General features: G+C 37.6%; 3 protein-coding genes across 3 annotated transcripts; 2 read left to right on the top strand and 1 right to left on the bottom strand.

Moving 5' to 3' along the window:
• Positions 1-21595: 21595 nt before the first annotated feature.
• On the bottom strand, positions 21596-151731 carry NT5DC1 (5'-nucleotidase domain containing 1). Its single transcript, XM_088522713.1, has 12 exons — positions 151613-151731; positions 149617-149708; positions 147774-147845; positions 146764-146870; positions 145685-145764; positions 142479-142560; positions 69364-69538; positions 64936-65033; positions 41557-41675; positions 40392-40550; positions 34587-34755; positions 21596-21756 (listed from the first exon to the last, which is right to left on the bottom strand). The coding sequence occupies exons 1-12, from the start codon at positions 151703-151705 to the stop codon at positions 21638-21640; spliced, it is 1365 nt and encodes a 454-aa protein (XP_088378839.1). The 5' UTR covers positions 151706-151731; the 3' UTR covers positions 21596-21637.
• COL10A1 (collagen type X alpha 1 chain) lies at positions 127897-135740 on the top strand. The gene is made up of 2 exons (XM_010211072.2): positions 127897-128035; positions 133855-135740. Exons 1-2 carry the CDS (start codon positions 127897-127899, stop codon positions 135738-135740), a joined length of 2025 nt encoding a protein of 674 aa, XP_010209374.2.
• A 13847-nt stretch (positions 151732-165578) lies between the features above and the next one.
• On the top strand, positions 165579-214498 carry FRK (fyn related Src family tyrosine kinase). The gene is made up of 8 exons (XM_010211073.2): positions 165579-166377; positions 186778-186899; positions 197024-197187; positions 197797-197965; positions 204771-204929; positions 209663-209844; positions 212029-212194; positions 214002-214498. The coding sequence occupies exons 1-8, from the start codon at positions 165950-165952 to the stop codon at positions 214214-214216; spliced, it is 1605 nt and encodes a 534-aa protein (XP_010209375.1). The 5' UTR covers positions 165579-165949; the 3' UTR covers positions 214217-214498.
• The last annotated feature ends 40032 nt before the right edge of the window (positions 214499-254530 follow it).

The following is a 254530-nucleotide window of genomic DNA, read 5'->3' as shown; positions in this document are numbered from 1 at the left end:
GAAGGATCCTTGTCCATAGGAGAAAATGCTAACGTGCCATGGCTTTTAACGGGGCTGTCAGTCAGTTCTAGACTGAAAGAGGAGTAGTCATGATTTTCACTCCATCACAGCAGAAACAGTGAAGGATATATTTTATTCTAGAAAAAGCAACATGTGAATCTACAGGTCTTACAGAAAAGTCCTTTTTTTTTTTTTTTTTTTTTTAAGGGATTTCTTCCCCTAAGAAAGAAAAATCATCTTTTATTTAGTTTAAAATGCAAAATTGCCCTTTAAAGACAGAGCTACACAGGTTTTACAAATGTTCTTCTGATGGGGTGTTTGTGCTTTCCAGAAAGGAAGGTTCACATTGTTGATCCTTGAATTACCACTATAAGTGTTTCGGTAAGAATTTTGTTCAAACTTTTAATGAAAAATCTGTTCCACCTTAGTGAGAAAAAGCAAATCATCACGTTCAACCTGCAAACTTTGCCTCAGGAAATGATCCCTGAGTTTCGAGGACTCAGCTTTCATCATCTTTCTGTAACTTCTTGATAAATTATTCGTAGTGAAAGCACACTTCTACTCAGTTGAACGTAGTAGTTAATCTGTGCTTAATTTCATGCTGAAATACACTGTCACTATACTTTTGTCTCAATTTAAACTACATTGTAAGATCATCTCGTTAAACTATTCAAATGCACTAAAAATATAACAATCAATTTAGCACCCACTGCTGATCAGGTAAGAATAGCATTACAGCTATATTGCATATTAGCTAAATAATATGTATTTTACAAGAAATGATCAACAATCAGAAACAGTTGTTGCCATACCAATGCCATGGAATTTATAGGAATTGTTGGGGGGGGAAAAAAAAAAGCAGGGTATTTTGTTCCAGTAAGCTTGGATGACTAAAGATCTTTTTGCAGTGTTGCAGGCACTACCAAAATATAACTGCTTGACAGGAGAAGTTGTAGGCTCGTTCAGAGATGGAGTAAAAGAAACTTCAGTAAAAACTGGTTTGGGTATTTTGCCCAACCACCTAAAACACTAGTAAATATTTTACACACATTTCAATTTAATTATTGCTGTTAACAGGAAGAACACGTATAAATCTTTTGGAAATGGTGTGTTTTACTTCCATGACACTTACTTACTGAGGAGCTGAGAATTATTTTCTGGCCCTCCCTGTTGTCCAGCGATTTCAATTTTAGCACTTATTTAAGTATTTAATAATATGAGAGCAATCAACTCATCTAATGGGCTCCAATGACATTTAAGAACTAAATAATGCAGAGTAAGTTCGTGAAAACACCCAGAGGTAATGGTGTCAACAGAGACTACCTCTCAAAGATCACCTTTCAGTTCCTATTGACTTAGAGGAATATATCTGGTGGCAAGATTAGGCAGGAGGCAGAAAGGGTCCAAGAAAAGTATAAACTTAAATTTGTATTGTAAAAATTACAGCAAATCTACTGAGTAAATTCCCAAGCTACAAAGTTCATACATCATCAGTTAGTACTACTCTCAAAATTGCAGGGACACCAGTACAGCAAGTTCTCACACCCCAAGAGAACAGGAGTAAAAATCCTACTTCAACTACTCTTTTACTGAACCTGATAGAACCTCTCTCTCCAGGATAGGAGAGATAGGTAGGGTGCTAGGAAAGGTGCAAAACTGCTACCTACAAACTTCAAAAATTCCTGTTATGACCTCACCCACCAGGGGACACATGAGAAATATGCTACACTACCATTTAAAGGCTTAAATATTGAAAACTCAGAATTCTATATATGCGTAATAAGGGAAGTATAGTTCAAGTATCCAGAGGCTGGCATTGCACTTGTTCTGAAATGATCTGAAGTACCTAAAGAGGAGTTTTGTATCAATTTATATGTCTGGACATGTGCTTCGCTGTACTATGAAAATAATAAAGGCACTAGGAGCAACCAGTTTCTATACTAATTAATGAGTATATGACATCATGGCAGCAGGCAAGATTGAACTTCTATGCATCCTTTGATCTATGCACAAAACTCAATGGATCTATTTAGAGTAGCCACGTGAGATTCTTATCCTGTGAGAATGAAGGATTACACTCATTCTGCAATAGGCTGCAGATGGGACAGCAACATAACATATTTTTAGAAGTTTCCAGTAGACATGTATAAGATATCTGCTATCAGACCATGAAAGTTCTTTTTTTTTCAGATTATTCCTTTCATTTGAAAACTTACTTGTGCAATTTTTATCCTGTATATAAATTAACCTGAAATATATACACACATACATGCAGATACAGAAAGAATAATCATTTTCTTTCTGCCTCAGGCAAAAATAAGATTTAAATTATATGCATGTCCAAACTATATCTAACACATATTTTTCTTCTATTTTAAATGTATCATGCGATATAAATGCTTTCCCAATAATTTTTGATAAAACTAGCATTACTATTCCTATTCCTTACCAGGATATTTTATTTTATACTCCATTGTGCAGAATGAAAAAGAAAGTAATCTCATATGTAGAATCCTAAAGACACTCATTCCCAACCAGTACAGACATGCCTGTTAAGGCATCCAATTTCAGTGAATTAAAGTTCAGTCCTTTTTACCATTAAAAATGCAAAACTACAAACCACAACATAAAGATCTTCTTTAGAGCGCTAGCACTTTTTATTTCATTCTGAATGAAAATAATTTTTAAAAGGACATTTAGATAGCTAGGAGTGTAATTATTCTTTGTAAAAATGTTTTCATGGAAGATAACACTGACGTTTGAAAAATGTCCTCTAGGCTAAAAGTACATAGTAGGTTAAGTTTGCTTCGTTTATACCCCAGAAATCAATACTCCTCCATACTGTAACAGAAAGTTACAGACACTCTTTGAGGTTGAGACTGTTGCTGTGACAGATGCTGCAGAAACACAGAACAAAAGTGCCTATAAAAGTCCTGGTGATCAAATAGTATTAACCTGGCATCTACTTAAAAGCAAATCTTTCTCACCCAAGCAAAAAGGCTCATATAGCTAGAACACATACAGCTGCATTTGGAGGATCAAAACCATGCATAGAGTTTCATGTGAAAACAGCCAACGACCCAAATGTGAAACACTGTCTCACAAGAGGAAGTTAGCAAAGGAAGAGATTATCTGAGGTTACCACCACTGTGATCTCTAAATTGCAGAACCACAAGTTCACAGGAAAAGCTGCAAAACAGTCAAATGTGATTGTAATGCCCAAGAGACTCAAAAAAAAAAAAAGGACAGAAAAGAAAAAAAGCAGACATGTAAGTGGGGATGACAATTTTACTGCCGTCCAAAAAAAAAAAATCCTTTTTGGACTTAATCCAGACCACTCAGAAATGTTGCATGCAATGGAACTCCCCTCACTTTTTTCATTTATTGGGGGAACTTCTTACGTTAATAATGCCTGATACATAACCCAGTGTTTCCAATTCTGACTTTAATTTCTGTCCTCTTTTCCAAATAATATTTCTTAATTAGTCTTGATCTTTATTCTGTCCAAATACTTATAAGTTTCAAGTTCCCTAGCCTGTTCTTCACCTCTTCTATGTGTAATTAATAGCTTTACTTTTTTCTAGATTATTGTTTTAATTGTCCTTCACGCAATTACCTCCAAGATGTCAGAAATCCAGCTGGAGTCATGCAGAACAGTTCTCTCTATATATGTACGTATATCTACACCTATCTACAGACTTGAGCAATTCAAGATATCAAATTAATATTTTTATTTGTAAAGCATTTCCACAGAAGGTCACATTAATACAACTGAGCACATCACATCCTGCAGTTGCTATGAGATCAAAGTGCATTTTAATTGTATTTCCATATCCTGCTAATGACTCAGTCTTGCACACAAAACTATGTTAAAAATATATTCTTTGTTTCTCAAAGTACCATGACAGCATATAGGAGCTCAGCACAAGGCTCAGAGACACTTGTGCCAGTCAATCTACAGCTGTAGTTTGAAGGCTGCAAACTAAATTAAAAGGAATACTTGCTTTTACATTATATAGATATAATCTTAAACTATGTGAATGTGTATGACCCCAGATGTGCATTCCCACACAACTGCTCTTTCACTGTTCAAGGATAAATGCCTCTATGTTTCCAGGCTAAAATTGCACCACCCTGCTGGTAGCCTCATCTCACTCCAAGTCAATATGCTGTGCATGCATATTCATTATCGGCAAAACCCTGTTGCTACCTCTGCTACTCTCATCTGTTATCTCATTATCTTTAGTTTCTATATGTAGCTAGAGACAGCATATATTTATACAGAGCACAGAGTTTATCTGTCTACTTGTCTATGTACCGAGATGCATCTGATTCTTTTTCAGGCAGAAAAAGAAAAAAAAAATCCCAGAGAGAAAATAAAATATATTGTCACACAATTCATTTGGGGTTATCACTGTCCTCACTGCTCCCCAAAATACCCTTGGTGAGAGTGCCAGTTGCATTTTCATGGAAAGAAGCTTGAAACGCAGATAGGCTTAAAAGGTTATATATTGTTTCTGCAAATTTTCTCCAGTCACAGTTGATATGACCAATTTGCATCAGAAGGCTTCAAGACATCCATTAAATATTGGGTTAATTTTAAAATTTAGAATTTTATAATCTTATTTCTGATCTTGAGTTGTGCAGGCATGGCTCTCAGAGCAGGACTGGAACCTGACACTTGGCTCCAAAATCATATATCGTGTTAGCCACACGTGTGGCTAACATGTATGTAGTTCTACACGCACAACACACTTCTATTAGTGTGATGTAGTGCAAGAATCTGATTTAATGGCATTAAAGAGGCATGATGTTCATTCTAATTGTTTAAAACATCATTTTAAAAGACTTTGATAACTCTAAGTAGTCATTTTATTAGAAAATTTAAGGTTACATAAAAGGTATATATCAAGCACTCTGCATATTTACTATCTCAGGTTAAAAAAAAAAAAAAGAATATAAACCTAGACAACAGTAGTGAAAGGACTCTAACCTTAATAGTATTTTTATCTAGTACTGAATGCAATTATCTACCCAAGCAAAGTGACAAGAATCTCTACAGCTCTTTGTCTGCTCTAAATAAAGCTACTGCTGATTCTTACTGCAGACACTGCAACTTTCCTTCCTATGGAAGGAAAAAAAAGTAAAAAAGATCAACCAGATAAATGTAATTTCAAGTTGTACACAGGACATCTTCATTACGCCTGGGGACTTAATATCTGACTGTGTCACAGCAGCAGGTGAACATGCGATGTCAGCATCTGGCAGGAAAAGCTGTTTCCAGGGGTCTGTACTTTGCTTGGTTCCCAACATCACCAGACCCCTTGGGTTAGGTCTGTCTTGCAAGCGCTTCTGCTAAACTTCTACCGACAAAGCATTTATGAGAAAGGATACAGGTTACATCAGCAAAGTTTCATCTTTCCTAGCAGGCTTTTATTTTCCTCCACACTCCTTTCTGTTCCCATTCTGAACGAATATCTGAGTCCAGCAAAAGTTCTGGGGTTTTTGCTAATGCAGCTCTGCTACGACTTTACCATATCCTTACTGCACTTAGCTGTGCTAGCAGAAACCTATAATGCAGGCCTTGCATGAGAACAGTTTGAATGTGCGGAGTGAATGAATTGTGGTAATTATGTAAGAGGAGAGGAAATCTGAACTCTTGATTATCTCAATCCTGCTTAGGAGGAAGAAGAGTTCTGCCTTCTAAACAGATAGGATTTCATCCCTGATTTTTTTCCCTGCTTTGGTACAAAAGAGAAAAGTAGCTGAAGCAAGGCTTTAGACTGAATGTTAACCTCATTTATGGCTACTGTCTTCAACACAAGCTATCATCATGTTTTAACAGCTTTAGGAGAATACACTACTATAACCAAGCTCTTTATCTAACTCAGATAGTTGTAGACTGCAAATATAATGCAGGTGTAAAGGTGTAAAAAGACAAGATGTAAAAAGCTAAGATAAAACTTTCTGCTGAGACACCTCATTGATTAGTTAATTACTATTTGATAAGCAAAAGTCAAAATCTCTTTCAGTCTCTAGACACCTAGGTTACCAATTCTAAAACAGGGAACAATGGTAAGGGAAATTGCTCCTTTATTTTTTAAAATCTCTTAAAAAGTGATTGTGGGAGGAGGTTATTTCTTGCAAAATATCCAGGAACAATAGCAGTAGTAACTAAGTTTCTTTCTGCTCATTGCTAGAATATGTTGTGGTTGCCAGATGTGCAAGTTTCCACACACACACAGTCCTAGGAATGTGACTCAATTTTGACTAAAAGCAATAATTTTTGTGAGAAGGCACATTTCAGTTTTAGAACCTCTTTTAACCCTGTATCTCACTACTCAGACTGCTGTTAACTAATAGATGTGACCATTTCTCCACTAGCAAGTGAGAGAACTGGGCTAACCCAAAAGCTTCTGGTGACAGGAATAACTTTCTACTACCAGTGGGCTAGGTTGAATTCTTGGTTTTGAAAAAGGCATGTGTGCTCCTCTTCCTGTAGCTGAGGAAGAGAAATGGAAAACATAGACAGCATCTGACAAACCTTTAAAAGTACCAAAGATGTCAGTCTAAAGCTAGCTTTCCACTACTGCTTCTTATATAGCTATATGGAACCTATGAAAATCACAGCTGGCATTTATACCGGTAATAAAACACTTTTTACTTTTCATTGTGGTAAAGGTATTTACTGTCTATCTAGTTAAAGTAAATTTACTAATTATATCTTGTATAAACTCTGATGAAAACTGACCTCCTTTGTGGAAAATATATCTATCAACATCTACCATAGGGAACTGATTTGTTCAGTTCATGTATTTCTTCATTTGTAACAGGTATTTTCTATGACTGAAGAATAACTTTTAGAAGAGATTCTCCATGCATATGCAAAGAAAAAAAGAAAGCAATAAGTTTATGAAGTAAGTACCCACATCACAAGACACAAAATTATTCAAAAAAGTCTTGTGTTAAATAACAGCACTCATTTTTTATGGCAGTACAAAATTGTTTTAAGCATCGCAATACTTCAAAGTCAATAATAAAGCAGAAAAGATTAATTAGTGAGGAAACTCTTATTTTAAATAACAAGAAAAGGAAATGACATTCGTTGAAGTACTAGAAGTTCTGCCCACTAACTAGAGTGTGATCATTATACTTTGGTTTTGCTTATTAGAGAAGTTTACAGGCAGCCAAGGAAATCCCAAACTAAAACTGGTACTTTGTTGGCTCTCACTACAAGCTGATTTAGACTTCGACTAATTTAGGTCACATAAACATGAAAGCAATGACACACAGTGAGTGATTTCATAGCTGAAATAATATTTAGCACTTCTGTAGAACTATGAATCCCCAGATCTCCCAGTAGTCAGGAAACAAATTAATTAAAACTCTCAACACCTCTGCAAAGCTCATGAGTACAGTTATCTGTTTTATGAGGAAGGAAACAGAGACATGCAGAGGTGGAGTGACTTGCCCAAGGCTTCCCGGCAAGAGACTTTCAGAGTAATAAACAGAATCTGAATTAGTGGTTCCCATTGCTGCCCTTCAACTGCATTGTTCCTTTCCTGAGCTATTGCACTGAGTTAGAATAACTGCTGGCGTGATAAACATAATGTGGCAACATTAGCTGGGAATTTCTTTGTCTGTATTTAGACTAGATTAAAACTTTAATGCTATTTAAATCATAATTAATCTTCCTAGGGTGACTCCAAATCCCCAACTAGTTGAGCAATAATTCTTGTATTTCATTCACAATCGTAACCATTTTCTATATTTTCACTGCTCATGCCCAGAGAAGAAGCTATTCCAGTTAGAAACTGTAGGAATGCCCCTCCATCCACGCCCCACCAGCCCTATGTCTTTTTCAAGAGGGATAGAAAAGCAAAGAGAACGGCTACTTTGCTTAATATGGAACTGGACTGCAAGGTCCGGCGTGGGATGCACCCAGGTTGATGCACTGCTCGCTACAGGACTGGAACTCGCGTCCTGGGCATGAGGACACCACTTCATGGGTTAATACCCGCCTCCCCAGCTCGTTTCGACTTCTCCAGCAAACAAGAGAAGCCGCGGGCAGCTGCGATGGGTAAATCACTCTCTTGCTGTCGCTCGGCTCCTCGAGGTGCGAACTCCGCACGCTGCCGCTTACCTTTCACACGGGCATGGCTGCGCGGCTCGGCTCACTCGCGCTGCGGCGGGCTCGGCGGCTCCGGCCCGCGCGGCTCTGCAAGGGCACGGAGCTGTTAGAGCAGCGCTCGCCCGGCCCCCGCACGCCCCTTCCCAGCCCTTTCTGCGCTGACGCCCCCGGAAAGGTGCGGGCTGCCAAGCGGCGGCGCCGTGACAGCAGCGCGCACCGCCGGCCCCGCGGAAAACTCGGGAAAAAAGAAAAAAAAAAAAAAAGTTGGTTGCGAGCAGCGGAGCTCCTGGCCGGGCGCCCCGGCTCCCCGCCCGGACCAGGCCTCCCGCCCGCAGTGCCGGCCCAGCCCGGTGCTGCCGCCCACCTGCCGGGTGCCCCCGCGGAGCCCCGGCTCGCGTGGGGTCTGCATTGCTCCCCCCCGCCCCAAGCCGGCCGTAACGCGTGTCCCGGCCCCGCGCGGGGACCGCCCACCCCTCGGGAGCGGAGCGGAGGCTCCGGCACTCACCGCCCGCAGCCCCGGCCCGGCCCGGCCCAGCGCGGCTCGGCTCGGTTCTGCACGGCGCCGCCGCTCCGCCGCCACGAAGTTTCTCCTGCGAAGCCTCGGGGGAAGGAGCTGGGAGGGGGGCGGTTTTCAAGTCAGGAAGGAAAGTGGCTCCCCCCGCCCCATCTCCCTCCCTCCTGTCCGCCCGCCCGCCCTCCTTCCTCCGTCCTTACCTCTCCCGATCCTCCTCCTCCTCCGCCCCCGGCCCCGCTCCAGCCCGGCCCGCCGGCCCCTCTCGCCATGGCGGCGGCAGCGGGGGCGCCCGGCGGGGACGGTGATCCGGGATGGAGATATGGGAAGGGGATCCGGGATGAGGATCTGAGACGGGGACGTGGGATGGGAATTCGGGATGGGAACTCGGGACTGGAATCTGTTACGGGGATCCGCGTCGGGGATCCGGGATGAGAACTCGGGTCGGAGATCGGGGACAGGGATTCGAGATGGGAACTCGGGTCGGGGACCCGGACTGATAACCCGAGACGCGGAAGGGGATCGGATACGGGAATACGAGCTAGGGACCTGGGACGAGGATCTGGCCCAGGAAAGGGACGGGGATTCAGGAGGAGAAGAGGGATCTGCGCCGTTCCTGAGGCGCCGCGGCTGTGGCACGGGAAGAGGTGCAGCCTGTGCAGCCTGGGAGCCCCAGGGCTTTTTGTTATTACCTATTTTTATGTAAAAAGTTCCTCGTGCAAAACACAAAACCGTGTAACACTGTGGTCGTTCAAGCCAGGTCACGCTGACATATTTTGCAGCCATTCAGCTGAAGATACTTAAGTAAGTAACATAAAATAGGGCAAAGCATGAAGTATTTTGGAGTGGTCTTTAATTCTTCATCAGCACAATCAGGGAAAAGTATGATTTCAAGAATTTCCAGTGCTCTTTGGCACCTGTAAGCTGAACAAACTTTTAGACTACTGTCCTGGGAACTCAATAAAAATATTTCCATATGACAAGATGCTGTTCAATTACCTGAACATTTACATTTTCCAAAGTTTGTTCTTTATTTTACTAATCTGTTCAGTGATGTTACTGAATCTGCTACTGGGCTATGTAACAGTGCTCAGTTCTCCCTAATTAACAGCGGCTCTTAAAATGCAAAAGTTGTTTTCTGAGGATGGTTTCAAACGGGCTCTTCTTGGCTTGCAGCCTGACTTCCTGCTGTTCTATCAAGTTTAATAAACCTTTAGAAACTATGCAAATTCATATATTCCCCTTCACTTCTTCACTTCTCTTCATTTTGCAGCAGTGTCTACTGACAGCCTTAAGAATAGGGAGCCACATGCAGTTGCTGCATACTCAAGGAGCGATGCCAGAGCCTGTAAAGAAGCCTTGTTTTTTGCTAGTAATGACACGCCTAACAGCACCGAGTGCTTCAGCTTCAGTCATGCAAAAACTAGATTAATCATTAGAAGAAATGGTTCTAAACACTTACATAAATGATGTTATGTTGCACTGCATTGATACTGCAGTTGCAGAATATTAGTGGTGGACGCACAGTGTGCCCGAGAAGAGCTACAAACAGCTGGTGCACCTCCAGCTGGGCAAGATGTGGCTAAAAGTGCATTTCTACTGGGATTTCCAGCAGACATCAGGATATCTAGTTATGAGGAAGAAAGTGCCTAAGCAACGCATCATACCTGTCCGCATTAGTTATTTAAATGTTTTAGCCATCTGACTCTAAATAAAATGGAGTTTGATCTTGCAGTTCTGAACAGCGTAGAATGACTTTTAAACCCGGACCTTAGCCTCTAGCAGTATCTGCATTTAGGAGAAACTGAGTTGTGCCGCACTGCCAAGATGAGTGAAGCTTGCTGTGCTCTCTCAAAGTCTGTGCACTCGCAGCTCTTTCCCAGGGAGGAGGAGCTGGGTTGTGCGTGGGTCTTGCTCTGATATGGAGTCAGATTGGGATGGAGCTGCATAGCTCCAGACTGGAGAGCTCAGAAGCCTGTCTGCCTCAGTCTCTGTTGACACTGTTGACTTCAACATCCCTCCTAAAACTAACAGTTAGGATTCCAACATCCCTCAACAGTATTTTGGAGTTTTCCATCATTTACGTATAGATGGAAAAGTTGTACATAAAACTCCTTCCACTCTAAAGGGGGACTAAGGCAAGTAAGGCCTCACTGGGCTTCAGCCACCACTCTTAAGATGCAAAATTCTTGGAAAGTAGAGAGAAATTAGAATGATCACAGGTCTGGTAAGCATCACTTATAGGGAAAGAGTGAAAAAATAGCTTAAAGATGCGAAGGCTAAAGGAAGATATAATAGCATTTATGAAGAGTGCCAAAAAGAAGAAAATAATTTCCACATCCACGGAGAATAATATGTAAGTTGCAGTAAGGAGACTTGCCTAAATGAGGGGGAAAAATGTAATTGATAGGGTAAATAGAGCTTGAACTAGAAGGACTGAATGGCATCTGTATCCTTGAAGGCTTTTTAAAAACAAATAAGACAAATATTTGACAGGAATAGTTCAGGTCTAGAAAGACTGATCTTGCCTTGGGGCATGAGGTGTGGACCAGATGACCTGTCAAGGTCCTTTCCAATCCTGTTGCTATAATTATGTTCAAAACATTGCTTTCACGGACAATAGACAAGATCCGGCTCCTCTCCGATCTTCTTATGACCTTCTTCTCTTTGGCAATGGGAATAACCTCTTTTGCTAGGTTTGAGCTTATATATGGGATATGTTAGCTGTGCTGATGAATTTTTTCCTATCTGCGGCTCTTGGCATCTGCCGCAGACATTTCGAATGGGATCCGTCACAAATTTTTCCTTAAATATGGAACATATCACACACTTTTGTCTTATATATTGCTAATTGTCACACCAGACTCTCCTTCTAACCAGCAGAGGAAAACAAGTGCTTTTAGGACACAACTTATTTGACTTGTGTCAGGATTCTTCCATAGGATGTGACAAATCATGCCTCCAAGCTACATATTCTTTCCACCTACCATAAAGCTGGTTTAAATGGCTGACTAAACTACTCATTGTATGCTTTTCACTCCCTTTCTGTTTCTTTCTCTTCACAATCTCTCCTTCTCTCTGAGTCCCCACACATCAGAATCTCCCACTGCTCCTAAACAGCATCCATTTTCTTTTCTCTTTTTTTTTTTTTTCCTATTGGAAAGGTGCTACTGAGCTCAATAATTTCTGTAGCGTCATTTCCATAAATTACACCATGCAGCATTCAAGTATATAGCAAACTGACCTTTCATGTGGCACTGGTCCAGGATGAATTACAGTGAGGGGCTAAATTTACCTTTTGGCTCTAATGAACATTGACTTGGCTAGTTGTGCAGAGTATGCTTCATGGAAAATGTTTGAAAACTGCTCTGGTCAGAGGCTATTCACTCATATGTCTCATGCTTTGCATTTATTTTTCCTCAGCCTTTATGACAAGCAGCATGGACTGGAACATGAAATGCCTGGTGTCTTTGTGAGTGAGACAAATATAAGGAGGAGGAGGGGTGTCCTTTTCCAGCAATTGCAGTTTTTTTAAGTCACACACATAGAATTAACTGCTTTAGATGCAGAAATACACAGAATACGTCCTTAAATTTTCAGCCTCATCTGGAGCTTTCTGGGTAACCAACTCTTAGTTACTAGATCTTGACAACATCTCTCTCTTTTCACCCCCTCATATTCAAGTAATGTTTGAGAAGGGAAAACTTCCAGGATGGCCCTAGGATGTCTGGCTTTGTGCTCAAAGAGAAGAGGGAAAGGTGCTGGACGCAAGAGGCAAATTTCCTTTATTTTACTACTGTTTTGTCTGACTGACTAAGGAAGACACGAAGAAGGAACAAGCCCCATTGCTGTTCTCCAGAGGTGAGAAAGAGCGGGGCAGCATGACAGTTTGGGCTCATCCTTTCCAAAAGTGACAAGAAATGTGTGCTGAGCTTTGTATGCATTTCTAAAGCATCTGATTCTCAATCAGTTGTGAAGGGGCTTTTTCCTTTTTCTTTCTTTATGACTGAGGATATTTGCCTAAAGAAGGAAGCCATCAGTCTGTTTCACACGTACAACCTTGGTCATTTCTGCCTTCCTGGCTGCTCAGCCTATGCAATAGCATTTTTTATTTTTTTATCCTTTTATTATTTTTTGCATTTTTGTTAGGTGCCTCTCTACCTCTGAAGTCCTGTTCTCTGCGCAATTTGCTCAGTTTCGCTTTCCTTGGTAAGAGACACTTCTGCTTTCATCATAAAGTTCCAAAACTTAACATGAAAAGATAGAAAGGCTCTCCAGCTTCTTTCACTAATTCACCCCTTTTAATTTTTTTTTATTATAGTTCTGCAATCCTTTGCCCCATCATGTTCAGCTGCAATGATCTGTGATTACATCTTAGCCTTGTGGGCTGAAATCTTTAAGATGAGAGCACTAGGTCAGTCTCTTCTTGTTCTACAATCTGTACATTTGCGTAATGCTCACTCTGCCCTGCTTGATCCGGGCTGCTCTCCCCAGCTCTTCTCCCTGGACTGTGTTAGTGGCACATGAAGGCAGCTCCAGTTTTCAAAACTTGTCTTAATTCCAGCCTCCTTTGGGGGAATTTGGGCCTTCTGCTCTTTTTCAGGGAGGGTGTGGAACAGACAGTGTCCTAACTTGTTGTTACTACTGTGTCCTCCAAGTTTACGAGCGTCTTGCATGATTCATAGCATTTACTACTTAGGGATTTTGGGCCCTGGCTCACACTGCAGGCATCAGGCAGAAATGGTCACACATCCAAAATTAGGTACCTTTAGGGAGCAACCTGAATTTAGCCCTGAGTATGAGAAAGAGTTGGAAATCGAGGAATCTTTTCTGGTGCAAAACAGATTCCCTCGCAAGGTAAAAAACTAGCTTGCTGTTTCCCATGGGTCTATCAGGTGCCAGGTACCTCCGTGGGGCTGGGAAAAAGGTGTAAAAAAATATTCCTCCATTCTTCTGTTTTCTACTGTGCATGCGTGTACTGGAAATGCTGCTTTTTCCCCTGCAGATGTAGCCTTTTACTCCTCTACATTGTGGCAGCCAAAGTAGCAGTGGGGTAGCTGGAAGGGGAAAACACTAGATGTGTTTCCTAAACAGCTCTTCTTTATATGTAAATGGAACATCTTTCTCTGCTTTACATTTCCTTTCTTTCCCTTCTGTGCACTCACCATGTGTTTTGCCTGGTTTAGCCTGAGGCCAGCAGACAGAAAGTCAGATGAGAAAAAAACTCCTGCAGATTTCTGAGTGAATGGGAAACTGCAGCACCAGTGACCTCAGCAAGGGGAAGTAAAACCCTGGTGAGAGAGGACAGACTCACAGCGTTGAATATCTCTGGAGGAGAGCAATCATACAGCAAGCACATAGGTGCTCACTGACCTAGACCCGACAAAAAATTACATCTATCATCTGGTCTATACTATTAACAGCAAAATCCACTATGACAGCAGGGAAGACAATGCATTTTTTTTCCACTGCTGTATTTAGATTTATCTATCAGCCTCTGCATCACCAACTATCCTGCTCCTTCTTTGGGATCTCATTTCATCCTTTCTCTTACATATGTCCTCTAGCATAAGACAACAGGTTGGGAGGATGGAACAACATAGGGCTTTTCATTCAGCTGGATTTGTTGTTACTTTGTTCTCAAATGTGTGACCTTTCTCAACATATCAACATTTTTTCCCTCCAATATTTCTGTGGTTTTATAAACTGAGCAGGATCCCCTGGGAAGTAGAAGCCATTAATAATCACAGAAACCTAAAGACAGATTTAGTAAGGGTTCCTTTAGAGCTTCTACACTCTCTCCCTTAAATGCCAGATATGTTGCAATAATGTTTTCCATTTGCAACACACTGTTTTCAATGAATGGAATTTTTAAGACTAGAGACCACCTTTTTATGAGATCACTTGATGTGCAAGCAGACAACTAAGCAAGTGCTGACACTCATGGCAATATTTAGAAAACGCTTTCTGAGCCCCCCACTTCTCATGTTCTTCTGTTTCATACATCAATAAATTTCATCTTTCTTTCATTAGAGATGTGTTAAAAAAAAAGTATGTGCTAGAGATTGTTTTTGAACTTTTTTTTTCCTGATTCTTCAGCTCTTCATAATAGTCCAGTCATGATTTGTTGTATCCCTGTTAAAGCCAAGACTCAAAGGCAGGATATTAGATCAAACACAAGCACAGGCATGAGAGATTTATTTCCCTTCAAAGCTGGTAAAATAATGCTTGTATACGCAGCAATACAGGATACCAGAGTGTTCAATTCTGCATACTTGACTGTGAAGCAATGGTGCCCATCAGCTTCATGCTTTTGTTGTGGTCATATACACTCCCAAAAGACTGCTCCACCTCTGCCCTTAGCAATAGGGGCCTTATTCGGCTGTTACACTTTTTTGCATCAGTTATTGGTTATTGTGTGTATTGTTCTGGGGCTTCTGGTACTACCCTGTTCCTGTGCTCTCAAGGCCACTGCTGTCTTGCACTCTCAGGGATCCGTACTCCATTTTCCACCACCTGTCTACTAATGATCTACAGATTTTCCTGCTCACCACTTAAGGTAATGAGTTCATTCAATTAACCACAAAAATAAAAATCTAAGTAAGCAAAAGCTCATCCTCCTATGAAATGCAAGTCATTTCCTTAGTACTCCAGCTTTTAGGAGATAGGTTCCCTGACATTAATGGCTGTTTGTTTATGTGCTTATATGTGTGAGCATGTATGCTCATTTATATGGGCAACTTTGAGGGAGAAAGCAGAGACAAAAGTTCATGGTTCCTATCTGTCTCCAACATTGCAGCAGCTTCTTCCACAGCAGCCCCCAGGACAAACTGTTGGAGTGTTCTGTCAGGATAAGATGCAAAATTTCTTATCTCTCAATTCATAACAACATATTTCTTTTCACAAATTCCAAAATAGGGTCTTCTTCCTCTGGTTTAATGTAATTTGCAGGCTGCTTAGAATCTAGGAATACCCATTTAAATTCTTAGCAGGGGCTTGAGATTCCAAAGAGACAGCAAGCAGCAGAGAACTGCGATTCTCAGGTATCATACGGGGAGAAGGCAAGGAGGAGTTACTATATCCACAAATAGTTTTATTCCTCAGAGATGGCGAGTAAAGACTTTAAAAGTTATTTTTATGTTTATTTTTTAAATGTAAATATGCTAGGCACACTGAGTGTTTCCAGAGTTGCATTAGTATCATGACAGAACAAGCCATACTGAACCCCTAATGGACTCATCTTCCCTCAAAATACCACTCATACACATATATGGGAGAAGAACATCATATTTTTCTTTTTCTCCTCTATACAGTGTAAGATATTTTACCACTGTTCTATCTCCTATTAAGAGGACAGTAAGCTATTCAGCTTTTTAAGAGAAGATCCAACTGAGCCGTCTTTGCAGAGCTCAACACTTACCATCAACCAAAATCACTTTGTAGCCGACTGAATCTGTCTGGCCAAGACCATGGGACCTGCTGTAAATGCTGTGTGCAAAGCGTTACAGCATTCGTGTGGTGCTGCACCCTCTCTTTCAAGCCATGCCACACTTCAGAAGTGGCTGTGATGATTTCTCACCTGAGGGCAGGCATTTAAAAGTCATTATAATTGAGAAACAGCCAGGTCAGAGCTCTGGCAGCTAGTTTAGGGCAGCGTGGGCAGAAAGTTAGATGCAAGACTTCAGAGGTTAGCCCATTTGTGAACCGTGACAGCTGGTCAGCTTCAAAACCTCTGTGGTCTTGCAGTGCATGACAGGGAAATGCTGTGGGTACCCACCTCATCCTGAAAAGATTTCCTTAGGCCTTTGCTTACATTCGACAAAATTGCCAGTCTCTCTGGCCCCAATGCCTTCCTTAATCCCTTGACCTATGCAGGGAAATCCCCAATTTGCCTCTAAAGACGTTAGCAAGCTTTTCAAACTGAAAATCTCCTGGTCTATCTAACTTCCCAGATTCCCGTCTTATTTTGGCTCTAATCCGTGGACTGCTTTCACGTAAGTATGTCTGTTTATAATGGTTACGGAAAAGCAAGATTTGTATCTTGCACCAAAAATATTCAGAAGTAAACCTCATTTATTTTATTTTTTTTTCTCTGACTCACCAGAGGGGTTTGGTGTTCCACTTTCTCAGAATTACAGGAAGCAAAACTACAGGCCATGGTATGGATAATGGCATCGAGCCTTTTCCTCTAGGTTTTCTAGATCAGCATTGTGCTGCTGACAGGGATGGCTCTGTGGTGGTTCTTAGCAACAGAAGCCCATGGCTACCCCATGGTATCTGTCCCTCTCTGCAGAGATAAGGTCCATGTAGCTTGACTGTTTCCCTTCTCAAACCCCGTTTACCTCTGCTACACGTAAAACAGTATATTTCTCCAACTATGTGTATGTAAAGAGAATTATTTTGTTTTGGAAGCCGATCACTTAAATATACGAAGTGAAAATAGCTATTTTAATTACCAGAAAACTTGGGAAAGCAGTATCTTCATATCAGATGCCTAGCTGTCACGTTGTACTGCGTGAGATCTTCACCTTCCTTGCACAGAACTAACTTATGTATTTCTAAGCCACAATTCCTGAGATAATTTCTCTAAAGGGCATGGTATAAACACTAATGTTGTGTACAAAAGTGCATTTTACACTTGTTGCATTTTTATCCTCTATGGCAATACAAGAATGTGTCATAACCTGGCTGTGGCCAGACCTGATCCAGGCAGTGTTGGAATCACAGACTGGGTGTTAGGTCAGGATTCCTATTTATTTCTCTCTTCTAAATAGAGATATTGTGTGTTGGATGATTCCCTGCTTCCCATTTCACAAAATCCAGCTTGCCAGTGATGTTAGTTGGTTACATTACCTCTATTTCTAAAATATCAGTGAAAAAGGTTGTTAGAAAGCTTGCGATTTGTATGACATCTGGCAGAAACACAACACACCAAGGCACGTTGCGCAGTGATCATATTATTTTCAACTGTTACAATGAATTGCTGAGATAGCAAATCACTCCAGGCAACATGGTCTGAGCTAGAGGCTATTTATTTGATCTCAGAAAGATAATACTTAAAGCATTAAAGGCCACTGCAGAGTAAGGTTTAGATCAGTGGTTACATACACATTCTCTTAATTCTCCTAATGCATTAGATCCAGTCCAGTAACCTCAGGGAGGAACCTTTTGGCATCCCAAAACACATGCCCAACACTTGCCCACATAAGGGCTCCCCTTTCTGCACTATCATGGCACTACCTTACAGTGGGTTGGTCCCTAGGTAGATTAGGTTGGTTGCGGTTGGACTATGCCGGACAACAGCTTGTTGCTACTTGGTTTAAAGCAGTTTTTGGGTATCTGGCTGCTGATGCCTATCTTCGCCATGGTTATCTCAGTTTACTAAGCTTAGCTATTAAGTTACTGAAGTTCAAATGCTGCCTTTTATGGTAATTAATTTTTTATTTCATCTGTTGCAATACTGTGACACTTTACAACACCTACCCCAATCCCAGGACGGGGCTGCTGATGGGCAGAGCAGCTCCCCATCTCCCACCTCTACCTGGGCTGCTGCTTTTCCTAGGAATTGCCTTGCAAACCCTCCCAGAGCCGCTGGCTTATCTCATGGGCTGACTGTCAGGCATCCTGAGGACTCAAAGGAGCTGAAGCAGCCCAGTAGCCTCAGGAAGGCCTGTGCCCAGTGATGCCTTTTATCTGCCACAGATAACCTACCCACACTTGTTTATTTAACTATGTTTTTACTCACTGGGGATTTGAAGCCTTTCGCTTCCAAAAACAAGTCCTACTCACGAAGCAGTTATGAATGAGCTCTGCTTAGCATCAAAGATGGCTTTCCTGTAGGTATCAAAGGCAGTAGGTTTTGGCTGGATGATACATGTACTTATTTTGAGTGGGTCAGGTTTCGCTTTGTTTGATGCTATATCCTTAACGTCTCCTGATTTGTGATTATTTAGCCTTTTTTTTTTTTTTTTTTTTGCTACTTGGCTATAAAGTAATGGAACTTCCAAGAACATTTTTATTTCAGAATTCTCTTTATTTTAAAATTCAACAGATATGTTTCATACCAAAATAGAAGCCAAAAGAGACTTGGTGTTATTTTCTTCTTTTAAGCCAGACTATAATTTTCAGGGTTTTATAACCAGACACATTTTTTTTTTTAATGAATCATTACAACTTGTCATGTTTATATCTCCCTGACAATACCCAAACTAAGTTTTGCAGGCACTTTAGTGATCTTTCCATCAGTGGTTTTTCACGACAGATTCCAAGATATCTGACAGGCTCTTACAGTGTAATGTTCAATATGTCCGACTGTCTACAACTCTGCCATGTGCCTTTCTTCTGCCTGGTCTCCATGCTACCTACCCCCTCCATTTCCATTTCCATCAGCTCTCCAGTTACCTGAGTGCCAGTTGCCCTCCTGGTCATACCAGTTGCCCTCCAAAAGTCTCTCCATTGCCAGACTCTGCTTTTTCAGTCACGCACACAACCTTAATCACTCTTCCTCACTGCTGCTGAGCATATATGAACTTTTCAATCTGGAGGCTGAATTAAAAAACACTTACACAACAATTATTTTTGGAAACAACAGAAAAATGTTGAGTGTATGAAACCCTCTTCCTACCTGAAATATCTGTTTTATTTTGGGGGTCTTTAGGGCACTTGTATACATTTTATTTTTTCTTTTTAATTTATATTTCATCCCATTAGCTAATAAAAAGAAAGTTAAAAATAAAAGTCAAGTGTATCATTTTGAAAATGTAAAACTGAAATATTTCATTTTTTTTCCAACCTTATTCCCTTCTCTGTCCTTCAGATTTAGGAGGCAGTACTGACCTCACAGGAATCTGCTTTTTGGGAAATACTGCAAGTAATTTTTCTATCACCATAAAATGTGGTGATATATGAAATCATAACTGCAGTAGCTTTTATTTTTAGCTTCTTTCTCTGTTTTGTGTGATCCTTCTGGTAGTAAGGACAAATGTCTAGTCCATATACGTAGTTCTTCTGGTAAGCTTCATATCCAGAATGTCTTTAGAATCTGTCATTTTCTACTAAAAAAACCCACTGCTTTGCCACTGAGACATCAAGAACCAAGTAGTTTCTTTAGAGGATTTTCACTCCACTTTTTATTAATTCTCAGATTGCAATTATTTTTCTTTAAAGTCCAAGAGAAAACCCAACATAAAAAATCACCTGCAAATTCAGGACAGACTTGTGAGGGCACTCTTACTGTTTTGGTCAAGGACCTACTTAGCAATTTTGCAAAAGATTACTTGATTCAGCTTGTCACTTCAACTGATAATGCAGTCATGGATCTGAGAATTTAGTCTGGGTCCATTTCTACTTAATCGAAAACATATCTTTAACTTGAGCCAAATTTTCTGGCCAAGGCATTGATGCTAATTTAAGCATTTTAAAATAAACACAAATATTTCACTTATTGCTTCTTTCATAAGTCAGCATTTTCAACCTATAGGTTATGAAGAGAATAGCACTTTAAACTTTCCTCCCTCCTACACCTTTTTTAGGATTTTTTTCCTCCGTTTTGTTTTTCCATTAGGAAAAACAATGCTCAGTGTTAAATGCATAGCTGACTGAAATCCATATATTTTAAAAACAATAGTAAGTAAATAAGTACAGAAACAAAGACACTGGTAAAACTCCAAAAGGGGAAATACTGTTTTCATTCTGATTCTGATATAAAATATTTCAACCGGTGTAGCTAGAAAAACAGAGTGAACTGGATGAAGACATGAGTTAATTCCATCCTGATAAATGTCTAGGCCTAAAAAGTAAATTCTTATCATGGATTTTCTTTAAAACAAGAACTGAGGAAGGAAAGTTTGTCTATCGTACCCTTAACTTTGAAGAAAATTTATCCCAAATTCTGCCATCCTACTGTGCCTGTACAAAAAACGATAACTAAGCGAATGCCTAAGACACTGTTTTGAGTCAGCCATCCTGAGTTAGTTACTTAAGGCTCCCCGCGCAAAGCTCTGCAGAGTCATGTCTTTAGACTGAATCCATAGAGAACAGGATAGGAATTTCCTTAAATTTGACAGCAGGAAAAAAAATAAGAACAGTTTATGTCTTGAATCTTTATTCTCTTACGGGCTTAGGCTGTACTTAGCATTGATGAATGCGTATAGAGGATGCTATATCCGTCGGACCCTTAGAAGAATTTGCCATGGAGGTAGAAAATGTGGATCTGAATCCACTCAAGCTGTAGAGGACCCTGTATGCAGGTCTCCTTTACTCTGCAAAAGAGCTCTGATGCTTGAGGTATTGAAAATCGCAGGAGGAAAAGAGATATAGGGAGCCTTGTTGTAATAGATGTTAGGCACATTCAGGAGCAGAAAGCATTTAACAAAGGTTTTGAGGACTCTATTTCTGCATTTAGCTGCCTAAATTCCACTCAAGTCTCTTTTTGGATATAAAGCACCTTTTTGTTACCAAAAACCCATCGGGGTCATAGTCTTTTAGCATCTCCAAGCACAGATATTGTACATCTCTGTTTAGATACAGAAAGAATAAATGCCTTTTAGTCTGCAAAACACCCAACAACAAAAATAACATGAGTTATTGCTAACTCTTAATGGAATATGGCTCAGGGTCTAGTTTCTTGTCCCACCTAGGGCAAAAGCAGCAGCATCACCTTAAATAGGGATACTTCTGCAAACATCCTTGAAAAAGCATAAATTTAAACACAACTTGGGATGAGGTATTATCAGTACATTTCTCCCACAGCATTTGGGCAGTGCAGGGAAAAGCCAGTAACCCAGGCAGTGGTGGTAGGAAGATTTACATAGAAGTACGTACGCATTGCTCACTTGCTCCAGCTGGACCAAGGAAACAAGTGAAACACAAGTCTACACAGCAGGCTGCTTTAAATCATCATTCTGTTTTATGAGTATCACACAGCATTTCCACCAATTAACACTTGATAGCAGTTAAGTAAGGACCACAAGTTTACTTAAGGAAAAGCAAACAACCTATTTCATAGGCACTGACTCCTCATGAGACAGCAGCGCTTTCGGAGGGCTTGGGTAGTAACCAGCAGTTGCAGAGTTATTTGAGGAAAATCGTGTAAATCTGTAATCCAGTGGTAAATCTGAAAAACAAAAACATACCACATCTGATTAGCAACACAGCCTGTATCACATAAAAAAATAAGCCTGTGATGAACAGCAATACTTCTTAAGTCCTTGAGCTGGTTGCTCCCTAGTATTAGAACTCAATCAGTTTTCACGGTTACATATTTATTTGACATCTTCAGCCATGGTAGTGATTAAGCTCAACTGCAGGAGCTCCTTGATTGCTGCAGTAAGGCCAGTCATAGAAAATGACTAAACTAATAATTAAAAATTATACAAAAATCTTCATTAAACCTATATAGCATTTTCCCAGTAGGAGCAGTTTCAAGTGCACTCTTTTTTTTTTTCCTCATGGCTATTGTAGATTAGATTCCCCAAAGGCACCTGCTCTTAGACTTTCTGGTAGTGCTGTGTTAACAACAACACCTCGTATGAGGCATTCTTAGAAATCCGCACTTGTATCTTGGGATACTCATCACTTTCTGTCCATAAAGAAGAGTGAATATGTTAAAACAATCCCAAATACTCAAAGCTTTCTTTTCTGTAGCCTTTCTAAAAACGCAAGCAGTGATACAGTCCCCTTATTGATACTTCCCTTACTTCTCTCTTATTCAAAGTTCAATAGACCAAACTAAAAATAACTAAAATTGTTTATTTGTTCAAAAAAGTTACCCTTCCAATAAATGACAAACCAAACAGGAGGATAGCTCCTTCCTAATCTGTTTAAAAAACAAAAGCTAAAAACTCTTACTCAGCACATCTAAGCAGTAAGTTACCAGAATGACAACCTTGTTCTTTTAAATTTGGAGTACATTCCAGTTGATGTTATAATATTACTACAGACTATTAACTTTTTTTTGCATTCAGCTGCCCTTGTAGTCCCCAGATCACATCCTTAGCAGTTTCGGCACAAACAATAGGAAGTTCAGCTCCCTCTCACAAGCAATTCATATGCAGACACCAGGACAACATCCAGACCTGCTGGTTTGAGACCATATAAAACACAACTAGTAAAAGAAAACAAATAAGTTGTATGTCAAAAAAAAAAAAAAAAACCAAACAGATACAGGCTGTAATGAAGCTGGAATGGGAGGAGACAGGATTACAAGTGAATTAAGCATTGATTGCTTTATTAAGTGGGTTACTTCAGGCTGTGGAACAAGTACATTTTCTCATTTTGTCTGAGTCAACAAAATCTCTAGAGCCTTTTCTGAGCACAGCAAAAGAACAGGCAGATGTTTTTCTAGCCTACTGAGAGCCCAATGAAAATGTTGCCTGCTGAGTCTATTTATGACAGCTCTATTTAAAATGAAGGTTTCCAAAATAAATCAGAACAACTAAGTAGGCATGTCAGAGAATCATTATAAACTATAAAAAATCAAGTGTTATACAGTTACTTTTATATTTTTAAAAAAGCTTTTAATTCCAGCACTTTAGAGTCTCCCAAGTGTAGTTTAACCAGAGATGCATAAATGGGGCAGACATGCTGTGGAGTTGCTTATGTCAAAGAAAGGACCTAAATGGCAATTTTGCTCGTATTTTATGGTAAAGTAGTTTTAAACAATCAGATGAAACACCAAACCCATTCTGTTTACAAAGCACATGACTCCAACAGGAATTTTTTTTTAGCATATTCAGAAACCAGTCTGCCTATTTAAATATTGCTTTGTTCTGAGCAAGATGACTTTGGAAGATTACATGGAAGAGAAGGTGTCTACAATGTTGAAAATGTTATGCAAGGCATCACTGAAAGTTACACAAGGTCTGAAGCAGACATTACCCACTAAGCACAGTTTATTATTATAAATAATAATATTACAATTTTACAATTACATCACAAATGTAGGAAAAATATCCCTGCTTTTTCAGGTTTGTTTTTATCAATTATTTTATTTGCGAAAACTGTTGCATCTGATTTGTCCAGAGTATGTAATCCTTATACTATGCTTTATTTGACTAATATATTTATGAAAAACCTCTGGACCGATACAGAAAGACATACTTGGAATATTTGTGGCTATAAATAAAACCATATTTAAGAAGAAGGGGAGGTAGGCAGGGAAAGAGAAATGAGGATTTTGATTGGGTAAGTGCCCAATTTATGAAAGTACAGAAATTTAGCGAATGTTATAGATGAAGTCCATCATCAGTTCTTTTGGATTAAGTTCTCTGAAAGCTTTGCAACTTCATATAAATTGCTCTTGCCCTGCATTGCAAAAGTATCATGTGAACTGTACACCAAAGCCCCATCTAGCTTCTTGTGATATATATGGTAATATCACTAGCTCCAACAATACTGACTTATCTTCAAAGAATAATGATAAAGGTCTTAGATGTGCCTCCTGGACACAGCCGCAATCCATTTTATATCTTTTTCTATCTCATATCATCACTTATAGAGAAGAAAAAAGCCAATCAGTTTTGCTACATTGAAATAGTTGCACATCCAACAACCTTTTGCAAAAGAAAATACAGTTTATGATAGCAAAGCAAGCCTCAGACTCGGAAAAAAAAAACAAAGAATAAAGTTGCATATTTCTAAGTTGATTGTTTTCCTAGTGTTTTTGCCAGTAAATTTCTTCTTCAGACTCTGCTACTGTCTGTACAGACAACTGCAGCTGCCTTGGCAGACCCTTGTATCTTGGCATCCCTTTCTCATCTAAACCTGATGGATAGTCCTAAACTAGGCAGGGGGTAGGTATCCAGTCTTTAGAGAGATATAATCTGGTAGCAAGGATCAAATTGATCAAGTAGCAAGAATCAAATCAAGTAACTCGCATTGATAATGAACTCAGTACAAAACTCATCAGATATTGCTACTCTGCTAAAAAAACCAAACTAAATAAATAACTTGAGGATGGAAGAATGAACTGGCTGGCTCTACCAAAAGACTTTGAGGACAAAATCCTGGGAATTTTCTATCATATCTAGGTAATTCCACCAAGACCTGTTTGGTACCTAAGACAAATAGGATATTCACTCTCTGCACAAGTTGACATTTCCTCCTATCCCTTTAGATTTATTGATAGATAGGGTCTAGCTGCAAAAAAATGAGAGGAGGTTAGAAGAAAAGGAGAAAAAGACACCAACACTCATAACAGAGGGGAAACCCCTAGCCTGGTATGTCCCTTGCTATGTCTTAATGAGGTTATGCTGCCCCAACACTGACCAACCAGGACGTATTTTCACCACTTCGAATTCATGGAAAATTGACTGAGCTATGGCCTTCCAATACACCCCTGCCCACTGCATTCATATATGGGAATGGATATACTATCTATGCTGAGGAAGGCATATGTATGGAGGCTCAACGTACCAAGCATGAGGCTCCCGGGTCTATGTACCAAGCATGTGCCAAGAAATGAGTCAAACTCCCAAAAGTCGGAAATGGAGGGCTTAAAGGACTAGGTTACTTTTTAGATCTAGCAACTTTTTAATCATTAGATGTTTTCTCCTGAATTTCTGTTCCACTTCTTTCTTTGCTCCCATACCAGAGGCTGATTGCAAGTGACTGATGAAAAAGTTTCCTTGGCAATAACCCTTCAGAAGGGGTTACTAGCATTTCCCAGTGGCTTGGGCAGCATTCAAGGATTACAAACGTAGACTGACCACATGAGTTCACTTAGGGAGGGATTCCTGCATTGACCTATGTCTCTGGCAGGACTTAAAGTCCCAGTATTAATAAAACGGTAGAGATGACATTCTACCGTGAGGCTAATTCCAGTTACTAAGCTGCTGTCTTCCAGTAATTAGGACGTAGTTATCACTCTTGCTCCTTATTCTGCTTTGATGCTTATGCATGCGTACATACCTACAGGTATTTAGGTGATGCTGATGGATTCCCTAGTTACTTAACTGGGAGCGTCTCCACGTCTGTCTGCTACTCATTTATTGTAAGGCAGCTAAAGGAAGCCACAAGGTTTTTTATCAGGAGAAAAACTAGAATTCCAGCCACAAACAGAGTAAGAGGAAACATAGTATTCTAGATGAGTGATCAGGAAAATATTTGAGTTACTGCATGGAAGACAATTATAATTTAATCCAGACATAGTCCTGCTTGATAAACTCTGTATTCTAGCCTAATCCTTTTTTTTTGAGATTTCCTTGAACAAACCAATGCTTTAAGAACAAACCGTGCATTAAGAAAATATAATCTTAACTAAGCTCTTTAGCTGGAAGATTTTTTTTTTAATTAGAAGTGAAGTGCAAGACAAAATACAAGATTTCTCCTAGAACACACAGAAAAAATGTCATGAATCATTTTGCAATATTGACCAACAAAACCAAGCCAACATTTTTTAATCATGACACAACAGCAGCATTCCCCTGACAACTGAGAAGTACTACAAAAAGCAGAATTTCCCTCCCTTTTCTGAGATCATCATCAGCCTGTCAGCTGGGCTGGAGCCAAGAGGCAAAAGCTTCATAGTAAAGAGGAGGACTGTATTCTTAGCAGAGTCAAATATAATCTCCTGATTATACCAAAGAAATGGCAGAGCGAAAATCTCTTCAGTGAATAGCCAATTTTTAACTCTAAAATGTTTAAATTGCTTAATTGGGACAAATCTCAAAAACCACACATAGAACTCGATCATATGGCTCTCCATCCATGTAGTATAACTATAAGGGCAGATTGTCAGCCATCATTAATTCTCTTGCACCTGCAGGAATTTCATTGATTTATACTAGCCTAGCAGCTTTGCCATAAATCTTTGCTTATATTTCATAATTGTTTTGGAAGAATAAGGAAAACAATAATTTCTTAATTACCATTAAAAAATAACTTCTTAACAGTGGACTAGGTGTTGCTGCTGGAGAGCTCACTAGCTCGGCTCTGCTGTGATGATCAACTCTAAATTTGCCAATCTATAGGCAAACTAAAACCTGGGTTACTGTTTTATCTGCTGTTCTATTTGTACTGCATAACAACCAAAACAGTGCTTGCAGCCAGAGCTCAGAATGCGAGAGAGCATTCTTGTGGCAAAAAGAAAAGAAAAAAGAAAACAAGGTCACAACGAGGCTGATCTGATATTGGTTATTTATAGCGAAATTTCTAAGGCTGATTTTTCCTAAACAGGAGATCAGATGTTTGCTGTATCAAAATAAAGCTCCCGAAATACTGAAGTCAGCAAGAGCAAAGCATTCCTTCATCTACTGTGTGAAAGTCATTGCTGCTGCCTGTACACTGTGACGGGAAAATTAAAGAGAGGTAAGGGAACCACGGAGCAAGGAGAGCTACGCTGCACTGAACAAAGTCCACAAAACTTCCTACTTTGGAGGTGGCTGTCACTTGGAAAATGCTGCATTTGCCAGTGCAGTTCGTTCCTGGGCATTCAGGCACAGAGAAGAAAACTAGTCCCAGTGAAAGTGCAGATTTGCTGCTTTAATTGCTTTAATTTAATCAGTCAGTCTCTGTTGTATCCAACATGGGAAATGGGGAAACTGGAGAGAAGCTGAGCAGCAACTCACTGTCAGGGATTTAGAGGATGAGTGTCCAGGGGATGGAAAGATCATCCTGCCTTGAGGTGTGACACTACTTACTTACAACATGCACTGTCACAGCAACCGTCTTGTGATGAAAAATTCACATCACTTACTTAGGGCCTGCTCCACAGCTAAGGGATAACTGGCCCCTGCTTGCACACAGCAGCTGTGAGCATGGCATGTGCTAAACTACTATCTGAGCCTGATAAAAGTCTGCAGAGGAAAGAAGCAGCCTTAGCAACTCTCTTGCTGCTTTATTTTTGTTTGAGAAAACTTGCTACGTATACGAAAAAGAAACAATGATCTCCCATTCCTGATTTATTTTAAATGGTGCCCCTTGGGAGGCCCTTTGAGGGAAAAGCCTTGTGTGGTTCTAAGTTTGATCTGGAACTGATCAAAAGGAAAACCATAGGCTACCACATTCTTAAATGAAAATATTAAGACTTGGCTTAGTCAGAACGCCAAGACCCTACAAGCAGATGCGGAGCTTAGATACTGATCTTATGAATGAAACTCATTCATACTTAATGAATTTCTGTTTCAATGACTCACTCTGAACATGCAGGAGGTGGGTATTGCTTTGGCATTCAACTGAAAAATATAGTCTGAAAACAAACAATTAAAAAGGCAACTTTTCTTAATCAATAATACTTCTATTACTTCTACTAAAACAACTGTTTTTAGACAAGAGGCATTACTGATTAAGAAAAAGTTGTCTTTTTAATATCTGAAAGAATGAGAGCTATACTAGGATAAAAACACAGCGAAGATTGACCCTTTTAAGCAGTGAAGACAAAGCCTATGCTGTCTTCTTGTGTGTTATCATCTTAATCCAGAGGGAGCATGTTTGGCAGCAATCCAGAGTACATAATTGTTTTCAGAAATGTTTACATCCATATGTAATTTCAGGGTATGTAAAATTCCAATCCGATCAAACATATTTCCAATATTTGGTGACTTACCTATTTCTACTGTTTTTCACATTCACAGATTATCAACAGTTTGTATCGCCACCAGTGTTTGTAAAGGAGCAACCTAAAACCATCCCACAACTTGGGCTAGTCAAAACCCAATTATAGCTTTAATTATGGCCTGAAAATGAAATTATGCTGCCTGAGTTGAAGGATAACTCTAAAATAGAAATGACTGAATGGTTCCCCCTTTCTTAATGAGTTGCTCATGAGTTCTCCCTTTAATCTCTGTGCTTTGACATCTCACAGAGCAGAATAAAGATTATAGGAACATTTCTGTCAGTTATTGACTAGGAAGTAATCTTTTGGGTTATGCATGATTTGACAAGGCCTTCAGGGGCAAAAGTCAATACACCTATGTGGAGGAGCAAGGAAAAGCTGAATAAATTGTAATGCACTGAAAAAAACAACCTTTCTATGTCCAGAATTACTACCAAAAAATCAAATCCTTTGGGAAAAGTGGGGTCTCAAACCCTTTGCGGAAATACTGTGTCCCGAAGAATTTTTACAAGTAGTTTTAATTTACTGGAAAATAATTTGTTATGGCCAAAATGTAGTTTACTGTCAGTTTAGGTCATGTTTTGCAAGTGAAAAAATAAATGTATTCTATTTGCCTATTCTATTTGTCATGTTGAATGACAGACATGGTATGTTTTTCTCTCTCTTAAATCAAAAATACTGCAACTACTGAACTGGAACAGATGAATCAGATTCATATTATTTAATACTTTTCAATTTACACACAAACTCAGGAAAAGATACTGACAGTGTAGAGCACCTGTCTTTTCTGTAGTAAATTATCTTTGCTATCAGTTCATTTGCTCATGTCAAAACCTCAGAAATGTTTCTGTCATATGTGTGTGTATTTATAAAATAATGCACACACCAATTTTTAAAAATGCATTTCTGGCATTAAAGAAATATAGAAATGATGTCTTAGAGGTTTTAATAGCAATTATATATATCCGCAGAGCACAAAAGGAAGTTTAAATCACATATTATTAAACTTAGTCTGTAGCTGATTTTTTATAAATGCATTCTTACACTGAAATAGGTGGGTAAAAGCACAGTTGAAACGGATGCCATTATCTAATGGTTATCTATCAAGGTTACCACTAATTAACAAGTAATTTAGTATATGGATACCTCTATATGTCTAAGTACATTATATGCCCATTATTGTGTGATTTGAACAAGCAACATCATATAATTATCACTGGTTACATGAAAGACAAATTTAATTTTAATAGGAGCTGGATTTGGCTGTCGATGATGTAATTTCAATGAAAAAAAAGTGTATTCTATTACAGTTTTTTTTTTTTTGTTTCACTTCAGCAACAATTAAAAATGATAACCTTCACGATATACAAGTGAGTACATGGCTACAGGCTCGGTTAAATTAATGATAAAATAAGGAGAGTTTTTTAAGGATTTTAAGTGAATCTGTGATGGACAGACTTGTATATCTGTGACATTCTACGCCAGATTTACTGTTCCTGGCACAGCTGCTTTTTGTTTTCCATTGTGCAGATAATTTTCAACTCTAAGCAGAAACATGAACTTCTTTGCCATGGTTCACTTGCAATTTTACCATTATATTTATACTGCAAGCAGACTGAATCCTCAAACTCCTGCAGAAGGAGGCAGGGAATAGATCCACAGACCTCTTTAAAGGGACAGCTTTGATGATTATAACTATGATTTTTCTCTGGTACTAGCTGATTGACGTAACAATAAGGCATAAAGAAAAGCTTTAAGGCATGTGGGCAAAGCAGATTTCATTTAGCTTGTTATTTTAAAGAAAATGCTTTATCCTCATATGCGACACAGGCTTCAATATAAAATTTCCGAAGTGTGAAAGAAAGACTGCGTCCATAAAAGTCAGATTTATACTTACTCTTCTTTGAAGTGCAACTGTTTTGAGCTCCTACATTGCTCAGCCTCCTGTTATTGCCTGCAATCATTCTTAGTCTTATGGCAAAACTCACCATTCAGAGGTTATGTGACAAGTTCAGCAGATTAGGTTAATAATCACGAGACCTTAAACAAGTCTATCTAGATTTCCCTTTATTTGAATTTAGGGCCTTCTTTCTCAAGCTCTTTTTTTTTTTTTTTTTTTCAACAAAGAAACTAAAATTCCTCCATAAACTCTAAAATCTACACCGTTACTAATCATGGAACTCTTTGAAGTGGCACTTAAGTAAAAACATAAACCATGGTAAGACTCGAAATAAAAGCATTAGCTTGAAATATGCCTCTCTTAAAGCGCTAATCAAACGGCAATCTGAAATGGCATTACCGGGTAGTGACGCAGGACACATCCTTATGTACGTGGCCATTTGGAAATGTGATCTAACAGCAGCAGAATAACAGTATCTACTTGAAGGTAAAGTCCAGATAAAACAGGTTGGTAGATAAGAGTATCTGGCTCTACTTGGCTCAAACCATGCCTTCTAAAGCCAAGTAAGATACATTAAAAACTGTGGTTTATGCAAAATGTCATTTTTCAGACAACCCCCCCATATCTTTAAATTTCCATGTGGGACCTGGGATGGAAAGTTCCCACAGTAATGGATTCTGGTCTTGGAAATTTGGCTTACGGTATCATTGTGCTTTAAAATGGTCAGAAACTGCGAGGACGCTGTAAGTGAGGAGAGATTTAATAGCAGAAAAGTGAAGGAACAGATGGTCTTGTGAATGAAGAATAGGCGTAGGAGCATGGGCTTCTATTATTTTATTAACCACTTACTGTCAATACAATCATGAGTTCTTCAGCTTTCAAAATACTTAAGAAAAGCTTCCTTGCTTACTGAAGTGGTTAATAGCTCAGAAAAGACCTTTGACATCTTTAGAAGACTTTCAGTTTAACTCATTTCCTCTTACTATTACAGAGATACAGCCATAATGCTCATCAGCTAAAACTTTCTTAATGTCTTCTTAATGTCAGGGTGATAATATTTACAGTGAAGAGTTTTGCTAGACTTCTGTCTGAGTTCCCATCCAAACCAAAAAAAAATGTAGACAGAACATAACATGAAAGATCCTTTCTTTCCTTTGATCAATTTTAGCAGTAACCAAAATGCCCTATGTCTTCTGATCAAGGAAAATGACTAGACCTCTCCAGGGCCTGTCAGAAGAGCTTAGATGACAAGCTGTGACTGAGTAATCTAAAATCCCACTAATACTTTGCTTGTTAGAAACCAAATGAAAATTCAGAATTTTTGGTGCATCTTTCAATGCAAACAGCTTTTGTGACAGATATTGAACTTTTAACCATACATGGGAGAGAAGTAACAAAGAACATCACAGAAATTTAGCACAAAAAAAAGATAATGAACAATAAATTGGACTTTTTTTTTTAAATCAAGCTGTCATTTTACTAATTATCCAAGCAATTTATGGGCGTGTTCAGTTACTTTATATGTTGAGTAGCTAAAAATTGTGACAGCAGCATTCCCTGTGAAATCATTTTCCTGGAATGGTTTTTGATAAATACCAGATTGCTTCATTTTCTTATATGAATAAATTCTTTACATGAAAATACTACAAGGCATCAACATCAAATTCACAATACTTCGGATGGAAAAAAAACACGGAGAATCGTCAAAGTTTTTGTTGTTTTTTGTTTTGTTTTTAATATCAACGTCTTTAAACAGAGCCACAACTTTAAAAATATTTTACATATTTCCTCTATGCAAAAAAAAATAGAAACAAGCTCTGAAAAGTTTTAGTTGATAAAAATTCTGGTACTGCCTTTAAAGGTGTTCTCATAAGAATCTTGATGAAAACTCATCATTTTTGTTAGACATGAGTATTTATTTCGTTAAAAAATCTTTTTCAACAAAAAAAAAGGTTTTAGAAGTAAACCAAGCTGTTCTTTCTGCCCAGATGTATATTGCATCCAAGCAACATGAATCAAGTGTAATTTAAGGATAATGTATCTGTTTGGCTTTCAAATAATATTTTGCAGATAATAATCTGTTAAGATATTTATTTCTATTAGCACTTACTGCAGCTCTAGGAGATATACGAAGACCGTTTAGGCTATTGCTAATAACATTGTTAGCAAAGTACAGGCTGGTAAAGGAACACTTGGCCCACACCATCACCAAACCAGTAGTGGCTGCACATTTGGACTTGGACTTTCTTGAAGAAGGGCCTATTTTTGCAAATTGGCAGAGGGAAGTCATCTTCCCTCTGATGAAAATTGCAAATTGGCAGAGGGAAGTCATCTGTCAGCAGTAAAATATGTGAGTAGAAAAAGAAAAGCCGGAATGCATTGGACTCGCAGAACCAGTTTGAATCTCTTGTAGCTCGTTATTCCAAATAGATGCAGCTAGACTTTGACTTGCAACCACAGCCAAAAACTTGACGGCTTGGCAAAGGAAGGCCTCATGCAGCTTGCTATAACAGGAGTCACACCAGGTATGCTAAAGGAATTCCTCAACATCCATAATAATGAACATCTGCTCTTCAGCAAGCAAGAAATACCTCTCTCTCCGTAAGAACCATAGATGGTCTCGCGCACTCAGCTTTGAGTTTCTTTCCAGGCACAAAGCTGTGAGTTAGAAATGTTAGCTCCGAGCTGTCCTTTAGCTCTGGGATAAGAGTTGTGAAGACACCGGTCGCTGCCCCAGAGTGGGTTGGATGCAGTGGAGGAAGGTGCTTTCCAGGACAGAGTATTTGGACTGTCCAGAGTATGGAGAGGGACATTGCAGCGGCTCTGCAGCTGGTAATCAAATGGGGGGAACACAGCTGCTTTGCTCCCACACTTCCCTGTACAACTTTACTGGCCTCACCCCTTCATCTGCCACTGGAAACTTTTGAAACCTTTGCAGTTTAAAGCCTTTGCCAGGCAGGCAAACTAAGACAGGCAGGCAAACTCTGGAAGAGCAGGCTGGAAGGCAGATTTTCACAGACCAAGGCTACCCAATATATTTCCTGTTGTGCAATGTCTTTTTAAAGCAAGCTCCAGAGGGCATCGGGAAAAAGTATTAGAAGGGAGTTTTACAGAGGTTGTCTCTCCTGGCAATTATCCTTGTTATATTTGAGCTCTGTGCCTTTAGGCTGAACTACACACTACAACACAGTAAATGTCAGAAGCGTAAATAAACTGGGACACGTATGAGTTCATCTGTTTTGAGACATTCTTATAATATAGAAAGATGTGTAGAGTATGATTGCAAAGGCCAGCTCTAGTCTAATTTTGTCATTCACTGACTCCAAAATGTTGCCAGCTTTTATAAGAGCGACGTATGTATAACTTGTTTTCTGGCAACTGAATAGTAGTTGTTTTGCAAATCTGAAACGCTCCTTCAGAACAAGGTTTTATTAGTTGGCTTTAGGCATGAGGTAGGTGCTATCTGAACACAGGCCTAGTAGTTAAACTGCTGTGTCCTTCATGCTGCTAAGCACAGAATTCAAGTAATTTGTTTATTCCTTTAGGCGTGGTGTATCAATAATGCTGAGTAAGGAAAATGATAAATTGATAATAGAGGACCTACACTGCCACTTCATACCAACTGATATGTATTACTGTTATAAAGCTATTGCTACTGCTACAGTTATTGCTACAGAATAATGCATAGTCCAGGACAAATAATTACAAAAACCAGAACATCAACCATAATTGTATCTTTGTTACAGTCTTGAAGGAAGAGGGTAAAAGTTTAAAGTAATTTCTCAGAACAGAGTGATTTTTAGAGCCATTTTGAGAAAAGGACATTGCTTTTGATGGTCTTTTTTTTCAGATAACAGGAAGATTTTAGGCTCCAGTCCTGTCCATAATGATGCTGTTTCAAAAGAAATGCACATATTAAAAAAGAAAAAACAAGAAATAAAAGAAAAAAAGAAAAAAATAGAAAAAATAGAGAGAGAGAGGGAACCTGGGCATTTTTGCCTACATTACATTTTTAAGTTCATTCTTTTTCATTTCAAACATTATAGTATAAGTGAACTGATTCAGAAAAGATAACAACTCAGATTAAAGGGAAACGTATTTGGAAGCCGAAAAAACAAAAGTAATTTTGCATGTATGTTTGCTTCCTACTCTAACTGAAAGTAGAAACATCAAACTGCTGTGGGGAAGTCCTGACCAAACTTGAGAAGTAACCTGCAGGCTTTTAAATGTTGAGTTCTGTTTCTAACATAGGATAAATTAAGCATCTAATATTTGCAGATACAAAAAACAAAGCAAAACAAAACTGAACTGGTTTGGCAGACAATTACAACAAGCGTAAACAACAAAATAATTGCTAGTCATATATTGTTAAGTGATATCAAGAGTATTTTTGAATGCACAACAGACACATATAATCTCAAAAACAGACCTACAAATGACAAAATTACTATGAATACTACATGTTCATTAGGCAAAAAAAAATCCTCCTTACCTGCTATTGCTTCAAGACTAGGGATTGCAATAGTGCTGTATGTGCTAATGCATTTACAGGACCACGTGCTAACTACAGTTTCTTCAGCATTTCCCAAGCCTGGCAAGCTGTCCACGAAGAAAGAGCCCCACTGTTCAGATACAGAGCAAGGAACTTTGGGAGGATGTCCCTGAAAAAAAGAAGAAGAAAAAGATAAGTATGTAAGCTTACAAAAAATATTATATTTTCCTTCCTTTCCTTCCAACCGCAAATACTAGTTTAGAAAGTCAGTATTGTTTCTCTGGTTTTCTGGGGAACCTGTATGACGCCTCAGGAGCAATGTGGCTTAAAAATACTGTGGAAGAAAACAAAAATCTTTTCCTGAGAAAGCCCCAAAACGCTGTTTGTGCAATTTATTGATTCCCTACAAGGTATAAAGTTGTCTTTAAATATTTTTCCCTTAAAAATATTTTCTTCATCATGTATTTTTTTTATCTAGCATGACAGCATGAATGGCTTGCTGCCCTTCTCTGCTGGAGAAGCTGGGTAGCCAAGCTATAGCCCCACTTGGAATTTTTTGCATGGGAAAGGAATCTACCATATGCTGAATGGCAGAGGGACGAAATGCAAAGAAGGTATTATTTCAAATGTATTATTATATCTGCTTCTGAGCAATTAAAAAATGAGAATGAAGTCACAGCATCCATGGAGAGTCATTCACTTGGCTAGAACATTAGGAAAATTTGGTATTTTTTCATGTATATTTTTAGACATCAACATGTAGACTCATTATGTTTTAAAGAAAGTAATAAAGCGGCATTGAGAAAATTTTTTTTGCAGTTCATCTTGAAAACTCCTATACATTCCCATGAGCAGCGAAAAAAAAAACTCCAGAAGCCTCTACTGAAAGATTAAAAAATGGAAAACAAATCTGCAAAGTACACTACAGAAAATCTGCTGAAGTCATTTGTGTGCAAAGTATATTTTCAGACCAGCAAAGTGCAGAACAGATATCCTAGCCTGTGCCTCCAGATTCATGAACTTTTGTACTTCTTTTATTCATTCATCCCCTTTCTTAATAATTTGTGCTAAATGTGCTAAAATAATTCTTGTTTATGACAGATGTCCTTGGTCTTGATCAAAACAAAGCTGCAAAAATTCAACAGAACAAAAACAAACTACAGTTTTTTTTCCTAGCGATTCTGAGCAGCCATTCTTATTCTGAGTGTAGTTATATTTTTGCAGAGAAAGAACTAATTTGGACAAATGAAGATACTATTTTCTGTCTGAAAACAGATTGGAAAAACACCCCATAGTTTTACTTTCAAAACAGCAGTTAACTTACGAGTTGGGTTCTTCGTTTTTTTTTTTTCACATACAAGAACATGCCTTATTTTTTTTTTTTTGCCAAATCTTACCTTTCCATGCAAATCCCAGGACTTTACATCAGTTATAACTCAATGTAGATGCTATGCTGAATTAAAATCCAGTTGCCAGCTGGATGACACATGCAGAAATCTCTTAAGACAATACCAGCTGTTCAGATTTTTAAACAACAACAAAAACACTGGCCCACACAAGCATTTGGATGCATGATGGGCTCCTGTTTACTGACAAGAGTAAACAGCACAGTCTTCTTTCTTTTGAAATAGTTACGATTGGTTCAACAGGCAAATAAAAATCACAGTGTGAGAAAACAAACTGATTTTTTCAGAGGCCTGATGCTGGCAATTTCTTCATGGTCCTCATAAGCAGGAAGAGGATAAAATTAGAAATTACAGCCCATGTCTTTAATAAAACCAACAGTATTAAGTATCAAATTGCCATCAAGTCACCTGATATAGCACTTTTATTATTTTGCTGCTGGCTTTTCTTGCCATGACACAGGTTCTTTAATAACTAGGCTACACCTAGGACTCAAATCCAAAAACAGCTGTTGAAGTTTCCCCCAACAAAATGCCCCTGGAAAGCATCTGATATAATTCCCTCTGTCATTCTGCTGCCTCCCAAAGACTTCCTCATCACATATGAAGCATACATAGCCTATAACCAAGGCTAGACCATGTACTGCAAAGTCTGCAAAATTAGACTGGAGCTGTTTGGCAAATTCCCTGCTCTTTGCACACCTGGATATATGCAGATGTACATGCAGCCGAGCAGCTCTGGTCACTGCACCACCAGATCTTGCAGAGCCCAAATGCAGGTTTGCTCTGGCTGCAGGACAGAAAATGCTAGGAAGTGCTGAGCCATCCCTCCTCCGTATGCAAACCTTTTGCTCTCAGGTCTATCAGACAAGCAGTACCAGGAGGTTAGATGTTGACAGTGTCAGTTCAGGTGACACAACCTCAAAGACTGAGTCTAGACCTCAGAGGAGTAATGAGGTTACTGCTGATCCCCAAGTCCCAATCTTTTCACTAACTTAGGCCACCTGGAATGCTTACTATCACTTTTACTTTAATAACTGCAGACAACTAGGGCCTGTTAACAGAACAGGCAGAATCTGTTAATAGGGCCCTCGGGTAACAGTAATTTGTCTGCTTACCAGTGGCCTATTTAAAATTGAAATAGGTGTGAATAGGAGGTGAAAGAAAAGAGAGCACAAATGAAAAATGCAGCTGAGGAGCCTTGTGCGTCTTCACATCTTTTAAAGGCATTTAAATGGAGATTTGCCATCCAGGCCATCGTCTTTGCACCAAGTGCAGGGCACAAGGATTGCTCTCCTGTATACTGCATAATCTTGCATTCGCTATCATGGATGGTACTGATGGCCACAGTGATGGCCAAGTGCTTTGTGCCACTAAAACCACTTACTCTCAGAAAAAATAAAGTGTAGTTTTGCCTGTACCACTGCAAATATTCGATGTGTTTCTGCCAGCACAGCTCTGCTGATAATGGGTCATGGCAAATGGATGTCCCTATAGAACACAGCTACGTTGGGCTGGGCAAGCAGGCAAACCTGCTGCTCGTCTACCTTTTCTGTAGACCCTTCTCCCCACAATCTGTGAGTTTACATAAAAGATCTCACCACTGATCATTATAGCTAAATTAAAGCATGGATCACTATAAGCAGGCTTCCTTTAAAAAAAAAGATAGTGATCAGATCCAATTATAAACTAATAAAATGCATTTCACTCAGGGATATTCCTTTATGGATACTGCTTATCTTATCAGGCTTCATGACACGTCATCAGGTTGTTCCTGAAAGTGCTATTAGATATGTGTTAAAGATAAACAAAAATAGAGAGATAAATAGAGCTAAAAGACACAGAGTAATTGGCCCTTGTCTGATGTCACTTAGAGGGAGTCCTGGAAAAAAAAGGTGCTCAAAGGACCTGATTTTCCCTACCATGCAGCCACAAGACAGTAATGGACAAAGAAATTTTCCTTCTAACTGAAATCTATCATTTATATTTGCCAGCAATTTCTTAGTTTTATGCTCCATTTATTCCCATAGCTCAAGTTTTTTTTTTTTTTTTTTTTTTTTTTACACCCAGACTAGCTCCTCTGTAATCATTTCCCTCAAAATCCTGGGATGAATTCCAGCTTTTCTTAGAGTTTTCATTGATGAAATCGATCACACATTTAAAAAGCAGAGGGAAAAAAACAAAGCATCTAGCGAAGCAAGCAAACCCCAAATCTGGGGGGAATCTAGTTTCGATGCTTTTTTTTTTTTCTGTATTTTTTCCCTGCCTACTGCATTTAAGAACTGAATAATTGCATGAATGGTTTTAGTCTGCGAATCTCTTGCCCATTTGGTTATGACTCACATACTTGAAAGGACTGCAGTTGTTGCCATAATTTCACAGCTATGTGTATCTGGTTTGGATCATGCCCTCAGTTGAAGTGGAAAGGACAAAAAAACTACTAATGAAAATGGAAATTACTAGTCTTAGTTTGTGGAGGTTGTATGAGGAGGATGTTTCCTTCTTCTCTCTCTTTTAGTGATGAAATACAGCACATATAGCTGAAAACTGTTTTTTTTGGTAATTTCTTTATGACAGATACAACTGTAAATTTGCGGTAATACTTTATTTTTTAATATTGTATGGCAAAGATTGGTAGAAGGAAGGGCTGCATCTTGAATTAAATTTTCGGACCCTCTTGCCATATGCTAAATGGCATGCACACTCGGCAACAGTATTTTTATTTTATTACCAACAAATGGGAAGGCTAACTAATAATATTAAATCTAATCTGCTAGTGCCTGTTTTTTAAAGCAGCTACTTTGTACAAGCCTTTGAATTGGCTTTTCTCCCTTTTTAACCAAAGGGTTAATGGCTGATTAAGGGAATAAAACTAAAACGTCCATAGGCTTGCGAAGGGAATCTCTTTGAACTACTCCTATTAAGTCAGTGGTGTCCAGTCAAGTGCAGAGATATGGATGTGACCTGTTGTGCAGACTCCAGGGAGCAGCGGGGTAATGAAATAACACCACTGACCTACCGAGGCCCCTTGCTTCGCGCTCCTTTAATCAACGCAATTCATTTCTCCCGTGCTTATCTGCTGTCACTGGTGGCGGATGTAAACCGTGCGGAGGGTTTGTGCGGCAGACACGGTGTCTTATCGAGCTACCACAATCTGTTACCAGGCTCAGCAAAATGTCAAACCCCTGTCTAAAAGACTCAGTTTCCCGCTTGGTAGCTACAGCAAGAGAGAGGGTGGATCTGGGGAGGAGTTCAGCAGAGCTACTGCAATCAGATGAAACCAAATCACCAACAGGTGCTTGGAAAGAAGTTAACTCAGTAACTTTTCTATTGTACTTTCAGGGAAAGAAACATGTACTGGTGATTTGTTTAAAAATGTACGCTTCAGAAGCCTATATTTAAAATGCTTAAGAAAACATGCTTTAAAAAAACAGAACCCAAACTTTACAGGGATGTAAGTTCTAAGCACTAAGGCAGCAGAGTTTCCAGTCAGAAAAAGGCTAAAATTATAGAGAAGAATGTTAAACTGTTTCCCCAAAAAGTATTGGGACTCACTGTAATTCCAAGAGCCTCTCCAGCACTCATTCTCTACAGATTATAAGAGATTAAGCATTCTATTTAGCATTAAAAAGAGAATACGGAAAGTTTTAAGAATAGTAGGATACTAAGAGAATAGATTTCTTATTCTTATTATGGGGGGCAAATTGGCAGAGGTACTTTGCCAAAGCTGCTATTTTTCCTAAATACTCAACGCAGGAGGTACAACTCCACCAAAGTGCAATTCCCTATCATCTACTCTGTTCTTAAGCAGCAGAAAGAAGAATAACATGTAATACAAATTTCACCTTCCATGGGAGAACTGAATAGTGACAAAAGTACTAGAGCTAATTAAAGGCCTTGCTTCTCAACTGCAGACAACCTAAAAACTACATTATTTATCTAGGATAACCCTCAGTAGCCTGTAGCTGACCTCTCTTAGAAGCTGTTCCTCTGGTAAACAGAGTCACACGAACTGTGAATGCTCAGGCGATGAGCTTGCGACAAGCAGTGGTAGAGTTTCACCTTGTGGGATGCAAGGCAGGTTTTGCTTACTGCAGAGGATAAGACTGTATCTTTTTGGCTAAAGAAAAACACACCTCCCACCTTTTTTTGTGTTCCATAATTGGGCTTGGTTAGGGTAATAAAGACTGTGTCTCATCATTAGTGCCAAAAAATGAACTCTTACAATGTCAAGCGTGATGGCAACATCTTGGTGTGACTATGAGGATGTGCCTAGAAGAGACCCCAACACTGCCTACAGTCTTGTTAGATGACCAGGGTTCTTCTCAGTGCAGGTGGCACTAGGCTTTTCTGTAACTTACTTTCTTCTACTCTAGGAAACAGCTGCGAGAAATTGCCTTACCTCATATTTTCCTTTCTTCTCCAAGGGCTCAGATTCAGTCTCCGCAGGCACCATAACTTTGTCCCCTAGAAGCTCCTCTAAGATGAAGACAGTTTCCCAGTTGCTATAGTGACGAGCTGGGAAAATATCCGAGTGCATGCTGTCACCAAAATAAACAACCTACGAGGGAAGCAGCAAATTAAAAGTTCTTTGTATTGAGAAAAACAAGCAAGCCGTATTTCAAAGACAGAAAAAAAGAGCTTTAAAGCAAACTAATAAAAATTCCTTCATGTTTACAGCTGGCCACAACACACATATCTTATTAATGCTATAGTCTTGAGTTTTGTTTTTCCTTTTTTTTTCCAATCAGCTCCCTTCCAGCTTCTCCATAAATAAAAAGGCTAGCCCTGCAGACCTTCGTATTCGACCTGCCAGTTCCAGGTTTGGGACTGACACACAGGACAGCACTGAGGTTTTTGACGGACTGCAATAGCCTGCCAGGAAGCAGTAGAAAAGCTTAACAAGAAAATATCCTAAATAAATGGAATGCATTTTGGATGGCTCTGGAAGCAAAGAAAAACACAGCATCTACTGCTGATTCAGAGCTCTTTGATACCTATGTGGTATTTTACTCATTAGGACCAATGTGCTCCTGCAGTCTTCACTGGCATTTGCTCCCAGCCTGCACTGCAAATGGGGAGATAAAATGATCCTAGTTTTCACTTATGCCACCTTTTCATCCAACTCTCTCCTCGGAAAAATTATAGAAAAACACTTGGTAAACTGGGAGATGATGAAGATGCAGGCATCTTTAGCATATGCCGATGCAACTTTTTTTCCACACTTTTTTTTATAGCAGAAGCAGCTACATCCCCTGACATCCTTTTAGCAAAAAGTCTATTTACTAAGACCTAAATAGGAAATACTATGCACTGGGAAAGGTGTACAGTGAGTTAAGAAAGAAGTGTCTCACCTTGTGCAGCGACTGACCATCTATGTAAATGCTAGCTATGAGGTGGAATGATCAATTCATCATAAAAGCGCAATGAAATTTCTCAGTCCAGGGGATGGAGAATGCAGTCAGATGTGACTGATCACATCACTAACCTTAATGCAAGCTGATCTGGTGAACTTTTAGACTGAAATAGGATGTTTTCAGGAAAATTTGGCCATATTTATAACATACCTTGGGGTCCAACTTGCCAGTCATCTTCTTCAGTAGTTCATAAAGATGGATAGCATTACCTTGGGAATACCAGCCAGGCTTATCTAGGGATAACAGAGCCTCCTGCTCTTCATCATTCTCTGAAATCACCAAGCAAAATCATCTGCTGTTAATGACAGTAGCACATGCTCTGGTATTTGTGAGACATGTGAGAAATGGCATGTTCATAATCACAAGACATTAAAACAGTGCCAGCATCTGGCATGAGCTTCAACTCCATATTCTGACCACAGGTTCAGTCAAAGTAGAGACTGCTCATGTACAAAGAGGGGCAAGTAACACGTGACTTTGTTTATTATTATGTTCAGGAAGCAGGAAATAAATAGTGAAACGTGTGAGAAAAGAAGCACCCAAGTCTCTTCTGCAGGATCTGTAGAAGAGCAGGTGAAGCAATGTGATGATAGGCTTCACCTCCCAGATATTTTACCAGTGAAGGTAGAAAACCACACAGATGAGAATGATGGAGATGCTGCCACAAATGAAGGGAGAATGTAAGGAGGATGGGGCTAAACTCTTCTCCATGGTGGCCAGTGACAGGACAAGGGATAATGGTTACAAATCAAAACATAGGAAGTTCCACCTCCATGTGAGGAAGAACTTCTTTACTGTGAGGGGACAGAGCCCCCTCTGGGAACAGAGCCCTGGAACAGGCTGCCCAGAGAGGTTGTGGAATCTCCTTCTCTGCAGATCTTCCAAATTCGCCTGGATGCCACCCTGTGCCACGTGCTCTAGGTGTCCCTGCTGGAGCAGGGGGGCTGGACTGGATGATCCCTAGAGGTCCCTTCCAACCTTAACCATTCTGTGATTTTGTGATCTAAGGCGAAACCATGAGGTTTGACAGACCATAAGCAACATTGTGTACCCTTCCTCATGGGGAGAATAATGGCTACTCTTAACACTGACATAAACAAAACAAAACAGGTTGAGGTAGTTCTGATGACATCAGACAACCTTAGATCAGAACAAACAACAAGTAGTTCTGGCTATCAACCAGTTCTGGAGAAATGGTGAGCAGATGATATTGCTGCTGACAATGTAAACTTTCTATATATATTCACACTGGCAGCTGTCAGCTAACCACAAAAAAACAGTAGAACCTGAAACTTTGTGGTTATCAACTGACCGTGACATAAGCTTGGTTTCTAGCTGTTTTTGAGGCAGCTGCATCTGTCCTGCCTATCTAACTTTATTGTTCATTCAGGTCCATGTGCTACTGCCAGATGAGCTCCTTTCAGCTTCAAGATGGAGCCAAAATATTAGCCCTAGTGAAATGGTAAGCTGGGTTTCCCTCAAAAATATTAATAGCTTCTCTATCAAAGCAGTTAAACAAAAAGTTGATTGTGTTATTCAATCTCAATGAAACATGCATATTTTTACCCTGGTGAAAAGGGGGTACAAGCCTGTACAGTACTTCAGTCTGACTTAGATAGAGCACCAGCATTTAAATCTTTCTCCAGCTTTATACAACTCTTCAAAATACTTAAAATGTGTTAGGAAGAAGATTGAGACGGAGTGAGTAAACTTTGCTTGGTTGGAGGCTGCTGCAAACTAAAAGGTAAATTTTGGAAAAGCAGATAAATGACAAGATGGCTTTATGTTTAAGAGCAATTAAGATGTATATGGCACAGTAAATTGTTCCTTGAAGTAAGAAAAAAAGAGGAAGAAAATCTTTCTTTAATATTATGGATCTAAGAATTTGAATAAACACAAGATTTATTCTCAGACAAAACAGTTCTATATTAAGGGTGTTTTATAAACTAGGAAAAAACAAGGTAATTCAAAGTTGACACTAGCAACTCATGCGGAACTTATATCTTTGCCTTTGTTCTCCTGCAGTAATCTAACAACAACAATAATAATAAATGGTAACATCCATAAAAGAAAGACTCCCTCATTTTACATTTCCTGGCTTTTAAAATAGTTTTGACCAAACAGCTTTACATCAAAGATGTTTTCAAAAATTTTGGGGGGTATTTTTAGACATATTTGTAAGGCTGGCTGAAAAAGCAGACACAATATTCAAGCAACAGCAATATGTAAAAAGAGCACTTATCAAAACAAAACTCCTTTGAGCCGTTACCAAAAAGCTTCTTGACATTAGTAAAGGCACACACAGCTATCATGGTCCATGACTATGATCTGCCCATTCAGTCACTCAAGAAAAACAGAGCTGGTACTAGGGGGGCGGGCTGGAATAATAACCTTACTGTTGTATCTACAAATCATATGTATTACAGTACAGGAGGTTCCGGCAGAGAGCAGGACACTGCCTTGTTACCTCTACAGAAAGGCATGGGGCCAGTCCTGACTGAAAAAAAAAAAAAACACTCTAATTACAAGGTAGAAGATCTCTCACTCTGTATGATACATCATTGTCACTCCTAGCAGCACTACTCATCTCACTTGATGCATTCGAAAGAGAGGTTTGTAATTTATAGCTAGAATCTAAATTATTTGGCTGGGCTCATTGGAATGCACCAGAGAGAGCAAGAAGCATTTTCTACAGATGCCAGCTCTGGCCACTGACTGTAGAAGGATAGTGATTAAACTAGGATCTTCACAGTTAAGTATTTGAAACTAGTCTCCCTTCCCTCCTCTATACAGAGAAGCATCAAACAGCATTAAGATGTTGCATTCATTATAGGAACACTCATTATGGGAACATTCATTTTGGGAACAATTTTGGAAGATGTTCCAGAAATCTGAAGAATTGGGGAAGGTCTCTTATGATATTTCAGTTATAGGGTTACAGGACTAATGGATCTTAACTTGCTTCCTGGACTACCTTGCATGTCTGCTTGTGCCCAGAGAGCTATTTTGTGACTGATATGTGGCTGATTGTGTCAATTTTATTGCTATAGTCTAAAACAGGAGCAAATTTGCACTTAATGGGGTTTCTGTTTCACCAGGTCATTAAGGAGAAGGGTTTCAAAGTCAGTTACAAATTTTTTTTGTGACCAAATATACTCATGAAAATTACTCTTTGGCACTGGCTTTAAGGCCACTTGCAGCAGTTTTGCCATGTAAAGATGAATATATAGTAGCTTAAAACACCCTAATGATACAATTTACTTTGAGATTGTGTTATATCCTTGAGACAGCAGATAAATGATCATACTCAAGAAATCTCTCTGGTGCCTACAAAAAAGCTGCAAAATGTGATTTTGATAGTTCCTAATGTATCTTAGAGGTTCCAAGTGTAACATAGCTTACACTCAATCAGACAAGAGGAAATCTGTTCCTGACCTTCCTTCCATTTTGCTGTTATTGATTCCTGAAAGTTCATTCAGAGGTCAGAAATGCTATAAATATTACTTCTACAGGAAGAAACATATATACGTGGGGATGCTAATGCTTCAGGTCATATCAGATGGGAGGAAAGGGAGACGTCCTGACAATTTCAAACGGACTGGATAACCAAAAAGAATTTCTTAAATGATTTAGATTGAGTGACTTGCTTGCTTCTGAAGTCTAATATATCACTGCAACTTGGATTACTGGCTGCAGGCTGAAAACATGCCACAACATGAAATGTAAAAATATCATGCAAGTTAAATTAAAATAATTAAAACCAGAAAACGATTCTATTAACACACTCACCAAAACCACAACAGTGATTCTGGGCAATTTTCCTGAGGGGAAATTATTGCTCCTTTCTAATAACAACGAACGCTTCACTCATGCTGGGGCAACACTAACACCCCTGGAACGGCAATCTGCATACTGTGGTGTTTAAGAAGGAGGGAAACACATCCTGATGCAGAAAGCCACTCTGATCACCAAAAGCAGATACAGTTTTAACAATAAACCATTTCACTAACAAGTGTCCTTTTTCTTTAAGTGCCTTAAAATGTCAGTTACAGGTTTGTAACATGGTGTGGTTTCATTCTAAAAGACTATGCAGAAAATAATTGGCAAAGTTTATTCTCATATAAATGACAATCAATGACAAGTTACTTTGGCACAGAATTGCTCTCTGAGAAGGACTACACACACTTGCTTACTGCAGTGTGCTTACCTGTGTGTTCACTTGTTATACCAACCTGGATGGAAATCCAAATACATGAGGTTTTTAAGGTTATGTCCACACTGAGTGTTAAGCCCAGGATTTGAAGCTGTCCTTAGCCTGTCTGATATTTATCTTGTGTTAAAGCAACCCATGGGACAGGCCAGCACTGTCCTTCTTCCAGGACCTCGAAGTGAGTTTATGCTTCGACTGTTATCCATCTACAGTCAGTCGCACCTACACTGAGGTGAATTTTCATCAGGTCAGCCATAAGGCAGACTGTCCCCTGTATTGCTTTCTACGGTAGGTGTCCATCAGACACAGGTGTGAGGACCTGCAGCTGGCTCATCAGTCCTGACAGCGCTGACCTCCTTGGCTGGGCCGTCACTGGGGAAGAGAGGAAACCCAAGTGCCAGCTGCAGTTTCTGTACAAATCTGCATAAAAAGGCTACTAGAAAGACAGGCAGCTCTTACAGGCTCCCTCTACATATACGAGCGCAGCACAGATGTGAATGTGTGTTTAGCGCACTGAAGTCTCTGTTCAGACTTCAAGAGCCTGTTATAAAACAAACAAATATTACGATTCACTACTGTCATACCGATATACTTCTCTGCCTTTCAAAGTAATGCCATTTCAGATCTGGAGGACATTAATAAAAACGCTTTGGTTGTATTCCGAACTGGCTTGCAAGCACAGATAGCATTTCCAGGTCACTTAAGAAATACAAACTCTGCCTTTTGGCATGGGGTCCGGGCAGGAAACTGTGTTTTTTTACGGTGAACTGCAGGGAACTGCATAAGCAAAATACGTCCAGTGACTTCTTCCAGTTGTAAAGGTAATGGGAGGGCATGGCAAAAACTGAAGAGTTCCCCTACGGACCATGACCTTTCTGAAAAAATTAAGTACTTATAAGGTTGGTGAGGGTAAAGGTTTACAGCATAGACACACCATAATGCTGGCTAGCAACCCAAATTCCTAATATAAAGAAACCGCCTTTCTTGACTGGCCGTCAGTTGGCTGCATGAATTCTGCAAGGCCGCAGTGTCACTGGCTGGTCTTGTAACTCCTGCAGCATGTGTGGCCGAAAATGAATATGGCTCAGAAGCCACAGAAGAAAGCTCCATGTGAAGCCAGCCCAGAGAAAGGGGGATGAACCTGGGTCACCGGCGCTTCTTCCCGCTGGGGACAGACGGGGCACCTCCATGGAAGGAGGACAGAGGCTGAGAGTCGGTGGGGATGTGAACCCTCTGCACCGCTCTGTGACACTATGGCATTAGCTTTTACTGAAACTCAACCCTCCTCATCTGAGCCTCATCATCCCTTTTCAATGCCATAAGCCTAATTGCAATTTTTATAACAGCTGATGGATAATGTGATACTCCACGGCTTGAGACAGCACACCAGCAATCCTTACCAAATGGCACCGCTGAAATTGGAGTGGGGTGAGCTCCCTCCCTGTGTTCAGACAGAGAAAACATCCCTCCTGCGTGAGCAATCCTCCACTGGTCACGTAGAGATCTTGATTCTCGGAGTATGAAGTTGGAGTATGTAATTTATGTTGGAGTATGTAATTTTTCCCTTATCTGTAGCTGCTGAGATGAAATGCTGGGGAAACCTCCCCTAGGCATGCAAGCCATCCATTACACTGAAAAACATTTCTTTAAATTGAGGGAATTCTGTAAATTTCCCTCCCTTCTCAGTTCATTGGCAGACCGAGTGGTTACTGAAACTTTAGAATCATCTGCACTTTCTCAGAGACAGCATGAGGGAGGACTTAACTGCTGGTACAGATTCATGCGGGTATTACTGTGCCTTTTCACGCCCCTTGAATTAGTTTTGTGCCCTGGAAGCAGCTGCAAAATCCATCAGCCCTATCTGTGCACCAGCGCTTGCTACTCTGACTGGATGACTGCAGGGAAGTGATAAGAAACAAATCATTCCCTTAGCATGACGAACTGTAACAAAAGGTTCAAAAGTGGCCGGTGATTTGGACTGTGTGCATTTTTGGCTGCCTAATCTGATTTTTCAGAAAGTGATTCTGAAGATCAGCCCCCCCTTCCTGCCCTTGTGTCATTCTGCCCTCCTTGGGTTGGCTTATGCTTGATTAAACAATGAGAGAATCAATCAAAATGGAAACTCATTCTTGAAAAAATGGGATTTGAGCTGGGAAACTGGAATTTTACATAGGCAGTAACACACTTGACTTAGTAGCTCTAGCTATAGCATATGTACTTGTGCATATGGAGAACTAAAAAGCAGTAACCCCCAAAAGCTAACAATATTCCAGAAGAATAAAACATAAATTGAGGTTTACATAAATATGCATATATATAAATACATATGCATAAATAAAGGTATAAATAAAATAAAGATAAACCATTCTGTTCAAAAAAATAATAGCAATTCATAAGTACTACTTTTCCAATTATCAACATTTTCTTTTCTCATGACAATCTCAAGTTCTTTTGCTCATTTATGAGGGCTGGTAACACCAAAGTACAAGACAGCATGCTTTCAAATATCTATGGGCATATGAGAGTCATAAACTTCCTAGAGGAGAGAATGAAAAAAAGATATGCACAGTTTTACATTTTCAGTTTTACTGATATCTTCCTTTTTTTTTTTAATTGAAAACTGCCTTACTATGGCAGGATTAATTGTACAAAATATTAGAATATGTACAGACAATACTGAAGTTTTACTTGTTTATAAGAAAATTAGTATTTCCATTGTAGAAGTTATTTTAGTAAGTTTTGATTTCAGTGTTACAGGAACTGAAAACTACATATCACTACAGTTTTAGCAATTTGCTTTCAAATCTGTCAAAGCATTAAGTTCTCAGGAATAGTTTGGCTAATGAACAAAGTGTTTCTTCCATTTAAAAAGACTGATATGATGAAACAGAAGCAAGGCCTTTTTTCCTGGTTTTGGAAATGATTCATATCCAAGTTCCAAGAAACATATTTGCACAATATATTTCATACAGAATTGGTGAAGTCTATAATTTCATTTAACTCTCCAGAACTTCTGCTTTGCGGAACAAAAGAGGGACAGAAAATAAAGAACTTAATTTATTCTTTGCAGTTTTCTTGCAATTTTTATACAAAATTGGGAAGTTTGTAGTGGTACAAAATGGCAAGATGAGAAAAAAAAAAGCTTTCTCTCCCAGTGTTAACTCTGAACCTTATGAGTTTTGTAAGAAGGCTTTAGAGCCTCATAAATGAGAGGCTCCCAATACGCAGATATTATGTTCCCAGATGATCCTATCTTTATTAATGCTACATTGACCCTATTTAATTAGAGATAGAGGGACAGACTCTTCCTGAAAACAGTTCAGATTCAAGCAAGCATGGCCAGGTGTGGTAACTGGGTGGGGGAAAGACATAATCCTTTCAAAAATTGGTATTGCATCTCAAGCAACTTTCTACGACCTTTCCTTTTAGGATATGATTCACAGTTACAAAAAATTCAGACATTTTAAGGTGTCTCTTATGCTATTGAAGTGCTGGCTGTCCATGTTATATTGGAGCCAGTTTTTAAGAAACAGAGGATGAACCAATTAAGCTCCTGTTCTACCATGTGGGAATTTAGAAAGAAAATGACCCAACTGTGGAGAATTTGCAAACCAAAGAGACAAATTGTTTTGACTTTTATCTGGGCAGAACTATGAGCAACCACTGGAAAGACATTACAATATTGTACAAAATCTCACAACTCTGTAAGAATTCCAGAGGATCTCTTGGGCCCCCTGCATCTAGTAAGATACTTTTCTTGGTTTACTTTCCAAAAGTCTTTATTCTTGAAATTATGGTGGAGTAACCTAGAATGTCTAGTTTAACCTGGGCTGTGATGGGGAACTATTTTGTCCTTTTTTTGGACTGTGACTATGGCTCAGCAGTACAGGTATACAGAAAAACCTATTCTTCACAGGCAGATACTGGGGCTATTAAGCTTGGTGGCTACATGGGCTGTGAACACTGAGCTGTGGATAAGCATTAGAGAAGAAGAATTAGAGAAGCTGTCAGGGTAAGATTACCACATGAACCATGTGAAGATACTGAAGCTATCGGGAAATGGGGCAAGCTGGAGGGAAGTACAGAAGATGAGGTCACCAGTAAGACATGACGACCTAACTGTCACTTCAGCAAAATGTCTCAATTAATTTTAATTATTAAAATAAAATCAGGACACAAAGCAACTTTCTTAATCACTGCAGACTTTAACCTTGATTTATCTAAGACTCCAGAGCAGTATCAGCTGAAGCAAGGCATACTGGAACTTGCTCTTGGCCCACACTCCTGCACAGTGAAAAGCTACAGTGCAGTCTGGTGGGCAAAAACTTCCTGCCATTCATTTACTTTGGCCTCAGATATTAAAACAATAGTTCCTCAATCCTCAGTTAAGATAAAAAAAAATCAATTTCTTGATACTAAAGATAAAAAATACATCATGTAAGTGGGAACAGCCAATTTGACTGTGAACAAGCATATCTGCATAAGACAATGTGGACTCTGCTGGAGGCAGCCTCTGCAAAGGCTGCAAGAGGCCTTCGATGTTTATTTTTTCAGTTCCCTAAAACGTGTTCTTTTAAAGAGCGTAGCAATTGCAAGATAGATCTGAATACACATAGCTATTGCACATGCTCTGCTTGGAATACAGAATAGACACTTTCATTAACCTTTATATGAAAAATGTTTATTGAGCGAAGTTCTCTTAGTTAGAAGAAAAACCCACTCTTGGTTTTTTCTCAGCTGATTATACTACCTAAAACTCCCAATTTGATTTTATTGAGTAATTCTGCTTGAATTTCCAGTTTTTCAAATATCATCTGCCTTTGGCAGGGAGCAAATCCCAATTTTACTTCAACCTCGACAGACTAACTTAAGATTCAAACTTGCACAGTAATAAAATAAAATAAAATAAAATAAAATAAAATAAAATAAAATAAATCTTTAGGAAGGCAAAACAGTTTTCTTCTTGCAGGGTTTGTTCATATAAGTTACCTCATAGCTCTGATCAAGGTTTCACTAGACAAACACATCTTGCATTCAAGCACTAGCCAGATGATTTTATGCTAAAGTTGTGCAGCTGTTTATATATATATATATATATATATATATGTCAAAAAAAGTGGAGAGGCTGGGATACACACTGCCACCTTCTTATATTAGCACATATTCCAAGTATCTGGAGAAAAGCTTGAAGGAAGAACTGCAGACAAGTAATGTTCCTCTATGGTTTATTCTGACATGGAACATAAATCACCCATGCAAAATGGGAAGCATAGGAGGAAGAACACAGACATAGAGGAACTGAGACATAGCAAGCGAAGGCAAACTCCCTGTCATATAGGTTCTCCATGCAGTAGTTTTCTGTTATGCCTGTCCTGTCTGTTTTGCCCAAGATTAAATCTCCATTGCATTTGTTTGCTTTTCATGCTTGCGAGTATTTGCTGCTTGCTAATTTTATTTTTTTTACAGATTGCTTTTCTTTATGTCCAGAGCAAAGAGCACTTCCATTGCTTTAGGGAGAAAGAAAAGGGGAGAAGAAATAACTAGCTGCATCCAAAATAACTACTTATGTACATGGACATGAATGCAGAATCAAATAGAAAACAGTTTAGCAAAGGGAAGTAAAACAGTGCTATGTAATAGTTCATGTAGAATGGATCCTAGCAGAGAGAATAAGACTGTTTTGCTGTCTTCATTAGGAGATACGGTATGTATGTTACTTGAGCATCTAACACTATGAAATTTATTTATAGGGAATACAGCACAATGCTATTCTTCACGTAAGAATTAAAAATACATTACAAATATTTAACTCTAAAATGTGATTACCAATATCTTAAAGTTTCATTTTACTACTGTTTACTTTAAACTCGGTATAAATTTTATTAAAAATTTAAATTAATTGATTTTAGCTACTACATGTACCTTTTATTAAAAAAGAACAACAACATGGAAAGGTATGTATTGTTTTGGTAACAAAAAAATGTAAATAGCCTTCTGTAAGTTAATGATTTCACAAGCATACAATAGCTGCAGATAGTGGTTATTAGAAACTTGCTTTCTGATTAACAGACTTGCTCAGGTTGGGAAGGCTAGGAGAACCTCCTAGAATCTCTCTCCTCCTGTACGGAAAGCTAGGGCTTCCACATTTTTTGCTAGTAGTAAAAAGTAGGTTTGGAACTGCCTTTTAAAGAATTCCTCTCTGTTCCTCTTATTATAAACAAAAAAACAACAACAAAGCAAAGCAAAACAAACAAAAACCTCTCTGAAAGGAAATTTCTCAACATAAAGAAAACTTGGAATATGTTAGCTTTTTCCTTTAGTGATACTCAGGTATCCTCCACCTGGTAATTTGTAAAGTAAATTCATTTCCAAAGATGCCATAGAAAGAAGAAAAGAAAAATAAAAGACCCCCCCCCCCACCTTAACTGCAAATTGAAACACAGCTGTATAAAATAGCTAGCAACTATCTTCCACTATAGAATGCAGACACCGCTACTAACAGTTTAGAAAAATATAAACATTGCAGAATATCAAACATACCAGAAAGACACAAAATATGAAAACCAACACAGTGGGTGGTTTCGCTCAGTAGCAAATTGATATTTGCTCTGCTCTGTTGTCTCCCTTATCTTAGGAAAATGTTCAAGAGGCACCAATATACGGTTCAGCACTTAACATGCTTTTGAGCTTCACAGAATCTCCCTATGGAGACAAACCTTGGTGATGTTCATATATTATCAGCGAATACCAACAGGAGTTTTGCAGTCTTACTGCACTACCATTAGATTCTTTTAGTATATTCTGTATTTTATTCCATATTATTTCTGTCACGTCTAGGGGAAAAAAAGGAGAAGGCTCCTTTAAACACCTGGTTTTGCGCTATGAATATTTGCCATGATCATCGCACACATTTGTCTCTATTGCACAAAGTCTCCACCTGCCTGTATTTTCTTAAGCAAAAGCACTAGAGAAAAGTATTTTGGAAGTGTGCTGGTGAGTAATTAGGTGGCAATATGACAAGCTACTCCCCAATGTGAGGAAAAGGAGAAAGTCAACTACGACCACCCTCTCCCGATGGCCCGTGCTGGAGCCGCATCCAGCTGCCAAGCAGGACGGTCCCTACACAGCTGGCTACTTGCTTTGCTCTGGGGTAGCCTGGCTCCAGGGACAACATTGGCATTTCTGCCATAGATCTCCTACATGGGAAATGAGCCTTAGCATTCCTTTTGTGTGGAAGTGTTAGGACGCTCATCTCTTGAGATGTAAGCACAATTTTGTGGCCCAGTGGACGAAAGTCAAAGGAGAGTCAAAGAATGCAGCAAGGCTCGAACAACTGGCAGAGATTTCAGACGTGCTCTTGGAGGTCTGCTAGGCTAGGTGTGCATCTGGGCTGCCAGCAAGTGGAAATTGGAAAGAGTTAGACCATCTGTGCCCCAAATCTGTATTAAATCTTTTGAGATATTGTATAACTTACTTCATATTTAATAACCTGAATGAAAAACATGAGGAAATTAATGTTCTAAGAAAGAGAAAAAGGCTTTATGTGTCAAGCCTTCAATCTAAGTTTTGAAACATTGTAACCAGGCTGAGTTGGAAGAAAGGCAATAATTTCCTTCTGGAAAAGTAAGTTTAGCTACTCTTCGCTGAGATGAACAATATGAAAGATTTGTATCTTACATATACAAATCTTCTTAGAAAAATATTTTTTTTCTAAGAAGTAAAGGGGAAACAATCCCCATGACACTTCCTATAATACGCTTCTCCAGTATGTTATTGGTGTAATTCTTGTGGTGTGCAAAATCACTTTCTATGTATGTGAAAACGTGACTGACCTCGTTTCTCAGAATCAAGAATATTGTGCAAGGCCCCCATATGCAGGAATTTCATGAATAAAATCACTCGCTACTATTATTAAAAAAAAAGGGAAAAAAAGGAATGATCTTGGAATGTTCAGCTTCAGTCTGGCAGTATCACAGAGACAGCCGGGAGCTGAGGACAGGAAATATATATAAATTCTTTACACCGCAGATAGGAATCAGTTTAGAATGAAAAGAAAAACTCTTGGGGTCACTGTGGATGAGTATGCAATATCTATATTTAAGACATCTTGAGTCCTAATTGACCAATAATGAAGGGGTGAAGTAACAGAGAGGAAGAATACAGTATATCACATTTACCTTCTCACAGTTTGCAGTCTGTAAGAAGTAATTCCCTTCTGAACATCAGTTGCAGAGGACTTGTTACCGATCTAAATGAACACTTGTGTCCCATAATCACTAAACAGCTAAGAAATGCCAAAATTTTGTGTTCTCTGGCCACTGATTCTGCAGAACCAGATAGTTCTCTACCTACCTAGGATTTCTCCCATGCATGATAAATCCACACCTGCTTTTTATTAAGCTCTCCTATGCCGCTTAATGCATTGTGGATTCTTCTGGGTGCCTCATGAAGATGAAACAAACCTTGGTATTTAGAAACTGGGAAACTGAGGCAGAGATTCACTGATTTATCAAAATAAGCCTTATCTCAGCCCAGATTTTTGTCATGATTCCCAGTTGTATTCTCAGCTCCTTTTTAGGGCTTCCTAACCAGGCCCTTTCACTACCTTCTTTCAGTAGCAGTATAAAAAGCAGCATAAAAAGCAGTATGTGCTTTCTGTGAAAAATAGTTCTACAAAACTAACCTTAATAAAAGTTTGACATTTTGGAAGAATGCAAAACAGAACTCTCAAGCTTTTTAATTAAAACCAACACATACGGATTCATGGAAACTATGCTGAAAGGAAGCCTTCTGCAGTGGCTGCCAGCCCTGAATCTGCCAGGAATGTACCATACACAACCCTCTATTTTTGCTCTTTTTACTATAAACTGTCTCACTCCAAATTTCTAAGCAAATTAAAAATCAAATCAGAAGGTAACTTACTGGGTTCTCTATTTATCTACTCTATATCTCTACTTTTTTTTTGAATCCTATAAAAGAAAATAATTACACAGATAAGGAAAATACATTAAAAAACTCCAAACTTTTATAAAATCTATGTGACACCAAAGAAGGAGCTTTTCCCCCCAAATTATACTGCTATCACTTTCTCCCCCCGCCATGATGTTGGTAACCATTTTTTTCTTCCAGAAATAACTTGTGGAATTTGACAGCTATTTAAAGACTACAATGCAAAGTTTAACCTAAAGGCCCACCAACCTAATTCGCATCGGGTTGCACTGAATCTCAGCGCAGTGGGAAATCTGCCGACTTGTACTGAAGTGTCCCACAGGCAGCCAGTGCTTGGCTTCTGCAGGAACAGACCTGCACAGATTGCAGCTTTCTGCTCAGCAGGTAGCTTGGAACATCTTTGGTTGCTTAAATATTGGTGTATTTCAGTTGCTTAAGTACTGGTGTAATTCAGCATTTGGAAAGCCCGATGGTGCCAGTCAAGAAGGTGTGGGTCTCCCCTAGATCCTTTGCTGTTTCCAGAGGCCGGTGTGGTTGGGCTCCCTGGGGCTCTCACTTTCAGGAAGCATCGCTAGGGAGCTGAATTGTGCACTATGGCTGGGGATGAGCTCTGCAGGCAGAAACCTAACGTAAAGAGCCTCTCATGGGACACACAGCCACAGCAGATGGCAGTGCAAAGTCAAGAGTACATGTATTCAATGAGCAGCACTTCCATTTGGGTATCCATACAGTTCTCCACTGACTCCATTCGCGAGCTCTTCACTTACTACAATGGGAGTAATATCTAAAAACCATAGCTACAGTGGTTCCTATGCACAACGGTTTCTACGGTAGGTTTATCAGCTCCATATTAGCCCATATTACTTGAAAAACACGCTGTGTTTTTTAATTAATTGACCTTCCTAAGTCTGCAAGCTACCCTACCTGATCTCTCTGATGTTTCAGATACAGTTCAGATGGGACTCAGTATCACGGTTTCACTCTGCTAATATGCTGGACTCCGCAGACACTTAAAAATACAGTAGCAAAACTGAGAAGCAATCACAAAACTATAACTATTTTCTATATATCCTGTCTGTCAGTGAGTACACTGAATGTGTTTAAACAGAATTTTATAGGGCTACTTTATTTAATGTTGTTCATAGCTTACACAGCAACTTTATATTATTGTTGTTTTCAAATGGTGATGCCACCTCTTCAGCAACTACATTTAAAGCCTCATCATTAGTTACAGATTTTGCAACCTTCATCTAAGTACGCAGGGTAGGAAGACTGAAATAATCCACCAAAATAGGAGGGTTTTTAGCATGGTTCTCTATAAACACTATTGCTTAATAGTCAAGTTACTAGGTCCACTTACTTAAGCTTATAAAGGGTATATCAGTGAACCATGAAAATAAAACCAAGAGAAATAACTGCAATTATGTTTTCTTAATTCTCCCTTTGGAAAAGGCTAAAATGACTCTCACAGTCAAGAGTCTCCCGCAGTCCTTTGGCAAATACAGTTTAAAGATCTTCACACTGCTTCTGGATTAGGTCACAGAAGATCTTAGATATGTAGATCTCTTAGAGGGACGATTATGAGTAAGTCATGCAATCTGTCTGTGCTTCAGTTTGCTGGCTCTAAGAAGAAAAGACAGTACTTCTGCTTTTCTATTATTTGTTCATCTGGTCTGCCTGTGGACTCCTTGAAGACAAAGAACTGACTCTTATCACGTGGTTGCACAATACCTTAAACAATTGGGCTTCGATTTTTATCTGTGCCTTGAGTATAACACAATATAATCAATAAACAGAATTTTACAGTAGTCTTTGTTACTGCAGCTCCTTTTGAAAATGAAAATATGCTTTGTGCAGACAAAAAAAATCCCTCTTTGGAGCACTTGGCAATTATGCTAAACATGTTTTCCAATTTTAACAAAAGGAATATTGTTTATATCCAGTTTTTGAAAGCAGCAGCTTTAGTTTTCTTTGAAATAGTTTTCTGTAATATTCTTATCAGTTTAGTGCCAAACACACTATTTAATATCAAAGGTAATCAGCTGAAGCAACCCCTGCTGTCTTTATACAGAAATATTTTGCAATTTTTCACTGTTTTGATTTTTGGATGAATAACTTCTTATTCCTTTTATCCTCTAAGGTACTTTGAACACTATGCAAACATATAAGGAATGTGGCTTGACAAACTTACTTTATGTTTTTCTTTTAAAGAAGGAGGAACATTGGAGAACGAATCCATAGTTCAGCATTCATCTTGATGCTCAGAAATGAAGATATGTCATATTTCAGAGTTGATTTTTATTTTTTCTTATAAGCAAGAAGTTGCTTACTCCTTGTTGCAAAGGTAGAAATAACAGGGCCTAATTTCCTATTAAGTTGTGTCTTGGACTCACGGAATGTTTAATAAGATCTCAGGGATGCTTTCCCTGTAGCTGGATCATTTATAACCAGATGCTCCTGTGTGGATGCTCTAGTACTGAATACCAGGTACATTTATACTGCAGCCTTTCTAAGAGCAGGGCCTGACAGACTCCTTTTTTTCCTCCATAGCCTGTGTAATTTGCAATATTTCTGAGAAGACTAGGTCACACTCAAATTTGGTTGAAATTGGCTTACAGATGGAGGTTAGCAGTATGGGATAGCCAGAAATTCCTACTAGTACATGCCATGTGCACAAACCTCATTGTTTTGGGAAAACAGACTAAATGTGGAAGAACTGGCCGGTGTTCTGGCAGCTGTTTTGGCTAATGTGGCTGAGGCATTAGTCAAAGGATCTTAAGAAGCAGCGTCCAACTAAATTTCCAAAGCCTGGCTGAGCCTCATGACCAGGTACCTCCCATCTAGGAGGAGAGATCGGCTGAAGTCCCAGAGCTTGGTGCATGCTTCTGCCACCAGATTTACAGTGAATTGCCTGAGTGGTGCCAGCACTGTGCCCTCCTGACTTGCCTGCTAAAACTTTTAACTTTTCACTTACTGAGTTCCATTTTTCCCCCTTTAGGAAATGTGACATGCGGGCATGTGTAAAATGTCCAAGTGCGAACAGTCATCTGTGAGAACAGACAGAAATGCTGCAATGAGAATTTGGCTTTCTAGCACCTTTGAAGCAACTACCAGTGAATCACCTTCCAGGAAAGACCCTCCATTCCTTTTCTCTGGAGAAATAAATGGTCCCTCTGCTCAGATTGCCAGAAAGGAGGTACTGTAATGGAAAGTTTGGCTTGCTTTGGTTGCCTACCACACAGTTTAACTATTATGGTTAGTGGCAAAGTACAGAAATTTGACCCCAGTCTAGCTATGTTGTGGTAAAAGTGGATATGTTTACAGTCAGTGTAGAGCGGCCCCTTGCATTATTTTACAGCATGATTATAACGATACACTTTCACATAGTAAAATAAGTTTACTTTTACTTTAGTAATTGCCTCAGGAGTTTTTTTTTTCCACCTCTCTTCCTTCTGCTTCCCTAATGTCTAACTATTTTGGTATCTATGCAATGGAGCAAAAATGTTCAAAAATGCATGTTTTGTTTTTATGAGGTAATCACCATCAAATAAAGCAGCCAAAGGCTATTAAAACTATCAGAACCACATGAAGCTTTATGGCAAGGAACAAAGATTTTTTTGCTGTCATCTGTAGAAAAGACAGTGTGCCTGTCTATGACTTTGGCAACTTATTCTGTAAAAGGTTGCAAGAATGTGCTGGACCGGCTTAACTTTGCTCTTTGCATGTGTTTTTGTTGTCTGCACATAGGCCACTGTCCTGAATAGGTAAAAAGCAAAATCCAGGCTGATACCATCATCTAAGACTGTGTTTAGCAGGTGTGAAATAAACTGTAAGAAAAGAGGTCCTTAACTACAGGACCCCATCTTTCCCATCCCGTGACTTAACTACAAACTCGTTGACCACACAGTAGGAAATGGTCATCTTTCTACTTTCAAACAATTCCCAAACTGTTGATATCAAGAGTTCTAAGACAAGGAGTAACTAGCAAACTTAAAAATGCTTAAATGGTAAAGCCCTTTGATTAGTAGGTAACCTACGCTCTTCCAGTGTCAGAGGCGTATAAATAATATTGGGAAACCAGGAGTCCTTGAGACAGCTGTTTACACTGTCAGAAAAACTTTGCTGAGTGGCTGATATCTGTGCAAATGCTGTAATCCAAGCAGAATAGTTTTAGACTAAGATCATTTAAACAAATGATGGGAGGTGAAGGCCAAGGAGCCTGATGATGCGGATTGTGGAAACATCCTCTTTATTTCTTGAGTGTATGATAAATAGCTGTATGAAACAACCTCTGTTTTATGAGATTAAATTTGTCTGCATATGTCACCGTCAGCCCTACTGGCCTGGTGTTCAGAAAGTGGAATCAGGCACTAACCATGCTGCCCAAAGGACATCAACTAGAGGAGTCACCTTCATATGGCACTTTCATGGTCTTTTCGGGTTTTCATAACAACACTGAAAACAATAAGGATCTATTACCAGGTATTAGGATCTCTCTATATGAAGCCTTTCATCACCCATACCAAGCTTTTGCTCAATTTTTTTTTTACTTTTTTCCCCAGTGAGAATCCCTATCAGAGATAAGAGAAGGGAATTATTCCTTCTTGGTAACTTGGCCACAGAACAAGACATTTTCCCTTCAACTAGTGGGTCCTCTGCTTTTCCTCTTCCTGGCATTAGAGATTTAGGAGACACTAAATGTTAACATATTATAAGGTACAAAAAGATCTCATTTTGAAAACTAGACTATGGTTAGTTATAACTTTCCCTTTTCTATATACCCAGAAAATATATCAAAAAACAGTGGTAATACATTGTATGGTATTTCTGAACAAGATTTCCATCACAGAAATGGATTGCTTTCAGTCTACTGTGGGATGTTATAACAATATAAAGTCACAATATAAAGGTTTAGAAGATCGATGTCTTTACTACTAGACCTTACTGCTCCTGCATAAGGCAGTCCTCAGCCAGTATATCCTTTGCATGCCAGTTTGTCATGAGCTCTCATCAAATATGCATTATTATGTAGTCTTGCATTATAGAATATTTCCAGACAGGCTAATATTGAAGTACTTAGTAATATGAAGAGAAAAAGCACTCTCTCCAGAAAAACAGCAGCCAGTACAACTGCACTGAATAAACTGGCATGCAAGTGACAGCTTGCATTGCCAAGCAGTAAGTGAATTTAATTAAACACGAGGCACTGCAGGCGTAGATAACACAGGTCTCTTCTTCTGGTAGTATTGCTATGCTGTTTGTATCTTCTGACAAGCAGGGAAAACAGCCTTTCCTGGACTTCCCCTCCGGATTTCCCTCCCCTCCTGAGCCCAGAGATCCTTCCTGGAGGGGCAGCTGCTAAGTGATGGATGGCAAACTGGGAAGCACCAAGCTGGGCAGTACACTGTTAGACTTCTGTTAAGCCTCACACGTTAGACCTATTTCCCAAATCTTCCTTAATACAATGGTAGAAGAGGTGAGAACCCGTGCTGAACCACTGAAGAAAAAGTTCTATTTAATCTCAGCAGTAACTTGAGGCTGAGGGATTTCAGTACAGACCAAATTTTGGAAAACCTGCCAGAATCCATTAAGTCTTTGCACACTGTGTTCAGCCATATATGGCCATAAGCCATATATCTGGTAAGTATTCACAGGTGCAGCAAAGCAGCAGATCCCTATCAGGAGAGTGAGCTCTCTGCCAAACGTCAAGTTTCTGCATGAAAACACTAACAGCAATGCTGTTGTCTTTGAGATGAGCTAAGGACTAAACCTAAAGTAATTTTAAATTAAAACTTGAATTTACATCTAAATCTTAAGATATGAAGAACCAAAGACAAGATCAGTAGAGAAAGATGATTGGAACAAAGAATAGCAATAGAGTAATACAGTAAACAAGCAAATACTTAAATGACTGTATTATAGTGCTTACAGCAGCACAGTATGATCTGTTTCAAAACTTTCATGTTTTCATAGACATTTCAGTTTTACTTAAGGCATTTAAAATATTTACTGGTTATTTTTTTTTATTCTTCTGCTTGGAAATATCAAAGTCTTTATCAGTGCAAGTCCGAATATAAAAAGACTGACATTAAAAGAAGTTAAAAAACTTACTCATTTAACATCCTGGAAAATGAGGCCATTCCCTTTCAGATCCCACTCTGTGGGCCTAAAAGACCTTCAAATGTAAATGTATAAAAATAACTATATAGGGTCAGTCCTGATCTCCACCCAGTTGTGAATCCCATCTTTGGTGCAACAATCAAGCCCAGATGTCTTGCAAAAAAAAAAAAAAAGAATTAAATGGCAGACATAGGATCATATCCTTCTTAAGAAGTCCTATTCTTAGGCCATTTTATATCCTCTTCCTCTTTTTTTCTTTTCTAAATGCTCTTTCCAGCTTATAGCATTTTCCTGTATTTTTAGAAGGCTAAAGAAGAATGATTGAAGGAGAAAAAAAAAAAAAAGATGAAGTGATATCTTAATAATGGCAGCTACCAGAGAACCATGAAAAATTGCAGGATCGAAAGAGATTCCTAAATTGGAGGCTACATCATGTAGGAGAGCTGGACAGAAAACCAGACAGCTAGGAAAGTGGGCTTTGAAAACCTGAGAATCTCTACAGTAGAAGGCAAATAAATCTGCTTATCTAGGTGTTTAATAAAGGCACATGATTTCACATAAACTTCACATCCACTTTTATCCCAAATAAAGTTCTTGTTCTGTGCATATATGTGCACACATATATGAAGACATATCAGCACGTTCATCCTTAACTTGCATTGTGCATTCACACACTGAACAAATGTTCAGTGAAAAAAAGAGAAAGAAAGAGAAACAATTTCAGCTCATCAGAAAGCCTGACCCAAATAAATAGTTCTTCAAGTGAAAATAAAAGTCTTATTTAGGACCAAGTGAGAATTACCTGTACACACAAGCTTGTAGAAGGCTTTCAAGGAAATTAAGAGTTGTCTTTAGTTTTTTTATTTTAAGTTCACATTCTGAAGACTGAGTTTGACAATAAGCAGAACTGACAGTCAGGTTAATAATCTGGCCTACATTAATAAGTGATATGATAAAGGGAAAACTATTGAAAAAATGTTACAGAAATCTTGGTATACCACAGAGTATGAGATGAGTCAGAACTGTATTTGCTACTCTATATTTCCTACCGTCCTGCATAGATGACATTATTTTAAGTTGGCTCTAGATGTTGAAAGAATGAAAACCCTACATTCTCAACAAAGCATTTTCTCATATACATTGGACAAAATCCTTAGCCTGAATAGTTTAAGGTATTTCAAGAATGATAAAAAAAAAAATCCCTACTTAGAAGTAACTGTAACTTGGGGAATAACAAGCACATGAGATATATTATGGGGTATACATATATCTTATGAGTGAAGTTGATTTCATTTAACACTTATCATAAAATATGTACTTTCCTATATAAGCTATACTTAATAGTTGTCCTGCTTCTTGTTCTCCTTTGTATGTTTACTGAACACAGTGGCCTTTTTGAAATTATTCACCGAAAAAAGTTATCCTTCTCTTTAGTAAACTTCAAAGCCTTTCCTTTAGAAAATTCTCAGCAAAAAATCCTCTTACACATAAAATTTAGCTCCAGTACACAATGCAACATTTGTGGTGTTTGAAATTAAGAACATACTCTATTTTGTGCCTGAAGTCCATTTATAACACAAATTCACTGAAAAAGAAGGAAAAGCCTACTAGATGTATTATTAGGATTTCTTTTTTCTAATTCAACCCTGCTGATGGACAGAAACTCAGCCCTGTAGAACCGCATAAGATTCACAAAGAATGACTTCAGTTATCAAGGGGAACACTTCTTCTGTGGTATATATGTCCTTTTACAGAAAATTCTGTTTGCATGAAAATGTTAGCAGACAAGTGTCTCATCAAAAAGTCTAGAAAAGTCAAAATTTTTCTGACCAGATCAAACTTATCACTTCAGGTTCAACTTCAGAATTAACTTTGAGACTTCCTGATCATATAGAAAGGCGTCAAAAAGCTCAGAACATAAAATGTGTTCAAAGTCAGCCTAGAGATCTCTAATAAAAAGCAGATGATTTCAGAGAAATCTGTCTGATTTTACAAAGGGTAGCTAAGGAACCTTGTCAGCAAACTGATGGCACTGGCAACAGCCCTCAGCACGCTGGGACTGCTTTTTGTTTATACTTCAGGCTGCAGACCTGATGCCTGGAGCTTCTGCAACTTCCACTTCAAACTGGGACTTGGAGAACTCTTCCCTGTGCTGTGCCTCAGAGTCAACATCATCTGGGACTAACCACTGAGTGAAACAGTTATTGAATTTACTGCTGAACGAATGGACATCTGGCTTGTCTGCCCATGCTTCCTTTGCACTGAAAACACGGGTGTCTGGGGTGCATGTCCTCTCGCTGTGTTCCTCAGCACTTTAGGATGGACAATGATCATTTCACCCAGGTGCTTGCAGACATCAGGGCACATGTTTCCTTTCTGAGGCAATATATGACAGTATTTCAAGTATATATTCTGGACACTTCCTTATATAGTTGTTTCTATTTTGATGGTAAAACTTTGCACACTCTTAAACTAGTTCTTCACCACTTGAAGACATGTCTCTAAAAACCTCTTCTACATGTATAATTAGTTGTCTTGAATGTACTGGTTAGACATTTTATTGATGACTGCAGACAAACTTAAAAAAAATCATTCAGAGTTTTGTAGTTTGAGCAATTATTTATTTGCTGATTCCTCTAATTATGTTTGTATCTCATAGCTCTTTAGATAGTAATGTCTCCAGAAGAGAGAGACATACTCCTTATTCTACATTAATAAAGTATTCACATAATGAGCAACCAACTCTCACTTAAGTGTCTTAGCGATGCCAAAATATAAAAGGAATAAAAATCAGCAAGTGAGCTGAGACTCTAGAGAATGCTGTTCCTGTTTTACTGCAAGAGAAACAGCTTTATGAACACTGGTGGTTGTGAAATAGTTTCCCGTGGTTCTCAGCTGTTATTAAGCATCCAATAATGTGATTAAGCTAATGCTAGACAATAGTCCTTGATGGAGGCATTAATTTGAGGTCTTTTCCCTCTCTTCTGCCTCTTCTTTGTAGAAAACAACAACAACAACAAAAGACTTGTAGAAATTTCTTGGAGCTTTTTGGCTCTCTATTATATTTACTTAAATTGAACAAAAGGTTCAAAAGTAGCTAGTTGGTCGCCAGCTGACAAAGAGACACAGCAGGATTTCCTGAGGAAGTGAGGCTAATCAGATTGTTTAAAAATATCCAAAATGAATTATGTCTTATTTTCAATTTTCATTATATACATATATATAACTAAATTGCTTATAGAACTGAGACTGTATCACCTTCTACAGTTTTTCTTTTTTTAATTTTATTTTGTTTTATATAACCAGATTCAATTTCCCTTTAAAGTTACTTTGCCTTAGATTGTCAACTTGGCGATTTCCTATTTGAACTAATCCTTTAAAATGACGTTTAAGACTCTTCATATTTATTTTTCCTATATAAATACTTAAAATATTAAAATACAATTTCAATATATATTTCCACTGCTCATTTTAGTTTCGCTGTAAAAGGTTCACAGGCACAATTTATTTTGGGCTAGAACAGCTGACTTTCCTGCCATAAAATGCTAATATACAGTTTAATATATGCTGACTTACCGTATTTTGGATATAAGATTGATTTTTAGGATAGAACTTAATCATAAGAATATTTAACTAAATGCAGAAAAATTACTTGACTTCATGCGTATTTCTACTAACATTTGTGGTTTAACAAACACTGCTCTTGTAACTTTTGTTACTACCTTATTTACCTAGTGGACAGCATTACCAAATGTTTCACATTGTTTTAATTAAATTAAATGAGTACAGCAGCACTTCCTTTTAGCCTACACTGTCATTAGCTAGCCAAAGTACACACATCTAATATTGCCAGATTTCCATCTTAAATAATTTCCTCCAGCTTTGCAACTGTATTTATATCATTCTTTGAATTTCCTTCAAAATTCTAAAATATTTCTAGTATTTTTTTCCAGAACTAAATTCTGCTTTATGTGTAAGATCTTACAGTACAATAAAGATTAAAAAAAATAACTTTTTCATTAATGTTGCAATCTGAGTCTTAAATAATACAATTTTTCCTTATTGTCCTAGTTCTCCATTTCTTAGTAACATCTTTGAAACAGAGCCCTGTATACCTTATTTTTTTCCACTGCTAGATTATCAAAATATATTAACATATATTATTTGGCTGGTTCTCTCATCACTCTATTTTTTCTTTTTTTTTTGGATAGAGGCAAGAAGGTGAGAATGGGATTGTGACTGTAACTTACCAAGAGTTCGGAAAGGTCTCTGATTAGGAGTATGGGAGAAGAAACCAGGTTTCAAAGCATTTGTGATCACAATATCAAAAAATTCTTCAAAATCATGCCTAGGAAGTAAAGGAAATTAAATTAGCTAAGGTAATTAATTAGCTACTCTGACTCTTAAGACTTAAGATCACATAAATAGCAAAGTGACAAAATACTTTTTAAGGCAATTTTGTCATTTTTTTGCTTTTTGTCATTTTTTTTTCAGTCTCACTAGTGCTGTTCTTTTACTGAGCCTGTAGTGTATGAAAAGACATTTGGATTGACATCCCACAACATCGTACCCTTGAGAATCGCTCTTTTTGTTTGTGGCAAAAAAAATGGCCGTTGGACCAGAGAGTTTTTTTTAGAATTTCAGGATAACACACAACATGTGATATATTTTAATCTCTGGAGACAGCGTATGTATAGACAGATGGCAAAGTATCTAGGATAGAAAACATACTGACCAGTGAAAACACATGAGTGTTGCGTGGTTTATTCTGGAGGTAAAACTGTCTCAAATTTCTGTGCTCAGGCTTATAAGAAAGGTCTAAATTAAGAGTTTTCCTTTATAGAGTAGGAATATGGGAGCTCAAATGAGTTACTTACAAAGGTAATTTTACTCACCTAGGGAGGTTAGACATAAAGCTCACAAAGAGACACCTCTGAGGAGTCTTAATCTGCTAGCTGAATCCTACCATTAAATTCAGGTTTTTCAAAGGTCATTAGGATTATGATAGTATAGACTGATACCTGAAGTGTGGAAATCCTATTGACTTAAATGATCTTCTAAGTAAGGCTTACAAGTAGGACTCAGGTTGTTTAAACTTAGGTATTTAAAAAATAGAGACATATATGTAAGCCTGTAAGTAAAACTCGTAGAAAAAATAGGCAGCCTAGGGAGACATATATGTCTCTTATCCTACCAGGAGATGAATTATTTCTGGAAGACCCCGTTATTCCTACTCTAGGAAGACTCTTTAAGGAATCTATTTGACCTCACTTATTACAACATCCTGCTGGGAACTGTAGCAAGAAATAGTAACAACAATACCTACTTACAAATTTCAGAAGTCATTAAAACGGAAAATTAGACAAGTATGGCTTAAAGAGTGATTATTGTTTATTTTTGGAAAATATAAACATATATGAAGTATTTTATTTTAATAGAAATGGTTAATTGCTTGTGTGACTGTATTGACACATGAAAAACACATGAAAAACAACAGATACTCAGCATGGAACAAAGAAGTTATGGATAGCAAGGCTAAGATGATTAGAGACACTAAAATGCTATCAGTAGTTTTAGAAGTTTACTTCAAAAAAACTAGCCAAATGTATCACTTTCAAATACTGTAAGCTTTTCACCCTAAAGAAAATATTTGCATAAAGATTGCATCAAATATACTTTCTTACAAAATGCCCACTGATCCATCCTCAAGTTGAGTAAACAGATATGCTGCCATGCTTCTTTATGCTTGGATGGCAGATATCAATAGAGACATGTTTTCATGTTAATATACCGTGCAAACAATGTTTCAACAGGTAGGTTTAGCTTGAACTTTCAAAATAAAGCTAACATCTTAATAGCTCAACAAAGACTTGTGGAAACAGTGATCAGTGCTTTGTGCACCGACATCAAAAAGAATGAATGCGGTCTTTCAGAAAGATTTGCTTAACGGGAACATGAACTTTTCCTTGATTTGTTGTCAAAGAGACAGTACTTTGTGTGAAATGTTACCTATTGCCGTTTTTGAGTCAGGCTAAATGACTTACACAAGGCTACTTATTTTGTAAGAACATATAATTGATGTTAGATTACTCTGCAATGTTATGCATAGCAAAATGGGTTCTAATTACTGTTTTTGCTTGGCATTGTGGTTTGTGCTTGCAGTAAGGGGCCAACACAGACCTAACGATATATCTCACAAAATTTTAGCCATCTAAAACCTGCATGCTCAAACTCAATGGGATACACTGAACATATAGCCAATGGAGAAACACACACAACTCTTGGAGGGCAATCCATCCCTTTTATTTCAGACACTATTTTATGATGTGGAATGAATTGTCAAGATTGATGCCTCATTTTTTCTCCCCATGGAATCAAAATTATAATATTGGATAAATTATTAGCTCTTAAATAGCTAACATTCACGAAAAAGTGAAATGATGCTCAATTTTAATGACTATATGATATACACTTGTCTTTAGCTGTGTTCCTGCCAAAATTCACCCATTCAATTAACCTGACACAATTCTCACAGTAGGTAAGCTAAATACCTACCTGAATAGTCACACCATGATAACGTCACCTGTGTGAACGAACTCACACCTGCTTTAATAGTTTACAAGCCTTTATACACTGATCCCAGCCAATGCATGTGTGGTCTGGCTTTGAAATGGTTGTCATTTTAGTTCGAAACAAGATTTTCTCTGACACTTCTCTCCTTACGAAAATGACTTTCAATTAAAGTCAACTTGGTTATACGAAAGCAGCTGAAATACTTTGCTCTTTAAGGAGAAAATTTTGTGTTTAGGTATACATTACTAAGTAGGGATTTTATATGGTAAGTAATTTCTGTATCTGAAGAGGAACTTTTTCAGTAAAGTGCAAAAAAGTTAATAGTTCCAAGATAATGATACGAACAGGCTAAAATTCCACACACATCTCTGCTCTTCATTCTTAGTTTTTTATTCTTTATATATATTTTTTTCTTTATTCTTGGTTTTGTTGGAGGTAACACCTGCAGTATGTACAGTTCTGATGTAACACCTCTGAAAATATCATATTGATTAACTGGAAAGAAGCTGGGAAAGAAATAGAATAAAGGAGTACATAGAGCTGATTCATAAGTGTTGATACCAAGAATAAAATTCAGTTACCCTGGACAAATTGAAGTTAGAGAGCAGATGGTGGATGCCAACCTAGATTATATTTTAGTAGTGCAAAAACCAGTAAGGGAATGTAGAGTCATATTAAATTATGCAGGAGATATGGAACAAACAAGAGCAATAAAATTTTTGAACTAGTTTTGTGAAGAAAACTACTTCAATAATGGCTAATGGACAGTGCAGTACTCAATCCTCCAGACGTCTTGGAGGCCACACTGCATGCTTGAGTCACCAGAAAATATGATCAAAATAAACGCTGTATAACGTCCTACACTAAAGAAAGAGACAAAATGCTCCACCCTCTTTTTGTGTCTTGAAAGGCAACGCTTTCTGCTACCTTTACCACTGACTTCCCGCACCATCACTATGGATGCCTATAACTGTTTGAACCTTATATACAAAAGAAATCCAAAACCATTCTACAAGAATGTTACGGTTTAATTCTAACTTTCATTCATATACATCTACACAGATCTACAAACAAACAAAGAAACACCCAATAATTCACAGACATATTGGGGCGCTCATCAGGAAAACTGCCTTTTTGCAAGGAGGTAGGTTGTCACCTCAGATACGTGAATGTAAGGCAGTGAGAACCGGCACAGCCGATGCTCTGAATCCAGTTAGCCCAGGGAATACAAAGGGAGGTGATAGTGGCTAGATTGTTTTTGGAGGGCAGCTCTGTTTTTCATTTTACCTGTAGTTTTCTTATCGTGACACTGTATTCACTCTGCTGTTCCCTTGCAAATCCACAGACTGCCAAGGCTGTCTCATATTGCACTACTTTGTTTCTTCAGTTCATTTAATGAATAAAGTCTGTCTCACCATGTCACCCACCTGGCTATTTGCATCACTGATTAATTCATCTCTAGGGGTGTCAGTAATGGGTCTGCTGCATTTCACTGAGTTTGACTTGACCTGTCATGTTCTTAAAATTACAGCTGAAAAACAGCTGTTGTCATAAGCAGCTGCAAATCTTACCCAATTACTAAGTGCAATGAACTACTTGTTTTATCTTTTCTACTGTGATCTATAAATGCACATTTCTCGTTCCCAACTATCTGTTAGAAGGTGTGCTTAGAAGGAAGAGCTATTTATGAGCTTTTCTGTGCAGATTTACTGCAAGGAAACGAAACACTACTATTTACATTCATGGCTGGGGAAGCACAGACAGGAAGTGACTTGAATAGGACAGTGTAGCAAAAACTTATAATCAATTTGGGATTCAGATAATGGCCTGAAAGATATTCCTTGTCATCTTCAATGCCATCAAAATGCCCTTAAAATGCAGGATATAACTGTGCTGTGGGTCAGCTGTAACCACCTGGCTTCCAGGGGTCTACTTTGTCTCGAGTACCCTGTTGTACTCTAACCAGAGAGAAGGTCACCAGAAACCTCAGGCCCAAATAAGCTATCAAACATAAGGAAGATGAAACCAACTTCCTTATAGTTATGGCTTATCTCAAATTGCTCTACTTGCTGGCAGACAGAATTTGAAATGCATGTTGCACTTACCCAAGGATATGTTCACAGAGGAGCCTGCAATAGTCACTGTGAGAACTGGTAATTAATAGCAGGATCTTCCCAGCATTCTTCAGTTGTTTTAGCCATTTCTTTACAGACTCGGGACATCTTTGTAAATATTTGTCTGGATCATTTTTCACTTCTGGGAAATATGTCCCACAGTTTTCTAAAAAATTAAAACATAATTATGTATCATCCAGTCCTGTGAGTCCACTGACAAAGCACTTAATCCACCCAACAAATATTCTTTTATGTGTAAATTCAAAGAAGGCAAAGTTTAAAAAATTTAGTGGGTTCTAATGCTATATTAAAAAAAGCAATCAGAATAAAAAGGATAAACTACAGCAGGAATAGGTTTTAAAATATATTCTCTCTTATTATGGAATTTCATTGTAAGTTTATTTGATGTTCTTTCACTCATAAAAATGAAAAACATCTAAATTATAGGTTATACTCTTTCACAGAAAATAACGACTTCCTGTTACCTTTGATGAATATTTGGACACTTAGTTTATGATTTCAAAACAAATTTAGTGTTCTGAAAAGATCAGGACCTGAAATTCCCAAAACATCTATCAGTTTGTTCTGACACTTGGGTTAGTACTATCTATCTGATCTATAATATCACTTAATATTTTGGCAGTTTCCACAACTTGTGTTTTATCTGTGATAGGTCAATAAAACAGCATGGCAAAAGTTTCAAAGGTATGCAGAATACTAGTAACAGATGTAAAGCAAAAGATTTCAATATGCAACATCAATAATGCTTTTTTTCCGTTGAGCACAGCAGTGACAGAAATTTCCAAATACCTTTGGAATACAACATTTTAAAAAGCGTATAGTAACACTTCATTGGCAGGAAAAATCAGGAATTTGTTAATGTCACCAATAAGTAAAGATTTAATGTCATATAACGGCTTAAGAATACATATTTTGTCTGTGCTTAAACATTCCACAATCAAAAAAGTCAAGCTAGTTAAAGGTCTAAGAAGAAATATACTAATTGCAAAGATAGAAATGATACCGAGTATTTGACTCTCAGTCCTAATATGTTATAGTATAATGAACGTCAACAGAAGATTATTTTTCTTCCAGCATTTGTTCTATATGCAACTGTCTGTGGTCAGCTTTGCTGAACGATTTAATAAATCCCAGACATTACTTAGCCTTCTGGTATGTGAGTAATGCTATTCTCTAGCTTGAAAAAAGTAAGATTTAAACCACTTGAACTTTAACAACGTAATGAAAGAGAGAACATGTATGTTTGAAACAGTAGTATCAAAGTAAGACTAAAAAATGCTGGGTGTTAAACATAACACTGTTTTATAAAAGTTACACATTCAAACATCTACAGATGGAATGAAAAAAATATCCCCAAAAACAAAGTTTCTAATTTGCTCTTACTACTGCAACTAGAGAGGAGACAAAATATTCTGCACAGCAACATGATGGAGATCCCTTTCCAAAAGCTGTAGAGTGGACTATTATGTATGAGGAAAACTTCTCAAACACAATCTCTTAACTTATAGCTACGTAACTATTCCAGTTCTTCATATATAGTATTTAGGCCAGGAAGTGTTACAGCTTTTAGCAAGGGAATAAGAGCATGTTCCTATGGCCAGCATCATGGGTGCTGCAATGTTTGTCTTGAGAGCTAGCCAAGACCAACAATTTTTTCATTAGACAAGACACATTTACCAAAGAATCTTTCCTGTAGTGTTCCCTGCTTCCCCTTTACCTTTTCTTTTTGTGGGAATATTGTTTGGGATGAGCAACATAATTTTCAATAGCAGAAAATGAATTTTTTTTTCAGGATTATCATTGGGCATTGTATTTCATATGCAATGCTGATGGTTTTTCTTCCTCTTTCTTTCTTTAGAAAACACAGATCATTGCACATGAACAAACAGGGACACAAACCCTGGTTTGGCATCAGTTTTTACAGTTTCAAATAATTACAAGAGGGATGTGAGCTTGAAAGATTGAAAGACCTGTTTTATATGAACTTTTCTGCTGAATATTTCTTTCCTTATTCCAGCCATCTTCAGTGAACCATTCTTTGATCTGTAACCTTCTTAAGGATTATGAGTAAATTTAAACAACATGGTCCTCTTTCTTCATATTCTGCCAACTATCTAGTCTTTCAGTTGCATCTGAAATAAAAGGGTCAACAACTCTGCATTCAGCATGTGAACTGAAAAACAAAAAAGAGGCTTAACTTTCTATCCAGACCCTTGAGCTTAATTGCAGAAAGGCAATGAATCAATTCTTGACACTGGGATCTAAAGTTTGCCTCCAGGCCGTTTGCTGTATCAGTCACAGAGACCTTGGAAGAGCCCTCATTAAATCATGCTGTACTGTAATTAGACAGGCATGGCTCACAAAGGTAGAGCTTAAACTTAATTCTTTACATACTATTGCTTCTGGTGAAGAATGTCTAGTCAAATATATTATATACACATACCTGTAAAGGGGTTTAATCGCTAAAGCTTATAAGATTTTACTGCAGTCCAAATAAAACAAAAGCTGAAAAGTTTGGTTGCTATGCAGGCTAAAAGCCAGTTTCAGGGACAGAAGAGCCAGAGTAACCTTGTATGCAAAGAGAGTTGTGAAAATTTTAACAGGTTATGTATAAATATCATCATGTTAAGCTTTCAGAGTCAAAATGAACGATTTGAAAGTGAGAAATTAATGTATTTGTTCCAAAGGTATCTGATGTATTTGTTCCAAAGGTATCTGTTAATGCCATGCTTAATTTTGTTTATTTCCAAAGGAGGAAAACTGTAAAAATAGTAAGAACATTTTTTGAGCAAAGAATCTGTGAGCAATCAGAAAAGAACGACTTTTTCTGAATCAGAAGAGGAAAAAGTGGAGAGAAGTTAACGCAATTGTCATACCTCTCTGTTCTCGACAAGCAGCTAAAGTAATTTTTCACCTAAGCAATAGTCTAGAGAAATAACCAATAACCATGCCTCTATCCTGCAGCAGTTTCCTAATAGCTCTTATGGACCATACCAGTTTCAAAATATTCCTAAAAATACTCCTAAAAATAAGCATTCATTAGAGAAGTTCAAAATCACTGTATCAAAATGCGTTACGGTTACTGCCAGAATACAACTGACAGTTCACTATCTGCATACAACCTACAGGAAAATCTCTCCATTTTTATCTCCGAGTTTTGATATTGCCATGCACAAATCAATGATAACAGAATAACATTAAAAAAAAGTCCCAACTCCCACCTCAAATGGCTTTCAGATAGATGTATGCATGTCAAAATCTTACACTAGCAAACTCTGATTCTTCAAGTGTGTGAAGATTTTCTCAAAATGTTATGTATGAAAATATTTCATAGCCAAAATGAAAACAAGAACATCAAAATAAACAACATAATAATTGAAATTTTATGACCTAAGTTTGTAAGAGAAAGTTTAATTCAATAACAATCAGCAAGAAAGCAAAACTTAAATATTTTATGTACAACTCTGTGATCCATTAAAAGTGCGTATGGAACAAATATATTTTTTCAATTTCCATTCCTGCTTCTAAAAACCTTTCAGTTGTTTAGAATCCTGTGAATCCTGATGATAATAGTTTGGCAATTAATCTCTGTAGGGATTTATAATCACTTTTCAGATACACTTTAAAAAATACTAATTGTCTTTGCAGTTCATTAAGTACCCTCCAGAAAATAAGTACTATTAGAAGTTTCTTTAGTTTCTATTTTTTTGTTTGTTTAATATGACACAGTCAATTCATCAAGATGTTATTTGCATCTTCATGCTTTCTTAATTGCTTGTAATACAGCTGTGATACTGCGACAGGAATTACATACAGCTAGAAATAGGTAATCCCCAGACAACGAGCAAGGAACAACATGCAATGAATCTGCTGCTGCGGACGGGCGAGAGGCACAGACAATCCAGTCTTTAATCCAATCTCCTTTTTCTAATCCAGTAGCATAACTACTTTCTAGCAATCAAGCATCCAATACTCACAACGCATATTTATGTAACTGTGCATCATTTGCTGTTCCAGTATAACACTTTTATTTAGGAAAGAAAAGTAACTATTGATTCCTCTTGTGGTGGCTTTGTCAGAGTGAGCCTATACCGCACTAGCTCCAGTCTCTCCTGGACTCCCTGTCAGTAAATCTGGACTGCAGGGACAGTGCACTTTTCATCTCTTAGCTATTATTTGTATTTTAAAAAAGACAAATGCTCAAGAGGTACGTTTTTGGCAAGATATGGCTCCAGAACTAGAATACAAAAACACACTGTATCTTTCACTGTTGTCACTGATCCTTAAGGGGCAGCTACTTGCTTGATTTAAAAGGAATTTATCAACCATTTATATGATTAAGCCGAGCAGATAGGTATAAGGCTAAATGAACCACTAGAAATCAGCCAAGAAAAATAAACTTTCAGCTGCCAATTTGTAGCTTGTATTTAGTGGCTTTACTAACTAAACATCCCTTACAATGGAGGCACTGTTTGGGAGTGTGATGTTTCTCTCTTTTAATCTCAAAGGCAATTTGATAATTTAGCTATCAAAATCCCTAGCCAGATTCCCTGGGACTCTGACCAAGAAGCTTTACCCCTTTCCCAGTACGTGTCTAAATGCAATACCGTAGGTGCCAATTGCTTATTTAACAAGGAGTAAGAGTTGACCGAAATGGTGACACGGATAGCTATATTCATTATATATTACTTTCAACTGTAGTATCATAGCATTTCAAGTTTTTAGTATGAGTACAAAGAAACTTTACGTTGATCATTTACGGCTTCTTTTCTTGTCTAATTAAGCATATGCAGCAGTTAACACAAGTATTTGACAAAAATAGATGAAAAATATCCTGTTTCCAGAAGAACTTGCAAAAGAAATCACATTTTATCTAATGAAAGCAATTCCAGGAGAAATGGGTTGACGGTTAAAACAACATTGGACAAATTCTCTATCATTTCCTTTCATTTAAGCTAAAATGAGTATTTGAGGAGGAGCAGGAGAAGAGAAATGATAGACAGAGGGAAGGAAATGGTAACATAAAACACGATCAGAAAGTAAATTGTGAAATAGGAATGACTATGCAAAATAGGGTTACTTTCTGAAGGCCTGGGTTTAGACAGATATCATGAGCAGGGAATGCCAGGAAGAGATAAATCCTGTCATTCTTTGCCCCAGAAGATAAAGATGTTTAAAAACAGAATAAAAGGATGAGAGTGCAAGAAGATAAGAAGATATGAAGGACACGAATGCCATAACAGAAAAAAAAGATCAGTGACAAAGAAAAATATTGTGTATTTTTATGTTCCCTGAAATTAGCTCAGTTTGTTAGCTTAGACTATACAGTTTCTCAACAGACCAATAGGTTAAGGATCCTATCCTAGTTCAGTCAGGAAGAACACTGGCTATTTTCACTTCATAGTTAGCCAGGAGCAGACAGGAAAAGAGACTACTGGATCTGGAGACAGGGGAGATTTTAGCTTTTGGATACCAAATCTTTCTTTCTCACCTGAGAAAAAGAAACTTTTCCAGGAGGACAGAAGGGGGGAAAAAGGAGTATAGTTGCATTGGCAAGTAGAGACCACAAATGAAAAATTTCCTTGGTAAGTTGCTCCCCATCCCAAGACTGGCCATGGCAGTACGATGAATTTCTGCTTGCTGAAGCAAAAGATTAGCTTGTGTATCTGGCTATGAAGGTGGCTACCAAAAAAAAAAAAAAAAAGTTTCTCTTTGAGGTACAACAAGAATAGAAAGAGGATAATAAAGGGAATGAAAATGGCATAAAACAGATAGAAGGGAGGAGCTAGAAAATATGATGAAAAATAGAGAATTATAAGGAAGAATCAGATGTATTCTTTTAATAAAACATATCTATAGATAATGAACAATGATGAATGCATCAATACATCAAATCAAACTGAACAAATGACTTTTCCTCTGATGTTCTCAGCTAAGGATTATTACAACCACAAAGTAAACCCTTTGTATGTGACACTTCAGTTTTGAACAAACTGCATACTACCAGTGGGAGTACAGGATCATTTGATCCTCCAGTCGCCTCTTTCACCTCCCTGTTAAAACTGCTGTTTACAGCTTATGTAATGTTAATCTTTTCAGTATTTTTAGCAACATCTGGTCAGGCACAACTGCATCTTATTTTCAAAAATAGCAGACTACTTTTAAGTAGTCACAACTGGGCATTCAGTTTGACTGATTTCAAGGGGGTGACTATAAGGTAGGAATTCATAGTGGGCTAGGGTAAAATGACTACTTGGATTAATAGTGATTGCAGGGCTATCTAAATATTTAATAGACTAGAACAAAATACTTCAACAGAACATACACAAAACATCATGTCTTAAACCATTTCATGGTTCACTTCCTCTTCTGTTCATTTTCAATTTACTGCAAGAATTAAAATGCTTTTGTAACTAAAGATAGTTCTCAAACTATAACACACTTAAAGCAGTTCCCAGGTTATTTGGGATCAGAACAATGAGAAATTCTTCTAGAGAAACCAATAGCAGCTGTTTTTATTTGTCTGGTAACTAGTCAGGAATCACAATGTTTCCTCGTACCCTCACATTTCTAAGGTAAGATTCCAGTGGCAAAGATTGTCAAAAAAAGCATGTAATCTTTTAGCTACATTTAAGTGGACACCACAGTTACCAGGTGGTGTCAGATTAGATGTTATTGTTGCTCTGTCCTTTTTAGCTGAAAACTGCCCTGTTATCTGAAGCTCACAGCAGACCAAAGAGCGTCTATGATAGATGGCACACAGCCTCAAGGGTGGAGGATTCAGGACTGGCTGTAACCAGTCAGCCTCAACAGTGATTTTTTTTCTTTAAAACAGAAATTGTTAGCCACTTTTCCCCACAGTCTACCCACATTGACACTCTCTTCCTGTCAAAGAAGGTCCTAACCTCATTTCTCTGATCCCTTATCTTCAATGCTTCCTAACCCTGTTTCCTCATCTCCCAAGTAATATTCAGCACCCAGCTGAGCACGAGTTGCTGGGTCTGGTCCATACTAGAAGAAAGGACTGCTCTGAGCTAACTGCAGTGGGCAGACCCAGTGGCCACCATAGTTGCCACAGAGTGACCTGTCTGACTGAAGAAGTGTCAAGGGTCCTAGCAGTGCAGTGACACAATCGGATTTTTTTTTTTTTTTCCATCTAGAGTTACTATCGCTTCTGCTTGAAGAGAAAACAGGCTATATTCCTCATTTAGCACGTTATATTAGAGTACTTTGTTGGTCTACAGCTACTGCTCCTAGTTCCAGATTTAACTACTTCCCACAATACTGGATAAAAATAAAAATCCCAAGTTGCAATAACTCAGAGGAACTCGAGGGAAACTCTTTGCAGCTCTGAAATGAAGAGATACTTTGAGGGACTTGTTACAGCAAGAATGGAATCACACTTCTCCAAAATATTTTTATTGGAAGCGGTAGTGCCATATAGTCCTTATATCTGCGTGTATACATATATACCCACATGTTCACTCACATTTATGCGTACATATATGTATACAAACATTTTATAAGGAAAATACACATTTTCTTAAAAGCAGGAAAACCTTTTTGCTGTTTCCCAAGGACTTTCACACCAACAATAACAAGTGGTTACAGCCTCTAGATCTACAAACGCAAGCTGTCCAGAGGTTCACAGACAGACCGAATGCTGTATGTAAACTCAAGTTTTGTTTGTTACCTAAAATACTTGACTATATGTAATATTCAAAGTTCAGCAACAACATGATGGTAATCAACAAGCACCAAAAATGTCATAGGAGGAAGAAATAAAAAGATGAAAAAGAGGCATTTGTAACCATACAAGAAAATTAAATATGACACAACACACAAGAGTCTGACAATAGGGAAGATTAGCAACATGCTGCTTACCTTTCATTTCTGTGATGAACCTGAAAATTAGAATATTCAAATTATGAGCCTTGCATATTTTCTGTCATCTCAGGATTTGTCGAATTTACAAGTACAGTTCAATAATATTAACTTCTACATGGTGGCGTACCCTATTTTTCTGTTAAGCATATCATTATGTTTTGTTAAATATAATGAAATCCTAACTCTTCTTGCCTGTGCTCCCACACCAGATATCCTGTCAATATACCTCTCCTCTCAAATTACACGCATACATTTTGTGAGTCTGACTCATAGTGTTTCATAAAACCAGTTCCTGATGTGTATTTCTGGCGCCCATATATTAATCAAATATTAACATGAACGAAGAAGGACTAGCAGGATGAAAGCTGCACAGCCTAAGCTACGAGAAGAGAGTCAGGTCATATTTAGATACCACTGTGAGAATCATCTATCTCCATCAAGCCAGTTGTAGGAAAAGAAAATACATATACGCAGATTTGGTTGCCATATAAATAGTTCAGCCATATGTTACAGCTTCCCTGACTGGAAACGCCTCCTTGCACTTATTTTTTGTCTATGCACAATGTGCAGTTAGTGCCATCTAGCGAGAGAAGGACACTCTTCACCAGAAAGCCCTGATGAAGGGTAGCCCTAGCAAAGCTTTTCACCTCTTATCCACAGAGCCCTTGAGACCACAGCGGACGGCAGTGAACAGGAGGGATTACCTTTCCTGTACACAGAGCTGCACACTGTGAAACACCGCGGGGTCCCTCTGACCAAGAACGATCAAAACAAGCATGTTGGAAGAACCACTTCCTGCTATTTCCCGGGCTGTTCACTTTTTTTCTTGTGAAATCTGCTGTAAATCTTGCATGTAACTTTTAAGGCAGAACAGAACTGAAACTACTAGTTCCACAGAAATTGCTTCCAACAACCTGCTAAATTGTGCTAATTTGACCAGTAAGTACAACTGTTGAACCAAACTAAGTGAGCCCTTTGCTTTATGGATTTTTATCCTTAATTCTTCCATCGTACCCAGCTGGGGGTTTGTGTCCCATTCTTGCTCACAGAAAAGAAAGGCACAGAATAGTTGGTGGGAGCTGGCAGAATAGGAAAGATAAACCAGGAAAACAAATAATACTAGTCTTCAAACACATTAAAAAATCTGCTTGGGGCAGGTTGGGGGAAAGGAGGAATAATGTCCTCTAAGCCCAAGGACAAGAAACTGTGAGTTTACATTTCTGCAAGCATGGCTTGAAGATGACACATGTCAAGTTTCTAATCATAAGGGCATTGATGCGCTGAAAAAGCTGCCTAGGAGGTTGTATGATTTCTGTAAATGATGGTCTTTAAAAAGAGCATAAGCAATTGCTTGTTATTCTTATTGCAGTGCTGCCAGCTTGAAAACAAAGAAAGAAAAAAAGCTGTCTTTCTGTAAGTTTGACAAGATGTGTGTCTCTATTGAGAAACAATAAAAAATGTGACGCTGAAGTGATTTGTTTTGTCCAAGGTCAATGAATTGAATTTTATATCCTTTATATATTTTATCTCCTTTTATAAGGAGATTGTAAAAGAAGAAATTATCTAAAATTATACCTAACGTACTGTTGGGAAGGTCCTCAGTGGTCAGTCTATCCAACCAAAACCTGAAGTTTACATGTATGGACAGCCTGTACCTTCCAAGGGCTCAGTCTGTGATTCAACATTCTTTCTTTGCATGTTTTGAATCTTCATCTGTCTTAACATTATCCAAACAAGGACAAATAGCTGAAAAGTAAACTTGTAAATATCATTTAATGTAATATAAATCCCAAGTGAACAGTGGCTAACCCGAACTGATTCCAAGAGTAGGCATGAGGAAGTAAAAGGGTTTCCGCAAACAGGATAACATGAGAAGCAACTTTTGTTAGCTCACAAATTTCACCAAGATTTGTGGTTTTGTGTTTTAATCTCAGATACTACTACTCCATGGTATATTGCAACAGAGGTTCATACTTTACAATTCCCCTCTGCACGTGGGTGCATCAGTCAGCAGACTAGGAATTGCTTCCTGGGTCTCTATTTCCACTTAAGACATAGATTGGAAATCTCAGCGAGTTTCCAGTTAGAGTCTAAGTGTGACAGAAAGGGGCAACGTGAACACAGCCCCCTTGCATTCCAAACCGTGCATACCTGCTGGGCTCAGTGTCTCCTCTTTTTTCTTATAAGAAATTCATTGACTGCTATTGGACCATCATGTGCTCTCACTGTCAGTGCCATGGCCACGCTCTTATTGGAAGCACCTCATACTTTCTTTGTCAGGTTTTCTTTGAAAAAGTTGCAAAGATATTAACACAGATAATTCATGCTGTTAGTAATCCAGCAAAAAAGCTTGAAGAAAATTAAGGCAACTCCATTTATAGTGAGGACCCTGGAAGCCTAACTTTTTTTGGAGGCACATTGAAGATGCTTGTGTGCTATGCTTGGAAAAGGGACCTCTTGTGGCAAGTGGAAGGTAACTCACTCTGGATAGATCATACACATTTTGACAGACCGTTTTGCCACTTCACGTTTTCTGTGGGCCCTAACAAGGGAGAATTGTTTGTCTGCAGCTACTGTCAGGAAACTATGCAAATGTAAAATAATTTATATATTTGACAATAAATATGTAAGTTACCTTGGAATATCTATGCTCTTATAGCATAGTTGAAAGGCCACTAGTGCTTTGTCTGTTTAGGTAAATTTTACAAGGCTAAATCTATCACCTCTCTTAAAGTCATATAATGCCTTGTCATCTGGTATATTACTTGAAAAAAACGTTTCTTTATTCTTCTGCAACTAAATTTGATTGTGGTTCATCAGCTACAATATTGTGCAACACATTCATTTTACTGTCAAAAATGATTTATCTTGTACTAGTTGACAGTCAAAAACTGCTTACATCTAAAAAACACGATAAAAAAGGATATAACTTGATAGGTGCTTTTAATAAAGATAAATCACAGAGCTATTAAATTTGATAAATGCAGAGTTTCCCCTGATCAACAACCAAGAGCTGGTCAGTCTCCATTTCTTCCTTTCCTTTCTCACTGCCCCCTCACGGAAACACTTCTTTGAGGGAAAAAAGAACAGAAGGAAAGAGCCTGGCTACCACTCTAATGCTCACCAGGCTGCAAGTGAGAAAGTGTTGCCATTCAAATCCCATTTACATGGAGCTTAACCAAACAGGACAGAATATCTTTGTAAGGGAAAAATGCTGGGAACAATTTGCATTTATCAGTACAGGCCATTAAAAATGTTTGTAGAGGCAGCTTCCACAGAGCAACAAAACTGCCCTGAATATTTATGAAGAAACCAGATGCCACACAAAGAGCTTGCTTGCTTTCCAGATTGCAGGGCTGGTTTGTTTAGTTCCAAGAAAACGGACAGCTAAGGAGTGCTGTTATAGCTCTGAGCTTTAAGCTACCATTCATGCTGATGGTAATGACCTACGCACCACATGCGTTGCCTGTGGCTCTATACATCCAGTAGAAATTAGACCTAGCATTTTAATCCTTGTTCCCTTAGTTTTGGACTATACCTGAATATTAATGTTAGATTTCTACGTTAATGTTACGGGTTTTCTCTTATTACCTTCTTTCTATTAGAACACACTGAGTATGGAAAATGTATCTATAATAACTGCTGGTCTCCAACTACTTATAGTGATATAAGACACAAAATAGAGGCCTTTTTATTTTTATCATTATAATACATAGGGCAAATCTTAAATTATATCAGCAATAGTAGCTAGGTTGCAATTGCTTTTTAAAGGGAAATTTCCTACTGTGCAGTACTGAAGCTAAAGAAAAAGAAACAGAAGTAAGTTTTTCGTTTTCCTTTTTAAATGGAATTGGCCAGGTATTACACACCAATTGAGTACTAAAGACATATTTCTGACTAATAATAATACCACACTAGCTTTTTTTTACATGTAGATATTTCAAGAGCTTGCGCATATCTGTATTTATTGGTAAAGTCTGGTATTAAATAAAACAACTGTGTGCACATATGACATTTGTGAGTCTATGATGTATGTGTACAGAGAGAAAAGTACACTTTTAAGGAAAATGCCAATTTATACTATCATTATAATTACATGTTTATGTAGTAGCGGATAGAATAAAACAGTAACTGTACTTAGAGAAATAAGAAATCTTCAGGTTTTCATGTGAATAAAGACTTCGAGATCTTAAGAGAAAGGACTATGACTACTGTGTTCATACATATACATGTAGAATTTCTAATAAAGTATTTTTACCAGCAGTGGAGAAAGGAATTCAGACAACACTAACATCAAAACTGATTAAAGGCATGCCTGGATATAAAAATATCTTCAGTTGTAAATAGAAATATTTCCAACAAATGATAAAGAAAATCCCAAGCCTCCATAGGCAATAAAAAGTCACCAAAATGAAAAGATTTGAAGCATACTTGGGTAAGAACATATGAAGTCTCTTCTAGAAGATCCTGCCCTGAGATGGACAGCTTTGTACAGAGTCATATCAGTAGAAAAGCATACTGGACTGTCATAAGTATATTAAAAAGTCATAAATAGAAAATCACATGGTCCTTCAGTAACAAAAGGCACTCCAGTGCAAAAGCAGCTTGCATAAGTTGTGATTAAATTGATTGATTGTTAAAATGTGATTTGTGATGTTGCTGCTTATAGAAATGTATCTTTGGGAAATATGGGCACACACTTGCACATTCTCTTGTAATGAAAAACCATAAAAATGATGTGTAAATGTCTTTGGATTCCTATTTCCACCTTTATGCTCTTTCAAAGGTTAGACAGACAAAATTGCTACAGTAGTAAGAGATGATGCTGATATACATGATTATTCAAATTATGTTGCCACAGCAGCTGGCAATACTCCTTTAAAAACATCAGTCTTCCAGTTCAGAAGGTAAAGCAGTAGATGCTTCTGCGCTACTCCTGCTATATTGGAAAGTGTGCTAAATTCAGCTCTAATGAGGAGTATGCAAGTGTAGCCCTATCTTGGCTCAAGGACCAAAATCTAACTGAAAATCTGACAAGCTGAGCAAGAAGTGGATGCCGTTGAGTGCTCAGATCTCTGCTACCAACTACATTAAGAGTAAAGAGGAAACTAAAGATGGAAAATGTGAAATATTAAAGCCAAGTGAAGAAGAAGTGTCTTGTCTTAAAGTTAGTTTTCTTCACAGGTTCTAGTGTGCTTCTTGGAAATGAGAACATGCAACTACGAACAGATAATGAAAGAAAATCATTACAACAAACTACTACTCATGAAAACTGAAATGGAAGCCTTTGAGGAACAGCAGCAGCAAACAAGAGAGCATAGACATACAGTAAGGTGCAGATTTTAATATTTTTCTTTTTGAAAGAGAAGAGTTGGCAAATGGGACCTCAAAAGAGAAGCTATTTCCATTTTTCTATGCTTTGTATGAAATGGAGGGAAAAAAAGTACCATTTAACCCTAAACCAGAGATAGTAATTATGATGCCTTCAACAAAATAAGCCAACTATTGCAACAAATAGTTTGCAAGGGATAAACAATACACATATTCAAGCAAAAGGAAGACTGTAATGAAAGCTTTGTGGACCAAACTCCCCAAATGAAGCAGCAATAAATCTCTACCTGGTGATCAGCACCTTCTACAAGGAAATGAAGCCTCATTCATTTAATTATATACTGTTTATCTTTTTTTTTTTATGTATTTACGTATTTAAAGGCTGGGTGGTTACTTTTGTCATGGGTTTAATATGTTGGTAATAGGAGCTGGAAGGGGAATGTCTCCCAGAATGTTTTATGCAAGCAGCATGAGGGCAACAGTCCAGGACAACCTCTGTTACACACTGCCAGCTGGCCACTGTGACACCTGCAATCAGTCAAGTGTGTGGCAGGAAAACTTATGCCACTGACTGCAAGAGCCTATTCGGAAATCATAGACACACTTGGAAAGCTGAGTCCAACTGTATGAAAACAGCTAGTAAAAGACAGAGTGCAGCTTGGAAACCCTGTTATACCACAGATTCAGTCACTAGAAGCTCTCCATCCTACTTTGCCCCAAATTTATTTCAAAATGTGAGGAAATTTTGGTCTGAATATAACTAATGTGATTTGCTCTGAAAACTCAAAACTTTTGGCCTGCTGTTTATTCAGCACCCTGGGATAAGTCATACAATACACCTGATTTAATGCTATTATTTTTTATTCATGTCGCTCATTACATAAAAAAAAAAAAGATCTCTCATAAACAAAAGATTCAGGTGCTTTTGCCAGTAGCATATCTTCTGTAATAATATAATTTAATGTAAAGCATATCCCTGCATACTTTCTTGAACACAGCTGACTCAGTTCTACTAGGAGATATTTTAAAGATTGATGGAAGCGAAGCCTCTCAAGGATTTGTTCATATCCCCTTGACAAAATTTCTACAACTCCAATTGGATAAATACCTTACTTCAAGAATTTTATCCTTGTGAGAGACAGAGTGAGTAGCAGCTACTGAAATTTTATACCGCCAAAAGAGACAAGCTGATTCACTTTCTCTCCCTGCCCCCTACTTCAATTTCTAAAGGTGAGTTCAGATGACAGCAAGTGGTGAAATAAGCATATCTAAGAACTACCATCTGTTAGCTAAGGCTTTGTAAGTGCACACTTGCATTTTTTTCCTCCCGTTCTTAGGCTAATATTTTATTTTACTGTGGAGATAGGTTAAACATGCCCACATAACCAGCCATTCCCTCCCACCTGCCTGACAAGGCAGTAACTTTTTAAGATATTCTTTCTCAGCCACTCTCAAGCACAAGAGCATGCCCCTTATAAAATGCTACTCTAGCAACACCTTTTGCAGTGCTCATCTGGGAAGTTTAAAAACTTTCTTTCCAGCTTCTTTAGATCTCCTTTACTTAAGCCAAACAAAATGGATGTGGAGATGACTGCAGGAATTCGAAGCTGGGAAAAGTACTGTGGCTTATTAAGTGCAGAGAACTAAAGCGAATGGGTTGCAGTATTTCCCCAGAGTGCAATAAGAAAGTTGTTTGAGTGACTTACAAGGTGGAACAGTCCAGAAGCATTTCAATTGGTATATATAAAGTCTGTTTACACAACATGTGCCTTATGCGCTACCCAGTCCACATTATTAGAGTTGTGAGCACTTGCCTAAATTGTAACCTAGCAGAATCCATCATTCCAACCTCAGAACTGCAAAATTGGCTCCACTGGAGACATATTTCAGATAATTCTGAAAAATGTTCTGAGGGAACCGAACATGTTCTTCAGGTCTTTTGCAGCAAATACATTGCTATTCATAGCACTCTAACGATAGCCTACTCTTGATCTTCCCAGGCATGAAAAGGATTTGTAAAATCAATTTCACTGGGAGCAGGATTAAACGGTTGCATTACATCATGTCAGAAGTGCTTTTCTCTTCATAATTTGATATTCTTAAATATAATTCCATTAAGGACCGATGACAATTTATATTCCTGAAATCTGTTTTCTAGTCTGGGAATAGTTGAAATTAGGAGAACATGCTTTTGTATGATTTTTTATTCTGGCTTGACAGATACAAAAATCTTCTTGTTAGAGGAAAACAAGGTATGTTTCTAAACTAGGTTTCCAAAATGACACTCACAATATGTATGTTTTTAAATTCTGAAAGCAGAAGCCTTAGAAAATTCCTAATATATGGAAGGATTATTTATACAAAAGATGGAGCTGACTTCCAGAAGCAACCTGTGAATGCATGTTTAGTGCTCATCCCAACAACCCTGGAGTATTGCTATGAAAAACACTGACTAAACAAGGGGATAATACCTCTTCATCTTACAAATAAAAAAATGCCCCACTACTGTGAAGTGGTTAAATAAGCCTGCTTTCACATTGCTTTCCACAAGCAACTTTCCCTTTTTGCCAAGCACAGCTGAAACAGCAGAGGGAGCAAGTTTCATAGAGGTAGAAAGCTTTTATTGAAAACTCTCCGGTCTACTAATAGCACATGATCCTCTTAAGATGCAAAGAACTGAGAGACAGATTACCCGGAAAAGCCCAAGGAAACGCAAGTGAAGCAAAGCTCTTCAATCTGTGGGGAAATGTGTCAACAAGGAGCCATGAAATAGCAAAAAAAGTTAAAACATGCTTCAGTCCAAACACATGCAGGTTTTTACACAGATAATTAAACATTTTTCTGTTACAGACCTTTTATTACAGATTGTAAGCCACAAGCCCTCTTCCTCAAACCATAATCACTGAATTCTTTTCCACATTAATGGAAAAGGATGTGTTAGGATTTATTTGACTTATTTTCATTAAAAATAATTTGTAAGCACTAAGTAACAAGTCCTTCTTACATAATACAGAAAATAATCTTGTTTTACTGTGACTAGGTGGTCGAAACTTTGCTTGACTTGCTAGACTGAAGTACTCATAGGGTGAAATCAATGCCTCCACAGAAAAGACTATTCATTTGTTTAACTGACTGCATCATACAGACGCTTAAACATTAAAACTTGATAGTATTTTCTATGATTTCTCATCTCTTTTAGTGTCCTTTCCTTTACAATTCCTGACATGCTATGAAAATGATTTGGTAGTGTGCACATAGTCCATATAAAGAAATGCTCCCTTGGCAGCAGATAGCAGGGAAACATGGCACATTCTGCCATACTGCCAAGTGACAGCTGAAGTTTCAGGATATTTATCAGGAATCAACATGTTTAATAGGAAATAAAGGTGCAGGAAATAACCTGTAGCTTTGAAGGCAATCTGCTACTGGATTCAGTACTAAAACACTAATGCTCAACAGTTAAAAGCTTCATTATTATCAATATATTTAGTGTAAAAAACAGCCATTATAGACTTAGCAGTTTCGTGAATTTAGGGGAAGACAATCTAATTTTGTTAAACTAATCTTCCCAGTGCTGACCATTCTTATCTCCAAACACTTAAAGAAAGATCTGAATTTTGTGAAGTCAGATGTAAAACTTTTATCTATTTTATTTTTAAGTGCATTATTTTTTTTAAGAAAATTCACTCTGGTGATTTTGCTCTGTCTCTCAGGACTGAGGGATTGTACTTTTGCAGCTGATCTACTTGGTATCACAGTAGCAAAAAAAAAGTTGGAAGACATGGAATACACATGGAAGAAAGAAAGATACTTATCATCACAGGGATTTTATCATCATGTTTAGGGTAAGATACAAAGAACTGGGAAAAAGGAGCAATAATGATTGAAAGAAAGCACTTTGTAAGCTGCCCTGCAGTTGTATTTGAAACAGTTAAAAATGTGTCAAATATATATACAAATACTTATACAAATATATATTTACATTACAATTCATTATTGTCCTTACACAACTTTATACAGAACTAACGAGAATTATAATGCTAAAATCAAGTACTATTCTATTTCCAATGCTCAGTTTGAAGAAAAAAGAAAACTAGCACATACTCTGACAGTGTAACAGGAGAATGGGAGCAAACACAGACTTGCATCCGAGCAATATAGAAGATGAAAACATACATGAAAAGAGGCACGCTCTGCCAGGCTTGCTAAGGAAACTTTTCTTCTATGATAAAGATCTTTAGAAACTAACATCTCGGTGTATGCAGCATGATTTTTAATCTATTACACAAAATCACAAACAGACACTGCAGAGCAACATCATTTCTCTGCTCAGGCTACATAACTGCTAAGTTGCTACACTGCCCACATGTCTATTTAAATATCGAGGAAGCCCTAAAATTAGATTTTATGGAATCAAGAGAGAACCCAAGTCATAGCTGTATTCTTTTCACAAACTACATCCTTCTTCAGTGATTGGGGGCCAGTTCTCTTTTTCTTTGGATAGTTGATATTTGTCTTGTCTCACTGCTCACTGCTCTCTAGCTTTTCGTAAAGTCTGCTCAAATTGTTGATATGATGACAATCTGCAGTGAGGAGGGCTCCAGTTGAGATCTGTTAGCCACTGGGCCTGCTCTCACCACCCTATTCCAAAGAAAGGCTGTTCATACCATGGCAGCAGCTTCTGGGCAGTCTTGCACTAAGGCTTGTTCCAGTGCATTGAAGTATTGCCTTTTTTTTTTTTTTTCCTCAGAGAAAGTATATGTAGTTTGCAAATAGTATAAATTGTGCTAAATATCACAGAATTAGTACATAGGTCTGTGGATGAGCAGAGGACTAGAGAGTATATTTAAGTGAAAGAAACACAAGCCTGCTTTCATAAACTCCACAAAGCGTTTCTTCCTCCTCATGGTAAGCAAGGAGGTCACAATTAGGGAGTTTGTACTTCAGCTGACCTTACTGCATAAACTTAGGAGATGCCAGATCACTTCACTTGCCCTTTTTAAACTCAAAGAAACAGCCTGGCACCTACACGTGCTACAGAGATCCAGCTGTGCTGTGCCTGGCTCCCTTCTTGAAACAATTCTTTCCAACAGTTTCACATACCACACAGGTCTAGCAGTTCAACTGTCAAACTCCCAGAGACCACTAATTTTTTTGGCAGTCCCACAGGTCTAAGATCTTTCCTGTTTGGTTTTGTTCAAAACTCTTTAAAGCAAATATTTAGTGCAAAGGCATTGGAGACTTAAAGGGTTTCAGCAGTGCTACTTTCCCCTCGCTTCTGATTCTTTCCCTCTCCTTTCTGTCATCTGGCTGGTATCCTTCAGCAGTCTGGAAGCTAGCTTCCCTCTGAAATACACATCAATGCCATATATTGACTTTCATACCGGAAAGAAGATGCATGCCGTATGTGCAGTGATTGGACATACTTTACTCTCTTTCCAAATTTATTGGTCAGACAGTTCAAGTCACCTTTGAAGGACTGATGTAAGTTATCAGAGGAGTAATTGTGCGTGAAGTTACTGATCTGGCTTCCTTTTTTTTTTTTTTTGATACTTATAATTCAGTATGCTAATTACTTACTCTGAAGAGAAGCAATCTCTATTCAGTAGAGCAGTACCAGCTGGCATTCTAGTAGTCTTTCTGTGATTTTTTCTCTATGGAGTTAACACCCAGGAAACCCTTTTTCTGAAACACCGCCCTGGCCAACCTGGGTCTCTGTTAATAAATAGGTACACCAGGCTGGAAAAGAACTTTTTAAGTAAGTAAGTTCTTTATCCATCCCAAGAAATCCTGACATTCAGGATAGACAAGACTTAGCCAAGGAGAGCAGAAAAAAACCCAGTTCATGAGGTCAATAATAAGTTGTTGGTGACCAAACAGACCTTTCATTATTAGAATGTGAGACCTGGTATGTTTTTTTTCTTGAACAGTTTTCTTTCCCAGAGCTGGGAAGTACTGGCTTCCTTACCTCCCCTGTTAATGACTAAGATGCAGTGACTTCATTAAGCTGGTCAGAGAGAAGGAGGCAAGAAGAATGTGTGATGTCTCCCACAGAGATTCTTTTCACTGGACAATTTAAATGTGGCATGAAAGCAAGTCCTGTCCAGGTCAGTTTTAATAGGAAGGAGGATTCTAGCCAGGGATTGTGGTTACCCTCAAGACTTCATTTAAATATCTCAGGAGCACAAATATAAAATTCCATCAACAGTTTGCTTTATTTTTGCTTTCAAAGCCAAAAGCCCTTGTGTGCTTTGTGTTGCAGAGGAACAGCCAGGATATTGAGAATATTAGTTTTTATTAATGGATTCTCCACTGGTGAAAATCTGGAATACTGCTTGAGCCATAAATAACAGCTAAGTACCTCTACTTCTCTTCATTCTTTTTGATTTTTTTGGTGTTGGGAAATTTAGACTTATAAACGAATAAATCAAGTACCAATAGTATGTCTTGTCTTGTCTTGTCTTGTCTTTTCTTTTCTTTTCTTTTCTTTTCTTTTCTTTTCTTTTCTTTTCTTTTCTTTTCTTTTCTTTTCTTTTCTTTTCTTTTCTTTTCTTTTCTTTCCTTTCCTTTCCTTTTCTTTCCTTTTTTTTTTTTTAATGTCCGCTACTCTCATTCCTTCATTCCTGTCTGGGACTAGAATAATCTTCATTTTTCCCCTCACTCTTAAAAAATTGCACAGTTGCAACATAAGCATCTTCCTTTATCTCCTTAATACCTTCACCAGGTTGTCTCTCTTTTCTTTCATTACTCTCTTTTCTTTTTCTTTTTTCCTCAAAATAGGCCAGTAAATTCACAACAGTGTACCAAGATAAAGGCTACATTTCAGACACTTATGTCAGATGTGTGTTCTAACACATGATTTTTGCATTAGGTCAGGTGTGGGGACAATCACATTACCCTCAAGTTTCCCAGTGCGCACTATGAACTCTTTATGCTGGCTTTATGACCTTTGGTTGGTTTTATGCCAACTGCAGATCAAACATCTGATCCTCTCAAAAGTCTGAGTGGCAGAGGCCTCAAAAAAGCCTGCTGGGACAAAGTTAACTTGCCAGTATTTCTGGAGATAAATCTTATCAGAAAAAGTGAATTTACACTACATTAGCGCTTTATGCCCTTTTGTCCTGCGGTGTTTTGGTTCAGGCATTCAGAGCTAATGTTAAGCCAGCTTCTCTTCATTGCTGAAACCAGGAGCACACACATTCGGGTTCCATATCCAAAAGAAAGTGTTTGAAGAGGTTCCTATTAGACACTAAAGATGTTTCTAAATGCACCCTTTTACTGTTGACCCCATTTACAAAACTTTTAGAACAACTACATGGATTTTTACTTTTTTTTTTTTTTAAAAAAAAAACATTACTGTGCAAGTTTTGCTTTGGTGACCCTCCAACACACTGGTGGCACATTGGTGACTCACTAACACACTATGTTTTGCTTTGCAACAGGAACATTTGCAGATGCAAGCAGAATGCCTGGCAAAGTCCTGAAAAGTGCAAGAGAATACAGAGAAGATCAGACCTGGAAATTTTTGTCTCTTCCGCAGTTCTTCCCATACAGTCTTCCATTTCCTTCATCACAGTGTCATGAAAAGAGTCAAAAGCTCCCCTAAATAGTTACCATCAACACCGACAGGTCGTTTCCGTGAACAGTGTTAAACGAGCTCTTCAAGGAGAGGTGCCTACAATCCCAGTTACATGACTCTCTGCATGTGGAGTCCCAAAGAGTAAAAATGTCAAGTTTTTCTCTGGGATATGGAAATTTCTAAGCACTGTGAGAGGTACTTCATCATGACTGGCTGCTTGGGCAACTGCTTTAGCCTAGTTCAAGGAGAGTCACTAGAGGTGGGAATCACTCCGCCTAATTTCAGAGGTTTACGATCTCTAGGTCTGCGCAGGATGGCAAGGCTCCTGTTATAGTCAGTGGACAAAAATGGGTGTTTCTAGAGAACCGTTCCTCCCATCCCAGTGTACATAAGTGTCTAAAATAGATCATGTGAGTCACATACTACAAATGCCCATTTCTTTCCTGTGCTTTAAAAAGGAATCTAGACAACAGATGCCTAATTGTAAATGCTCAATGTTCGGCCACATGAAGCCCAGTCTGTCTGGACAAGTGAGATTTGTTAAGCTGGGCCAATTAAGCATCTCTAAAACAGGAGATAGCAAACAACAGTTAGACAAGAATAAACTATACTAACGAATACCAAATAACTAAAAACACATGCTGTCTGAATATGAACGATCTTCTTTTCCATCCTTTTTCTCCTCTATTTCACTGAAGATCAATTTTGACTATTCATGTAAAACCCTCCAGAGTTTGGACTGTCTTCGGCACATACAATTTGGGGAAAATGGAAGGCTTCAGCTTGGAAATCTACATAGGATTTGACAGGATGTCAGCTGAATCATACCAGCAGTGTCAGGAGGAGGGAGGTGAAAGAAACTTTTAAATTAACATTTATGCTAACCTATGAGGGTTTGATTCTTTTATTTCCATTCACTTCTCCCTTAAAAGAACTGCAACTATTCTCTTTATTGCAAATTCTGCAATTAATTATTTGTATCTGATTTTAGGTTAGCTTAACCTTAATGAAAAACAAAAATCACTGTTACTAGCTGATCCCATTCCTAAACATCAGCATATTACCTAGCACCTAGAAGCTACCAGATGTGTTTCAAAGTATCTGGAGGACAAAAGCAGGTATCTCCACTCAAGGATCAAGTTTAAGAATCTGGTACTATGAGGTTTTTTGAAAAAAACATCCACTTGTCACAAAAAGCTTTTTGCATAAGATAAATAGTGCAGAGTATTCCCACATAATAGACTCCTTTCATGTTTGCAAAGGAGATCATTGGCCTCTCTATTTTATTAGCTACTTTCCAAAACCTCATTGACTAAACATTTAAATATACTAGCTAAATAATCCTCTCACTATTCATTTAACACACAACTCTTCCTCCTTTCCCCAAATTTCAGAGAGATGTAATTGACTGAGAGGATTTCATAATAAAATACACAGTTGGTATATTCTTCGTAATTCTATTGTCTCTTTACTGAATTCGCCTGCTATGATCTGAGTCCAATTAGTTCCAAAAAAACCAAAAAGGAGCAAACTAAACATCTGTTATCCAAAATGGCATTATCAATTGATTTTTCTACTTTTCTATAAAGCGAAAGAGTCTACAAGCTGGCGTTTCCAAGTATTTCTATATATAGACAGCAAAAGGCCCCATGCTTAAAAAAACCCAAACAATCTTCTATGTGGGAAGATATGTCTACAGGCAATTGCTTTTTTTTTTCATATCTTTCTGGAAAACTTATATCACAAGAATTCTGTAATTGTTACTGATCTATGTAATGCCACAGTAATACTTTTTACATCTCCTTTGATGAAGTCTATTACCTTTTTATGACTCAGAATAGTGTGCTTACATTTCAGTTAAAACGTTTTGTAAAAGACTATATAAGTAACAAAATGGAAAATAAGTTTTGATTAACCAAAAAGTCTCTAAAAAGTACACTATTAATATAAGCTTTCATTTTACTAATTAGCAGGCATAGATATTTATGTTAGTTATTAACCTCTAAAAGTAAATTTTCAGCATAGAAGACATACTTTCAAGCACCTTTTCAAGAGCACCTCTGAAACATATTTTAAAACATTACTCCTCCAGGAAAAAGATAGCTAAAGACATGGACATGTATGGAGAACACTCTTTATATCAAATTTCACATGCTAAATGGAACTCGTATCCCAAGGCTGCCATTCAGAGGAATCTAGACAGGTTGGAGAGTTGGGTGGAGAGAAACCTCATGAGGTTCAACAAGGACAAGTGTAGGGTCCTGCACCTGGGGAGGAATAACCCCAAGCACTAATACAGATTAGGGGTTTACCTGCCAGAAAGCAGCTCCACGGAGAGGGATTTGGGCGTCCTGGATGACAAGTTAACCATGAGGCAGCAATGTGCCCTCATGGCCAAGAAGGCCAATGGGGTCCTGGCCTGCATGAGGAAGAGCACTGCCAGCAGGTTGAGGGAAGGGATCCCGCCCCTCTACTCAGCTCTGGTGAGGCCGCATCTGGAGTATTGTGTGCAGTTCTGGGCTCCACAGTACAAGAAGGACATTGAGCTGCTAGAGAGGGTCCAGCGTAGAGACTCAAAGATGATTAAGGGACTGGAGCATCTATCGTATGAGGAAAGACTAAGCGAGCTGGGCCTGTTCAGCCTGGAGAAGAGAAGACTGAGAGGTGATCTGATCGACATGTACAAGTATCTGAGGGGTGAATGTAGGCAGGATGGGGTCAAACTCTTCTCCATGGTGGCCAGTGACATGAGTGACAGGAGTAATGGGTTCAAGTTGAAACACAGGAAGATCCATCTCCATGTGGGGAAGAACTTCATTACTGTGAGGGTGACAGAGCCCATGGAAGAGGCTGCCCAGAGAGGTTGTGCACTCTCCTGCTTGGCAGATCTATCAAACCTGCCTGGATGCCACCCTGTGCCACATGCTCTAGGTGTCTCTGCTTGAGCAGGGGGGTTGGACTGGTGATGATCTCCAGAGGTCCTTTCCAACCTTAACCATTCCCTGATTCTGTAATTCTGTGAAGACAAATACTTTTTATATAATCTTCAGTTCCAAATATATAAATACAACTATGTTAGTGAGATTAAAAAGAAATCAGAAAAGAAATAACAGGCAAAATGGCAAAATGAATTACTCCTTGAGGGGAAAAAATAAGACATTCAAACAAATAACAAAAAGTTAATTAGTGATAAAAACTCTAGAAAAATAGAAACACCATTCAGTCAAATTTAAGGATAATCTATGCATATAATCATAATCACAGCAAAAGCAAAACCTAAGCATCTTAATGAATCTGATTCTACCCATAAGTCAGTTTTCGTCTCAGGACTTCTAACAAGGGACATATAACAACAGATCCAGTAAAAGGGTCTTTAATGATTCTGTTACTCTAGTAGAACTGCAACGTATGCTCAGGCAATTAGAAAATTTGTGCCCACACCCGAGAATAAAAAGTGACCGCAAACTCCATCCTTTCACACCTCAGGCTCCATGTTAAGCTCAGGATAAAATTTGAAGGAAAGAATAATCAATGCTTGGCAGTAAAGGGACAATAGAATAAAATGTAACATGGCTTTAGTAAAGGTAGGTCATGTCAGGCTAACCTGATTTTTTTCTTTGATAGGATACCTGATTTTCCAGACAAAAGAACTGCACAGAGAGATTTGATTTTATCTGAACTTCAGCAGAACATTTGATAAGGTGTCACAATAGAAATTATAAGGTAAGCTGGAAAAAAAGGAAGATTAGAAAAAGAATATGCAGGTGCTGACTAACGTGACTATTGCAGAGGAAATGCCAATGAACTGTACTGAAAGGTGAGCCTCTGGCCTCTGGCTGAAAACAGATTTTGTCTAGTAGTTTTTCTCATGGATTAGTCTTGGCATTCATCTTGTTTACTATTTTACTTTGTAACTTCATCCCTAAAGTGGGAATGTATGCAAGAAGTTGGAAAATGTGAGGCTCTGATAAGGGTAAGAGGGAAGAAAAGGAGTAATAGAGATGTGAGGAAATATAATAGCACAAAGTACAAGGTCCTGCAGTTAAGATAGATAGGATTCATCTCACACAATTCATCTAAAAAAACTGAACATCTTAAGAGATGAGAAAATTCAAGTATTTTCTTATGCTATATTACACAAGGTAAATGCCATTGAAACAGCAAAGAGTTAATTATAATTGTACAGGGCACTAATGAGATCTCATTTGGGTAAATACGTGTTGGTCCATATTCTGCAAGAATCTTTCAAGAAAAGGACAGCCTATATCAAAAAAGGCAACAGGAAAAACATAGCTGGTTAGCCGTGGGAAAGAAACATGGAGGGAGCCACATGAGTGTTTAAACAAATAACGTGGTTAAAACCCTCTGTAAGGGAGTAGGGCTATTTATATTTAATATATTTTTTAAATTTTTCTAATTTTTTTTAAGGGCTATCCCCCTCCTCTTAGGAACAGCAGACTACCAACTTGCAATGAGTAGATTTAGGCTGGTATCTTTTTCCAGCCATCACAGCGAGGTACAGGTATTGCTTTCTAGGAGAGATACTGAAGACAAGAAACCTCACTGGTTTTAGAAGTGAGCCTGAGTTTTATGAAATAGATTATGTGATGCAGGGCCTGTTAAAGAGAGGCTGCACTCAGGAAGACCTTGCTAGTTTTATGTTCACATTCAAGAATCCATTTTGCAATAAGATGACATTTTTACTTTCCTGTAAACATAAAGATTCTTTCTCCCCTGAAATACAGTACACAAAAGGAAAAAAATATGTATCATGATTCAAAAGTTTAGCAAAATAATATGGCATTTCTTTTATACCTTTCCAATATGTCAGAAATAAATGTTAACTTTGGGATAAGGTTAGGGCAAATCATCTCCAGAATTACTTTTTCTTCTTAAGACAACAAAAGCTCAAGCACATGTAAAAGTTACTAATTGCTGCACACTATAAAAGGTAGCCTGAAATGACTGAGTAATACTGAGTTAAACACAAGACAAAGGCATAATGACTGTTTTAATTTTATTTTTTATTTTTGTAAGATCAAATATTTTTTTTCTCTGCAGAAAGGAAACACATATTCTAGTCATAAAGCCTCTAAGAAAGTAACAGATCTGTCTGTGTTGAATTTAATCTATAGAAAAATATTTAAGTACCTGAATGAAATACCATTTAATTGAAATAATTATCTAAAGTTGACTTGAGATTTTTGCATATTAGATTTGGGTGACTATCTTACTGATTATACTTTTAAGTTAACTAAAATAAACAGTAAATTCTAGAAATTCTGTGCATAGCAGGCTAATTCTACTTCTTTAATATCAATGATCTGAAATTTCATAGGAATACATGTGACCCTCAGATATGCCGTCAGATATAGCTGTGTTAAAACCAATAATCTTGACTTAAGTGTCTCTAAAAAAAATAAAAATGATAGTAATAAAAGGCAAAAATTGACAAAAAAAAGAAGTGCGCAGGAAATGCATAGGCTTTTCCCCTTATGTATTTTGTGAACCAGTCTCTATATTCTTATCCTTATACCTACTTCAGTTATGTATCAATATGGGAACCATAAAACCTCTTGCATAAGAAAATGGGAAAGCCACGTCCTGCTTCAAATTGAGCACTTTCTAACTGATACTGCCATCCTTAATCTGTCACCTTGCTATGCCCACTGCAGAGGAAGACTCTGATAGGCTCCTTTCCTAGTTTGACTATGCTCTGGGTTGTGTTAAGCCTAATGGTCAAGCAGACCTGTCCTAGGATTAACTACCTTATGGTTGCATCTCTGAAGGAATCAAGACTCAGCATGGCCAGTAAAGGAGACGTGGGGGAGTTGCACAACCTAAATACCTGCTAATCAGATGATAACTGTTTTCAGTCAATGACAAATGGTTTAAAAATACATTGTTTTATTCACGCATAATAATAATAAATGAAAAGTATCTAACAACCCTATCAGTAAGAAATGCTAGCTTTTTTATACTATAGTATATGTAATTTAAATTTATGTTGTAGAGCAGTCTGTATGCTGATGTTGAAATGTTCCTTTTTTACATTTCAGTGAAATCTAAAATACACACTTCTGAAATTTGCATTATGGGTTAAATAATTCTCCAAAGAAATTCTCCAAAGATTCCATCTTCACTATGCGTTTTCAGTTCCCACAGAGCATTTTTGCGCCAGCTGGATTACAAAACTCATTATTCCTACTGCAAAACTCAGCGCACTTTTCCAAGTCTCCTTTAGCGTGAGCAGAACTCAGCCTGCAGTTCTTTCCCCCAACTGAGAAGCAGCATTGCACCACATCTGAAGCTGAGAGCAACGAGATTCTCAGTTCTCAGGGACTTTAATAATCTGGAGAGGAACAAATCGGTCTGCCTGGAAACGATAAATCCTGAAGATCATTGCGGTGTAAATTTGCAAAGAAACAGAGTGGGAATTTATCAGGGGAAGAAGGAAGGATCTACTGCAAAGAAAAACACAGGTATTTAGCAGGTTCTTACTTAGGTAGGTTCTTCCTTAGCAGCATCAATATGGAGCTGTGGATGAACCCCTTCCTCATCCCAGCGATGTTAACCACGCACACTGACATGGCTGCTATATCAAAGGCCAAGTACAAGTACCTTCAACTCAGTAAAAGAAAAAAAAAATAAAGCACTGAGTTACCAAAGATTGGATTCAGGTCCAGATGGAGAACAGAAACTATTTAATGACTACAAATGACAGAAACTATAAATGACCTACTGCCAATCAATGCTCTTCTCAACACTCTTGCAACACTTCTGACTATGGATACTATAGCCCTAAACTGAAAGGGATGCAATAAAGAAGGTCTCTTACATACTAAGCCTATCTTACATCCAACATATACAGGATGGAACATGTCATTGTCACCGTAAGAGCTCTCTCTTGAAAAATACTGTAACAATCAAGTCATGTATCCACGTGAACCAAGCGGCTGGGACTGAACCAGCAGAAATAAATTTCATTCCTTGTAATTCCCACCTGTGCGGTGCACAGAGCAGGCACTCCTCCTTTGAACATTGAGTGCAAAAGCTTCATTTTGTCTTCATAACAGAATGCCAGGTTTGCCACCCTATTTGTGTATACCTTTCACACACTGGTGTACACAAATCCATTAGTGTTCCCTTTCTTATAACTGTCACCATCACCATCCCCAAGGCAACTGGAAGTTTTACAAATATTCATGGATATTTGCCAGATGCCCATGAGATTTTTCTATATCCCCATCTTACAAGCATCCCCAGTGCACAGAAGCAGAGAGATTCTGCGGTGTATATTCCCTATAAATCTGGATGCATATCTGATTTATTTATTTATTTATTTTGCTTTTGAACTTATTTATGAGCAGAAATCCCACAGACTCATAGGACACTGTTCAGCCCTTCTTTATGTCAGGCCCTAAATGTCTCAAAGCTGATTGAAGATACAGTACAAAATCAGTAATTCCCAGCAAACAGAACTTCTCCATTTTTTTTCAGACCATTTGGAGCTGGATCCTCCACACTGAAGTCTACAGGAGCTTTGCCTCTAACTTCAAACAGAATTCTAGCATTCCTCATGCTAAGTCCTGCGTTTGAAAGCTTAATATTTCAAACTATTTTTTTTTTCCTTTTCCATTGCACACTGTCAAAACTATCATAGTAATGAATGGAGTCAGGGCTTCCAGAGCAGCAATGCTGCAACACTAGCATCCCCACTTAAGACTCTTTTATGGCACCATACCACATTTTTTAGTCAAATGATTTGCAAAATGGAATGGGTGGAGAGGCAAGAGTTACATCCATCATTGGTTTGCATTTTGAATAAAGTTAATATCAACCCAGAAACGTGTTTAGGGTTCAGCTCTAGCGTGGACTGACACATATTAAGTGGAGATAAATCAGGAGGATAGAGAGTTGTCAAAAAGCATATCCTGTGCAGCAGGACCAAAACCACTAAACAATTTAGTCTCACCAGATTTTGGCTGCATATGGAAAAAGAAGCATAAGTGAAAAGTATTTTCAATATCATTTAACTTAAAAATCAAGGTATGGAACAGGTTAAATTTTGATATCCAAAGGTATTCTGCACTAAATTTTGAAACATGTTTTGAAGCATTTCAGTCAACTGGAGGGAACAAGAAAATCAGCTGTCTGTATAAATTGATAGAATTATATATTTTTCTGATGCTTCAGTTTTAAATAACACAATAATATAACTAGAATAGAGTCTAAAAAACACTTTTAAAATGCAGCTACAAGGTTTATATCACAGGAATGTCAAAATAAAGCAGTAATTTTAAAAAGGACTAATCTACCTCAACCCAGGCATATGACAATACTTCACACCTTGAACTGTTATTTACAAGATTTATACTTCTAATCTTGTTTCTCTCTTCTAGGGCCAGGGCAGGACTGAAAATACTCCAAAAGCAGACTTTTGTTTTGTCTTCTCCAACAAAGAACAGTTCTCAAGATAAAAAGAAAAAAAAAGTATGGATTTAATGAGGCATATCATAGTCGTCATAGTCATCTTTGATGCTAGTCTTGTATTGGATTATCAGAGGCATGAAGCAGTGTTTAAAAGATGAAATATTTAATAATCCAAATCTGTGCTTGAATTAATAGATTCAGAGGTGATAATGGAAAGGAGAAAGTAAGGAAAGATCTTGATTTGAGATTATTCATTTATGTTACAGCCTAAACATTAATACTTTGGACCTACACATTATTCCTTAATAGAAAAAAAAAGATTAGATGTGTCTGACTGATATATTTGTAGGGTGATTATAGTAGAAAAATGGATAACAGGCATGAAGGCTTCTGTGAAATTTCTGAGGAGCCTTATCACCTTTTCCGAAATCTGAGATTTGTTACTAGAATCTACTAGAATTGTGGGATTTTTTCTCCTAAAAACAATCTTATTGATTACAAAATTAAAAAAAATATTTTTTTCTGCTCCCCAAGAAGCCTTTCTCTTTAGTGAGACATGCCAAATAATTTTTATGCTCCTCTTTAATGCAGATAAATAAGAATCCAGGCAGTTAAGTAAATAAGAATCCCCAGACCCCCTTCCACCTCTCATACGGAACCATATTCTGCTGGAAAACAAAAAATTATTCCATTCCTGGAAGTGAATCAGAAGGCAGACCCATCATTGAGTAGCCAGCATATGATTCAGCTTAGCTTTTCACAAAAGTTAAAAAGTCCAAAAGCCACCAAAAAGAGGGTTCCTGCCTCATTTTAACTCTTCCGAAATGCCTTCTGAGCACTTCTGTGGAGCGTGCCTGCTGCAAGAGGAGCACCTCTGAGTTACGAAGGCAGCGACTGCTGGGGACAGCTGGCAAGCAGACACTCCCTCTACCAAGGGGCAGCTTCCATTCAACTATAAGGTAGGACGAGCACAAATTCCTGTAGCTGGACTTGGAAAAAGCACTAACTCCATGATTAAAATACATAACAATTACACCCCCACACTGTATTTTTTAAAGAGAAAACAATGGTAAAGGAAAAATATATGCTCATTGTATAAAATAAGACAATTCAGAAATATGCTGATTTTCACTTGTCTTTTATAATTATATAAGCATTGAATAAAAAGTAATAAACATTATAGCAAGTAGGAAAAAGACATTCCATTCGAGTCTTGGAAAATGATACAAAATGTTAAAATAGCACTAAATATTCCACTCATATTAAATGTAGTGTTTGAATTGCAAAATGATTTTGCTGTACCTTCAAATGCTTTTAATATTCCTTCACGTAATATATACATTCAGAAGACTGTTTCTGCTGTAATTCACTATATTTCCATGGGAATGTATTGTAAATAGGAGGGCTTGTCCCATTTATTAAGCCAACTGAAAGAAATGTCACTTGCCTCCCAAATTAATCTCACATTAGATTTTTAATAGATTTTAAATAAAATAATTTTTCAATATTCCAGAGCAGCCTCCTAAAGCTTCCAGTTGCAGTTTGCGAAACTACTTGAGGTTAACAAATGCCTGAGATGCAGAAAAGCGCTTTAAAATGTATTTGAAAAAAAATACTTAACTTTCTTTAACCTGTTTAGATTGGTACTCATTTTATTTAAGTATTCTGGGAATCCTGCTACTTAAAAATTGTGAAAAAAAAAAACAATAATGACCATCTTCCTTTAAAAGCAACTTTTCACTGACAGCAATAGAGTTCAGGCTGCATCTCAGCATCTTTGCTGCATTGCAAAAAGTCTTTATTGCATATTTTTCTTTTTTAAGCATCTTTTGAACTAATACTTAGCATTCAAGTTTCTTTTGCTACCTTCCAAGATTTCCTCTAAATTGATATGGCTATTTTTACTGATTATCGAAAAAAAATGGCAGCTTTTAATTAATATATTTTACTGAATATAATCTTATTTAAACTCTAGCCTCTTCAGCAACCAAATGTACTGTTTGTCTTACTTTAAAAAACTGGAAATCGGAAACATAGCCCATGAATGGACAAAATGAGCTTTCCTCACGACCCTCACCATGCTAACTGTGAATACCTCCACAAGGGAGGAAGTTAGGCAAAGTTCTGACATTTACAAAGTAATCATTCCATCACAGTGAAAGATCATCTACTCGGAGAGTTTGCGTGTTACACATCACTACAGGAGGGCCCAAGTTTGGCTTGAGAAGGCAATATCGACAATTTGCACACAAAACCAAGACAGATGTAATTTACACTTATTAGGTCAGATTTCAGTTACCCCTATTGCAGATTTCTACCGCAAATGCAAACCAGTATGGTTCCTAGGTCTTGTCTTTCACCTCATTTTAGAGAGTGCAAGTATGAGTTCAGTTTTGCTGATATATTTCTTTCATACTGTGAAATTAAACAATACTTGGTGGTAACTTGAAACAATTAATTTGTTTGCTTAATATTAATGATAGAATTTCACACCTAATCATATATTATATTATTATTTTATTATATAAAATATTATATAAATTATTATATGAGCTATTATATTATCATTGTTTTACTGTTTTATCATTGACTATTGCATCACCTTCTACATTATGCTTTATCCTCTTAACCATTAGCACAATTCAGTGCTGGAGAGCTACAAGAGACCGCCAGCTCAATGCTACCTCAAAATGTACTTTTTTTCCCCATTTTAGCCCACACATTTAATTAGGTTGACAATACAAGTTCTGCAGTGGCTCGTCCTTCCAAAAGGCAAATGCTACATCCCAACACTGGCTTGGAGACTGCCAGGTGAGGTGGAGGATGCACACACACAGGTCTGTTGAAGGCAGTCCTCACCTCTGAAAATCTGCGTGCTGAGTATGAGACAACCCCCAGGCTCTCCCATTTCCTGTCACTCGCATCTGCAGCTTGGTGACAGAATCTCTTTCTTCTTTCTTAGATGCTGGTCAGCGTCATGCACAACCTGTGACCAGCTATGCTTGGGAGTTTGGTATCAAAGACCCAGGAGACACACTGCTGGTGTACAAGAGCCAAGCAACGTAGTTCTTTATAAGATCTCATTCCCGAGGAATCCACTTCCAGCCTGTCTAAAAGGCAGAAGTTGCTTCCTTCGTTTTAAAAGTAGTGTGTCACTAATTACTTTTTGACACAGGACACAGCCTTTTTAAAATCAAAGTCTTTCTTAAGACCTTGTGGTTGGTAGATCAGTTTAGTATGGCTTGCCATGCAAGTTGATAACTGCATTTTACAAGCAGCCCACAGAAAGAAAAGTAGGCATTTTAATAATGCCAATTTAAATCACTCCATGGTATAAATCAAAGGAGAATATCCCTAAAACTGTAAGATAGAGGGAGAGAGAAATGTAGCAGACAATACCGTTTCTCCCAAACAGAAGTGCTGCTGATTGAGCTTTATTTTCCTATAATCATCCCATCTATTCAGTATACTTTGCATCTGTAGCCTAAAAGATCTCCAAAGAGTATGAGCACCAACATCAATTCCTATTTAGTTTTCTATTCCACCGTGACTTATTTACTGTGTACTAAAAGTAGCTTCAAGCTATTACCAAGCACATAATCAACATACGTCGGATATTCATTAAAACAGATTGACAGACTAAAATTTACCTTGTTTGTATGCACATGCATTTAAGAATGACCAAACTGGGAATATTGCACCAAATGTTTTTATATTGTTTGTGTGGGAACACTTTTTTATGTAACAGATTTTTTCACTACGGCACCTGCTATTTGCTGTCAATACATTTTTTACAGACCATTTTGTTACGCTTTGATACTTCTCCCTCTACCTCTAAGGATAGTAAACTGAAGAGTGTCATTGTCTGAAACCAACTGTCCACCCATATTAAAAAATCCATCTAAACCACTTGGTGGGAATGTTTCTGAGTCTGGCCGTTGCCTACCATGTGTTTAAGGATCTTTCTGCACAGTAGCTAGTTTGGGACAAAAGGATGACAAGGAGAGTTGTAATAACTTACAATATAGACAACAGACTTCCAGAGCTAGGGTCTGGGTGCTGGGAGGGTTTAATTTGCCAGTACAGCCATATCCTAAGATTATTAAACCAATGACATTTCAAAGGCTGCCTGCAAATTTGCCGATGACTTATAGCGTAAAGAAATAATAAGATCAAACTAACATAGCTGCTTCACTGAAATCAGTGAGGCATTTTAGCTCATGTAAATACTCTATTCTGGATTCATTTACCTGGGAATCTAATTAGCAAGGAAACATAATTAGCATGGAAATCTTGCACTACAGACATCTTGAACATAAACTGCGTACAAGAAGTCAGAGGAAATCAGAAACAGCAGAGAACCTTATTCTCAGTCCTGCTAGTGTCAGAATTGCTTTTCAGCTTCTCTTCAAGCTTAGTGGTTTTCTCCAAATGTGTGGGAGATTGCAGATCACCAGTCTCTCCTTCATTATGACCATTTTCCAGCGGACTCAGACTAATCCTTCAGTTGTAAATCACTTATCAATGTCCTGTGTGTGATTCCTCACAAGCCACTGTATTATTTATTACCCATCACATAAGTAGTTCCAGGTGTTGAATATTTTTTTTGTTAATACTTTCCAAAAAATAGCATCAGGCCTACTTATTTTTGCATGAAGTCATTTTTTGGATCAAGTTCAAAACATAAACGCATTTCATAATTCTGCCCCAACATTATTAAAAATTTCATAAATTTGTTTCACTTTGCCAAATTGATATTACATTAAGAATGCAACTGGTTGTTAATTACTTGGGAGAGAATAAAAGGTTGATTTGGTTACTAAACCAATTTAGATAATTAATTTGGGTTAACTGCTTATCATTGATGTTTCATCAACTTCTATTACTCTGCAAGCACTCATTCCTTTTGTCTTCTTCATAGCTTAAAATCTGCTATTCTTGTTAACTTGTGAAGTTAAAATACTTAAAAAATATTATAACTCATCTAAAAAAAAAAAAAACAGTAAACAGAATGTATCAAAAAATACCAGTCCCTCACATAACAGAGGAAAGTGGTACCATGGGAGAAGCATTTGGGGGCCACACAGAGTAGAGCAGCAAAAGTCATATTATCACTTTTACATTTACATGTAAATCCTTTTACATTAAAGAAAAAAGTAAAAGAGTGATCAGAGTTCTGAACATCACACACATTTCAACTCCTTCATGAAGAAAACATTGCAGATTGTGGTGGTCATATATGTTGAAATTGAATGAAAAATAAATCTGTTGAAACTAACAAGTTTTGAACATGAACCTGAGGAACAAGCAATTGGCTACATCATATAAAGTTATCTTTTAGTTCGGTACTTATCTTTCTCTAACCCTTAATTCTTGTTCCAAGTGGAAAATGTAGAGCAGAGAAACCACCACTAATTACGGATTCAAAGGAAAAGATTATCAAAAAGAAATTAAGAATATTTAATTCTATTCATCTGTTTACATAAAAAAAGACAATCATTTTGGGGGAGACATCAACTTTTTAAATCAAGAATTTCTGTCTTTAGCAAAAACAAAATTTATGCATTTATTAACCCACTGGGGCAGAATCTGCTAAAGTTTCAGGATATAACCAAGTAGTAGCTTTGGGATGTAATGTTTTATGAGCTCCACTCCCAAGATCAAAAACGGTATGGATCCTCTGAACAAAGCAGATCATTTTTCCTGGTAATATAATTACAGCAAATAAATGAAGGGAAAAAAATACAGTCACTTTTATCCTGCAAACAACAGAATAGGCCATGGAGAGCAAAACTGCATGCACCACTCAACTCCAAAGTAGGCAGAACCCAAATGAGTGTGACATGGCTCATCTGCATTTTAGATGATAGCTGAGGGTTTACAATGAAGTATGCAGGGATTGTAGGCCTGAATATTGAATATATACTATATGCAGAAAGGCTGAGCTATCAGATCAAAGCATTATCTGTGAGATTTGCAGGATAAAAAAATTCTTAATATACAAACTGATTTCAATGTTTGTTCATGAAGCACTCAGTACTAAGCCTCACCTCCCCTAAAATAGTCTGAAATGTGTTTGGACACTATCTTGAGTACCATTATCTGGCTTTTCAGAGGATGGCCCAGCAGATGGGTGGCAATAAAGGCCATCAAAACCCCAATGAGGCCATGCTGCAGATGGCAGTGTATGTGCAAATATAATGCTTAGTAATTGGCAGATGCTGTTATATCGTAATCTGAATGAGCAAGAGTGATAGTTTATTCTGTTCATTGGATGAGCAGTAAGTAAGGATGATATCCTACTTTAAGAAGCGGACAGTGTGGAAGACCATACTGTTGAGGTTGTCCAAGCTAATGTTTATATTACAGAAGTAAGACTATCAAACCCTTACTAGCATACTAGCTACACCTCTGTTATATGAGTATCAGCTTTTCTTTCCTGCTAAGTAAAATGCACAATAATATTTCTAAAATTAATCAATTACCTCGAAGATATAAAAAAAGTGTTCAGAGGAGACAAACTTTTCAACACTACGTACTTTTATTGGGAGTAACCAGTAGATCTTTCTTAATTTTTTTACCATTTTTAAATTCATTTTTTGATGTTTTAACTGCATTACTTAATATTATCTTTACAGTACTAAACATTTATTTAGATAGTATCTAAATAGTATCTAAAAGCATCTAAGTAGTGTCTAAATATGTCTCTATTTAGATGGATAATATCTAAATATTACCTTTAATAATTTATCCAACAAAATCAATATTTAAAAGGTAAGAAATTGGTTTTATATGAAAGAGAAAAAAAAAGGAGAAGACATGATGGATGTTCTTAGATACAGGAGTATTGTCAAAATAAAGCATCCAAAACTGTAATTGAAATCCCTAGAAACATGAAATTAAAAGCAAGAGAAACGGCCTTCTGGTATTTCAATCTGTCAAGGGAATTAGCTCCTCCATACCTACCTTGTTTCTATTCTTCCCTGGGCATCTGCCTAGGACCATTGCTGGAGGCTCTGCAGGGACATTGGTTTGACAAAGTACGTCATCCTTACATTATTCTGACAGCTCTTTGTAGAATCATCTACACGCAACACTCAGTTTTAAGTACGGATTTAAACACACTGTTGTGCTTTGGGACACTGATGCTGACCTCTTCCTATTTTTGAGTTATGCAAAGCTGCCATGCTGTCCTTTTTGAACAATGAAAAAACAGTTCCAACTTTCCATTGCACTTCCTTTGGGATTTCTCCTTCCTTCTCTTGCATACTTTCCCGCTCCCATATGCTTCTTTCTACTCCTCTTAGATGTTGTCTGTATGTAATTGTTTTCTTTCTGTCACTTCTATGTACTAGCTTTTATACTCCTCTTATGACAAACATTTCTGTAAGGTGAGCTCGTATCATTTCCCTTGGAATAGTATAGTCCATCTTTCTCAGACAAGAATGGAAAATGGTAACAATTTTGCAATAGAGAGACGGTCATGAGTTTAAAGCAGAAATTATAAATTAATGAGAACACTTAATAAAAAGTTGCTGGATTTAGAATAATTAATTTAAGTTGAAGGCCTTTCCAATTATATTTGAATTACAATAGAAACATATTTTAAAAGTCATGCAGAATATATTCCTTACTTAACAGATGAAGTGAGGAAATATTCCTATACTTTTTAGAGCTGTTTCTTCAAATTGTAATCTGGAGTTCACAGTACTATGAAATAACACATAGGTTTTTTTTTTCTTTTCTTTTCTGCATACAAGCTTATATAAATATATAAAAAATAAATAATATATAAAATTTTGAGCAGCTGCTCATACATGCTCATGGATGTAACGGGAAAGAGGAGCTGGAGCGGCCAGGCACTCCCCCAACATACCTTTTTCTCCAGCTATGTATTTTCCAGTATGAACCAGCTTGACCTTACTGTCTTTCAGAGCTCTGAACCAGAGCTCTGGCGTTTGAGGTCACAAGGAACCGAATACTGAGCAATAAAGAAGCACCTACCTTGCATAAATTTAGGGAATACAACTTAGCAGTTATAAAACATGCAGTTGGTAAGCTGTTGGGTAACACATGCAAAATAATTTAAGGTACTTGCTTAAAAATAAAAGTCCGATGTTAAGTTTGGAATAAAGTTATTTCCCTCTGGCATTTTATATGTTAAAATTAACTTCTGCAAAAATGTTTCTCAGCATTACGGTTTCCTTGTAGTTATTTCAACCACTTGTTAGGCCAACTTTATTTAGGCTAGGTAAACTTAGTTAGGAAGTTAGGAAACAGAATTATAAAGAAAAAGACTTAGAACACTTCTAAAATATGGAAAATACCTTGCACACACCACTGAATATTGAAAATATTGTGAGTGTCTCTGACTTTTTATTATCAAAATAAAATAATTTTATGAAAACAAGTACATTACCTCGATGTAAGATTAGAGCCCTTTTTTGTCACCATTATATCTTAATCCAAATAGCTTTACTCATAGAAATAGGAAGTAATGGAAAATGAAAGGGCAAGAATCTGGTCCTCTTACAACTAAGGGGTAAATTTTCTAAATGCAATCTCTCCTGTTCCATGCCAATGGCATTTTCTGTGCTAGTCTGCACACATAAAATCTTATGATCAAACACATAAGAAGATTATAAGGTAACCATAATGTTCGTATTTGAGAAAACTACCCTGAGACAACTTTACTTTTAAACAGAAATGTAAGAATAGTTTTTGCCCTCAGGTATGAAGCCACTTAGTTCTCTTAACATTTTTTCCCTTGAAGAGAGGTATTTCTGGTCTGTACACAAGGAAAAAAAGAACCTAACTTGTTTGTGACAAGCAGGTCTTTTCTGTTGCATCTTCTACCATTCTTCAATCTTCTCTTTTGATTTTACTATTTGGTTCAGATTGCAGTTTTTCATACTCTACAACAGTCTATATGTAGACCTCATAATATATTTCTTTGTATTGTGTTTTCTCATTAGAGTAAGAGGAATGAAGATGCATAAGAATGACAAAGACGTACACTGTACAGAAAAACAGGAAGATCACATTGTGCCATTCAGTTTTAGATGAAGACATATGCTGTATTCCTTATAAAATGTACTTCACAGAGAGCTCACCAATCTGAATTTCAACACGGGATTCTTTAAAATCTAAGTTGAAACTCAAGTTCAAAGAAAAAAATATCACTTAATGTACTAAGCCTGACAAATTAAAAGCAGGTACTGAGAGAGCTATTCACAGAGCAGTTCATCTGCAAAGCTCACGGACTTAAGGTCTCAGCAAACAAAAGAAAAATAAGACAATATAATGAACATCTGCATTCCTGCCTCAGAAACAGTAGTATCCTTCCATGCTAAACCCAAGCCATTATTATGAATTTAAACCATTTCTCCCTCCCCAATGGTAATACGATGTTTAATGTTTTTTTTTCCCCAAATGATAAGATCAAATTATTCTACTTTGAATAGAAGATAATTTATTTCTTGTATGTCTACAAATTCTTATAAGCCTACAAAAAAGCCAACAACCATCCTCTAATGGTATCTTACATTCTCAGAGAGGAAAAAAAAATATAATTTTTCTACACAGAAAGTATTCCCATATTGCAATAGTCTGAGTTAAAATAAGTATGTAGAACTATTTTTCCCTGCCCTCTTGAAAACACTTTAATAGACATTTCAACTAACTTGGCAATGTCCACCTATCATACCATGCCTGTTTAAAATTTCTGCAGCCAAAGTAAACATGTTGTACTTCATCAGCAAAGGTCAGTTTGGAAGAAGAAGTTTACCAACAGACCATATATAACTAAGTTATAATAGTTATACTAGTAATGGGAAAATATTTGTAAATCTTCTGTCATCTTTTCCAGCTTGCATTCTTATGTCAAAAATATCTACATATATATAAACACAAACATGCATACATATAACATTTAATTTGCTTTTATGAAGAGAAAATAAAGAGCATTTGAAACACGTAATGAAATCAAGCCACAGATTTCCTAGCCTTATGCAATAACGTTCAGAGAAAAAGAGTTTCAGGGAGAAAGTCATTATATATTTTTCCCACTTAAACACTTTCAAATGAAAACCCCCTTTAAAAAAAAAAAACAGTTTTTTAAACATTATTGAGATTCCTTTTCTTGCAGAGGGCAGGGGGAAGCACAGGGAGCAGAGTAAATGTAGTTGCAGTTGTTGAGCAATATAGTATCATTTTCCAATACCTCACTTCACCAGGCATGTCATTTTTATGTCCTCTGACGTTAACAACAACAATCACATTTTGCCAACAACTGCTTTTCTGTTCCTTAAGGTGATACAACTAATTTATAACAGTGCATAACTAACACTATACATTAATATTGTACATTTCTCTTATCCTATTCTAGAACCTTTAATTATTCCACAAGAGCCTTAAAATTATACATAGATGCACTGGAATCAGAAAAAAAGACTAATTGTAAGAAAAAAATAGTCAATGTAGTGCTTGAAGTTCATGCATTAAGTTCATGATTAAGTTGCAGAAAGATGAGGACATCTGCTTTGGACATGTCAGAATGAAGCAACTTAGACTCATATAGGAAACCTAGTTGTAGCCAACCTTGCAATTATCAAAGCTGTGATTGTTCCTCAAATAAGACACATTATCCATTTCTCCACTTCTTTACTGAAGTGTACCTATTGATCTAACTGGAACAGCTGGAAACCAGGACTGATTAGCTCAGAATGTATTTATTTTCATCACACTCGCTTTGAATCCCAAAGTTTGTCTCTTGCAATTATGCCACCTGGTGCAATATTGGATAGCACTAACCCATGTGAGTTCTTTTACTGCCTTAAATCATCCCCACAATATTGCTTCTATCTGTACAGCATCAAATATTTTTAAGAGAGAAATTTAACTGTATCTTGTGTGTTTCTTGACTTCTTCATTGAAGGAAAAGAATGTGCCATACAAATCAAAATGAGAATTGTTCCCTGAACCATGTCAGCAGTTTGAGTGATTGTACGGGGCTGTTCATGTGTTGCTGAGTCTTGTTCTTGTTCTGCTGAGTCAGTTACTAAAAGCCTGATTCAACTTTTGAGCTAAAGAAGGCAGCTCTTACGCCATTATCTGAACTTGCCTTTTTAGGAGACAAAGACTAAAGCTACCTAATGTCGGTTAGACAAATATTTCACTGTTCTCATTGTCTAGTTTCTAGAGCAGAACTACTAACTAAAATTACTAACGCAAAACAAATATTATAAAATAAGGAAAGACAACAGCTGTAGATTTTCTTGTGGATTATTTCCTGTTGTTGTGTTTTCTTAAGTTATGTAAAATATGGAGGTTATTAGAAAGTCTCTACTGATACAAAGGCAATACCCATTTTCCACAGGAAAAAAAAGGAAGCTTTAATTCACAAAGACTCTTGTCCCCCTTTCAGTCTTTACTGTTTGCAAAGAGTGCGGTAACTCAGATTTCTCAGAAACAGTATTTCATATATAAGTTTAACTGCAACAGATGTTCTTTCCTAAAAGGAAAATATCTGCTTTTCCAGTGGATGTGGAAATATTTATCTTTTTCTCTCTTTAAAATCACTCAATCACCAAATGAATTTCTAAGAACCCAGTGTAATAGAAACCAAAGATGTCCCCCTTGGATTTGCTGCTGTACAGCAGACTACATAATAAGTTATGCTTATTTGTGACAAACATTAATATTTGCCAAACATGGAATATCACCACATTTCTCAATTTATATTTAAGAAGTCCTTCTGCTGAAAATCATTTAAGTATGCACAATAGGATTTCCAGCCTCCTCGCTCATCCAAATCCAAAGCAGCTTTTCACTAAGCATCCAAACTGCTGTGAGGATGAGATTCCTGCCAATTTTCAATGTTGTATTCTCTGGTATTTTGAGGGAAATAGTTTGATGCAAAAGAAAAAGTCCCTTTCCTTTTCCAACAATATTCTTTTTCCACTCTTTTCTTATTCTATAATGATACTTTTTTTTTTTCTGCAATTTGATAATTTAATTTTAGGTCACCAGAACTGGCAGTTCTATACAATCCTTGAACTCAGCAAAATATCTCTATAGGCAAGTGCAACCTGACTGCTTACAGCCTTGGCTGCCCGAATATAAAGAAGTTGCAGTCTGGAGGCAGGTTAGTTGCATTAATATGGTTGTCCCCTTGCTAATAGGATGGTCATGTAGCTTCCTAGCAAAGCTTCACGCCTAGCCAGAAGCAGACGATCCTGCCTGCTGCCGACTGCATAGGTATCAGAAAGCAAGATTTAGCAGGTGCAGATGGCCAGAAATACCCAGAGAAATACACTGTAAAGCTGTAATGGCTAGAGGAGAAAGCAATAGCCCATAAGGAAATACAACCAAGCTAACGGAGTCAACCAGAAATTGTCACTAGGAAGATATGAAACACCATGATAGTACATGGACTGTGGAGACTAACTCTCCATAACGTGGAGAGTTAATACTGACAGTAAGAGGAAAACTACAACCTGCTACCTCAGCCACAAATAGGGCCAGTGTCCCAGATATACTTGTGTGCATTTTGCAAGTCACAGTAGGGGTTTTATATCCACTCTTCCAGCTGAAAAAGGAGCTGTTTTGGTGGCTGTCAGAAAAACTTGCCAGATGCAAGTTCAGTAAGCATTTGTCAATAGAAACACTGTGAAATACTCCATGTTGGTCATGTAGGCTTTGGGCCTGCCAGTCTCAACAACCTTTTTTTTGTTGACTCATATTTACTACCACAGCTTGATTTCCACCTTAGCCTCTACCTTTTAAATTCATTTTTCCAGCTTGAAAGATACCCTTCAGCCTATTTTAGCAAGTTATTGTAATAGGAAACCTTTGGCAAGGGCAAGTCTTTTGTCAATATGGACAAAGTCAGGATCCAACAGACTCTGCTTTTAAATGCAGGGGGGCAGTCTAGACATTTTCTCCAGTGGACAGTACAGTCGGTCATTCTACTTCCTGTCAGGTGTGAAGGAGATGCGTTTTAGTGTATAGAGTCTAAAATAATCCTGAAACTATTTGCTATTTCCCTTCTGGGAACAACACTGTTCTGAAACAGAATGAAAAAGTTAACTGAACTCCATACTTAAAGGTAGTAATTAATAATTCTCAAAAGATAATTACATTGTTTAAATCATTTTTATTCTGTTTTCAAACGTTAGACCACATATATAATTAAGGAAGATGTGTCCTGCCAGAGAAAATATATTTTTCAGAACTATTTTGGCTTATGCAGCTGTGTTTACCCATCAGAGATCATTTGCTTGCATTAAAAAAAAAAGAAAAAAAATTGCTGCATCTCAGATTAAACCTAAAGAATAGCACAGAGACTGTTCTTTGTTCTATAAATGAGGAATTCCCACTCACACATTTGCAGATGCATTTTTTTAACAGAGAATTTATATCTATAGCTTATATGGTGTTGGTAGATATCTCACATATTAAAGGCTAGTTATACTCACACAATGAAATAGCAAATGCTTCATGCTTATGCATGATGCAGAAGAAAATGCAAGAACTTTCAATGGAGTGTTGAGGAGAGGAATGACTTTTAAAAGACAGAAAGCAAGAGGGGCGATTTTCTGACAAAAAAAAAGAATTTAAGAAGAGATTAGTCTAAGAAAGAGGCAGGTTGATGATTCAGAACTGAAAACAAGCTGGACATAGGTAGCAGTTAAAAAAGGGTAAGGAAAGTAGTGGAAGAGAAGGGCATGAAAAAAGTCATTGGAGGGTGACATAGGGGGACAGACTCAAAAAGAATGTCTTCATTATGTCATCCCAAATACTACCACGTGATGCTTCATTTGGAAATTAATATTAAGTGTGAGAGTTTAGGCCTCAAGCTTTAAAAAGGCTATTTGTCATCCAAAAGTGGAGTACAAGTTTTTCTGAAGCTGTAAACAAAATTAAGGAACTGAAACTATCAATGACATCATCAAGAAAACAGCTTACAATACCTAACAATTATGATTCTCTACAAAAATACAGATTCACTGTCTTTTTCCCTGACAATCTTGAGGCAAGTGAGATGAAATACAGTTATTCCAACATACAACCTCAAAGCATGTTCAATGACATCAACTTTTCAATGGATCATATCTTCTACTTAACTGCGACTGGAAAAAAAAGAACAGAAAAAAGAAAAATTTCACTGTCTATACAAGGATGGTTGTCAAGGAAGGTTGTTCAGTAACCAAGCTCCCATATGGAGCATCCTGACAGAAATATGATTGTTATACATGGTAATATATGGATGGTAGGGAAGAGTCTACAGATAATGCACCCAGATTTGTGTGCATTCCCAAAATATATCTGGTTTTGATGCCACCAGCGGAATGGCAGACCACTGAGCGGACCATGGGCATATCCACTGGGCATTTCTTGTGTTCTTACCCACTACAGGTAGTGCATAAGCACTTGAGTAGCCACTTGAGGCTACTCAACAAAAAGCCAGTTACTTTCAAAGGACAAACAACTTCAAAGGAAGTTACTTTCAAAGGACAAACTTCATCAACTGGCCATCCATACAGACAAGGGCATGTCAGAAAATATGCTTCAATGTCACTCCCTCTTCTGTACGCTGCATGCTTTAGGGTTCCTACCATTACACCTTTTCTTACAATGACCATTGTGACCATTGCACCTTTTCCATTGAAAGAAGAGAGGCAGGAATAATGATAACTGTCTGATAGCTCAAGTCTCTGTGGAGATGTATTTTTTTTTTAAAAAAAGCAAAGAACAAAAAAATCTTAATTAAACTTAATTATTCTTTGGCTCTCTGTTGCTTGCCACATAGATGCAGAATGATTTTGAAACTGGAGTTGATAGTATAACCTTCTAAACTGTCAGATCGAATTAAGGCAATATAGATTTCCAAAGTTCAGTATTCCATGCATCCCAAAGCTGCACTGCAAGTTACTCTAATACAAAATTCAACTTGAAAATGAAAGAAGGAAAACTCCTGCCAAACATGCAAAAGATGTCATGACAATTCATCTAGAGGGTCACCCCTGTTCGGTATGGAACAGCAACTCTCATGAGAATCAACAGGTCTTTGTGAGACAACCAGAGCAATCCACATCTAAATATAAGCTTAGATAGTATGTCCTTAAAGGATATCTTCTTGTTTAAAACTTGAGCTTTGAGCAGAAACAAGCTACAAGGCAAGCTTCTTTGGCTTGCATTATGACATTCAGAATGGATTATCATAATGATAATCATAATCTGGAAACAAATGTCAAAACACAAGTAAATTAGCTAAAAATCTGCCATTTTTCAATAGCAGAAAGGCTCTTCTGCACCACTGCACCACCACTTGAAGAAAACAAGTGACTGAGAACTGCAAGAAGAAACTTGAAATGAGTGATATATTGTAAAACAACTGTAGCTTTTCCCTTCTTGGGGAAGCTCCTGTCAGCTCAAGGATTGGAACAATGAAATATGCCCAGAAATTCCGAAGATGCCCTGACAAGCAGAAGGCACTCTTGGGCTGTCACCACAGCAAAATCATTTCACTGCAGGTCCGAATTGCTCTGCAAATTCTTGGAGTCTGAACCAAGAAGAGGGTTTCCCTTTTCTGCTTAAGTACAAGCAAGCAGAATGAGAAACATAAAACTTGATTTTTATCCAGTATGGCCTGAGCTCAAACTCAGATGACCTTCAGTCCTCCTGAACGGGCAAAGACCAGACAGACTGAAAGTTCTCACACAGCATGAGAGGAAATGATGGTAATAAACAGAACTAGAAATCACAGAGTTTTTACTTAAATTAGAAAACAATTCCATCTGAATCCCGGGACTGTTGCATTTTGTATCAGGTTGGATTTTTATAGGAACACTGTAAAGTGAGTCATTAGACAGCCCAACATCTTCTGTGGTCTAAACCTAAAATACTGACTTTTGTGTACGGTGTTTTAGAAGGGATGTTTAGATGGACTAGAATATGACCTAACCTACATGCTAGTTAAATTATTCTGTTTAAATTTATAGCAATCCTACATCAATAGAGTCAGACAATTTGCTATAGCAACAGTTTATATTAGAGCAGTTTCTTGCTATGTAAAAATTGAGGCTGGGCCTTTTCAAAAATACACTTTCCCTGATTAGGCCTGAAAGGATTCTCAATATACTTATGCCAATCAGCTCCTGTTTGATAATGCATGAATATCAAGAGTTGTTATAAAAAGGAGCAACAAATTGCTCTCTCATCCATACCATGCTAAATGGTATAGACATAACATGGTAAAACGTAAAAAGCAACAAATATATGGAGAAGCAGATAGCAGGATAGCAGAGCTGAAGGTGTAGAAGATGGAAAGAAATGTATAGAAAGAATCAGCAAAAGAGACAGACATAGTCATTTCTAAAATGTATTGCCTACATATTTTATGCATTAAATGTGCAGTGTTTACTTTTCTAATTAAAATGATAACTTTCCTCTCCATGTACAACCACTTTTACCAGCCCATGAATTCACCAGGAAAACCATCAGCTCTGAAGAGACTGAAAAAACATTTTTGAAGTGCTGCTGGAAGCAGGATACCCTGAAAAGAAAATATGTTTCCATTTTGGTTTCCTTAAAGTTTGATCTTTTGTCTTTTAAAAATTTTGGAAAACAACATTCAAAAACTGACAGGAATGCAGTTAAGGCATGGCAAAAGGAAAGCATTCTTGATATTAGTTGTGTGATATTAAAAAAAAAAAAACTACCTTTATTACTGTACAGTATATCAGAATCTTTTATTATTAAAATGTGTCCCTTCATGCCCCCAAAGTAATAGATGAAGATTCAGTATGGATCACAGATATGATAGCATATAACTTTAAATGCTTGTTAAATGCTATTTCTGTATAATAGAACAGTCTTGAAATAAGTTACTGCCCTGTGCAGCATGATAAAGTCTAAAATACAAATGGGCTATTACATGAACATTTTCTGACTCCCTGGGTCTTTATTGGTTTTCAGCAGAGTGAGCCAGCTACAACAAAAATGGTGAATAGTTGCCTCCAATCTGCTCAGATCCTTATTACAGGAATTAGGCAAGTGTCCTGGGAAACAAGAGATACGCTTTAAGAATTTAGAAATGGCCAGAATGGGTGAGACAAAAATATCTGCCTATTCTATATCCAACAGTAGCCATACAGAGATGCTTAGGGAAGAGTCAGTGAAGAACATAACCCCTCTAAGCCCAAAGAAAAATATTGTAAGACTGCATCTTCAACTGACTGCATTTTTAAAATACAAACTATAATACAAATGTGGTCATTAATATGTGATTACAATCTCATCTTCCTCTATCAATGCAGGGTTATGAAGGTTTGATAAATCATCCCTCCATGATTTAGTCCTTTGGATGCGTTTTGCATATGTGGCGGGAATCCCACCACTTAGTACCACTGGGTGCTAACGGTAAGATGCAAAAAGAGATGCAGGATTCAGCACCTAAATACACTAAACAATGGACAGTGATACACTTGGGGGATAGATTTATGATTGCCAATATACTGACTGCCAGAATCCCTCAGGCAGTCAGCTGGAATGAGGAATGCATCTGAAATCCTATCTCCTATATGATCTGAGGACTGCAATTAGTCACCACTATAAACCTGGCAACCAGAGCAAGAAACTACTTCCGACATCGAGGAATGAGGCTACTTTGAGTGTAGCCTTAGATGTCTCACTACCTTAGATGAGGATATTTTGTGGGCATCTCAAGCACCTATAAAACTCAAATCAAAATGCATGATGCCTAACAAGGCACTCAGTTGTTAATTGTAAAATATAGCTCATTTGAGCTCATTGCAATAGCCACACTTCCTGCAAACCGTTTCAGTGTTATATTTTCCAATAAAAACTATTTTATGCTTTATGTTTGGAATCACGTCATATGAACATTTGTGCTTACAGAAGTCTATTAAATTAAACTGAGTTTATTTTGATGAGGTGCATGGGGTTATGTCCTCTTTTCTTGCCCTATCATAACCTAACCCATTAACTGCTAGAGCATATTTTACATTTATTTCTCTTCCAGCCCTATCTTTTATTGCTGACCAGTTGCCATTCCTGTTCTTTGAGTGACTCACAATCTGTTGGTCTCTGTTAGGCCTTTCACACTGGTTTCTTTTTGATTGGTAATTGGAAGCAAAATATATCAGTATTTCCTATATTATGAGTGCTATATCCAGCACACATAATCCAGGACTTTCCAGATGACCATCACACACAGTAAGACCTAGGTCCCAGGGAGAGGATCTGCATTTTGCTAACAAGATGATTACATAGCTTATAAACAAAATAAAATTTCCCAAAATATTCAGGCTTATGTCACTTGAACTTGCTCCTTACCATTTCCTGTTCTTGAAACTGTGGAAGTCAATGCTCAGCCAACTAGATCTTCAGAACTTTTATATCTCTGACCCTATTTTGGCTTTTCATTCCCAAAAGACAAAATTCTGAATTCTCATTTAACCCTAAATTCATAGATAATAATACTGCCACAACTTTTAACTAAATTCTCTAGAAACTATACATTATCTTCTTAGAGAAGATGCATCTTTACATTGTTGACCTTTCTCTCCTCTTCTAAAAAATGATCCAGTATAAATGCAAAATTTATAGTTTTAGAAAGCCATGATAGAAGCATGTCCCTTACTCCTATTAAGTTTGTAAAACAGATGTTCCTTTGTCTATGCACTCAAAAAGTTTTTCTTACAGAAACTGCAGAGGAGATTATAACTATCCTATTATAACTATCCTATACTATTGTTAAGTAGTTATTTAGGTTGTCCTGAAATTCTTTCACACATCAAAAAAAAAATTCAGCTCATGCTCCTGTCAGCCTGCTAACTCTCAATATTCTAGCAATTCACTGCATGACTAGCCTATATATAATTTCCTTTAAACTACCGATATACAAACAAATGAAAAAAAAATTCTAAATGACATTAGTAACTTCAGAGATAAAGTATTGCATAAAGGCCTTAGAGAGAGAAATCTGCCAGGAACTTAGCATGGTTCATATAAACATCCTGCGGTCATCAGCACAGCTCAAGATGGAATCCAGCTCTGAAACCCAGTACAAGTTATGCACACAGGACATACCAGAGAAGCTCTGGATTTAGACAGGTATAAAAAGGAACCAGGAGAAAAACATGCTACTAATGTTAATTTTACTTTACTTGCTAATACTTAGGTAAGCAAACATGTCTCACAGTACACTACAGAGGAGGTCTATTTTCTGAAACAATAATCTCTCTCTCAATGACCTAACGTGCATTCTTGGTGACCTAATATTTCAAGGAGTGAACTGACAGTGTTATGTTTAGGTTCTTAAAAAAGGAGGATGTTTAAAGACACTCAGCTTTATATAAAAATATTCCAGCCTGGTAAACAGAAGGGTTTCAATCTTAAAACCAAACACCAGATCTCATTCCCGTAACTTGAACTGAAATTGCAGTTGGAAATGTATCTTCTGCACGTAAAGAGCCTTTTTCATTATACAGCATTCACATGCAAAACTTGAGTAGATTTTTCAATTATTCAAAAAAATTGAAAGTGTCACAAAGCAAAAGTACACAAGCATATTCTACTTTGCATATTTACCTTTTTGAAAAGTTAACATACAGAATCAGATTGTATATACAAAGAAAGAATCCTGGTTTGTATCTAGTATAGAACTGGATAACCAGAAAAGACACCCAGTAATACTGAGTTGACTCTATCCATCAGATTTAATTGAGATGAACTTAAAGGTGAAAAACCTAGCATAAAGAAAATGTTTTAAATTGAGATATAGTTACCATGTGTTCAGATAACATTACTTTTAGTCCAGATTTCCCAGATCCCTTACTTTCTTCTTCTTCAATCCTTTAATTGTTGGAAAATAATTACAGTAACATGCCACATCTTCTCAGAATTCTCTGGGTTTTTATATATCTTCCTTTACTCACTACATGTTTACACCCCCTTTGGGTATTTCTTCCTCTTAAGACATGTAGCAATATAAGATCTCAAATTGGCTTTGTAGGTGGCCAAATTCTTTTACTACTGTTTGAATACTCTGGATCTTCAGAACACACCTGGATGCCATGCTGTGCCATGTGCTCTAGGTGTCCCTGCTTGAGCAGGGGGTGTTGGACTAGATGATCTCTAGAGGTCACTTCCAATCTTAACCATTCTGTGATTCTGCGAATATATGTTAGGGAGACACTCATTTAAATCACACCCCTCTTCATTTCTACCCAAAGAGAATCTGTTATGAACTCCAGAATATTTGGAGTTAGTCCACTAAAAGAGGAATTCCCAGAGCACCATCAGAGATTTACTCATTCTTCACTCCAGACCTTGATCAAATCTCACTTCCTTGTGTTTCAGCTGCAATGATTAGCTCTATTACCCAGCTAAGTAAAGTACCTTAAAAAATCAGTTTTTTAGCTCAAATCAGAAGCTTAGAAATGATTCAATTTGGACAACATGCTTCCTTTTTCAAGATATTCTAAAGCTGACTTTCAGAGCTGCAAAGAGCTAACAAACAGACCGATTCAGAAGCAGAGAGAATAAAATGAAATGAAAGCACTGCCTCAATTAAAAGACTACAATATATAGCAAAATGAGTACACCTATGAATACTGCTAAATTGCAATCACAGCATAAGCAATTTCAGGTTAGCTGTAGACTGGTCGTAAGCAATCTTCCCACAGCAGCTTGGAGCCCAATGCAGGCTAACCACAGCAGCAGTTATTCTGCCTTCCCCTTTAGTTCTGTAGCTTTTCAACACTAAGGTCCAGCACAAACAAAAAGGTGGGGACTCAGGCCAAGATTAAGACAACTCGATTTCAGGTTCTTTAATTTCCAACTCGGCTGCTACCAAACAGCATTTGTTTTTTTTCTTGAATATCGGTGACACTATTTCTTGAATATCTGTGACTTGAATATCTCTGACACTAACATGCACCTAGTATACTGAACTACTTACAATCTTTCCCATTTTAAGAGAGTTCAGCCAGGAAATAGATGCAATGACAACTCTTTCCCTGGTTTCTGGATCACTTTCTCTATCTTTAGTTTGGGAAATACCCGTTCCACATTAAAATATATATATTTTCTATATGTGTATATATATGTATACACATACATGTGTTGTATAGCACTTTCTCTCTATATATATGCATATGTATATATATGCATCTTTCAATCCTCAAATCAGTGGATCAAAGTTTTTTTGATTAAAACACTTCAAAAAATCATCTTACATGTTCATGTTATTTTTTACCTATGAAATGCAAGAGACATTGAAGCTTGCACACTGGATGCAGGTAACATGATATTTGTCACCTGCAACATGTTGTCACCTTCAGGCATGATGTGTAATAATAAAGGCAGTCATTTCACTAGCACTCTTCCATATTACAAATGGGTAATTCTGACTCTATCCTTTATTACAACGTAATAACTGTAAGACTCCGGTCTCAGCTGAGCAAAAATAAGAGCAATCCTATTAATAATCACAGTGAACAATTACACTCCATACACTCAAGCATATTTTGCATAAGTGAAAAAATATAAAAAGCTTGCAATACAACCAGCAACTGAACTGTCTTATGTTTCATATTAAAAAAAAAAAAAAGAGGAAACAACAATATTTAAAATAATGGACATCATTAAAGAATACCAACTACTCCCTTGTTTTTAAAGTGAAGTCAGGCAACTTTTATTTGTTCTGGGAGTAACAGTCTGGATTATTTTTTCCACCTTTGCCACCTGTTTTTAAACATGAAAGTTTAAAAACAACCCTGTGCCAACTGTCCAAACCACAGCAGGTAGCAAGGTCAATGAACGGGGCTATTCATCAGGCTGGCGACTTGCTCCAGTGGGTAGTAATGAAAAAGTAGCTCAGTTATACCTATTTTTGCCAACTATTTGGAAGACTTCCCTAATTATGGAGTATCCGAGGAAGCTGCCTGAATCTCTTCACCTTTGGCAAAGTAGGGGTGGTTCTCCACTCTGTTAGCTTGGGTTCCACCTTAGTCACTGTGGTCCAGGGGAGTCTGAGAGAAACCCCAAGTATAGCAAGTACAGAGGCTGAACAAGATACTAAACAATCTGGTAAAAAATGCAGAAAAACAGATCAGGGAGCAAATAAAACATAAGAATTGAATCCTCCACCCTCCACTAAGGAAAATACGTGACTTTTTTGCATTTTTATGTTTCTATGTGACTGCTGAGGTTTGCTCTCATGAATCAGGTGGGGTGACAGTGAGCTGAAATGTTAAACTAGAAGATTAAGAACTTTAGAAATAATAAAAGAGAAATAACATCTAGGGTAATGTTTCAAGAGCAATTACATATTTCAAGGGTTTTAAATTATTTGACACATCCTGTAACACGATCTAGACTGACAGAAAATCTCTACACAGAAACTGGCCATGTTTAAGCAGCTTCAGAAGAGCTTATCTCAAACCTCCTCATCAGAAGCCAAAGTCAGATTTTCATGTTTGTTTAAGTGATACAGTGCTCTAGCCCTTTTGAAAATTTGATCTTTTCTCAAATTGTAAACAAAGTCAATTCGATTGTCCTTTCTGCTCTTCCCCTCCAATAGAAAGATGCAAATTTTGGCAGTACCTGCCTGATTCCACTTAAAAACACTCTATTGAAAAGCGAGAACTTTACATCTATTTTTAAATATTTACAGCACACAATTTCTATTCTATTCTATTCTATTCTATTCTATGAGTGGGAAAAAGGATGAGCATTAGCAATTATGAAAACACGACTTAGGCTTTACACAAACAGCTTGTTTTTGGTTATCTTGAAAAGGTACTGGAAACCTTTCTTTATACCTCTCCTTCTATTTGCTATATTTTATTGTAGTATTATAAATTCTCTGACCTGAAGGAAGATTATCTTATTTGCACAACCAAAACAAAATGGGACCACAAACAATGTAATGTTATTAAAAAAGCATTCAGTAAATACTATCTGAATATGAGGATGAAAATATCAGAAATTCATACCAATCTCAAGGGCCTCTCTATAACATATGTGGAACACATCATTTCCTGATGTTTCAGCGTCATTATTCAGTGCCTCTGCAAGTTAGTTCAATCAAAATACAACCATAAATATTTACCTGAGAGTCATCTATTTAAATGTACTGCTATACTAAATACAGCTGTTGCGATCAAGTTACCTAAACGAAGCAGAACAAACCGGTCACTACGGAGTTTCGCAGTGCCAGAATAAATACAGACATCTTCTCATAACTACTTGAAAGTAGGGCATTTATTCAACCACAATTACAAGCGTTAAAAGGAGAAGAGCTTTGTACCTATAAAAAGACTAACACAAAAAGGTCTGGGTAAAACAGAACTTCTTTGCTTTGCTTGTTTTAAGAAAGAATTGTATCTCAACACATGAATTTGGATGGGACAACACTTCCCTACAGACTACCTCAACCGTGCATCTACTAATTACAAAAAAGGCATGTCTGCTAAAACTGAAATCATATTTATTATGCAATTAGCAAGGTAAACAATCGCTTCACCAAGGTGGTTTCTAGCTCAGTGCAGTTCAAGTGGCTACTATTAGAACATACAATATTCCCTGTGCAAATAAAAAGTAGCTCTAAAGAAAAAAAAATCAAAAAGTAGCTCTAAGAAAAAAAAAAATCAAGGATTTTCCTTCTGGGTGTTTTGGGTATATCTGACAGTGAACAGTAATACTAAATATTACAATTACTGCTACTAGTATTTAATCTATGTTAGTTTCCCCCACTAAAAAAGTACGATGGAAAACTCTGTTCTTCTGCACTTATATTTCGACCTTACCTGGCCATTATGAGAGCCAGGTACAAACGTAGCTCAGCCATTTGTGATGGAGAGGGAGGGTGGACAATTTTAAACCGCAGAGCTGAGAAAATTTAACAGCATCTGGAGTGCCGTAAAGCTCGCCATAAGATAAGAAATCCAATCACTCCTTTAATTTCATGGCAGGCTTTCAATTTCCTCTTACAAATTCCTGAGATCCTCTCCTACAGGACTCAAAAATTTAGACCAGAGAATTTCATCAGCAGTGGCTATGTGACAACCTGTAAGGGCCCGTTTCAAAATGGTAGCTACCACAGATTTTAGGTATAAGTACTTTTATAAAGAAACACTTACCAAAGATAGAGTTCTCTAAGTTTACTTCAGGCAGATAACAAATCTGGAACTGAATTACAACACTGGAAAGCAAAAACTATAGATGCTGAGCCACAAAGCAAAGTATTTGCATTTCCTTACCAGCACTGAGATTTTATGTCACCAATAAAAAATTATCCTGATTTTTTTAGACTGTTTTTCAAAAGGAAAGTAAGAAATTCCCACCAACACTTTTTTTCCCTCTTTCTTCAAAATTGGGATTATACCAAAAAAAAAAAAGAAATATGAAAATAACCAACAGATTCCTTGGGCACTAAGATATGATTATCAACTACACAAATGCTTACCTCAGGATTAAGACAAAAAACTAAGTATTAAAAAAAGACAAATTTCATGCTAAAGCTGTGAATTATTACTTTCAAAGATCTCATAGTTCTTTGCATCAAATGTTTTAAGTTAAAGCAATAGTTCTAAGCACATTCACATTGAAATTCCTAAATTTTAGTATCAGAAACACAGCTAGTTCCCAGTTCCTGCAAGGACTTGTCCCAGACTTTGTCTGACACGTTAAACCAAGAATTTTGCTTTTGATGGGAAGGCAGTAGTTAGCTGTTTTGTTACAGTTTATGTTTTGTGATCTGTTAGATAAGGGTGATTGGAGCACATATGCTTCTTTCACCTACCAATAGCACTTAGGAAGAATTCTTGATAACCTTGAAGGATAACAGCGAAAGTCTGTTTCCATTTCCTAAAGCATGGTGCTTCAGAAACCATGTGCATTTAATGATGAACAGACAACATCCTGTAAGCAAACACGATCAAACGGCACACACTGATGCAAAGAGCATTAAAGAATCTGTGATTTCGATATCTACTTCATATGGTTCAGAGATTTTTTTTTTATTTATTTTATTGCAATATGTTTAGGACTTAAACTAATAAATTACTGTTTTGAAGAACACTATCATGGCCATTTTTACATGGAATGAAGAAATCTCTGATAACTGAAAGCAAATTCTGGAATGATGCAATGAAGCATCCACTATCCTTTACCATCCCTGTTCTGCAATAGGAAGGAGGAAGGGAAGACATCTGAAAACAAAATTTTCTAAATGCAGTGATATAAAAAAAGGCATCTGAGTGCTTATACTTTGGAAACAGATTTGCAAATAACCTTTCTTTTTTAAAAATGTGCTGTTGCTGTAAATGGGCACACACAAGCATGTCTATTGCACATATATTTGCATGTGCAAATATATTTGGCTGCCTACCCTTCACACACATGCTTAGAGCTAAATGTGTGTAGTGCTCTTCCAATAGAAAATATCCACAGCAACAGCGAAAACACACGAAAGACGCATACTCCAATTCTACCTCAATTTCCTACAACCACAAAAAACAAAACCTCAGCCCAAGGAAGTAGCATAACGGAGCACAATAGGGTGGAGCTCAGGTCAAACTCAAGGTTAACAGGTTTTTTTTTTCTGTATATACCTTTTAACCCCACAATCATCCCTGTTTACACCCAGGTACATAAAGATTATTCACCTTCCTGCCCATAGGGAGACAAGTTAGGAAGTGAGGCTGCTGGACAAACACAAGTGCACATTATTGATGCTTTGTAGCCTAAGTGTGTCTGCTTTGGGGGTATTTATGAATTAGGCTAGAAATTATCATGAAGCTGTGTGTGCACAAAACTGTCGTCTTATGTTCCTTTCTTAGCCAAATATTGTCAAATTAGCAACAACCACACTTCCCACCAAGGGTCATATACTTAAATACTTTTAAATTATAGGCTATTTTGGGGTTTATGTGAGCCAAAAACAGGGGCATTGGAGTGGATTTTCTTCAAGGAGGAAATAAATTCTATGCCCATACATTCATCGCCTCTGCCAAAAGTGGATGAGTGGATTCTCATTTGAATTTATAGAGTCTGACTTTCAAATGAAGCAGTTTGAAAAGCTACCCAAACAACTTAAGGACAAAGCTTCCTTTTTCAAAAGATTAAAAGCAACTGCGGAAAAGCATATACGGGGAATACAAATATCATCTCAGACTTGCAAACATCCTCTGAAAACAACTGATGAATATATTGGCTAAATCGTACAAGCATAGTGGTGTTGCAGGCTTAAGTCTGCAGAGGAAAGGGTTTATTTACAAAAATAGAACATAATGCTGTTTAGAAGATGGCTAGGAAGAATAGAAGAAAAGAACTGTTTGACACTACATTAAATAATTTATTGCAGCAGTCATTTTTAACATCACAACATTAAATAATAACTCTCTAGCAAGCAAATGTATTAGCACAATTGCAAGTAGGATAGACTTGATGGTCCATTGGTCTCTTTCAGCACAATAACTTGTGTTCTGGGATATTTGCCCTAATACAGAAAAGCCTCAAAAAAGTTGTCACTTGAAGAGTGTGGAATTAAACAAAGACACAAAGCAGTGAAATTCAGCTCATGTTAACCTGCCATTCCACGGGAGAGCTGCACAGTTCAGGGCCACTAGCTCAGTGTTTTGGCTGAAGTGGTAACAGGTCCCCCTTACGTACCTACCATGCATGAGGACTCATAGTAACAAGACTTATTTATTTGTATTCCTATGTTATAATATGCTAGTATCCTGGCTTAATTACAACTTTTGTATAATTGGTTTGTTTTTGTATAATTGGTGCATATGTGTTCTCCTACTCAGGTATTGCCTTGTCCACCAAGTTCTATAAAGGGAATAAATTGACTTGAAAAATAAATCCAGTCTTACATGCTCACATCATCAAAATAGTAAGTTGCAACACATGCTCAGTCTCTTTTAGCAATGCCAGAGATATCACTTTTCCTTTTTTTTCCCCAATAACCTTTGGTGCAAAGGGAATAGAGAATTTCGAACATATCCAAAAACCTAACTCCCACATGATTTAATGACAAATAACAAGGTCATGTCCCTTCAAAAAGCTGTAACTGACAAAGGAGTTTTAACTGACAGACAATTTATATACATCTACTTTTACTTAAAATATCTGATAAAGATAAGACATGTACCATATATTTATTTCTATGCTTCCACCCCAAATGGGAGAGGTTTTTTTTTTCTCTTTTATTTCTACTCATTAATGAAGTTTTAGAGCAACAAACAATTCAGGGATTGAAAATCATTGCCTATTTAATAGTGAACACCAGTAAAAATGATGATGAAACACTGTAGGACTCTGTCATTTATTCAGAGAAGTCACAAGGTGTGGATACAGTCTATTAACCAAGATGAACTTACTTAACAAACTTTAATAATGCCTAAAGCCAATCTATAATCTGAAGGTGTTTTTTTTTTTTTTTTTTTAAAAAAGGGAGTTTTACAAAGAGATAAACTGTGACCAAGTTTGATCCAGCAACAGTGGTGGTTAAATTTACTAAACTGGACCCAATTAAGAGTAACAACATGCAACTAGTAAGAATACAGCAAGAGGAACATTTGGTTGAACTCCCCTCTATCCCCCAAAGATTACTGAGTGCAGGAAAGGTCAAAAAATACCCCAACCTTCACTCCTTAACATCAGCCTGTGCGACACTTGCATATTTTATTCTTTAAGCAGTATGGACTTCAATACATTTGTTACAACTGAATAAAAAAAGAGTTCTCTTTATGTAATGAAAGCTTACATTTCAAGAACTTGCAATACAGCCTTACATGTTGAATATATCAAAGAGGTGATACTATCCCTCCAGCATCACAACAGCAGAAGTCAAAAAATATAATCTGAAGACAACATCCTACTAAAGCAATAACTGGTTGAAAGTAATCTTCAGGTATGCACACAACATGTTAATCAATATCTTAACTAACTGTAAGCCCTCTCATCTCATCCCAGTGAAGTACTCAGATATGTAGTCTTAGTAGTCTGCACTGCAGTCTCTGCAGACTTCAGTGCAGTTACTCACCAAAGCTCAAAGTATGTAATTCTTTCCATAAAACATGTACAGAGAAATCCAAATGAAGCACTTACTTAGAATTATCAACCTTACTTACAAGATCATGATTTTTTTCCAGTGTTACCCTTCTCAGTTCTAGAAACAGAGGGGATGCAAAAATTTAAGAAAATACAAATTATAAGCAATACGATTTCACCAAGGACAGAAGAAATCCAAGGAGAAAAAAAATAACAGGATCTAGAATGCCTGCCCAAAATAGCTTCACCCACCCCCAAAAAACACACATACACACAGGGATAATTACTGCTTACTGATTTGGGGGGAGGAGCTTATGCCCAGCAGTCACCCAAAATCATATAAATACCCAGGGGTGACACTTGAAATCATCAGCTTCTGCTCACTCACCTGTGGCAGAAGAACTCCTCAGCAGAGGAGGATTCACTGCTCTTCCGCTCTGCATTGGACCTCCACAACAGCCTGGTATGCTATGAATTCATTTTATTTTATTTGGCTTTGAAGCTAATTTCTCCAGGGGATGTGGTTTCGGGACAGGGGGTTGATACTCATGCACCAGTGACAGCATCCTTACTGCAACTGGGGCTCCTTGAGAGACTACAGGTAAAACCAGGTTTCAAGTAAAGCAATGTGGGATTCTTGCCATTGATGCTGAAGGAGACAGGACTTCATGCTTCATTTGCTACAGCATTAGACAGAGGCAATAAGGTCATGCTGGAGTATCTGTGTATTTCTGTAGAAAACTTCATTTCAGGAGTTTTGATGTAGGATGACCTTGGTTTTAGGGCCCTAGAAAATCTAGCAAAATAATCATTATTTCTGAAAACAGTGGTTTTAATTTGCAACTATTTAAGATTATTTCTCTTTCCCAGAAGAAATAATAACTGGAAGAGTAACAAAGAGACTCTTGCCTCTAATGTACGTAGAGAAGAGTTTGAGCATCCAAAATCCTTAGTGAGCAAAACTGATTCCTTTTTTCTTAGAGTATTTTTCATAGTTAGGTGAAAATCAGAGGAATTAATCACAAAATAATATGAAGCTTTTAATAGCTAAGAAAGCTCTTTTATTAATCCACAGAAAACTAGAATCCACAGAAATCCAATTGAAACAGAATTGATCAACTGTTCTTTAAAACAAACTTTTTTCTCTCCTCTTTCTAACATAGAACGGATTTGGGAACATGCATTTACCAATATCCTTATTGCTGCTGCTCTGTCTGAACATTGTCCATGGTAGTGATGGATATTTTTCTGAGCAATACCAGAAACAATCCAGCGTTAAGGGGCCACAGTTCTTACCATTCAATGTAAAAAGTCAAGGTAAGTTTCTTATTTTTTGTAATGAACAAAGCAGTTCTCTTCAGTGTATCAATATACGAACAAAAACATTCTGTTTATATTGGTAATTAATTTTTCATTGACAGTTTAAATTTATTAAAAGAGTATTGTCACTTCAGAAGGAATTGGGAGTGACTACGGCATCTCCCTCCTCTTGACAAAGATGCACTCTTGTCACAGACTATAGACAGTAATTGCTAAAGGGATATAAAACAAGAACAAAACTGTAGCCACAGATCTAGTCTTAAGTAATGTGAATAATCAAACAGCATTAATTGCATAATTGTGTATAACATGCTAATAATCTCCAAGTCTCTTGATTCAATCCTGATGTTTTTAAACAATAAAACATCCATCTACAATATTTAGAATAAAGCTACTCAAAACAGATGGTAGGTGAGAGTTTGAACATAATTCCAATGCATATGAATAAACGTAGACTTGTTTAAATTCTCCAAAGGCAGAATAACTTCATATATATTCCTAAAAATACAACAGAAACTTCTACATCTCTTTACACAAGTGACTTGAGTTTATATTCTTAGTATCAGGCTAATCTCTAACAGAAATACAACAATTCTATCCCGGCTATGAAAAGTTCTCTTGATTTCAAAAATCAATCTGAAGACAGACTGTATAGTTAAAATATAACTGTACCTGTTACAGGCAGAATGAAGATAATGGAAAGTAAATTTATCCTCATTGCCTTTATGAGTCATATGCAAGGTTACTCTTAACTGTATACTGTAAAAAAGTTCATGAGCTCAGCTTTATTTTTAATATTTAATGTTCACTCACGCCAAAGTGTTTCTAAAACATGAAAATCAAAACTTGTAACTAGGTCCTGGTTTTATTTGATGAATTGTACTCCTAAGGGTTGATCAGAAGTCTCTATTCAGTTATTTTCACTAAAATTAGAGTACTGAACCTGCCCTATTAACAGCCCTTTCTTCCCCCAAGAATAGCATTCTTATCTTCTGGAGTTTGTAATGTTATTCAGAATAGTTTTGACTTTTACTTAATCTCACATATGAAGTTGCAATATACATACATGGGCAAGAATGAGGAAAACTGAATGAAGGATTCCAAATCCCATTTTTTTTGAGCTCCTCCTTACTTATGAGGGGAAAAAAAAATGGTTTTAGGCTGTGTCTACCTTCCAAAACAGAGCAGCATAGAAGAAACAGACACAGTGGCTGCTCAGGGCATAGCATCCACACCAAATGCCTTTAGGGGGTTCACTTCAGATGAGCTCCAGACCGATCCTAGGGACTGAATGCTACTGAGTAGCACACAGGAAACCCAAAGAGAAGTCCTAATGCCACCCCAGAGCCCTCAGGTCACATATACCAAGAATGATCTTGCAGTGAGACTAAGGCAGAGAAAAGAGAATGACTGGAAATTTTTCAATTGTAATGTATTTCAAAAAATACATTATAACTTTATTCCTTGCCTGTTTACTTAGTTCTCCTTTACATTTTTTTTTCTCATTTTTTTTAACCTCCAAACAAAATAGAAGAAAACAGGGGAAGGGGGGAAACAGCACCAATTTAGAAAAAAAAAGAATGAGTAAGGTAGACAAGAAATAGGATGAAAGGAAAGGAGAAATGAGTTATCCTGAACCAAGTTTTCACTTTAAATACTTAAATAACAGAAAGTCTAATATATGTGTAACTTCATATTTAGAAAGGTTACATTAACCTGTGAAAAATGTAATATGTTGTCCAATTAAGGAAAGGAATAAAAACTATATACTAGACTGCCAAAGAAATAACCTACATTTATACAGAATTTGGAATCCAGTCCTTCACAACGTGCTTATTAAATATTCAATTTGTGAACAAGTCTCAAAATGGAGACGTGGAACCCATTATTACTCTTCATGCTGGAAAGCAGGCATCCTCTAGGGGAATTTTAGAAGAGATTTAAGAAAGCAAAGTGTGCTAGAGATTATTTTCTAACCTGAGATGCTCAAAGAAGAACAGACAACACACTACAGAACCAACTTCATCACTCTTAACTGTATAGGTTTCTAGTGAGTTTTTACATATGCAAGTAGCTCCAGCAGCATACTGCAAAATTCCATCACTGATATCTTTTCATATCACAAGGCCTATTATGTGCACATGACTTCAGATGAATGACAAAAATCTATCATTTTGCTTTATGAAACACAGCAAGTTAAACTGAAGGATTAATTTACAGACTTGAAATATCTTCATTTTAACTGTTCTTATTTGCTACTCAAAAGACTGTAGTATTAATGTAGAACTATTATTTAGTATTTTTAATTTACATTATATTAAAATAGACAAACTCCAAGGATAGGATTCTTCACCACTTGATAAGATGTAAATTCTGTTAAAGAGATTCTTGAATAGGCACCCACCAGATCAATAAAGCCAAATTATATTTTTCTTTAGATTTATTTAATACACAACTATCAGAGCTGGGTGCAATTCCAGAAAGTGCTTCTGCTGACAACAATAATCTATTAAATAAATCTTTATTTAATTTGATTAAATTGTTTAACAATATTAATATCACCCCTAAGAGCTCTCCAGTTAGAGTATACATTCCTTTTCTATGTGTATTTAGGGTTATCATTTCTTAAATATACTAGTACATTATTCATTATGTATTTGTTCATTGCACTGAATTCTTTGTGAAACTCCTAGCTGAAAATAATCACAGATTTAAGTCTAACTGTTCAGGAGTATTTAAACAAAATAACAAGGCTCTATTGCAGGTTATGCTAAAGTCTTCATACTTAATATATAAATACTGCACTCAAACTATATAAACCAATTTTGTATCAAGACATGTGCCAAGAAATATAGAAGAATAGCCAACCTCTACTTCAATTTTCCTGGTAGAAATCCTACTTCATTAATGTGTCCAGCTGTCACCTTCGCTAAGAAGACTTACTATCATTTCTAGACAGTACAAACATTAGACATTTTAATCTCTATATAATACAAATATGGATAGATATCTTACACAAAAGGCAATATCCACCACAGTAGATGCAGCTTTCCATCAGTCTTAGGTTCATAAAATGAGGTAAAAAGTAAGGAGAAACGTTCTGATGTAATTTTGTTCCCCTTCCTCCCCTTCTGCCCCCCTGTCCTCAAAAAAATGGAGAATCAGGTCCAGTGTAATAGCTGCATTTTACTCAAGTATAGCTGAATAAAAAGAATGCTGCTTAACTGCAGAAATTATATTTAGAGCAAATGCACTATCCCTGGCAGGCCTGGACATAGTTCTTTGATTTATAGTTATTAAAGAGCATACCTGGCTGTGGTCATTTGTTTGTCCTCTGCCAAAGTAACCACATAAAGCCTTGGTTTTGGATTCCACTATAATGAAAACTGAAATTCATGCAGTTGATGTAAAGTGTTAGGGGAAAAATATGCATTTTTACAATGGGACAGCACTAGCTCAGGAACCTGTCTAGGTATGCGCAGCAAGACTTTAATAGGATCTGATCATGTTCTCCTAACTCTTTAAGTTCAAAGGAAATTCTGAAGTCACTAGGATCTTCTTTCTGTTTTAGAACAGAGAATAAATTCAGCGGGGGCACACTCTAGCTCAATAAACTGTTTTCAGTGATGGCAGCACTGTCACCTGTGGCAAAAAGGAATTGTAAAAAGCTGAAAGAACATTTACATGCTGCTTCCACTGCAGGTTATATGTTAATTGTTCTGCTGGTCTTAAGTCATTCCCAACTTTATGTGGTGTTCTTAAAATACACCTTTTCTGCTACCACCTATATTACAAGAAAACAAACTTGCAAATGAACTCTATTGAATCCTGGAGTTCAGCAGTAAGAAATTCAAGACTATCAACTAGATAGAAAAGATTGCATGACATCAATTCATCAGACTCATCAATTACTTACAGATTTTGCAATCTCTTTGCATGAGAGAATATCTGCATTTTCAGTTTATTATTGAAGGACAGGCATTGTTTTCTTCCTGCCTCCAGGATTTTGAGCTTACTTTTCATTGCCTTAACAGATGATGAGATAGCAAGGTGTGCAAACTGAGGTGATATGCTTTTAGGCATCAGCAAAAAGGAGAATGTACTTTCTATGGTTGGTAAATAAGAACAATTTTCCTTGCGATATAGGAAGAAAGCAACCTTGCAGAATCAAATCAAAATCAAAGGCGCACACATACAGATCTTCTCTCTCTCTATATATATATTTTTAGTAAGAAGAAAACTATTCTTGTGTATATGACATTTTCTATTTCATCTCATTTTTGGTTTGTCAATACTAGCTAAAAATTGGAAAAAACAATTTGCTATCTAAGAGTCTTTGCACATGCTTTTATTCATACTCTGCTCTCTTTGCAAGAAGTGAAATGCAAACTTTTGCAGAACTTTTGCTGACAGTTAACAGTCTTTTCTAAGCATGCATCAAGCAGACTATATTAATACTATGGAATCAAAATCCAGGTGCTTCCTATACCCCGCAGTCTCTCTTTATGTCCCTTCTTAAAATGATAATCACCATAACTATGGTATTTCTGTAATACTACCAGCATTTTCTCTGTATTTTACTAAATATTCATTTAGCAATATTCATGTTAATCTGCTATGTAGTATTTTACAAAAGAACCTCTTAATTCCAATAGGAAGCTGCAAATTCCCCCCCAAAGAAAAACAAGCATCACTCCTCTCCACCCCCAAAACGTGCTGGAATTCAAACTGTAACAAAGTGAAGTATCCCTAAAGATCTTGCCACTGCAAGAAGAGAAATTATTCCTACAAATTGAATATAAAATGCTGCCATTTTGCTATGCAAACTGAATATAAAATGATGCTATTTGAAAATATGTTTACCAAAAAAAAAAAAAAGACACAACCTATTTCTGGAGAAAAGAGGCCAAAAGTCTCACTACCAAAATGTGGCACCAACTAATTTCCAAAGGGAAGATTCACCTATACAGGAAGTTTCTTTTCCTTCTTTTCTTTCCTTTTTTTTTTCAATAACTTTTCAATGCAAGTCTGATCATTACTGCAGCTATGAATTCAGGATTTTTTTATTTTTTATTTTTGCCAATATAGCATGAATACAAGCTTAAAAATGAAACAAATATTATGCAAAGCTTTGGCACAGCAATGCTAGGTCCAGTTGAGAAGACTGCCTGTTATCTGAGCAAACCGTATGCCTACAGCACTGGCTACACCTCACCAGCTTCATTTATGAAGAGAACCACTGCTATAGACTGTAAAGAAACCATATTTTACTCAAAAATAGTAATGATTTTAGAGAAGATAAATATCAGTGTTACTCTTTTTACAGAAAAGCTATAGAAAAGTATTCTTTGGAAAAGAAAAGTTAGCAAAGGGTAAAATGAGCAATTGGAAAAAATCTCCTTTACTCTTGTTTAGACATCTGCATACGCCCTGCATTAGGCAGTTAACAGGAAATACTCCTCATTTCATGTCATCACTGCTAAATCCCTATTTTCTTTCCTCTTTAAGTGTTTACATCTATTGCACAACATTCTACAAGCCCTCTGATGCCCCTAAATGTATTCAGTTCAAAAAATGTTCTAGATGTTTTGTTTCTTGTCATTCCCATTGCACACCTATAGCACATCTTAATCATGTTAGAGCTTTGAGTTACTTTTTCTGTTCTGAACTTGAGATCAGGTCCTTTGTGACTGACCACATTATAGAACTTGACTTCGAGGAAGTTCAAGCTAACCCTTTGGATGTTTACCACCACACTACTGATCTTCAAGTCTTGCACAGCTGTTCTGATTGGGCTGTTTTCTTCTCTATCACAGGTGTGCAGATAAGGGGAGAACAAGGACCCCCTGGTCCCCCAGGCCCTATCGGACCAAGGGGACAACCAGGACCTGCAGGAAAACCTGGATTTGGAAGTCCAGGTCCACAGGGCCCCCCTGGTCCCCCAGGACCTCCCGGATTCTCTGCTGTTGGAAAGCCCGGCATGCCAGGTTTACCAGGAAAGCCAGGAGATCGAGGATTAAATGGTGAGAAGGGAGATGCTGGACCAGTTGGGCTCCCAGGAGCAAGAGGGCCACAAGGACCCCCTGGCATTCCCGGCCCTGCAGGACTATCTGTTCCTGGCAAGCCTGGACCACAAGGCCCTCCAGGAGCTCAAGGGCCAAGGGGTGTTCCTGGTGAGAAGGGAGAGCCGGGTATTCCCGGTGCAAATGGACAAAAAGGAGAAACTGGATTTGGAGTTCCAGGCCGCCCAGGTAGCAGGGGGCTTCCAGGCCCACAGGGACCCCAAGGCCTCCCTGGTCCTGCTGGGATAGGAAAGCCTGGTGAGAATGGTCTTCCAGGTCAGCCAGGTATGAAGGGCGACAGAGGTTTACCAGGTGCACCCGGAGCAGCTGGTATTCAAGGTCCCCAGGGTCCCCCAGGAGAACCCGGAGAACCTGGTGTTGGCAAGCCTGGACCAATTGGACCACCAGGACCAGCAGGTATCCCTGGACCCAAAGGACGCCCTGGAGCAGCAGGTTTGCCCGGATCCCCAGGTCTGCCAGGATTTGGAAAGCCAGGATTGCCAGGGATGAAAGGACACAGAGGGCCTGAAGGTCTTCCTGGCCTTCCAGGAGCAAAAGGAGACCAAGGCGCAGCTGGTGCGCCAGGTGAACCAGGGCCTGCTGGACCACCAGGAATCATGGGCCCTCAAGGACTCAAGGGTTTACCTGGTGAACATGGCCTACCCGGACCCAAAGGCGACATGGGCCCTGTAGGCCCTGCAGGATTCCCTGGAGCAAAAGGTGAAAGAGGCCTGCCAGGCTTAGATGGAAAACCAGGATACCCAGGTGAACAGGGGGTTGCTGGTCCTAAGGGACACCCAGGTTTTCCAGGACAGAAAGGTGACATTGGCCACGCTGGGCTACCCGGCTTGCCTGGTCCCATGGGCCCACAGGGGATGAAGGGTGTGCCAGGGATCAATGGTGAACCAGGCCCCAGAGGACCTTCAGGAATACCCGGGATCAGAGGCCCCATTGGGCCTCCTGGCATGCCAGGAGCCCCTGGTGCGAAAGGTGAGCCAGGAGCTCCAGGACTGCCAGGTCCAGCAGGTATTTCTACAAAAGGCTTAAGTGGACCCATGGGACCACCTGGACCCCCTGGCCCTAAGGGCAACAACGGAGAGCCTGGCTTGCCAGGCCCACCAGGTCCTCCTGGTCCCCCTGGCCAAGCTGTGATCCCTGAAAGCTATGTGAAAGCAGGAGAGTCTCGAGACCTATCAGGAATGTCTTTTATGAAAGCAGGAGTAAACCAAGCCCTTACGGGGATGCCGGTATCTGCTTTCAGTGTCATCCTCTCAAAAGCCTACCCTGCAGCAACAGTCCCTATCAAATTTGATAAGATCTTGTACAACAGGCAGCAACACTATGACCCCAGAACAGGAATCTTCACCTGCAGGATCCCTGGACTTTACTATTTCTCTTATCATGTACATGCAAAAGGAACAAATGTTTGGGTTGCGCTCTACAAAAATGGTTCCCCACTCATGTACACTTATGATGAGTATAAGAAAGGATACCTTGACCAGGCTTCTGGCAGTGCTGTCATCGATCTCATGGAGAATGATCAAGTATGGCTCCAGCTGCCCAATTCAGAATCTAATGGTCTCTATTCTTCTGAATACGTCCACTCCTCTTTCTCAGGTTTCTTATTTGCTCATATCTAATAATGTCCCACGTAAGCAGCCCTGACACTCCCTCCTTCAGGCCATTTAATTGGGTCCTGACTTAGTAAGTTATTAGCAGGTCATGCAACTACAATTTTGCAAGAGAAAAGAAAGAGAGTGAGAGGGTAGAAGAAACTGAAGAAATTATTAATAAAATAATATTGTATGTTTTTAGAAGATTATCATAGAAATTTATCTCTGAAAATTTTGTTTCAAATGATGATCGATTGTCCAACTGAATGTAACATTAAAAGTTTATGAATTAATGATGCACTTGTCTGTTTTTTTTAAGAGGAAAATCAATATTTCTAAATATCATTTTTCAGAATATGCAAAGTAGCCATTCCATGCCTCAATATCATACTTCACCATACCTGAGTTAATGAAAGGTACTATTCAAAGTAAGTAGTTTCAGATATAGAGTTCTCATCTTAAAAGTCACAGAATATACTTCAGGAACATTAGTCTGCTGTTGGCTTCATCTTTAAGCTACAAAACAGGAGTCAAGAAAACATAACTCTATTATAGTGTCTATCACACCAGAGTTTTTATTTTGTTCTGCTTTTCTTATTAAATAAAATCTACCTTAGTCAATTTAAAAATCATTGCCTATTTCTGAAGAGCTAAGAATGTCACTGTAGCAAAAAGCAATCAGATCTGAAGCCTAGAAATCCACTCAACTACTTTTTTTAAAGCACATTTTGTAGTCTCTAACAAGATACTAATTCAGTATCTTAAACTCCTAATTAATATTCAGCAAAACTACAATATTCAGAGTACAGTAAAACATACCCATGATTAAATGCAGCAGAGCATATCTTCACAAACACTGACACTCATATTCACAGAGATATTCCTTCTAAAAACAAATGCATGCAGTTATGCATGAAAACCTGGGAATTTATTTTACTCAAATGGTGAATTCATCTGATGGCAACAATAATTAGTCAGAACACATAAGCGTATTCACCCTATACTTAAATATTAGACATTACATTAATCTGTATGACCCTATGTAATGTTAATGGTATAAAGTGAGATAGCTCCCCAAAATTAGTGCTTATAAATTGTCTAACAATTTGATCACATATTTCTTCAGAGAGCAGTTACCATTCATACTCAGCATTAAAAGTATCTTGCATCAAAAGCTTATCAACTCTAAAACTATTATTATTTCACTTTTTTTGATAGAAGATTTTAATCGCTTGAGCTAAACTTGAACTAAAAGTACATAAGCCTAGATTTAGAAGTTCTGTGATATCACCATTTCTTCACAAAAGCAAAACCTGAGGTTTACTATACTGGGCTCATTTGAAACCTTAAATTTCTAAGCAATTGACAAAGTGTTGGTATTAATAAAAACAGTCACGGAACCATTAATTTGATCCATCATTAGTGAAATCATATAGTTGCAAAGGATTGTAATGACTACTAAGAAAGTATTTTTGCAGAAATGTTTTAGTTCCCTTTACTAAAGACTGCTAGGCAAGGAAATCTGTAGTTTAGGCTATGCTTTGGTAAAATCATAAATACAGAAGGAGATAGTAACATTGAATCTGCTTACTGAGCAGTCAAGTAGACCTAGGCAAGTGAAATGGGCAATTCTATTACAAATAATACATACAAATGTTTGCACAGAAATAATACAGTGAACAGTAGCACAAGTTACAAGCAGCAGTTCTGTTATACTTTCTTCTTTTGAGGCAAAATACAATCCAAGACACTTTAGTCTTGAAATGTCAGTATTCACCTTTCCATTTTCTTGTTTTAAATGAAAACTAATTCCAGGTCTGCTAAGAATTCTCTCTCTCTTTTCTTTTTTGTACTAAAATGTTTCCCTATGAAGTCACTTGCATAAATTCATTAATTCATCTTTCCAGTATTTAAACATAACATATGCTGCTGCCAATACATTCAACTGATTTGGCACTTTTGTTTCAAAAACAACCGACAATGGAAAAGACTGCTCAGTAGCTGTCAAGTTTTACTTAATTGCTTTATATGTGAAATGCAGGCCAAAGCACATGTTTAAATTGCCTGAGGTGTCCAGCAGTATATTAATGTCCTGTAATTCTAATTAACTAGTCTTCAAACTGTATCCTTGTAAGTAAAGTTCACTAATACTTATCTTTATGCACTTTAAATGAAACGAGGTTTTCTCCTTTCATGTCTTTGCTCCTCCAGCAAGCAAGCATACAGGTCCTCAGATAAATCTACAAATTATTACTCAAGAACTGTCTTTTTGATGACTTTTCATAAGCATGCAGATATTAAGAAAGCAACCAAAACCACTGAAGATCTAGAGATTACACAGAAAATTCTGATACAAACACAGCTTATACCTTGACTTTAGCTTTGGATTCATGACCTAGAAGAAACCCTCAGAGGGTTTTTAAGATTCTTAATCATTATGAGGAATTATTTCAAAGAAGTCAATTCATTTATATGCTGCTGAGGCAGGAAGAGCAGACTACTGGAAAATAACTGCATGGCCTCTGCATGCCGGGCTTTGGAAGAGGTAGATGCAATCAGGCAATAATACGGGTGACAGTCACATTGCCCAGAAAGAACAGTCAAAATCACAGTACCCTTCAACTCTTCTCCCTGGGAGACTGAGGATTTTTAAAGCACTTTATTTGTATTTGTCTTATAGGTCTATTTTTGTTTTTTGTTTTTTAATATCTTTTCCACAAGAAGATCAACAGCTAATCTTATTAAAAGCTCTTTTCAAAAACATCAACAGTTTTCAGAATCATTGCATTAAAGGAAAAAAAAAACTCCTTTATGAGATTAAATGAAAGATTAAATAAAAGCACAAATAAGAGCACAAGAATTCATGTTCAAAGGCTGCAAAAAGATTTTTGAATTTCAGTTGTTCTGAGATGGTTACCAAATGTATGAGGTACGCAAATGATCTCTTCTCTATTAGCTGAAAAGTCAAGGAAAAAAAAGTGTAACAAATTTGCTCAATCATTATCTTTGTTGTCATTTTCAGATTAATATAAATAATGGCCTCTTTTCTCTAAACTCTATATTAGGAATTCCTAACATTTTACAGCATTTTTTAAAATTATTTCCTTTCAGACAGAAAAGCCTCTCTGGTTTTTGTTTGTTGTATTTAAAATCGCATATAAAGCATAGAGAGATCTCTGGCATCTAGATAAATTATGGTCTGTCAAGACAACAATATGGCAGGGCAATGCCATAAACTTGTGATTACAAAGTGCGTGCGTGTGTGAAACAGCTTGGGGAGAAGGTGGAGTATTTTAGAAAAATCTGAAGATCTCCCTTGCCAAAAAGAAATCACATTTCACATGTATAAACATGGCATTTCAGAATACTGATCAACTACATCAAAAACAGGAAGATAAAATGCAAAAAAGGTGTTATGACTAGCACCTACTTTTTTTTTTTTTAAGATACTCAGTGACAAATTTTTCAGACGCACCCTTGAAACCTGACAGCATATCTCATCAAGTCTTCTCACGAGCAAATTATGAAGACTCTTTTCTTCCAGCATAAAATATAGCCATATGATGCAACCGAAAATACCATAAATGTATATTTAAACTATACAGCTGCAATTGTTCTATGTACCAAAAGTGTCAGGGAAATGATACGGAAACACAACCACGTGAGAGAGGAACGAGTTTTTAAGAGACATTCTATAAAATTCTGATTTAAGAAGTTTTAATATAAATATTTCCGAAAAAATATAGATTCTTTTTCTGCCAAAAACCACAAATATTTTGATGCAGAAATGCTTCATATTACTCTTTTTAAGATCAAATTTAATTTCCATAATGTATTGTGATAAGAGGCATAATTATACAGTGTAAACCATATTGCCACATGGCATTTCCTTCAAAATTGCTCTTTACTAATTCATACACTGAAAAACAGAAAATATGCTAAATGAAATACACATGAGCAATATTAACCACCTTAAAGCAGCAAAATATCCCAGTCTTAAGCAAAACTTACGTTTTACAAAAAAAAATTCTCACAAAATTGCTGTCTACAACTGATATAAAAAATTTGGGTGACCGTTCTAGCGGTATTCTTAGGTATGAAATGATCTTTCCTGAAAATGAGAATGTCTACGTTCACTACTATTCTGTCACTGTGCTTTTACTATCTTGACATCATGTTTTTATAAGAGGATTTTTAATAGATTCCCTCAGTTTTCGAGGGTTCTCCTTCACAAAGGAGGATTTGAGTAAGACAACTGTTTAGGATCTTACGTTCTTTCTATTTTATGTTTTTTCTGCAAGTCTCAGTTTTTCACTTCCTTAAAAAGAGAAGATGGGGTTAATCTCCTGCATTAAGCTGGAAGTCAGGATGATCATGGCTATCTGAAAAAGCCATCCAAAAAAAAAAAGTATAAAAGGCCAATTATCTAAGGTAATCACCATGGCCAAGACAATGAAAAGCAAAATCCACCAGACACCTGACTAATGATCAAAGAAATCATGTGAAAAGGAGAAGGGACACAGAGAAACCAGGGCATACTGACAACAAACCAGAGCCAGAGTGACTTGCAAACACTTTACGGGTTTTAAAAAATAAAACTGCCAGTCGTTCTGCTCCGTCACTGACAATGGCACTACTGAGACAGCAGACTTGGGAACTTTACGTCTCCTCAATCGAGCACTTAATATGTTTGCTTTACAAAATTTACCCTGACTACCTGTGAGGGAGCCTTGTTTCTCTCTGAAGGGTTAAACCATCTGCAAGGCACTGAGGGAATGGAGTTAAGGCAAGAGGCTGTGGTTTGCAGGCCCAGGTTGAGAAAGACCATGATATGTAAAACTGGGCTAGAGCCAGCTTTGAGAGCTTCCTCAGGAAGTTACGTTACGCCGGCAGCTGAGGGGAAAAGCAAAAACACACCACCACCACCACCAAGAACAACTCAAAACTCTACAATTCTCTTGGCATAAACCTGTGGCAGAAGCCTAGTATCGTGATTTCCATTCCACAGAGGAGAACCTGAAGCAAAAACAGATGTTCCCTAGGAATATCACGGGTACATGGCACAGGAGGAAATCTCCAGCTCCCCTGAACTCCTGCAGTGCTTTATCCTTAGGACCGTGTTACTGAAGTAAAGGCCACTACGAAGCATTTCAAAGAGATGTAAGACAGACCTTAGCACTTTTATACATTAGAAGTTTTAAGTACTGTGTGTAATCTGCATTGTCCTACAACTTCTGATTTCACAAAACCTATTCAAAAAGGCTCATATCTAGCAGTTACCGTGTTATCCAAATTTGTATTGCTCTTGTGCATGTGCCATACGTTTTTTGGAACAGAGAGATTTCTTTAAATGAATGTACAGATTAGAAAGGATCAAATCATATCACACACATGCCAGTTCCATACTTAAATACACAAATAGGTAGGTTTTGAGACCATATTTATATGTATAAAAAATTACTTTTTTTCAGAGCAGATAAACTTTTTTCATTCCTCTCCAAAGAACACTTTTAAAAATTATTCTTTTACTGAACTCTGAATAATCTACTCTTTCAAAACAAACAGCAGTCATGATTTAAAAACAAAGAATTAATGGGACCTTTGAAGAAATACAGTTATGGTTAATTATAACCGATTTCTTTAATATCAGCCAGAAACATAAGATGCTTTTATCTCATGCATAAATAAGTTGTTGGAGGAATTCTTAACTATCATACGTACTCCAACCTTCAATGGGGACACAGAAACAACAACAAACTAAGCAAAGCACCTAACAAGTAAACAATTGCATTTCACAATATGTATTTTGTCAGGTACATTTGAAAAGAAAATGCAATAAACCCAACTACTTAATTCAACATAAACTACATCTCTAACGAGCAGAAGACAAGTTTTAAGATCTAAACTATGTCTGTATCTAGTAAGTGTTGCATCAACAGAGGTAATTCTATCAGAAAACAATGTCAGCAAAGATGATAAGGAAATTCTCAGCCAAGCTGCATATAATCTTTTTCCAAAAAAAAAAAAAAAAAGCAAAAATAATTTCATTTAATTGAATGCACATGCAAGATCATTAACATTTATTCTCAACTCACTTATTTTATATACTTAATAGAAACTAAGAAGTTTAGTCAGTGAAAGAAAACCATTACTAGCTGAAGGGATCCAAGTTGTTTTCGAGTTCCAATATACACTACATTTTTGGTGGGGGAAGGTTTCTTATCTTTAACAAAAAATCTTCTGAAATTTCTGCTAAATTGAATTTCAAAATAGCTCAAAAACAAACAAACAAACAAAAACCTCACAGCATTCTCACCACTGCCTCAAGTAGCCACATAATGAGTACTGATCAAAGCCAGAGTGCTAAAGGAAATGTATCAAACAGTAGCTACTTAAGGTTTTTCAATATGTTTTATTCATGAATACAAGAACACAAGGAAGAACATAGTTTAAAAACAGTTCAAGGATGCCCATAGCACAGCACCAACCATGTGAGAAAATTATTTTTCCCTTTGTATTCAGTGAAACAGCACATCACAAGTGTTTTTAAGGAGATCAAAACAATTCCAAATAAACTACATACAAATGCTAAGCGTAAAGATTTTCTATTTCAGCTTAAACATGTCTACTATAAAACTAGAAGCTGGAAATGTAGAAACTGCATTGAGTAAAATACAGGATACTTACAGATGTACTCGTCTCTACTCTGGCAAGCACATGCAATATTTTCAGCTATTATAATAAGCTTTCAGTGAACCCACTTACCTTTAAAAGCTGATATTTTATAATTATGCTGGATTGCAGCCACCATGTCCTTCCAAAAGTCATATTTTTTCTGCTTATCATGCTGTAAGAGTGAATGGAACCTAGTTATTACATCAAACATCAGTCATTTTTACCCTACGTAACAAGACAATGATAGGAATGCCATGAATAAATAAGAAGATTTTGTAAAGGAGTAAAACAGCCTTAGTCAGTGGAATTTAGGAGCCCAGGACTCAGAACCTGTCTTGACTATGAACTTTGAGTGACCACAGACAAACTACCTTCCTTCTTCAGGAGAATATGGTGAGGGGAGACGCAAGGGAGGATAAACTAGAAAGGATTAATATTTGTGAGGAACTCTAAAACACTACCGCAAAGAGCAGCAGTAAGTGGAACAGCAACTTATTGAATGAACCATCCCACTGATATTTGGGAAAAAGAAGTTCCTGGGGCTGCATATTCTGTACTAAAGTCTGGCATTCCTATCACCTCCCATTCTTCAAACTGGCACAAACATTCACTAGTATTTAGTGGTCATGTCCTTCTGCCAGCAACTCCACCCCAAGCATGATATAAAACATTTAGCCAGGGACCAGGCTGAGCAGCGCTGTGTTGCATTGTACTTTGACCACTGCCAAACCTTAGCTCTGGCAGAAGGACAAGGAAAAGCAATCCATGCTTACAAATAGCCTCTTGCCATTCCTAGAAAGCCATCCGAGGAGCAGAGAGCAGAAACGCTCCACCCGACCTCAGCTGCCCTTGCAGGATCGCACACAGGGAGAGGAAAAGCTTCCACAGTAGCTGCACCCCAACGCTACCAACCTTCCTAGCACTGAATTAAACACACACGCAGCAAGGCAGCCAGACCACGCTACAGAGTAGAGGGTTAGTTATGGAGCTCCTAAGAGGCACTCAGAGCTACAGGGCAGCAGTAAGCAGGGAGTATAGTCTGGAATACCTCTAAGTTTGGACACTGTGGAAATTATTTTTATAGTGTTGTTACAGGCTTTCCACGCCTACCTAAGCAGATATGTTGATGCAATTATCGACAGATTTCATGTCACTGTCCTCTGTGTTCTCAACCTGTCAGCCTGCTTCTGCACCAGTACATGAAAAATGACCTTCTTTGTAAGCATCAGGTGTTTTCAATAACTGCAAAAACTTAATTGGAACAAACTTAATGTCTCCAGGAGAAAACATGGCATTTTTATGTGGTGAAGTAAATTGATATTTCAGGCTTCATCTGCCACTGGGTCCTCTGGACGAACAGTTTTCTTTTAATTTCACAACCAACAAGCTGTAGTATCGAAGCATGTCATTATTTATTATGCTTATCATAATTTTTATTCATTATTACTATTATTTCTATAATAATAGAAACTGGGTGAAGGCCCACTCAGTCCACCATGAATCTGGCAGGGATTATCGAATGGTATTTCTTAGCTGAAGTACGAGACAAAGATTTTACATAGAGCTTCAGTGCAAAGTCCAAGTCACCAAGAAGCTCCTCTGCTTTCTCTGAAGCATCCAGGACAGCTTAGGAACAACTTTGTTATAACAGGCTAGAGTGGCTCAGGGCCCACTTCAGAACTAAACCCATACTGATCTCCAAATCTGGAAATACTGTCTATTTCCAGAAAGTTTCTTACTAAATATCTTAAATATCTTATCTTACTTAAAATATCTTCTGGAAAGGGGATGAAAAAACAGCCTTTACTGAACACAGTCCCATAACAAGGAGCAGAAGCATCTATTTTCTTTTAAAAATGCGGAAGAAAATGTGATGGTCTCTACCCTCTCAGAAAAATAGATTAACGTGTCCAGGGCATGAGTGCTGGAAAGGTTTAACCCACCATCTCTCATCTTGTGTCTTTACTCATCTCACTGATGATAGCATCCCTGCAAATTAATTACTTTAGTCCTCCTGTTGAAACTGGACCAACATGCAGTAAAATATTCCAGAATTGCTAGCTGATAAATATGCATGACCCAATTCCAGTAGCTCTTTAAGAAAAGAAGACATGGCCTTAATTCTCTCCGGCTGAAGACAGGGTCGGTCTTCCAGCTTCTGAACTAGTAACTGGATGCACATGAGTGTTACACACATGCTATGGCTTGCTTCAGCACCACCCTTCTCTCGACAAATAGGTAACTCGACATGAGACTACATTAAATACAAAGCAAAGTAGCACGAGACAATTGTCACTTCTGAGAGACGGTTCTAAGCTGCAGACAGTAGGGGAGGGAGATTAATCTAAAATCCCACTAAAATCCCATTAAATGTCTCATGATGCTCCTGCCCCCAAGCCCTCCTAGGAGCTAGCTTTAGATAACTCCTCAGGTAGCGGGTGCACTTAGACACCAATCTACTCAGCACGCTGTTTGGAACGGAGCGCCGTGGGACTGCAGGCACCTCCCCCACGCCTCTGAATTCCACTTTGTGGACACAGTTTAGGATCTGCAATTTTTAATGGTGTGGTGATGCTTTGGTATCTTTAGCCAGTAGCTTACAGCCAGAAGATTAGAGCAGCATTTTATTGCAACAAAGATATTTACTCTATAGGAAGAAAATACAACCAAATCTAAGGACTTTTTAACTTCACAGTAAAATTTAGGACATATTGCCTGTCTATAAATCATTGAATAAGTTCAAGCAATTGCTTTTTTTTGCGGGGGGGGGAGCGGGGTCTTGTCCTGAGAATTGAACATGTTGCTTAGCAGAGCAAAACAGCAGCAGAAAAATCAGCTACTACTCTAGAGCTTTATTTATATCAGATCAATATGTTTAAGACAAAAACAGTTTAAAGAGGATGGAATTAAACCTTTAACTCATTCATCAGTCCTGCAAATTAGAAAGCCATTTTTCTCCAGAGGAGTTAGACATTATTTAAGTGCCGCCAAACATAATTCAAAAAGATTTAAAGAATAGTACTCTACATATCAAAGAGTAAACTTAAGCAAAATGTATTTACCTAATCTTATGCAAGTTATTTGTGCCCTCTGGTGGAAGTAAATGTATTTCGACTTTGCCACGTATCTCACAATTAACTCGGGAGATAACATTAATACACTATAAATCCAGAATGTAAAGTTCCAAAGCAGTAAAAAAGCAACAAACCTTAACTTTGTTGAATACAGTATCTGCATGCATTTTATAATGAGGGAAAGATAACAGAATATTTTGTTTAAAACAATCTATTTCTTACCTGATCTAAGCTGTCCACAATCCTTGCGGAAAGGAGTGCTCCTGGCAAGTCAAAATAATTATCATACAAATAGTATTTAGCTGGAAAAAAAGAAAAAAAAATCAGGTACCTCCAAAATACTTCCTTTAATTCACACTTTAAAGTTTAATTACAAAATAATAATAATACTCATAATAAAAATACTGTTATTATAAGCTCCTATTTGGATTTACCAGTAACAAACATTGTCTGCTTCCTAATCTAATGATAAATTTGTTAGGCTTTATTCAGTCTTTGAGCTTCACTCAATTAACAATGGAAAGTTGCTAATCTATACATTAACAAGGCAGTGAGATTTTAGAAATAATTATTATCATTCTAAAAGTAGGGGTGGAGAGGGGGGAATAGGAGTATGTTAAGAGTTAGGGCAGCATCATACAACTCTTCAAAAAATGTTCCTAGCAGTAAATTTTGTGGGATTGACTTGGGAATGTATCTTAATTTCATTTATTGCCATAAACTTTGAATGGCTGATTCAGGTACTGAGTAACAAAGTAGATCTAAGCAATGTCCCTTGCAGTGAACTTGCCCAGGTGTGGTCCCCCCAGTGTGGGCAATGTGTGGCTATGGTCCCTAAGAGGGATCTCCTCCAGCATGGAGCACCTCTCCAAGAGAGAGCATCTCCAGCTGTGTCTCCAGCTATGCCCCTTCCCACATGCCTCCTCTGTTCTGTTCTTTCAAATGGCTCTCTTCAAAATTCTCTTCACATGTCCTCCTTTGTGTCTTCTCCTGTGACTGCTGGCACACGTGTCCTTACATGTCTCCTGCATCTCCAGGCACCAGCAGCCACTGCTCTTTCTTAAACCAGCCAGAGCAGAAGCACCAGGTGCTCCCCTGATGGGTTGCAGTTTTGGCAGGAGGTTGGTTGTTTTCAGACATTTACAGTATAATGAGTTCCCCCCTCCAACAACCTACATATTCCAGTAAATCTCTTAAAATATTTCTAAAAATTTGAAGCATCTGTAGTAAGAACGAATCCTAGGGAGCGCTGAAATAGCCAGAGCAATTTTGAAGAACACAGCATATCAAGATGCCCGTACCTGAGCGGGAAAGCATTCCACTGACTGCACTAAAATGCTTCCATTCCCTTCTTCCGTAAGTCTCTAGGACCTCTTCAGATGTCATGCTCTTAGTACCATGGCTTGCCCTGTTTGATGTATTAAGATGTTATTTTAAAAAAAAAGAGTTAACAGCAGCCAAACTACTTCCAATGCACAGTAATGTATTGAATAGTGGTGTAGATATCTACAAGCTGATGTTCACTTCAGACGTAGCTCTACTTACGACTGCTAAGTTTTCTAGGACCTAAGGTTTTGTCATATGCATTACAATCCTCCACAAATTGAAAGCATAGTACACACAGGACAGACCATTTTGGGGCATGCCTGTTATGTTTTATCTGCTGACACAATCACTCCATTATATTTAATATTCTCAGTTGTGTGAGAACGTTAAATTACCAATATGCACTGCCCAATAAAACACAGTGCACAGATCCTATATGCCATTCTTGAGGTACTGCAGTTCTCACAGAGTGCAAGGCAGAATGACGAAAAAAGCTCCTGCCTATAGCGCTAGCATCAGCCAACAGGACTAACTGTAAGTCAGTGCTGCTACTCACAATTAACAATAAAAAAAATCTGTATCCTTGCAGAATTGGGCAAAGAATATATCGGTAGCCATTGAAAGAGTGAATGTAGGTTCAAGATCAGTATGCAGTCAGAGTCTTAGGCAGAAAAATAAGCACTAAATCTGTACTGAGCCACAGCATTGACTAATACATAGTCTGATGAAAAAGCACAGTACAAAACTCAACAGATGCTTATTAAAAATAGATATTCCTCACTGGCAGCTAACGCAGAAATGTTATAAAAAAAACACTTAAGAAACATTAAAAGAAACTAAGCACTAGGCTATCAAAGAGTATTTAAACTTTTACGTACTAATTTCAGTATATATTCATGTAAATGTTTAAACTCAGAGATGGCTTTTAGAAAGAGTATAAAATGTTGGTATTTGTTTAGCAATAAAGATATGTTGCTAATATTACCTCAAAACTGTTCCATCTTCTGCAAGTTTCAGGAAGTTTCCATCTTCAAGGTCAAACACCAAGCCTTTACAACTGCATATAATTTTATTTAAAGGAAGAAACAATGAAGGCTTTCAGAGAAATGCTTCATTATATACCACAATAATGAAATGCAGTTACAGAAGCTATACAATGATGCTACACAAAAGCACCAAAATCACAACCCTTCAAACACTTCCATGTTTGAACAATGCTGCATATATGCAAGTACATATTATTACAATGAAGACAGGATTTCACTTACATAGCAAATTCCTACTAAATAAATCCTGTTCCATTGTTAAGTTAGTTCAGTGTGACTAATCATATAGATAAGGTTGGAGGACTAAGGTTCAAACATATAGAACTAAGAAATGTGATATTTAAGTTACTTCTATTATTAACAAAAAAAAACCATTTTCTTCATTACATTACATTCTTCATTACCTTTTCTACTATTAGTTTCATAATATCAATCACTAATGGAGAAAGGGGCAGAAGAGCAATCTCTACGAGGCACTGAATGCCTAAGGAGCACGAGAAGCAGCAGCAATGCCTTACTAGGCAGCGCTAGTAAGGTGATGCACAGGCACAAGGCACTGCAGATGTTCTGCTGAGTTCTTAGCTCCACTAGGAGATTTGTAGCTTACATCTGTAAGGTACAAGTGAATTTATGTTAGTTTCGGTTGTTTGAAATACAAGTTCAGTGTTCAACCTCTAGAACAACAATAAAGACTAAAAAAAAAAAAAAAAAGAAGTAATGTCATCTTCATCCTCTATCACAAGATACCCAAAAGAAAGTTGGGATGCCACAAAGGCAGCACGCAGACCTGAGCCTTTTGTGGATGAAGCTGATGCGAAGCCTGGGAGAGCAGCACAGAGAGAGTTGCCAGCGCTTTGGGACTGCATGGGCCTTTACCATAAACCTCCAGATCCAAAAAAGGACTGAAGTCTGGGTATCTACATCTTAGTAAAAAATTGTATGCCTCCAAAATCACAGAATGTGATGAATACTGATATTTTTCTTGTCACATGAAAGAGGAAAGTAGACCTGGTTGGAAAACAGCAAGTACTGAGTTGTGAAAACAACTGACCTTTTTTTTTTCTGCACATCATGTATTTGTTCAAAAACATGTTGTTTCTGCTATTAAAAATGGTAATAACCAAGCCTTCAAGCCCCATCCCGCCCCGCCGACCTTCCCAGACCTAGATAATAGTCTGTTAAGGTTGGAATATAAAAAACCCATGTCTAAATTCCTGCTCAGGGATCACTCAGCTCAGACCAGGAACTTGCTTTTCATTTTTCCACTTTATAGCTTGGTGCCTAGTTGCCAGGAATGGCAATTCCTAAGCTTCTCCCTGGCACGTCACTGTTCCTCAGAAGACTGTTGGAATTATCCTGCCTTACAGAACAAGCACATATCAAACACATTACAAACAAAAACATATCTGTCAATAGAAAAATGAAATATGACTAACTCCTGAGAGCTAGTGGATTTACCAGTTGAACTGAAGGTAGAAGACATAGGAGATATATAAAATGGGAAATAAAGTTGGATCAAGAACTTGTATTTCAAGAGCTAGAAGCACAAGACAGAGCAAGCTTGGATATTCAGTTCAGTCTTGAAAATATCCAAGTTAGAAGTAGCTCATGACAAACACTTGCTCCAATAAGTATTTAAAGCTATAATTTAGGGATTTTCTATTGGGCTTCACTACCATAATAACCATTGTCTAAAGATAAACAAGCTATTTTCCAAGCTTTGTACAAATTATAGAAAAACGGAAGTTTGAAGACAGCCTTTATTATTATCAACATACTTACCAGAAGTCTAAGCTCTCTGGAGTTAGATTCAGCAAGTCTTTGTCATAACCCTTCTCCGTTACCAGATACTGAGCAAAACTATCATATATTAGCTACAAATGAGAAAATACATACATTAATTATATTGATTAAATGAAATCAAAGATACTGCTTGCCTTAAAAGTGGAAAGATGAGAGTGCCTTTTAGGAGAAGTCAAACCAGGGAGTTAGGGAGCCTGCCACTTTGTGTACTCTCATTGCAAACTACCTCAGTGCCTGGTGTTATTTCTGTAATGGCTGTAAAACAGCTCAAGACTCTCACACAATAGTTCTGGTGTAATTTTTCTAGCTGAATGAAGTTTGCAGCCTTTTACCCTATGCCCCAGTTTTTCAGGATTGTTGGGAAACTAAAACAGTAATAGGTACTAGAGATCTGTAGTTACTTTCCTTTCTCCTTTTATTTCAGTGCCACAGTTACCATGAAGCAACAAGTTGTTTCTGAACCAGTAAACAGTGACAGTTAGAGGGTATTTTAAAAATACCCTCAAAGAACATGCTTTGAAGGAAACAGATAACTCCTGAATAATCTGTGGTTATTTCTAAGTTCAGAACCAACCCTGTGAAAGCCTGGTACGGCAGCTGCGAAAATTGTGCAAGAGGGTCTATGCAGATGCCGCTAAGCCCTTAAGTAACAAGAAAATCATACATAAATAGCAATGGTTCCCTTTTCCTCATGGTTCTTTCAATAAAGTTGTTCCCTGATTTTTTTTTTTTATTACAAAAGTTGCTCTTAGAATGAATATGAATTATGTGTGGGAAGGAGCATCAGGAAGGCCAACACAGAAAGAGTAAGAACTATTTAGATGCTCAGCTGTCAGCATTTTTCAGGTTTTATTTCCAGTGGATAAGAAGGTATGGGATGTGCACGTGTTAGCCTATCTAGTGTGCTGTGAGAAGATGGAGTGTGAACTAAATTTAGTACTTGTTTTTTTTTTCTTTTTTTTAAAAAAAAAAAGTTATCAGGAAGAATGTGTAAAGATGTGATGTGTGGGTAACAGAAGGGACATGCAACGTTAAGCCCAGAGTTACATACTTTTCAGCAGGAACATAGGAGCACATACATTGGAGCACAGTATGTCCCCATGATTGATCCCTCTTTTGTAAGAAAGATGCCTCTCCGCAGGAAGTCAAAAAAACTGCTATGTAAAGCAATGCAGTTTTCCAAACCGGGATGCACTGTACCCTATAGCATCCCTACAGCAAAAGCACGGCACCTCAGACATGTGTTTCTGAATCGCATCCTGCAGTATCTTGCAATTAATGTATGATTTGAACCAGGTGCAGAATAAAGGTGATTTAGGGGAACGGGGGTGGGAAGCTGAAGTGGGGAGGTGAGCGACACCGGGTGCACCCACAGCACAGGCCAGCTACACTGCAAAACCCCGACCGCAACAGAGAACCAGGAATTGAGGAAGGAACCAAGGACAGATTATCAAAAAGTTGCCAATGTGGCATGAGGACAAAAATAAATAAATAGATAAGATAGATAAGAACAGTTTCCAGTCTCAGTTTCGAGGCTCAAGGGCAGCCCCGGGCTGCCCTCGACAGGGGCTCCCCTCCGCCAGGCAGGGCAGCAGCAGCAGCGGCTCCGGAGATGCTGCCTGGCGCCAGGACGGGCGCTGGGCGGGAAGCTCCAGAGCCGCCTCCGGCAGCGCCTCCCGGGGCGCCGAGCCCCGCGCTGCCCCCGCGGCCGCGCTCCGCGCAGGGGGCAGACCTGGCTCGCACAGCGGCGGCCTGCTCAGAAAGCGCACCCGCAGCGGCGCTTTTTTAAATACATATATATATATAATCGTTGCTGTTATTACTCTTGTTGCATTTGCTGATTTCCCTCCACGCTTCCGCACGGGTGTGTACGCGAGCGGGCGCCGCGCTCGGGGCCCGCTCGGGGCCCGCTCCCGGCGGGGCTCCGCGCGCCGCCCCGCGCCCTCCCCGCGGGCGCGGCGCAGGCCGCACTCACCCGTGCGCTGCGCGGGAGGCGGTAGCGGCAGAGCGTGTGGTCCAGGTCGAAGCCCATCACGTCGCAGTCGGCCAGGCAGAAGTGCCGGGGCATCGCGGAGCGCGCGACCGAGAGGAGGAGGAGGAAGGGGCGACGGAGCCGCTTCCTGCGGCGCGGCCGGAGCCCGCGGCCCCGCGCTGTCCCCGCCCCGGCGCGGCGCGGCCGCCCTCACCTGCGCGCTGCGGCCCGCGGGGGAGCGCGAACCCCCCGCGCGCGGCAGCCCGGGGGTTGTGCTGGGCTGCGGGGCCTCCTTTAGCGGGGAGATGAGAGCGGGGGAGCAGGGGGAAAGCACCGGGGCTGCTCCCCCTTAGTGCGAGGGCAAAGGGGCAGCGCCGTCGCCTGAGGGCCCCCTGCAAGGCAGCCTTCCCATGCACGCAGATAAGTGCAACAGGTAGAGCCCTGCGGGGTACGTGCAAGGCTGTGCACTAAATACTTAACGGTGAAAATGAACAACGACAACAAAAAGATAAATTACCTTGTAATTTCCTGTCAGCTTTGGTGATAAGGAAGAATAACCTAATGAACACTATTGACTGACATGAAACACGTAAAGCCAATTATGGTGTCACTGTTTGGGGTCTTTCTGACCTCCAGATAACATAATTACAAGGGTGTTTTGATAGACACCTTCCCAATAAGTACTGCTGCAGTGCGGTTATGTAAATGCTAGTGAAAGTAACATATCTGGGGGAAAAAGGAAAGAGAAGAGAGTTACATGGACTTAATTCTACCTTTCTTTACCACTGGGATTGGAAGTGGTTTCTAAGTGAGGCCTAGCTCAGGATTCTTAAATAGCTGGTCCTCACGACACTGGTCTGAAGTCCTCCTTGTTCCTCTTTGTGATTCTTTTTGTCTTCTTAGAACAATGATGTCACCCCAACTTTGTTTTGATTCACAAAAGAGGAAAAAAATATTTAGTGCAATGAATATAAATCTCTTTCTTCCCCTCCTCCCAATTTTGGTATGACTATAAATAGAAGAATACAAAAAGAAAAAAAAAAAAAAAGAGTATTTGCACTGACAGCAATTGTTATGAAATGTTTAATTCAAGTCAAGTCTTCCAGAGCTGCTGTCAAGGGAAGAGCTGTTAGGCCTTGTGCTTTGTGGGTTGGTAAGCTGAGGTGCATAACCATAGCGGCAGTGCACAGAGATTTGAAAATAAAAGATCCAAATTTTGTTTTGATTATCATTTTTCCAATATGATGCAAAGATAATGATGATTTTGTATTCCAAAATGAAAGACTTGAGAAATATATTCAAATAGTTGAATATGATACAATATATGTGTATATTAAAATGCACTTTGATGTGGTCAGGCAGACAAAGAAGTGAGAAATTTAACACAAGCATAAAATTTCAACAGAGCAGTTCAGCCTCAGATTAGAAAGGATTTGACAGGAAAATACATGGAAATTAGGAGTAAAAGTCAGTAATGCTAGCAGTGGGACAAGATAAGCACTTAAGGTGTCAGAGTAGGAAAGAAATGGGTTGCATAATTCTACCCTAACCGTTGTATACCAGCTTTTAGCAAAGGATCTCAATATCTTCCACAGACACTAATACGCTTTCTAGCATTACATAAGTGTTCCCCAAATTAACAGGTGTGAAAACGAAGAAGAGAGATTCAGCCAGGATCACAGACACAACAATGATCACAAACGACAGGATGAGGCAGGAGGCTGGAAACTCTAAGCACAAGACAGTTTCTCGTCTTAAAACTGCTTGCTTTAGGAAACACAGAGCAGATTCCTGCCCCACTGACATCAGCGGCCAGAATTTCTGTCGTTCAGTAGGTTCAAGAGTTCTCCCACAGTTTTTATTTCCCTATCCTCACACTAACTTTGTCAGTCCTGAAGTTCCTGATTCAATGGGGAAACTCTCTTACTCCAGAATGTTTTTTTGTTTTGCTCCAGAGACCTCATGCTCCTTCTAAAGTTATACTTAGGTATACTTAGGCATTTTAAATTTAACACTTTAGCTTGCTATACTTTTGTAAAAGTACACCACGAAACACACCATGAAACAGACTTCACACGCTGCAGTGGTGAGGCAGGTGGGTAGATATCAAAAAAGTCAATAGCCACATTGTTTTTATTGCCAGCTAAATGTAATCATGCACAGACCTTGTGAAGACTGCACAATTGTAGTAGCCTTAATCTTAAATAACTTTATTTTACAATATTCGTCAATGGAAAAATTCAGAGACCTAAATTTCAGGTATATGAAACCAGAGATTAAATTAGAACAGTAAGAAAAACTGTGGAAAATCTTGCTGAATAGAATGTGTTTTTAGCCCAGGGAGAAGAGAATATAAACTAGAGAACATCACCTTCATCTTCAGTGTTCACAGTGCCAACCTGCTAACAGGAAGTTCGCTGCACAGTTTAGTCTTAACTGACGACCCACAAAGTTTTGTCTGCTCTTAAAAGCTTTATTTTGTCTCACAGTGTCTTCCTTTAAGACGAGGCCTTTAGACACATTGATATCTCACTCCAGAATCATTTCAGAAAGCTGCTGCCTTTAACTGAAATCCTGCGTAAGAATTATGCTAACTTAATGTATGAACATCATCTTTTCAGATGATTTTTTAAGTTCAGTGTTTAAAGTTGGATCATACAGCCAACCTCTCAGTCTATGTATTTGACGTTGAGGAGGCATAATTGTATATGGTATGGCCTGCTGCCATAGGAGCAGCAACTGCTCTCTTCTGCATTTTGTTTGTTTGTTTGAATAGTAACACATTTCCAAGTTAGGTTATATGCTTTATAGGCTCCCAGACATCTTTGGCATCTCAAAATTTCCCTGTGTGACTGGGAGGGTTGCATTCCCTCCCACATGACGCTATGGTGTGTGTCCGGCCACTTCAGGGTTGAGTTTCCAAAAATCCGTGTTTGTCACTGAGCACTCAGGCAGCTATTTTTTTGTTGCTCTTTTGCTGGAGGACTGTCCTCCTGCAGCTGAACTGCAGGGAGCCTGGCCCAGGTGAAGGCAGGGGCTGCCTGCAAGGGCATTTAGCAACCCACAAGAAATGTATGGGAAGTTTGAGATCTTCCACGTGAAAAGCTGTTATAAAAATGCAGAGCGGTATTCGCATTTTCTTTGCATCTCATCTCTACTACTTTCAGCACAGAAGAGACTCCTACTGCTTTGAAGTTGTAGAGTGCACAGAGTGTAGTAGTGTAGTACCAAGCACAAAAAAGAAATATAACAGATCCTAGTAACCCATTTAAAGCATAAAACCATGTCAAAATGCCTAAAATAAATCTTGACAGTCACTCAGAAGGCTTGGGCCTGTAAGCAAGACAGATACTCCAGCACTTTGTGTGCTTCGTCCTTAGAGGGCAGCATTACAAAATAATGCAGCGTCCCTGCAAGTTTAAATGACTGTCGCATTAATCTGTTTTACTCTTCTCAAACTTCAGTTTTCTTTTCCTAGAGCTGTGTAAGTTGATTTTGCAAGTTGCCTGTTTTCTAACTCTGCTTTGGCAGTTTAGACAGAGCTTATTGGAGTTTAATAGAAAAAAAAAATACTCTCATTTGAAAACTATGCAGTAGTGATATGTGAAAGCAAGAAAATTTGAACCAACGTGAAATATTTTCATTGAAGACAAGTAACCTTGTTATGTGCAAGTAATTTCAGAACATTCTAGCCTTATGGCTGTTGTTTAAAATAAATGAAAATACTTTTGCAGCAGAAAAAGCCAAACCAAAAAGTTTCAGTTTAATCTATTTTTTATTTCAACTCCCTGGTAGAACCTGGAGTATCAGTTCTGCACTTGATTTAGCTTTTAATCCACAAAGCTGTCCAATACACAGGTAGGTAGAAGAGTGCCTTGGTCCAGTGCCCCCATCCTGCATTAACTGTGGCACCAGCGCTCCAGCATCCCTGTCACCACTGAAGCATGCCTGACTCTCCCTGCTGGACCAGCTCCCTGCTCTGCACAGCACAAATACTCATCTGAGGGCTGCGAATTCAGTCTTAGACTGGCAAAAGGACTGAGCCCTCTTCTCAGCCTCATCCAGCTGGTCCAGCGCTCTCCCCCATTTCCCCAGGTCTATATGGGTAGCCCACAGGTCAACACTGATGCTGCTCTGTCTTCAGTCCAACCTCAGTTACATACAGCATCTTAGTTCCTTTCCTGCATCCCTGGCAGTTCCTGAAAAGTCACATACCCAGCCTCCATCCTACAGGCAGTTCCTGAAGATTTGCCACCACCCTTCTGCTTATCTCTCACATGTGGTAATCAGGTTCAAATAGGCTGCAGCTGCTCTGTCATAAGGATGCTGTACTTAATAAATTACTTATTTAGCTTAGGGAGCCTAAAGCTACCACTAAAGTACTAAAGGAGTCATGTGAACTATTGTTAAAAGCTGTGGTAGTCACACAGATACAACATGTTTCTGGAGGCCTGAATTGATACTTTCAGTGGGTTTCTTCATGTGCTTCAAGTCGAACAAGATTGCAGGATTTGGTTCTGTATTTGTTAGATAAGAACTCACAAAAGGAAATTCAGTATCATGGAGGGAATAATCTGAGAATGTACAGAAATAGGCCCATGTTTTTTATTATAAACGGTGTAGTACAGAGTTATACTTCAGAAGAATTATTTCTAACAACACTAATTCATTTCAAGGATGTCCTAGTTCTGCACTTGTGTGAATGGGAGCTGTCAGTAAGACATTTTCTTTGAAAAACAGTCATGAATGCTTACTTTTTCTTAAATAATCTTCTAAATGTTTAACCAAATACTACATGCACTCTGTAGAACTTGGGATGCCTTGTTTGTATTGTACAAAATAGAGAAGCCAAGGGAACATTGACTATCAGTCAGGGTTTCAGATTTCAATACATTCTAGTGAGTTCACAAGCTTTACTGTTTGTGGGATTGCTTAGTAACATTTCTATACAGTACAAAATATAGGCACATTAACTTTTTCAATTGACCCACACACACGCAATTTGTAGCATCCTGTGGGAATGATTTTCGTACTCTCTGGTTATTTCTGGCATCACATCTGGCATTATACTGGTTATATTTTCTGTCTCACTCGCATGGAATTGCAAAATATGTAACCGAAGAGATAGCATTTTGAAACCTAAAACTATGCATTCATTAGAAGGTTAAATAGACAGTAATCCACCAGGTGCTCAGAATCTTTCCATATAGCTGCTTATTGTCCACATCACCTCTCTCCGGTCTTGTAATCTAGCTCAGGCTGTTTCCACGCAACATAAAAGAAGGAAATGAAAATCAATGATTTTGGCGGAGTGATTAATAGCCAAGACTGATTGCTAGACCCTTACTGAGTATGTATTTTAAAACCCTGAATAGTTGCCTGAAGGTACTTAGAAGGATTTTTCGAGTCCCTGCTATTTTTAATCCAAGACATAAAGTACTGGAAGTATGGACTTTCTTGGAAGCTATACTTTCAAAGTAGACCTGTACACATTTTATGAAGAGACAACTATCTGCCTTCTATATATGTATTTTAGTATTTTATGATGAGAGAACTACATCTTCCTGTTTCTTCTCTTTTTTTTTTTTTTTGATTATTGTTATTTTATTCTTCTATTTTAAGCATAAAAAGCACAGTCAGGACTCCTTAGTTTTCAGTCCACATATACAGTTAATTCATGGTATTCATAGCACTCACATGCAAATAACTTATGGCTTTGATTTCTTCATGAGTAAATTTTCAGTAAGTCTAGTTCAGACATTTTGAGGATTCTTCGGCTTTTTGAGTACATTACTAACATGTCTTGGAAGCCTGACACTTTTGCTAAGCATTGCATAAAAGACAAATTTAATGTATTTCAAGACACAGTCTGCACAAAAGAACAGGGCTATTGAACAGTCAGTGGGAAATGGCACAACTACAAAACTACAGAATTAAAGATAATGGGACTAGAAAAGACTAAAGACAGTCGTCTCCTTGCCCTGGGGCAGGATCAATCAGACTTCAAACATCCCCAATAGTCAATTGTCTAACCTATTTTTTAAAAGGAAATAAAAGCCACTGAGGCAATTTCTTACAGTGTTTAACAATCTTTACAATCCTGAGATTGCTTCTGCTTTTCTTTTTTTTTTTTTCTCCTTTTCTCTTCTCCAATGTCAAAACTAAGTCTCTGTCACTATAATGCATGATTTACTGACACCTCATCCTATTCCTAGCATATAGGACAGCCATATCATTGTGCATCAACCTTTTATCTATTTGAAGGATGTTACTTTATGTTTTCTCACAGTTTCTTTTTGTCTTTAACTTCTTTAAGGTCCTTCTGTAAAGGCTGAGGGTTTCTGACACCCCTTTCATTCCCAAACTGCATGATACTCATTGATCGCTCACATATTGCTGAACTTGTACATATCTTTTTCTGGAATATAGGATCAAAAGCTGAAGCATTGATCCAGTTTAGGTCCTGCTGGGGCACAGTACAGAAATAATGAAGCCAATTAATGTCATATTGCAAACTGCGCTTTCGAAGTAATGCTCGGTTAGTTAATTCATGACAGTGACCCACACAGGTTAGGGCTGTCCTATCACTTTAATGAATGGAGAGATTATAGAGAGATTAAGATTTTAAGATTAGACCTTTTTATTTTTTTTTAATGAGATACTCATCTTTTTTGAAGAGTCAGTGATCTTCTATTTAAGAAACATTTTATTTTGTATTTGTTCTTTCCTGAGTTTACTGGGTCCTGAGAGTGATCTTCATTGGAAGTCCAACAGTAAAATACTAATAGTAATACTCATAGTTTTGATATGTAAGATCTTATTTTGAATATAATTTATATTTGATATTTGCTGTTTTGCAGGTACCTATGGAAGGTATCTGGTTAGGATCTGAACAATGAGTAAAAAATAAAAGTTAGATTTTGATAACAAAGAAAGAGAAGAATCTAGAATAATACACTCTAAGACCCTAAGCCTCAAGCAGATTTCGGCATTTTGATGTAACTTTTAAAAGATTGTTAATCTCTGTTTTTTTCTAAGTCTGTTTTAGAAAAACACTATATCAATTCCTTTTTTTTTTCTACAGAAATAGAAATCAGTACCTGAAGTGATCAGTAAAAGTGAATATCACTAAAGATACTTACTTCCTCTATATAGAAATATATACATAATGTCTTACTGTATACCTGTGTAAGATAGGTATAGATAACAGAAAGAAAGGAAGAAGTAAGAAAACATATAGAAAGTATACAAGGAGGGAGTGAAAAATACAAAAACAAAAGGAAAGGAAGATGAGTAAGAATATACAAGTAGTGTCAGTACATTTGTGTAACTGATTATTTTGAACAAACAGGGGTGAAGTCCACTGATGCTGAAACATAGCAAGGAAGTGATGTTGTTTATATAGTTTCAGTATAGTTATATAGTTTCAGCAAAGACAACTCTAAACCTAAATCAAAAATTCCTGATATGGAAATAATCAATGATATATAATCTAAGAGTTAAGGCAAAGTCCTCCTCTCACTTAGACCAAAGAGAAACTATCATTGATTTCTAAGTAAGGAAAATTGGCCCTTGCATTTGAAAATGAAATCAATTTTAAGACTTTTTATATTAGTTCAAATATAGAATTTAGCTACCTAAATATTGGTGTTCATTTATCTTCAGATTGAATACATGCTTCTGAAGATAGTTGTTAAGATAGTCTTTTTAAATCACTTATGCCTTTCGATGTGACTATGGTGTAGTTTTCAGGTTCGTTTCCCAAGTATAACATGGCCTGGCCGCTTCTCAACACTGCTTCGAAGCAAACTCCAGGATTTTAATGTCCTTTTATTCATGCACTTTACTTTTCATAGGAAAAAAAAAGGTATAACTGCACATCCTGTATGGTTGCTATGGGTCACTTTAACCTAGTGCCCATCTAAGTGCCAGAAGGACTATGCCTCAATTTAATTGTGGCACATAATAGGAGCTGACAATAGACTGCTTCTTTTCCTGTAGTGAGATTTTAGCTGTATAAAATCCTAGGGAATGCATAATTTACAGTAGTTTTGAAGGGTTTGGGTAAGTACCATTTATCCATCACAAAAAAAAGCAAGTAAAATGAATATGTTTCTTTTCTTTCTTTCTTTCTTTCTTTCTTTCTTTCTTTCTTTCTTTCTTTCTTTCTTTCTTTCTTTCCTTCTTTCTTTCTTTCTTTCTTTCTTTCTTTCTTTCTTCTTTCTTTCTTTCTTTCTTTCTTTCTTTCTTTCTTTCTTTCTTTCTTTCTTTCTTTCTTTCTTTCTTTCTTTCTTTCTTTCTTTCTTTCTCTCTCTCTCTCTCTCTCTCTCTCTCTCTTTCTCTCTCTCTTTCTCCCTTTCTCTCTTTCACTCTTTCTTTTGGGATTTCAGTCACATAAAGTAATTTGCAAGGTGTGTCTCTCCATATGGTATAGCAATACATTCTTATTGTAGTTTTCAGCTCCTTTTAAGGTCTGTCTTTCCCATAGACAGAAGTCAGGACAAGGTACTGATTTTGTTTGTGGGAAAAAATAAATCTTCCATTCACAAGTGAAGCAATGCATATAGTACTTTGATACATTCCTTTCCATCCATCCCCCTTTAGGTATCCGCCATCCTTGGACTTTTCTCCTTGCCTTGATGCATTTCCAATTTCCAAAGATAAAGATGCTAAACCATGGTCATAAGTCATCTGTGGCATCGTGGGCAGAAGTTGACAGAGTTATGTAGGAAATGAACTTGTGCTGTCATGAAGCCTTCACTAAAATATACACTTTTTAATTAAAAAAAAAAAAACAACTCCATAACAGGATCAGTTTCAGAAGAGATTTGCTTAGAAGAATGGCAAAGTTGTGTTTGCTGAGAATTCTTTGCAGTTCCACTTACCATATTTTTCCTACTCAGAGACAGATTTGATCAGAAGTATTTATCATGCCTTAGAACACTACAGAATGATTTTATCCAGAATGGCTGCTGCATAGAAAGCAAATTATCTTACAGTTCTTAACACTGTGCGCTATATATCATTTAGAATAATGCACAGTAAAATGAAAAATAATGGTTTAGGTCAGGTCCCATTGAAGATAATGGCAAAACTTGCATTAAATTTAGGAAGAGTGAGATCTGATTGTTTGAACGAACAGAAAAAGTCACATACACTAGCTCACTCCTTGACAGAATCTAATTTCTCTGTGTTCATTTGTTGTCAGACGTAGCTTATTTTAGGCCCCAATTCAGCAAATAAATAAGCAACCTTCATCAGTAAAGCACTTCAAAATGTACTTCTAATGCATCCTAGAGCAGAGACAGATTACTGGATCAGCATTATGAAAATAAACAGCCAGATTTTTTCTCATTACAAATGCACACAATTTAAAGTTGGAAAATACAAGATCAAATCTAGCCCTATGTCTTTTCAGATTTATGGTTTAAGATCATATACAAAGAGGAACATGATTAATCAATAAGGATAAACGCTTCGTCAAGAGTAAGATTACATACATAATTTATTTTCATTGAAAAGAATGGCAATTTGCAAATTACAGAAACAAAATGGAAGGACTGATTGAAAGGATTACAAAAAAGCTACAAAGTGGTGGTAATGTGTTTCGTTCTAACATGCAAATGGAAGGGAATATTGCTGGAAGTACAGCTGTAGTAATAATAAAAAAAAGTGGCGTACTTTTCTATTTGTTGCTTTACCAACCAACACAACTTTATTTTTTCTAATTGTTGAATCGTTTACCACATACATATTCAGTGCTCTATACATGTCTTTCTTCTTTTTTTAAAAAAGATAATATTATTGGATTTTTTTCCTTTTTACCTAGAACCTTAGATTTGATAGATTATGTTTATTGAGGACTTTGTCTAAAAAAAGATATATTATTTCAAAATATGTAAATCGCTTGGTGTATTAGCTGCAAAAATGTAACCACTGGTTAGTTTGTGCAAAAAGATTGTCCAATATAAAAAAAAAAAGTTGCTGTGTACAGCATTTTCATACATTACTTATTGGTCACTTTATTTTATATTTCCTTAATTTCTTGAGTTTCTTTATTTCTTTTTTTTTGATTGTTTACAAAATTTTATACCAGTATAGAGGAAAATGTTTGTTTCTGTTACAGTCTCATCTTATTAATAAGACAGAGCACTGTCTTTTTTAGTTTCCAGTTTGGACTGGCTCATATTTCTTAATGGGACTGTTGGTTGATATTGCCCTAGAATATTCATTTCCCCCAACAGAGAATATAGTTCTGACTGTAATTCTCTGCATGGCATAGGGGACTTGTTTCAAACATCATGTATCATCAGTACCAAAGCCTGATACTCAGTGATCTTCAGTCCGTATTTCTGAAATACAGAGCTGAATTTTTATGAAATGGAGATGGAGGTAGTTCATTAGTTCTAAAACTTTAAGTTATTACATAATTATAGCAATGGTTCCATAAATATTACATGTGATTCAATGAATATATGAAATATCTATAATGAAAATAATAAAAAACAGCTTTGAAAGCATGGAGTACAAATAAAAATTCAAAAAAGACTTTTGAAATGTTATGTATTAATATGATTCAGTCTGTTACCTCTATTCATGTGGAGCAGTAGCTGATTCCAATAGGAGTGCAATTAATACCGATGTTTCAGATTAGGTTTGTATGAGGCTTATTAAAACATAACATAACAACACATTATTCTTCTGTCCATTCAGGCAACATGGAAAAATATGTTTCACCATCTTGTTTAAACATAGTTGTTTTGTAGTGTAAACCAAGCCTAAAGAGGCTTTAAGTAAATTAGGATATAGTAAATTTAGAGGCATGCAAGGTAATTCCTCTATGACAAGAGGATCACAAGTGTTATATTATACAAGGTTTGTGAGTCTTACTGACCTGGGGGCTTGTAAGGACCATACAGAACATAAAAGTAACTTCAGGGATGTGCCATCTGTGAAACAGTATCGATGTGGATTTTTTTTTTCATTATGTTATAAGGAAATCTACTTTAACAGCAATGGGGAATTACACATTTTGAAGGGGAAATATGATTGAGGAGGTTCTTTTCCTTTTCTAAAGTCTAAGTTTATATGATCCTGTTAGAGATGAAAAAAGATCCATCTTTGTTTTAAGGTGTTGCATATTTCAAGAAACTACTTCTAGTATTAATGATTTATTTAATATTAATGTAGGCATTGGAATGCTAAATTTCAGTATCCATATTGTAAATGTGCCATTCTAGTCATAATAAATTCACCCCTGTCGCTAGCCATTGTTGGTTGTAAAAATGAGGTGAGACTCTGGTGTCCTTCTCAAAGCATTTATGCTAATAAAATTCATCAATATACCTGATTAAGTCTTTCACAGACACTCTACAGCCAGTAGCTTATTTATGTGGACAATTTCTGCTTTGACATTCAGCCTCCAAAATAAATAAAGATACAGAAGGCCAGTGTGTAACACAAACCTGTTTGGTCTCCTTTTCGAGAAAGAAAAATGCACACAGATAGAAGAAATTGCTGCAAAGAGTGTCCTGTCAAATGATATGCAACACTAGCACGCAGGACTTGTGTAACTAGTAAACTTACAGTTTATAATCAAAAGCTGCTGAATATACAAGATATTCCTAGTTTATTCAAAGGTGTGAGCAGCTTGCAAATTAAGATTATGCAGTTTAGCAGATTTATGTTTTCAGGAAAAACAATGAAAACTTTTTCATTTTTTTTCTCACCTATAATAACATTATGCAGTCTCTAAAGCATGCAGAATACTGCTTTATTTTCAGAAATGCAGCGAATCCTCAGTATAATTACAATAGGAAAAAGACATTTGCAAATGCATTGCTCCAGCGTGGTCAGGAAGATTTAGGCCATATGAAATGAACCACAGTTCTAGCCCACACAGGCTCTGGAATCTGCACAGCATTTCTCAGCAGACCCAGTACCCATCTCCTTTAAAAGCTGGCTCCTTTGAACACCCTTTTTTTCCCCCCTCTCTTATTTTCTAGTTTCTTGAATCTCATTAATGAATCTCATGGCTATTTATTAAAGTTTGCTTGCTTCATAAATAGAACTGATCCCGAAAGGTGGATTTGGAAGAAAGTAATCTGGTTTACAGTTACTGACTGCTTTCAGAAAAAGTCTTTCTCATTTTTAGTGCCGAACGGGGGCATAAATTGGGAGAGAAGATTATTTGAGACAAGATATTCATATACAGAAATGTTTGCAAGCTCGAGCCCCATTTTAGCAACAGCCATATAAATATTTATCTGAGTGATCTCATTGTATTCAGTGGGATTTCCACTGTGTATATCTTGGTACTTGAGTGTAAAGATGGGTCTTGATCTTGAAAAGAGTTGTGCATCAGATGATTGATTCTGTATTAGGTAAGTAGCTCCGTTGTCTTGATAGAACTATTCTGTGCAGTGAATGGGCATGAAACACATTATAGGAAAAGCCTATCAAATGCACACATATGCAAGCTGAGAAAAAAGATTTCTAATGTTCCCTAGTTTCACTACATTTAGATAATGCTTGAAACAGGACTAATTAAAATAATTTCCTGTCAAAACAGACTTTTCCAGTCTTTGGATATTTTCCAACACACTCATGAAAAGCAGATATCTCTTGGCTATCTTTATTCTCATTAATTTGGGTCATGGTTAAGAGTTACTGTGTGACACTTCATAAATTGAATATGATTTTTGTAATATGCTATTTTTTCATTGGGTCCAAAAGACTCATTACAGATTGTGGGGTTTAGTAATAACTTATTATTACTATTTATTCAGTTTCTATTGCACCAGTGTAGAAGAGGAGCAAGTGGAGTTGTAGTAATACAACTGAGTAGCAATATGAAGACAGGGAAGGCTTCTCTCGGACATCCAGCAGCCACTAGACCATCAGAGGTTTTCTGCCCCATATCACTGGTCTCCACTCACCCAAAGGACTTACTGAGAGGCGTGATTCCAAGTTATTTCCAAGTTATTTTCTTCTTTGCAGTAAAACCTAGCAAGAGAAGCCAGGAGCTGCAAATGGAGATGAGACACATGAACGTGGTTAAGGCGGCCCTGGTTATTGCTGACAAATTGATGGAACTGCTTCTATTTGTCTCCAGGAAGCGGCAGGTCTCTGACTGTTCCCTTTGGCCTATTTTGCCTCTTGCTGGTATATCACCATGTGGTGCAGACAGGCCACCTCTTCTGCTTTTTGCTCAGTGCATTTCATGTTCCCCATACTGGTGGTGTTTTACAGCTGTTATCTCCACAGCTTGACTAGCACTGCCAGGTTGCAGGAGATGCTAGCTCTCCAGGCTGCTCTGCCACAGCAGCACCTAGACACGCATACTGTCTGCCAGTTTATAGGTGCCTACGAAATGGACATAGACTGGCTAGCTCAGTTTCCACTGGCTAGCTTGAGGACTGGAAGACTATCATCTTTTTTTTATCCGGTCAGCATGATTAGCCAACCCCCTAGAGCAATTCTTTGGCTAGTGACTCTGCTTTTTTATAGAAGACGGAATAAGAAATGAATTAAAATCTGTTGTGGTTTTACTGTAAGTCCAGTATATTTATTTTTCCTCATAGGGAGTGCGAAACCTAGCTCAAAAAAAAGAGAAGGGGAGAAAAAAAAAAAGAGGACTATTTCAAAGCCCTGACGTTCAGCAGGAGGAAATGCCTGTGTGTGAAGCAGGAACAGAAACAGCAGGTGTGCTGCAGGTGAGGACGCCTACCCGCCTCAGGCAGGCAAAGGATTCCTACCGAGAAGGAAACCGAAGCCAACCAGGAAACAAACAGAAATATTCAAGCTGTCCACGTCGGAGGCAGCTTCGTTAATCATTACCGAGATGGACTGTTCAGAAGTTCACGGTTGATCACACCACAGAAACCTGCTTGGGGCAGGAAAACACCCATCACAAGCAGTAAGGAATGAGAAGACTCCCGGATCAGGTTTTCTGAATGTGGGGTTTTTTTTTTTTTTGGCGGGGGGAGAAAAGGATCCGTAATCTTCTGTTCCAAGACCTCAGGCCAAACACAGTTCTTTTGTTGCTTTCCTGTCCAGAAGAGGAAGTGAGAAATTCCCTGCACATGTGCTGTAGTGCCCAAACACTCAGGTTTCACTCTTGAATCAGGAGCTGCCTGTAATGAGCTCCCCGCGGGGCTTGGAGAGAAGGTTCAGCTGGGACAGGAGTTGTTTCATTTTGTGCCAAAGGAAGAGGGGAGGAAGAAATCCGACAAAGAACTAAAATGTTGATGGAGCAAAAAATTGCCTAAGGCTATTGCAACTGGTAAAAGTGAACGGAAAGAAGAAACAGAGGAAGGCACCAAGAAACAGAGCGGCAGGATGGGAAACTTCTGTCGGAAGCATTGCGTCTGCTTGACACCCTGTGTGCCTTGCATATTCTCAGGGGCAGAAGATAGGCCGGATCCGAAGGGCGTCCTCGTCATCACCAACCCTGGTGTGGTAGAAGACGTCTTCCAAACAGTGCATAAAGATGGAGACAAGATAAAAGAGAAACCTTTGCCGCCGCTACCCGAGCAGCATCTGGTGAATGTTTGCAGATTTGTTGCGCTTTTTGACTATGAGGCTCGCACTGACGAGGACTTGAGCTTCCAGGCTGGGGATAAGCTTCAAGTGTTGGATGCTTCCCATGAAGGTTGGTGGTACGCTAGGCTCCTCCTGCCAAAGGGGTCGGTCTCTCCGGGCCGCAAGCTCCAGGGCTACATCCCTGCCAACTACGTAGCTGCTGATCAGAGCATTGAAGCAGAACCGTAAGTAACCTGGGTAACATGCAGTGGAGTCTCTCCTCCTTTAGTTTAAGCTGCTTTGGAGCAGACTGTTGTGGTCTTTTCTATTGCTGAGAAGGACCTTGTCACACTTGGTCTCCTTGCCTTCAAGTGGTCCTACCAGTGATAGAGGAAACCAGCATGCACAAGGAGAAGACAATGTAGTCCCAGCAAATCAGTTGTAAGAGACAAAGTGTGGAGGTTTTTGTTTGGGTTTAAATTATTTCCCTCTCTGTTATGTCCTGGTTGCTCGGTAAAGAAGTATCTGGGAATAACGAGTTGGTCACCACTCTGAGGGCTCATTGTGGTTGTCGGTATTAACAGTAAATGTGTGTCAGATGCTTTTCAGAAAGTGAAAAGAAACAACCTCTGCCCTAAACAGCCTATACTCTAACAGCTGTGCTGTCCATTAGTTAAGACTTCTAGAAACCTACCTTTATACCCGTGGATTCTTGTTACAAATGAGTGTCTAAAATTTAACTTAATTTACTATGGTTTCCACTGAATCATTTCTTATCTGTAGCTAAGAACAAAGACCAGAACAAAGTTAACTGGAGTAAGCACTGCAAAGGAGAAAAAAGAGCGAATATAGCAAAGGAGTGCAAATTAGACTTGTTAAAGTTTCACAGAGTTTAATTACGCAGCCCATGTTTGTCCACTTCTTCAAAGCACATCTGATTTTGTACCTAACATTCAGAACTGGACTACATCACATGAAATCCAGAAATCACATGAAATAAATTACTTACCCACTAGAGAGGGTGAGTAAGGAGTGAGTCAGTCTGGGTTGCAGTTACTCGTGTGTGTTGCAATCATCGGCAGTATTTGCTACCAAAGCAGCAACTAAAGCTCTTAAGTATGTGCCTGGAAAATTGTCAATGTGGAAAGCGACAACAGAAATAGCATTCTTAGTTTTCAGAATTAGTTTTGACTAGAAAGTGTGTATATTTCTTAACTCATCATATCCAATGATTTACTTGAAACTTGAGAGGAATGATGTTGCAGCTTTTCCGCTAAGGCTCCTTTGGACCAGAAAAGTCATCTCTGATCTGATCCTCCCACTATATTTTCTAGGACTAGGAAAATGGGCTAAGATAGGATTATGCCAGGCCTTTAGCAGCTCTAAGATTTGTGCTTGAGGCATCTTATGGCTACTGCAACCTGAAGACCTTAATTTCTAGAAACTGATCGCCTGTTTCTATTTCTCTGTTCAGGCAGACAACATTTTCAACAGTCATTTTCAAGAGAATTCTTCCAATTGCAGAAATTAATCTGCAGGGAAGGTGGTTTTCTGAACCACTGGAGAAATGGTGGTAGGCTATAATTCAGCTCAGTTTGACCTTCGCTCTCTGTCAAGAACCTAGTTTTCTCAACAAGTCATCTAAAATTGCTGTTAATACTGTGAAAGTAACTTTACTCAGTTATACAATAAAGTCTCACAATGCAGCTTGTAGAATCCCTCTAACTTTTCTAGATTTTCAGCATCAGATATGGAGTTAACTTGGCCAAAGTGCATTACTGTGTAATCCCTGATTTTTTATTTTCTTTTTATAGAAAAAAAAATCTTTTAGTCTTTATGTATCTTTCCTTTTTTTTTTTTTTTTTTTAGCAAAGATTAAGTTTGGGCAACAGATTTTTGCTTATAGATTTTTAGAATAGTAGAGCAATGGGAAGCTTTCACAGATCTCAAATTCATTCATTTCTCTAAAAGTTTGATGTTCCCTTACCATAATACTGAAACTAATCTGGCTAAACATGTAGTCTTTTCTCACGTACTTGGATTTCTTGCTACATTAGTTGGCCTTGTTAACTTTCGACAAAAATAAATATATCAGATCGCTGCTTGCATCAGGCTACAGAGATATCCTTTCATATAATCATAGCCTGACTTAGGTTGAAAAGAATATCTGAAAGTCACTCACACCAGCTCCCCCAACTCAAAGTGTAGTCAACATAAAGTTAGACCGGTTGCTTAAGGCTGTGTCAACCTTTTCACTCTCACAGTAAGATTTTTTTTCCCTATATCCAATCAGAATTTTGTTTGCAACAATTTCCTCTAAAACTTTACCCTCACTTCTGTTCCACCTTTCAGATACCATATCACTCACAGGGAGGAGGAATTTATGAAATTAACAGTTATCCCCCTTTTTTTCTTTTTTTGATTTTTATCTTTTAAAATTAGTATTTATAAGTGAGCTAGGCAAGATGAACACAGAATAACTCTGCAAATCCCCTCTTTGCATTGGTACTGCAGAACACTCTAAAGTTCAGGCAGGGCCAGTCTTCAAAAAAAAGAACAAAACAAAACGAAAAATCAAGAAGAAATTATTTCTCCTGTTATATCCTTGCTCACAGCTCAGTGTTAAAATATGAAAATTACTCATATCAATCTGACTTGCACAGTGGCAGTTGTAGGGGGAAAAGTAGCCTTTGATCTTTCCTGGATATGCTGAGATACCCTCACATGTTCTTGATAGATGATCATGCACACAGATGTGGAAAGTGTATTTTTTATTGATTTCTTATGTACTTTTAAATAACCTCAGATTTATGCATTAAGGCCAGCAAGTGGACCTCTCTTGAAGCAAAATATTTTTTCCAAAATGCAGCCACCATTAACATTTTGGCTCTTTGATTCATAGTATCAGTCTTAGAAAGCTTGGGAAGAAAGCCAAACTGTATGATTTGCAATCTTTTTAGTAGCTGACTTTAGCATGATTTTGTGTGTATATAGATATAGATATATAGTTTGCGTATACATATATATAATTATGTATAAATTATATGTGTATATATATGTATACACACATATAAACTATATCAATCAATATCAACTTTTGAAAAGATTGAAATTCATATGCATGCATCTAAAGAAACAGAGGACATGAAATATTCTGTAAGTCATGGGAATGACTCAAGGCTCAGTATGGAAGTTTAGCCAACATATTCTTGAGAGGTGCAATCAAAACCATCAAAGTTCTTTTGCTAAACATTTGATTGCCTCGTAGCCCTCATGATTATAAAAGAAAAATTTTAGCTGGTGCTTTTTATCAACATCTTGTCATGATCTGTATTGTAGACCCAATTAGAGATTGGTAAATCCATGCTGCTCTGTGTTCGCCTTCTTGACAGAAGGTATTACTAGATAATGGCATCTTCTGTCCAAGTAAGTGCCTCAGCAGTCAATTTTGTCTGTCTCTCTCTGAAATATCTGTAAATTTTTTCTGAGAGAAAGGCTTTTGAACTTTTCTTCAGTAAGAAAAGTTCTTCAGCAAGAAACTTTGCTATCTTGTCTCCATTTAGATAATTTTTTTGCTTTTGGAAGTTACCTTGCTTTCACTCCATCCAGTATGACTGAGGTAGTGCTGGCAAGACAGAACGGAAAGTGGATGAAAGGGAAGAAAGGATCTTTAATAGCTCCACTTTTGTGGGAGAAAAGTCTTATATAACAAAGGAAATTTTCATGCATTTTCTCTATCAGAATGTTAAAGCGAAACTGATAAAGGATGATATTTCTTACCTATGTTTCTTTCCTCAGACTATTTCCGCCAGTTATTCAGAGAAATTTTATGTAGAGACGTACATATTGTAGATCACTAATATCTTCATTTATAACAAGCATATATCAAAAGTCAAACCCCTACTATTTGTGCATGGAATCTCATTTAAAGTTTCTCTTGCTTCCTTCTTTTGGCTTGAGTAATCCCTTCTAATGTGAACAACTCCAATGAAATCAGGCTCACTCCATATGAATTGGGGAAGAGTAGAAAGGATAACTCAGTGGTTTTTATTCTGCCTGCCACAGTGTACAGGCATTTCAGGGAAGTAACCGAGCCTGCAGTCTAAATGTGTAAGGTTAATTACATAATACGTAAGATTAAATACATCCAAGAAAGGCCCAGCTTCTACCACAAAGGATATTTTAGTCAGGCTCAGGAATCAAGGCCCTTCATTTTTATATTTACCAGTAAAGTGTCTTCCCATAGCTAATCTCTTGTAGCACCTGCAGTACTCCTTATTTTAACAACATCCTGCACAGTGGAGGTTGTACCTGGTGTCTCCAGGGACAGGTGTGTTCTGGCTGTACCTGCACTACCTGGGGCAAGGAAAGCCAGTGAGCCCCAGCCAAAAAGCACTGGTCATGCAAACCACAGCTGCAGGTAGTGTGCTTGCCCAAGGAACTTTCTCCTCAGGAAGAACTGAATCCACAACTACATAAATATGTTTTTACTTTTCTCAGTCTGCATGAAAACTGAGGGTCGCCTATGTTAATGAGAGATTAGCTGCTATAAGAGCACTTAGCACTTCATTTCTGTGTATGTCATAGCTAGTTGTCAAAATCACAGTCCAGGAAGACATTTTTCATAACCATGTAAGTTTCATAGGATCACAGAATCATAGAATCATTATAGTTGGAAAAGACCTTCAAAATCAACACCATGCCTCCTAAACCATGTCCCTAATGCCCCTGACCTACACGTTTCTTAAACACTGCCAGAAAGGGCAATTCCACCACTTCCCTGGGCAGCCTGTTCCAATGCTCGACTACTCTTTCCATGTAGAAATTCTTCCTGATTTCGAACCTGAAACTCCCCTGGCGCAACTTGAGGCCATTTCCTCTTGTTCTGTCTGTAGTTATTCTGGAGAAGGGATCGACCCCCGCGTCACTACAACTTCCTTTCAGGTATTTGTAGAGAACAGCAAGGCCTCCTCTGAGCCTCCTCTTCTCCAGACTAAATAACACCAGCCCCCTCAGCCACTCCTCGTAAGGTCTGTGCTCCAGCCCCTTTCCCAGCTTCGTTTCTTTTCTCTGGACACACTCCACAATCTCCATGTCCTTCTTGTAGTGAAGGGCCCAGCTGAGGTTACATCTGCCGCATCCGATGGCTTGTCAATGCCCCCACTTCTGGATTTAAAAACATCTCATTTGGTAAAAGGGAAAATTAAAACACAACTGGAGATACAGTCATATATTTTAAGTTGAATTTCCAGAAAAAGATTATCATAAAGAGCAATCTGATTAGCATCAAAATCTAAATTAAAGTACATACATTTCCTTGGCAAGGAATGTGTCCTTACTTTCTCTATGGTCTTTCTGTGTCTGCTGTTTTTCTGCACTATAAATAGAAACCATAGTAACAGACTCACCTGCCCTTCTTTCATTACTGCTGTTGTTTTATCTAAACAAGAAAGCGGCATAGTCCAAATTGTTATAGACAACCCAGCTGTACAGTTCATTTTAATGAAAAGAGGAGGGAAAATATTCTATTGTAGTGACATGAATTCTGTTGTTTAGAGGAAGGGTAGAGTATACTTATCTGCCCTCTTTCCAGCAATCCTGATGGACCTGTTGGCTATTTATATAAAGTTAACTGCATAGTGCATGTTCATCCCAATGTATTACCAATGTAAGAATGCTGTACTGAGAAGTAAATCTGCACAAATTCCTAGTGCACTAGGTCGAAGAAAATCACTGCACTTACTTTTAACTATTGCCAGTTTCAGAAACATGCCTTATTTCAGAGAGATTCCTTATGTAGGTATTTCCCAGCTGGTGGAAACTGAGGCCCAGATCTAATCAAGGAAACTTCACCAGTCAATTCCACAATGAGCTTTTTATGCACCTCTTGGAAAGAAGCAGCGACTTCTAAGTTATTTTTGTCAATACCCTTATTCCTTCACCTTCTCTGACCTGAGTCTACTTTAACTCTTTCGTGTGTTGAATGAATCTGAGTTAGTTTATGTGAACAATAAAGTGTCCACTGTGCTGACTTATTCCAGACTTCCTGCAAATTCAGGCTTATGAATTTTCTTTGGTTCATGGGAGTCATTTTTCAAGGTGCTATGTAGAGCCACAAGGGCTAGGGGCTCTTTCTAAAATGAAAGTTTGAAAGTTTAGATTCCACAGAACACATGAGAAATCTGAATCCATTGCGGTTTGACTGAATTCCCTTCCTCGCTCCCGCTCTGGCAATTTCTTTTTATATTACAGTACAAACTCCTGAGGACACTATCAGAAACAGGAGCAACATAACCCTTGTACCAAAATGAACTTTTAAAAACTGCTCAGATCCAACGTGATTCCTTTGTCTTTCTCAGACTGTTGCAAACTTTTATATTAGGTATCAAAATGACTCTTAAGTTTTTGTAGAAAAGTATTCTATGTCATTGGATATCTATTTATTGTAAATCCTTGAAATGGCTGCATATAAACTGTATATGAAGTTCGAAGTCTTTTATTTCAATGAATACACTTTTATGAATGGATTTTAATGCACACGCACATAAACTCATAGAAAGTCTGAAGGACTGATACTTTTAGGACCATGCAAAAAAGCTGTGTGACAAGGTGTATTTTGCGAAGCCATAAGATTATGCTTTCAGTATGTTTTAACTTTGCATACTTGGCACCTGTACCCAAAGTTTGGAACCACTATGCATGTTCAAGAAAGGATTGTCTTTCTGTAATTGAAATGGTTGAATACTAGAAAAAGAGCCTGAATTTAATCTCTGAATACTTTAGCCTCATCTGAACATTCCAGGAAAGTCTTTAGACATATCCCAAACTCTTCTTTGCCTCTGCTCATTTCTTAAATATGTAAAGATACACTGACGAAAATCAAAAGATGCTATACAGAGCTCTGCAAAATAACAGATTTTGTCAAGTGCCAGTGGTGTTTACACATCCATGTATATAACCATTCCCAGAAAATGGGCATCTCCCTCTGCTCAGCAAAGTGTACAGTTCATGCAAACTTGTCTAATTTACATGACCTATTTTTTTGACACTGTGCTTTTTAAAATATTTCTAAGCATGGTTTGTTCAAACTTTGGAAAATGAACAAAAGCCTTACTACATCATCTACAGTTGAAATTAGTATATACATTACATACCATAACTATATTAGTCTCAATTACTATGTTATGAAAGCTATGGTATCAATGAACCATGTGAAGACAGGAAGCCATATACTTTAAAACTGCTGTTTGTTTTCCTTATGGCGCTTTGAAACCCAGGTGGCCTTAAAGTGGCTCTTAGAGAAAGAATGACATATTCTGGTCAGAAAAACTTAGTCATTCTGTTTGGTTTTTCTTCAGCCTCCATAGGAATAGCGTTGTGTGTGTTATCCTAGATTAGCCTGTTTTGAGCAATGGCATTGGTAAAAATGTATGCCAGATACTGTATGATAGCTACTGTCATCTCAGTAGTTGCCTTTGATGGCTGTATGGCACAATACAGAGTTGTGCAGAGCTCAGTGATTTCTGAACAAATTCAGCAGAAAAAATAGTAACTTATAGTTCAGCCAGGGTAAGAGGTCCTAACGCTGTGCTGATTTTAGACAAACTAGGTCAAGTATCTCTGTGAAGAATTATTTTGTGACACATAAAAGCTCTGTAGGTTATAAAAGAGTTTGGGGCTCTTTTGTTTAGGAAGATGCCTATACCAAAAAGATTAAGTCATAAAAATATAAGAAATATCCCGCTAGGTCAAATCAATCACCTCTCTAGCCTGGGTATTCTGTTTCAGAAATGATTTTATGAAAGTGTACAAGACCATCTGTTCCCTTTGTACTTCATTAGAGACTGTAATTGTTTATTACATTTAAAACGTTGTATTACCTGTGTTAAGAGAGTACATCATTCCTGTTGTTAACCTATTAACCTGTTGTTAAGTATATTTAGCATAAGTGTAGGTGTTGAAATTGCTAAAACATTTGTTTTAGACCAAGCTACATGTATGCACGTGTATATATATATATAAATATATATGGATACGGATACATATATGCACACACATGTATGTGTGTATATAAATATACATACACACATGCACATTTATACACACACATGCACACACATATATGGAAAAAACAACAACAACAAAATACAATGAACCAACTAAAACACCTTCTTGTGAAAGTTCTAAGTTCCCCTAAAATTGTTTCAGGATTTTTTTTTTCTGGAATGATGATTATACAATCTGTACTCAAAATACATAGGCAAAAAAAAAGGAATAGTAGCGCTTTACAGGTCCATGAGAAGTTCACCTGCGTGTTCATTTTACAGATCACACCTTTCTTCCCTAGTCCACCTTAATATATAAGTCAATCAGTGTTGCAGATGTGTCAGTTATTTATTTGTGAGATATGTAGTAGTCAATTGATTCTGACTTCTACTGAAGAAGCAAAAGTAAGAATATATCCTGAATATATCCTGTTATTATTTTATAGACATCATGTGGATGCCTTTTGCAAACATTACTAGTAATGAGGCAGTCTTCTAATAGCCCAGTACAGGCAAAAAAAAACTATCTGTACTTATTTTTTACAGGAGTTTTCTTAAGAAATGTTAATATTCAAGTTTTACCCTAACAATGTTCTTTAAAAAAAAAAAAAGATAAAAATTATAAAACAAAAAAACAAAACAAAACAATCAAAAAAAAAAAAAACGTTTTTAGCTCTCTAGACATGCTTAGAATTTGGACGCAGTTTTCAAAATAAAACTCAATCCGTTAGAAAAATAAAGTTCAAGTGGAAGTACATAGTGTTTATCCATGCTGATACACTAATCCTAATCAATGAAAATGGGATAAACAGAGTAATGACTTAAATATCAAGGGAAGGTTCCAAAAAAGATTGCACTAATTGACTTATTCATTACTCCTGTGCAGACTACTCAGTCACTAAGATATTTCTGATATTTTAGATTTGCCTACAGCAGTGTTGATAAGTATTTTCCTTTAGTTTCCTCTCACTAATGCAGCTATATTGTTAGCTTCTTATACACAATATTTTTGTTGTTTGAAGTGCAATTTTGTAACATAGCTTTTCAAACCTCACTGCAGAAGAAGAGGAAAAGAGAAGACAGAAATATTCTGAAATTCACGTTTGGGAATTAATACGATGACTTTCAGAAGTTATGAGAACTCACAAAAGTCAATCCTCCTTTTGAAACTATTGCTTTTTTTAATTAGTAGGAATCTCTTTCACCTTTTTTCCAACAAAAAAAGAAAAGAGATTGCCTTTAGTTTCACACAGAACCACTGAATCAGTTACTGAATGGTGGAGGTTGGAAGTGACTTCTGGAGAACATCCAGCCCAACCCCAAGGATTGTATCTTGGTGGCTTCTGACTATCTCCAAGGAAGGAGACTCCAAAACTTTTCTGAGGAACTTGTTCCAGTTCTCTGTTACCCTCACAGTAAAGAAGATTTTTTCATGTTTCCTGTTCCTCTTTTTGTTGTATGCCTTTCCCAGACTCCTACAGATCATGCTATGATCTTACTGGATAAACCATATATGTGTGTCTTGAGCTGATACACGCATGGATTTAACACTGATATGGTGTTGGATGTGGTTTAGCTTTACTTCTACAAGTCAAATGTATGCCACCTTTTCCATCTGGTCATCTTTGAAAGGTTGCTCTGAAAAGTTAGAACGCTATATGTTTAAAAAATTTTGCACTGTATGAAAGAACAGTTATGCTGTCTGGCTTGAAAGCCTCGGGTTTTCACACTGCTCACTTCCTTTCTGATACCCGTTGGAGATAGAGTGCCTGATTGTTCTCCACTGGTAGAAGAGAAGAGTAGGTGTGAATCTGCTTAGACTGCTGGCACTAGGCAAAGGAAATAGATGTGTGTGTGTACAAGAGAGAGCTTCCACAGAAATGAATGGAAAGTCTGTTTTACTGCCGGTGCCCTGCACAACTAAATGTGATTTGTTTCCGAGGGCTTCTGCACTGAGGTGAATTTGCCTGGGAGAGAAGAAAAGTAATTTCTTAAGAAAATCAACTGAGTGCTTTGGGAGCGGTAATGACTTAAGAGAATGTATGATTGAACATTTTCGAGTTTCACTTAATGTTAAATCAATTGGTACCCAATTAACATTAAGGCTACTGCAAGGTTTCAACTTTCTTCCTCAGTTGTTACGAATAGCAGAATTATTGCTACTTTTAAAGTACGGTATAATAATCTATCAGTACTTTTATTCATGTGTGTGTTAACAAATGTATACAGATATTAGCACCAATGTGAGATTTCACAGGTCTACCGGTAGGACAGGTGAACACATTTTCACATTTTTAAAAGGACACCATCACATGGCTATGCCTCATACAAAAAGACCAAAGCAATGGTAGTCTCACTCCAAAGTTGTGTTTCAGAAGAAGTGTTAAATGCAATGAAGTCCTTACCCTAGCACAAAACTACTATTGGAACAAACTTTGACACAATAATTGGCTCCTGGTCTCTTAAACTGGAGAAATATTTGTGACTTATGTAACCAAAACACAACAAAAAATATATGATATCATTTTCACCTGTCATTTTTTTTCTCCTATGGAAAAACTTCACACTGTGTCAAATAACACAATATGCAGATAACCAGTGTTCTGAAGAATGAATGGAAATGTTTTGTGAATGGACTTCACAGGATGAGATTGATTTATAGATTTACTCGTGTAAATTCTATCAGTCTGTGGTTTGGTTGCTGCTTTATTTTCTTCCTATTGTGCTAGGAAAGTAGGGTCAGGTGAACTATGCTGTTTTGTATAGTCTCTGGATTTGGGATATTCTCCCTCCAAAAGCAACAGCCATTTTCAAGTCATAACAAAGTACAAGAGTGGCCAAAGTTGCAATGTTTTGTTGTCCTGAGGAACTCACCCCAAAGCTGCACTGTCTGGTTTTGCAGTAGCATCACATTCGCTTCAGTAGACCTTCTTCAAGTGCCTGAAGAAGTCAGGAAAAATCTCTGGGCGAAAAAAAAAAGGGCAGGGCTGTGGGCATGAGTATCTCAGTGTATGTTTGAAAAGCTTGACTGGACTCTAACCAGGGACAGAGGTCTCAGCCTTGTTCCTCACTCTTCTATGTCAGTCTGAATTAAGGAGATGCCTCCTGAGCTTGCCATTGACCTGAGCATGTAACAGAGAAGTGCCAGTCCAGGTCCTGACTCATGAGAAGCACAGGCCAGAACAATAAATTTTCGGTGTATATTGATTCACCTTTCATTCTGCTGCACAAGGAAAATGCCTTTTTAAAAATGCCGCCCCTCATGTAAAACAAAAACACTGTGTTCCAGGTTGTTCTTCTGTTTGTTCCCTATAGTAATCTCAGGGCAAATTCAGTTCCATTTAATTATATTTGAACATTTAACATAACGTTACACATAACCCTCTTATAAACAGAATCACATGCAGTTATCACCTATTGAAGTACTGACTAAAAAGGTTTGTACCTCCACCATAGCACATTTTTTGTGGACTATCAAATCCTGGTAATTATTTTTACAAGAAACTGAATGTGTTCTACACTGTAGCAGGAAGTACCAACCTCTGGTGAGCACTAGATTTTACCACACTCACTCAATGTTTAACATTACCCTACGCAAACAATCCACACAGTTTATGGACACCTGAAGTCCCTGGAGCTCTGACAGCACTTTCTTTAGGGCACAGCTCATGATTTCCAACAAAACCAGCAAAGTAATACAAAACTCTTTCTTAGACTAAAGCAATGTCTTTTTCTGGCACATGAACCAATCTGCTCCTGCAGTTTGTTCCAATGGGCTCCCTGAAGCAATTAGTGCAATCAGAGGGCCTGTTTTGGGTCTCAGATATGAACAAGGCCAGTCACCTTGGGCAGGCATTTCATTGGTTTATTGTGCTTACACTGTGGTCATTGGGTGGGCCCATTTAGGGGAAGGTGATGTTCAGTGTTCAGTGAGTCATAAATTAGTATGATTTTAGAAAAAGATACTACACCATGTAAATGTGACAAATCTAGTCATTCCATCTAGAAATATTAAACTTTTTCTGTCGGTAACATGCAATTCATCCATATTACCCAAAACTATTTAAGGTTCTCCCTAAATTTGGTGGTAGGTTCACATACTTGCAATCCCAGAGGAATTATCTGTACTCTAACAATGCCATGTTCTACAAATTAGTGGTACAAAGGCATCCATACGTGACACATGTTCCAGCAGAGTAGTGACCATACTGTGTTAGATAAATAGGTTAAAATTGCCTCATTTTGACTAAAGATCCCCTACATGGATGGATGGATTATTTGTGTCATAATGGTCTCGATGATTAATAATAACAAGAAAAAATAGTAATATGTCATTGACTGAATAAATTTAAGAAGAAAGGAGCAGGGAAACGGATTCAGGGTAATAGAGAAACAGCAATGTTTCTCATTTTGTTTATTTATTTTTATTTTTGCAAAAAATTGATTTTAGTTTTGTATCAAATCAAATGTCAAATTTGTGTCAAATATTTAATGTGGCCAGAAAGAAAATGTCGGGTTTTGTTCAGTTGTATCTTGTTTCCAGGTGAATTGATCATTTCTGAACAATGATCAAGGGAAAAAAAAAGGCTTATTTTCTTTTCATGGAAACAAAAGACAACTTTAAAATTATTCAAATTGAGTACCCTCATAGTTAAACTACAATATTTTGCTTAGAAATTGTACATAAAAAGTGAATTTTCTTTTTCTTTCCGCCTTTTTTTCCCACCTTACTTCCTTACTCCTCTTATATTCTGGTATCTTGAAAAAAAATTCTCTCAATTCTAACATAAAATTAGTATTTATGGGAAAATTCTCTAATTTTCTGACAGAAGCATTATCAAAATGGTATCCTCAAATCAAAAGTAAAATATGATTTATTATTTTCCAAAACTATTATTTTCCATATATTTCTTATTGTACTGATTGTTTAAAGTTATACAAACAAAACGTGCTGTTAATCTCAAAATACTAATAGTACAAGTGGGACGTAAACTATATTGTTTGTACTTTCAAACACAGAGTCAGAGTTCTTCATACTTATATTACATAAATAATGCTGCTTTTTGATAGAGCTTTGCCACTTACATCATTTAGGACTGAGCTTTTAGTGTTTCAGAACTGTTCATATGTTTTTCTCTGTTTTCCTGAATGGAAAGAAAAGTAAACTTATTCCACCCAACTTTTACTGTGAAATGACTCAGAAGCTTTAGGGTCCACATTTAATGCAGATATTGCTTGTTTAGACTTGGAATAAGTTATTTAGCAACAAGAACCTGAGCAATAGGCCTGACTCAGATCTTTACGTAAGAAAAAGATTCACTATGATTGGATAAGGTTAAATGCACTGCCCTGTGGAGTCATCCCTGAAAACCTGAATTTCTGGTTTCCTTTGGAGCAAGCTAGTTCCTGATTTGAGGAAATAAGCAATCAGATTTCTGATCTGGGGAAATAAGTAATTAATGTGTACAAATTAAATGATTTTTTTTAAAGTATTTCTAAAGTTAGATTATTTCTTTAGTGTACTATGATTTTAACTAATTTACCTAATGCTACACATTTTACACAATTTATTAAAGTCTTAGTCTGTCTCACTTATTTCTGAGGGCAATTTGATAAGTAAGGTTTAGACCAGTGTATTTGTTTCACCTCTAGCCAACAAGTATACGATGATGATAAAGAGCAAAGTATTCTCCAGGCAAATGCAAACCTGAGCAGTGGGATTAGATTAAGAAAGGAAAAGGGAGAACGGAAGGCAGCAGCTATGTAAGAAGGGCTGGTCTGTGAAATTGTTTCTCCAAGTAGTAACGAAATCCCTGGCAAAAACGCACGCCAAACAGGAGCAGAACAGCTCTGAAGCCAGGGTTTCCTTAGCAGGTTACACCCTTGGGCATTAAGGATGTTATCAGATGGTCTTTATTTTCTAGTGTGAAATGTCTCTTAGTACTGATCTTTCTCTCCCTCCTTCCTCTTGGTAATATTCTGCAGTTCTCTCTTCTGCTCTTTGACCTTTTACTATTTTGCATCTTCCCCCTCCCACCTGCCATGTCATATGCAATTTTTTTTATCAGTAATTATACATTCCTTCTTCTTAAATTTTATTCTCGTTCCATGCATCCTTGCACCTCTGACAATAAGCAACCATGAGGGATGGACAGAGTTAAAAATCCCAGGCAAGCCTATAAAAGAAAGCGAGAAGGAACCCGTCTCCAAAGGAGCAGAAACTTCATCTTTGATTTTCTAGCCTCTGCATAGTGAAAGTTTGCAAGACTTGGGGTAATCTTGTGTCTTTCAGTATGTGCATGCTGTGGCATGACTGCTAAGGCATGTTTTTGAGCATGCTCAGAAATGGGATTTTTTGCACATTTTAATAGGCACAATTTAGCTTGACAACAGAATTTTCTATTTTTGCCAACTCCATCATCAGATGCACTGTAGACTATAAAGGGAAAATTGAAGCAGGCAGCACTCATCTCCCACGCTTTCCTTCACACATGCAGTCCATCATTTGTAAGGCATGCCTGTTTCTTAACTATGCTACATCTGGAGGGCTTTGATCTTTGCAGTGATATTTCCTAATTTCTTGAAATGTCATCCCTTGGGAAATTGTATTACTTCATTAGTCTTATAACCAGGGCATCTTATAATTAAGACAGTGTAATATTTTCTATCACAAGCACTTGTTTAGTTGCTTACATTTTTTTCAGGCTTCATCTGATTTGATCTAAATTTTCCAGGGCTGATACCAGGCATAGGCTGCCTCCTTCCTTCTGTGAACACAAAAACTGTGTCTCACAGTGATATGGGAAAGGCTTTCTGTGTGTGCTTGGAGGAAGGGCTTGATATGAAGGGCTTTTGCTGAATCAATGGCATGTGCTTTTTTGCTCTTTACAGAAAATTCTCTTCAGACAACGAAACCTTTGAAAACAGAATTGCACTTTATACATAGTAATCTAACATTTATAAGAATTCAATGGCAACATTCTCTAGATGCTCTAGATATTCTGTTTAGAAAAAGACACAGCCCGGTCTCAACTCGCAGATTATTCCTCCAGCTGCTTTTCCCGCAGAATTCTGGGGCTTGGTGATGGAAACCCAGCAAGTGCTAGGGTCCTTCCTCTCCTACCAGAAGGGATGGATGCATGCAGGAGCCCTTAGGAAACATACGTTCGTGCTTGTGCACGAATGTTTACCCACGGCAGCAGACTGCAAACCTGGCAGTCTGGTTTTAAGGCTGACTCAGCAGGGCTCTTTGTCCTGCGCAGATGACTGTAGTGAAGAGTGGTGCACACAAGCCTGTTCAGGTTTTTATGTGCTGAGTAAGGGCAGTGCTTACAGGATGGGCATATGGTTAAAGTAATTAAAGAACGCTATGGAGGATCTCTTTGTGTCTACCTCGCTCTCTATCTCTTCCCCTTTCCATGCATCCGTCCCTGTCTTCTGCAAACAGTTCCTGAAGTTAGAAGACATTGCTCTCTGAATAAGCCAGGTTCTATTCATTGCTAAATTTCCTAAAGGTTAGGAGCAAAGCAACTCAAACTGTAGAATCAAAATTAGAAGGAAATGTTTATAATAATATCTTCATGCCTTTGTCTCTTTCCGCAGTTTCTTCTCTGTAAAAAATATTTTACAAGAAGGAGTGCCATAGAAAGAAGTTAATGAGTGTTTGTAAAGCACTCATATACTGTAGTGATGAGCACTATAACAGAAGCTGCAAGGAAATTAGCCATTCATATAATTTTATAACTTTTCTTGAGAGCAGACACTAAACAATGCAAAATAAATAAACTCTTATCATCTACACTGTGACAAAACAAAATACAGGATAACTATTCAGTAAGCGTTCATTTTAACACACTGCAAGGAAGAAGTGGATGTGGCTGTATAATTAAAGATGGTATCACATTGGATTTTCCTGAAAAAAGACTGAGTGGATGCTGTAGAAGCAATTTTAATATTGGTATGTCCTAACTTCGGAGTTGTTGACTCTTCACCAAAAACTCTGTGAATGCAGATTTTGATAGACTTAAAATGTAAAATTTATATATTGTTGAAGCTTTTAGCTATTTGATTTAGTGGTTGTATAAGCTTTTTACATTCCAGAGAAATTGAAACATATTTGGTACAAAATATCTATTTTTCTTTATCCTTTCCCAAGTATTATGCTGTAATTTCTGTACTTCTTAGCTCTTCCTTCGTTTAGAAAATGTTTCTTTTATTCTCCTCTTAGCTTAGTATCACAGACAGAAGTAACATACTCCAGTTATGCTACTGCAGGGCAAACTAACCTCTTTATCATCAATGCTTCTTCCATAATGGAAATGGGCAGGAATCACAAGAATCACAATTTGTGCAAGATTTATCAGTCTTGTGAGATTTACCTTGCCATCAAATCCCAATAAATCCCAGTTACAAGCACTTAAGCAAGATCAGATTGGAGATGCCTACATGCTACAAAGTGCTGATCCAGGATGGGTCAATGCTCCCCATTTTACCATCTTCAGGGTTTTTGAAAGTCACTTTCATGTGACTGATTGCCTGGTATTTGTTCTGTTGCACTTGTACACTCTTTGAACACATTTGTCATGTATGTTCCACAGTCATTCTTAGCAGTCTTTTCTTCCCCTCCGCCTCCAATTCTATTCTAATTATTACAGTTTCTATGTGCAGCTATACCTTCCTGCTGACTCAGGCCCCAGTATCTTTCATTTGAGTACTCACAACATTCCGACTATGCCACAGACCCCAGCTTTCAGCCATATCTTACCTCCAATAACCTGCAAGTCCTCCTAGTTAGAGCTAATAACTAAGGCAAATTCAGTCACGTCAGATATAATGTTGTGCAGCCAGCTCTGGCTTTGCTATTCAGGCTATGGCTGGGGTCTTGGTTAAAGCTCATACTACAACTATGGTTAGCAGAAGTTAAAGAACTGGGGTACTGAGAAAGCCTAAGCTTAGCACTCCAGTGTGAGTGGGGCTGGAAAGCGGCTACCCAGAGAATGGTCAGCTACTGGAAGAATTCTTCCCAAAGAATGTTTTTTTTTTTTTTTTTTTTTTACTGTGGCCATGGTCCTCTTGTTTGAGTCTAAGCTTGTGCTTCAGATAGGGTTAATTTTAGGCGAAAAACAAAACTTTCCATTTTAGTTGAGATCCTCTGTTAAATTTTCAGTCTCTATTTCAAGTAGTGCAAGTGATCAGAAGGGCATTTTACATTAATGAGAGGAAAAACAGTGGAAGTGAACCTGGGAACCTGATATGCTTTTTTTTTTTTTTGGATGAGAATATTTCTAATTTCTGTTTTCTTGATGGGGCTAATCTTTTCAAGACATGCTGCCAGATACTGGAAGCCCTGCTAATGATATAGCACTGTGGACCTTTGTCTCCTTATTGTTCATCACTTTAATGATTTTGTCAGCGGCTATTCAGCATACAGTATCTTTGGCCTATGTTACTCCTCTTTCCATATTAAAATTTCCTCCATATCCTCTGATGTAATAATTTTAAAAAAGTATATAAATGAAGAGAAGTTGAACTGATTGTTTATATTTTAGCAGATTTTCATGTAGCATAGGGCCAGAATTTAGAGCTGGGTGGATGAGGTATATGCAAAGCACAGACAGTGCATTGCATTGTGGAGTGAGAGAGCTTCTGGGCAAAGAAAGTGATGGAACCAGGGAATACTATCATGTTGTGTTGGACTCATGAGTCAGTTTTTGTTCAAGCTGAATTGAATGAGCAGGAAGCAGGGACCAGTGCTGGTAACAGGATCTGTCTCCTGCGGCTTCCTCTAGCAGATACAGTCTCCTAAGAGGTTACCTATCATATAGCTGGGCTCGGAGATCCATCTTTCATACATTATCATTTTTCTTTCCCAAAGCAATATATCTTCATTGTTTTTCTTTCCCTAAGATCATTGTCTTCCTTTCCCAAATAATTTGTCCTTCAAGAGCATTCACCAGATTTCAGCCTGAGGAAGGACTATCACTTCTTTTGCTAGAAGGAAAAGACTATAGGATAGGAGTATGGGTCTCAGGAATGATAGTGACATAGTCAGGGAACATCATGTACAAAGGCTGAAGATCTTATGGGTCCACCTGCCAGTGAAATTAACTTGCAGTAAAGAAATGAACAGGTGAGATCCCTGACCGACTGCAACAAATCCCACCAAAATTATGTTGAGCATCATCAGCAACAAGTAAGGGTTGTGTTTATTATAGACCTACATGAAGGTCATCCTCTCATATATGGTGATCAGAACTGGCATGGAATTAGATTGGAATTTTTAATGAAGTTTTTCTGGGAGCTGTGAAGGATGGTGGAAGTGATTATTTCTAGGGAACTGGTCAAAAACAATCTCTAAAAGATCATGTCTGGCAGCCTACACTGAAAGGGAAAAAGAATGGAGTGCTGGATGCAGTGTTGATTCAGATATAAGATAACATGTTCTGGGGTCTCCCTGACGGAAGATCACTGTTGTTGTGCTCTTACTAATCAAACATATCCTACTAGAAATGTAAATATCACATCTAGGCATAAGTTAGGGCCATTAGTGTCATACTTGGTTATCTGTTAATACACATATATGCTGCGTGCAATCATGATCCAAAGCAATCTATCTTAGGTTGGAACTGTGTATGAATTGATAATTCAACATTCTTGTGAACTTTCTAGTGCCATTAAAGTACACTAAAATAACTAGAAAATTCTGGTTAAGTAATTTAAGAGTGTAATGGATAGTGCTGTGTGTTATTTCTGTTTTTGTAAAAATTATTTTTTTTTTCTCGAAGTGTTTTGTGGCCATACAAAAACTATGTAAGTGACTATCCTGAACATAAAATTCAGCCTTTTGAGCATTGCATTGGAAGTTATTTTGACTACAGAGCAAAATGAAATCCTTTTGAAAGGGTGCTCTCCTCTTCACTTGTGGAGAAAGGAGATATGAAATTAAACACTCGTACACTCCTGTTTGTTAGAAATTCTAGTCAGACTGACTTTTACTAAAGGAATATTTATACTTTGAAGAGAAAAAATCAGTTCAAATTCTTTAAAATCAGTTTATGGTTTTCAGATACTACTCTCAGAGCTAGGAAGTTTAGAAATTTCAGAAAGCTTCTATTTATTTTTTAGGACTGGCAAACTGTCTTTGGTTTTGGATAGAAAGTTTAGGTCATGCTCTTTCTTTTCATTTGTTTGATCAGAACTTCAGTAAAGGATTTCAACACATGTTGGTTAACTTGGTTTCTACAGTCAAATTAATGTATTATTATGTTTAACTAATTACCCTTCTTCCAGAAATTTTACACCTATAGCCTTGCTTGTCAGATCTCTCTCCTTGCCAAATATGGATCAAGATCTGTGCACATTTTATTCAAATCTGCTTAAAGTCAGAGATTTGGAATGTAGTCTGGAATATATGGGTTTCATTTTCTATTGTTATCAAAGTATATTCAGTGCAGGTTAGCTCCATCTGTATTTGCCTTTATTTGTTTTCTCTTTATTCATACAGGAAAACATTACTCATTCCTAAAGTTTCCTCATGCAAGCAGGATATTATTTTAAACAGTTCACCCAACACTAATTAATTTCCTTCATTCTTCTTGATGGCTGTAAGCATTACAGACACTAAAGTAATTTGTTGATGTCTCCTTCTGTACTTTTAACTAGTAATAGACAAATAAAGTAGTTAGCTGAATAAGCAACTTAGGTGTCGTGTGATACATTGATTTATCTTAAAAGTTTGCATATTAGGTTTATCTATAATTAATTTAAAAGGACCTCTCCTGTGAGTAGGTGATATATTTCTGATAACTATTTATCACCATTTACTTCAGATAAGCTAATCTTGGAAAGAGCTTTATCTTTGCTTGATGGAATCTGAATGCTATCCCAGTTGAAAATGCTGAATCACTTCTTTTTTTATTTCAGTTTAGTTTATACTGAACACAGAGCAGCAAAAGAACTAAATAGCACCCTCAGATGAACAAGCTAAAACTATAGCTTTAAATGTATTTGTAAATGTTAGTAATAGATGGAAAATTTTGCAAATATTTTTAAAGGAGTAGATTTTCAAAGGACATAGATGCTCAGGTGTTGCCAGTGACTTGAAAGAAGCATTGGTTCTGCTCATCTAACAGTAGCAGAGTTAAAGAATTGCTAATAAGGCATTTGAGATATCAACGTGAAAAAGGAATGGAGAAGATTCTAGCTTGACTTGCCTCTTGAAACATTGGTTCACTGCTATTATTTTGGATCTCTTTGATTTTTAAGATGTCTGAATGTTACCACATACCTTTACCTCTGTGTAAGTAAGTCAGGTGGGCTTGAGCATCTCTTTTTGTGACAATAGCAGTGGCAAAATTTTCTTGGTGATTTATTGGGGGGTGGAGGAGAAGACATTCAACCACTTTTGAACTCTATTTCACTAGAAATCATTTGTTGTACACATTTTTGTGTAGTTCTAAAAGGTTTTTTTTAATACTGTTGTAACTCTAATCAGCATGCCACACACGCTTTGTAAATTTGCAGTATGTTTATAAAAGCTAAATTCCCTTTCCATTGTGTTTTATTTATTGATAAAATTAATGCTTTTTAATTATTTTTCAGATGGTTTTTTGGTCCAATCAAACGAGCAGATGCAGAGAGACAACTGTCATATCCTGGAAACCAGGCAGGAGCCTTCCTAATCCGAGAAAGTGAAAGTCTAAAAGGCGAATTCTCACTATCAGGTATATTTTAGTTCTTTATCTTATTCAACGTTTTAAAACTTTCTCAGGTGATTTTTTTTTTTTAATTTTTGAGACTTTGGACATGGAAATGAAATTTAAATTCATAATTATCTTTCTTTCTCTGGCAATATATATAAAAAGACAAATTGTTCACAGAATCACACAGAATCACAGAATGGTTAAGGTTGGAAGGGACCTCTAGAGATCATCTAGTCCAACCCCCCTGCACCAGCAGGGACACTAAAAGCATGTGGCACAGGGTGGCATCCAGGTGGATTTTGAAGATCTCCAGAGAAGGAGACTGTACATCTCTGGGCAGCCTGTTCCAGTGCTCTGTCACCCTCACAGTAAAGAAGTTCTTCCTCATAAGGAGATTAAACTTCCTATGTTTCAACTTGCATCCATTACCCCTCATCTTGTCACTGGCCACCAGAGGGAAGAGTTTGGCCCCATCTTCCCTGCATTCACCCCTAAGGTACCTGAGATACTTGTACATGTTGATCAGATCTCCTCTCAGTCTTCTCTTCTCAAGACTGAACAGGCCCAGCTCATTTAGTCTTTCCTCATACGGTAGATGCTTCAGTCCTTTAATCATCTTTGTCACTCTACGATGAACCCTCTCCAGAAGCTCAATGTCCTTCTTGTACTGAGGAGCCCAGAACTGCACACAAGTTGACAAGAGCCTTTTGGGTGTCTGCTAACTTTTATTTACAGTCTGTGTTTATCAACATGCTCACAACACAAATTAACTTTTTTGTCATTATTATTTCCAGTGTTCCAGCTGCCTCAAAATAGGGACTATTTTCATAATTAAAATGTCAGAAATACATTACAGCTGTACACTATTGTCCTAATTGGTATGTGGAATAGAAGTTAAACTCATGTTAGCAGGCCTCTGCAGTTCAAGAAAATGAGATTTCTGCTAGAATACACCCTTAGATTTATAGAACTATACTTCAGAAAAAGTCATATTTCATTTGAAAAATTAGCTGTAAACATCAATAAAAAGTTGGATTCATGACAGTTATTTTTTAAATATAAAGTCCTCCTTCGGGATCCAAAAGATTATCAAATAAGAACACTATTATTTTACTTTCTTGCATATCATGCTATGCACCATCTTTTTTGTATGTGTGTAACTAGATATTTGCCCTAATATATAGTAATCTTACTATTCTGTGGTAGTTTTCCCTGAACATCCTTTAAGCAAACCTGTAACACAAGTATGAGTCAAGAGTATGTTCTCCCTGTGAGAACAGGAGAATACCTGGCAAAATACAACAAGAAGCCTTTAGATGACCTTGCTTACAAACATCCTAATGCGTTAAATTAGGATAGTTCTACGTACCTTAATTCTGTAATCCAGATGATTATGAATAAACTATAAGATGTCAACGGTAGATTTAAACTCATGAAATGAGTAGTGTCTTGTGCATAACCAGATTCTTTCATATTGATTCCTCTTTTGCCTGGATAATGTGTCACACATTTCTAAATATATCACAAAAATGTGTAAGCAGATTAATGAACTTTTGACACATGCCTGGTTTCTCTTTCAGAAACATAAGGAAAGGGTATATACCAGCTCTGTCTTGTTACAGCAGGGGAGCATTGTTTTTGACTTCCAGGACAAATATACATTTTCTGTGTAGTGAAATACAGTGATGTTTATGAAATAAATACAATATTTTTAGTTCTGGGAGGATCCACTTCGCAGTCCTTGCGTTTCCTCAAGGAAACTCACTTCTGTGAACCCAAAGCATCAGCCAGGAATCAGACAGATCCCGAGCCATGACAAAACTGAACAGCTGCACATGTACCTTTTAGTCCAAATACTGTATTAAAGCTGCAAACCTTTCAAAATGCTTTCTCTCTCTCTCTCTCTTTCTCTCTACCAATTTGTGCCTGTCTTTAATGACTTCAGCTTCATTCAACTGTTTTCATCAGTGAACTGATTTTATCAAGGTAGGCTAGACTGGTAACAGTTTGATAGTATGCGGGGAAGGTCAGATATGCCTGTATTATCTGCCTAATGCTGGCACTTGAGTATATGAGACCTTACTAACAGTAACTGAAAAAGCTCTTGCTTGTACATGTATGGGTAGATTTGCAATTTTCTCTTTGTTTTCTTTTAACTGCAGCCTGCTATAGAAGATTTAAAATCTTCGTTCTTTACCTTTCATGTTGGCTACCTCTCCAAGATGAAGGGCTCAGTACTTTTCTAACAACATAACTTTTCTACTGCAGAGAAAAATCCAAGAGAATGGAAATAGATTCTATTCCACATTTACCATAGAATGAGACCATCCTTAAATGCTGCTGTTTTCGTTCTTTTCCTTCCAGATTCTGAATAGAAATCATAATCTATCTGATTTAATATATTAGATTTACTTAAATAAGTTTGTACTAGGCCATTGGCAAGTTTCCATATAAGCTTATATAAGAATAGGAGGTTTGGTGCTTGCTGGTAACAGGCAATGTATGAAATCATGAGCATGGATTTATTCCATGCTGGTTGACATAGCTTTGCTTGATGAAGGAAAGAGTAGTTTGCTTCTCACTAATAAATTTTCATAAGGAAATTACACCACGATTTTCCAAATCCTTTTTTCAGAATGGCATTGAAGAACAGCATATAAACTGAAGAAAGAGGCTGGCTATAGCACTCAACCCTTCTTTGTGCATGAATATGGGTTGTCCTTTGAGCATGTATGCAAAGGTCCTGTGCTATCTCAGATTTATTAAGCATTTACGCTCTTTTAGGCAATGAAAGAGAATAAGTTGCGAAACAGTGGGTATTAATGAAATGATTCCCCACTGCTGCTATAACTTTTAGCAGCTTCCCAGACTTGAATGTAATTTAGCTTTGATGTGCTACTTCATCCTAGGAAGCTAAATATTATTTGCTTCCTACTGACTAGACTTGACTAAATTGTATCTGTATAGGTTGTGCAGGTTCTTTGCTCCCAGCCTAATGGTAATGCATATTGGTCCAGACATTGTATGTGTCACTTCAGGGAGATTGAGTGCCTGCAAAAATAGATGATGAAGTACATTGCAGTGTGGCAAGAATTTATTGGAAGGAAGGTTGTTTAGTTCACCAAATGCTATGAAGAAGTCAGTTTTGTTCCATCAGGAGTTATGGGATATTCAAAACTTTGCCAGCAAAGCATTGTTTTTTCTTGAAGAACAGTGATTCAGTCTTTTTCCTTTTAAGAATCTTGCATAGCTTCAGCCTATGTAGTATATGACGGCAGAAAAATCATCACCTCATCTTTCAGAATGTATTTTTAATTTCAGTTCCCAAATTTTTAAGCTCATGAAGTAACTATAATAATGGCCACAGAACGGCAACCCTGTGTAGGACTGATTTGGTTTCTACCTGCTATGCTGTTTTTGTTTTTAATCCAAAGCATATGATGATAATGGCTAGAAGAATAGCAATCTAGCTTTCAGAACTAAGGTATTTCTGAAAGTATTGCAAGTCTCTGTCTACCCTAACATTTAAATACCATCAAACTAAATAGGAAAAAAATAATTAAAAGAAGAAAGATTTCCAAGTTTGTATAACCTACTTTTTATGACTTTCATGCTTGATATCATACACATATGGGCAATGTATGAGAGACTTAATGTTAATGAGAGGGAGACAAATGTGTGCCTTTATGGGGAAAAAAAAAAGGAAAGCAATAAACCTTTCATTAAAAGGACAACTTTAATTTCTAACTTGCTATGATGGAAAAAAACACACATTTTGTTAATGATTTAGATGGTAAATTACTATTTAAATTACAAATGAAAAGTTATATTCAGAAAGTTTTTTCTCAGCTGTAAATGGTTAAATGGAAAGCACATAAAACTTTAGCTAGGACTTCGAGATGTGTTGCTATCATTTTAAAGTGTTTGACATTTTAAAAATAGGTTTTCCCATTTTAAAAATGCACATGTTGCAGAAGGTTTTTTATGTTGATGACTCCAGCATCTGGTGCAAAATGTATTAAATTTTAAGCATGTTGCTGCCATCTTAGACATTGCCTCTTTTTAATTAAAAGCTATAATTTAGATATGCTCAGCTTAATTGAGTGTCATTGCCAATGATAGCAGGAGGTGCTCAGCTGCTTCCTCCCCCAGTAATGGTATAAGACTGATTGTAATAAATAGCAGTGTAAATGGTTTTTGTTTCCTCCATTTTTTTTCCTGCTCCTGAAAAAGATTGTGTGGTTTTCTGTAAGCCAGACTGGCATTAGGCATTGGAAAAAAGTGGGTAATCATTTAAGGCAGCAGACTGATAGGAGTGGCAAAATCATGGTCGTAGCAAGGGAATCACTGAGCAAGAGAAGCCACTGCACCTGCTCTATGCTGCTGAGAGCATCTTAAGGAACTGCCTTCCTCTCAGGTTCCACTGGGAAATGGAGACCAAGTGCAACTCCTGGCAAAAGACTGTCCATGATCCTGTTGTTAAATGCATGTTTGCACTCATGCTTCCACGAGGAAGAAAGAATATAAGTATTGGGGCACCTCAGGGCTGCAGTGGAAGTAAGGAGGAGAGGATTTGGAGGCTGGGTCTGCTCCCTCTTTCCTTCCATGCTGGCAGCCCTGCACTGTCTGTGCTGGTGGAGGGCTGTAGGTAGGAGAGATGTTAAGGACTGTGGTAGTTACGACACTTTCATTTGCCTCAATGATTCTTTTGGTGAGGATGCTGCTATGCTGATGCCATCGTAAGATTGAATGGGAAAGAAGCACATATTTTATTATCATCCTTGCATGATAAAATCTGGCCCAGTCTTAAAAAGATGGGAAGCAAGGAGAAGAGAAGGCTCCTGCTAATTCAAACCCCGGAAGAAATCTAATGGGCAACTGCAATTGTTTTAGGAATGGCAAGTCAAGGAGAAAAACACCGCAGTTTTTAAAAGCTAATTATGCCAAGCTTTGTGAAGCTGTGGTCATGATCCTGTCTCATTTGGCTGTCTCCATTGGATGTAGGCATGACTGGAAGGACTAAAGGGGATTGTAGCTAGCTCTTCCAAGAGTCACACATGCTGTATCATGTGTGGGAGGAGGAGTTGCACCATGCTTTAGCTCTGTATGTATGCAGTGCAGGCCTTTATGCAACTTTTTGCATGGCAAGGTGATACAAAGAAACAAAACTAAACCCTAAAAACAAAACAAAACAAACAAAATCATAAAACCAACAGTCCCTTATTAAACACTGAATTAATCCTCCCCTGAACTGCTTATCACAGGCCAAATCATAGTGAGAGATGTCAGAGGCAACAGGAAGGGCTTCTATAAATACATCAGCAGCAAGAGGAAGGCTAGGGAAAATGTTAGTCCGCTGCTGAATGGGGAGGGTGCTTTGGTGATGGAGGATGCAGAGAAGGCAGAGTTACTAAATGCCTTCTTTGCTTGTGTCTTTACTGCTACGGATAGTCCCCATGTACTACAGAGTCCAGAGACAAGACAGAGAACCAGGAGAGAGGAGGACTTTCTGGTAGTCAAAGAGGATTAGGTTAGGGATTATTTAGACAAACTGGACACCCATAAATCTATGGGCCCAGATGGGATGCACCCAAGAATGCTGAGGGAACTGGCAGGGGTCATTGCTCAGCCACTCTCCATCATCTTTGAGAGGTCATGGAGGGTGGGGGAGGTGCCGAAGAACTGGAAGAAACCGTCACTCTAGTCTTCAAAAAAGGCAAGAGAGAGGACCCGGGAAAATACAGGCCGGTCAGCCTCACCTCTGTCCCTGGAAAGGAGATGGAGCAGCTCGTCCTAGAGACCATCTCTAGGTATGTCAAGGAAAAGAAGGTGATCAGGAGTAGTCAGCACGGATTCACCAAGGGGAAGTCATGTTTGACAAACCTGATGATAGCCTTCCACGATGGGTCACTGGCTGGATGGACAGTGGTAGAGCAGAGGATGTTGTCTACCTTGATTTCAGCAAGGCTTTCGACACCGTCTCCCATACCATCCTCAAAGGAAAGCTGAGGAAGTGTGGACTGGATGAATGGACAGTGAAGTGGATTGAGGACTGGCTGAATGGCAGAGCCCAGAGGGTGGTGATAAATGCAGCTGAGTCTGGTTGGAGGCCTGTGACCAGTGGTGTCCCACAAGGGTCAGTACTGGGCTCAGTGCTGTTCAACTTGTTCATCAACGACTTGGACAAGGGCACAGAGTGCACCCTGAGCAAGTCTGCAGATAATACCAAACTGGAAGGAGTGGCCGACACTCCCGAAGGGTGTGCTGCCATTCAGAGAGACCTAGTCAGGATGGAGAGAAGAGAAGACTGAAGAGGAGATCTGATCAACATGTTCGAGTACCTGAGGGGTGAATGCAGGGAAGATGGGGCCAGGCTCTTCTCTGTGGTGGCCGGTGACAGGATGAGGGGTAACGGGTGTAAGTTGAAACACAGGAAGTTCCATCTCCATGTGAGGAAGAACTTCTTGACTGTGAGGGTGACAGAGCCCTGGAACAGGCTGCCCAGAGAGGTTGTGGAGTCTCCTTCTCTGGAGATCTTCAAAACCTGCCTGAATGCCACCCTGTGCCACGTGCTCTAGGTGTCCCCTGCTGGAGCAGGAGAGTTGGGCTAGATGATCTCTAGAGGTCTCTTCCAGCCTTCATCGTTCTGTGATTCTGTGATCTGTATCTGTGCAGAAATCTATGGGTTTTCCACGCACACTCCAGCCGCAGCTAGAAGGAAGAAAAAGCTACAAACACACCATAAAACAGCAATGTTATCCTACAGCAATAAGAAGCTAATGAAAGCATCACACAGTAGCTAAGCAATCATTTTCCTCAACAATCCTAGGAAATGTTCTGCCTGGTGAGATGTAAATGCTGTAGAGAGACTACCATTTTTCATTTATTTTTTCCCTGCTTAAGTCACACTGCTGGGCTGTGATAAGAAGATTAGATCAGCTGGTCTGCAAACACTGTTTCATTTCATTTTGATATGAAAAACAGTCTTTGGTGAGTCATGTCTTGATGCAAAGTTGCAAAATGCAACCTGAATATCAACAAAATACCATGAACCAGGATAAAGTGGTAACTGCAAATTGCAGTATAAACTGGAAGCTCTCCAGAACATTGAGGATACTATTACCCACAGACTTAGTAAACATAAGGTCAGGAGTCAGTGCTGATGTCATCTGATCTAAACACTGCTAACCATAGTGTTTTGTACAAAGTTCATTTAAGAAATTAGAACACACCTTTCAAACCAACTCTTACATAAAGATTATCTGTTTTACAAATAATAATTATAATATTGCTAATAAATAAACCAGATACTCAAGCTACTATCACTTTTGATTATATAGATGAGACCAAGTTAACACAGTCATCCTGCTGGCCATTTATTTGCCAAATCATAATTAACAATTCTTCTGCCCAGATGCACTTTGAACTTTGGAAAAGCCAACGAATTTTCATTTTGCTGAATTACTCTTTAAGTAAAAGTCATTTGTCATTACCCTTGTACCAAATCATACATCACAAACATTTACATGTTTTTTATAATTGAAATAGTATTAATTATGTGTTAAATGGAAGGAAGACAGAATTTAAAAAGTGACTGATGTTATTTTTATACTGTGAATTTATCTGTACAAATTTTCTTGTTTGATACTCGTGCAGAATTGTATGTTGGCAACTTAGCTCCCTAAAAATTCTATGTGAGACAGTTATAAAAACCCTTCAGATTTTCAACAACCCCTATATGCCCTCTAGTGATCGGGGGTGACAATCACACAGGCCATTTGGAAAACATTTGATCAGACACGTTAGTGCTAAAGGAAGATTTTCATTTGAATTTATTCAGGTAAGGGTGAGAAAGGATATATTGTATATGTATTAACTAATTTTCTAAGATCTTGGAACACACGTATGGGTCTGTGAATTCTTCTGTTAGTATGATGCCTAAAATGATTGCCCATTTACTTTCAAAAGTTAACTCAAGACCTATGGCATGTGTTCCTGAGCTTTTAGAATAATTTGTAAAAGCTAAACACACATTCTATGGAGGCAGACTGCAAAGTGAAAGCTACAACATCAAGGATATTTCAGTAGGGGAAACTCCAAGGGACTACAATAATAAACTTGCCAACAACTAGATTTTCATATGTGAGTGGCAGACTGAGGTTGCTAGTAGGACTGAAACACGTTGATATTAAATTAATTATATAACCAAGAGTAGCCACTAATAGCATGACTTAATTAAATGTTTCCTCTAATTTTGGTTACCAAAAAATATAATGAATATAAACGGCAGAAGATCTTTCCGCTATGGCTCTCTGTTGCTTTTCCATTTAGTACTGTGTGCGAGCTCTGAGAAAGAGCTTACACCAGTGATCTCCTAAATACATGGTGGGGAAGGAGGCACCTGGCCCACCCTGAGAGGTGCAAGGTGCATGACCAGCAACAGGATGGTAACTGGAATGTCCTCCTGCCTTTGCAGTTTTTTACCCATTCATTGTGGAACAACAGTGTCTTTTCAGGGAGTAGCAGGCTGTGATAAAATTTTGAGTTTCCCACTGTCTTTTACTTATTGCCACTATCTTCTCTTTCAATTAATCTTTCCCATTTTGTCATTTATCCACTGTTTTTTTCTGACCATTTCCCAAGCTCATTACTAGATGATTCCCATTCTCCTTCCTGGCTCAATTCTCCCACTGACCTCTCAAATTTTGTGGCCTATCTGTGTGTCTTCACCTTTCTGCAACACCTGCCCTAACAAGTGGAAGTGGAAAAAAAATGCCAACTTTCAAATACTCTCTCTCCCTTAATCTGATTACAGTTTGGTATCATTCCCTGAGCTCTGGGTATTTTGCACCTGAAACTTGCAGGATCAGAAAACCTCCTTCCCCAGATGCATATATCTTCTTATTTGAGCTGCAGAAAAATCACCCTTCTGCTTAAACTTCTTCCTTCTTGAGTAACGCTCTGTACAGTCAGGATTCCTCATTAGGAAGTGAGGTTTATTACAGAAAACTCTGTCAATATTAGAGCTGCCAACTGTGGTATTGATAGGAGTTGAACCAGTTATCCTTCTGGATATAACACAAGCTCTCTACTCCTTACTGGAAATGGACAGCGATGGTCTCAGTAATGGAGTGTCACATTAATTGTTGCCCCATGTGTGAGACTAGACTTCTTTCCAGCTCTTTAGAGAGACTTTCCCGGCTACCACTCAGATGTTATAGCCATTGCTACTTCTGATGTTCCTTTGTACAGGAGTTCTCTAAGCCATATATGGCAACCCAGTAAGAAATGGCAATTACAAGGCTTTTCCTCCGTAAATAATGGACTGAGTTACAGTGCATTTTTCTCCATCTTTGGTTTGCTGCTGTTCCTCCCACTCACTAGCCCCAGCAAACAGAGGCCCAGACTACTTTCTGACACCACCAAAGACTCCTGTGAAAGCAAGAGACAAGGGCTCTCTGGGTGTTTTGACATGTACCTAAATAACTTATAGGAAGCAAGGAGATAAATATCTTGTTGACTAAGAAAAAAATGGATAAGAATAAAAGACATTTGGTTGGAAAAGAGTCATCAGCTACTCAAAATGTAGCATTATTGGCCTGATTTTTGCATATTCCAAGTACAAGATCTATGGAAGATGTGAGTGTTCTTCAGAAAATCATGGCCATATGGTGTGTATATTTGTTTGGTCTAAAATGCCTCCAGCAGCTGCTATATGGGATGATAATATTGATAAATGAAATATTAAAAACAGATTCAATGTTTCCTTTGAATGAGATGATTGAGCTTGGTTTTGGTGTCCTAAAAGATGGAGAATATCAGCTTTCCAGGCAGGAAGGTACTTTTATGTACTTTTGCATCAAGCTTCATAGTGCAAGAATCTGCAGACCTGAATGTTTAAAAATTAGTAGAATAGATACGTTAAACCACCTAAAAAGTGGGCTTCAGTGTGAAAGAGGCTTTGTGTAGCTGCTATCTTTGAAACTCAACTAATTTATTTTAGGTCTTTAAATTCTATTTTTAACTTCCTTAAAAACACATTTAGGTGCCTAATGTCACTTAAGCTGGTTTGAAACTGCTGACTATAAACTATACAGTACTACTGCTGTAAGACCCAGAAACTTAATATGTTTAAATCCTTTTAGTTTTTGATGGTGAATCTGTGAAGCATTACAGGATCAAAAGGCTGGATGAAGGAGGCTTTTTCCTAAGCAGACGGAAAACTTTTAAAACTCTGAGTGAGTTTGTTGACTATTACAGTAAGAACAGTGACGGCCTCTGCGTGACACTTGGGAAACCATGTCTTAAGGTAGGACTGGATGCTATATGTTGTGCATATAGTTTTCAAGTATTTGTTAGAACGTGTTAGCCCCATAGCTGTTTCTACCATTTCAAAATGGTGCTTAACCTTGTTATTTTCCAGAAGTCATGGATAGCATTACAGTTTCATTCTTGAAGCTGACATGTTAATAATAAAATACCATGCCATTTGAACAAATCATCATGTGACTAGAGGAAAAAATATGCCAAATCACGATTTATTAATACCTTTTTGTAAATGGATATGGAGATGAAATCATGAACTTCATAACTCTAGCTGTCTATAAGTAATTACTGAGACAAAACCACTGGGTTCAGGCAAGAAGTATGTCATTGTTGAAGAACTTGCTAGAGGGATGATTTCTAATTTTCATTTTTTAATGGCCGAATATTTTTTTAGAGTTAAATAATAATTCAGTAAAAAAAAGTACCCAATATGTGGGCTGTATTTTATGTACCCAACACACTTTATCATATGGCTGTGCTTTCAAGAAAAATTATTCATATCAGTTGCAACTTTATGTGACATAATTACCAATATGCTGTTGTAAAAATAAAAGAAATCTAAATTACTGTATTATTTCTTCTCTTATACCAGGTGCAAATTCCTTCTACTTTTGATTTGTCTTATAAAACTGTGGATCAGTGGGAGATAGACCGAAAATCTCTGAAATTCTTGAAAAAATTAGGATCTGGTCAGTTTGGTGAGGTATGGGAAGGACTGTGGAATAATACCACCCCTGTGGCAATTAAAACATTAAAACCAGGTATGCGAATTACTCTTAAATCTTGATTAGTAGCAATGTCAAGTAGTAGTAGTAAAAAATAGTAGTACAGTAAAACATTGGCAAGCACCTTTTTTAAAAAAAAAATTACTGCAAATATGGCCTATTCCTAAAAACAGTCATTCCTTTTATAGAAGTTTTTAGTTTTTTATAACTCACTGTTTCTTTATCAACTGGATACATTCTCGTTTGATGGTTACTGCATAAAAGCACAATTTGAGCAAGGTTATCCCTTTTATAGAATATTACTTGTGTGGAACTGAATGACTATGTTTAATTTATAGATGATTGTTTGGAACTGAATGACTATGTTTAATTTATAGATGAAATAATCAATTTACTACTGATTCATAGTCTGCAGAATATCTTCTAGTGGCTAGACTCTGTATTACAATGATGCTTTTGTTAGCACAAGATATGTACTGTATTAATCTTGTATTAAGAAGTGCTTCGATTCTAAAAATAAATATATATTTTTGATCTGCAACATTAATTCCCAATATTTGCCTATAGTATACATTGGTAACTGATACAGTTTTAACTTTTTACTTGTGTATTTTTGATTAACTTAAATTAATTTGTTCATTTTAAAACAAAAAACATAAAATATCTACCAGCAGATGGCAAGAATCTCATAGCTAGGAAGGGTAGCCTGTATGATATATGTATTTTTAAAATGAGAAAACATTATAATGCCTTATGGTTAACTGAAAAAGCTTGTGTTTGGCATTATTGATCATGTTTCACGTCTTCAGTTTGGAGGTTCATCTAAATATGCTTCAATCCTATTTGGATGTTCTCCTGAATAGGGATGAATTTAAGCAGGCATTTTAGGGCAGTCTTCTATGAGAATACTGTATATTTTTGGGGACTTGCAAAATGAAAACAGACAGAGAGGTTGTGGAGTCTCCTTTTCTGGAGATCTTCAAAACCTGCCTGGATGCCACCCTGCGCCACGTGCTCTAGGTGTCCCTGCTGGAGCAGGGGGGTTGGACTAGATGATCTCTAGAGGTCCCTTCCAACCTTAACCATTCTGTGATTCTGTGATAGGAAAGCTTTTTTCTGTGCTGAACTCAAAGTGGGAGAACTGTTGAGACTTAAGGCCATTCTGTAATTCGTGTGACAGCATACTTTTCCAGTAAACCGGTATGAACCCTTAGTGCCCTGGGTAATCACAGAAACTGTCTTGAAATCTCTGTCCATTTTTCTGTCCTAAGACAGGAACTACTAAAGCTATATCTTTCCTGGCAGGAAAACCTATTTTAAGACTTTTTTTTTAAAGACTTGAAAGACCTATTTTTAAAAACCTCTGAAACCAGTGACTCTAGCAACAACACAGTCTCTCCAAGCGTTCTTGCTCAATTGCCAGCATCACGCCTATCAAAAAAGACTCTTCCCCTCATACGTGACCTGAATTTTTCATTCAGCTGAACGAACTTGTTGCATCTTGTCTGATTAGCCATGGTTATGGGGTGCACATTATTCTCTTCCTCTTTATAAACTAGAAAACTACTATCACGTTCATTTTCAGTCTTCTCTACCTATCTAAAGTGTTCTAGAAGTCACAAAATTTTCAGAATACCTTCTGGGCTTCTTTTTGTTCCCAAGTGTGATGATAAAAGACAACAAATTTACCTCTCTGTTTTTCTTTTTGATGCTATTCATCTGACTGATTGCTACTAATAATGTACCTCAAGAAAAGTGTTAGTGACATCAAGTTTTGTATCTCAGACAGATACGAGCTGCATAGAAACTTTCTGTGATTGTTATTTAATTCATTATCTTCTCAATTCCTTGTTGATAAAGCATATGGAGAGCATGATACTACTAAGCTAATGTAAGCAGGAAAATAAGGTATTTTTCAGTTTCTGTAATAACAGGGTTTTCTATGGATGCACTCATAGCAGACTGTGAAACAACAAAAATGGCCACATAAGCTTTTCTGGTAGGTTGATTAGTGAAAAATGGTTTTGTTTTTAGCAAATATTATCCACGACTGTTTATTTCAGTGTGAGCATGTTGCTACTACATACAGACATACTACAGAGGAAGAAGCCCCTTCAATTCTGTTACTCTTTGTTTGGATACTTTGGCTGGGAAAAAGGAGTAAATTAATACCTCTGCTATCTGTTTTGTTCACTCTCCTCTGCCTCCTGTTGAAGGCAAGAGGTCTGTAGTCAACTGTAGTAGTCTCCCTGATTTCACAGTGGAACTGGATTATGATACACACAGACTTCACCTAGATGTGATATCTGTGTACCTGGGGGACTGTGGTTGTGTACTGTGATGAGAAGGGGAAGCACTACACCCAGTGTTGCTCAAGGGCAAGCTTTGATCCTCAAAATCATCTTAATAAGTTATATAGGTATTACTGATTCTCTAATCAGCGTAATTTGTGAAATATTTAACTGCTCTACAGAAATAGATCAGTTTCAAGTGGCAACATTGGACCTTGCAATATACTTTTCTAGAGAATTATTCTTTTCTATAGAAAGCTTTTCTCCACTTGGAGTACCTTATTTTAATCAGTTAAGCCCATTAGCTCTCCAAAGCTTGATTTTATTGTTACTCATGAGTAATAGCATTTCAATAGCTAAAGAAAAATAAATAAATCCCCTCACTGTAGTCTGAGTAATAAATGCTTAGTTTGAAACAAATAAAATTAAAACCAAGATTAGGTCTGGTGATTCCATTTATCTCAATACAGAGGTGATAAGTGAATGGAAAGTTCATGAATAATCAGGAAATGCATCATGTTACATGCTGGTGATTGAAACTTCCAACATCTCGGGCTTCAAATATGACACTCTCCAGATACTTGACTCACTGATCTAAATCAAGTTGCCTTCAGATTGGGTTTAGGGGGAATATTTTAAAGCAAAGACTTTCTGCTAAACTGTGTTACTGTGTAGATCCACAGGAAGTATATTTTCTTTGTGTATGGTAGTTTCTTCATTTCTAAAGGTTTTTTTTTTTTTTTTTTTTTTTTTTCTGGATATCCTCTAATTTCTGGCTATTATAGTTAAAAGTCCCCAAAATGGATTGTGCAGGTAGATGACTTCCAGTCCAATTGGAATCATACCAAAAGGAAAAAATCAGCTCCTAGAATTCTGGTGAGATGGCAATGATAGAATTTTCCCTGAGGCAGTTCCCACATGTGTGTGATTTCTGGCTATTGAGTAACTACAATATTCAAAACTTGTCTCCATTCCAGTATGAAGCAAGAGAAAATTTTCTGGATATTTCACACAAACTAGAAATGTCACAAGTATTTTCTTTCAGAAATTATGCCTATATCATAAGAGATATAATTTTATTATTTTGGCATCTAAATCTTAGTCTTTCTTTACAAGCACTAGAAAGAAACACATATTTACATGTCAGATAAATCAGACTCTAGATTATAAATTTGCATTACAGTGAGAGAATAATATGCCATTAATGCCTGTTTCTTTCCTTTGATTGTAAAGTCTGGACAACTAGCTCAGACCCAGATGTCTGAACAATTGCCTACAGTTGATGAAATGAATCAACTACTGGCAGTGTTCTCTAATTCCATGGAATTTACATCAACAACAAAAGAGAAAAATCTCTAGTTGCTGGAGCCTCTGAGGTCTTAAACTATTTGACTTGAAAGCCCTCTGACCCAGAAGTGCAGACAGACTAGGTCTTCTGAGGAAGTCATGAAAAATGACCCTCCTCTATTAAACTATATGTGGGGTATTTGCTCTCCTGCACTTATGATATATAGTACCTGAATTAACTGGTTTCAGGGTTTGGGTCTACTGGCTTTTAAACATGGAGTTCCAGACACAACTCTCCAAGGCCATGGAAGAAATTTTGTATGAGAAAGCAACATTCAACCTGAGAGGTTTTCAGATTTAATGAACCAATAATTTGCAATGATTTCCTGTTTCTTGTAAGCTTGTATCCATCTCTAAGGAAAATGCTCAGTACTTCCCTATTGAGACTCAGAAGATGAAATCTATATTGATTTGGAATCATTTTTTCCCCTGACTTTTTAAATACTTTTTTCTCAGAGCGAGTGGTGGAATGTGGAACCCTTCAAAATGTCAGGATGATTAGTTTGTGTTCTTTATATTTAGACAAGATTTCCATTAACCTTGCAGGAAGAGTCACAAGACTCACAATTAAGCTAGAGACTTTTGATTAAACTAATACCAAGTCTTGTAAAATATCTCTAATATCTTTTATTAATACATCAATATTAAGAACTTTTTGTTATCCTAAATGTCATTTGTTAATGTGAGACAGGTTCTCATTATGCTAAAAACCTTAACTGTTGATATGTTAATTAATAGCAGCCCTGCTTCCTGGTGTTTTGTGCAGAGGTTGCACTGTAGTATTTTGTCCCCTGAGCTACCCAGCATGATGCTGGACATGTCTTTCCATCTCTCCCTCTTTGTTTCTCTTTTGACTTCTCTTGTGTTCCCACCTCCACCTTTCCTTCCTCATTCTTAGACAATATTGTTCCCCACGACCACATTATTGTTACTCCCATAAACACCCAAGGGAGAACGACTTGGGAAGAGAAGCCTCCAGCACTGATAATGTGCCAGTCAGCCATGTCTGCAACTATGAGAAGTCCAAGGATTTGAGTTTCCGTCTTCTTGATTTTTATTTATTTATTTTTATTATTTTTTTTTTACTGTTTAAGTGGAAATTATTGCACCAGGGATTTGCACTTTGTCCTATTCTGGGTGTGATGGATTCTCTAGGAACTGTTGTCTAGGTTGCTTTGCTTCTCCAACTGTCAGTGCATGAAGTAGACATCTATCATCACCAATTAATCCTATCTAAGAAATTCCTTCAGCCTGTTCAAGCTGATGGATGCATTTGTCATTACGATATTGTAAAGCATCTCCCACATTTCTGTCTTTTGTATGGAAACCGCCAAAGCAGTGTTTGTTTAGGAGATAATATTCTCATAATAAACATTGTCTGCATACAGTTATCAGATGTTTTAATTACATTTTCAGTTATTGAATATTGTATCTCTTCGGTGCATATGAGGTGTAAACGGCTTTGCATTCGAGCAATTTTCTCAGTATGCCTGAACAAAGAAATTATTTTATTACAATTGATTCAGTACCTAACACTGTACGTTAACTTGTGTATGCTGAGAAAGCTGAGCACTTTCAGATACCCAACTCATTCTCCTGTTAATATGAACAGTTTTTACTCAAATGGTTCCTTGTATTATTAATAACTTGTACTTTTTAATGTTGTTCCTTTATTGCACATAAATCAATTCAGAAGTTCATTATACAAAGTTCAATGCACTTTGAAGTCATTTGCGAAGGTTTATCAAAACTTGCAAAAAGATTTTCCTTCAGAACAGCTTATCAAATATTTAGGGACCACTTAGGTCAATGGAAACTAGACAGAAAAAATTAAAATTTTCTGTCTAACTCATTTTCAAGTAATCAGTGTTTTTCTTACAATATGAAGCTTCCTCAATTCTTCTAGAAAATATTTCCAGAAATAAAGTAACCAGTAAAATAATGATATGCCTGCTTTAAGTATGTTACATTAGAGGTGATTTCTGGAAAAGAGGAAAAGGGACTGCTTATAGGCACCTGTCAGTGTTAGTTTTGTCCTTAAATGGGTCCTTAGCATTTACAAAAATATTCATCACTTGCTGTTCTCTCAAAAAATAATAATAATAAAAAAAAAAACAAAACAAAATCATGTTATATTCTGGTAGTGATCAATTTACTCCTGAACTAGTGTCTCACACAACATAGTTGTTACAATAGAGGTTTATGTCAACTAGGAGTTTTTTGGCAACTTGGTTTCTACCTATAATAATCTGCTGTTTGTACTGTGCTTACCACTTACATCTAAAAACATCTACTTCATTAAAAACACATATATATTTAACTACAAACTAAAAAAAAGAAACATTAGCTTAAACTTCTCATGACATATATTATATATATTTCTTTTATATAAACTTCCTAAAAGAAATGCCACTATTCTTTGCCACCATTGGAGCAAGTTTTAGCTAATTGATTTGTAGTAGGGATTTTTTTAATTATTATTTTGCTTATCTGATTGTGTTCATGAAACCTCTCATGATATGTGATTGCTCCTAGATCATCCACAGAGAAAGCTTTTCTTCTTTACTTGTGCTATTTTTTTCAAAACAATCTACCTATTCAGGATATATGAGTTCTGATCCTAACTTTGCTACACTTTAGCTCCCTATGCCACTTCTATATAAAGTTATATATTACATAAATATTTATTCATGTTTATGTATGTAGAAATACACATGTTCTTTATATGCTAAGGTGATTTCAGTGTTTTCAGATTTTTATCTTTGAAGCTGAAAAAAACAGTGCCAGAAATTTTAATTTTAGCACTATTTTTCTATCAGAACTTTTATATTCGTTATCTAGATATTTTTCTTCAGTTTCTGGACATTCTGTTAATCAGGAGTGAGTAACGTATTATTTTGCTACATTTTATCATGTAAAATTATATCCTCATTTTTTTCAGCCTTGGTTAAAACAATTTTAACCTTCATGTTCCTGGTTCCTGGACCACATATGTTTTCTCTGCCTACGCAATGTCATATTTAACTTGTTAGTTGCTTTTCTTCAGCTGCACTGTCTGTTTTCTCTGGGAACTGTGAAGATTTGAGATGCTAATATGCTTGCAGAGACAGAAAATATTCTCAGTTATTCTCTTAAGGCTGCCAAGCAGGTAGGAACACCTTTAATAGCTTTAGCTTATCTTTTGTTATATGTTGTTGTTTCAGGTTCAATGGATCCAAAGGACTTTCTGAGAGAAGCACAAATAATGAAGAACTTGAGACATCCAAAGCTAATACAGCTTTATGCTGTTTGTACTTTAGAGGATCCAATTTTTATTATTACTGAGCTGATGAGATACGGAAGTCTTCTAGAATACCTTCAAAGTAAGTAAACAACTATAAACTCATTTTAAGGGGTGCCACAGCTTTCAGTTTAGTAGATGAACTAACATAAAAGATAGAAGTACAACACTGATTTAATCTAGAAGTGGCAGTATTTGCTGGGGATGGGATGGGAGAAAGAAAAAGGCTTATGAATTTTTGACATATCAAATTATTTTAGAAGATGTAGGAGAGAATCACTTTCACAGTTTGATTCTTGCCTCATAATGACCCACATTTTTCTGCCCACTTCTACTAGTAGGTAGGAAGTTACACACACAGAATAAAAAGATAAGCCTACAGAAGGGAAGATCATCATATTTGATATGCAATGCAAGCACTTCCACAAAATGCACTTAACAGCTTTGAAATCTATTACCAGGCAGGGAAACACTTTGGCTTATGTTTGTCCCTTGCCTTTCACATCAGGGCTCTTATCTCAGCAGGACTTCAAAGTACTCTTTTGAAGGCAAATAACAGTAAAAAAATAAAGTTGTACAGCCTGGAACAGACTAGCATAGTGATTGCACTTTAGGTTCTTTGCAGCTATTGAGAAAAACCTCATCCTAGTGCTGTTCTCCATTTTGAGTTTAGTGAATGCTTCTGAAATCTTGAATGTCTCTAATGTTGTAATGATCTTTTGAAGGTAAAATGTTTACTCCATTTGCCTTGGAAAGTCTCTTTTCTGCCTCCAAACAGTAAGGCAAAGCCCTGTGAAATATTGTAGACAGTATCTACATTAACACACACTTTCCCCCCATCCTCTCTGTAGAACCACTTTTTAAGGTAGGCTCATTCCAGAGACAATTACAGCTAAAGAAATATTCATTAGAGGGACAGCCCCTTTAGGAACTATGAAGACCAAGGGTACAAGGAACTTGGGCAGATCATCTAAACTTTTGTAGGTTATTAAGGGCCAAAGGAGTGAAGTACTTCAATTTCCTTTAACTTCTGATCTTCGCAGCTTTTGTGTGCAGAGTGCCACTTGCCTGATTGAAGGAACCCAGCACATCCAGAAAATGATTGCTGTGCATGAAAACATTTATTGTGTGGGAGAAAAAGCTCTGAGAAAGTCAGGATGAATCATAGCTATTGCAAAAGTGAAAATTGACCTCTGTTTTTGTATAAAGTGTGAAATGTCCGGGGCACCTCAGTGCTGCAGCCATGCATAGATCAGTTACCAGCCTATGCACAGAAGCTGCCCTTGCCATTAGTAGGGTGCATATGCAGGATGATCTGGTCTAAGGCACTGTAGTCAGTCAGTCTGGACAACCATCAAGACAGCCAGTTTAGAGCAGCCTAGTGGTGTCCCTCCTGTGCACAAGGGGATTAGCAGAATGGAGAGGTGGAGGCAGAGGTGGATATAGGTATCGGTGGAGAAGAGTCATTGTTGTCAATTAGGATGATTAGGCATCAGATATTTTGCATCTGGATATGATCGGCATTGGCAGTATGTAGTCTGATAGGCATTTTTGAGATTCAGCCACCTCAAAGACTTGGAAAACTTTAACACAGGGCTGCTAGCTCTGTTTACACTAAGGGTGAATTATGGCAACCCGGAAAAGAGGGAAAGTCCAGAGATTATTTTGTTCAAATTTTTTCCTCCTGGAAATGCCTGACTAAACAAACAAACAAACAAACAAGAAAAGCTCTGTAAGGTAATGCTTTGTGCATGGTGACTATCATATTCTAACAGAAAGACACCTACGTAATAGCAAGGGACATGGGGCCCCACTGTGTGTGCTGTGGATGTGCTTTGGTATATCTCCTGATGGACACAGCTGCACAGAGTTATTGAAGTGCCACCAATATGAGAAAAATGGAACAGAAAACCTTCTTCATAATTGGATGTGAATGAAATTGTCATAAATGTATGAATGTTTTTATCGGTTGTGATAGACCTGAGACTTGCCTTAGCAAAAACACAGTATTGAAATTATTACCAAAGCAATGTTCTCAGCAGGGTAAAGCGTTGTTTAATTTCTTTTTTTTTTTTTTTTAGTCAAGTCTGTCAGTGACAATGTTTTCCTGTCTTTTCTAAGTGAGATATAGTGATTGATTGATTAGAACAAGGTGCAGGCCTGAGCCTTCTTTAACATTTTTCTGTAATAAGTTTTTCATATAAAGGAGATGGTTTTGTCAAATAGTAGTAGTAGAAAAAAGGACATAGAGATGATGCATTTTCTTTATATGATAAAGAACAAGTTATGAGAAGCTTATATAATTTCATCAGTAGTGGCTGATTTTGAGCGTGAAAGTTAATCCAGCTTTTCTGTTTTGCTGTACTTTTTCCTCCAGAGAACAATTAGAAACAAACTTACACACCTAATAAACTTGGATGCAGATTTCCTGCTCCTTTTTCCTGCTCTGAACAAGCTAGATGTGAAGTAGCTCTGCTCTGGAAATTTCTGCAGCGCTAATGCAGTGCTGTGCTTGAACTTGAGTAGTTTGCTGGCCAAACACCCTGGGTTGTCAGAGGTGCATTTAGGAATCCTCCCCACTACCTCAGCCCTCATGCCAAAAGTTGCTGTTCAGCCTGACTTGGGATCCCAGACAGGTCCCATCTGAAAAAAGAAAAAAACAAAAACAAGCTTTCAGCTGCAACTCAACCTAAATAGGTGGATCTCTTTAACACAGTGCCTCTGTGTGTTCTCCTGCACTAGACTCCAACAATTTATTAAAGGCAAGGCTTATGAATTACCCTTTGGCCATGCCAGTGTTATCTCCTGGGTTCCTATTTGGAGCAAGCGTGTGCTTCAGCACAGCAGAACATGGGCTTCAAGCACAGCCAGATGTTGGATGAACCTCTGCTTGAGTCTGCACCTTGTCTGCTGTCACCAAGAGGTAGTTCAGCTTGTGCAGATGAAGGAGATTCCCACCCAGATGGGGTGGGAAGGTTTTAACTCTGAGTCACTACTCAGTGTTACTTTCCAAAGTACTTTCCAAAACCCATGTACCCTCTCATAGGTACTCTACGTCTTTAGTAGAGTACCTATGATTAAATACAAAATGCAAAATACACTTCATTCATGGATTTATATCTTTGTTCAGCAAGCTGAAGAGTTAATGTCTGCCAGTTATGTAATGTCTGCAGTTCCGAACTGCAAAATTTAAGAGCAGTATATTGTTCTGTGGCCTGATGATGGATTTTCTTGATGGTTAAGCCATAGTTTGTCACATAGCCAGATTTTTCTCCATCTCTCTTTTAAAGGTCAAGACTGCTATCAAGCATGTGTACAGGGAGGAAAAGAGTTTTTTGAGTCAATAACAGAAGTAAATAATCGCAGTGCTGGATTATCATGACAATGAGTTTAACCTCGAAAAGGAAGTAGGACAATAGATACACAGGACAAATTTAATCATCTAAAATTCATTTCTTTTACCTGTTCATCTCAGAACATCCAGATGAGCAGGAAATTCAAAGCCTGGAGATTGAAGAATAGATTAGTAAACAATAGAATTTCACACTGTTCATAAGGAGTGATTGCAAGGTTAGGTCAGATAAAATGCCAGAACTGAAGGAAGCTATGCAAAACAATGCTAACACACTTTCAATACAAATCAATTTAAAATAAGCCTCAGAAAGCTGCCAGCTACAAATGATTTATTTCTTTAACCCAGGGGCACTAAGGGACATTCACCATATGAGACAGAGAAAGCAGAACTGTCAATGCATACAGCAGCAAACACAGATTTTAGGTGTAAATAGGATTTTGAAATAGAGGTTGAAGTTTTTTGAGAATTAGAGACTACTGTGATAGCCACTTAGGCTTTCGTGCTGCAAGCTGTGGATTAGGATGTCTGATGCTGAATATAACAACTGATTTGGCTTACTTGGATTACCTAACTGTATGAATTCCTTTCTCTGCTATGGTGAGTTCAGCTGTCCCCAAAGTGTCACAAAGACCCTGAATTTGAATTCTAATGTGTTATACTCCAGTGGCATTTTTGGTGTCTATCTTACTATTTATGGCTGTAGTTTTTCATGGCCCTAAGACTCTCTGCTGAGTTTGTGAAGGCAACTTGTTCTGTCCAAAGTTCTTTTACTGCTTTGTCTAAACACCCTATCTGGAATTGCCAAGTTGCTATTTCTAGGACTTGCTGATCTTACAGTGCTGTGAATGTCATGCACGTTGCTGCAGAAAGTCCTACAAAAGAGGCAGGCAGCTTGAAAGCAACTCAAGGAGTCTTAGTATTGAGGAGCAGCAGCAGAGATAGCAGCATGAAGCAGCCAAGTAGACTTGAAAGTGAAAATGAGAGTTACACTTGACAGCAGATGGTTTATTTCCTAGTAAAAATCATTGAAGAATGGGGAGCAAGGCTCATTTTGTGCTTTTCCCTCTTCAATTTGCTTTGGCTCTACCCAGTGAGTACTGGCATTAGTTCTTAATCACATTTTGGAACACATTGTACACACGCAAAAAAACTGCATTGCTATCAGTAGAAAAATGCCATTTTCTTTGTAATGTTTCAACAGCTTCTTCTAGGCCTACATCAGCTGTTGAATTTTGTATCTACATTTTCATTCAAGATGGGAGAGTCACTGTTAGTCAACTAAAATGAAACTATTTGCATGACTGTGTAGTATCATTTACTCCGCGGCTAGCATTTGATTGGGCTCTTTTTATTGCATTACTTGGCCTTCTCAAGTGTGTTGCTGTTTGGACCAGTGAGCTGTTATCTTATTATAGCTGAATAATACAGATGTTATGTTATCCTTGTCTTCTTTTAAACAGATGATGCAGGCTCCCAAATCTGTCTGACACATCAGGTAGACATGGCTGCTCAGGTGGCTTCAGGAATGGCTTACCTTGAATCCCAGAACTATATTCATCGGGACTTGGCAGCCAGGAATGTTCTTGTTGGTGACCACAATATTTACAAAGTGGCAGATTTCGGGCTTGCAAGAGTTTTTAAGGTGGGTTGTGAGAAGATGAATCATCAGTTGGAATTCCTCCATTTCAGCTCTGGAGGGAAATAGAAAAGGCCAACTAGGTATGAACTATAAACTCTGAATTGATATTGTTGAACAAATGGTATGTCCCATGGAAAACAAAGAGCCCCTTGTCTTGTATTCCCCAGTGCAAGTTTAGAAGCTGGCCTGTGCCTTTGCGCTAGTCGCTAGACCGCAGTCCAGTGACTGCTTCCCACGCAAATAGCAGGAAAGGAGCCTGGTAGCTTTATGCACTTTGCTGCACAAACATTTCCACAGTGCCAGTGTCTGGCATATGGAGGGAAATGGCAGGTATTATGGCAAGGAGTATATTCCTGAGCTTGTAAAGGAAGGCATATAAGAATCTATTGACAGCTATTCTTCCTGTTATTCCTTACTCACTTCCTCTATGGTGCCTGGAATACAGATTGCCATTATAAAAATATCTTGCTCCCCTACACAGCCAACCGCAGAGTATAAGGTGAGCTCTCAGACATTTAAATCTGATGAAGTTTCAAACTCATTGCCATTGTGCTTTTTTTTTCTTTTTCTTTAGTGTTTGAAGGTATGAAATGCCCCATAATGATGGCTGCAGTTTAGAAATGAGATTTCCTACTTCTTAAAAGGATTTGATCAGAGTTGGGAAGATTTGGCTGCTAAATTTTATGGTTTTCAACATGCAAACTATAATTTGTGAGGTCTCATTATTCTTTTTATTGATTATATTCTTGCACTGAGAGGGAAAAACTGAGAAAAACAAGCCATTTTCCTTCTTTTTTTTTCTTTTTTTTTTTTTTGGTTGGTTTGTTTTCCATTCGAGAAGCCTAAATTGCTGTTCCTGACACACTTAGATTTATTACATATCAAAGTGTAAAATAATTGCTTGACAATGGCATCAAGAGACTTTGAATGTACTTTTTGCTTGATTTTCATTCTTATATTTATGCATTAAGATGAGATTGCACATTTTCTTAACATGAAAAATATATATCTTAAATGAACTATGCTTACAATGCTTACTATCCTCATTGGTGAGGTAATAACTTACAGTTTTTGACATTTCTCATTAAAATTGAACTTTTCCAAAATACTCTGTCATAGAATAGTGTTGGCAGATTTTCTTAGGAATGTTATGGCTTCTAAGCCTAAGTATTAATGTGATCATATGCAAAGATCCCAAAATGTTAGGCAAGAGAAGTAAAACACAGAGCATTAATTATCATTATTTCTTGTTCCGAGAGAAGAATGTTGTGCTTAAGATGCCAAGTTATCAGTACCTGGGTACAAGACATCAACTGGTGCAATCTTCTCAAAAGTGCAGGACAGGACATTATAACTAGGAAAGAACACATTCTGTATTTAAATCAAAACAAAACAAAATGCCTCTACACATTTATCTAAATTTGAGTGTGAAGAACCTGACAAAAGCTTGGATGTGGATGGTATTCACTAAGTTACATTTAGGAGTCAGAGACATAATAAATGTTCCCAAAGTTTAGATGTCTGTGCTATAAAGCTTTAAAGACATGAGTATATGGGTAAAGGAAAAGTAATTCAAGCTGAAAGTAAATAATTTTCCCTTTTCTGTATGTCTGTCATCTTCACTTTGCATGAATTAATTGGAGACACTGTAAGCTAATATGTTAATTTAAATAACTCGGAGTTCGTTCTCTGATCCTGAAACTTTCTTAAGTGATTGTTGCAAAGTCAATGGCCCTTCAACTCTGTAGTAAATCACAAAACAATGGTTCTGAAATTCATTTAGCTCTTGCTTTTGCCTTCTCCATTTATTGAAGACCAGACGTGAAGGCATTTGGTCTCTAGTGTCAGCAGGATGCTTACACTGCCACTCCTGGCAGACTTGAAATCCTCATGCAAGATCCAGAATTCACAGTAGCAGGTCATAATTAATCACAAGCCATTTCAACTCTGCGTGCTCATTTGAGATGATAAATGCTTTGGAAAAGTGTCTTATGAACAGCAGTGTTTCTCAACTCTAAACTCCGTTTCAAGAAAAGAGTTCATTAAGTGCCCTCTTTAATACCCTTAAATGCAAGTACTTGACTAGAAGAAAGGGTAAGTTTAAGCACATGTTTAGCTTAGTATAGGGCTTAAATATTTTGCTGAACAAGATCCTAATTCAAGCTTGCTTTGTTTTAACCATGGCAGGTAGAAAATGAAAATATATATGAAGCTAGGCATGAAACAAAACTCCCAGTGAAATGGACAGCCCCTGAGGCAATCCACCACAATAAATTCAGCATTAAGTCTGACGTGTGGTCGTTTGGGATACTTCTTTTTGAAATAATCACTTATGGAAAGATGCCCTATGCTGGTGAGTATTTTTGCCTAAATAATGATTTCTAATTACTTTTTTTGCTTTAAAAGAGAAATAAAAATTTGAATGTTGAACTACAGCCAAAGGGTTAAACCTGTAAACAGAGAATGAATGGTGTCCAAATGAGGCCCATTTAGTAGGTCAGACCTTCTGGCTGCCCCAGGCTCCCTGGAAGCTTTCCAAAGCCAGTGAACATCATTCATGTTTGATCTTGCTGGAATCAACCTGCATTTCACAGGCACCTAAGCCAACTGGCTATATCCCTTAGGCACCAGATCAAACATGCCAAATGCTGGTATATGGAAGAACAGAATATAATGTGCAGACTGCCTTTTCAGGAAGGAGCTATCTTAAAAAAAAAAGGAGCAGGGCTATTTCTCCACTTTCCTTCGTATTTGACTATAGCAGTGAAAACACTTCATAATGAGAAGGATCACCAGAATTAGGCATAAAATTTCATTAACCTCAAAAAAGTAGATTACATAGTTTAATAACTGGTATTCCTAGCACTCTGAAAAATGTTTGGGGAACTGTGACTCCAGTAACACAAGATAGCAATTAAATGAATGACTGTGACTTTGTGCTTGTGAGGAGAACCCAAGGGAAGGACTGACACAAAGAAATTATGCTGCATCCATACAGCCCTGAAGGCTGGTACATTAACCATAAACTACATTTCACAGGGTCCCAATTTGACATCATTTCATATAAAAGGAAAAAAGAGAATTTTTCTTTTTTGATTCCCACCCTCACCTCTGGTGAAATCATTTGGAAGAAATAAACTGTAGTCAAAAATCCTCAGCACTTACACTTATCCACACCCCACATAAATAGATATGTAGGTAAGTTTTTGAAATACATATTATATACAATTCTATGGTTCTCCGTGCTTCTGGTAGTAGATTCAGCTTTATACCTTGTAAAGGCACAACTCACATGTAACTTTATGGTAGACAGTGTCCTGTGCGAAGTTTGATTGGCTTGTTGATATTACTTGCAGAATTAATCAGTTATCTCGGCAATCAGTTAAGAGAAAAGGTTATGCTAAATCACAGTTGAAAGTTCAAGCTCTGGTACCCTGTGGGGCTTGAATGCTGGAGTATAGGTCAGGTGTTTTCCATTGATAGTCTTAGGAGAGCCTCATTTATTGATGTATTAATTAAAAAAAAACAGTGGCTGTGAAAAGAAAACAAAAATGACAAAGAGTCTGTTAGGATGTATCAAGCAGAGTATAGTTTTCTATTATATAGACCGATAAGGTCTCAGCTGGAGCAACATTTGCAATTTGGGCAATGAGATTCAAAGAGTTGAGTGGAAATATCATTCAGAGATCTAAGAAAAATAAGAAAAGATTATGTGATTTAAAATTTAGTTTAAATAATAGTAGAAATTTGAAAGAAAACATAAGAATAGTCTTAGCATATAAAGGGTGCAGCAAAAAGAAAGAACTATTTTCTCTGTGGTTGGTGGTGATAGGACATGATGTTATAGGAAGTCTTGGTGGTGGAAGAAAATCTCTCCCTGACACAAATCTATTTGGTGGGCCTCTCAAGTGGTGTAGTGTAGGATGAGGGGTTTGGAAAGTGCTGGAGGTGCATTTTAACAGCTGGTTTGGAGACTTCTAGTGATTTCCGTGGCCGTTTTCCACTGAATTGTTCTCAGCTCTGCCTAAATGTATGTATGCCTCATTGGTGGGGAACTGACCATCTCATCTCTACGAGAGACAGAGACATGCAACCTCGTGTGTTACCAAGTAGACCCTAAGAATTTTGATAAATTCCTCCTCTCTTGAAAACACCTGCAGGTATGGCAGGACACCAGGTGATCCAGATGCTGGATAAGGGATACAGACTTCCTCAGCCAGACAACTGCCCAAAGTTGCTCTACGATATCATGCTGCAGTGCTGGAAGGCGGAGGCCAAGGAACGTCCTACATTTAAAACCTTGCAGTGGCAACTGGAAGACTATTTTGAAGTGAATGGTTCATCCTATGCAGATACACATACTATTTTAAAGTGAACCCTGATGCCAGGGCTGAGGAAAAAACTGATGATCATTTCAATGAACCTGACTGGAAGGGTTGCTGTGAAATCAATTTAACCTCAAATGTAGAGCAAGCGATTATTAGATGAAACTAATTCGGTACATTTTCATGCCTGTGTCAATATTCAAAGAATTTTCAGATTTTCGCTGCTGGTAAGTATTTTGCAAGACTAAGCATCAGAAGGCTAGAGGGGTGGGGCTTCTAAAATATAAATTCTATTTATTTTTTAAATAACAGATCACAAAAATGAACAAACAAAGTGAATGTTGTTCAATAAGCATTGTGAAATTTCATAGTTTCTTTATTGCAATAATTATTTTTTATTCCTTAGATTTTAAATTCCTGTCAGTTTGTTCTTATGAAGGAATCTGATTGTTCTGTGCACAGCAGGATCTGTGCTTTGAGATTTTTCTTACTGAAAAAAAAATCTGTGACTGTGTTGATGGCAAAAAAAATAAATTAATTGCCTTTCTTAGACCTGCAGTACATGTGCCTTTGCTATGTAAGCAAATAAAATGTGTTTGTTGTAAAAAAGGGGTTTGTTTTGTTTTGTAGTTGGAAAGAATCTATCTCTCAAGAATTAATACAATTATTAGATTCTTAATGTTGAATATCAAATTGTGTTATTAAACAGATGAGTTATTGTCAATTGAGTGTAAGGATTTGTTTTATAGTTCGTCAAGTTGAGAAATATTGGGGGAAAAGATATTTTTAAATTAAATCAAGACTGTCCTCACATCTTGCACTGAACATCCTCTCACTCTGCTGCCCAAGTGGCCAGACTTCTCTAACACAAGGCTTGGAGCAGGTCTGGGTATTTTGCAGAAGACCTAGCAATTCATGCTTCCATCTTCTCCAGATGTAACTTTAATACAGTAGATTTAAATAACAGATGATCCAGTTTATTTTGTTTCAAGGGAGAATAGAACCTAGGTACTCCTGCTTCTGTCTTTACAGTTGCAGATGTTAAAAGTTTTTTCTGATTCTTCAAGTTAATTAAAGTATCAGTTCTGCTAAAAGTGGAAATTATTGGGATAGTTTTATATTCTCAGTTGTGAGGCTTAGAGAACCAAGTTTCACTTATTTACTTACGAATGATCAGTTAATTATTTAGCATAATCCAGGAATTAATAGCAGCATCATGTTCGCATAGTGTGGGCTGAGTATGTGTGCTATCAGACATACAGTCTGAAAAAGGTATGAATAAATGAGGATTCATTACTTTAAAACTGGGATAACTTTTATTAATTCTGTTTTTTATTATTTGATTTTCTTCTTATTATACTTCAAATCCATTCTTCTCAGTGCCTTGCTTCTAATTTTTAATTTCCTTTTTTTCTTCTCTGCTTTTGGAAGGTAGAGCGCCTTTTTCTTTTTCTTTCTTTTTTTCCCCCTGTGCAGAGCTCAGAACTCAATTCCTTATTTATTTTCTACTCTATCTTACTATCCTTGTCTTACTGTCTTTATATTCTCTCATGTTCTATTTCTGTTCACCTTCATTTTCTGTGCAACGTTTTGCTTTAGTAGCTCTCGCTATACTAATTACATTTGTAAAGTATAATACAGCAATAATAAATTAGCTGTCATAAGGTCCATGAAACTTCAGACATTCACTATCTGCTCTGAAAGAAGAGGTTAAATACTTTGGCCAAATCCATCCTGACGAGAATTGGCTTTGAAGGAATTTGGCTTGGAATGAACTTTGCTCCCAAGGAAAGTCTCATGCTGTAATATCAACACTGTTTGTTTTAAGGCTCATGCTCACTGCTGGCTCACTGTGGCTTGCTAACCACAAGGTGTTATTTAAGATTATTAAGCCTCCATCAATCCATGTATCTCTGTTCTGGCTAGGAGCTATGTCAGCGTCATTACAGTATGAGGTTAGCAAATTCTACAGAACACTTTTAAGTTATTTTTTAGAAAAATCTCTAAGTCAAACTTTTAATCTTCATGTCAAGGCACTATTTCCAGGATGATTCTTCAAACTGAAAACATAAAACTGTAAAGAAAAAGTTCAATTTTCTCAATTTAATTAAAAATATGTTGATAGAAGAAGCAAAAGCTTAAAGAAGTGTGCAATTCAAGAGGTTTTGTTTGTTTGTTTGTTTGCTTGTTTGTTTTCTCCAAAGATGAGTTGCCAGGAAAATGAAGTGTGCCGTAGGGAAATAGCAAAGTCATCACAATTCCAAATTGTCATAAGTGGTCCAAACTACTCTGTGCAATTCCTATGTTTTGGTGGAAGTAAACAAACAGGATCATACAGTACCCATAAATGCTTCCACCATAGAAGTAACACCAATAATTCTGAAGAAAGTGGATCTGTATCTCTAGGAAACAAACATTAAAGTGTATCTGTACCTCTAGGAAACAGGTTCCTAAACCAACTTGTAGGGCACAGAAAGACTATTCATTCTGCTCAGGATGGACGTCTTGTCTGCTTGGTTACTCCTATAGTCAAAAGAGAGAGAGAGAGGGAAGCTCCTTTAGATGCTGAATCAATGTATCAAAATTACATTTCTTCTTTTAACCATCCCAGTGGACTTTTCTTCTGTCTGCTGAGTGTGAAGATTGCCAGAAGAGATGAGCCTCTTAGTTGAGAGTATGTGAATTAAAGTAGCTGGTTACTGGAGTACAGACCTGCCTGAGGTACATGCTGGCCCAGAAAAAGGGGCAAGTAGCTGCTCTGTGTGACAATATGATTCACCTTTGTGACTCTCATTCTTAGCACTACATCAAATGACTTATTTTGTCCTCCCTAAGGCTTCTTGGAGCACCATGATCAAAAGATCTCCCCAGCAGCTGGCAGCTGGGACATCTTCCTCTCTCACCCCATGTGCTCCGTCCTCTCTGGGTCGAAGCCACGTGTTTGGCATCCTCAAGGGAAAGTTGTGCCAGTCACTGGAGAAAGGAAAGGGGTGCAGCCAGCACTCAGTAAGGACAGTCAGGCCATCAGGTAGTTAGTGGGGCAGGATGCTCATTTTCCCTTGCACAGAGCTGCTGGGACAAAGCCGGTGCCTGGCAACATCCTTTTGCCACTATGAACAGGCCAGCTGAAACTGCAGATGTTGTTATAAGAGCCAGCGGTTACTTTCTGGCATAAATCTGTGCACTTGCTTCCTTGTTTTTGCTTGTTCCTAAAGCTGGTCCTTTTTATAACAGTTAAATGATTCCAGAGCTCTAACTGAGCTCTGAATTTGGATCTCTTTTTCCTTGGGCTTGCCCCTTCTGACAAAGGAGAGAAAAATCAGCAACAGAATGGAATCAGCAAAGCAGTGGAAATAAAAAGTAATATGAAAAATTAAATACTTGTTCTCAGTTGTTTCCTTCTTTGTATATTTGCAGTCAAAAGGAGCCATTACTGGCAAAGCCTGGAGGAAGGAGGCAACAAAGGGCAATAAAGCTTGATAGAATTCAGTTCGCACACAGGCAATGCAACAAGCAAAACTATATCTTTCCAAGTCCAATCCATTTTATAATGATTTTATTTATATGACAGATAACGATTATTGTCAGAACTCTCTGCTATGACTTGATTTAAATTAAACAGCAAGGTTATCATTTCCAGTTATAGTGCACAGTAAGATGGATTTAACTTATCTTCTTAACATTCTATTCTTGAGGCCTTTTATGTTCAAGGTTCTGTTCGAGCTATCTATTGCACTTGTTTTTACCTGATGGATCATGGAGGAAAAATAATGGTTTCAGTTATGAGAAACTGTAATAGATTTTTTTGAACTGACATAAATTTCTATGTTTAGGTAGAATAAAGGGATCAGGGAGAGATAAGTTAAATTTTTCTACAATAGACCAGTTCTTGTAAAATTCACTTCACATAAATTGCATTGAGACATCTTTTATGTAATGTTTTATTTATGTAATTCAGTTATTCTTTGAGAACTAAATCATTTTATGTGGTCTTACAAGAGATGATTTTGACATAGCTTAAAGCTGCCCAATCAGAAAGGAAGAATCTCTATTTTCTCAATCTCTAATTTCTCAATTATACCAATTTTCTAAAATTGTCAATTTTTCAAAGGTTATGGAGCAATGTAATTTTATTTCAAACTGCAAATATTAGGGGGTACCTGCAGTTAATTTTTGATTCTTATAGGAGAACCTTTGCTTCAATTATCTTCATTCAGGAACATATGTATTCAGAGTAAGCGTGATAGTGCAATAAGGAATCTTCCATCACTGCTAACATGTTTTTCCCTTTATCTTATTTTTTTCCTATTGCATCACATCCTCTCTAAATAGCCTGAATAGCCTGAAGAGAAGCGGCAGTTTTCTGTGTGGACTACATTTTGCAAGGAACTTCATCAGTGGAGTGTATGATTTCACTGGGCCCAACAAACTGTCAGTGCATTTGCCTCTGACACTTATTGAAATGAATTGCTCTGCATGCTCTGGTTATATTTCACTCATTTTAAAAATACTGTAGCCTCCTGGCCACTTCTGTCCCCATGGTTGGTGACTGTGACTGCTCATTGTGTATGGACCATGGAACAGACAAAAATCGTGCATGTTTAAGTTGTGCCCCTGTGCCCAAAGAGCTCCAGATGTTTGGTGCACCTCTGTGCAAAGCCATGTGGCTGCCACTCTGCATGGTGAGCATCTGCACCAGATGTGTTCTCCAGTGTGCGACGACCCCCTGATTCATTCCCCTCAAGAAAAAGTTTGCCAGAAAAATAATCTGCATATGTTTGAATAACAGACTTACCAGACTTACCATTGTAATTTCCATGTAATTTCTTTTTCAGTCTGAGGCTTCTCAGAAATGACAAATATAAAATAAAAAGATCAATATGAGAAATTGCATGTTTAAGCAAGGTAAGGAAGTCACTGAAAAGTACTGTGGCACTTAATCTTCACAGCTACAAGGCAATGAAGAATCCACACCTCCCTTATATAGGCACAGAGCAAATTAAAACGTACATTTGAAATGTTTAGTCTTCTAGAAATGAATTTTAGCCACTCCCTGGATCTAAATATCACTAGACTTGAGGAACTGGACAGAAATTGTACCTTGGTTCCCATCACTTATTTCAGCAAAAACAATTCTGTTAAAATCATAGAATCATAGAATTGTTAAGGCTGGAAAGGACCTTCAGAGATCATCTAGTCCAATCCCCTGCACACGCGGGGTCACCTAGAGCACATGGCACAGGGTGACATCCAAGTGGGTTTTGAAGGAGATTCCACAACCTCTCTTGGCAACCTGTTCCAGTGAAAGAGTGGTTTACAACAACTTATTTCTCCCTTTCACTCCATTCTTTATCAGTATGATACAGCAGGATTAGAACTCCCACGGTTTAAAAGAATTTTTTAATTACACACCAACAGATGAACAGAGATTTTCTATTTTTTTCAAGTTAAAAAGGTCTCTTTAATATTATCCCCCAAACTACCCTTCAAAAAGAAAAGTGTGATGTAGAAAGAATTTATCAGACTTTTATGATTGTTCTTGTCCTTGTAAAATTCAAGAGAGTAGCATTTTGGAGTGAACAGTTGCTACTGAATTTATAAAAAGCACTCTTTGGATAAGCTGACTGTACAGTTTACACTATTAAAGAAAACAAAAACACGTTGCACCATATTCTTTCCTGTAATTTCTTTGATATGAATATCTGTATATGCTGATTGTATTTCTGTCTTTTAATGTACTGTATAATTCAAATATATAAATACAGGAACACCATGGTAAAATGCTTAGCATAGTATCTAAACATGTTTTTGCTATTAGCCATGTCAAGGGTCACTCGAATGTTGAGGCTCACTCCACAAATCAGAGTGAGCAGCACTTTAATATGAAGGTGGTTTAACTCGTGGCCAGTGCCGAAGCCTTCTCCACGAGCTGGAGTGAACAACACCTCTATGCAAAGTGAAGTCAACTCCACCCTGCTGTTGTCTGCAGCAGAGCTTTATACCGGTGCAGGTGGGCATGCGCTGAGGAGCAGCCCTCATTGGCTACAGACTCCCAGCTGATTGGTTCTCCTCCAGGTGCTTGGTTGCTAGGCGTCGGTCCAGTTCCCCACAAACTCCACTTTCTTATATATTCTTACTAAGGCTCCAACATAGCCGTATTTTGTATTTTGCATTGTTTTTGTCTCAAGTATTTTTCTTAGTCTTTATGTTCTTTCTTATTCTTACTTTTTTTCCCACTTCTACTCATGTTTTTCATGTGGTTCTACTCCACTTCCACAGTATGTTTAGTTTGCTTATATTGAAAACCACAAAACCAGTCCATATTCTAAAATGCTCTATTACCCTGACAGTTATTTTAAATGATGAAAAATAGCATGTGATGCATTCAGCTTTCCTTTTTTTTTTTTTTTTTTAGCCAGGCAGTTTCTTAAAAACAAATACCAGTTCACTCTCTATTATCACCAGCATTTTAGTTCCACATCTCTTTCAGAACCATAAGAACCATCACAACCATAAGAAAGAAGACAACTGCTACAGGTTGTTCCCCAGCTCTGTATTATTTTGCACCAAGATCAAATGCCTCCAAAATTTCGCAGCTATAAAGCAAATATGTGTGCTATGAAGCATATTTGTGACTGTAGCAGTCAGGTTTTCAGCTACACAAGATTGTAATTAACAAGATAATGGAAGGTTAGTTTTTATGATTACAAGTTTTGTAGTGTTGGTACATTTTCCTTGTATCCTTTCCTTACCAAAAAAAAAAAAAAAGGATTTGTATAATAGTCCTAGCTTCTGAATTAATAGGAGTTATTGTTTTGTGACTTGTAGTTAATTACTTCTGAAGTGAAAAAGGCAAGAATAATGATAATAATTTTTTAAAGACATTTGGTATCTGACTAGTTATAAATAATGTATATTGACCATTCTTTTTATCATATCTTCGAAACATAGCCACCAGCTCTGCAAAGTCAGCAGTGCTAGCTGAGTCCAGCATAACAGTTTGGAAATAACAGTTTGGTTTCCTCCTCAGGGGTTCTACCATCAGCACTACCTCTTGTCCCTACTCTAATATGTGCCAGATACCAGGCCAGTTATGACAAGACAGATGCACAGCAACAAAGAGTTAGAAGATCAGAGTTCTTCACTGATTGATTTAGTTGAGCTCCACCACACAAACATGCACTGAATTAAGACAACAGACTCCTATTTTAGTCTACTGCCTGCCTTTGTAGTTAAGAAGAGATGACTTGGTGCAAATCTTTTGGACTTCTCAGCTATGAATGACTATACACAGATTAACAAGGTACAGGAGCAGGGAAGAAATGAGGTTATGAGAGCTGCTGCCTCACAGTCTTTACAGCAGCCCTTTCTGAAAGAGACACAGTCATGACCCTGTTTCTATAGGAAGGGGTAGAAGGGAGAAGAAATGCACGGATAGTAGACAGTAAGAGATCGTGATGGTTCCCTAAATATCTGACATCAGGCTTGATGTGGCATTTTTCCTGTGACATTAGAAACAGAAATTGGACTTGACTTTTTGTGAAGAAAAAAAGCAGTGCTACAGGGCATGCCTATAGGCTAAGACATCAGTGAGATGTAGATTTGGAACAGCGATTTGGTCCAAGGGTACTAATACTCCAACATGCTTCAAGTTGGCCAGCTGAGACACGTGTAGTCATCTGGCCACAGTCGTTTAAAAATATCATTTCCTAGTGGCAATTGTTCTGACTTTTCATGAGATTGAGGCTTCCTATTTGTGAAATGCCACAAATGCCCATTGGTTCTCATACACAAACAAAGCTATAATCTTGCCTGAGAGATTCTGCAGTGAAAGTTTTGTTTTGGCAAACATTTCTACCTTGTTTGGCTCATTTCCCATTATTTTTGAGAGATTTTACAAGACTGTGAATTGGTGTAATTTTATTCCAGCACCTGTTGAGTGCTTGTTTTAGCAGTAGTAGTTGAAGGAGTCAATGAGAAGTTAAAATATTTTAACAGGAGAGTGTAACTAAAAGAGAAGGGAAAGGAAGTAGAAAATTCCTAAGAAAAAATCGTTTGCTTTTATGTTTATTAATGTCTCGAGGACTGCATTTGCTATAACTCTTTTCTGCTTTGACATGTTATTCCCTGTTTTGGCCTCACAAGAAATCTTCTACTTAACCAGAAGCATTTCTGATGTCTAGAACATTCCAGAAAATTTTGTTTGATAAAGGGAATTTTTAATGGTTTAAATTGAGAGAATAGGACAAAAGTCAGAAACTTTCCTATGCCAGCGTGATTTCCCAGCACGGTTGTAATCTTGTAGCTTTCCAACAAGAGGGAGCCCAGATCATGACGCAGGCTCAGCTTCAGGGTGATCTGAGAGCAACCTCCAACCTGGCACCAGAGTAGTGTATGGTTGTATTACTTAGCATCTGACTGCTGAAAACATGTATCCCCTTCACTTCATGCTGTAGCTATATTTTAATTCTAATCAATTGCAACAGTAATAAAGAAAATGTATTTGCTAATCCTTACCTCATACAGTGACAAGGGATTTCACTATACTTGTGGTTCCTGGAGGTCTTCTATGTACCTAGCACATCCTCTTATAGGTCCCAAAGCTCTAACATCATTTTGTGCTGTTTTCTTTGTTCACCCTTGAGATAAGAGATGTGGCTCCTGCAATCAATTATAGTGTGGAAAATTTCTTAAGGGCAGAAATAAAATGCCCAAAGTATTATAGAATAACCATAATTTAATTCTTTAATTCCCTATGCAGCTAAATTATGAGTTATAATGAGATAATATACAAAATTTATTTATAATGGATTTTAGAATTTTATTGTGGGAAACATACTTAAAGTTAAAAATTGTTTATTACATTGTCCCTTCTTTAGTCTGATCTGTGAAATAACTGTATTTTCAACATTGAATTCTTAACGTACTTCACAGCAATAAAATTTAAATATAATGCAAATATCAAATATTGATTTGGAGTTAACTTATGACTGATATTTAAATCATAATGATACTTTTTCTTGAAGCTAAAAAAGCTTTACTAAGGCTAAAAAGCCTTACTTTATTATCTTTTATATTTTATGAGTAAAATTAAACTTCTGTCCTTCTAAAATTAAAGTTTACAGTTGTACATGCTCAATGTGAATACATTTCTGCAGCTATGAAGGCAGTTTAGAAACTTTTTAGTACTTCAACAGGCTTTTTTAGTTAGGAAATAGCAATGATTTGTATGTTTTTTTGCTTGCTACAGCAAAGGTGTGACATCAGACTGTGTGGGGTGATCAGAATAAGCTCCGTGTTCAAAGGTACCATTAACTCAGGTACCACTAACATGTAGTTGTAGGAAACTGGGAGAATCTCATGAAGAATCTGAGAAACTGAAGATCAGTCAAGATCCTAAAATGTAAATACAGGGTTTTGTGACATTTTGGATCCACCTGTATTTTAGCAACACCTGTACTAGCTGGTAAAGATAAGTCATGTATGTCAAATAGACTTACATAAGTTTCAACAACTGCAATGAAGATATATGCTCTGTTCTTTAGAGAAATTGGTTAGGCCTAGATTAAATGACCCTGTCATTCAAGTTGATTTTGGACTAGTTTTTAAAACGCCGCCGTCTCTCACTCATCATACATAGCATAGAGTTCAGTGCATTGCAAGGACACAGCTGGGGAGCTTTTATCACATGTTACTGCAGAGAGATCGTTACTGGATTCTCTTTGTAGATTACGGATGGTCTATATAAACTGCCTTTGATTTGCAGTGTGAAGCATCCCAAGTGATTTATCTGCCTTTAGTGAATGAAGCAGAAAGGAAAAAAAGAAAGAGAGAAAGACAGAATACATATGTAGATAAAAGTTTGGTCTGATCTAAAAACAAGCACTAGAGTCATGAATATATATATCCTGACTACCTTGGGTCATCTTCTAGATGTGTTCAAGTCAATGACCTGAGGAGACTGGATCTTCTTATGATACTATGCAAGTCCATCAGGAATTAGATGTCATTTTTTGACCCTGGTTAGAGAAAAATAATTCAAAGAAACCCAACCAAGCAATTTTTCAAAGAAAAATGTTTCTTTGGCTGTTTGCCTATGTTTCCTTGCTTTGCATAGGAGATGTTTTTATAACATCTCTTTCAAAATGTAGATAGTGAAGGAAGTCAACAATATCAAGGTGCACTGGATTTTGCAGCATTGGATCAATGTTCTCCCATCAATATTATAAACATCCACCCTTGACTTCCCAGTTTCAACAAGCAAGTTCAGCTCCCGTACCCAAGTAAATGGTGTTTGGGCAGATCTGGGACTCAGACCCTCATCTTCAGGCTACCTTGGCCACTTCGTTTCTAATGTAGCAAGCAGAAAGATATAAAATAAGGTAGCTTAAGTTTTCATGCCTATGTTTAGAAAGCATGCCACAGAATCATTCCTCCCTGGTAATCATAAACCCATTAAGCAAAGATCAGATGGCTCTTACACTTATGTGCTGTGGCTATGAACTGGGTGTAGAGATTCTGGGCATAGTGCATGCATGATCAAGCTTCCTCTTCACCTATCTCGTCTCTTCACTTTCATCTATTTCACTAAAGCAATGTTCAGTTATGACACTAAGCATAATACTCACAAAGAGGCTACTACTTTTACCTGATCTGATCCCTGCAGCTGATGTTGGAATGCACTGCTAGACTTCAGTTTGAATTCAACCTTTAACATTTCTGAGAAAACAATTTCCCTTCCTGTCTTCCCAGACAAAAAGAAGGCAGAAAAAAAACACTGGGTGCAGAGGCAGATGACTTGCTAGCATTTGCTCTTTTGATTCCTCCTCCCTCTCCTTTGTGGAATCTTACTGGAGCCCAGAAGAAAAGTAGAGCAGAAACACACTGGTATAAATTATTCAAGAATGATGCTGTTTCTAGAAGAAGCCTATAAAACATTAACATGACATTTTTGAATTGTGACAGGTGGGCTATTTTCTAGAAAGAGGGAAATTTGTTCAGCTATAAACAGTCCTGCTCTGTCACTGATTAGCATGTTGTCTTCCAGGGTTTAGGTGTTCAGGAGAAAAAGGGGATACAGTGGAGGAAGGGATATTAAAATTTTAAAGAGTCTTGTCAATAGGCTGCAAAAGATTTGTTCAGTGCTGCTATGACAAATCAAAAAGGTGGTCAGAGTTTGACTACTGTTTTTTAAAAAATATTTTTTATTCCACTCATTTGTTTAGAGTTGTTAGTGATCCATATATCCTGCTTAAAATAAACACATTTGCTTCTGATTAACAATTCAATATCTTATTCCAGTTGTGATCTGTCCACTTTCACTACTACTAAGTTAAAAGAATGCAAGAAGATATAACTTTTTATTTAAGTTCGGTACACAGTACAAGGGTGCTAAATTCCCTTACTTCATGAGCCTTTTTTCAACTGGGAAGCCCTGCAGCAATGTCAAATGCCCAGCAATATCAGATAGGCTGAAGACAGGTTTCTAGGTGAATAAAATATTTCCCAGGACAAGAGATAGTGAACAATGTCTTATGCTGAGTGAATTAACCATGTAGAATTTATGAATTTGTCACTTTATCTTTTAGCTTTATAACTTCAGTTCATTTTTTAAAATCTTTGACTCTATGGCCTTTCTCTTTTTGCCCCATAGGTGATTCAAGCTTGCTTTTTCTAAGTCAGAGGTTTTTTTTGGAAAAGCGAGGTCTGCTGCCTATATGGAAGCTAGGGATAAAAGAATGCTCACAAAAGGCTGGCCTACAGAAGCAGATTTCCTTCTTCTCTCTTTTATTTCTATATATATTTTGTATATAGCATTATCCCACTTCCCACTTGAATTTCTTTCTTTTCTATTTTTTCCTCTTTTTGGTTGATTTATCTGCTCTTCTCTGTCCTGCACTACATGATTTTTCTTTCTGAAATCTCACCGTTCCTTTTTCTCCAGATATACAATGACAATAACCTTAGTGTCAAATTTTTAGCAGCTGAATGTTAGGACACATTTGAAAAGATGCAAAGTGACCCTACTCACTTTTGTTCATGAACTATAGGAAAATCTTAGAATTTCAGCTGATGTGAAGATGTTCTGTCTTCCATAGAGACGTTTTGCTTCTCTGATAAACAGAACATCACTGCATAGTTAGCAAAGGGGAAGAAGCAGAATTATATCTTTGATAGAGTTTTGCTCTAACAAACAGAGGCCCCTAAAAACACCACATGTGGGGCAGATCTGTTTCATCTCCCTCTTGTTACCTCCTGTGTGACAGAAATGCCCAGGTTAACCCTTTGCAAGACTTGCAGGCTTGCTTACATTACAAGGAGGTAACTTTGGGGCACAGAACATTGTTCCTCGGAATGGCAGTCAGGCGTTCCCCTTCAGCCTGGGTCCCATTGCTGAGTGAAAAGAACAGGGTCCCATTGAGACAGGCCCTGATCTTCTGCAAAAGACGACACTTGTGCTGCATTCTGGGAGGGAGTAACTAATTCAGAGGAAATCAAGGACTCTATCTGCTGACCCTTGCAATTCTAAGCAATGATTTTAGAAGTGTCCTCTGGTGTTTACTGCTTGTGTTTATAACAGATTAGAAAATACTATTCAGACCGCTTCTTTATTTTCCACTCAGTTTTATTTCTTTCATATCTTCTTAGGTGTTGGATTCTGCTGCCATCCCCACACACAATGTTGGCTGAGCGCACAGCTTGGCAGGTCAAGCTGGCGCAAGGTAGCATCCGCCGTGCAGCTCCATGCCAAAACTCCTGCCAGAGCTCTCCAACTGTTCACGCTCGATTTTTGTCTTGGCTTGAGGAAGAGCCACCTCTTGCCACGTCTGCTACTCACCGAGGAGAAAGTGGATTCTCACTATTAGCACAGTTCACCAGCCAACTCCTAGCACCTACTACCACCTGCAGAACGGGCATGAGCAATCACATTTATTCAATGTGCTTGCCTCACACATGTTAACCCAGACGTGCTTTTAGCTTGCCAGCAACTTCTCCCATGCCTTTGGAATAATGCATGTAATGCTCCTCAGTCTTTTGGATGGAGGCAAGGTTTACTAGATTTCACCTGTAAACCACATGCTTGCACTGAGAGTGCAGAAGGCTTCATTCTCTGAATTAAAAACACCAAGCCTCAGTGCTGAGACAAACTGTTCTTCATACCCAAAGTAAGTTTGGCTGGTTGCTGGGGCGTAGCAGGCTGAGTAGCCATGCGGGACATCTGTGAGAAGTTCACACTTTTCCTTCCCCCCGGACTTGATGCAAAGGAAAGTTCAGCTCTTATGTGCTGAGCCTTTGGCATGAACAAGTCGGGCAAATGAGCAAGTGTGTCTTCACTGCCAGCTGCTGGTTGATTGATGGGAATGGAACTGATGGTAACTCTGGAGGGAGGTGTTTTGCCCTGTCTTCCATCTGGAGTTGCTGTGTTACGGCTCACAAAGATGACTATCAAGCAGCCTGAGCTGGCACCACTTCTCCAGCAAATCAGATTGGAGGCAAGGGAAATAAGCAAGTTATCCAGGAGTGTTCAGAGCGAGTGGAGTTTGATGTATCTGATGCTGATAGTTTTCATAAAAACACCAAGTGCTGGGAAATTATGGAGAGTAAAGAGAAAACTGAGTCTTAAGTCTCTGTCTTAAAGACAGGGGCAACTGCAGATGGGATCTTCTGCTTCTCAAAACTTGCTTCCTCAGGGTCATATTCTACCCTCAGATCTGCTTCGTGCCTCACTGCAAAATGCTCTAATTTAGCATGTAAGGGGGTGACAGCTGCTGGAATTTAAATTACAGACACTATCTTGTCTTGATGTAGAAAGCCTACATCCCCCAAATTAAATGTCCTTCTGTGCCTGTGATTTACTGTAATGTCCTGAACTAAATGGGCAATTGTAGCAGAAAGTTTAAGACAAATGAAGATGCTTTACTATCAAAATATGAATTTCTCTAAACAATTTTTATTAAGGATAATGGTTAATAAGAAGTTGTCAGTTGTGTACATTTATACACCTCCTATAGATAAATCTGAAACCCAAAACCTAGTTGCAGGTCTCAGAGGTATTATAAAGATTGTGATACTTCCCTCATGACTTAACATTTATAAATCAATGAAATGACTACAATGAGATATGAAGTAGTGTTTCTTCATCTGCAGCAAGTATAATATTAATAAATTATTTGCTTTCTATAGTTTTCTAACTATTTTTAAACTCTCTAATTACAGAATATTCAAGAAAGGTATTAGGAAAATGCCTTGGAATATGTTATTCAGGGCATGGTGCCTTTATACTTTAAACTCGGTGAAACTGATCTATGTATAGAACTTCTATTCTGGATAGAAAAAATGGAGAAAATATCCTTTAACTCTATTCAGAGATACAAATCCCCATGTGCAAACCTCTGAGAATGCAAGCTCAGACTATTCAGTTACTCTAATTCTGATCCAAGTAGAATCGTAGAATCCTAGAATGCTTAAGACCTTAAGTTCCTGTGGAACTTCTGATGCTTCAGTTTCTGGCTGTTTCTTCTAGTTCTGTCAGTGGCCACCAGTGAATAGGGGCCGGCCCCGTCCTCCTCACTGTCTCCCTTGATGTACTTATAGACACTGATCAGCTCTCCTCTGAGCCCTCTCTTCTCCAGGCTGAACAGGCCCAGCTCCCTCAGCCTCTCCTCATAGGGCAGATGTTCCAGGCCCCTGATCATCCTTGTGGCCCTGCACTGGACTCTCTCCAGCAGCTCCACATCCCTCTTGTACTGTGGAGCCCAGAACTGGACACAATACTCCAGATACGGCCTCACCAGGGCTGAATAGAGGGGCAGGATCAGCTCCCTCGACCTGCTGGAGACGCTCTTCTTAATGCACCCCAGGATCCAATTGGCCTTCCTGGCTACGAGGGCACACTGCTGCCTCATGGTCAACTTGTCGTCCACCATGACACTCAGGTCTTTCTCTGCAGAGCTCCTCTCCAGAAGGTCGGTTCGCAGCCTGTACTGGTGTCTGGGGTTATTCCTCCCTAAGTGCAGGGCCTTGCACTTGTCTTTGTTGAATTTCATAAGATTTCTCACTGCCCAGTTACCCAGTCTGTGCAGGTCCCTTTGGATAGCAGCGCAGCCCTCTGGGGTATGGGATAGTCCTCCCAGTTTGGTATCATCAGCAAACTTGCTGAGGGAGCACTCTGTGCCTTCATCCAGGTCATTAATGCATAAATTGAACAGGACTGGTACCAAGTACCAGTACAGGATTGGTGTCCAAGTACATAGCTAAGTATTATTAAGAGAAAGAAAGAAAGAAGCCTGTTTTTGATTATTTTTGCCTTTTTAAAAATTATTTTTTAGGGCTTTTTTAAGTTGATAGCCCGTGAACAAATGGATGAAAGAATAACAATTTTCACAATGTTCTCTATATTTTATAGAAATCTCTTTTTTTGTAATGATTATATTTACTATTCAATAAATGCTATCTACTACTCATTTTGGAATTGCATAGAACTAGGAAAATAATTTCCTTTTTTAAATTTTCTATATTTTTTCCTTATCATTTTTTTAATTCAATCTTTCATTTCAAATTCTCATTTTACTATTAGTTTTTCCCCCTTTCCCTTCTAATTTAGAGCATGGTTTAAGTATGTAATTGAATGTAATTATTCCAGAAAATTGCATGCAAGTCTACTCTCTTCTAATTTTCTTCATAACATTTTGCATGAGTTACATTTTCATGGAAAAAAAAGATTATTATTTGCATGACAAATAAATGAATAAAAAATGAGAGGTCACGTGTTGGAGTCAAAGAAAGTGAATACTCATCTATTCTGAAGGTTTGTCCGAAGTTCCACCTTTAAGGTCTTTTGTGTTCAAAGCTAGTTGCCTAATGCATGAGGAAGAACCACGCTGAGGGAAATGATTGTGGCTCGCTTCTTGTCTCTTTAGAGTTATTGGAATTCTTTAACATGCTTCACAGTATTTTGTCCTTCATGGTGCCCTTGGGTAAACATAAATGACGTTTTCTCGTCCATGGTACATGCAAGTTTCCTGAGTACATTATAAATAAGCCCATGGAGTTTAGCTAGAATCTCAGCTGCAGCTGCTGGGCTGGCAAATTTGTAAAAACAATAGTATTTTAAATAGAATTATCCACTGTTAACCTTTGAGGATATTTTCCGTGCAAGATGAAGTGCCCTGTACAGTTTTGTAACAAAAATATTAAGGGAAGATTAGAAGAGGACTTAAAACCACTTTTTATTACAGTTCTTCTGTTCTATCCAAAATGGTTAATACGGAAAAGCCATATCAAGAAAAAAGATTATCTGCACAAACCTGTATTTGTCCTCCTTGAGTAAAAGAGAAAATATAAGAAGCTGTTTGTACTTAATAGTCAAGTTACAGAGCTGTTCAAAATCTCTTGGTAGTTTTTGTTTGTTTGTTTTTTGTTGAAAGAAAATATACATTATGAAAAGAGCATCATACAATATTAGTTTAAATATTTTACCTATTTTGATTAAGCAAATCAGGCCAATTATAAAATGTCCTTTCAAGTTGAATACATATGTTTTGTTTTGAAACATCAATATGATATTTTAAATATGGAGACTAAATTCTTTTCACTTTTTAGAATGTTTACTTTCAGTAGGAGTAGCACCATCTGTCACTTCTTTTTATGTTAATCATTTTGGAATTTGCTTCTGAGCAAAAAGGTACTTCTACATTTCATTGTAATTGTAGGCCAACTGTAAAATCTTAAAATTTATTGTAGAGTGCCGTTTTCCTTTAAATAGCTTTATTCATACAAGAATAGACAGTCTCTTAGAGAAGTCTCTAAGAGATTTTCTGACTCCTCAGAGGGAACGAGAATGGTGAAGAGAATATTCAGACATTTTAAAAAAATGTAATTCCAGTTTTTTTGATATGACAGTCAAATGAATTGTCTTTAACCTATATCACCCCTGAATTATCAAATATTGCTTTAAGATGATAAATGATTTCTATTTTTATGGAATTTCGGTAGAATTAATCTCATTGTCTTCAAAAGCAATTTTATGAGGATTAAGATTAGAAATAGGATTAGAGTAATTACATGGGCAAGTATGCTGTGGTTTAAATTTTGAAGTTGCTAAATAGATCTGAATAAATAACCTGTAAATATAGTAATAATGAGAGACAGATATATTACAGATCAACTCACAGTAAAAATATCCTGAAACTTACATGGAAATGAAAAAAGTGTAGAGTTTCATTTATTCTAAGACACAACATAAAGAAAATTACTGAAATCAATGTCTTAATGGAATATTATGCAACACAAATAAATGAAAAAATATGTTTTTTTTCTACAAAAATGTGAAATATATTGACTTTTTACCATAATTTCTTATCTTTCTTATTCGCTATTATGTGAAATGAACAAAGATTTACAACATATTTTGCTCAAAGTGTATTTGTGTTTCTCTCATATTTCAGCCAACGAAAGTTTATTAACAAGCTGGGATATTGTTTGGACCTAAATACATTTCTAGCTGGTCATCCAATTTAGTAGGAGAATTTGCTGCTTTTAAGTCATTTCTAGTTGTAGTGTACTTTCAATATATCATGATAGTCACAGGGATACAGTAAATTAATTTTAGTTGCTATGTTAGAAGCAATTCACTGGTACTAGTGAATTTGCAACCTGTTTAAAGTAGTGTGGGAGCAGAACTCTTTGAAGTAGCTTTACAAGCTACTTACAGCTGCTTAAAGCTTACTTGAAGCTACTTGTAGCTTTACAAAAGCTACTTTGAAATAGCATTTTTTCCCAGTTGGAAAAAAATAAAATTTGGAAAGTCCCCACTATAGTGGGGACTTTTCTACTCAGTCTTGCTTCCATCTGGATCAGATCTTTCCAGGGTATCTCTCAGCTCAGTTTAATATCTTTTCTTCCTTGGACATTAATTCATCCGCTCACGCTATTGCAACTTTTTTTTTTTTTTTTCTGGAGTTCTTCCAATAGGTTCATTGATTAGATGAAAATCAGCCAATCTTCTCTTGAAGTTTTAGAGTGGTAACTGGTTCTGTAGTGACATGTAAGCTATCAGCAACCTAACCTTTGGCTTACAAATGATGCTCTTGCCCTTCAAAGGAAATTCAATATTTGGATAATGTGTCTTCTGTTGCCAAAATAGAAATTCTGGAGTGTCATGCCCCTCAGATTTAGTCTTTTCTAGATTTTGTACCATAGCTTACACCATCTGTAATGAGAAATGATGTTTGCTGTGAGCTAACCCTAGGACATTTATGCAGGAATACATGTTCCTGGACTAGTAATTGATTCTAATACAGTTATATAAAATTCCTATAAAGTAAAATCCTATTATACCTTTTTATGTGTTCTCTTGTATTTATGTAAGCAACGACAAACTAATTACTGGCATTAAAATCACTCAGTGCTCAAATTACTACATATTCTAAAGTGCATGCTTTCATTTCTATGCTTAGATCACAGGATATCTGTAGCAATAATGCTTGGCTCAAGGCTGGGTAGGAGACTCTACCTCTCCATTCTTCCATTCCTGCTGTACCTTGTTGTGTTACTCAGTGAATATATAATTAAGATATATATACATATAATAGATACATATAAAAGATATATATATATATATAATTAAGATAATATATAAAATGATGCAATGTTGACATTAACATTTATAGAATGCTTTTCAACCCATTTTTTTATTTGGTGTGTCTGTTGTGTGCGGTGGTATGCTGAAAGGAGATCTGCTTAAAATAAAAAAAAAAAAAAGAAACACTTACCTAGTGCAGAAAACACCAGGTGAGTGATCGTTTTTAATATTTTCTCTGGAAGCTTAAATGTTATAATTGGAAGAGAAGTTAACCTGACAAGAAATGGATGTAGTGAGTATTCTGCCTTTGGCATCTTTCTGTCTGAAACCAAATCAAACATCTCTTTGAAAGGACGGAGAATGGTATTCCCATTGGTATCTGCAATAATAATAATAATAATATTTTCCTCTCACTTGAGTACTGTTAAAGGTCTTCATGATGAGTAAATCTCATGATTTCCTCAGTGCAAACAGAGGAACAGAAGCACAGCCAGATTCCTCTATTTCTAAATACTCATAATTTTAAAGTAGATTCCAGCCTACCTATCCTTAGATGCATTCAGTCTCTTTTGGGGAAAGTCATCTCTTCTCCTTCTGCAGTTAAGGGGGAGAAATGGGAAGGAACCTTTAGAGAACACTTTTTATAATGCCGTTTAGTTGGCTGCCTCAAGATGAGAAGGATTATGCCTTAAAGATACTTTCCTTTCTAAGACTACAAAGAAAGCCTGAAATAACTAGCTTGGATTTGCACATCTACATATGTTGGCATCTACAAATCATTTATTCAGATGATTCCCACGCTTAATTAATTGCAGCCGTGCTTTAATTACTAAATATGATGCCTGTAGGATGTTATGTTACCATGTTATGTCAAGAAGGAATGGAAGCTAATAAACCTTCTGAATAACATTTCCTAAGCACCTTAATTGCCTCCTGTACTCTTTCTTTCATCAAAACACATAGTGCTGGAAGATGTCTTATGAAAGAATCACTCATTCTATTTCTCTTACATAATAATCCATAAGAAATGTTCATTAATTAATATTGATTGAGTGTGTAAAATTCTAATGATACTATTTATTATCTAAATTACTTACATGCTATTATTTATTAGTATTTAATTTAGTTTTTAGAATTAGAATTAGTATTAGAATTATTTTTTTCACGTTCTTTTTTGGGGAGTATAGTCACAAATGTAGTGATTTCCTTCCAAAGCTTTAACACAACTTATGTGAATATACCTCCAAACTCCATTCACATGTAATAAATGGCTAACTTTAGACAAGCTGAGGCAGAAAACTGCACAAAATCATGGCAAGCTGATAAAAGAGAAGGGATAGAATCACACTTTGCACTGAGCTTTAGCTAGCAGTCAATTTTCAATCTGCTAATAACAATCATCCTTACTGCAGAATATAGGCAACTGAGAAAAAAAATCAGGTTTAGCTTTGACAGGATGAAACAAAAGAAGCAGAAAGATTCTCCGTTTAGTCTGTTTGATTTTCTTATCATAAAGAACAGATGCGCCTTTTCATTCGTAGACCAGGCAGGGCAACTACTGTCATGAGAGCCAGTGCACAGTCCTTTATAACTCAAAGTGTTGGCTTTAGAACAGATGTGTTTTCATTTTATAATCTAGAAACATGACAAATCCCAGGAATGTTTTCCCCCTTGAAGCGCTGTCTGGATGACGCACGATGGAGCCAGGAAATTCACGAACATCTGTTTCTTTCTGCATAGTGAAAGCCAGACAAGTCATTCTGTCTTCCCTAAAATGCGTGCAGGAACCGAGCTGGGAAAGTGCCTTGTCACTAATGGTCACCAGTCAATCTCCACAATCTCGTGCGGCAAACACAATCAACTTGGACATGAAGGGGATTAGGCAGAGGACCTCTCCTTGGCTGATGCATGTCAGGTCCCAGCCCTTCCTCAGTTCCCATTCTTCTCACCTGATGGAGTTTCTGTGAGGCTGAATCCTCAAAGTATAAAGAGGCCTGTGTCCTCAAAGTATAGGCTTTTCTCCAATAGACATTTTGCAGCTTTGATATGCTTTCTTCATAAGGCCTGAATGGAAGGAAGCTGAAGGAGGTGTAAGGATGCTGGATATATTCAGGGTTGTCAAGAAAATAGAGGAAAAACAGAGGTTGTTCCTCTGTTGCCCTGTAATAATTTTGGAAATTCCATGATCTTTCTGAAAAGGTTTCTGTTTCTAACTTGGATCTTCATCTGACTGTATTACTGGAGTCTTAAAATTGATTCCTGGAATATCTGCGAGTGTTCAGGGTCTGTTTAGGTATATTCAAAGTCAGTTTTGATTTTCCCCACTAACAAAAATTAAAAAAAAAAAGAACTTCTTTTCAAGGGCAACATGTTTCAGAGAGAGTGAACTCATTCAGTTTATTTCTTTACTCCATTAGCCAAATTTTATCACAGGGGCAAACTTTACACTAACCAGCAAAATAAATTCGATTTTGTCCTGTAGATCTCACTTAATGAATCTTTACAGCACTCAGAATTGGAAGGCTCAAAACCCTTTTGAATGAATTAGTAATATAGTATGTCTCTCTCATTTGTAATCTTCAAGACTATGTATTTGGAACAAGAAGTTAAGGCCTAAATAAAGCTATGATTAGATGCCAAGGATATGCAAATAGTAGAAACACTTAGCACATCTTATTGTTACCCTTCCTTCTGCCTCAAAAGCTGTTAAAAGCAGAAAATGTAGAAAAAAAAAGGACACATTTGGAAGTCTATTTTTTCATTATTTTCTGATTTTAATATGCTTTAAAAACAAAATTAAGTAATATTCAGAAGAACAGAAGAGATGCTGAAATACTGGAAGACAGTGCACTAATAGAAAAAACTGCGAAGTAAAATCTTCTGTGACAGCAATGCAAGAATGAGTTGAGAGACAGCAAGGAAGATACTGCTAGCTAAAAAAAAAAAAAAAAGTAAAAATCCCTCATATACCCAGAGAATCAAAACTAGATAGAAAGATTCTACCAGTGTTTAGGAATGATGGCATAGCCTTTGGCAATTTAAATCTTCTTCTGTGGTTGCAACAGCTATTCTTTGTAGGATGAATATACAAATGTGATATTTCATGGAAAGGATGAACTGGTGCAAACAGTGCTGAGGTATTTGCAGTGGGGAGCGTTCTTAATTGAGACTCTCATGAAAAGTGAAAGTATAACACAGAAATAAGATGTACCTGCAAGACAATTTTTCCTGCAGTTCTGATTCCTTTCTGTTCCATCTGGGAAGCCTACAAGCATGTTACCTTCTACCCTGTGTACTTTCTTCCACAATTGAAATGTTTCCCAGGTCCCTTTCCCAAGAAAATCAAGGTATGGATATAGGAAGGTGTTGGGATCTGATGAACATCAGAATCTGTGAACCCCTAAGAGGATACTTTAAAACACATAATGGTACCTAAACTGAACCTAGAGCTGGAGGTGCAATCTGCCTAAAGCTAAATCAGCTAGAGCATATCTGCACCTTCTAACCATGCTGAGTGCAGAGCTGATATTGCACGCTCCCCCTGAAGAGAAAGCTGTGCAAACACAGGGCTGGACCTGAGTAAATGTTCACTGCTTTCATGATCTGAGCTAAAATCTCTGCAAGCAGGGCACTCTGCACTGTGCTGTTGACAAATCTGCACAGGCAGAGCTAGCTGGGGGACCAGGAGAAAGATGTTGCTTTTGCAGTGTTCACCCTGCCTTTAGTTGCTGGAGGTTAGGATGATATTGTAAGTTACTTGGGTCAATACAGGGAGATTGATAGGAGTTATTAAAGGTATCTTAAGATATGTACAGCTGTGTTATAACTGAGATGAAAAGCTAGCAATAAAATGAACAATAGCAAAATGTTAGAGCAAAGGGATCAGTCTTCACAGACTGTGCCAGGAAATGTTATTTGTGAAAAAGAGATTTCTTGAAAGCTCCTGATAGTTCAACCTGTCCTCACAAAAAACCCTCTGCAGTGGCTGCAGTGGCCAGGATAAGAGAAGTGGTACTGTAGTGTATGGGTTTATTTCTGAGATAATTTGGGGGTTTATGTCAGTTTAACAGAATAGTTCTCTTGAATCCCGCCCCCTCCCCCTTTTTTTTAAGAGAGGAATTATTTCATCAGCTGAAGGTGCATCAAAGTCAAAATCAAGAGAAAATGAGGACAAAAAAGGTAGTTGTGCTTAGTTTCTGCCTGGCAATATGAAAAATCAACTGATAAATTCATAAATTCTAGTGCTGAAAGAAAGGAGAAATTGAGATGTGACATTTTACTTCAATTTTTAGCATTGTACCATTGATAAAATGTTTAACAAGTTTTTTTTTTTTTTTTAGTTTCTTTTCTGTTACAGTATGACGCAGATTATGAGCTATTATACACTCTTATCACATAATGAGCATCAGCACTTCTATGTCTATTGGGCCAATTCACCCTGGAAAGTTCATTGCCAGGGTCACCAGGCAAATGATGGGCTTTCTGAAAGAGTTTTGAAAAATATAATAAGGAAAGTAGCCTCTTCACATGAAGCAGAGTACAAAAGCAGATCAGAATATAGTATGAGCATAATGTCACTTGTATGCTATTTGGGGCAAAACAGAACTATACGGTTTTACATATGTCCCTGAGTTTAAAATCCCACTCATATTGCGATTAATTAGGAATTTTTGGGTGTATTTTACTGTTCAATCACATCAGGATCAGATTCAGCGATAGCTGTTGCCTGAAGATGCTAAAGCCTACATATGCAGAGAAATTTATCCACTTATTTCATATCAAAATCTATGATAATCTTCTTAAAGATCTTGATCTTCAAAATTAAAGACCTATACCTTTACAGATCTTGGATCTCTCTATGTAGAGAATTTTATATATTCTGTAATCATAGTAATTATTCACTGTGACTATGAATTTAGTGAGAAAGATCTGAGTGCAGAATGAATAGCAAGACCATGACTCGTGCAGAAAGATGTAAGAATCTGCGATGGTTAGTCAAGAGAAGACTGAAGAGGAGATGTGTTCTTTAAACATGTAAACCACATCTATGACAAGGAAAGAATCATTCTATGATTCTCCGATTCTGTGATTCTGTGAAAGAAATAATCTCTTTTCCTTGACATGTGTGTGTAGGGCGAGGAGGGTTTCAGTACAAGAGGACAGGTTTGGATCAAACTTGTAGGAAGAAAATGCATGGTGAAGGATATAAAGCACAGGAACAGTTTTCTGGGAAACTGAGGAGTTCACATTGCTGAATATTTTTGAAAACAGCCTGGATAAACTTTTGTGGGAGATGACATTGATCCAGCTGATCCCACCTTTGGGGAAGGGGTAAATAATAAAACTTTGGGATATTACCTTCTAGTTTTATTGTCCATAATTGCAATGATTTATGAGGCAGAGAGCAGACCAGGTCCCACATTTATGCCAATTAACATAGCTAAGAAGTTGGCTTATTTTATGCCTAATTTTTTACTGACCATTAATTTGTAGTTAGTTATTCTACTGTTCTAATATGTTGATTTGCTACATCCACCCATGGTCCAACCACCCAGTCTGAACAGCATTAGTGGTGTGCTTACAGTCTCCTTCCTACTTATTTTCATTATACTTTACCATGATGTAGAATTGTCAGGCGGGACTTAACTTTAGAGTTTGCCTGTGTTTCTGCTAAATAGAAGTTGATTTACATACGTTCAGCATTTATTCTAGTATATTGTTCAAGAAAGGAAGAATATAATTGCTCTTTTACATTTCTTTACCTTAATTAACTTCTCTAACAAAAGAGTATATTAAAAATAATAGATTTTTTTTCCAAGCTCTTTATAACCAAATTAACTCCTTTTGGTGTAATGAAAAAAGTGTTTTTGAAATAGCAAGAATTCCAATATCTCAAATGTTTCTTTTTGACACATGGTATAGCTCTGTCATATACCATAAAGCATCTGGATGTGAGCTGCATTACATATTTTACACTGCTGAGGAACATGAATATGGTAGTTGTCTGGAGATTTACATTAGAATTGGTTCTTTTGAGACTGCTACTGTCTCACTGTTCTGAAAGGATATAAGGGAAACTCCTGCATAATTTGTGGTATCCTTAAAGCATAATTCTCAACAGATATAGTACTGTCAATGAATGATAAAATCCCAGCAGATGTTGGTGTAGATGGAAGAACTGGAACAATTCAGCTCAGGCCCCAGTAGGAATGAAAGTTAATAGTTCAGCTCAAATTGAGGTGGGTTTGAAGAATCCCTTCTCTTTTTATACGACTGCAGGTTTTATTCTAGCTTGCTACACCAATCCAATGCATCAGAGTACTCTATATTATATTAAAGTAGTATAATTCTCCAGATGTATGTTTCAGCTAACAAGGTTTTTGTCAGGGAATTTTGAACGGAGCAATGAGAACTTTCCTCTCTTTTTCTAACTATATACCTAAAATTTAGGGACTATTCCAAATTAGGTGCCAGGATGAAAACCCAGAGGATCATATATTCTGTCTGAACACATTACTGAGGTAGTCTGGATGCCTAACTTAGATTTGTCTTGTAACCTATTGTCACCTAAAGTTGCTTGGGTTGAATCCAGTGGTCAGGACACTAACAGATAAGCTTGACCAGAAGTCATCCTCACATCCCACAGTACATAAGAGGGAACTTACAGCTTTGCCACTTTTTAGAGTGCCAAGCACAAAATGTTTTACGCTATAATAATTTTGCTGGATAGTGTTATGTTGTTTCCAGAAGTTTTGCCTGTTATTTATGTTTTTTTTTATTTATTTCACAGAACACACCTTACATTGACAGGACTGCATTAGACAATAGCATAATTACCTTTGTACCTGAAAGTAGTGTTGAAAGAAGGTGAAAAGACTGAAAAGCACATTCAGCTAGCTCAGTAATTCCCTCAAGAGTGTGAATAAAATGCAACAAGTATAGGAGAGACAGGGGGGAACCAATATTTTTGGTTCCTACAAGTGGAAGAGGATGAATAGTTGTCATCTCTTGACTTATGAGACCACAGTGTACAGCTTTGCTGGAACCTGTGCAAGCGACAAGCAGGGCTGTCCTGTTCTACAGTTGGTAGAGTAAAATCCTAGATGGGCCTGTAACAAAACACAATTTTCACAGATGAGGGGACGGAAATGTGAGACTTTCTAGGATCATGTCTCATTCCAAATACATCCAAATGTCTTCGTTCGATTTTGGAAGACATTTTAGGGACAAGGCAGAGATGGCACTACACACATTAAACATGAGGACAGCAGAAGTGGTTTGTCAGCGTTGCAAATGCTGTCAGGCTAAGCCTGATGATGCAGCTATATTAAGGATGGGCAGTAGGAAGCTGTAGATTTCTTATATAATGAAGGATGTCAAAAGGTGCATCTTAGTATTCATCAGCCTAGAATTATTACAAGGACTTAAATATTGTCTATCACACTTTGGTGTTTGTAGCACTAGTGTATATCCCCCTCATCTATGTATGCAAATTCTATTTTGTGGGAATCCTAGAGCTGCAATGTGAATGCAGACAACTGCTCCAGTCTGAGTCTCCATTATGTTGCTGTCGCTGTCTCTCAGGAGTGGCCTGAAGGAGCAAAAAAACGTGTCCATACAGGCTCTAACTTAGAAGAATGTGTGCATGTTTGTTTCACCTTACAGAAAAACATGTTCAGTTCCCATTGGTTTCAAAATAATTAAATATGCACTTAAAAACTTCACATAATCACGACCTTAAGGTCTTTCCTAATCTATTTAAAATGTGAGTTCAAAAGTGATTTTACCAAGATTACCTATAGCTCAGTCTTTATTACCCTTCTTGTATTCTCATCTATTTTTATTGCTCCATTGAACTTCTCTTTTCTTTGAGCATTAGTGACGCTATTTTAATTATGTCTTTACTATGTATAATCACATTTTAGTTAGGACATGAACACTTGCTTAAAGATGTCTTAGCAGAATCAGAAAATAAATATTGTGCTGTAGGTTTGACTTTTACATACATCATCTGATAGGATTACTAGAACTTATTGGAAATACAGCTAATTTGTTCCCCTGAAAAAATAAAGATCAGATATAAGGCCAATTTGCTATTTTTTCTTTATTATTATTTTTGCATATAGTGATTACAATACTCACCTGTGTATTTGTTTTCTCTGTTGAATGCATAGAGCCATAAAGTCACAGAATTATAGAATAGTTGTGGTTGGAAGGGGTCTCTGGAGATCATCTGGTCCAACCCTGTGACTCAAGCAGGGTCAGCTAGGGTGATTTGTTCAAGACCATGTCCAGTTGGGTTTTTAATATCTCCAAAGATGGAGACTCCACATATTATCTGGGAAAGTCTATAACCACCATTGCATCATAAGTTGGGAATGCATCTCTTATTAGTTTAACACTGGCATTTGCCAAAAGAAAGATGTAGTCTTTGTTGTCTAAATGTCAATTTTTATTTGAGATGAGAATGTGTTGTTATCAATTTGAAAAATAAATATGGTTAACATTCATATCCTAACAAAAAATCATCAGGCTCTTTACTTGCTTGTAAAACAGGGATTATAGTGGCATAGGCTACTGTCAATAAAACCAATGCAATACTAGTGAAACTGTGCTATTATCAAAGAAAGAGAGATCAATAATCTGATTTTTTTTTTTCCTCTAGAGATGACAATTGTATTCTCTGGATATAAACCAAAGGGAAGAGTCTCTATTAGCATAATCCTTACTTAAACTTGATATTTTTATTTACTGTGACTGCCTGTGTTTTTGCAAAATGTAACAGGAGTTACAATTCATGACACCAAGTGTCTTAGGCATTTCTGAAAATGTTTTACAGAAATATCAGTAATGAAAGCTTAATCAATACCATTCAATAAGCCTTATGATTCCCATGTAAGAAAATATGAAACCCTTTTGTGTTGTTATATTTTAAGCACCAGGACTGCTGGATTTGAGAAATATCATTTAAAAGAAAAAAAAATGGATATGTTACTTAGTAAAAAAGATGATACACATTATAAATAAGCTTCTTGAAAGGCAGCTATACATAGCTGTCCTTGGGATATGTCAGACTTGGGTGGATTACATTCTTGGTCTACCAGCTGGTGGCACCTTTGAAGCAAACTCTGCTGTGGGGTCTGCTGTGAAAGATTCGATCCACCTCCCTGAACTGTCTAGATACTCTCTGTAGTCAACAAAGAAAGATGGAAAACCAAAACCAATGGAAAGATGGAAAACCAAAACCAATGGAAAGATGGAAGATCAAAAAAATGACTGTTTCATTCCATGCTGGGAGTATCACAAGTGAGTAGTTACTGTCATTTTGCATGATAGGGTTAGATGATACCCAGTCAAGGAACACAGGAAAGGTTTTATAGAAGTTAAAGCAAAACTCCTGTATCCTTTCCTGAGATTTGTCAAAAACTATTGGTGATGAAAGAGAATAAGAACAGGGTTTGATATAACATTATGCTTCTTTTTAAAATCTCCAGAAATCAAGCAATCTGGTACAAAGGGCTTCCAAACCAGATCTCCTTGTATTTATACCTTCTGCGTAAATGGGCTTGTATCATGAGCTACTCAGTGGAATCTGGAAGTGGAACAAATTCTGATTTTGGATACATTTTCAGTGGCTGGAAGAGTTCTTCAGTGATGCAGAATAGCTCAGTAGCAGAACCAGAGTCACAAACCAGATGTACACACCAGGTCATAATATTTTTCAATAAAATGCAAGATAATTATTAAAAGGAAAAGCAGAATCCAATTCTTAACAATGCAAAGAACAGCATATCATCTACGATTCTGAAAAGAAACTACGAATATTATCTATCCATATCTATCTAAAATCAAGTATAAAATTAGATGCTCTGTATCATCACAGTTTTGTTTTAAACACTTTTTTTTGCCTCTGTTCTCACACAATAAAAACTTCCTGACACTATCCTATATATTTTCAAATGGTTCACACAGACCAAAGCTCACCATGAATTTAGAACTATAGTGACAGAAATGTAAACTAAAACATTTTGCTGCTTTATCAGCATTAGAAGCTACTATAAGTTTCAGATTCAACTAAAAAATCTCCACCATATAAATCATGCTGCTTTGTTTACCATACTTTAAACTATTCTTTCTTTTTTTCCCTTAGCTGCTAAGAGTTTAGTATTTCATCTTAATGTCCCCATTGCTTACCATAAGTATGGGTAAGGCAGCTGACCTTACTAGAAGATTTCTTTAATGTTGTGATTCATCAGCCTGTTTTAGTGATTAAATATATTTTTAATTACTACTACACAAAAATATTTCATGGTAGAGGCCACTTTCCCACTGGCTCTGAACTCTGCCTCTTTTAACATTTTTCAGATACCTGCAAAAAATGCAGGTATAGAAATATCTCTATTTTCTATTCTAGATTCACTAAACCATTATGAAAAAATGCCTGCATTCAACTGCAATCTCATAATGTTATCAAATGATTTATGGTTTTTATATAGTCATGGCTTGACATGCTGTTCTTATTGCCCAATACAGTAAACGGCGTAGTGCGGCAAGCACAGAAGATGAAAGATCAGAGAGAAAAATGCCAGTGATTAGGAAGACCAAATCTTCCACTCTAATAGGTGATTCTCTAGTGTTACATCAGGAGAGCCAAGCAGCTGTGTGATGAACTCATTTCGATCCTCGCCTTCTGACAGGGAGATATATGTATTTTTACTGGGAACACATCAACTATCTCTGCTGCAGAGTTCTGGATCCGATGAAGAGAGCACCACCAGCAACATGCGACCTCTGCTTACCAGTGTGGTACCTGCATTTTCTCACAGACACTCACATTTTCTCCACCATGCAGAAATTCCACCTTGCACACAGACTACAGCACTGGGTCCTGAGGATCCATGCCTTGAACCAGCTCTGAGCGCTGAGAACACTTAGGTACTTTCATGACCTGCCAAGACCTCTGCCATGGAAGCAGTGCTCTCTACCTGATGAGCAGGGTAACAACTTCTCTTAGCCCCCATACCAATAAAGAGAGAATTTCAAAGACACAAGCACTTTTGCTAAACAAAATCCAAAACTAATGTCTATCTTCTTATAGCTATCATCTAGCTTTGCTGTATATGCTTCTCTGCCACCTAACCTGCCACATAATCATAAATTAACTGAACTAAGAGTAAGCATGCAATACTGATTTACTCAGTACTGTCCCCTGAGAACAATATTGCTGTCACTTATGATTGTTTTTTGCTTCTTTCTCTCTCTTAGCTGCACAGTTGATTGTCATTCTTTGGCCTAATTTAGATGATCATTTCCCTGTAGCAAGTATCTTGCTTTTTTAATCACCTGGAAAGTGTCACATACAGCAATGATGTTCTACATGTGATAAATAATGATGCAATGTTAAGGATAAGAAGATGCAACTCCTTTCATAATGAGACAGTAATGCTTCATTTCTGATCTTACATCATTGTGATCATACTAGTGTGATGTGTTTGCATTGAACTCAATGAGACTTGTGTATGACTGCCAGCACCCAGTGCCTTTGTGAAGGAAAGTCATTGCCATTTCTCAGGGTTGCCTAAAGGATAGTTTCAGAGCTGAAGGCACAGGTGGATCTGCCATTAACATTTTCCTTTGTATAGGTTCTCAAGCGTATGATTTACTGCTTATCCTGGAAGCTAAAAATGAAATGATATTCTACTTCACTTCTGGAAATCAAGTGTATTTTTTTTTTTCAATCTGGGTTTAAAAAAAAATAATTTCAAAAATGCAGGATTTTGATCTTTATTTCTGAGGAAGAGAAACTCAGGAAGAGCCAATTCATAATAAAACCAGTTTATCTTGTAGCTTTCATCAGTCCTCTTCAGTACCTACCAAACTAATCCAGTCATTAAGCAATAAATAAAGACACAGTGAATAAGCTGTGACCAAGGATGATCTTGACTTTTTTATGTTTGCTCTCTACAGCAGTAAGTTCCTCAGGGAACTGTCTGTTTTATCTGAGTTATATAGAGCTTAGTACAGTATTCGATATTGTAGCAAAAGTTAATAAAAATGCTAGCACTTAGGAAATGTGCTGGCTTTGATATGACAGTATATTTACCCTTTGGCTCAGTGTATGTCTCATACTGTGTTATATTAGAAATTAAGGATCAGACAAAAAGAAAAAAATACGTATTTCTGCATTTTTAATATCTTTGGTACTTCTGTTGCTGAGAAATTTCTAACTTTCCACTGTTTTATGTCCTGATACATGTTTTCTCTGTGCTGACCTCTGATGCAGAGAACTGTCAGCTACATTACTATTCGCCATGGCCATGGTAAGCGCAACATGGGCCATGTTGACTTAGCTGAGGAAGCCTGTGCACATAAGCTCTTCCTTCACAAAGGAAGAGGCAGTGGCTTTCTGCTCCAGTGAGGAAAGATGGTCTAGTAACATAGCAGCTGCCTGCTTCCTCTGTATGCTCAGGAGCAGGCACTTAAGGGAAGTGGGAATGCTTGGCAGTTTTTTTAGTCCACAGTGAGGTAGGGAAATTCCATCCAAAGTTGGATGCTGGCCGGCTGGTATGGGGCAAAGGGACTGTGTAGCCCATATGACTGGGAGGATGGATGTCATCCTAAGTGTTGTTGATGAGAAAACCATTCCACTATAGCTCGTTTAGCCTTAGGGGTAAAGTCACATCCCCCTGAAGACTGTGCTTTGGATGAAGACAGTGGTGCAAGGGCCTTAACTCTATTATTACCCTATAATTTGACTACTTGGCATAAAAGCATACTGTGTGCTGTGCTGTTGCCACATAGAAATTGTTTTGAGTTTTTAGAAGGCTGCCTGTAAATGTTTAATGTGTTTTTGAGTCTTTTTCTTCAAACAACAACAACAACCAAAAAACTGTTCTATTTCTCATAGCTAAATTTACTTCATGGATTTATGTCCCTCAAGGGTGATCTCTAACAGCTGGTCATCAAGGCAGAATGCAGAAGGAAAAAAAAAAAAAAAAAAAAAAAAGGAAGAACAAGAAAGGGTGAGAGTAATGCTACTTGTAGGTAGCTTCCTTCAATAATTGATTATTTGCTGTAGTTTCTGCAGATGTGTTGGTTATTTTACCAGCATGGCATGTCTGTTGCCATAATAAGCTAATCGAGCATTTGGATGGCAATGGCCCACAGCTGTGTGTAGTATGGCAAGTTTTGCCGTCTGGTCTGTCTGCAGTTTTCACAAAGCTCATATGGGAGTTCAAATTCCTTTCATCTGTGACCCTCTTTATAGATTTTTGGCATGTGTGATACTTGCCCCAGGGGAGATGGTTCACTTCAGAAACTTGTCCTGTAGGTAAAAGCAATAGGCCATCCATTACCCTCTTCCTCTCCTCCTCTCAGGTTAATGACTATATTAAATATTAAACGGGGTTCCATCTCCAGAGTGCCTGTATAAGTGATTTTACATTATCTCATTCAGCCCTTCTCTGATTTCTTATAAAGTGTGTTGCTTCTTTCTACCATAACTCAGAGAAAACCACGATTGATTTGACAGGCATTCGCACAATGTTTAATGTTAACCTTCATCATTAGTGAGTGAAGACGATGGTGAAAATGGAAAGAGATAAAGAAGGATATATGATGTTGATTTTCCTTATTTCAAATTTTATTTCATGTACAGCCTCTGTAAGCCTCTTCTAGACATGGGTGGCAGTCGTGCTGGAATGTTTACTGAGGAATAAAAGGAAACTTTTCTGCAAATGGAGGTTTAATTCAAAAACAAAGGTTTAAATTTGGTGACAACACACTCCTCATTATCACACATGTGGTTCCTATAAACCAGAAATGCAATCGTTTTTCATTGTGTTTTTCGCTATTTGTATATCAAAAAACATCTGAACTGAGACAATTCTGGGCTACAACATCCCAGAATTCCCTGTGTTGCATTTGTCAGGGGCAAAGACGAAATGGGGTTAAAGCAAGGAGAATCAACTCCAAAAAGATATAGGTATGTCTTGAAAATATACTGTACAGTTTGATAATCCATGATACTAAGAAATATATGTGATAAGAAGCAGTCTCACAGTGTCAGAAAATACAACTTTATTGGTACAAAAAATGATAGAGAGGGATATTGGAAATGAGAATGGTGGTGCAAAGCACAAAGAGAAAGGAAAAATGATCTTGAGTATTTGTGGTGTAGTCTCTTGCCAGCAAGTGCAAGCTTCACTAGGTAAAGAAAGTCAGAAAGCCAAGCAAGAGTAGGCAGAGAAAAGACTATGGTGTAAAAAATGTACCTAGCTGTATTTATAGCTTTACAAATATAATTTTGACGAAGGACTCAAGTGCTTGGCTCAGGACTGGTTAAATGATCTTTCCTCTTTTTTAAAAAAACCACAAACAAACAAAAATCCTGAAGAGATATTGGTAACACAAAAAGGCGTTGAAGAGAAGAATACAGACCTTGATTTGGAGATGTGCCTAGGTTGTTCTGTAAGACATTTTGATGTCTTGGGGCAAGTTATCAGTTTGGAATATGTGATACACCCCTCATTTCCACTGGTTAATATTATTTCTCTGAGCTGAAGCTAACTCTAGGGCAGTGAAAGCAGAAGGATGTAGCTGCAGTCTCAGGTCCTTTACATTTGGGATCCCACCTTGCTCAGCTGACACATCCTTTATACTTCACCTTTGTTACAACTTAGAATAATAATAACGATAAGACTTTGCTTGTGATGTGTTGTGATATGAAAAGAGTCATGGCATGTTTATTCTAACTGGATTTCCTTAGTCAAGTACTGGTTACTGGCTACTTTGGTCCAGAAAACATGTGAGAACATTCTCAAAATTTTGAGTATTTTGTGCTGCTATGAAAAGTTACAGCAGGATGTAGCCCGACCTCCATCTTCCAAACCAGCATTCGCTTTGACCTGGGTTAGAAACTAAAACGTAACTAGTTGCACTGAAGAAGGACTCTTGTATATCTGGATACTAGCTTGTTCATCAATTTTTATTTATTTATTTATTTATTGGTGTCCAGCTTGTGATGTGAGGACCACATCTCTAAAAGATGCCCTCTTATAAAATATACATTGGAGACAACAAGAAAGTGAAAGCCTATTGTCAGTAGCTGTAAGCTCACTAAGGCTGACCTTCACTACCAATAGAAATATCTTATGGAGGTAGTGAAACTGAGAACGATGACTTCAGTGGGGCTGTTCTTGATTTGTTACAAGATAAGCAAGTGGTGAATTGAGAGGACTACATCAGAAGTGCAATAAAAATGTGAGTTGGAGAATATGCTCTGCTTACACAAACCAGTCAGTCATATAACCACTGCATAATTGTTAAAAGTTCAACAGCTTTTCATCTTAAATCAATGACAGAAGTGAGAGAGTCCTGCTCCTCTTTCTGCAGCAGGAGAAGCTAAAGTATCACTCTGCTCTGTCCATTTCCCTTCCCCATTTCAGCTACTGTTTGAGCAAGTGCAGTGAGCAGAGCTGTAATGTGCAAAGCCAGCTTGCACAGCTGCAACACCAATGAACATCTTGCGGTTGAAAAAGACCCTGAACCGAGACAGTAAAAAATAAGGCTTCAGTTAGATAGCTGCAAGGGATCCAGTGTGAAACGTGCTTTGATTTCATCACTCCATGCTGCTGCTGCCCCCCTATTCCCAGTGCTGCCCTCCTTGGAGGAAGCAGGTTTGCAGTTGGAGTCTGCCGTCTCTGTGCAGCTCCAGGCAATCTGCACCCGATGGAGCCTGCAGGTCAGGAGCGGGGGAGCTGAACGCAGGGCTGCATGATGAAACTTCACTGCTTCGAACTAATAAAACAGTCTCTGCAGAGGAAACTTCATTCTCAGCTTCCTTCCAGCTTTCACTATTTAATTGTAGATAAGTCTAAGTGGGTCACTCACAGTTTTCATTTGTAATCTAGGATCTAATTTCTGTGAGCTTAATGTAATCATGTTCTTTTTTTTTTTTCCTCACTCATCTTTTCTTTCATTTCACCTCTAGTTCGATGTTCTGCTATACTGTCTGTAGTCAATCATCCTTACCAAACCAGCTCGCTAAATTATCCTCTGAATGTCAGAAAACAACATCCCAAAATGATGATTTAAAGGAATGATGCTTACTTGGGTTAGGTAAAACACATAAAACCCAAGCAGATATTTTTATATTTTATCTACCTTCACTTCAAATATGTTCTTCTTTGTCACCTCCTTTGTCATTAGTCACCCACAAATCACTGGCAATTAACACTGAGGTAAAATGTTGAGATAACACTTAATGTCTTGTCATGGTCATTATTCTTTCCTTGAATCAGAGGAAATTTCAAACAGGTGACCAAATGGACTAGAAGATTAGAAGTTAATAGACAAAAAAAAAAAAAAAAAAAAAAAAAAAAAGACCTGTATTTTGTAATGACTTGTAAAAGGGACTGTTTGTTCTACAGAAGAACCAAACAGATTTGCTCAGTATTTATCTTCATTTGTTGCTAACTGAAACAGGCTGTGAAAATCACAAAGAATACACAGTGTCTATAGAAATTTAAAAAGCCATTTTTCCCTTTAAAATCTAAAGACAAGTCAAAAAGAGTAAATCAGATCAGATTTAATTAGTATTTACACACACCAACACTAACAATTAGTAGAGCAGCAGCAGGGGAAGAAGAACATTTACCACATCCAATCTAATTTATATTTTGGATGAATTAGAAAAAAAAGTCAAATTTAACTAGCTGTTTGCAGAAGGATTTTTTTTTCTTTATTTTCATAAACGTGTTTATCTGAATGAAATTAATCCCAATTGGCAGTGTGGCAGAACAAGGCCTGTTTTATCACTATTAGTCCTAGTATATTTTTGGAGAATACCAGATGATATAAACATTAACAGCCTGTCTGCTTGGTTTAATGATCATAGAAATATGATAATGACATATTAATACTATTTTTACTTATATAAATTTGTCCACAGGCTTTTTAGTATGGATTTCCAGCCAGTTATTCAGAGATACCAGGAAAAAGAGCTGATTTGCCACCTCCTTTCTTTCCTCTTAAGAGGTTATTAGCAAAAGAGCCGTAGACAGCTGTATATGACCTACATCTCCCCTTTGCTGCTGAGAGCCCATACAATATACTGAGAGTGTACATGCAAATCTCTCATAAAAGGGAAGGTGAAAAGTAGGAAACTTTGAACAGCTTAATTCTATTGCCCTTTGCATCTCAATTACTTTGACCAGACAGCTGTTGTGGCATTTGTCCTTCAAAATCTGTAACTGATGAGAGACACTGGACATATTTTGTGAAAATCTGACAACCTGATGCCCATTTTTGAGTTTATAATACTGGATGCTATAGTGATGGATAGTAGACTTGTGACTGTAAGTGCCAATGTGGTCTGGGCTTTCATTCTGAGAAGTCTTTGTAGAAACAGCTGACAGCCTCTACTGAAGACAGAGATTGCAACAGAAAGCTCATCACTGCCTATTTTTTTCCCTAGCATACTTTGTTTGATTTTAATTAGGACATTTGTTTCATTGTTTTCTATAATATTTTTGCATGTGTTAAGTTTAAATGAGACCACTTGGATACAGAATTAATAAAACACTTATTCCTGCCAAAATATTGTTCTATCCTCTCATAAAAGGCTAATTCATAGAGGTGATCTGCACCTAGACTTCATGTGTATTCTGGGATCTAAGGCATCCCTGAAGTGAATCTTATGACCTGCAATTTGGGAACAAAACGAACTCTTCTGCATTGTTCTCTCCTTAAGAGAACTCTGATAGCTAACCCATAGAATGATTTTAGTATCACTGCAGGTTTTTTTTTTTTTTTTTTTTTTTTTTAGGAAATCAAGATTTTAAAAAGAGAGCGCAAACACATGCATATGATTTTTATTATTTTAGAAATAAAGCAGATGGATTAAACATCAGCAGGATCTCGGAAATCTGCATTTGTACGGAAAGGCTCTGGGTTTATGCCCTGTGTGAAGGAGGCGATGAACTCTCCCTTGCTGGTCACAGCAAGGCCTGTTGGCTTTGATACTGGGGTATGTCCAAAGGGCGATGGCAGTAGAGAATCCCATACAGGAACAGCAACACTGAGAAGCCCAGGGAGCAAAGGAAACTCAGTAGGAAGTGAAGAATGACACAAAGAAATCGTTACGCAGAAAATTCCCAACCTCATGTGCATCCATCATTTTGCATCCAACAAAGGAATTAGAGGGACTGAGTGTAATGTGTGGCAGACAAGAGAAGCTGAGACTGGAAAAGGGAAAGGAGCAAGGGTATTCTCCTAATTGTTTGTTGAATTGGTTATTTTTTCTCTTTCTAAATCCTAGAATCAGTAATTAGGAGTTTATACTAACTGGTAACTAATTAAATTAAGTAAAAAATCCCTAAATTGAAACTCTTCTGCCCCTAACAGTTTGTAGGAGTCTGGAACATCTGTGTGTGATAGTTACCTTCTTGGCTGACAGCATGGAACTGAACCATAGCTCAAAGAATGCTGCTTATTACAGCAATTTGTATGCTTTTGCATCAGAATTATCCAATATCAAATGTTTGTGAGGGAAGGTAAGAATGCTGGAAAAGTTTTTCTTGTTGCAAATAGAATTGTAGCAGAAATATTAAAGAAATTTTATTTTAAAAAAATTACTAGAAGACAAAACCCCTTTGGTAGACCACTGAACCAAATATAACAGAGAGATACACAAGTCAGGTAAATATTTTTTTTGGATTTATCCAACCCTTGTGCAAGAGACTGTTTGCGGTTTTGCAGTATGGCATCGCAGTCTTTCTCTTGGGTCTAGTGGATGGCCTCCTGCACCAAATATACAAGCTGCCAACTCACTAAAGCTTTGTAGCAGGAGCAGCAGTCATAACCTCCACAGTGCAGTGCAAATTTGGAGCTGTAGCACACACTCATGGGTGCATCATGTTTGTGACAGATTAATTCAATCTAATGTGGATGAACGATAGCAGATCAAAACTGGGTCTGTTCCGCCTGAGGAGAATAGAGGTGAATGTAGTGAGAGAAGTTGAAAGAGACTTCTAAAAAACATATGAGTGTTTTTTTACTGAAAACATCAAAAGAAAATGAAAGTTAAATTGATAAGGTATATGTAAACAGAGCGAAGAGCAAGGAGTGGGAGAAAAAAAAAAAAACAGAGGAATAGATGTGTTGCAATGGAGAGATGCTGGAAGAAGGAACATCTTGAGGAACAGCGAGGACCTGAAATATGATAAATGACATGGTATTCAGAAGTGGGAATGTTTAGACCCTCTGAAAATTGTGTCAAAAGACTCCTGCTCAAGGGAGCTTTCTGTTGGTAAGAATACCCGGCAAGCCAAAGGAAAAGGAACTGAAATACATGAAAAGAAGTTTTTCTAGTATCAGTACATTCAATATGATTGATAGAAAACAGAGCAAAGCATGGTATTAAAAAGAAAAAGAGACATGGTGGTCACTACATAAAAGCAAAGCAAGTAAGTACCTGGGAAGAACTATTGCTGTTGAGCTCAAGCCAAAAAAAAAAAAAAAAAAAAAAAAGAGAGAGAAAGTTATTTTTAACTTTATGGACTGTATTTTGTTTCTGAATTTTGATTCTCTTCTGTGCAAATCTACATGTGACTGTGGTGCCACCAGCAAGAACTGTGTGGAATTTTTGGTACAGAATTCTTCTATTTGTAAAACAGCTAAAAAATCATAGCTCTCTGCTTAATTTGACATTTTTAAAATAAAAAATAGACTTTTCAGTTTAATTATTCTCAGTTTCTTTCTTTCTTCAAAACATTTCTTTTCCACTCTGTACAGCATCTGGAGTGGTCTTCTCACTTGAGCGAGATGTGAGATCTCTTGCCAGAATTGATTCATAGATGCAGGGAAACAAGGTGCTGGTGCCAGAACGTGTTCGAGGAGAACTGCAAACAGAAATGAGGGAGTTCTGATAATTGATTATGAACACAATCACTATCTATCATCTGAGTTGTCTGCAGCACTCCACAGCTCATTAACCCAAACTGCATCACAATGAGGAAATAACTAGTTAATCTGTTAGAGAGTGACCCTCTGTTCTGGTTCTCACCCTCAGCATCAGCCAGAACTCTGTTTGCTGTCCTTCTGATTGAGTTGTTGACATGAGGTCTCATTTGGGGTAGTGTTAAAGGGAAAACAAAACAAAATGTAGCTGTTTGGGCAGTCTCTCAGTTCCGAGACCCAATGCACAAATAAACTGCACTTTTTTTGTTCTAAATCTCTCTTCTCTCAGGAGCAGATAGAGAATAGTGCTGAGGATGATGTCATGGTAAGTAGAGCAAGGAGAATACTAAAATCACAGCAAATGAATATAACTGTTTTTATTGTAGAAATTAACCAATTGACACTAAGACTGCAGGTTTTTCCTATATAAAATGTTTCCATTGCTGTTCCATCATTCTCACATTTACATGCATCTTCTCTTTCCTATATGTACATATGTGTACATACATATATATAAAAGCACACACACATGTAAAATCCAGTATTTTAAATCTCAAATCCACATTTTTATACATGCACAGCAGGAACCAAGGGAACAACCTTAGTGGAATGGAGAAGTGTTGTACTCCTTGAGGAGCAGGAGGTCAGCGAGGAAAATGCCACTCACATTACCAATGTGTCACATGCCTTTTTGTCTCCCAATCCCACAATTCTGGATATGTGAACAATGACCTGGAAAAAGGTCAAGTTACATTTCCTTCTTCTTTTTCTTCTTCTTCTTCTTCTCCTCTCTCTCTCTCTCTCTCTTTTTTTTTTAACACATATAAGAAAAAAAATGAAAAAGTAGATAATGACTGGTGAACTCAATCTTGCAAAATTTGTTGGGCTGATATCCCCCAAAGTGGGATTCACCAATATTAGGCAGTGATATGCCTAGTCTACTCAACAAGATGTGCCAAGGTCTTTTCCTTGGGGGTCTCTTTTTGTCTGGCATCTTTAGTTATTTATTTTCTTCTAAAATCAGTTGTTCAAGAGAAGTTCTATCCTTCTCACTGAAAACTGGAAAACCCTTACTGCAGGAGTTAAGAAGTTAGGACAAATGCCTGTGAAATGAGTGACCTTTTTATGATACCTCAATCTGGCTTTGGAACAGGGGCTGAATCTCCTCCATGAGGTCTTAAATTATTGTGGAAAATGGGCAATATGTAACTTAGCCATGCTTAAGCTCTCTGTTTCATGTCTCTCTCCGGATTCATCTATTGAACTTATGCCCTTATGCTTGTACCTGTACCTGTCTTTAACTTTCATCACTATTTTATTATTTTAGCTTTTACCCCTTGAAAGAACTTGGAACCTGACTTTATGCCCCTCTCTGATTCCCGAGGAGATGCTCATCTATGAAAGCTGAAATTTAGACTTCTCCAAAAGATGCTGAGGTTTTATGACATTAAAGCATCTTTTTTAAAAAAAAAAAATAGAGTAAGGTTTTAACTGGGGCAGAGTAGGTTAAGCAAGAAAGTGAACTGGGTAACGGAGGCTGGTAAAATGCCTGAATTTAGTGTGTTATGTTAGAAACTTTGTTTTTAGTCTCTTTTTGCTTTGTCTGGTTTTCTTATTTGAGTCTCAGCTTCTCAGTAGTATCTGTAAAATATATTGTCTTGCCTCCCTTAAAAATGTAGTGATATACTCTTGATTAATAAGGGTTGTGCAGGCTATAAAAATAGAACTGACAGTAAAGAGGTTTTGATAGAAATTCTCTGCATTTCTTCTCCCTACAACTCTGGTTTCTGAGTACCTTTTTTCTAGCATTGACAGTTTTGTT

The sequence above is a fragment of the Tinamus guttatus genome, unplaced genomic scaffold (genome assembly GCF_059628265.1).
Source record: "Tinamus guttatus ecotype Peru unplaced genomic scaffold, ASM5962826v1 Tinamus_guttatus_pri_ptg000010l, whole genome shotgun sequence".
NCBI classification, from domain to species: domain Eukaryota; kingdom Metazoa; phylum Chordata; class Aves; order Tinamiformes; family Tinamidae; genus Tinamus; species Tinamus guttatus.
The sequence above is the reverse complement of the archived record's forward strand: the minus strand, read 5'-3'. Positions and strand labels throughout refer to the sequence as shown.

What these genes read in the sequence shown, in the direction of transcription:
- FRK (XM_010211073.2), top strand. Translation starts at nt 165,950, where the DNA reads ATGGGAAACTTCTGTCGGAAGCATTGCGTCTGCTTGACACCCTGTGTG. An exon ending in AGGCGAATTCTCACTATCAG is followed by an intron (nt 186,900 to 197,023) that starts GTATATTTTAGT and finishes AAATCCTTTTAG; the next exon opens with TTTTTGATGGTGAATCTGTG. An exon ending in TGGAAAGATGCCCTATGCTG is followed by an intron (nt 212,195 to 214,001) that starts GTGAGTATTTTT and finishes AAACACCTGCAG; the next exon opens with GTATGGCAGGACACCAGGTG.
- COL10A1 (XM_010211072.2), top strand. Translation starts at nt 127,897, where the DNA reads ATGCATTTACCAATATCCTTATTGCTGCTGCTCTGTCTGAACATTGTC. An exon ending in ATTCAATGTAAAAAGTCAAG is followed by an intron (nt 128,036 to 133,854) that starts GTAAGTTTCTTA and finishes TCTCTATCACAG; the next exon opens with GTGTGCAGATAAGGGGAGAA.
- NT5DC1 (XM_088522713.1), bottom strand. Translation starts at nt 151,705, where the DNA reads ATGCCCCGGCACTTCTGCCTGGCCGACTGCGACGTGATGGGCTTCGAC. An exon ending in TTGTGGACAGCTTAGATCAG is followed by an intron (nt 142,561 to 145,684) that starts GTAAGAAATAGA and finishes TCACTCTTACAG; the next exon opens with CATGATAAGCAGAAAAAATA. An exon ending in AGAAGAAAGGAAAATATGAG is followed by an intron (nt 34,756 to 40,391) that starts GTAAGGCAATTT and finishes TCTTTTTTTCAG; the next exon opens with GGACATCCTCCCAAAGTTCC.